At 50.4% G+C, this 264,445-nt stretch overlaps 7 protein-coding genes and 1 non-coding gene across 9 annotated transcripts; 3 read left to right on the top strand and 5 right to left on the bottom strand.

Annotated features, from left to right (window-relative positions):
* Positions 1-1,151: 1,151 nt before the first annotated feature.
* Positions 1,152-8,047, bottom strand: BRI3 (brain protein I3). The gene is made up of 3 exons (XM_052635617.1): positions 7,851-8,047; positions 7,252-7,354; positions 1,152-1,567 (listed from the first exon to the last, which is right to left on the bottom strand). The coding sequence occupies exons 1-3, from the start codon at positions 7,987-7,989 to the stop codon at positions 1,435-1,437; spliced, it is 375 nt and encodes a 124-aa protein (XP_052491577.1). The 5' UTR covers positions 7,990-8,047; the 3' UTR covers positions 1,152-1,434.
* A 21,927-nt stretch (positions 8,048-29,974) lies between these two features.
* On the top strand, positions 29,975-58,657 carry TECPR1 (tectonin beta-propeller repeat containing 1). Its single transcript, XM_052661333.1, has 25 exons — positions 29,975-30,036; positions 34,663-34,898; positions 35,144-35,326; positions 35,576-35,698; positions 36,519-36,644; positions 39,595-39,769; positions 39,894-39,994; positions 41,151-41,252; positions 42,391-42,536; positions 45,203-45,516; positions 45,849-45,994; positions 46,407-46,562; positions 47,040-47,189; positions 47,279-47,436; positions 48,262-48,395; positions 49,198-49,300; positions 53,216-53,312; positions 53,387-53,466; positions 54,050-54,106; positions 54,511-54,691; positions 54,986-55,121; positions 55,878-55,970; positions 56,658-56,764; positions 56,924-57,043; positions 57,207-58,657. Exons 2-25 carry the CDS (start codon positions 34,674-34,676, stop codon positions 57,348-57,350), a joined length of 3,357 nt encoding a protein of 1,118 aa, XP_052517293.1. The 5' UTR covers positions 29,975-30,036; positions 34,663-34,673; the 3' UTR covers positions 57,351-58,657.
* Positions 58,658-61,126: 2,469 nt separating this feature from the next.
* BHLHA15 (basic helix-loop-helix family member a15) lies at positions 61,127-61,687 on the bottom strand. Its single transcript, XM_052636203.1, has one exon. The coding sequence runs from the start codon at positions 61,685-61,687 to the stop codon at positions 61,127-61,129; it is 561 nt and encodes a 186-aa protein (XP_052492163.1).
* A 2,262-nt stretch (positions 61,688-63,949) lies between these two features.
* Positions 63,950-223,210, bottom strand: LMTK2 (lemur tyrosine kinase 2). Of its 2 annotated transcripts, none has more exons than XM_052636364.1 (14): positions 223,147-223,210; positions 215,648-215,913; positions 113,138-113,262; positions 109,921-110,065; positions 107,913-107,986; positions 107,376-107,494; positions 103,182-103,269; positions 93,480-93,616; positions 86,453-86,537; positions 85,361-85,482; positions 81,008-81,157; positions 76,777-79,723; positions 68,108-68,347; positions 63,950-67,339 (listed from the first exon to the last, which is right to left on the bottom strand). In XM_052636364.1, the coding sequence occupies exons 3-14, from the start codon at positions 113,201-113,203 to the stop codon at positions 67,058-67,060; spliced, it is 4,455 nt and encodes a 1,484-aa protein (XP_052492324.1). In that variant the 5' UTR covers positions 113,204-113,262; positions 215,648-215,913; positions 223,147-223,210; the 3' UTR covers positions 63,950-67,057. The 2 variants fall into 2 exon arrangements, with proteins under 2 accessions (XP_052492324.1, XP_052492323.1); XM_052636363.1 differs by lacking the exons at positions 215,648-215,913; positions 223,147-223,210 and adding exons at positions 68,556-68,688; positions 138,281-138,391 and having other exon boundaries at positions 67,187-67,339; positions 113,138-113,257.
* On the top strand, positions 208,187-210,968 carry OCM2 (oncomodulin 2). The gene is made up of 4 exons (XM_052636366.1): positions 208,187-208,247; positions 208,864-208,996; positions 209,447-209,556; positions 210,943-210,968. The coding sequence occupies exons 1-4, from the start codon at positions 208,187-208,189 to the stop codon at positions 210,966-210,968; spliced, it is 330 nt and encodes a 109-aa protein (XP_052492326.1).
* Positions 222,250-222,321, bottom strand: TRNAE-UUC (transfer RNA glutamic acid (anticodon UUC)). Its single transcript has one exon. It is a non-coding gene; the product is annotated as a tRNA-Glu (tRNA).
* Positions 223,164-238,717, top strand: CCZ1 (CCZ1 homolog, vacuolar protein trafficking and biogenesis associated). The gene is made up of 15 exons (XM_052636365.1): positions 223,164-223,448; positions 224,411-224,508; positions 224,600-224,693; positions 224,910-224,987; positions 226,045-226,092; positions 226,668-226,751; positions 228,165-228,340; positions 229,660-229,741; positions 231,791-231,852; positions 232,159-232,270; positions 235,658-235,691; positions 236,290-236,407; positions 237,194-237,352; positions 237,602-237,729; positions 238,529-238,717. The coding sequence occupies exons 1-15, from the start codon at positions 223,164-223,166 to the stop codon at positions 238,582-238,584; spliced, it is 1,614 nt and encodes a 537-aa protein (XP_052492325.1). The 3' UTR covers positions 238,585-238,717.
* A 971-nt stretch (positions 238,718-239,688) lies between these two features.
* Positions 239,689-262,331, bottom strand: RSPH10B (radial spoke head 10 homolog B). Its single transcript, XM_052636008.1, has 19 exons — positions 262,075-262,331; positions 260,148-260,223; positions 258,019-258,087; positions 256,083-256,256; positions 255,792-255,877; positions 255,074-255,194; positions 253,665-253,841; positions 252,511-252,670; positions 251,757-251,878; positions 249,256-249,445; positions 247,785-247,899; positions 246,514-246,593; positions 246,265-246,413; positions 245,604-245,711; positions 244,533-244,676; positions 243,797-243,922; positions 242,293-242,386; positions 240,829-241,027; positions 239,689-239,857 (listed from the first exon to the last, which is right to left on the bottom strand). The coding sequence occupies exons 1-19, from the start codon at positions 262,329-262,331 to the stop codon at positions 239,689-239,691; spliced, it is 2,616 nt and encodes an 871-aa protein (XP_052491968.1).
* Between the last annotated feature and the right edge of the window lie 2,114 nt (positions 262,332-264,445).

The following is a 264,445-nucleotide window of genomic DNA, read 5'->3' as shown; positions in this document are numbered from 1 at the left end:
TTTGCATCCTAGCATGCAAATAATCTTAAGCAATATAAATTATGAGGATATTGTATAACACTTAATTCTAACTTAACTTTAAAATTTCTGTTTACTATAGCCCTAGCCAAGATGAAGCATCCCACAGGGTCTCGCGATTTAGACAGCTCTAGAGCCCTGAAGTTCCGCCTGGCTCTATCACAGTCGGGGTCTTAGTACTTGAGTAGTTCTCAGAGGGACTGAGCTTGGTACTGAGTTACCTAACTAGAATGACCTAAGGAAACCCACCAGGCTGTGCCTCACAGGGGCCTGGTTCACAGGGCGGCACCTGCCTCGGGAGACTCCACAGGCAGGAACCAGGCACCTCTCGCTAACCTAGATGACCAAAATTACCTCCAGCACTGTTTACTCTGAAACCTCTCGGGGTGCAAGTTTCCTTTTCAGTCGGGCCAGCAGCCCGATAAAGCCGGCGGGGGGGTAGCATTTTCAGCCCCCACCCCGCGCGCTGGGCCCCGGCAGGCAGTCACAGCAGCGCTGGGCCGTCTCTGCGGTCAGGCCGGCGCCATCTGGAGGAGGGGATGAGGGACGAAAACACACCCAGGCCGGGCACCAAGGGGCCTCGCTCCTGATGACAGCTTCTGGCTCTGCCGTGATGTCGTTCCTAAGCGCAGGAACGACTGAGCGCAGGTGGACAGCATGAGGCATGGCGCTCCCAAGGCCGGTCCTGTCCTCCTGGCTGGCGGGCCACGCAGACGCCCCCTCGGGGCAGCTGTCCAGCAGCAGCTGCCGCGTCCGCCAGCCAAGACGCTCGGGTCTGTTACAGGCCCGGCTCCTCTTCCTTCACGGGACCATTTCCTTCCCACTGTGGAGGCAGGGAGGCATGGTGGGCAGGCTCTGGAGACTTGTGAGTCAGGGGAAGGGGCGGGGCTCCCCAGGCCGCGCACACCCCCCTGGCTCACAGGACAGAAGCCAGGCCGTGGGTCCTGGGCATGGGCTGCGTGCCCTGCAGATGTCAAGGTATCAGGCTTCACTGTAAGAATAAAAACTTGAAAACGAGCACTTCTTTGAGCTGTGTAAGGGAAGGTCACCTGAACTGGATGGTGTTGGGGGTCAGGGCTGGTGAGGCTCTTTTGTGACAGCGTGCACACGCTGAATAAGCAGAACCAGGTAACCAATGGTATGGATCTCATTTATTTAAAACAGTGTTTCTCCCCTTTCTCAAATTGAAGACTGCGAAAAATAAAAGCAGCGCTTTATTGAGCGTAGTCACCTGGGAGCGGAGCTGCCCGCGTCCTCACTCCGACCCCTCCCTGTGCCCCTCCTCGCCTGCCCAGTCCACCCGCCTCACTGTACAAAACAGTCCAGAAGCTTCATCAGATAAAGCTATTGTACACGACATTTACATTAGAAAAAGATAGATAGCGGGGTGTGGGAGAGCCAGGTGCGCTCTTCCCTTTAAGTGAAGTTGGCTCCACAGTTGGGGCATCTTCGCTTCCTCAAGGCGAAACAGCAGATGAACCCAAAGGGGAACAGGACGATGGCCAAGAAGATGCCCAGGAAGGTGAATGAGTCCTCCAGGACCCCGACCCTGCGAAGACAAGGGGGCGCACGGTCAGGGTGCTGCTGCAGAGAAACACACGGGGGCGCCGGCCGAGCACTTGGCCACGTGCTCTCTCTCAGCAGCAAATGCTGGTTCCTATAAACACTTACATCGCTAAGAACACGAAACCCAAGTCACTTGAAAGTTTTAGACTTACTTTTCCATGCCCTAGAGGGAAATTCCAAGAAAAGTGACAGTTTGGATTGTGTGTGGCTTTTACTGGTGGGAGGAGGGGGCAGCAGGTTTCAGCAAGAGGTTGAAATCACTGAGGTTCACACCGTGTCACTTACCTTGGGAGGTTTAATCTCAAAGCTCCTCTTGGGAAAAAGTCACATTAACCCTCCACATGCCCAGTGTATGATGCCCGGGACCACGAGGGGCCAGCCCCCAACCACATCCCAAGAGGTCACCGCCCAGGGCCGGGGTCCTTCTCCAAGGCTCCCAAGGCGGGTGGAGCAGGAGCTGCCATGCGCCCTGACAGCTGCAGAGACCCCCCCCGATGCCAGCCCCCACCCCCAGAACTGTTTCCCTCCCGCCCCGGAGCTGCGGGGGGCGGCGCTGTGGGAGAACCAGGACCCACCCCAGCCCACGCCCTCCCCATCTTCGTGAAGCCCTAGCACCTGCAAACGCCAGCTGGAACAGCCTCAAGGAAACACGCACTCTCTCCAGCAGCCCCAGGACGTTGCGGAAAGCCAAAGAGGGTTCTCAGGGAACCCAATTCTCTGCCCTCCCCTGGAGCCCCGCATTGAGTTCAGGAAAGGTCCGAGCAGCCCGGCAGTGAAGCCGCCCGCGGGCCAGGCCTGCCCTAAGGGGAAGCACAGGGCTGGCACCACACTTCTGAGCCCCTGCCTGCCCAGGCCGCACCTGCCCAGCTCCCAGGGCCCGCAGCCCAGGAGGCAGGAGCCCCCGCTGAGAAAGCTCTGGGGCCGCGCTTAGGGGAGTGGGGGGTGCCGCCACCAGGGCCCCACGTGGGCGGGGATGCCCCTCAGGCCACTGGAGCGCAGCTAGGGAGCTGGGGCCCCCCTTGGGGCACCTACCCCACCTTCTCTACCTGTGGTTGAACCCGAGTCACAGCAGTTTGTCCGCTTGGTCAAAACATCCAAGGGGGAAGCAGGAGACAAGGGCCCAGGCCTCCTGCTGGGTCAGCCGTACCAGCTGAGACCTTTTGGGAGAGGCCTGCCCCAGAGTCACTGGGTGCCTCGTGCCCCTCCAGGAACAGGGGGGCCCAATGACAGACACTCCCCGAGCACCCACCCAGCCTGGACGCCCTGTCATCTCACTTAAGGCCCAAACTGCTAAGAGGCAGAGCCTAGAACCCCATGCGTCCCCTCGGGGGCTCCAGGAACGCTGAGGAGCACACCAGGCTGGAGAAGCCTAGAGGCGTCCACCTCCCCCCATGGCACGGGCAGGGCCGGCCCAGCCGTTCCACACAGACAGCCCCTCTGGGACATCTCCTGGCCTCTGGGGTCAAGGGTCAAACAGCAGCAGCCCCACCCCATCAACTCCCCACCCAGACCCAGACCCAGTCTACGCGGCACAGGGAGAGGGGGCAGGCTCTCATCGGGCCTTCTGCAGCCTGAGGGCAGATACGGAGGCCCCCGACAGCCCGCCCTGTGCCCTGCACGCCTCAGCCAGCAGACCTGCGGCATATTCTGTGCAGATCCTTCCCTCTCTCCAGCCGGAGCACAGGGCAGCCCTTCCCACGCCCTTGGTGGGAGTCCGGGTTTGATGGGACAACTCCCCCTCACCCCCCGGGGGGGCCAGGCCACCCCGAGTCTCTGGGGAAGAACAGGGCCGCTCCCCTCAGGCAAGGAGGCAGGCTCTGCTCACACCTGCCCCCGCCACCCCAGGGACCAGGAGCCTCCGAGCCTCACCTGCACCCTAAGCCCACACCTGAGCTACAGCCTCAAACACCAAAGGCTCTGAAAGCGGGACTTTTTAATAAAGTTGGTAACTCAGCTCGCAGCCACTGTGACCTCAACTACCGTGTGGCCGTTTACAGTCTTAACGTGTCCACTTCACGGGAACGTGTGTCCTGCTGCAGAGATGTTCGCTTCTGACGATGGGTGCTGCCTGCCTGGACTGCAAAAGCAGAGTGGGTGTGATTTACTTTTTAAAAACCCAGAATCTTTTAAACTGAGAAACTCAGGCTGGTCTCTAGGCCGATCCTGACACGGCAACAAGCCCCAGGGTACAGACACCCAGTCCCTGCGGACCCCCCGCCCATCCTGCCAGCCCCTCCTGAGCAACCTGGTGTCCCCTCCAAGCCCCTCAGGAGCCCCGATCAGCTCAGCTCTTTACCAACAGCTTCTGAATCCAGACTGAACAAGGCCCCGTCTGTGTTCCTCCACAACGGAGGTGAGAAAGATATGGAAACTGGAGAAATCAGGGAACTAAACTAAACACACGTATCTCGCTGCCTCTGACCTCACGGAGAAGCTGGGCGCTCAGCTGGGTGGGGCTCCCTCCCCAGGAAGCTGGACCAAAACCTGGTGGGGCCGCGAACAGCCCAGACCCAGCCAGGGCCCCTGCTCTCTGAGCCCCCGCCCTCCGAGCCCCGGTGGCGGCAGCAGCAGCACCAGCCAGCCTCCTGGGCAGGGGCCGGAGGACTCCGCCTCCTCCACGAGCTGTGAGCCCGGAGCCAGGTGGGGACAGGGCAGGGTGCCCCAAAGCACCGGGCAGCCCCCTTCAAAGACCAGGTCACATCTCGTCCCCTCAGGACACACCTCGTCCCCTCAGGACACACATGCCCCAACCGGGGTCCCAGGGCCCCACTCCAAGCAGGCCTCCCCGGGGCAGGTCTCAGGACCTCCGGGGAGGTGGGGGAACAGGGGCACCCACAAGGCTCGAGGCCCACAGGGGACTCAGGGAACACCAGGCTCAGTCCAGGACAAGCTGGGCTGGACGCCCCACCAGCTCTACGCACCCCGCCCACTGCAGCCCAGGGCTGGGCTCAGGCTGGGGATGCCCCCTGGGCACGGGAGGATGGGGTGCTGGCCTCCTCACTGCCCTGACTTGCGGGCAGCATCTGCCCCCCCACAGCTGCCCCCTTCGTGCCTGTCTCAGCTTCCAAGACCCTGGCCACCCTGGAGCCCCCTCACCCCCTGGTCACCCCAGAACCAACACCCAGCGGCACCCAGCAGGACCCTGAGCCAGGACGCACCTCTAGCCTCCATGCCGGGGCCGGTGCCGTCTGCACAGGCCCGCCTCCCGCAGCCCCGCCTCCACGTCCCACATCCTAGGACAGGCCCCGCACCAGGGAAGGACCGCCTCAGACAAGGCCGAGGCCTGGGCCAGGAGGTGCCCGGCCCACGGGCCGAGGGTGGTCAGAGGTAGCGTGCGCGCGCTCATCTCCTGCTGCTAAAAATGGGAGATGGGGTCGGGCTACCCACATGGGCTCCGACGGTGGCAGAGGAACAAGCGGCACAGGCCTCGCTCGGGGAATCGCAGACGTGTGACTCCCGCAGACACCTGCCGGGCTCCCAGGGCAGACGGGCCAGGCAGGCGGGCTGGGAAGGAAGAAGCACGGTCACAGGACAAGCCGCCTGTCTCCCAATGCACCGCTGTCGCCAGACAGGCCAGCCAGTCCCCAGGGGACCCTCCTCAGCCTCCTCGAGGTGCCGACTCCCCAGATCCACCGAGGCTCCTTGGACACACCTGGCCCCTGGCCTGCAGCAGCGGAGGGCCCTGAGGCAGGGCGGCACCCCCGCAGAGTAGCCCAGCTGCTGCCCTCTGTCCTTCGACGACATCAGGGCCGAAGAGGACACGCCTCACAGGCAGCGAGGGGGTCAGGCCCGACCGGGTCCCCGAAACTTGTCCTGAGCACGCGCTCCCCTCTCGTTGCGCCCACTGCCCAGAGGCCGGGAGGACTGCGACCCCAACCTGTTCTGGATGCAGGGCACCCCCCACCCCAGCCTTCACCAGCCCCGAGCCCACGTCCCTTCCCAGAAGGGCCGAGGGACAGGGCCGAGGGCGGGAGCCGGGGTCCCACTCCATGGGAATCACTCCTGTCCTGAGGAGCCTGGGGATCTCGGCCCCCAGGACCCGTTGCTGGTCTCCTTTCCTCCATCCAGGGCCCGGGGCCAGGCAGACCCCGGAGCCTCCACCAGCGTCCCCCTGCCCAGATGGGGCACCAGGCCTGCTGGCAACTGGCACGACCAGGACGGGAGCCCGGCTCCCAGGAAGGCTGGGCCCCGCTCCGAAACGCTGAAACCCCAGCTGGAGGGCCCCGCGCCAGGGGCCTTCCTCAGACTCCTTGGCTGGCAGCCTAGCGCCCTCCTTTGACTAGGAGATGGCTCGAGACCGCTCATGCCCAAAACAAGCCCCTGGAGTCACCCAGCTGGGCCGCGCACATGGGCCTGGGCGCCCAGGACCCGTGTGGAAGCCAAGCGGGGCGGTTCCCTCTCCCCACCCCACTGTGCCACTTCCCTCGGGGGCTCTCTTGGCCAGGACCAGCCTTGACCCTTGCCCTGTCCCGCGGCACGTGACCAACCTCCCGGGCCACGCCTCCCCACTCCAAGCCCATCCATGTGCCTCCAACCGATCGGCTCTGCCGCCCACAGATGCCCGGGGCAGGGAGCGGCTCTGGAGGCAGCCAGTTGTCTCCCTTCCCCCTTCACGTTCACCAAAGGCCAGACTGTCACCAGCTGTGTCAGAAGACACACCTGTTTCAGGTATGCCATTCAGGGTGCCCCGGCCACCGATACCCAGAGGGCTCTCCCCTGCCCACCGCCCCCTCAGCAAGCACGTGGCTGGCTCCGGGGGTCCAGTTCCGCCCCCATTCCTAGGCGCCCTTCTTCCCCGGCCCTCCAGTTCTCCCTGCACAGCTGATGCCCAAGACTCAAACTGTTAACTTCCCTCGGACGCTGCTCAGGGCCTTCCTGACACACTTTTGAAACTAAGGAAACCAGAGTTTCTCAATTCCATCTCACCAACTCCGACTTCCGCACCCATACCCCCACCCCCACAGGCTGCCCCATGGCAGACGGAAAACCCAGTTCTGGCCCAGTCTGCCCTGACTTTCGGAACCTTACATGCACTAGAATCCACTAGAATCCTCTAGAATCCTGGAGGGCAGGAAATTTGAGCCCTCAGGACAGCGCCTAGTAGCTACGTCTCAGGCCCTATAAAAACAGAAGATTCTGGCGGCTGGACCTTTAAGGACATAAAATACAGCTCCCACCCAAACAAAGAACCTCGGTGTCCCTGTCCTTGCGCAGCTGCCGGCCAGATGTGGATGGAGCGGCCCTTACCCGTCACCCCCAACCCTCCAGCTCCTCCAAGTCACTGGTCACCTGAGTCTGGGCTCTCCGGCCCATCTCTCCAAACGGATCCTTCCCGGGGAAAAGAGAACCTCTGGCCACCTTCGAGAAGCAACCACAGAGCCCAAAACCAGGGATAGCAGGTGATCAGTCCAACTGCTGACATTTCTGAATCCCATCCCCATGGGGCTCAATGACCCAAAAGCACAGCCCCGGGGGGAAAGGGACGGACAGCCAGTCCCCTCTGCCACACGAACCCTGTAGGGACCCAAGGACCACCGGGCGTGCTCTCTCCCACGACGTAGGTCAGCAGCTTGGCCGGAGACTGACCACGTCTCCCCCAGATCCTGCCTTTATGAGGCTCTGAGCGTGTCCTTAGTGGCTTCTGGAGCCCCCAGGCCTGGAACATACCTGCAGACTGGGCAGCCTCCGACCACAACGATGGAATTGGCAGGGTACCGGGTGACATTCCGACTGTGGATGTTGTAGACCCTGGGGTGGTGGGTAGGTATCCCTGTCGGCAGGAAGACACATGAGAAGAGGGCAGGGAGGAAAGAGGGTCTGAGGTCCACTTCTCCTGCCCTCCCCGCTCCCCACCAAATGAACGCTCGCATCCTTTTCAACGTGGCGACAGCTGCGTCCACTAAGTGCCCACTATGAGCTTTAATTAAACGTTAACTTGTGGACAGCGTCTCCTTAATAAAGTTAAACCTGCAGAGAGATGGACGTGCTTCCTAGGAAGGGCGAACTGGGCGCAAGCGACCCCGCAGATGGGCTCAGGGCGCTCGGGCGGTGCCCAGATTCGGGGGCCCGACCTCCGGTTCCCGGGGCGGCGCCGTCCCCGACCCCCTGCACGGGCCGGACCCCGGGGTCTCCCCTCGACCGCGCCCCCCGCCGCCGCCGCCACGTCCGGAGAAAAGTTGGTTTCGGGGTTAAAGGTCGCGGTGGAACTCCGCCCGAAGTTCGCTCCCGGGCCCCCGGCCCGCGCCCCGGGCCCGGCCCCGACGCACCTGTGACGAGGTAGGGGTAGGGCGGCGGCGGGGCGGCGGCGATGGCGCCGTAGCCGTGCGGGGCGCACGCGAACTCGCCCTGGCCGGCCTCCAGGTTGTAGGCGGGCGGCCGCTCCTGCAGCAGGGGCTTGTGGTCCATGGCGGGCGGCGCCCCCCGCGCCCGGCTCGGCTCCCGCTCGGACTCGCCCCCGGCTGCGGCTCGCTCGGACGCGCGGACGCCCGGCGGCGGGACCCGCGGCTCGCGGGCGGCGGCGGCGGCGGCGGCGGCTACAGCGGGGCTGGGCCCCTGGAGGCGGGCGCCGCGGGCTTCCCCCCGCGCCTCCCCCGCCGGTCACAAGACCTGGGTCACGTGGCGCGGCTCCCGCGGGGGCGGGAGGAGGCGCGGGGGGCGGGGCGAGGCGCGGGGGGCGGGGCCAGCGGCACTTAAAGGGGCCGCGCCCTCCCTCGGCCGCCCCGCGGGCCGCTCGTCGACGGAGACCCCGCGCGCCTCCCCGCTGGACGTCCCGCGGGGGCGGGAAGCGGGGGGGGGGGGGGGGGGGTGAGGGAGACGCAGGGGGCGGGGCCGCCGGCGCTTAAAGGGGCCGGGCCCTCGTCGGCCGCCTGGTCGACGAAGACCCGGCGCGCCTCCCCGGCGGGCGCCCCTACTCCACCTCCGCGGCCTCGGGCCTCACACCCCGAGGAGCCCGCCCCCGACACACGCCCACGCACGACTCCCAGAGGCGCCGCGCCAGCGCCGTCACCTTATGGCCTGTCGGCCGCGCCCTCCCAGCGCCGGGTCCTGATCTCGGAGGACGGAGACCCCAAACCCGCCAGGCGTCCGGGGGCCCTAATCCACCAGTCCCGGAAGAGGGCCGGGGCCCGCGGGCGGGGGCGGCCAGGAGGACGGGCCCGGCGGCTCGGGCCCCCGGGCCGCCCCCTGGTCGTCTTCGCCAGGGGAGGAGGACCGGGGACTCAGCCTCCGGAGCGACCCGGGTCGGGGTCGGGCAGCGTTCAGGGTCAGTGGAAGCTGCGGCGAGCCGGGCCTGCCCGCGCCCAGCTGGCGTCCAGTGCCTCGGTTTTATTTTGATAAATCTGGTCATGTATGGGGCTGTGGCCTCCGATTACATGTCCTGCCCTGTTGGGGACGGCGGGCGCTGCCCCCTGCTCTTCCTGGGTCCCTAGTCTTCCCAGCAACCTGGGAAGTACTGACCCCCGGTTCACAGTCCGGAGACAGCTCAGAGGAGAGGAGGGACCTAAACGGGACCGCCAAGGCCTCTGGGCCTCACGCCCTCACGGAAGCCCTGGGCCTGTCGCACGCCAGCGCTTAATAGTTCGGTAATAAACTTGAACCTGACAGACGTGCACGCTGGGGCCACACCATGGCTCCCCCTGCACCCATTCCCCGCCTTCTGCAGCATCGGGGGTTTCCCAGCCTTTCTCACCTGACCAGCACCTTGATCTAGCTCAGGGACAGCTCTCAGACCCGACCTCATTTTTAACTTTTCGTGAGACAGCATCGTGATTCTTTATCAGGAGTGTAGCTCCTGGGACCCCCATCCACACCTGTTATCCCAGTACTGCTCAACTGCGGGCCTCCCAACAAGCCTGTGGGGAGGGACAAGGGGCAGGCAGATGGGGGTGAGGGAGCGGGTCCCAGTCCAGAATGGCGGCTGTACTCGAGTGGCCAGCGACTTCCGGCCAGCAGAGGTCTAGGGAGGCCATGCCTTCCCAGGAGTCTGAGCTGTAACCAACCAGAGTGACAGCAGTGAAACCAAGAGCCCCCCGGCCACACCCCAGGAAAACTGAGGGCCAGCCCCAAGCCTCACCAAGGAGAGAGAAACAGTAGGCTCTGGGCAGGCCCCCTAATACTGGCCAGCTGTGGACACAAGGTGAGGGGCATCCTTCCCCCGCCCCCCCTCCCCTAAGCCTTTCCTGTCCAATTCCAGTTAAGTTGGCAGATGTCCCTTCAATTTCAGGGTTAATTTTCCCTTTCTCCAGTGTCTTTGTTTACAGATCAAACTCCACAGAACCACAGCCTTTGGCTCCCTTCTCTTCCTATAACAGATTTCTACCCCCAGCAGTGCCTCCGCTGGAGCTTGGAAACCCGCATCTGAGAATGAGAGGACGTGAGGTTACCCAACAAGCAGGCCCTTCCCCATCAATCGTGGCTGAGCCAGGGGTGACCTGCTCTCCCAGCTCCGCCTCCCCACCCCAGCACAGACTGCAAGGGACAAAGGTAACTGGTCAGAGACGCAGAAGAGAAGCAGCCAGCCAGTAAACTCACAAAGGCAGTGCAGCAAGGCCTGAGCGGTCGTTTAGAGATGCCCAGAGGCCCTGGCTGCCTCACCTGGAAGGAAGGCCTGGGGACAAGCATACCTGGAAGAGTGAGCTGCGGCCCAGAGAGCAGCAGCCACTACCTGCTGAGACACCGAGCCACCTGACATGGCCCCAGGGGGAGGCCGAATTGCTGGGAGCTGAAACAGGACAGCAGGAGCATCAGATTTACCATTAGGAAAATGACTGGCAGCGGTGTAGAGTGAAAGGAGGCTGGGGAATCAATGGGGAAGGGACAGCTGGGGAGACAAAGATGTGAGGGAGGTGGAGAGCCTGTTAAGACCTGGCAACTTCCAGAGTGGATATGGGAGACTCCGGATGCTCAAGTTTCTGGCTCAGGTGACGGTGGTGCCAGGGCCTGGGTGTGGATTGAGAGGAGCCAGCAGAGAAGACACCACACCCCCAATGCAGGGGGCCCAGGTTCGATCCCCGGTCAGGGAACTAGATCCCACATTGCTGCAACTAAGACCTGGCACAGCCAAATAAATAATTTTTTTAAGGTATCAAAAAGGGGAGCCCCAGGGTGGACAGGTAAGGAGGCAAAGGAGCCCAACAACACTTGAAACATGGAGAGACACTGAGCAAAGGAAAGCATGCGGATCTGAGAGGCACTGCCCTTCGAATACAGACCTGAGACCATCTCAGTGGCCGCTCACCCCCAAGTGTTCTGGAACAGACACTCTGCCCCAGGAGGCACCAACACTAGTGACTGCCCAGCTCATGGAGCTGATGCTTTAATGGGGGGGGGAGCGGGCGGTGGGCCAGCTGCAAAGCGGTAGGTGCTGGGGGTTGGGTGAGCGGGGTGGGCCGTGTTACACTGGTATTCAAAGCGGGCCGGGCTGGAAGGTGCGTAGGTCTAGAAGGAAGTGGGAGAGTCTACCCATAGGAGCTCAAAAGGACCAGCTGTTGTGTGTTGCGAGTTTGCAGGTGTTTGAATGGAAGGGGAAGGAACAGCAGGTTTGTAAGTTGGTAGGAACAATCAGATGCTGAGGGGCAGTGGGAGGAAGGGCTTGGGGAGGAGGAGAAAGAGGATGGGGTCCCTGGTGGGATCCGGGACACGTGGGTGCCTGTGCAGGTGGCGGGTGGGCGGAGGGGACGCTTTCTTCCGATGGCCTCTGTGTGAAACAGGAAGCAAGACCCGCTTCTGGGAGTAACCTCACCTCCAAGCCACCTCCTACTTCAGCTCATCCCGGGGCCATCCCAAGAAGGAGGCACCAGTGTCCCCCAACCACTTAATGAGGAAACCTGGGCAGAGAGGTGGCGGGGCCTTTCCATGGTCCCCGAGCCACGGAAGGTGGGTCTCTGGATCCCAGATCGAGCGCTCCTGACCCTAACGAACTGGGTCTCCATGCCAGGTGTGCCAGAAAGGCCAGCCACTGGATGCTCGTTTTAACAGAAACAGTTCTTGAAGAAGACTTGGAAACACCTCCTCGTGGCACAGCAGTAAAGATTCTGCGTGTCAGCGCAGGAGATGCAGGTTCGATCCCTGTTCCAAGAAGATCCCACGTGCCGAGAAGCAACTAAGCCCATGTGCCACAACTACTGAGCTTGTGCTCTGGAGCCCAGAATCCGTGCCTATGCAAGCCTGCAGGCCCTAGAGCCCGTGCTTCTGCAGCGGGAGGGCCACAGCAGTGAGCAGCCCGTGTGCCGCCAGGGGGCCACAGCTGGAGAGAAGCCTGCGCCGCGGCGAAGACCCAGCAAAGTCAAACATTTTTAAAAATAGAAAAAAAAATTTCTCCTCTCCTGTGCATATTTTTCAGATCGCTGAAATTCTGCTCCTAATCCACGTTTACATCATGAGTACATTAACCAAAAAATATATATATTAGCGTTGCCAGTTCCACAGAAGTGGGAATATGGTTTTAACTGGTCTGTGTGCATGTTTTGCTGCGAGCCCTCGGCAGGGGACGTGGTTGGGTCCACGTGGTCAGGTAGTGGACGCGCTGTCCCCTGGCTAGGGGCAGCGAAGCTCCCACTGTCCTCCCTGCAGACCTTGACAGTCAGTAAGAACTGTCCTCGGCTGTAGTCAGAGGACACCAAAACCAGGATGGTGCCCTTTCTGGCAGGCTTTGAGAAGTACTAACAGCCCGTCACATGGGCTGCTCACACATTCAAGAAGTTACAACCTCACATGGTTGGGATTGTGGCAAAAAAAAAAAAGAAGAAGGAAGCAAATAACATTTCAAAATCCAAGACTATAACTGATTACAGACTGCCTGGCTCAGAGAAAGCCCTTACCAAATATTTGCTAAATGTTTCTCTTAGATAAACACTGAGTTTTCGGTTTGATGGTAAGCCTGTGGCCAGCCTTACAGTTCTACCAGACAAATCTTTCTAAATATTTTATAAATTAAGCACAGGTGTTTCTTATACCACACAGACGACAATTTTGTGCAAGTCACGTGGTGAGTCTTACTGAAAGTAAAGGCAAGACCTCGTCCGGTGCACTTTGCAGATACTGCATTTTTTTTTTTTAATTGAAGAAAGTGAAGCCCGTGGCGAGTCTGTGAGAGCCAGTTTTACAACAGCACACGCTCACCTCACGTCTCTGTCACATTTTGGTAACTGTCCCGATATTTCAAGTCGGTTCGTTATCATTACATTTGTGATGGTGATCTGTGCTCAGTGGTCTTTGATGTCACAGCTGTGACGCACTAAAGGCTCAGATAATGGTTAGTACTTTTTAATAAAGTATCTTTAAGGTATGGGGATGGGGGAGGAGGTTCAAAAGGGAGGGGATACATGTATACCTATGGCTGATTCACATTGAGGTTTGACAGAAAATGGCAAAATTCTGTCAAGCCATTATCCTTCGATAGAAAAATTAAGGTATGTATGTTTTTAGACATAATGCTATTAACAGACTACAGGGTGTTGTAAGCATGACATTTATATGCACTGGGGAAAGAAAAAAAAAACTGTGACTCACTTTATTGCGGTGAACCAAAACCCAAAATACCTCTGGGATCCGCCTGGATGTATTACTGTATTTAAATCCAGACTGGGACTTCCCTGGTGGTTCAGTGGCTAAGAATCCGCCTGCCAATGCCGGAAACATGGGTTCGATCCCTAGTCCAGGAACAAAGATCCCATGTGCCACGGGGCAACTAAGCCTTCGAACCACAGCTGCTGAGCCTGCAAGCTGTAGAGCCCGTGTTGCCCAAGAAGAGTAGCTACCACAGTGAGGAGCCCACACAGCGCAACTAGAGAGGAGCCCCGTCCGCCACAGCTAGAGAAAGCCCATTCGCAGCAACGAAGACCCACTGCAGCCAAAAATGAATAACTTAAGATCTAAGAGTAAAACACCTTCACACCCTTCATCCTCTCAGAGGTGGTCCTCTCTGCATAATCCTGCCTGGGGGAACACATCCACTCGTGCAGTGGGCCAAAGAAGTCATCTCTTGAAGTCAGAATTTCCTAGTAACTCTCACAAGAACAGAGTCAGTTGTGGATGGCAAGTTTCTAGCTAAGTAAGTTACCAAGCACCTGACCTCAACACCTCTGAGCAGCCCTGCAGTACCAAAAGATGTCACTGACGCGTCTAGACCAAGCATGGCTGACACACGAGGTCCGCACGTTTGTGGCGGCCACATGCACGGTGAACCGAACGCCTCTCGTCACTGCCACGATCAGAGGAGCAGAGCAGGGTGCTTCTGTGGGAGGAAGCGTGCTCCGTCCCCGTTCTGCCTGTCCCACACGCTACCCATGTGACAAGTCACCTTGCCTCTGGAAGCCCGGCTTCCTTACACAGAGATGCTCAGCATCCCTCAGGATAACAGTGTCCCCTCTCCTGGGGGCAGCTTCACCTCACCTTCCACAACAGAAGCACTGTTTCAAGGGCAAAGTCCACGGGTGTCCCACTCTGAGTGTGGGTGGACACTGCAGGGACCCTCACCTCGTATCAAGGCTGTGATACTTGGGTACCACCCCAACTTGAGGAGACAGTTCATCTCCCCACTAAGTCGGGTCCACTGAGCCCCTCGTGTCTTATTTCTGCACCCCAGTGCCTGGAACCTGCCGGATGTTCCATGAACGTCTAACGGAGCTCAAGTTTGCCTGCCTGGGTGAGGGTTCATACCCAGGTCCCTCTGCTCCAGAAACCAATGAGGTGTGCCCCTCGGGCTAGAAATAGGTCTGGATCATTCCCGAAGGCCATTCCCAGTTTTACAGAATCAAAGGACCCAGGGACTTCCCCAGTGGGCCAGTGGTTAAGACTCAACCTTCTAATGCAAGGGATGCAGGTTTGATCCCTGGTCCAGAGCTAAGATCCCACATGCCTCGTGGCCAAAAATACAAAACATAAAAAACAGAAGCAATGTTGTAACAGACTCAGTAAAGATGTAAAAATGGTCCACATTGAAAAAGTCTTAAGAAGCCAGTGTCCAGATAGTAGGGAGACGCTTGTTAAGACGACGCCTGCTCTTTGGGACCCGCTCTGTTTTCTGTGATGACAGAGCATCTTTCAGGGGAGAATTTCCACCCTCTGCCACATGTTAGTGAAAGGTACTCAGACTGACAGAAGGGATTTCTCTCTGAAATCTGCCGCCTCATGGACTTGTAACGTTTTACCAAAGCAGTGAATTTGGTGACACCTGGGCATCTCTCTGGTTGGGGGCAAGTGAATGACCACTCCCATACCGAGTGGAAAGGGCACGGCCTGGGGTCCGGAGGGGGCCTCTGTGGGCCACCCCCCAGCGCGTGATCGCTCAGGGCCCCGCAGGGTGGGGAGGGCCTCGATCTGGGCTCTCCCGGTCATTATTCTGTCAGCAAGCCCTACAACTCGCTTTTCCTGCAACTGCAGAGAGAAGCAGAAGCCACGCTGCCCTGGCTTTGAAAAACGGGTGGGCCAGGAGGACTAAGGAGGGCAGGGGTCCTCAGGAAGGAGACAGGACCCTCTCCCCCACCCCCTCCATCCCCTCCCCGGCCCGGCCCGCCCTCCCTGCTCCTACCTGCCGCCTGCACGGTGGACATGGCTGGCTTCAGCGAAGGGCCCCTGGGCGGGAGGAGGGAGCCCGCGGACGGGGCCGGGAAGAGCGCCCTTATGCTCCAGCAGAAGAGACCAGGAGGCGGGGGGTGACATGAATGAGGGACGCAGAAGGCCCCGGGGGTGGGGCCATCGCGGGCAGAAGGCCGGGAGGAGTGGGGCAGGGCCGGCCTCGGGGGCACAGAATGCGGCCTCACAATCCAGGGTTCTCAGGTTCTGAGCCTGCAGTCGCCACCGCTGGGAAGAAGCCACAGTCTGGATTCCACCTCTGGCAGCTGGGGCTCTCGGAGAGGAGCCCGTTTAATACCACTGCCCAGGGATCCTTGATAAAAGCCAAGACTTAGGAGTGGTATTCTTGCCTGGAGAGGTCTGTGGACAGAGGAGCCTGGCGGGCAACGGCCCAGGGGGTCGCCAAGAGTCAGACAAGACTGAGCAACGAACACAAAAACAACGAGTGGTAGGGGCTTCCCGGGGGCTATGCCTGCCAGCGCAGGACACGGGTTCCATCCCTGCACTGGGAAGACCTCCTGGAGAAGGAAACGGCAACCCCCTCCAGTACTCTTGCCTAGCAAATCCCATGGACTGAGGAGACTGGCAGCCTACGGTCCAGGGGGTCACAGAAGAGTCTCGGAGACGCCAGGTGAGGACCCAAGGGGGCAGGCTCTCCCGGTCCCGAGGGCGGCGGCAGGGGCAGGACCGTCAGCAAGCAGAGGCCCCGGGAAGCAGGCGCCCCTCGAATGGGCCCGCCGCTCCCTGCTTTGCTTTCCTGGGTGGCTCCCCTTGCTTTCCAAGGAGAAGTTCCTTCTCCGGTTTCCACGGAGACCCAAGGAAAGGCCGGGGGTTCTGCAGCTCCGCCAGGAGGAGGGCGCCGGGGGGCTGTGCGTGGAGCCGGCAAGAGGAGCCCAGAGGCGTGTCCCGTGATCGCGACTGCCAGTACTTTCAGCTGCTGCCGTGCAAAGCGCTGACAGGTGCGGCACCACGTGGAGGGTGCCGCGGCTCCCCACGGGCCACCCTGCCCGAGGAACCCACTTCCAAGGCTGGGCTTTCCCTGCAGTTCCCACGATCACACCAGCTGAGCTGGATGCTGCAGCGTAGGACTGGGTCTTGGTGCCTCCGGCTCGGGAACCCTCACCTCTCATGTAGAAGAGGCGCCCTTTCCTAAAACGGGTCTCCTGTCTTCCTACCTGGAGGAACCAGGGCCTGCAGCCTGTGGCAGGTCTAACGGTATGGTCTCTCTTTCAAAGGGGACACAGCCTGTTCTTCCATCTCGGGGCTGCGTGTCCTGGCCCACTAAGGAGGAGCCCACTTGTGACTCAGTTTCCTCACCTGTAAAACGAGGTCAGTCAGTTCAGTCGCCCAGTCATGTCCGACTCTTTGTGACCCCATGGACTGCAGTGCGCCAGTCCCTGTCCATCTCAGCTCCCTGAGCTTGCTCGAACTCATGTCCATCAAGTCGGTGATGCCATCCAGCCCATCTCATCCTCTGTCGTCCCCTTCTCCTCCCAACTTCAATCTTCCCAGCATCAGGGTCTTTTCCAATGAATGGGCTCTTCGCATCAGGTGGCCAAGGTACTGGAGCCTCAGCTTCAGCATCAGTCCTTCCAGTGAATACCCAGGACTAATTTCCTTTGGGATGGACTGGTTGGATCTCCTTGCAGTCCAAGGCACTCCCAAGTAAAATGAGGTAGTTCAGCGGATCTCTGAGAGGACACAACAGCTGAGTGGGCAGCTGTCAGCGGAGTGTGGGGCTGCCTCGGAGCCCCAGGTGCTGCCGGGGACCCTGTGCAGGACTGCGGCACACGCAGCACTGACTGCAGGTGCGGTCTGACTGCCCTCCCCCCCACCGCCGGCCCAGAAGTTTTGGCGAATGGCTTAAGGTGGGAATTGTCATCGCTCTTGTTACACGTGTATGCGAGGCTTCCCAGGTGGCTCGGTGGTGAAGAATCTGCCTGCAATGCAGCAGGCTCCGGAGATGTGGGTTGGATCCCTGGGTCAGGAAGATCCCCTGGAGAAGGAAATGGCCACCCACTCCAGTATTCTTGCCTGGAGACTCCCATGGACGGAGGAGCCTGGTGGGCTGCAGACCACAGGGTCACAAAGAGCTGGATAAGAATTAGACTAAACAAAAACAAGCATACGTGTAATTGACCAGGGTTGACTTTTTCCCCACATGGGCTCACCTTTCTGTTTTGTTGTGCAATTTGCTTTTTTCCCTGGCGAGCTTTCTCCTCCTTCGAGATCCCATGCTCTCTGTCCTCTTTCTGAGCAGTGTATATGTCCCTGCTCATTGAAAGCCCAGCCCCCCACCCCTCAGATCAGATAGCAGTTTCCTTTCCCTTGTTGATGATTTCCCAGGAGTGTCCATGTGCCGTGCACTCTGTTGAACTCGATTCTTGTTCAGTGAACCAGATTTTACAAATCTCTCTTTTTGGGCACATCTAAATAACAATTGGAAATACGTTAAAGAGGTTCTCTTATTAAATAGTGCAACCTGCAGTTATAAGTATGGCATGGTTAGATTCTTTTGAATATTGCAAACACCTCAGACAACAAATAAAGCGTATATTAATGCAATGATTACCAAGCCAACCTCTTACCCCAAGTAGCAACATCATGGATTTAACTAACATCTTCACTATTCCCTCTCTTTTTTTTTCAAATACCTTTTTCAGGTTACAGCTATATTTATTTTGATACTTTTCCAGGACTGAAGGCCCCAGAGAAGAAGAACACAGTCTCTCATCAGCTGGGTTAAGGTATTTTGGTTACAGATGGAGGAATTCCTGGATGCAGCCGGATCTAGACTGCTCTTCCCAGGGCCATCAGATTAAAGTTGCTGTTTATAGGTAAACGTCATTTGCTGCATCGATCAGATTTGAAAGCGCAAACCCTTCACTTAGGTTCTTTTCCACCTTGTATCTCCCCTAAAACTATGCCATCTATAGTCCTGCTTGATGGTATTCTGTAACTTCTTATGGAAAAAGTCAAGCGAAATTCTTGGGCCATTACATAATCCATCTCTGGGTTTTTCTGTTTGAGTAACGCAGTCCTGTCATTATCAATTAGTGACTTGACCTGTTAGCATTATTAAAGAGTCATGTTTGCTCTGTTAGTGTTGTGTGAAAATTAACAAGGCCGCCTAATGAAATTAAGGGTTGAGTCCTCCTGGACACCTGGGGAGACAGCTGCACGATCCGGGAGCACCCTGCTGAGCCCACCCGCTCCCTGGCTGCTCTGTGTGAGTGCTAGGGCAGACCCCGCCTGCTTCTCGAGTGACCACCAGTCTGGACACGTCCCGCTTTCTGGGAGGCCAGTGGCCTTGTCCCTTGGTCCACAGAAACAAGTAAGCGGTGTCACTTTATAACGGGAGGAGGAACAGCACACCTCTTTGCCAGCAGCTGCCCCCTGGGTTAGCTTTCTGTGCTAGCCGGCAGAAGACCACAGACTTAGCAGCTGAACACACCGCCCCATCAATGATCTCGCAGGTTCTCTGGGTCAGGAGTCCGGGCTCGGCTTCACTGGTCATCTGCTCGGGGGTCTCACGAGTTTGCGACCGACTGGGCTGCAGTCTTACCTGGAGGTCTGAGTGACAAGGATCTGCTGTCGGTCCATGCAAGCTGCCGGCCGGATTCACTTCTTGGAAGCTGCTGACTGAGGGAGCCAGCTTCTTGACTGTGGGCTGCCCTTGGATTTAGAGGCTGCCCATGGTCCCCCAGGGGCTGCTCACAGCCTGGCTGTTTGCTTCTGCAAGGCCATCAGAAGAGAGAGTTTCTTGCCTCAAAGAGTGAAGTCCCTCTGCAAAGGGCTTTTACATAAATAAGCCAAGCTCACCCAGGATAATCTTCATTCTGAATAACTCAGACTAGACTGATATGGTATTGTAATTACACCTGCCAAATCCCTTTCTCTTTGCATTATTCTGCCACCTAGAAGGTTGTTACATGTCAGCCCCCATTCCAGGGAAGGAGTTTTATGAGGGGAGAGGTAGAGAGCTCAGGGGCCACCCTGAGTAGACAGTGAAGTCAGTGAAAGCTAAACACGGTCTATCACTCCCCCCGCTGCCCAGGCGGCACTAGCGGTAAAGAACCCTCCCGCTAATGCAGGAGGCATGAGAGACCTGAGTTCGATCCCTGTGTCGGGAAGATCCGCTGGAGGAGGGCACAGCGACTCACTCCAGTATAGTGGAGAATCCCCATGGCCAGAGGAGCCCGGTGGGCTACAGTCCACAGGGTCGCAGAGTCTGACATGACTGAAGCGACTTGGCAAGCACACACACATTTACTCCTCCACTTCTGTGTCACAACCACCCTTGTGCACCCTTCACAGTAACAGGTCCCTGCAGACGAGTATGAGCTCATGGGCTCGCCATAGCCCCAGAGGCCACCTCCCTCTAGGCCGCCTGCGCCTTGGCTCCAGTCAGCTGGCCAAAGTCCCTGCTTCCAGGCCTTTGCACTTGACGTTCGCTTTGTCCACTTCCCTCCCCCGCATCCTCACACCTTCACTGGTGGCCTCGGCTAAACTTCCGCCCCATCAGAGAAACCCTAATGCCCGGAAAGCCACGCTGCACCCCTCCCGATCAGATGGCCCCGCAGCTTCAGGGGCCCTTGGCTTCTGCCTGTTTTCTGAACCTGGTTTGGCCGCCTGGTGCAGACTCCACAAGCTAAACAAAACCCGTCACCAGGGATCCTCTTTCACGGTTTGGTTCGCGATCCAAGAATCCTGAGCGGCCGTGTGAATGTGGGCAAATCACTCTCCCTCCGGGAACCCGAGGATGTGTCAGGCGGGGTTTGGGGGCTGTGTGAACGCGGGGGACCCTGCGCTTTCCCCAAGAGAAGCACCTGCAAAGGATACAACTCACTTGGGCTCCGTTTTTTGAGGATGACAATGAGATACATGTCTATAATATTTGCTAACTTGGCTTCATGTACTTATTTTCAAGCCACATTTCGGATAAATTATTATCTTGAAAAAACTTTTTTCACTCTTACTTTTCTGGAAGTGACTTCTAACTCAAGCGTCTCGTCTTCAACGTCGGTGTCACTATCATCCCAGAGTTCTCTCTCTGCCTCAGATTCCCAGCTCACCTTGTCTTGCCTTTCTTCCGGACTGTTCCAACTATGGCCTTTTAAAAAATCATGTGTGGGGGACTTCCCTAGTGGTGCAGTGGATAAGACTCCACCTCCCCAATGCATGGGACACAAGTTTGATTCCACAAGCTGAGGGTTGAGACCAAAAAAAAAAAAAAGAAAATCGTGTGATGCTGTCATTGGTAAGTCATCCCACTCATGCAAAACTAGGACAGTCACTTTTACTATACATCCTTTTCAAACAGAAAAGAAAAAAACCTTTCAAAATTGTAAAATATAAAACATAGAGAAAAATATAGATGTAAATGTGAATTATTTTGAAGCAAAACATGTAATCACCACATGGGTCAAGAACTAGAATGTTGGCAACAATCCCAAAGCCTCAGTACATCCCTTTAGTGCCACCAAAGGCATCTACATCCTGGTTGCTATGGTAACATTACGGTACTCACTGTCTTGATACTTTGACCATTAAAGTACATCCTCCAATGTTATACTTTCTTGCCTATTTTTGAATTTCACTATAAAAGGGTCATATAAGGCTCTGTGGGGGTCTGGCTTGCTCACTTGGCACATGTTCAGGATTCATCCATGCTGCTGCATGGCTGTCCTTCCTTCTGTTTCTGTTGTTTCCAATAACATCCCATATAGAAATACATAGGCCACATGTATTCATCCATTCTACTGGTGATAGACACTTGGGCTGTGCCAGACACGGCTGCTGAGCACGCTTTCACACCCGCTCCTGCTGTGTGTACGATCTAAGGCAATGCTGTCCCCGGGCCAGTCCCAGCTTTGGCATCAGAGATAAGTGATGATGTCAGACCAATTTCCCCAGTGATAGCATCAGCCTACAATTCCAGGTGGCCTTCCTGGGCGGTGTCTCATTGTGGGTTTTATCTGCATGTCTCTGCTTGCTGAGGCTGAGCACTTTTTCCTACATTTACTAACCATCTGTATTTCCCCCCCTTTTTTTTTCTTAAAAGTTGATTCGAGTCCTTTGCTTTTTTTTTAAGTGTTTGTCTTGTTCACACTGATTGACAGGCATTCTTTCGATAATCTAGATCCTCGCTCTTTGTTGGCAACGGGTGTTGCAAATATCGTCTCCTGCTCGTGGTTTGCCATTTGGGGGTTTGTTTGCTTGTTAACATTTTATTTATTTAAAAATATAAAAACTTTTAATTTTATTTTGGAGTATAGCTGATTAACAATGTTGTGATAGTTTCAGGTGAACAGCAAAGGGACTCAGCCATACATGTATCCACTCTCCCCCAAACTCCCCGCCCATCCAGGCTGCTACATAATATTGAGCAGAGTTCTCTGTGCTATACAGTAGGACCTTGTTGGTTATCTATTTTAAATGTCACAGTGTGTATATGTCGATCTCAAGGTGGCTTGCCTTTTCACCCTCTTAATGATCAAGAGAAGTTTTTGATTTTAAAGTAGTTGAGGGGGGAGAGACACACTGGGAGACTGGGCCTGACGTATACACACTACTATATGTGAAACAGAGAACTAGTAAGAAGCTACTGTATAACACAGGAATTCTCCTCAGTACTCTCTAATGTCCTATATGGGAAAAGAATCTAAAAAAGAGTGGGTATACGTGTACGTACAATTGATCCACGTTGTTGTACAGCAGAAACACAACATTGTCAATAAACTATACTCCAACTAAAAACTCATCAAAAAATAATTGAAGAGAACGCTTTCTTTAAAAAAAAATTTTTTTTCTTCTTAAAATTTTAATTGCAGGGTAATTACAATATTGTGGTGGTTTTTGCCATATACTCACATGAATCAGCCATGGGTGTACATGAGTTCCCCATCCTGACCCTCCCTCCCACCTCCCTCCCATCCCACCCCTTGGGTCATCCCAGTGCACCAGCCCTGAGCACCCTGTCTCATACATTGAACCTGGACTGGCGATCTATTTCACATATGATAATATACGTTTCAATGCTATTCTCTCTAATCATCCCACCCTCGGCTTCTCCCACAGAGTCCAAAAGTCTGTTCTTCTCACATATAGGGTCGTCGTTACCATCTTTCTAAATTACATATACATTAATATACTGTATTGGTGTTTTTCTTTCTTACTTTGCTCTGTGTAATAGGCTCCAGTTTCTTCCACCTCATTAGAACTGATTCAAATGCATTCTTTTTAATAGCTGAGTAATATTCCATGGTGTATGTGTACAACAGCTTTCTTATCCATTTGTCTGCCGATGGACATCTACGTTGCTTCCATAATAAATGCTTTCGAAGACTCTTGTACAGAAGACTCTTGAGAGTCCCTTGGACAGCAAGGAGATCAAAGCACTCAATCCTAAAGGAAATCAACCCTGAATATTCATTGGAAGAACAGATGGTTGATGCTGAAGCTCCAATATTTTGGCCACCTGATGTGAAGAGCTGACTCACTGGGAAAGACCCTGATGCCAGGAAAGATTGAGGGCAGGAGAAGGGGGTGACAGAGGATGAGATGGTTGGATGGCATCACCAACTCAATGGACATGAATTTGAGCAAGCTCCGGGAGACACTGAATGATAGGAGAGCCTGACGTGCTGGAATCACAGAGTCAGACACGACTTAGCAACGAAATAACAAACTAATTGAGTGTGTTAACTTTTTCCTTTAAGGTTGGTGCTTTTTGCATCTCTTTTGTTGAAATCCTCCCTTCCCTCAAGATTGTTAGGATGTTCTCTTATACTGTCTTCATGATGCTTTGGTCTCGTACACTTAGCCCTGTGATTAGCGTGGTCATATGTCTTGGTGTGTGCCTCTCGTCTTAACATCTCTTCCAATGAGCATCGCTTTTACTCTCAAATGTACCTGTAGAATTTCCTTAAGCTTTTCTTCCAGGGCAGATGATACCTGTGCTGTGCAGGGCTAGCCATGGGCAGGGCTCCACTTCTATACTAGAGAGGTTGCTGATGGGGTCTGGGATGGGAAACGCCACTCTGGAGTAGCTTAGTGAAAAACTTCATCTGTAAATGGCTGTAAATGTCTTGACAATGAAGCACATTTTAGGTGCAACTGGTGTGCTGGAAAAATTTTATTCCTGGAGTCAAATATACAGAACACTCCTTTTTTATGCAGGTCTAACACAGATTGTGGTCTGGTTTTGAATATTCTGTGAGACTAGTGCCATTTGACTTCCCTGGTAGCTCAGAGGGTAAGGAGTCTGCCTGCAATGTGGGAGACCCGGGTTTGATCCCAGGGTGGGAAAGATCCCCTGGAGAAGGAAATGGCAACCCACTCCAGTACTCTTGCCTGAAGAATCCCATGGACGGAGGAGCCTGGCAGGCTACAGTCCATGGAGTCACAGAGAGTCAGGCACGACTGAGCGACTTCACTTCATTTCACTTAGTGCTGTGAGAAGCTCCTCAAACTGCTCCTGACCAGTAAGCGTCGCCTGGTGGGGTACAGGGTAAAGCATAAGGCAAGTGGAAGGTGGGCCCTGCCTGAAAGGCTTCTGGTGGAGAACAGAGAAAAGGAAAGGTATAAGCATCTGAACGCAGAGTTCCAAAGAATAGCAAGAAGAGACAAGAAAGCCTTCCTCAGCGATCAATGCAAAGAAATTGAGGAAAAGAACAGAATGGGAAAGACTAGAGAGCTCTTCAAGAAAATTAGAGATACCAAGGGAACATTTCATGCAAAGATGGGCTCGATAAAGGACAGAAATGGTATAGACCTAACAGAAGCAGAAGATATTAAGAAGAGGTGGCAAGAATACACGGAAGAACTGTACAAAAAAGATCTTCACAACCCAGATAATCATGATGATGTGATCACTAATCTAGAGCCAGACGTCTTGGAATGTGAAGTCAAGTGGGCCTTGGAAAGCATCACTACGAACAAAGCTAGTGGAGGTGATGGAATTCCAGTTGAGCTGTTTCAAATCCTGAAAGATGATGCTGTGAAAGTGCTGCACTCAATATGCCAGCAAATGTGGAAAACTCAGCAGTGGACACAGGACCGGAAAAGGTCCGTTTTTATTCCAATCCCAAAGAAAGGCAATGCCAAAGAATGCTCAAACTACCACACAATTGCACTCATCTCACATGCTAGTAAAGTAATGCTCAAAATTCTCCAAGCCAGGCTTCAGCAATATGTGAACCGTGAACTTCCTGATGTTCAAGCTGGTTTTAGAAAAGGCAGAGGAACCAGAGATCAAATTGCCAGCATCCGCTGGATCATCAAAAACGCAAGAGAGTTCCAGAAGAAACATCTATTTCTGCTTTATTGACTATGCCAAAGCCTTTGACTGTGTGGATCACAACAAACTGTGGAAAATTCTGAAAGAGTTGGGAATACCAGACCACCTGACCTGCCTCTTGAAAAATCTGTATGCAGGTCAGGAAGCAACAGTTAAAACTGGACATGGAACAACAGACTGGTTCCAAATAGGAAAAGGAGTATGTCAAGGCTGTATATTGTCACCCTGCTTATTTAACTTCTATGCAGAGTATATCAAGAGAAACGCTGGACTGGAAGAAGCACAAGCTGGAATCAAGATTGCCGGGAGAAATATCAATAACTCAGATATGCAGATGACACCACCCTTATGGCAGAAAGTGAAGAGCTAAAAAGCCTCTTGATGAAAGTGAAAGAGGAGAGCGAAAAAGTTGGCTTAAAGCTCAACATTCAGAAAATGAAGATCATGGCATCCGGTCCCATCACTTCATGGGAAATAGTTGGGGAAACAGTAGAAACAGTGTCAGACTTTATTTTTTGGGCTCCAAAATCACTGCAGATGGTGACTGCAGCCATGAAATTAAAAGATGCTTACTCCTTGGAAGAAAAGTTATGACCAACCTAGATAGCATATTCAAAAGCAGAGACATTACTTTGCCGACTAAGGTCCATCTAGTCAAGGCTATGGTTTTTCCTGTGGTCATGTATGGATGTGAGAGCTGGACTGTGAAGAAGGCTGAGCGCCAAAGAATTGATGCTTTCGAACTGTGGTGTTGGAGAAGACTCTTGAGAGTCCCTTGGACTGCAAGGAGATCCAACCAGTCCATTTTAAAGGAGATCAGTCCCAGGTGTTCTTTGGAAGGAATGATGCTAAAGCTGAAGCTCCAGTACTTTGGACACCTCATGCGAAGAGTTGACTCATTGGAAAAGACTCTGATGCTAGGAGGGATTGGGGGCAGAAGGGGATGACCAACGATGAGACGGCTGGATGGCATCACAGACTCGATGGATGTGAGTCTGAGTGAACTCCGGGAGATGGTGATGGACAGGGAGGCCTGGCGTGCTGCGATTCATGGGGTCGCAAAGAGTCGGACACGACTGAGTGACTGAACTGAACTGTATTCCGAAAGGTATATAAATATTAGGGACTTGAAAGTATAAGTGCAAGTTTATTGATTTGGCTGTGCTGGGTCTTAGTTGTGGCATGTGGAATCTAGTTCCCTGACCAGGGATCGAACCAGGGCCCCCTGCGTTGGTGGGGAGTCTTAGCCACCAGACCACCAGGGAAGTCCCATGAGTGCAAGTTTTATTTTGTTTGTTGGAGTGTAGCTTATGTTAAGCAAATTAACCTGGGCTTCTTGGTCCACTCCTGACCCTTGTACTTTACCACTGACCTCATCAGTTTATCCTCCTTAACCCTTGATTAGCCGCCTTTATACACCCAACTCAAATAAACCCCTACAGGTTACAGCCTTTTCTGCCTTCTCACATTATTTCTCTCTCCCTGATTGGACCTTTTCATCCAGATGAAGAGGTCTCTTGAGCAATCGGAACCCCCAGTAGGGCCTGACACACAGTAAGCACTCCGAAAATGTTTGTCAAGTGAACATTTGACTCGGCTGTGTTTCCATGATTTTGCATGACTGGGTGGGGCTCAGGCAGCTGACAGTGACTGTTGCTGGCTCCAGGTTAACTCGCTGTTTGTCTGTTAGAGGTTGTGTAGGTTTTCTCTTAGATACAAAACATCCACTCTTCACATGAAGACACGGGTGCCTGACCTTGGCTGTGTGAATCTGGACATGCACGCGAAGTCTGAGCTGCACTTTCTACACAGTGTTTCTGCAATTTTTTCTCTACAAAAGATGGGGGAAATACCACATTTTTAGCTGCTTTATCTCTTAAGTATCAAGTGAAAAATGAAAGTGTTGAACTTCATTTCATCAGCAGAGTGCAAAAGAAGGAGCTGGATGGCGTGGGCCACCCTGGGGGTTGGCCAGCACTGGCTGAGTGGTGAGAAGGGGTCGTCAAGCCGAGGAGTGAGGCTGCTCAGGGTCCCACCCCAAGAGCGCCAGTTTCACAGCCAACATTTGACTGACTTGGCTTTACAGAGGGAGAAACAACTGTAAGCAGAATTAAAGTGAAAAGACTGTGTACCACTTGTGAGTAAGTGTTTACTCCCAGTGAAAAATAATGTCCACAGAGAAAGGAAACATCAGTGGCTAACAAAGAGAGATGCCATTTCAGTTTAAGAACAACCTAAGCACCTCAGCTTAGCTCACGGTAGACAGCCTACCATCACGAGAGGGGTGAAGACAGCCCCATACATTGCTGATGGGGGGGCTGAAACGCAGCCATGGGGTGAGATGTGTGCGAGTCATTTCTGCTAATCTCTGCCCTTTCGTTCAGGCTCTTCCAACATTTCTCAATGTATGAATTTACCCTTCTATCTGGGGGACTGAGGGAGGGATATTCATTCCTTTAATAAAAATCAAGTACCTGTTGTGTGCTGAGCAATCATAAAGCCCTGGAAATTCCAATATGAGTAAGAGAGGCACTCCCTCGGAATCTCATGGTGTGGTCAGGGAGACAGATGGGAAGACAAACAATTGTAATACGACATATGAGGGGCTGGAATGGAGAATGTGCCAAGTATGAGGGTGTAGACTCAGGTCTGTTTTCCCTTGGTAAGATCTGACCTTTGATCTGAGACTTAAGGTGGCATGAGAGAGGAAAGTGGAAGAAGGAAGGTGGGTAGGGCGTGTGGGACAGTGGGATTTGTGTGGAGGAAGCCCAGCGGTCTGCTGGAGCAAGGGAGGGCCCGCATATTGAGCTCTGCCAAGGCTCAAGCTTAGAGGTTCAGGGGAGCTGAGGCTACCACGGAAGGGGAAGCCAGGTGGGGGAAGCCATCGGGAAGAACCTCAGCTCTCTCCTATGGTTGATGGGCAACCGCTGGAGACATCCAGTCAGCCCATCCTGGCATCAGTCCAGCCATGCCTCTCTGCCCCAAACAGCAGAATATACACAGTAATGTCCATCATCCTGAAAGGAGCTCTCTACCAATCGTCGGGAAGGGTGCTGGATCCAGAGTCGTTTAGTCTAAAGTGTTTCTGGAACTCTCACAAAGCAGTGATGCAAATGGCCAAGTTCACCAGCCCGATTACACAGAGGTGATAATGACACTAGGAATACGCGAGTCCTCACTGGGACCCAGGCACTGCTGTAAGCGATCTCCACGCACTTCCTCACTTCATCCTCTGCACCACCCAAGGGTGCAGATGGGGATGTTATTCCCACTTTGTAGATAAGGACACAGGAGCTGAGTGACTCACATAGCAAGCGAGGGACCTGGAATCTGAACCCCGGGGAGAGAAGTGGCAAAGTTAGCATGGAGAAGAAACAGGAAATGAAAGCTGAGATTTTTAAAAAGCAGAAACCAGAATGAGGATGATCAGTTGTGGTGAGGACAGAAAAATGCAGACCTCCTGACAATAACTGAAAGGTCAGCTCTGCAAAGGCTGGAAGGACTGGGGAGTGGGGGTGGGGTTGGGGGAGGAACATGGGTCCCCAGAAGATCCACTTGTCAGACCCTGAATCCAGGAAAAATGGCACGGAACTCTCACAGCACACAGCACTGCAAGGACCTTGGAGAGCTCCTGAGTCCACGGCCTGTCCTGAAGCAGAGCCCAAGGCCAGACAGGAAGCAGCTACAAAGTGTCACACGCAGAACAGGATCCAGTTCTTTCTACTTTAAGACTAACGTTTCTGCAGACCAGTGGCCATTCACGCTCCTGCTAACAGTACTCCAATTCTCCTTTGAGGAACCACCCCCTCTCTCTGGCTGGGCCCTTATGCTATGGGTCTTAGCTCAAGCTGCTACAGCAAAAATACCACAGACTGGGGAGTTAAACAACAAATATTTCTCACAATTCTGGAAGCTGAGGGTCCAGGATCAAGGCACTAGTAGATATGGCGTCAGGGGACAGCCTGCTTCCTGGCTTGAGGACAGCCACCCTCTTTGCTATAGCATTACAAGAGGCAGGGCTGTGAGGTCTTCTAGTCTGTTTAGAAGGGTTCCACCTTCATGACTTAACCCTCTCAAAGGTCCTATCTCTAAATGTCCCTTCAGGGATCCGAGTTTCAATTATGAATCCTGCTGCTGCTAAGTCACTTCAGTTGTCTCCGACTCTGTGCAACCCCATAGACAGCAGCCCACCAGGCTCCCCCATCCCTGGGATTCTCCAGGCAAGAACACTGAAGTGGGTTGCCATTTCCTTCTCCAAGGCATGGAAGTGAAAAGTGAAAGTGAAGTCACTCAGTCGTGTCTGACTCTTCGCGACCCCATGGACTGCGGCCCACCAGGCTCCTCCATCCATGGGATTTTCCAGGCAAGAGTACTGGTGTGGGGTGCCATTGCCTTCTCCGAATGATGAATCCTGGGAGGACACCAACATACCATCCAAAACAACCCACTTCTCCAGGCTCAGTCAGTCCACACATGCCATTCCCTCATCACACACGACTCCGCAGAGCCATCCAGGGTGAACCAGAGGCTTCAGCCCTTTCTCCATCTGGAGACAATCCATGTGGGGCTTCCCCTGTGGGTCCCCAGAAGGAACAAGAACCAGAGAAGAAGGGAGAGAAGCAAGGTCCAACTGATACTGCTTCACCCTCTGTGTCTGGCTGTGTCTGGCCTTTCCTCAATCGCATCTCCTTTCTTGCTTTCGTTTTTCTTTCTCCAGCCCAACTTTGGGGAAAAAATCGTCTCCTACCTCTCTGGGTTGTTGGAGAGATGAATTGAGAAGGCCCACGTACAGCACTTACACCGGAGCCTGGCACCCATCAAGCACTCACGTGTTGGCATTACTACATAAAGCTACCCCGCAGTAGATCTTCGAGGGTAGTTAAACACTGGCGGCACAGAACCTGAACAAAACGGTGACTTGTTATTGCTACCACACCATGTGGTACTCACAAAATCACCTGTTCCTGGGATTTCTCCCGAGAAGGTTAAAGCTTTCTGTGTGGGCAAGGCGACGTTTCGCTTAGGTGGAAACCACCTGGACACCTGTTTCGGTGCCTGATTCCAAGCGCCCCCAAGCCGGCTCGCGCCACCACCCCCGCCTGCTCCTCCAGTCCCTGCACGGCTGTGCACCCAGGCGCCTCCCGACCCTGCCCCGCTCCTCGCCTGAGGCCCCGAGAACACACCGCCTGCTCCAATGGGTAGACCCTGGGGGCGGCCGGCGGCCTCAGGAGGCGACCGGCCAGGTCCCGGGGGTCTGTGGACAGTGTGCAGGGTCGCCTCGGCCCCGGGAGCACCGAAAGCGCGCGGAACCACCGCCGCTTCGCGGCACTTCAGCCAGACCCCGGAAGTGGGCGGGCGCGCGACCCCGCCGAGACCCCGAGGCCGGCTGAGGACGCAGTAGGCCGCAGCCAATAGCGCGCCTGCGGTCTTTGCGTCACTGCAAAGCTGACCAATGGGCGCGGGTCTGGCGGCCGCTTCCTGCCCACAGTCTCCTCCGCCTCGCGGGAGGGCCGGGCCGCTCTCCAGCCGCCGAGCAGCAATCGCTGCGACCCCGCCCGCGCGGTGCCCCTCTCCCGCAGGTGAGTGCAGCGGCGGCCAGGAGGGGGGACGGGCGCCTCGGTCACTCCTGCAGGTTGGGGCGGCTGAGGCAGCAACTGCGTTTTTCCCCCGCGTGCGGAGTGGGGAAGGGGCTGTGCTGGTGCTCTTTGCTGCACACCCGCGGGCGCAGCGCCCCCGCCCCGCCTCCCCCCAGCAACATGACACCCCAACCAGCATCTGCCCTGGAGTGACTTGGGAAGTGGCTGGAGGGTGGAGAGGATCGAACCCGCCTCCCCTCCTGTGGGCAGTTATGACAGCAAAGCTGCTTGTCCTAGGATTAGCTCAGGCAGATGGCCAGGGCCGGCGCTGAGATGCTACTGGTGGCCGGGCAAGGGGCCCACCTGTCGCCCCACCACTGGGAAGCAGAGTGAAACCAGGCTGACCGCCCAGATCAGAGAGCCGGGGGTTATTTTGTGAGCTACCAAATGTGGGAGAGGATGGACCCAGCTCCTCAGGAAGGGCTCAACTGTCCTGCATGTCCTTTTGTTTTCTCCCACCTTTTTGACCCTGATATCGCCTCCCAGCAGCCCTCACAATTGTCAGGCAGACAGTGAGCCGCTTTAGTAGCAAAGGGTTTTCTCTGTACAGGGGATGGGTGTGACAGGGTGTGATAAAAAGGAAAAAAAAAAAAAAAGGCAGCAAACCTTGCAGGAAGCAGTCCTAAGGCGACTGGGAAGTTAATGCTTCAGGCTCTCCTTTGGGACTCTCTGTCTCTTCCTCTACCACACCCCAGCCTACTCTCTCCACCCCCACCTTCCCTTGGGTACCTCCACTTCTCTGCAGGAATCTGTTAATTAACCACGCAGAAAGGCAGATGGTTCTGAGGGTGGCCAGCAAGTCTTCTGAGTAGAATGACTGAGGCACCAACTGGAATTCACCAGGCAGAGTTTCTTGGTGAATCGGAGGTCACTTTCTTGGGAGATGTTGCCTCTACCTCTTCACTTCTACAAAACAAAGAAATCCCAGAATTGTGGAACGCAACGCTTCAACCTCCCACTCAAGAGCCCTCTGACCCAGTGACCCAATGTCCCTAGATGTGTTACCCCATCACCTCACAGCCAGAAACTGGCTCATGAGAAATTGAGACCACATCTTGGCCAAGGGGGTGGGACTCACCAAGGATGGCTAACTCCTGTCATCTTTAGCTGGGAAGGGAGGATTTTCCACTCCAGAAGGAGTTTACAAACATCACCCCCAGGTGAGTCTTCTGTTAGCTGCCCAGAAGGCTCAATTATGTCTGTTTGGAAATGACCACTTAGTCATTTCTCTGAAGGAAAGTGTATTTAAGTTCAACATCATCATTCATTGAGCCCAAGATGCAGACTGGGCCTGACCTCACTGGTTACTTGTACAGTGAGCCAAGAAATGTCTTTGAAGACTGGGTTCACATTAAAAATGTCACCATGGGGGACTCCCCTGGTGGCCCAAAGGCTAAGACTCCATGCTACCACATCCCACATGCTGCAACTAAAGATCCCATGTGCTGCAGTTAAGACCTGGCACAGCCTAATAATAAATAAAACTTTTTTTATTAAAAAATCACCATGGGAACTGACATACCTCCTTCCCCTATGTAAAACTCTTACTTTTCCCCAACAACTTATGAAGAGGATTGTCAAACATAGTCAAATTGAAAGAATTATACAGTAAGCACCCACATACTCACCTTCCACCTAGATTCTACTATTGACAGCTTAACATACTTGCCTTATCGCACACCTATCCACCTATTAGAAGCTTTGTATTGTTGTGTAGTCGCTAAGTTGTGTCTGACTCTAGGAGCCCTCCAGGCTCCTCTGTCCATGGGCTTTCCCAGGCAAGACTACTGGAGTGGGTTGCCATTTCCTTCTCTAGGGGATCTTCCCAACCCAGGGATCAAACCTGGGTCTCCTGTGTTGGCAGGCGGATTCTTTACCACTGAGCCACCAGGGAAGCGTGACCTAGGACCTTACTTTTAACCTGAAGTATTTGTGACATTTGGCTTCCCTGGAACTGTATTTCCATCTTCGCTCAGGGAGTCAGTGAATGTAGGTGGCAGTGATTTTCTGTAACTTTGAATAAACACTCACTTTGTGCAGGGCACTGGGAGATGCAGAGGAAATGAGGAGGTCAAGGACTCTGACTGACCAGAAAGGGCTTTGATTTTTTGTTTGTTTGTTTTTAAGAGAGGGAAGATTGGCAGTCTGGGAGAGTAAATGCCAAGAAGTAAAATGATTTCAGTAACACTCGCTGAGTTCCTGCTGGGTGCTGAGCACTCTGGTATAACTCTGTGCCTATGTTACCTCTTTCAGGTCTCACAACAACTACAGAAGTAGGTCAGTCCTCCTTTCTGCCTTTTCCAGATTAGGAGATTGAGGCACAGAGAGGTTAGTCAGTGGACTCTCGGTCATGCTAGAAGGTAGTGGGGCCAGGACCCAAATTCCCACAGTCTGGGTCCAGTGTGACTCTGGGACTCTTGAGTCACAGTATAAATGCTTCAGGGGGAGAGTGGACCCTCAGGCTTGACCAGGGAAGAGCAGAAGGCATCTGGATGTGCCACAGCTATCCCAGGAGTCCCAGCTCAGGCACCCAGATGAAGTTGCCAGTTTTCAAATGGCTTCAGAAAGCTGGCGTCCTGACTTCCCATGTGTTTGACCTGGACGTCACACTTCTCCATTCTTCCTGTCGCCACTGCCTGTCCTGGGTGTTTTCCAAAGTTTGGCACCTGCTCCACTTCCTGACGTCCTATTCTTTATCCTTCAGTCACTTCCTTGCAGCCCACACTCTCTTCTCCACGTTTGTAAGACACACTTGGTTCCAGACGAGCCTGGTTGCTCCCAGCAGTTGCTCCTGTTTTCAGAGGCGCTCCGTCACCCATGTTGCCATTCCAGCTGTCACGCTGTCTGTGCCCCCGGTGTCTCGAGCAGAACAGCCTGGCTCCAGCTGTGAGGCGCCCAGGGTCCGTCTTCTGGTCGCTCCAGCTTCCAAGTCAGACAAGCTGTGCCCTCCTTTTGCGGCGCTGCGCGGTCTTGGGTGTGGGGGCTGCTCCATCGGGCAGAGCTGCTCGCTGTGACCCCCCACTGCCCTCCTCCAGCTGCTCTGTTTTGCTGCCGTAGGTCTGGCCACGTGGCCTTGACGTGGCTCCAGGAGTCAAGCTGCAGGGAGCAGCAGCCCCATCAGCCCCAGGGTTGGGGGGTGGGAGGCGGTCAGTGGTGATGCTGAAAGCTCAGCTTCTCTGTACACCAGTGCCACACTGGATCTCGGAGACAGACCCTGATGCTGGGAAAGACTGAAGGCAAACGGAGAAGAGGGTGGCAGAGGATAAGATGGTTAGAGAGGTTCACGTCCAACTCAGTGGACATAAACTTGAGCAAACTCCAGGAAATAGTGGAGGACAGAGGATCCTGGCATGGTGCACTCCAGGGGTCGCAGAGTCAGACACAACTTAGCAACTGAGCAACAACAGAGTTCCGGGTGAAGTGAAAAAGGACAGCTTTACCGCTCTGCCAGGCAAAGGGGACCACAGCAGGCTAAATGCCCTCAAGTATGTGTGTCCCTATGTGGGGAACATAGTGACAAGTTTTGCAGTAATTGTCCAAAGAGGGTGTGGTAAGCTCATGGACAAGCTGATGGGCTGGTGGTGAGGTCAGCACCACCATCATCAGCCTTCAGCGTCATCAACCTTCGGGTCCAATGGCCTGGGGTCTGCATGCTTGTGGGAAGCGTACTATGCTTAATCATTAACTTCTCCCATCTGGAGGGGGTTTCCGTGTCTGCAAGGTAGCTTAAAGGTACTGTGGTGTGTGATGGGGAACCAGGGCCTTGCCCCAAGGCTGCTCTGGACTGTCTCTCCCTGGTCTTGCAGTCCCTTCCTTCCCTAATTACCAACTGCTTGAATTTGTGCCCAGAAGCCCTATGGGGCTCTGCCGTTGTCAGTGTCAGAGCACAGGCCTGGGCCTGCACACCCTCCATGCAGCAGAAGGGGAGACGAGAGAAGAAGGAACAGCAGCAGAGAGCGGCAGGAGGAGGGGGTCAAGGGGAGGTGGCCACCGAAGGCGGGTGAAGACAGGCACCTGCCATCCCTGCCACCCTCTCAGTCGAGGGGCTCCTACAGGACCACACGGGACTCTGGCTGGGGTGCCGGGCCTATGCGGATGCCCCTACCAAACCCAGAGGAAGGGGGATCAAGAGGGGCCCCGCCAGCGTGAGGGGGACCCTGTGCACCAGAGGGTGGGGCCTCTGAGGTGGCCTCTCAAGGATTCATTAGATCTGCAACCTGTCATTTATTCTTTAGACAAGGAAGACCCAAACTGTGACCAAATGATAACACTATTCATTAAACTGGGGGCAGTAGGTATTTGGATGGTATATATTTTTTTCTCTGGACTTTTTTGTATATTTGGAGAAAAAAAAAATCCTTACCCTGAGAGGGAGAAAAGGCAACAGAAAAGGAACCTGGACTGAAGCTGGGCTCTCCCCCTGCTTTGCCGGGGGGTGGGGAGGGTGCTCAGCCCCCTGCAGCAAGAGAGTGTCACCTTGGATTTCCCTGCCTCGCCAGGTGGTCCCCAGGGCCAGGGTCCGAAGCGGCCGTGCCCACTGACCTCACCCTCCTGCCTCTCTCCCCTCAGCCCCCAGGGCAATGCCCAGCTCGGCACTGTGGGCAGTGGACCTGTTCGGCAGGGTGTTCACGCTGTCCACGGCCGGGCACCAATGGGAGCCATGCAGGGATGCCCAGCTGGAGTTCAAGCGGGTCAGCGCGGCCAGGGACTGCTGCTGGGGCATTGCCTGTGACCACCGGGTGTACGTGCTCGTGGGTGCCAGCGACGTCCCCATCCGCTGCCAGGAGGAGGCCTATGAGAATCAGGTGGGTCCGAGGGGTGGCAGGGTCGCTGGGAGATGGCCCTGCACCCCCGATGCCTGGCCTGTTCCCGCCTGTTGCCTTCATTCTGCTGAGATCGGGCCGTGTAGCCGCTGCAGCCTGCGCCCTGTCCTGTCCTCACCAGGCCACTGGCCGGGTCTGCACAGGCTCTGGGGCGGGTTCCAGGAGCTTGCGACAGCTGTGCCCCAAGCCGCCCGGGCCTAAGGCCAGTCTCTGCCTCCGGCCTGCAGCGCTGGAACCCCATGGGCGGCTTCTGTGAGACGCTCCTGCCGAGTGACCGCTGGCCGTGGAGTGACGTGAGTGGGCTCCAGCACCGGCCGCTGGATGGGGTGGCGCTGCCCTCGCCACACTGGTCGTGGGAGTCAGACTGGTACGTGGACGAGAATTTTGGAGGGGAGCCCACGGAGAAAGGGGTAGGTGAGCTCGGGCCTCGCCGGCGGGGCTGCCCCATCCCCTCAGTGCTGCCCCCAGCGCCCCGTGGCGTCGGACCTCGGCCTGGGCCCCGCGCGCCCCCTGCTTGCTGGATGGGGCCCACAGGGTGATGCTTCAGGCCACAAGCTGCCTCCCCGCCCCTCTTCCGTCCCGTTCCCCCTTCCCCGGCTCTTTCCTGTCCTTCCCCGGGAAACTTCCAGAGGCCCCCCACCCCCACCTTGATGTTTCAGGGGTGGACGTATGCCATCGACTTCCCTGCCACCTACACGAGGGACAAGAAGTGGAATTCCTGCGTGCGGCGCCGGAGGTGGATCCGGTACAGGAGATACAAGTCTCAGGATACCTGGGCCAAGGTCTGGGGACCTGTAGGACCAGGGGGCACGTAGACAGCAGGCCCGCAGTGGGGAGTGCCACGTGGCCCTCCGGGTCCTGGCCTCTGACCCCGTCCAGTGCTGAATGCTGTGACCCTGTGTCCCTTCCTTTGGGGGATGGCCACTCTGGGAGCTGGGCCGGACTGTGGCCCAGGGCAGCACAGCAGGGCGTTGCCCTGGTCTCTGGACTGCCCTGTCCCGGACTGAGACTCGATCTGGGTACATCTTCCTCCCCAGCCCCCCACTCCACCCCACCCCATGTGGGAGCCACTCAGGCCCTTGTATTTTTCCAGTGACCCAGAAAAACCAACCAAGGGATGTGAGGCCTGGACTGGGATGCTCAGGGGCCCTGAATGAGAGGAAGGCCTCAGACCCTTGCCCGACCTCTCTGCAGGGCCCATGCCATGAGGTGGGGCCACCGGCCCAGCCTGCCTGGCCCCGGGGTGGGAGCAGCGAGGCAGCAGGGCAACAGCCAGGGTCATGGGAGCCCCCACCCCACAGCCGTGTCCTGGGGTCAGCTCCTTCTCCATGGCGGATGGAGTCACAGCGAAGCAGGGGCCGCCGTGAGCCCTAAGGGCCAGCAGTCCAGCCTGGGGCCGGTGGAGGGGAGGACACGGCAGAGGGCCCTCCACCCGATACTGCCCACCCTGTGGGGTCAGCGGGGCCGGGCTAGAGGACAGAGGGAGCATGCTGAGGGCTGGCGGGCAGCCAGGGTGGGGGCTCGCAGGAGCGGACCAGCGCCGCCCCGGTCCCAGGCGCCCACGGGCACTGAGGCCTCCTGCCTCCCATCCCCTCGATGCAGATCCCTTCGGAGGACGACCCCCAGCAACTGCCTGACCCCTTCAGCGACCTCTCTGTGGGCGGGTGGGAGGTCACAGACGAGCCCGTGGGCCGCCTGTCCGTGTGGGCCGTGACCCTTCAGGGAAAGGTAAGGCCGCCCCAGAGCTGCGGGTGGGAGGTGGTGGACCGGGCCACCCACAGAGCGGGTGGGGGAGAGGCTGCCCTCGCCGGCCTCCCGGGTGAATGAAGGCGGCCGCTCCTCGGGCCCTCCTCCTCACGTCCTGTCCCAGCAGCAGGGGCTTCTGAGCAGGTGGCATGACGCTGGGGGCCCCACAGTCCCCCCTCCTGTGACCCTGCTGTCCTGGGGACCCTCTGGGTCCTCGTCCTCCCAGAGGCCTCTGAGCTCCCCTGCGTGCCTGGTCCTGGCGTATCCCTCCTCGAGCACCAGGAGCCTTGGTCGGCGCCCACCCTGGACTGGGTTGCATCAGGCTGGGCCCCTCAGAGCGAGGCTTGGCCCCCTCCCTGTGCCCTCCGGTGCCTCCCACACAGCAGAGTGTCCAGTATATTAAGGGCGGGCGGGTAGATGGGTGGGTAAGTGGGTGGATGCAGAGGGGTCTGGCTAGGTGGGTGTGTGTGTATAAATGGATGGATAGTTACATGGATGAAAGCATGGATGGGTGGATGAGCAGATGGGTTGGTAGACAGGTATATGGATGAATGGATAGTGGATTACTAGGTGGATGGATGGGTGGGAGGGTAGATAGATGGGTAGATGGGTGGGTGATATATGGATGGCTGTTAGGACGGGTGGGTGATGGATGGATGGATGCAAGGCTTTCGGATGGGTGGATAGATGGGTGGATGGGGGGAGGTTTCGAGAGGAGAGGAGCGTCTTCACTCGGGGAGCTTGCCATCTAGGAAATGTGATTCAAAGAAATGAACCCCACCCCTGCCAGCAGCAGGGGCAGCGACACAGACGGTCCTGGGCGCAGGTGGTCTAACACTTTGTGACTCCTCAGTACTCTGAACACAAACTGATCAAAACTCTCTGCATGGTTTTGGAACAGTCCCAGCAGGCGTTCATCAGGCCCGCCTCCAGGTCCTGCTCGGTGCAGGCTGAGGCCACCCCGTAGTGGCTTTCTCTTAGCCACACTGAAGGGTGCTGGGGAGCTGGACCGGACGCAGTGCCACTGCGGGGCCACCTGGATGCAGAGAGAGGGGAGAACAGGTTGGAGAGCCGCGCCGGGTGTGAGCCAGCGCTCCCCTGTGTCGCTCCCACGGTCCATTAAAGGTGGAACCAGGACCTGGGCTTTGGGTGAAGCTGGGCAGAGAGTCAGGTCAAACCCAGCAGGCAGCAGGAGGGGGGCTGCCCAGGACTGGTTCTGCAGCATGGGGGGCTGTGGATCCAGCCGCTGGCTTAGTCACTGGATAAACTGTCTGAAGAAGCACCCAGCAAAACTTCATGTGCAAATAGGGCCCATTACATGGAACGCATGTGGGCAATAGTGAGAGAGTTATAACCTATCCACTCTAGTGTCCCTTTTCTCCCTTGGAAAATAGTGTTTATACTAAATCACTGCAAGTGTGTTATTCATTATCATAAGCGAGACCATGTTACATATTTCGAAAATATGGTGCTCTGCTAAGAGAGCATAAAGTTTATAAATAAAATTAATGAGTAATAAATCTCACTAATAAAGAGTTTTTAAAGACAAAGTGAGGTGACAGGGTTGGAAGGCCTTGGACCCCCAGGCTTCCTGAAGCACAGAGACATGCCACCCCCTCCAGATGGAACGAGCCACATAGTTTGGGCAATAGAAGCAGGTGGTTCCTTCTTAAATACCTGATTATGCTCCCTGTCATCCAGTTAAGGACAGAAAGAACGTTTTGTTGTTGTTACTCAGCTGCTAAGTCCTGTCCGACTCTTTGGACCCCCTGGACTGCAGCACAGCAGGCTTCCCTGTCCTTCCAGTGCTGTCTCCCAGTTTGCTCAGATCCGTGTCCACTGAGTCAGCGATGCCATCTAACCATCTCATCCTCTGTCGCTCCCTTCCCTTTTGGCCTTCAACCTTTCCCGCATTGGGGTCTTTCCCAATGAGGCGGCTCTTCTTATCATGTGGCTAAAGTATTGGAGCTTCAGCATCAGTCCTTGCGAAGAACATTTTGAAGTGAAATGTGTTTCTAGTCGTATCTAACTCTTTTGTGACCCCATGGACTGTAGCCCACCAGGCTCCTCTGTCCATGGAATTCTCCAGGCAAGAATACTGGAGTGGGTTGCCAGTTCCTTCTCCAAGGGATCTTCCTGACCCAGGGATTGAACCCGAGTCTCCTACATTGCAGGCAGATTCTTACACCATCTGAGCCACCAGGGAAGCCCAAAGAACATTGTTGTTGTTCACTCGCTCAGTTGTGTCTGACTCTTTGCGACCCTATGGACTGCAGCACACCAGGCTTCCCTGTCTTTCACCGTTGTCTGGAGCTTGCTCAAGCTCGTGTCCATTGAGTCAGTGACGCCATCCAACTGTATCTCGTCCCCTCCTGCCTTCAATCAGGGTCTTTCCCAACAAGCCGGCCCTTCGCATCAGGTGGCCAAAGTATTGGAGCTTCAGCATCAGTCTTTCTAATGAATATTCAGGATTGATTTCTTTTAGGATCGACTGGTTTGATCTCCTTGCAGCTTAGACATTCCTTAAAAGGAGGCTTGAGGGTTTTCTTATCTAGCCACCCAGGCCCCTGCTTCTTAGAAACAGGTGTGCTGAGAGCATTTGGCCACTAGGGGGCGCAGGACACCCAGGCCAGGGCTGGAGTTCTCACAAGTCCAGCAGTTGACAAAAGAGGTCTGTCCCCTGGGACCGCCAAAATCCACGTGTTGGTGTCACATATTCCAGCATAGGCAGGAGACATCTAATCTGGCGCGAGGCTCTGGATGGCAGCGGGGACAAGGTGAGGGAGATCTGGGTGGTCCCCTGGAGACCCCGGGTCCTCCGGAGACCCCCGCGTTTAGGCTGTGCACAGGCTGATACAGATACAGCTGAATTCTGGGAGCTGACCCGGCATGGAGCCCTGGCCTGACCCTGCTGGTATCCCTCGCCTCCCAGGTGTGGTACAGAGAGAACGTCAGCCACCACAACCCCGAAGGCTCGTCGTGGTCCCTGGTGGACACACCCGGGGAGGCGGTTCAGATCAGCTGTGGGCCCCACGACCTGCTGTGGGTGACGCTCTGGGAGGGCCAGGCCTTGGTTCGGGAAGGAATCAACAGGAACAACCCCAAAGGTGAGCGGCTCTGCGCGCTGTGCCGGGAGAGGCGGGCAGGGGCCACCTGGCTTCAACCCCCCACCCACCCACCCCGAGCTCCTAGTGATGGGGGCTGCCTGCACTTCCTCCTGGGGTCGGGTAGGAAGTTCCTGGTCCACAGTGGAGCCTCCCACGTCTGAAAATGGGATCCTGCACGTCTCCACGGGAGTCTGCGTGGTCTGGGCCGTCACTAAGGACCGGAAGGTAAGACAGGGTCCCTGGGGCTGGGTCTGAGGGCTCAGTTTAATGTTGAGGGTCGTGTGGGTTTTTGTCCTTGTGAGTGTGGTCTTAACTCTTCAGGGCCCCCCTAATGGCCTGGTGGTAAAGAACTCACCTGCCATTCAGGAGCCATGGGCTGGATCCCTGATCCAGGAAGATCCCACGTGATGCAGAGCAGCTCGGCTCGTGGGCCACAGCTGTTGCGCCCTCGAGCTCCGAGCCCATGCCCTGCCACAAGAGAAGCCGCCGCAGGCGAAGCTCTTGTGCCTCAGCTAGAAGGAGCCCTTGCTCGCCCGGCCAGAGAAGGGCCCACGCGGCAGCAGGCCCAGCACTGCCAACAGTTAAGAATGGAAGTAGATTCTGCTCTTTAGAGCACAGCCGGCCTCAGCCGAGCCCTGTGCCCTTTTCTGCCGCTGCCACTGGTGATCTCCGAGCTCTTTGGTGAGCCCACCCTCGCCTTGCCTGCACCCCTGTACCAAGCCCAAAATGACTATCCCTCAACAGGCCATAGCATTCCAGATATCAGAAGCAAACTCAGCTAACTGCCTGCCTCCCCCTCCTGTCCAGAAGTGCTCATTTTTACCTTATCAAAGGCGAGTCCAGTGAAATATGCTTATTTTGAGTTGCTTTCACAATCTCTTTTCTTCTTGCTTCCGCTATCTCTCGTCCCAGGGCATCTTTTCTTTCTTTTTTAAAATAACCATTTGTTTTTCCTGTGCTGGGTCTTGGTTGTTGCAGGGAGCAAGGTCGCCCCCAGCCGCGGCGCGCGGGCCTGCCCCTGCAGGGCTTTCCCTTGTTGCAGAGCCCGGGCCCTGGAGCACCCGGGGCTCAGCAGGCGCGGCTCTGGAGACAGGCTCAGTGGTCGTGGCTCTCGGGCCTGATTGCTCCGTGGCAGGAGGGACCCTCCCAGATCAGGAATCACATCTGTGTCCTGTGCATTGGCAGGGGGATTCTTCACCGCTGAGCCACCGGGGAGGCCCAAGGGCATCCTTTCTGAACGGTGTGCTGTGCTCATCTGTGGCCTGAACCAAAGGACCAAATTACTCATTTGTTCTTCCTGAGACTTTAAAGAAAAAAAAAAAAAAAAACCCTTCCATTTGAGTGGCCCTCCAGGGAGGTGTGTTTATTTCTGATTTCCCAGGTTTGGTTCCGAAGAGGCGTCAACTCTCACAACCCCTGTGGCACCAGCTGGATCGAGATGTTTGGAGAAATGATGATGGTGAACGTGGGCCTGAATGACCAGGTGTGTGGCGGGGGCGGCCTCAGAGCGGGTGCCCCGTGCTCCCCACTGTCCCTTTCCACCAGGCCTGCGTGTGAGGCCGCTAGGGCAGGGGTCTAGGGCCAGCACACACTGCAGGCCCACGAGGGCAGCTGGGGGGCCGCTTCCCGCTGAGCCCCAGAGCAGTGGTCACGAGCACGGATCTGGGCGGGGCGTTCACTCTGGAGACTGGGAGGCGTGCTAAGAGGTATCTGCGCACAGGTAAAGGACAAAACATTTTCCAGCTCTAGCAGGGGCATCTCGCCAGCATCATGAGCACCACAAGCACGGTTCCTACAGGGTAGCCGCCTCCTCGTAGAGAGAGGTTTGGCTACTTTTAAGACTCGAGGGTGCAGGTGACTCCTTTCCCGTTGCTCTAAAAGCGCTTCCGGGGTGCAGGGGTGGCGGCCTTTCCTGTGCCCACTCACCCTTCTCACCCACCGTGGTGGCCTGGGCACACACGGGCAGGGGCGAGATGGGTGCTAGCTGGTGCCCACGGGCCTGATCACAGAGGCCGTGGGCCATGACCAAGTGACAGAGGTGCCACGACCTCCACAGCAAGGTCTGCTGGGGCCACGGCTCTGCCTTCGGGCACCCCCAGAGCCAGGGCCCGTCCTCTGGGCCCCTCAGCTACCCATGCACCCACCTTCCTCAGCGCCCAAAGATAGTGGGCAGGAGGCTTGCTCGGCCATCTTCCCCCTAAAAATGAGGTTGGAATCAAGAAGGTTATTTTGCCGCTTCAGAAAGACCAGGAGCATCCTCTGGGTTCACTTGGGGAGCAGCTTCCTTCCCACAAAATGCCACACAGAGGATGGGGACACGGGTGGGAGTCCGTCCCCACGCAGCGCCCACCAGCACTGGCACCTCTGTGGACCCTGGTGCCCCAAAGCCCTGAATCGGCCTGAGGTCATGGAGCCAGGGAGGGGTTCCTGCTCACCTGGGGCTTGGAGCCGTGCCCGCCCTGGCCCCTCTGGGCTCTGCTTCGGCACACAGCCCCGAGGCCCTTCCTGGGCACACCCCGAGATGTGTCCTCGACCCGGGGTGCTCGCCCCACACGGTCCCCCCACCCCCTCACAAGGAAGGGGGCTCCGCCCCGCCCGCCCAGCAGTACCTCTCCGTGCAGGTCTGGGGCATCAGCTGCGTGGACCGGGCCCTGTACTTCCGTCAGGGCGTCACCCAGAGCGAGCTCAGCGGGAAGACGTGGAAGGTCATCGTCGCCGGCCGGGAGGGCGGCCGCTCGCTCTCCGGCAGCTCCTTCGGCCTCCTCAGGTGACAGGCGGCGGGCTTAGGGCCGGGCTGGGCGGGCGGGGCAGGAGGAGGCAGGAGAGCGCCAGGCCCGAGCCGTGGCGACCTGCAGCTGTGGGGCCTCCTCACCTCCTGGGCCGGGGTCCTGCTGGGCCCGAGGGCAAGCGCTGCACGTGGGAGGCGGAAGCGGGCAGCTCAGCGAGGCCAGGGCGTCCGTCCACATGGGGCCTGGGGCCGTCCGGAGCGGGGCTGGCCGTTGGTCTCGAAGCCTCAGGGTCTGGGCGAGGAGAGGAAAGGCTTCCGTTCCCGGGATGCTCAGGCCCTGTGTCCGAGGAGAGCGGGAAGGAAGGTGCGGGGTCTCTAAATAGGAGGCGAGGCCAGGACTGAGACCAGAACTCCTGGAGGCCCAGCTCCCTGGGACCCCCGCGCCCGGCCTGCAGAGCTTCCTTTTCGAGGCTCTGCTTTTCTCGAAAGGTCCCAGGTGTGCCCGGCCGCAGCTCTGGGGACCACGCCCTGGGCTCCCCGGGGTTAGAGGGGAGATGCGGCCCAGCCCTGCCCGATGGCCAGGGGAACACTGGCAGGTGACCCAGCACCTCAGCCGAGGCCACCTCTGCTCTGTGACGGGGGCTGCCTGCGTTCACCCTCCCAGCCGCACGGCCTGCGATCCTGTCTGCAGCTCGGGCCCCCCTCAGACGCTGGTCTCCACCCTCTGCTCCCCCAGCTCGGCGGTCAGCACTCGGCTGCACCGTCAGCCTAGAGGGGCCGGGAGCCCAGCCAGTGGGGTTTGCTCACAGTTACCTGTGGGTTGCGGCTCTCCAGCCAGTAGTTCTCAAAGTGGTCGGCACATTGGAATCAGCTGAGAACTTCCAAAACCACTGATGCCAGATCTTTGTGACCTTGGGTTTGTCAACGGCTTGTTAAATATGATACCCAAAGCACAAGAAACTAAAGGAAACATAGATAAGTCAGAGTTCATCAACATTAAGAAAATTTTGTTCCTCTAAGGACACTTCAAGAAAATGAAAAATTCAAAAGGATGGGAGAAAATACTGGAAATCATATATTTGACAAGGCCTACTATCGAGAATATATAAACGGCTCTTGCAACTCAACAACAGATAAAAAGAACTGAAAAGGGCCAAGGAGGGACTTCCCTGGTGCTCCCGCAGTGAAGGATCTACCCTGCAACGCCCTTCTTTTCTTGGTTGAGGAACTAGGATCCCATGTGCCACAATAGAGAGTCCATGAAACACAAAGAAAGATCCCAAAACGAAGATTTCCCGTGCCGCAACTAATACCCAACGCAGCCAGACACATAAATATATATTTCTAAAAACAGTTCGCATGCCACAATGAGGATCAAATGTCCCATGTGCCACAACTAAGACCCAAGGCAGCCAAATAAATAAAAAATAAAAAGTTGGGAGGAAAAAGACTTGAATAGATACTTTGGAATAGTAGGTACATGAGTGGCCCACAAGCAGAGGAAAAGATGCTCGACGTCATGAGGCGTGAGGGAAACGCAAACAAAACCACGTTACAAAGACAAAACGAAACACGTTGGATACCACTTCACACCCACCAGAACAGCTATAATCAAAAACAGAGATAGAATCAGTGTTGACAGGATGTGGAGAAGCCGGCAACCTCCTGCCCTGCACTGCTGGGGGTGTGATGATGCGGCCACTTCGAATACAGCGCGGCAGCTCCTCAAGAGGTTAAGGACAGAGTTACCATAGGACCCAGCAGTTTCAGTCCCAGAAAGAGGCCCAGGAGACCCGGAAACAGACGTTTAAACAAAAATTTGCTCACGAATATTTCTCGCAGCACTGATGAGCTTCCCAGGGGTTGCTAGTGGTAAAGAATTCGCCTGCCGATGCAGGAGATGCAGGTTCGATCCCCGGGTCGGGAAGATCCCCTGGAGAAGGAAATGACAGCCCACTCCAGTGTTCTCATCTGGAGAATCCCATGGACAGGGGGAGCCTGGTGGGCTAGAGCCCGTGGGGTCGCAGAGAGTCAGATATGCCTGAGCGACTGACGCACCCCTTATACTCAAAATAGCCAAAACGTGGAAGCAACTCAAATGTCTGTCAGTGGAAGAATGGATGGATAAAACAGTGTATCCATACAACGGAATATTATCTAACAATAAAAAGGGATGAAGAGCTGGCACCGCTACAGCACAGATGACCTTTGCCGTCATTACACTAGGTGACAGCAGACAGTCACAGAAGGCCACAGCCTGACCAGGCCATGTGTATGAAGTGTCGGGAACAGGCGAGCCCGTGGAGACTGAGAGGAATGGGCGGTTGCCAGGAGGCTGGGGGAAAAGAGAGTGCAGAGTGACTCTGTAATGGTACACGAGTTTCCATCTGGGGCGGTGAGAAGGTTCCGGCAGTTGGTTGTGGTTCCAGAACACTGCAAATGTACTTAATGCCACCGCATTTTATAATTTTAAATGGTACGTTTTACATCCCACGTTTTTACAATAAAAAAGCCACAATGCTGCTGGATCTCCACCCAAGATGCATTGATTTGGCTGGTCCGGGTGTGACGTGAGACCTTTCCAAGTTCCCGGGGTTCCTGCTCCCTGGGGAGAGGGATTGCTGTCTGTGGCAGAGAGGCTGATTTGCCCAGGGGGTCGCACAGTATGTGTTCAAGGGAGTCACAGGTTTGCCCCCTTCTTCCAGCGCCGGCTGCTTCTTTTGCAACGAAGTGAGGGGCAGTGCCGAGTCCTGTGGTCCTGGCAACTCGGATGCCTCCTGGGAGGTCCCTGGCCCTGCCTCCAGCCCAGCTGGGGTGCATGGGAAGGAGTCCAAGAAAGGGCCCACCCATGCAACTGCCAACTTTCCAGAGGCCACCGACCTCTCCTCACTGACGCTCCTCCCGCTGGGCCTAGAGGAGCCTGACAGCGTGGACTGCCACGCGCTGTGGGCCTGGGTGTCTGGCGGAGGCTGTGCCGTGGAGGCCCACACCACCCTCAAGTGGTTCACCACCCAGTCAGGTAAGCACAGCTGCCCAGCGCCGCAGACGGGGCTCAGGGGGATCTGGAGCAAGCCTGGCGCCCCCACCGTGCTCAGTCCCATCCTTCTGGAGCATTCCGCGATCAGTCAGGCAGTCGGAAAGAAGGGCATTGGCCTGGCGCCCCTCCCTTCCCTGTCCCAGCAGGGGCGGCCGTCCCATGCTGACGTTTGGAGGACACCTGCTTCCCCACCAGGGTGAATGATGGCAGGGAGGGGCTCACAGGACATTTCACAGAGATGCTAGCCTAGCCTTCCAGAAAGAAAGGGCCGACTCTGGGCTGCCGCCCAGCCCTGAAGCTGTGCTGGCTGGCAGGCCTGTGCCCCTCGGTGCAGACGCTCTCGCTGTCCATCACACCGGCCCAGACGGCCGCCTGGCGGAAGCAGATCTTCCAGCAGCTCACAGAAAGGACCAAGCGGGAGCTAGAGAACTTTCAGCACTACGAGCAGGCGGTGGAGCAGGTGCGTGGTGCCTGAGGCACTTCCTCCAGCAGGCATCCATTAAGCGCCTGCTGTATGCCCGCCCTGAGGAGAGTTGTGTGTGGCCCCACTGTGCTCCCGGCCCAGAGGACCTGGCCCCGTCTTGGCTGGTGTGGGTCCCCGCATTGGGCACGGAACTGCCCGGGGCCTCAGTTTCTCCACCCTGTGCAGCGGGTAGCGGGTGCTGATCCCCAGACTCACAGAATGCCCTGGCTTGGGGCCTGGCCCCGGGCGGGTGTCTGATGATGTCACTTTTGACCTTAGGATGAAGTTGGGGGGGGCAGTGCCCCTGAGGCAACGAAGGGAGCAGGGTGGCCCTGGGGTGCCGGGTGCGGGGCTGGAGTGTGGGGCCCGCCTGTGACTCCATCCCACTGTGCTCCTGGCGCTGCTCCAGTCTGTGTGGGTGAAGACTGGGGCCCTGCAGTGGTGGTGTGACTGGAAACCCCACAAGTGGATGGACGTCCACGTAGCCCTGGAGCAGCTCACGGGCCACGATGGGGCTCAGGACAGCATCCTCTTCATCTACTACGTGGTCCATGAGGAGAAGAAGGTGGGCGGGGCGTCATGGAGGGGTGGGAGAGGTGGGGGGTGTGTCTGGGGAGGGGGAAGGTAGGGGGGGTGTCAAGGGGAGAATAGTGTGGGGTGTCTAGGGGAGGGGGGAGCTGCTGCGGGGGGGAGGGGTTGCTGTGTCTAGGGGAGGGGTCTTCCAGGAGGGAAAGGAGCTGGTGGCCGCATCCCGGGCAGTTGGGGCAGCGTGTGCAGGCCCTCGAGTTCCAGAGGAGGGAGCAGGTCCTGGCGGCAGAGTCAACCTGCCACCAGGGCTGGGGTTTGAACCAAATCAATCCGGTTCTAAACATCAAAAAGGTCACTCAGGTTTCTGCTCAGGAGCGAGCCCCCACAGTGACCGTGCCTCCCACCCCGCATGGAGCCCCACTGTTCTGGGGAACCCAAGGCCCTCTGTCCCTGCTCCCCCCACGGCGCCGGGGCTCCACCCAGGGTCCCGCTGACCCCCACCCTCTGCATGCAGTACATCCACGTGTTCCTCAACGAGGTGACGGCGCTGGTCCCCGTGTTCAGTGAGGCCAAGCACTCCTTCGCCCTGTACACCCCCGAGAGAACGCGGCAGAGGTGGCCCGTGCGCCTGGCTGCCGCCACTGAGCAGGACATGAGCGACTGGGTAAGCAGGCGGGGGTCCCTTGGGCAGGGGTGGGGGCCGCCGTCTTGGGGCCAGCCCGGCCTCGCTGACCCGCCTGCCCCCCTTGCCAGCTCACCCTGCTCAACCTGTCCTGCTGCGAAAGCCAGAGGGTGCACGGCCGCCCCTCCCCGCAGGCCATCTGGTCCGTCACCTGCAAGGGGGACATCTTTGTGAGCGAGCCCGGTCCAGACCTCGAGGGCCCTGAGCGCCGGCTGCCCTGTGACCAGATGTGGGTTGGCTGCACCCGACCGGGCTGGGGGCTGGGGGCTGGGGGCTGGCCCGCCCCCAGATCTGGGTTCCTGCCAGCCTGGCCTATGCAAGGACCCCAAGGGGGCATCAGGAACCTGGCGGGGCTGGGGGGGTGAGGCAGGTGTGGCCACCGTGTGGCATTTAAAGCCACAAGGTGGAGTGAGGCCCCCCAGGGGGGCAGAGTGAGCGGAGTCCCGGGACACAGGTCTCTGACTGTGTCCTGCCACTGCCCCCCGGTCACCCAGAGCCCATGAGGACTGGGGGCACGTGGGTGAGGCTGGGCCCACACAGTAGCAAGAGGGCATGTTTCCCACCCTCTGCTTGTCCGCTCCTGGTGGCCCTGTGTGCCCGGGGCCCAGACAAGCCCCACTGCTGACAGTGCAGGGCCTCCGCCCTCAGGAGGCCACCCGGGTGGCCGCACACCCCGCGTCCAGGAGACCGTGCCGGCCCACGCAGTGGCTCACCCTGCTCTGCCATGACCCGCCCCGACCTGGGGCATGGGAACTCGGGGTGCCGACCTCAGCTCCCCACAACTGTCCCCATTACCCACACAGCTCCACGGACAGGGACTCCTAAAGGCCCTGCCCACTGCAGGCCTGACCAGCTCCTGCACCCGCTCTGGGCCCCCTTTGCTGGTTAATCCCCCCGGGGAAGCCGAGCAGGTTCCCTCATCCTCAGTCGCGTCCATCACTGGAGACCAAAGCTGAGTCAAACGGGAGCCCTGGCAGGCCGCAGAGGGAGGGGATGAGGCTGGAGAGACCTGCAGGACGCGTCCCCCGCCCCCCCGCCCCCCCCGACGCTACAGGTTCTGGCGGCAGATAGGCGGCCACCTGCGGGTGGTGGAAGCCAACAGCCGGGGCGTGGTGTGGGGCATCGGCTACGACCACACGGCCTGGGTCTACACGGGCGGCTACGGCGGAGGCTGCTTCCAAGGTGAAGGTGGGCCCCGCTCCCCCGGGCCCACCCCGCTCTAATCCCTGGCTGGCTTCCCTGCCCCCGTGCTGACGCTCGTTTGACGGGTGACCTTCACCTCTGCCAACCTCCACGTCCTGGGGCCAAAGCACACGGTGCAAGCCCACAAAGGCCTGGCCTCCAACGAGCCTTCCTGGGCACCCATGGCTGAGCTGGAGACCGTGCAGGTTTCAGAAGGACAGCTGCCAGAACCAGTCTCTTGATTCCCAGGCCTAATTCCAGTCCCTCTTTAGAGGGGGCCGTGCCTTAGGGGGTGAGAGCTTGCTGAACCCCCATGAGCTCCCTGCGTCCCAGAGGCAGGGATAAATGGAGGCAGAAGCAAACCCTGAAACGGGACATTTCACGCCCTGGCCCACATGCCCCACAGTCAGGGTGGCTACTCTGTGGAACTGTGGTCTACTGAGACCGCTGGAACACAGGTCTACACAGGCTTAATGGCATCCCTGTTTGTGAGGCAGGAATTCCCTCTGTCCCCGTCTTACAGATGAGAACATGGGGTTCGTGGGGGTCATGTGAGGGGTCTGAGGCACCTTTGTTAGTAAGGAGTTGGGGGGGCCCTCATACCTGCCAGGTGCCAGGTAAGTGAGATGGAAGGGGGAAGAGGCTGAGAGGCTGCGGCAGAAGAGTGGCAGGTTCTCCTCCCCCCAGGAAGAGAGAAACCCGAGCCAGCCAGCCCACCAAGCCCTCCCGGGCTGCCCGCTTGCCTGCTCTCACCTGGCCGGGCGGGCAGCAGGTGTGGCTTAGGTCTGACCACCTCCTCTCCCCCCAGGCCTGGCCAGCAGCACCAGCAATGTCTTCACACAGTGGGATGTGAAGTGTGTCCACATCTATGAGAACCAGCGCTGGAACCCCGTCACAGGCTACACCAGCAGGTACGCCACATGGGCGCCTGCGGAAGCAGGGCCCAGCTGGACAGCCGGGTCCCAAGCAGTGGGAGAGCTGGCGTCCGGCCCCCAACGTGGAACTAACTAGATCCAACTGGCTACACAGGATTTTTCCCCCATGAATCTTCAAGTATAACATATTTTAAAAACTCACTTATGGAGAGCATAACATATATCAAGCTCATGAAATGTGCATATACATAGATGCGGTGAGATGTGTCTGTCGAAGTACACGTAGACATACACAGATATATCCACATATATCACCGTGTATATGCTTCACCGGGCTAAGTCGCTTCAGTCGTGTCCGACTCTGCAACCCCATGGACTGTAGCCTGCCAGGCGCCTTTGTCCATGGGATTCTCCGGGCAAGAATACTGGAGTGGGTTGCCGTGCTCTCCTCCAGAGGATCTTCCTGACCCGGGGACTGAACTCACATCTACTCCTGCACTGGCAGGTGGGTTCTTTACCACCAGCGCCATCTGGGAAGCCTGTATATTACTGACTTATCAGAAACCAAACCCCAACATAATCACTACCAGGGTCAAGAAATAGAACACGGCCACCCCCTCCCCATCCCATCTGGTGCTCTTTTTTTAGTGGGGGGAGGGGAGTAATTTAACTTTTTTAAAAAGTGTTGCTTAATGGAAGCTACTGAGGACATTGTAGCCTCCACCAAAAATTATTTTAATTCTCCAGACATGAGGCTTTGGGACACGAGAGCCAGTGGCACTGTGTTTGGGACAGAAGTGGAGATGCTCTAGAAAAGCTAGATTGCATGCCTCTTCTTAGTTCCTGCCCTCTCAGCATAGAAACATGTTTCTCACACTCTTCTTGGGGTATGTTCTTTTGCTTGTTTTAGAAAGTAAATTAAGTTGCAGTATTTCTCAGCCCTTAAAGCTGTAGTGTGTGTTCCAGCGGCCAGAGCAGCCTTATCTAAGTTCAGCGTTGGGGAGCCTCCCGGGAAGACTTTGCCCTGTGCGTCTCTCCTTTCCACTGGTCCCGTTATAATAAAACTGCGAGAGTTCTCTCCTAAGTAGAGAGTTTTCCTGAGTTCTGTGAGTCATTCTAGCAAATTATCAAGTCTGAGGTAGTGGGAGTCCTACAGCCTGTAGTCAGTCAGTCGGAAGCCCGGTGTGAAGGGAGGCGGTTTTGCTGGGGACTGTGTCCTTTACCTTGTGGGGACCTAGTGGTGGTGCAGTACACCCAGTTGATGTTGGAATTGCCAGTTCTCCGAAGTGGGTGTACCCATCCACACCCTCGGCAGCAGGGCACGCCCCCACATTTTTGCTGTTTTTGTGTGTTGCAGCCATTTTGGTGACCATGAAGTAGTGTCTTCTGTTTCCAGTTGCTGTCTCCTGGCAACTAAATGGGCAAAGGGCCTGTCACATACATGGCGCTTGGATACGCTTTCCTTTGTAAAATGCCCCTTCGAGTCTTTGTCATGTGTTTTGGTTGGATGAGCTCTTTTTATTGATTTGCCAGTACTCTTTACATATGAAGGTATGAGCCCTTTGTTACATATTCACCCTATAAGCAGTAACTTTTAATTATTAAATGTAGTCCAATGATGATCTTTTTTTTTTTTTACATAACAATAGAAAGTTAAGTTGCTCAGTCTTGGTGTCTGACTCTTTGCTACCCCATGGACTGTGTGGTCTACTCCAGCCATGGGATTCTCCAGGCAAGAATACTGGAGTGGGTTGCCATTTCCTTCTCCAGGGGATCTTCCTGACCCAGGGATCGAACCCAAGCCTCCCGCATTGCAGGCAGACGCTTTAACCTCTGAGCCACAAACCCTCTTAAGAAATCTCATTAACCCTAAGGGGATAAATACCTCCTCCTATCTCTGGAACAGCAGTCAGCAGACTTTTTCTATAAAGGACCAGACAGTAAACAGTTCAAGTGTGGTGGGCCTCAGGGTGTCTGTCACAACGGCTCACTCTGCAGCTGTCTCTTGAAAGCAGTCACAGAAACAAATAAGCATCACTGTCTCCATGAGATGTTTCTTCTGGACACAAATTTGAATTGCATATTTTCACTTGTCATAAAGCGTTGTCCTTTTTTTCCCAACCCTTTAAAAATGTAAAAACCAGCCTTGTCTTGTAGGCTGTGCTGACAGTTGTGATTAGGCCCCGGGACATGATTGGTCCAGCTTGTTCCAAAAGCTTTACTCCTCTGTCTAGGAGGAGTAAACCACTTAGGTCTAGAACCCCCTCACCCGTACTTAGTATGTTGTGAGGTAGGCATCAAGTGTTATTGGTCTTTTACTATCCAGTGACCAAACCATTTATTGAAGACTATCCTTCTCCCTTGCATCACAACAGCCATCTTTGTTCTACTCGGCTGTTCATTTATGTAGATCTTTAAATTTTATGTATTTACTGGCTGTGCTTGGATCCTGGTTGCTGCGCTCAGACTTTCTCTAGTTGTGGTGAGCAGGGCTACTCTTCATTGTGGTGCAGACTTCTCACTGCGGTAGCTTCTCTTGTAGAGCCCAGGCTAGAGGCACATGGGCTTCAGTTGTGGTTAAGTGGATTCAGTTGCCCCATGGCATGTGGAATCTTCCCACAGCAGGGATCAAACCCCTGTCCTCTGCATTGGCAGGAGGATTCTTAACCACTGGACCCCCAAGGAAGTCCTATGTAGATCTTTTCAATAACATTTTGTGATTTTCTATGAGACAAGGGTCTTAATATCTTAAAAATGGTATTTTTATATTTTTATATGGTTCATATTTTTGATACTAGGATAACTGGCACAAACTTTTAAAAATTTCCTTTCTTTTCAAATTGATGAAAAGTAACACGAAGAATAAAAACTCTGATCCCACTAACCAGATAGCAGCCACTTTCAGCGTTTCAGTGTTCTTCTACTTGTCCCTGTATGCCTGCGTTTGCTGGTGGTGGGGGCAGCAAGGGGGACAGTCAGGCACGTAGAGATGGTGGGTGACAGCCTCCCGACTCAATCCCTGAGGGTGGACAGGCTTATCTAACCTCTCCTCAGTCGTGGATGTGTGGACCATTTGTGACCTTTCATACGGACAGTTTAAAGGGTTTCCTCGTGTAAATATTTGGTCTCTCTGTTCTCAGGAAATCAGGGTTTGAGCTCTTCTAAGGCAGCTTATACACAATGCCTACATGTGTTCTGGAAACCTCTGCCTCAGCTGTGTAGGGTCCACACAGGGTGCTGGCCTGCCTGCCTCTGCCCTTCTTCCTCACTCGCTCCTTGGTCTTTGGGCTCCCACAGGGTCAGAGCCACCCGGGGAGACCACCCTGCACTGTGTGTGCTGGGAGTGTCAGTCAGGCAGTGTGGCTGTAACAAAACACCATGGGCTAATAGCTTCAACAGCAGGCGTCCATCCTCTAGGTTCCAGAGGCCTTGGCGTCTGAGCCAGGTGTCAGCAGGTCTCTTTCCCATGAGGGCCGTGGAGAGGATCTGTTCCAGTCTCCCTCCTGGCTCCAGGGGCCTCCAGGGGCCTCGGCTGGTGGTGGCATCACTTAGTCATTACATGGCCTTCTCCTGGTCTTCACGTCAGCTTCCTGATTTGGAAAGCTTGAGTCCAAGTCTCCCCTTTCAGAAGGATGCTGTCATGATGGAGTAGAGCCCACTCAGCAACTGTCTCATCTCAGCCAAGCCCTCTGCAGAGACCCCCTTTCCAAATTAGGTCACGCTCACAGGACACGACCACACACAACGCAAGAGAAGGGGGGTGGGGTCCACAGGCCCCAGGTGGGTGGGCTGGCTGGCTGGTGTCTGGAGCTCCTCTGTTTCTGCCCACCCCACCCCACCCCACCCCACCCCACCCCACCCCACAGGAGATGCAGGCACCTGGGTGGCGGGCGGTGGCTGTGCTGCGTTCCCCTCCCTCTGGTGTCACCTTACCCTTCGTGTCCCGCGCAGGGGTCTGCCCACCGACCGGTACATGTGGAGTGACGCCACGGGCCTGCAGGAGTGCACCAAGGCTAGCATGAAGCCCCCGTCCCTGCAGTGGACCTGGGTGAGCTCCGGGCTGGGGGTGGGGCAGAGGTTGCAGTAGGGGGTCTACCCACACCGACCCGCCTGTTCCTCCAGGTTTCTGACTGGTTCGTGGATTTCAGCGTCCCCGGTGGCACAGACCCGGAGGGGTGGCAGTACGCCAGTGACTTCCCCGCGTGAGCGTCTCTCTCTCTCTGTGGGCAGGGGCCCTCAGGGGGGCTGGGGCTCCGAGTGTCAGGCCTGGCGAAGGCAGGCGAAGCCCCTCCACCCTGCCCAGTGGCACAGGCCCTTCACGGTACACAAGTCATGTTCAGATGGAGGACGGAGCCGAGAAAGACCGAGCCAGAGCCTGAGCTGAGGCTTCTAAGCAGATGACGTCTGGCGGGGAGGAGGTTTATCCTGATCTGAGCCTTCCCTTTGACCTCAAGCCCTGAACTTGACTGCTCCCAGAAGAGCGCGCGATATGAGGCCTGGGATGGGGAGGGCTCAGAGGCCCCTTAGCTAGAAACCACCACCCCCCTCCAGGTAGCTGCCATGTCCTGGCCTCAGTGAGGTCCCAGCCCCAGGGAGACCCTGACCACCCTCCCGAGGGAGGCCTGGGTGGGGCTGGAGATCCCTGAAGCAGGAGGATGGTGTCCTATGTTACCTGCTGCCCCTGCTTAGCTCACACTGAGGCCCCAGGAGAAGGAATGAGTGTGCAGCATCGCTTTCTAGAAAATTCCACAGAATGGTGCTGACTTCAGCTTCTTCCTCTTTCAGCTCTTACCACAAGTACAAAACCATGAAGGATTTCGTCAGGAGAAGGTGCTGGGCCAGGTGAGAAGGCAGGTAACTGGGGGGTGTGGCCGCGCCCCTTCCTGCTCGGCCTCACTCCCTGTGGAAGAAAAGGGGAATTTACAACTGGGGAGGAGAAAACAGGATCAAAATAAATGTCAGCCCAGGAAGTGCCCCCGGGCTCCCAGGGCTGTTTCTGAAGGGTTTGTTTTCAAGAACAAATAAGAGAAATGTCATTGGCAGGGCCCGCAGGATCCTAGGGGGTGGGGGAGGGGGGCTGGGTTGGAGTGGTGCCAAGGCAGGGCAGACAGCACAGGAGAGTGATGCCCACTGGGTCCTCCCGGGGTCAGGGGTCTGGTCTAGCTGCCCCTTCTGTCCAGAGCAGGTGGCTCTGGGGCTCCCAGCACCACCAGGGTGACCGGGGCTTTGCTCTCTCTGCCGCTCAGAAAGTGCAAGCTGGTGACCAGCGGGCCCTGGCTGGAGGTGACCTCCGTGGCCCTCAGGGACGTGTCCATCATCCCCGAGAGCCCGGGCGCCCATGGGAGCGGGTTGAACATCGCGCTCTGGGCCATCAGTGACAAGGGGGACGTGCTGTGCCGTCTGGGTGTGTCCGAGCTCAACCCCGAGGTGGGCACCCGGTGGGGGAACCCAGGGTCTGCCCAGCCCGCCAGCACCCTCAGGGCTCGGGTGGATTCTTACAGAGACACGCCTCCGCCGTGGAGTAGGGCTGGGCTCTGGCCTCCCCGGGCCTGCCCAGGCGGGTCCCTGGGCCCGGCGGACACCGCACGGGGCCCGAGGGGGTCTCTAGGCCTGCGGGCACTTGGAGCTGAGGTCGAGGTTGGCGTAAGGAGCCGTCCGCCCTGGGGCCGGGCGGGCGACAGGCGGGACCGGGCAGCCCTGAGCGTCCCTCCTTCGCCTCAGGGCTTCTGCTGGATGCACGTGGGCACCGACCAGCCCTTCACCTCCGTCTCCATCGGCGCCTGCTACCAGGTGTGGGCCGTGGCGAGGGACGGCTCCGCCTTCTACCGCAGCTCCGTGTCCCCCTCCAGGCCCAACGGTGAGAGCCCTCGCCTCGGGCGGACGCCCTGCGCCCGCCGCCGCCGCCATGCTGTGTCGAGCGCCAGGGGGCGGCTACGGCTACTTCCGCTTCCGGGGGAAGCCGGTTGACGGGTCTCCGCAAGCATTTACTGAGCACCGCCTGTGAACCGGGCATGAGGCCAGGCTGGGCTACCCCCAGAGTCCACGCCCCCTCTGCTGGGATGACCCAGGGGTGGGCATCTGGTGACGGGGCTGTACTTCACCACCCTCGGCTTACTGCCTCTTAGGGGACCTTCCTGGGCGCCCCCCGGCCCATCCACAGTGTCCGCCTTGACTGCCCCCCAGGAGCGAAGGCCAGGCAGGCTTGTTCTTGGCTGGACATCTGGACAGCGTCCGGCACAGGGATTGCTGGGTGGGTGGTGGCTGGCTCATCCGTGCCCTCCACCTGGAGCAGTGGGTTCGCACAGCAGCCTATGGCTGGGTTTCCACCACATGCCTGGCCGGGCACCTTCCTGTCCCTGTTAGGGCCAGCAGCCCATCAGAAGCTGCCACAGCCTTGGGAAGACCCCGGGCAGGCCAGGGCATTGAAGAGACAGCAGGACCCAGGTCAGCTCCCGCTGGGCCCTGTCACCAGTGTGGTCTGCCTGGTCTGGGGACAGAGGTTGGCTACACCCGCTTGACCCCGCAAGCTGCAGAAAAGGCCAGGTGTGCTGGGGGCACCTGGGTGACAGGTGTGGTGCTTCCAGGTCCCATCTCAGCCCATCTCCCACCGCAGGCGACTGCTGGTACCACATCCCGCCTCCTCCCAAACAGAGGTTGAAGCAGGTGTCCGTGGGGCACACCTCAGTGTTCGCCTTGGATGAAAATGGCAAGTGGCTTCTGATCCCCCTGGGAGGAGGTTCCCTGAGCACCCCAATGAGATGAGACCAGACCGTTGCCCACCAAAGCCCCAGCATGAGACCTTCATGAGCCCCGCGAGAGCTGCCAGTTTGAGGTCTGCCTCCCCACAGGCCCTCCCCAGAGTCATGCAGGGTGGGGAGCACCAGCCCCTCCCCAGGTGCTCAGGCCTGCCTGCGCCTCGGGCACGGAGCACAGCGCCACAGCCCAGGGGCATCTTCTAGATGGTGCCACCCAGGCCTGAGACTCAGAGTTCACCTGCCTGGCCTGGACCATCCCTGCCCCTTACCCCAGGCCACCTCCGAGCAGCTCTGCCCGCGCCCTTTCCTGGCCTGTCATTGTCACAGATGACCAAGGCGAGGAGCTGGCACCCAACCTTCTTATTCCAGCCCAAGTCACTGTGTCATTTAAAGAACTCCTTGTCCTCAGGTTCTCATGCGTGGACAGAGGACGAGGGTGCCAGCCCAGCCCAGCACGAGAATGATGTATCGGGGCGCAGGCAGGCCTGGGAGGGCAGGGCCGGCCCAGGCTGCGGGCCAATGGAGAGAAAGACCCTGCCCACCCGTCTCTCGGTCAGACCTCCCGGCCGCGCAGACCCTGCGGGGGGTCCGGACGCTCAGGGTCTCAGACCAGTTTCTCACTGATGTTTCTCTCCTAGGGAACCTGTGGTACCGCCAAGGGGTCACGCCCAGCCACCCGCAGGGCGACAGCTGGGAGCACGTGTCCAACAATGTGCGCCACGTGTCTGTGGGGCCCCTGGACCAGGTCTGGGGAGATGGGGATGGAGGGTGGACGCTCCCCCTGGGGGCGGGGACTAGGGGTGTCTGGTTTCTGCTCTGGTCCTCCCCACCCCTGCTGCTGTCCCCATGGACCCTGTGCTGCAAGGAGGGGGAGGGAGCAGGCTTCAGCAGGTCTCTGTTCCAGGTCTGGGTCATCGCTGACAAAGTCCAGGGGAGCCACAGCCTGAGCCGCGGAACCGTGTGTCGCCGCACGGGCGTGCAGTCCCTGGAGCCCAAGGGGCAGGGCTGGGATTATGGCATCGGGGTGAGCAGGCATTGGGCGGCTGTGCTGGCCGGGGTCTCCAGGCGCCCAGGAGTTGGGTAGGGGGGCCCTGGGCAGAGCCCCTCGAGGGTCCGATCCCCTGGAGGGAAAGTCTCTGCCCCTTGACCCCCTCATGGCCCTGGGTGATTCCGTTCTCTTCTCCCAGGGGGGCTGGGATCACCTCTCCATCCGGGCCAGTGCCACCAGGGCCCCCGAGAGTTCATCCCAGAAGCCAGCCAGCAAGCAGAATGGGCAGCCCCCGAGCATGGCCTGTGGCCCGTGGGAGACCCCCAGCCCCGTCTGCTGCTGAGGCCGCCTCCCCTCACTGGGAGCAGCTATAGCGCTGGGTGCCAGGGACCAACGTTGATGCAAAACTTCCTGTCGGAGCCGTGCTCACGCAAAACACCCCGAAACGTGGATCCGGGGGTGGCGTCACCAGGCCCAGACTCTAGAGTCCGTGCAGAGAACTTGGCCTAAGGTCACGGCCGCCTCGGAGGCCCTGAAAGCCCAGAAATGTGAAACTCTGTGGACGCTGCGTGTCCCCGGCCGTGGGGAGAACGTGGGGTGGGGGGTGGGAGGCCCTGTTGCCTTGGCCTCAACTGCCTGCTCCCTGCCCCTCTGCCTCCTGCCTTTTGCGGCGGGAGCCTGGAGCCTTCCAGGAACACTGCCCCAGGGAAGAGGACCCAGGGAGCCCCCTCAGCCCTGGATGGCCCCAGGTGGTGTCAGGACCCTCCTCCTCCCCCAAGAAAAATGGCAGCGGGGCTCAGGATGGTTTTTCCTGGGCCCGATCAGTTCTCAGAACAGGGCTCGCAAATAGGACTTCATTTCCTAAGTTAAGGAAGGGGTTGGAAATAAATGCTGGGGAGGGGTGTCATCTTCCCAGGGTGGACGGGGGACCGCCAGCCCACTGTCCAGTTGCAAGGTCAGCATCCCCAGCCCTCAGCCAGCCCTTCCCCAGGCGTGGTTGGGGCCGAGGGGCTCCTCTCAAGGCAGATCCTGTTGCAGGGGGTGGGGTGGGTATAGACCACCAGCCTGTGAGAGAAGCCTGGAGGCGGCAGGCCTGAGCCTAGGCCTAGGGAGGCACCCCCCCACCCTGCCCCCAAGCAACCCCACTCCCAGTGTACAGCTGCTTTTTATCAGAAAAAGGGTGCACTTGAAGCCTCAAGTCGGCCTCCCACAACCAGGTGATTTGATTCGTCTGAACCCACGTCCCATCTCTGCTCATTTTGAGACCCTGACGAGCTGACCCCGTTGGCCGCCCCGGTAGGCCCGCTGGAAGAGCTCAGCTGTGCGCTGTTCTGCCTCGTGTTTGCTGCCCAGAAGCTGACTCCCCGGGGGGCACTGGAGGAAAGCTGGTGGCCCCTGCCAGGTCGCCTCAAAGTGAGCCCAAGAGGCAGGAGTCGGGGGGCAGCACGGGGAAAGCTCGTGAAGGGTCAGCGCCCTCTTATCTGTTTACACTCAAGTTGTCAAGTCTCTCCAAGTGGGCATCACGGCTGCTTCCGTGGTGGCGCCTGTTGCTCTGCTGTGAATTGCTGGTTCTCCAGGGCACCCATTCCACCCCAGCTCAGCATCACTGAACCATCTCGATTCCTTGGATGCTTTATTCAATAAAAACTTAATGCCAGAATGTCAAGGACATGATTTTTTTTTTTTTTTTACTGCTACCACTATGATTAAAACAACTCCCCACCCACTCGAGCATGGGGCAAAAGCACCAATCACCCCATGGGACCGTTTATTTTGGCTTCATTAGTATCTGAAGAGGCCATTAAGAAAAATGAAAGCAAACTGGGGTCATTTAAGAAACATTTTCACTATGACTACAGCGGGGCCACTGGCCGTTCAGTCCCAGGTAGGTTTTCCCCACTGCAAGCTGCAGTTCTGGATTTTCTGCGCCCCGAGCTCACGCAGGTCTGGTCTGCCGGCGGGTCTGTGGCCCCAGGTGCCGGCCCCGGGTTCAGAATGCGCGACTCTCCCATGTCAGGAAACACAGCCTGGGAGGGCCAGGCCAGGTGTCCTCGCAGGTTCAGCCTGGGCTTGGAGTCCAAGTTGAGGGTCGACGGAGCAGACCCACCAGCAGGCTCGCCCAGCCCCCTCCCCATATTCAACAGTCCGAATCTGGACCGGGACCTTCCGGGCCCCTTTGTGACATGGCCACGGGGCAGGCAGGTGCGCTCTGCCCTCGGAGGAGACAACAGGGCCCTGGAGACCCTCTGGGAAGCAGATGCCAGTTTGGGACAGAGTCACAAAGGCTCTCGCCCTGCAAGGTGGTGACCCACAGACCCCTGGTCACCAGGTGTGACCTCCTGGATGGAACCTCTGCTGGGCTGCCCCCACCCCCGTGCTTTCGGCTCAGTCTCTGGGTCATTCAGCAAGTTCAGGGACCAGCTGAGCCCGCCCTGGCCTCCTCAGCCAGAAAAGAGCCTCTAGGCTTGTGGTTCTCCCCGTCCCGTGTTCCAGGCGGCCCCGCCGCCCACAGCAGGGGCACGGGCCCCATCTGTCCCCAGCTTGCAGTCGCCCTCGACGTCAGCACGCACTGGTGGACCCCCTGACCACTGACCTTCCTGAGTGGCCTCCCCTGGGGGACAAGCCAGGTGCACCTGGGGTCCGTCCTCACCCGTGCTGAAGGTTGGCTGGGGTGAGTGGCCAGAGCTGGACCAGGCCTCCCCGGGCGGGCCTTCCAGAGGGCCTGGCCCTGGGGCCCAGCAGTGGCCAGGCGGCGGGGCCGGGATGGGGGTGTCCAGCTGGTGGATGACCTGGAAAATTGGGACTGAAGCCCCTCATGGCTGTTTCCAGGGGCACCACCTGATGCCCTTGATGCAGCCAGGGCTGATGCCAAGACAGGCAGGACATGAAGCGGCTGGGGTCCGGACAGTCAGGGCTGGGAGGCTGATCCCATCCATCGGTGAGGGGTCCTGGGCTGTGGCCGCCCCACCCCTAGCTAGGCTCAGCCCCTACCCACAGTGCCCACAAGCAGCCTGGCCCCCGGGGGCTCTAGGCCAGCTCCAGCCTTTCTGCAGCCCCTGTGGGTGGGGCGCCTGCCTGAGGGCCGCCCCATCCCCTCCCCAGGCTGGCCCTGGGCAACCAGACAGGGGAGATGAGCTGCCAGGGCTGAGAGCAGAGTCACCCAGGCCCTCAGGGCCGGCAGGGCAGGAACACCACAGGAGGAAGCATGGCCCGAGGCGGCCAAGACCTGCCAGGCCACCCAGGCCCGCCTTTGAGGAGCACCCGGCGGGGGAGGGGAGCCCCGCGGCCCCGCACGGGCCCCCAAGCACAGCCAGGACCCAGGAATATCCTGAAGTCTGTCAGACCTCTGTCTGCCCAGACCCCTGTCTGCCACAGACAGGACCACAGATTCAACAGCGAGCGGCAGACCTGGGGGGACCCTGAAGGAGGCGGGGGGACAGACCCTCCACCTGCAGGGGGAGACCCCCGACCGCTCCGGGGAAACAAGGCCTGAGCAGCCTCTGTCTCTGCTCTCCCACCTGGCCCTGTCTCCAGAGCCCTCAGCACCCTGCCAGCCGCAGACCCTCCACAGTCAGGAGCCCCCACCCGGGAGGAGGGAGCAGAGACCCCCGGCCCTCTAGCCAGACAGGCTCTCTTTAGAATCAGCGGGAAGAAACCTGAAGGGCTTCCACCTGACAGACGCTGAACTAGAGGCTCCGAGCACCTCCGTGCAGCCCCAGTCCCCTCTAGGTCATGCGCTTTGTTTGCTCCGTGCCTCAGTTTACCCAGAATGCGGAGGCTGTGGTGTGGGTCGGGGGAAACCCCCTCCCTGGGCCCCTGGTCTCAGCAGTAACTGGGGAACTTACCCAAGCCACCCTGTACATGGAATCTCCCTTTGCCTGGGGAGAGCGGGAGTGATGAGGATTCAGTGACCAAGGCCGGCCCGCTCCTGCCTACACGATGAAAAAGCAGGTCCTGGGACCTGGAGGAGCTTTGGGCCTCGTGATGTCCAGAGTGGCGGCCTGGACCAGGCCACGATTCACCCAGCCTTGTCCTGGGGGGCTGGCGCGGGTCCGGGGAGGCGCTAAGCATCGGGGGCCCCGAGGCCTGGGCGTGGAGGGCCCGGGCCCGGGCAGCGCGCTAGGAGCCCTCGCGGAAGCTGTGGATCTGGGTGGAGTATTTCTGCAGGTGGCCCTCGGGCGGGGCCTCGGCGGCTACGAGCGTGCCCCCGGCAGCCTGCTGCTGCTGCTGATAGTGCTGGTAGAGCTTGGGGCCTGGCCCGTCCAGGCCCGGGAGGCGGCCGCTGGACATGGTCAGGATGGTGGCGGTCAGCGACTTGATGTAGTTCTTGGCCAGTGTGAGGGTCTCGATTTTGGAAAGCTTCTTGTCGGCGCGCACGTGTGGGATGACCTCGCGCAGCGCCTGGAAGGCGTTGTTCAGCTTGTGCATGCGCTGTCGCTCCCGCTCGTTGCTCTCCAGCCGCCGCTGGACGCTGCTCTCCCGCCGGCCCCCCGGCCCCGGCCGCCGGCGCCCGCCCTCCGCCCGCGCCCCCTGAGCCCGCGCCATCCGGCTCCGCAGAGCCTTGGTTGCGTCCGGCCCACCCGAACCCGGCGGTGGCCTGTCGGGCGTCCGCTCCCCTGGGGTGGCTTCTGGGTCTTGCGGAGGTGCCCGGCGCCGGGGTGGCCGACTCTTGGTCTTCATGGCTCCAGACTAGTTGTCCTGCAGGTGGTGGCTCTCAGAGGAAGCGGGCCTTTGGAGCTGAAATCCAGAACACAGGCCAGCCCGCAGTCACTCAGCAGGCCAGGGGACATTCAACAGCAGCTGACCGACCACTCATTGCACAGTGACCCCTGAGTCCCATACACCTCGCGGCGCTGAGATGACCCCACCCCACCCCCACCCCCGGAGCCCCGCTAGACCTCACATTGACCCCTCAGGCGTTTTCCTGATCTTGTGGGAGACACGCTTTGCCCCTAGCCCTTTCTCTGGCCCCATGCCCCTCACTACCGCCTAAGGGCCTCCTGAGCTTAGGTGGCCGGTTGACACTCTGCTGAGACCACCCAGAGGTGCAGCCCCTCCGCCAGAGGCTACGCTGCCTCCTGCTTGCCCGGATGGCCAGGCAGCAGCTCGGCCCCACCATGCTCGCCGTCCTGCCCCCGAGACGTCACACACGCAGGGACACTGGTGCCCGAATGGCTGTGGACCTGAGGCGGCTGTCGGGAGGTCAGAGGTGGACGGTGGCCAGAGGCCGCAGCAGTCCCCAGGCTCACCACGGGGATGGACGGCCGCGGCCCCGGGGGGTGGGGGCGCTGCAGACCCGGACCCCCGACTCAGGTTTTTCCCGCCAGTCACCACCCCGGGTCCTGCCCCAGGGTCCTCTCCCCCCCGCCCCACCCGCACCCCCACCCCCGTTACCTGGGGATCCGCGGCCGCACGCGCTGGGGCTGCCCACGGGGGACAAGGACACGTCGCTTTAGGCGCCCCGGGCGGGGCGGCGGCCGCATGTAAATGAGCCCGCGGGGCGGGCGCGGGGCGGGGCCGGAGTCCGTGCGTCCCGCCCGGCTGCGGGGGCGGGGGCGCACCTGCGGGCCGGGAACCGGTGGCCGCCTCCCGGCTCGGCCGGCCCGGCCCGGCCCGGCCCGGCCCGGCCCGGAGGAGCTCTGGCCTCCGCAGCCCGGCCCGCGGGTCGGATGGGAGCCCGAGGCCTCGCCGCGAGCCCGCCCGAAGGGGGAGCACCCGGCCGTGGGGCTGTGAGCCAAAGTCAAAGTCGTGGAGCAGCCGTTTGGCAGTAATGCTAGGGTCCCCAAAAGGCCGCGGCCGCCGCCCTGATAGAACAGCAGCCCGGACGCCCCCGCGCGCTCACCCCACGTTTCGGAAGGGACCCCCGCGGCGCCCCGGGCTGCGGACCCGCCCCTCGCCAGGCCCGCGGCGCCGGCCCAGGTGCTAGGGGGTGGAAGCTGCCCCGGGGCACCTGCTCCGCCGCCGGTGGGCGGATCACCGGGCAACAACTGGTCAGCGGTTTTCCTTCGGAGGTCTCCGGGGGCGCAGCCGCTTGAGCTCAAAACTGGCTGCCACCTGCCTGCTCTGCTTAATCGCCCGTGCCCGCAGCTTCCTCACCTTTGACTGGCAGCACTAAAAGGCGTTAACGGCAGCAACTGCTCAGGGGTTCCTGGGGGCTGAAGGGAGGCAGCCGGAGGGCGAGTGGTACCCACAGTGGCACACGGCGAGGGCTACCAGCCCCTCCCGGACTCGGGCCCTGCAGGCCCAGGGTCGGCGCTGTCCCCGCACGTCGGGGACAGAGTCCCTCGCTGCCCTTCTTGGGCTCTCTGAATGGGGGTTCACAGCTCTCTTCCATCTACCTCCCCAGGGCCCCTCCGCAGTCGATGTAACCTGAACCAACCGGGGGCCAGACCCCTGTTTCGGTACAAGGAGGCTGACTTCCCGGCTGGTGGCAGCTCGGACCAGGACATTAAGGGGGGGCCACTCAGGGTGGTTCTGAGCTGATTAGCCACTGGGCTTATTAGAGCTCCACAGAGGCTGGATCTCCGAAATTAAAATGCTTCTGAAGTTCATCCATAAGTGCAAACACCTTGAATTACAGATACTTGACAGCAATGCAAACACTACCCGCCAGTCCCCCAGTGACTATACAAATCCTCGCTCTTGGGAGGGTGGAAGGGGCTGGGATTAGGTCTGGCACAGCAGAGGGCATCCTGTCTCTAGGGACTAGGGCAGCGAGGGACCCAGGGCTTCAGGCTCCCAGCATCCTCCAGGGCAGGGCCAGGCCACCCACCTCGGGACTCATACAGTGGAACACACAGAATCGGTGCAGCGACAGAGTTTATAAATATATAACTATATTTATTTTGAATATTAAATAGTTTTTAAATTACAAGCAATTTATTTGAATCACACTATGCATCAATATACAGTAAAAATCTTACAATTTAAAAATGTACACAATTTAAACTCAAAGTTCATTAACTTGTTATATTGCCGTGAACCTCTTACAACCGAGTCTAAGCACAACAGTGAAACCTTGGAGGTGGGGCAGCCCTGCGGGGCGCCGGCAGCTGGGATGAAGCAGTGGCTACGCACATCGGGCTGTGATTGCCATCTGTCTGTGCCTGTGCCAACCTGAACTTAACTGTGTTCCAGCCATTCACATAACAGGTTGTTGGTGATTCAATACTGTCAACACATCTTTTGAGAACTCATTTTTATAACTAAAGAGAGCTTTCCTTTTCGAGAGCCAAAACTTGAGCCAAACCCGCCCCCTCCCCCCCTTACCACTTAGGAACATGTTTCTGAGGTTTTAAATAGGAAGTAACTGTGTACACCCACTCTTGTTTTAAGGCTACCTCTCAGAAGGCTAATCCTCTGAAGCCCCTGGTGACGAAGCCCCCGGTGACAAAGCCCTCATCTGCAGCCTCACACACGGTTCACTTCTGGAACTTTCAGAAAACCAGGAGCTGCCCCTCTCGGCCCCGGGCCCTCAGGACAAACATGCCGTAAGTCATTAACCCCAGAGACACCCCATGGGAGGTGGTGATAAAAGGAAGAGGTTTTGAAAGGCGTTTTACGGCAGCAAGACAGAGAGAAAGACTTTTCTGAGATAAATCCATTTCCATAGAAACAATCGCCTGCACATTTAAAAATAGAACAGATGGGCTCTGTTCTCCATTCAGCCTCCTGGAGCTTCTTCAGCCTCAAGATGAACAGCTTCTCACCCAGACATGCAGCCCGGGTTTCAGGAGGATCTGGGGGGAGCACTTTTCCTACCCTTCTCTTTCCAGCTTGTGACTGAGTCACTGGATAACACAAGTTAACACCTAGCTAGGAAGGAGGTGAAGGATAGATTATCGTGGGGTTTAAGACATGTGAACTCCACCAAAGTAAGACAGATCCCAAAGGAGGTCAGGAAATACTGTTGTGAACCAGGTATGATGAACCTCACCGATATCTTCTCGAGAATTCCACCGATGTTTTTTCACTGCATGACTGAGAACAGGAGTGGTTTAGAAACCCACTACTGGTAACCAACTGAGTAAAACAAAACTGAATCAAACAGCAAAGCGTGTGCTGACATCTCAAAAATGCGCTGAAATTTTTAATCTACATAATTTCCTGTACATCATTTCCTGTGTATTGCTTGAGATTTTTCAGAAGAACATATTAATTCACGTGTTTATTATAAATATAAAGTCTTCCCAACCATGCAACACCACACTAAAACCTACTATTCCAACCCTGCCCCCACCCCCTCGTATAAAATGTTTTTGGCAATCGATGAGTGATACAGACCTTAAATTAAAATGGGAATTACGTTGTTAAAATCTCCTTAATCGTACTGAAAAATGTACAGCCCCAAAGAATCAATAAATTTACCCTGGGCTGACTGTATAAGACTATATATACTATGGATCTGCTTGATTTTAGTCATTAGAGCTGAACTCCTTAAACCTATAATTAAAAAAAAAAAAACCACAAACTACTGTAATTGCATCTCATTTTTCTTTCAACCAAGATTGGTAGATGTAAAAATTCAGAACACACAGGAAGTCTCCATAGCAAGAAATTAAGAGTTACAACAGTTTTGGCAAAATTACCTCCTAATGCCCTGTTAGCTGTCTTTTCGACACGCGCGTCCCCAGGTCCAGCTTGGCAGTATGCCGGGCTCACACGGGGGAGGGGAGGGGCGCTCCCGCCACCCGGAGTTGGCCTGCTCTGGAAAGTTATTGCTAGTATAAAAAGGGAGCAAGCCCGACTTGATAACGAAGGTCACGATGCACTACGAAAACTCTTGCCAGTGGACACAGCTGCATCGGGGCCCGACGCCCTGCCCACAGCCCGAGGCCTGGAGGGTCGGCCCCGCGTCCTGCTAACACCAGGGAAGGACGTCAGCAAGGAGACCCCCGGGGGAGAGGCCGGTGTTCGGGGCCCATGCTCCGGGGCTCCCCCGCCCACATGCCAGCCTCCCTCCGCACCGGCTGCCATGCTGCAGGCAAAGCAGAACTCAAGGACCGCAGGGTGAGGTCCACTTTTTGCCACGAACGCCGGGCTCCAGCCAACACCACGGCACTGCACTGGACGGGCTCGGTCCTTTCAGAGCAAGGGGAGAACCGGGGGCTTAACGCAGAAGGGAGGGGTCAGTGCAGGTGAGCCCAGGGTGACGGCCACTCAGGCCGCCCCAGGCCCCAACAGGGAGGACACGCTGCCTGCGGCGGCTCCCCGGTGTCCCGTGTCCCCCCTCACAGTCGAGGGGTGTAGTGAGTACCCATGGTTCCAGACACCAGCCTCACCCGGGCGAGACGTGATCCGGACTGGCTCTGGGGGCTGTGAGCAGCTCAACACCTCAAGTGCACAGACAGGAGGAGCCCAGACAGGCCTTGGCTCCCAGAGCCCTTCGTGGAGCAGCTTCTGTGGGCCTGAAGGCAGGCGTGACCACAGGGGCCCCGGGCCACCGCCACCTGCACTGCTTAAACCCAACACAGGGGACTTAGGCCCCAGCGGGGAAGGGGCTGGACGTGCCAACTGCAGCTGGCTCTGGGAACCACCCATGATTTGTACCAAGAGGGTTTTCTGAAAGGCGGGGGAGGGGCGAGTGGGAGAATCATATAGAGGGGCTGCAAGACCCGTCAGCTCCTCGGAGAAGCCTCATCTGTAACAGGGACAGACCACCTTATAGAGAACAGACAGAGATGTGGTTCATTCAATCAATGAAACAGCGCAGTCTTTTCCGACTCATCAAAAATATTTCCTATAAGAACATAAAATACTAACATTCGGAATCATTTATCATTTACGAAAGAGTACCATATGTACAATTCCAACAATTTCTAAAGACAACATAACACTCAAAATACTTAAGCTTTACGAGTACCATGCAGAGCAAACAAACTATAAAACAGAAGAAAAAAAAATCAAACTAGTGGATAGCACCAGCTTGACCTGCCTTATTTTCCTTGAATAATTTAAGATTCTGTACAGTATCAGGGACTCTTAGGACATTTATCCACAGTGCAATTACAGAAAGCAATTAGTGATTTCTTTAAAAACAATAAATATGGCTCACTGGTGCCATTCCCCTTGTGGTCCGCAGGGCCCTGCACACGGACGGGACACACAGGTGTGGATGCGGAGGACACTCCACGTGGGAACCGGAAGCCACCTGGAGCCCACAGCCCCCACATCGGCCCTTCCGGTGGTCAGGGGAGGCCTGGGTGGCAGCCGGTGCAGGAGAACTGGCCGGGCGCCGGCGGCCTCGTCCTGGCCTGGGACACTGCCGCCAGAACAACCTGTGTCCGAGGGGCCTAGGCATCGCCTAGTCTTTCTCTCCGTCTTCGCTGCTTCCTAGGAGAGAGCAAGCAAAGCTGGGTTTTTAAACGGATCATCAAAGGTAAAAATAGCATGGACGGCGTCTGATCTTCGCTGCAGAAAGAGGAACTGAAGCCAAAGGGCGGCCCCCGGCCACCTGCCCGCGGCACCTGCGGGTGCTCCGGCTGACACGTGTGCGCACTCACACGCGGCTCCGTGTCAGAGCTCGGGGCCCCAAACATCTGCCCCGGCAGAGCAGGGGTGACGGCTGCTATCTAATCAGCACAGCGCGGCCGGGGACAAACAAGCGGTCTTTATGTTTCAGTTATTGTTTGATCTGCAGACACCACATCAGAAAGTCTACCTACTAACCGCTATCTTCTGATCTAGCCGTGGGGGAAAAAAGGCTCCATATGCCCAGCGACCACCCCACGGGCCCTGCCCATTCCCCCTGCCTCCTGGTGTCACGCAAAGACCAGGACATAATGGTAAAATCAACACTCCCGGGGCAGGGCCCCAGTGCGTTCGGGCTCAAGGCCAACATCACAGCTAAGTGTTCTTCAGAGCCCTTCCCTGGGCGGGGGGGCGGGGGGGAGAGACGGGAGCTGACAGCAAGGGAAAAGGGAGAAGAAAGGGGGGAGCAGCCCTGGTCCCCCGGGCCAGTGGGGCAGAGCCAGCAGGAAGCGGAGGACAGGCCCCAGAGCACGGGGCTGTGAGCCCTTCAGAGGGGTCTGCACGACGCTCCCGGGGACGCCGGGACAGCCCCTCGGCCGGGCCGCCGCCCCAGCACCTCGGCCTCCTCACCTCCCTGCTCCATGTCCGAATCTGTGAGGTGCGTGAGCGAGAAGCTGGCGATGCTGGCGGGGGTGATGGAGAACCTGGAGTAGGGGGCTGCGTGCGGCCAGCTGGGCTCCGCGCTGCGGGGCGGCGGCGGGGAGAAGTACTTGGAGGTCTGAAGCGCCGGCTTGGAGCTGAGGAGGTGACTCGTCGTCCTTGACAGGAAAGGGTCTGGGGAGAAGTCGTCGTCCCACTCGAAGCCTCCGCCTGCAAGTAAGCCAGGACTCACCCTCCTCTCCCCGCCCAGGAGCGGAGCACGGGGAGGGGCCCACAGACCTCCCTGGGCGCACGCGCAGGCCGGCCCCGCCCGGGTCAGGGGGGTCCCTGAAAGCGGTATGTGGGGCCATCCTCAGGAACAGTTCACACCCCGCGGATCTTCTGCTGCGTTCTGAGCCGGCCCCCCCGAGTGCGGTACCTTCTTCGTCGGTGGAGCTCTCGGAGTTCAGGCCCCGGCTCAGGTGCGGGGAGCCCGCCGCCGGCGCGGGGCTGCTCCGCTCCGGGCTGCGTGCGGCTCCCCCACAGTGGCCCAGCTCTTTGGTTGGGGTTTCCTGAAAAACCCAACACAAGTCCCGTCGGCCCACGCCTGCTCTCGGCGGCGGGCTGAGCATCTGTGACCCGTGCCTCCCACCCTGGGGCAGGCGGGGGCGAGCCCACACCCCTTCCCTCCCGCTGGACAGGCTCGGAACCCCCGCAGACACATCAAGTGGCTCCAGGAGGCGGAGGAGGGCAGTGGGCAGGGCGAGGAGGATGCTGGAGTAAGGACACCAAGCCCGCCCGCCCACCGCACCCCCAACGCTTGCGTTCTGGCTCCAGATGCAGAAGGGGGTCTCTTGATGCTCAGAAAAGAGGAGAGGAAATTCCAGATTTTTCTCTTTCCCCCGTCTCTTGCTCCCACCACCGGCTACCCCGGGGCCTGTGATCCCCGGGGCCAGCTTGTCTAAAGCTGGAGGAGCGGGCGGGAGCAGAGGGCAGGGGAACCCTCAGCCCCGCTGCCTTCCCCCCCGGCCTCCGGTCTCGCAGCCACGTAGGGCAGTGTAGTAACCCAAATCCCAGCCCTCTGGCATGAGAACCAAAAAGAGGAGGCCCAAGACGCGGGACGGCCCAGGGGCTCCACAGGGAGCAGGGGGCTCAGCCCGGCTGCGCAGGGCAGGCCTGACCCCAAGCAGCTCACCAGGCTTTGGTGGTGGAACTGCGGGGGGACCACTGCCAAGGCCCAGTCTGGCCAAGGGGTGGTACACGCCCAGGACAGGCTCACAGCATGGCAAAGGCTCTGAAAGGGGACCCCAGACCCAGGGAGGCTGAGTGGAACTCACGACTTGAACCCAACTGGGTCAATGCCTTCTAGGACGAAAATATCTACACTCTCCACAGAGTCTATACACAAGACAAAGAATCGGATAATGAAAAAATACAAGGTACAATCGAGAGTCACTCAGCAAACAAAGAATAAGGAAAGCCTGGATTTACAGGAGAAAGGACAACCAGAAGATGCCAGCCAAGTCATCCTTAGATGCTAGGATTACCTGAAGAAGACTGTTATAAACGCGCCCCCATACAGGAAGGGAAAACACTCCGGAAGTGAACGAGAACGTCTCAGCAAAAAGAGTGTAAAAATAACAGAATGCACATTTTGGAATAGAAAAATACAATCATCAAAATTTAAAACTTCACTGCTGCTGCGGCTTTGTCGCTTCAGTCGTATCCGACTCTGCGCGACCCCATAGACGGCAGCCCACGAGGCTCCCCCGTCCCTGGGATCACTAGCTGGACTCAAAAGCAGGATGGAGGTGAGAGAGGACATGATGTGCGCATGTGATCCTCAGAAATGATCCAACCGGAACAGCAGCGAGAACAGAGACTGGAGGGGAGAGGGGATGGAGCCTCAGGGCCTACAGACTAGTTGTTCCGTCACTAAGTCGAGTCCGACTCTTTTGCGACCCCATGGCCTGTAGCCCGCCAGGCTCCTCTGTCCGTGGGGTTTCCCAGGCAAGAGTACTTGAGTGGGTTACAATTTCCTCCTCCAGGGGATCTTCCCAAACCAGGGATCGAACTCACATTTCCTGCATTGGCAGGCAGGTTCTTTACCACTGAGCCATCAGGGAAGCGCCTATATAAGAGAGACCAAAACGTGTAACACTGGAGTCCCAGAGACAGAGTGGTATAAAATAAATATATATATACATAAAATATATATGTGTATGTAAGAAATAATGCCTGGGAACTTCTGAAACCTGCTGAAAGACACAAAACTACATGTTCGGAAAGCTCTATAATCTTAAAATGAAACAGAGAAATCCATGCCTGTAATCCAGAAACCCATAATCATACTCCTGAACGACAAAGACTCCTGAGGGCAGTCAGAGACGATGCTGAAAGGAAACACTGTGGCCTGAGGAGTCCACGCTCAGGAAAAATATCCTTAAGAAATGAGTGTGAAATACAGAGACTCTCAGGTGAAGAAAAACCAGGGGAATTTGTGGGGGGGTGGGGGAAGCCAAACAAACAAGGGAAATGATAACAAAAAGGAAGCTGGAACGTAAGGAATGGAAAAAGAACAGTGGTAACTACCTGAGTGAATATAACCCTATTCCTCTTCAGTTTCTTAAAGCATGTTTGATGACTGGAAGTAAAGCAGAGAGTGCTGTGTGATGGGGTGTTCAATGAATAAACATAAGACACTCTGGACAACTTGAAGAAAAGGTCTAGGAGAGGATGAAGGGCTGACAGAGCACGGAAGTTCCTACATTCCACTTGAAATGGTAAAACATCGATTCTAAGGAGGCTGTGAAATGTATGTACACTGTAACCCCAAGAATATTCCAGAAACTACACGAAAAGAAGATATATAGTAAAAAATACAATAAATAAAAGATAAGACTAAAAACTGTTCCGATTACCAAAAGGAAAGCAACAAGAGGAAGGAGATAATGAAGAACTGGCGGGACAAACAGAAACACTGGATAAAGTGGTGGCCTCTGTCCAAACGTGAATAGTCGGAAACACTGGATAAAGTGGTGGCCTCTGTCCAAACTTGAATAGTCCTACTAGACGTACGTGGCCTAAAAATACCAATTAAAAGACAAAACGGAGGAGGAAATGGCAACCCACTCCAGGATTCCTGCCTGGGAAATCTGGACAGAGGAGCGTGTCGGGCTACAGTCCATGGGGTCACAGAAGAGGTGCACGTGACCTAATGACCAAACAATGACCAAAAAGACAATAAGTTACAGAACAGATTTTAAAAACCGCCTAACTGTGCTATTCAGAAGAAACTCCTGTTAACTACAAGGATGCAGGTATGTATAAAGATGGAAAAAAAGCGACAGCATGCAATTACTAATCAAAAGAAAGCTGGAATAGCTCTATGACTATCAGACAAAGGAATAAAGAATGACATTACGGTATGACAGAAAGGTCAATTCACCAAGAAGATATAATGATTTTAAATGTGTATGCAGCTAACAAGAGAACTGAGAAACAGACACAGCAAAAATGGACAGAAACGAAAAGAGAAACAGACAAATCCGTAATCACAGCCGAAGACTTCAACGAATACTTCTCACTCAGGAAGAGAACAAGCAGAAACATCAGCAACAGCGCAGAAGAAAGGAACCAAGAGCACGTGACATTTAGGGCAATCCGCCCACCAGAGGTGAAACACACATTCTCAGGTGCACATGGACCCTTTACCAGGATAGACCACATTCTGGCTCTGCAAACGAAACAACACATATGAAGGAATTAAAACCCTACAAAACATGTTCTCTGAACAAAACAGATTATACCAGAAATCAGTAACAGAAAGGTTAAAAAAAAAAAAAAAAAAAACACCCTCCAACCCTTGGAAATTAAATAGTATTTTTTTAAATACGTAATCCTTGGGTCAAAGGGAAAGTCTCAAGGAAAATCAGAAAATATTTTGAATGAAAAACGCAACTTATTGCATTAAATGTTAATAGCAGAACAAAAAAAAGGTCTCAAATTCCTTGCTTCTACTCTAAGAGTCTAGAAAAAGAGCAAAATAAATCCAAAGCAAGCAGAAGACACAAGATAAAATAGAAATTGATAAAATTAAAAGGAAAACATTCCATGAAACCAAAAGCAGTTCTTCAGAGAGAGATCAATAAATCCACACAATCTCTTCCCAGAAGAGGAGGGAATACAGCTCTGACCCCTGACTGATGCCCGTGGGGCGAGGGCACTGATTCCTGCACAGCTGAGGATCCACCTGTAACTGTACCATTGCCCCTCGATATCCAAGGTTCCCCATTCACAGACTCAACCAATCTTGGATCGTGTAGTATTTGGTAGGTGTTTAGTGAAAAAACCCACATGTAAGTGGACCCACACCGTTCAAACCTGTGTTATTCAATCGACTGTGACTTTCCAGCTCGCTTTATGAGACCAGCATTACCTTGACACCAAACCAAAGACAGCACCAGAGTAAAGTCAGCCAAGTAGTAAAACACCCCCCAAAATTACAGACCAATATGCAGACCTCATGAAATCCTCAACAACAGAACCAGCAAATTAAATCCAGCAAATCAAACATGTAACAAGAATACCTTACAACCAAGTGGGCTTTCCTTTCCAGGAATGCAAGGCTCATTAAATATTGAAAAATCAATCAATGTTATGTAAACCCTCTACTGAACACTGTCCTGGAAGTCATAGCTAGTGTAATAAGGTAAGAAAAAGAAATGAAAGAGATACAGTTTGCAAAAGAATAAATGAACCTGTTCCTATTTGCAGGCAACATGCTTGATCGTGTAGAAAACCACAAGGAATTTGAAAACAAAATTCCTAGAACTGATACATCAGTCAGCAGGATAGAAAGTCAACATATAAAAATCAACCACATTTCTGTATACTGGCAAGGAGCAAATGGAAGCCAAAATTTTGGTAAGGGGAAAGATACACAGATCAATGGAATAGAGCAGAAAGTCCAGAAACAGATCCATTAAAAAAAAAATATGGCCATTTAACTTTTGATGAAGGTGCAAAAGCAATTCAATGAATAGAGAACCGTCTTTTCAACAGATGGTGCTGGAACAAGTGGACATCCATCCGGAGGCAAAACAATGAACCCCAACCTAAACATTATACAAAAACTCTCAAAATGTGTAACAGATCTAAATGAAAAATGCAAAACTATATAAACCTTTTAGAGAAAATATTCAGGAGTTAGGGTTTGGTGAAGAACTTAGACATGATACCTAAAGCATGATCCAGAAACAGAAAAAAAAATTATAAACTGGAATCCATCAAAATTTAAAAACCTTGCTCTGTGAAAGATAAGCTATAGATTGGGAGTAGTATTTCCAAGCCATATATCTGACAAAGGACTCTTACCTAGAACTTATAAAGAATTTCCAAAACTCAAAGAACACAGAGAATTCAACTAGAAAATGGGCAAAAAGGGCCATTTCACTGAGCATATGGATGGCAGAGCAGCACGTGAAGAGACAGGCAGCATCACGATCCAAGAGGCAGACGCAGCTTAAGGCCACGATGAAGCACTGCTTCACATCTGTTAGCAAAGCTAGGATAAAAATAATGGGAATTCCCTGGCAGAAATTTCTAAGACACGGTGCTCTCACTGCCATGGGCCTGCGTCCGTTCCCGGCCTGGGGATCTCAGGTCCCACAAGCCACATGGCGCAGCCAAAGCAAAACAAACAAGACACGGGAAGCGAGATCGCACATTCGCTGTCCGGAATGAAAAATGATGCAGCCACTCTGGGAACCAGTTTGTCATCTTCCTTAAAAACTAAACACACACTCTAAACCAACTATTGCCATTGTTCAGTCACTAGGTCAACTCTGCAACCCCATGGACCGCAGCATACCAGGCTTCCCTGTCCCACACACACACATCATACAACCCAACAATCACACTCCTGGGTCTTTATCTCAGAAAAGGTAAAAATTGTGTCCACACAAAAACCTACCAACAGTTCTTCAAAGCAGCTTTATTTGTGACAGCCCCAGAGCGGAAAAACCAAAACGTGTTTTTGCGGGTAAATGGTTAAAATGACCACATGTCCACAAGATGGAACACGTCTAAAAGGAAGGGTCTACTGCAACAAGCGACAGCTTCCACGGCTCAGGGGAACTGCACTCCGCGTGGAAACAGTCAGCCTCCAAGGTTACGTGCTGTGTCACACACGCTGCTGGTGGGAATGTGCAATGACACAGAGGTGATCAGGGGTGCAGCAGCAAGCACGGGGCGTTTTCTGGGGTGAGGGAGCTGCGTCTCTCGTGGTTCTGGGGAGTGTGACATGAATGCAAGTTTTACAGCATTGTACAAAGAAAAAGGGGTCAATCTTACCGTTTAACTTTTAAAAAGATTAAAAAAAAATAATAAAAACAGTTGGTATAAATACTGGCCAGCAGATTAATGAACAAAATGTAACATCCACACAGAGGAACGGTCCTCAGTGATGCACATGCGGCGGTGGGGACTCACTGGCGCTTTAGACTGAGTGAGGCTCCGGACACTCAAGGTCACACACGGTCTAATCCCGCCGCCTGGCCTTCCGGGCGGCTCAGCCGTGACGGACCTGCCGCCCAGCACATGAGACATGGGTTCCATCTCTGGGTCGGGAAGATCCCCTGGAGAAGGAAATGGCAACCCACTCCAGTCTTCTTGCCTGGGAAACCCCGGGGACAGAGGAGCCTGGCGGGCTACACTCTGCGTTCTAAGAGAGTCGGACATGACTTGGTGACTAAACGGCACCACCACTCCTGCCACTTACACAAAGGCAGCTCAGTGGCTGCCAAGGGAGGGGTGTGCAGGAACCAGGGACTTTGTGGGGATGGAAGAGTTCTACTACTCTAAGGAGGCCGTTACGGAGAGCACTTACGTGTGTGTGTGTTGGGGGCGGTGGTGTGAAGCAGTAAGAATTACAGACAAGTTTTGTTTTCTTGAATGCTTTTCAGCACTTAGTTTCTGGTGTGTGTATGTGAGTGAAGCGGTAGCAATTACTGGTAAGTTTGGTTTTCTTGAGTGTTTTTCTGTTCTTTAAATTGAAAAAAAATCTTTCCTGACAAAGTATTCTTCCTTATGCTCACTGCATTTTTTTTTTCTTTTTGAAGGAACATGTCCTTGTAAACCAAATGAACTAAAGAAATGCAACACAAAGACCCCCAGCTCCCCCGTCTGCCCCAGGACCTCACAGAGTCTGGGGGCTCTGGGCTGTGACACTACCTCCCACACTGCCAGGCCTGGGCCCTGTTGTCATAGTGACCAGCACTGGGATGCTGACAGGCTGATGGTGTGACCGTATGTCACCTTACCTGCAAGTAAGCATCACCATCCACTGTGATGGCCTTGGGAATGCTCTGAGACCAGAGGGGGCAGTGCAAAAGCGCAGGGTCAAACACGCCACCAGGCTCATGGAAGGGCCCGTGAGGAACGCTGGGAGACCCCCACTGCACAGCGAAGCTAAGAAGACCCTGCGTGGGAAGGGCGGCACCCAGACATTCACTTGCTGGGCTGTGATGTCACAAGAAAATTGAGTCAGCGATCACCAAGCACCCGCTGAGCCAACGGGGAAATACCCGAGGCAGAGCTGCCAAAACCCATGATGCTCAGTGAAAACTCTGGCGCTAAGGAACTCAAACCACTTAAAAACCAAACCACTTCAAAATAGGCTCATGAAGCTGTACAGCAAGAGCAGGAAGGAACCTACCAGCCATCAGTCTGAACCCACGGGTAGCTACAACTCCACGGAAGCTGCATGGCACCAACTGGCCACTGCAGAAGATTTTTAGGACTTTCTTTGGGACCTGACCCACTTTTCCACTCTATGACAAATCTCACACCTACTGAGCGTGTCTCACACCCAATTTCCGTACCTTTGTTCTCATGCCTTGAGTCTGGCTCTTATGCGATCCTGCCCGGTCTCCAGAACCCATCAAAACAACACCCCCTCCCCACCAAGTCACCACACAAGTGCAGCCCTTCCGTAGGCCAGGCGGCGGCTTCCACGGGGGCTGAGTCCACCTCACTGCTGCAACGAGACCCCCTGACATCTTACCCAGCGCCTGCCCACACTGCTCACAACACACAATTCATAACTCTCGTTATTTCACCTACAGGTCATCCGCTCTGTGAAGGGAACAATTCAAGTGCACCGAGAAGGTGAAGAAAGGCACACAAGAATTTGAACAGCTTTTGACAAAACACAACTTTGAGGCCAGGGGATCCCTTCTCGCCCCGCCCCGCCGTCTTGCCACCCCGCCCCTGCTCCACAGGCACCAACGCTGTCGGTGTCTCCAGGGCTACATGTGAGGCTTGGACGGTTCCAGCCACCCCTGGGCTCTGGGCACTGCTGCCGACCGCCTGCGGACACTCGTCTGCTCTGGAAAGGACGAGCGACTGGGCGGGGCTCTGCCAGGACACCTAGGAGGAGCACGCAGACCGCTCCCCTTCACATGACAGCAGCTCCCAGTGCAGACCTCACTTCTGTGTGTTCTTGAAACTGACGCTGTAACCACCCCCAAATTCCTTTTCCTGAGAAATCACAAAACAGTGTCCTCAGACCGGCAGTCAGAAAACCCGAGCACGCTCGTTGCCCCGACACGTGCTGGAATCTCCAACATGACAACCCTGAGGGGACAGGGAACAGATACCTGGTCAAAGAGATAGACTGTGACATCATCGAAAAACGTCACTGCCTTCCTCTCCCTCCTGCAGCCGGGCGGCGGGTCTGAGGGCTTCAGCAGGCTCCGCAGATGGAGGCCGTCCTCGCGGCTGAGGACCACAGGCACCGGGTGCTCAGCCTCGTCCTCGGACTCGGAGCTCAGGCTGTGCAGGGTGAAGGCCCGCAGGTCCTCGTCCGAGTCTTCACTGTTCTCGTCCTCCTCGTCAGCATCCATCCCATCCTCGGCGAGGTCCAGCATGCCCGACACGCCGAGCTTCCCCAGGTACTTTCCCTCCACATCCGGTTCCTTCAGCTTGGGGCCCTCGGAGTGGCCGCACAAGGCCTTCTCTGGCGTCGGGGCCACGGGGCCGCTGCAGCGGAGCGGGGCGTGGGTCAGCGCCAGGAGTTCGTCGGTGTTGGTGCCAGTGGAAGCCAACGTGCAGGGGGGCTCCTCGGGGGCCTCAAGGTCATCCCCGCTGCTCAGCTCCGAGTTCTGCAGACTCGAGGGGCTGCCGGCCTCATCATCGGGGGGAAGTGTGTGTGTGGGAGCATCAGGGGTAGCTGGTTCTGCGGGTTCTCTGGATTCCAGGTGATGGGAGTTCTGCGGAGCAGGAGGACAGCTAGGGTCAGGCGGGCTGCTGCTGGTGTCCAGGCAGCTGTCCAGGGGGCCAGGACTCTGCGGCAGGACCCCGGGCTCAGGCAGGGGCTGGTCCGCTCCCAGGTTCGACGCTGAGGTGCCCGGGGTTCCCTCCGACCTCCTGTCAGGCTCAGAGTCGTTGTCTGAGAAGTACGCAGAGTCTCGGTGTGAGCCCTGGGACGCAGGCGCGGCAGTCTGCGAGGTCGCCTCTGCGCCTCTGTGGCCATCGGCGGCGTCTGAGATGACGATGACAGGCTTGGGAGGCAGCCCGGCGGGCACGCTCTCACCCACCGAAGCTGTGTCGGGCGCCGCGGCACCCTCGGGGGCCGGGTGCAGCGTCCACTCGGGGGACTCCAGGTTCTCCGTCTCATAGCCGCTGTCCGCTGGCTTGTCGGGGGTCAGGAGTTTCTGTGGCGCATGAGGGCCTAAGGAGCCCAGGAAAGCCTCATGGACATCCACCGAATCCAGGGAGTCCGGGGTCTCCGTGGATGGCTCGGAAGGGGGGCCAGGCGCCGACAAGCTGTCCTCCAGGAGGCTGTCCTGACTGGCCGAGTCTGAGGAGAAGGCGGACACCAAACCGCCTTCCTCTGCAGCAGCATCTTTACGACCCAGCTGCCCCAGCGCCTCCGCGGCCTCCCGGGCTCTCTCCCGCGGGCCTCGAGGGCTGTGGTCTTCCAAAGGCAGCTGGTTTTTTAAGTTCTGCCTCGATTCTGGAAGGCCGTTCCCTATACTCACCTTGCTGGTGGGGGTGTCCTGGACCAGGCTGGGGTCGCTCTGGGTCAGGCTCACGGCCCCCTCCCCCATCTGAGTCAGGCCTGGGGACCCGCTGCCGGTGGGGGCGGGGGTGTCCGACGGGGCGGGCGTGAAGTCTGGGTTTGCCTCTCGGCAGGTGCCGTCTTCCCGGACACCGCCCTCTGGACACATGGGCCTGGCTCCGCCCTGCTTCAGGGCCGCCCCCGGGGGCACATCGTGAGGCGGCCCCTGGCTTTCGAGCGAGGTAGGAGGTACCTGCGGCTGTGGGGAGCAAGGTGAGGCCGCTGCCCCAGCACCACCCTTGGGCGCTGCGCCCGACTCCTTGTCCTGCAGGCTGACGCTCTCCTGCAGTGAAGAGTCCGGTTTATTTTCAGCAAACTTAGGCTCAGCCTCTACAAACTTTCTACTGGGAGTTTCTAACATGGATTCAGGAAAGCCAGCATTTCTGAGTTCTGTCTGCAGATCATTTACATGCTCTTTGCTGGAAAAAGAGTCTTTCAGTAAGTTCTTCTCTTGAAGAAATAAAAAGTTTTCTGACAACTCTTCAGTGTCCAGCTGATCAAAACCATCTTGGTGTACGAGTTTGTTTGTGGAGTAAAGAGGCTCGCAGTCAAAAAGCTTACGGGGCTTTTCCTTCTCCAAGTGGCGGGCAATTACGGACTCTTTGGGGTCATCCAAACTTGAACTCAGGGTGGGAGGCTTAAAGTCAGCTTGGATTCCATTTAGTTCCATCAAGTCAAATATTTTTTGGTGACTGGGCAAAGCCTCTGACTTCTCAAGGTCATTAAATAAACTGTTGAAAGGGCTCTCGGGGCCCTTGGTGCTGTGCACCTCCTTGGGTCTGCTGGCGTCTTTGGGGTCTGCACTGTTCTGGAAGAAATCCTCCTCTGTACTGGACTCCTCTAGCTCCAGGCTCCTGAGCGTCAGACGCTGGGACGCGCTGTCCCCAAGCCTCTCAGGATTATCCATCTCTGTCGTGAGCAGAGCAGGCGGGTAATCTAGCTCCAAGTTGCTGCGGCTTTTTTCTTCTAACTGGATGTAGTAGTCGCTACCGACAGAAAGGTTGTGGGCATCGAAAACGGGCACCACCCCGGGGGCCCGCAGGGGGACATCCTGGCCACTGTCATCCTGCTTGCCAGGACCAGGGTCTGAGAGCGAGCTCTCGAATGGTTCCGTGGGGAAGAAGATGCTGGTGTAGGACAAGGTTTCATCCGGGGGGCCCCGGCTACGCTCATCGAAATGGTCGTGCTTGGCCCCCTCCCAGACGTACTCGAAGCTCAGGCCTTGGCTGGTCTCGGTCACAGTGAGGACCTCCTCCATCTCTCGGCCAAGCCGGTCCCTGGTGAAATGGTCGAGGATGGGGAAGGCGGCGTTACTTGCAGCATCTCTGCTGTTTGCGGTGGGCTTGAGCGCGTTCCACTGCTGCTCAAAGTCCACTTCCGGGTCCCTCTGGCTTTGCATCCGCAGGTAGGTGAGCAGCCTGTGCACGTCCTCCGCGGCCGGCCGCTTGTCTGGGGACAGCCAGCAGAACTGCAGGACTTCATACCTGAGCAAGACGGACAGGAGATTAGTGGACAGATGACAAATTGTTTTAAAACAAGAAAAGACCTCACAAGGACCCCCTAGGCCAGCTCAACACCCCAGAAGTCCCAACACTGAATCACCTTGCTGGCCATCGGCAAGAGTCTGGCTCATGGTGAGCTCTGGGGGAAAGTGGAAATGGAGCGTGAGAAAATCTGACCACTGATCTTCTGCGTCCTTAGGACCCTGTGCAGCATCACCACAATTCTTCCGGCCTTGTTGTTTGTTCTTCTGGCGTTTTCCAGGCACTCAGCCACTGAATTTACAAGCAGCCCTAAAACACTCTCCTCTGAACACAACCGCCATCGGTCTCCTGCTTGGTCAAGGATGCATAGGTCTCACGTATGAGACTTACTCACTCTATTTTGTGAGGACTCACACAGACACACGCCATGGTGACTACTCTCTAACGATTCCCCCGACAGAAAGGAACACCACGACCTTCTGCAGCACATGCTTCCCTCAGGCCACCAAAGGAGCTGAGGGTGGAGGGCAAGAGCAGAAACAGAAGCCCAGAGCAGGTGGCAGCCAGGAGTTGGTCTTCAAAGGGTTGGCTGAATATGGGCAACGCCCTAAACTGCGGCCGTTGAGTGGAAGGGAAGACAGGACAACAACGTCACAGTATTAAATTTACAGCATAAACATCCAGTTATTCTGGGTGGGTTAGTTCTAGCAAGTCGGGTGAGGGGCTGAGCAGTGCGCATACACAAGGGCAACCAGGTGCAGGGGCAAGGCCCGCTGAGTACCGGGTGACGCTGACAGGGGCCTCAACACAGGGGGCCCCGACTCTAACTGGAAACCAAGGTAAGAACGGGTCTGGAGACTCTTAAGAGGTAAATTTGTTTTTGCAAAGGTCAACACACATTATGCAAACTGCCTCAGGTGCCAATTCAAACTTGATCATGGCTATGCTACCTGTCTTGTCACACGCTGGGTGTCGCACATACAGCCTCATTCAAAAACAATTCCACAATAGCAAATGCCCTTAAACTGATTCTTAGAATTAACTCAGACTTAACAAGTTTCTTATCGCATGTATAAGACTGAAATTCCTGCTGGTTCTACACTTTTTTTTTTTAACAGTATTACATTTTAAAAACTGGATGTTAATTCTAAAATCAGTCATCAATAATATATAAATGATTGCTTTTCGTAACACTTATTGTTGAAAATCAGGGAATATATAACTAAGACTCGTGGAGACAGAATTTCTTCACCTTCTGAGAGAAGGTGACATGAAGTTACCCACCATCTGTCGGAGTAGGGCTGCTCCAGCTGGGGCTTTGGGAGTTTCGTGTCCCTCTCTCGAATGACCTGGTTGAGAACATCTAAGTTGGAGAGGTTGGAATAAGGCTGAGCAGCATTCTCAAAGAGCTCCCAAAGCGTCACACCCAGGGACCTGTGGGGGAATAAGAAAGCACATCTTTCTCTCTTCAGATACTGAATTTTTAATACCCACAGTTTTACACGTACAGTCATCAGTCATCTCAAGCACAAGGGTCTACGGAAGAGGTTATTCAAGATAGCTCTTTAACATGACTTAAAAAGCCAGCACTTCTATGAAGATGTGGACCACAACAAGAATGCCTCCTCAGACTGACTAACAGAATGCTACTTTAGGAGTTCCAGCCGAGGTAAAAAAAAAATTAGATGGAGCAAGAGGGAGTAATCACAGGGAAGCATTCAAATGACTGTCACCTTTAAAACTCAAGAATCATGAGGATCATCACAAGGGCCTTGGAAGGTTCAGCAACACGGCTAGATACAGGGTAAACACCTGGAATTCTGAGGGTTTTGGGGAGGGGGTGAAATCCCATTCACAACAGCAGTGAGCAGTAGAACTCCCAGCGTGACCAAGTCTTCCCTGTTGACCTGTGTGTCTCCTATTGCAGTTATTCTGAGTATTCAGGGCTTTCTGCTATCAGGAAGGACGACTCTTCACTGCTTGGCGGAAGAGGCCACCTGCCCGGGTCACTCACTGCCTGCAGGTGCTGTCCCCACAGGCAAGGGATCATCTTCTCTGTACCTGCCCCACCCTGTCCCCTCGGAAATGGCCTTTGCTGGTGGGTCAGGGGGGATACGTCCTCTACGTGGTCTCCATGTTCCTTCCCACCACTCCCCCTCCCATCGTGTGTTACAAGCTGTTTTCTGCAGTGGCTCCTAGACCTGGCTGATCGACTGTGTCCCCTGGACGCTGGTACTGATCGCCCACCCCCGAGGACCCTTAGCTGGCAGATGCAGGGATGGCTGCAGGCTTAAAAAGCTCTCATGTGACTGAGACTCCTGTCAGACGCAGCTATTGATGAGTCACATGACGATGGCCGATACCCACCAGAATAATAAGCTGTATTTGAATACATCAATCTATTATTTGACACTGCAGAGTACAATATAACTTATGAGTTAAATTCTCTTTACGCTCACCTCACAAATCAGTGAGTAAATCAACATATTCAGTATCTAGGTGGAGAGGGCATTTCTATCAAGGAAATAAAAGAACCCAAATCTCTAGTCCAGTTCAAGAAGGGAGATGTGCCCTTGGCACAGAACTGCTAGGAGCAGAGGGCTATCTTGGATAAAGGAAGTTTAAGACACTGTCAATGACGTTAGGGAATTACCAACTTATTCAATTAAGGAAAATAAAAAGTTTGCATGAAATGCGAAAGACTGCAAAGGCAGCCTCTGACCGGGGCACAGTGAGTGTTTTCAGCACCTGATCTGATCCTGGGCGAGTACCTCTGCCGAGCTCAGCTTCTCCAGACCCCTAAGGCCCTTTCTCTCTCCTCATAAGGCCTGTTCCTGAACCAGCCCTCTCCTCAGCCCTTCCCCTGCTCTTCAGAGAACATGAGGCCTGGGCTTTCTCAGCTCCCCACTCCTAACACCTCTCTCCAGCATCCCTCGTGCGTCTCCTCACGCAGACCACCAAGGAAGATGAGACGTATCCCCCTCTTCAAGGCCCATCCTGTGGCTCCCTATTCCCTCATCTTTCTGCCCAGTCTCCTCAGGAAAAGCGGTATCAGCCACTGCCCACCATTCCCTGTCTCCCTAAGGACCAGCAGCCTGCTTTCTTCTGGGAGGAAAAATGTCCTGTAGCTCTTCTCCCCTCTTCCACCAAACTCATGGAACCAAGACCCTCAGGTTCACCCCCAGCAAAGGGCAGTGTGGTCCTTGCCTCGGGCAGAAGCTGACGCCACTGCCAGCCCTGCCGCCAGGGCTTCTCACCCCATCAGAAACAAGGGGCAGCCTCTGTCTCTGGGAACGCAGGCGAAGTCTTCAGGTCAATCACCCCACTGAGAGCAGTAACAATATGGACGATGCATGAAAAGCAACTTCTTATGAAACATATCGAACAACAGAGAAGCTGGCAGGGAACTCACTGGACAGAATCTGGAGCTCAGAGAACAAAAGGGAGCGCCACACCGCGTCTGACCGTGGCGCCTGCCGGAGCACAGGGCCTGCGTGCCTGCGTCTGTGGTGAGCAAGGCTCGACGGTGCACAGGCCCAAGCCCTGGCCCTGCCCAACAGGGGGCCTCACAGAGACATCCTCACCATGGTGGGGACAAACCCGCCCCCCAGGAGTCTGGGGGGCAAGCTGGCTTGGCACCGAGGCCCTGTGAGTGAGTGCATGTGTGTGACTGAGTGTGTGTGTACATGTGTGTTGAGTACAAGTGTGTGTGTGTGCCTGCGGCAGGGGTGGGAGGCGGACAGTCCCGAAGAAGCTGTGACCACAGAGCTGGCCTTACTGGGATCCGCAGCCCAAGCTCACACCATCCGAGCGCCCCAAAGACCTCAGGCTGAGTACAGAAAGCCCTGGGCTGCTGTCGCTCCTGATGAGCCAGGACACGCAGAGAGCTGACAAAAGCACGGGTGCCCCCGCTGAGGGCATGCCCTCCAGTCCAGGCTCCCAGGATCCTCACCACAAGAAGGCCCCGAGGAGACAAGGCGCCATCAAGAGCCAGGAAGATCAAATCCACAAAGACCTCAGATACGGGAATTATCGGATGCCGATCACAACCGAACTTTAAAACACTCTGGGACAGTTTTTTAAAAAATCAAATAGACCTCCTAAAACAGAAAAGCCAATTAACTGAACTATAAAATTCAGTAGAGAGATTTAATAGAGGAATAGACACAGCGGAAGAAAGAATTTTAAAAAGACCAAGAATTAGCAGCTACAGCCCAGGTCTGAAAAATGATCTAGAGTGTGGCACAGGGAGCTGGAGATGGAATACAGAAAGGAGAGAATAAGAGAAAAGACAAACCAAGAGGTCGTGACCCATGTCTGATCAGACTTCCAAAAGGAGAAAAAATGGGGTTGAGGCAGTTATTGGGAGGATAAGGGCTGAGAACACCCCCCGAAGATATGACATGCCAAGCAGAAAAACAAAAAAGTCCACACCTGTAGATATTACAGTGAAACCACAAAAAAAAACAAACAACAAAAGACCAAGAGAAGAGTTTGAAAGCAGCCACAGAAAAAAGTCATGTTACCTTCAAAGAGCTCAGGGAGACGTACAGCTGACTTCTCAAGACCAACCATGGAAGCCAGAAGACAGTGGAGTGAGGTCTTCAATACACAGAGAGAAAATAACTGTCATCAAGCAAAAAAATACACTTCAAGGATGTGGACAAAACAGAGGTATGCTCAGACCTACAGAAAAAGACCTGCGAGTCTGTTACCAGTGAGACTGCACCACGGGGAATTCTGAAGGACATACTTCAGACAGAATGAGAGTGAGCCCCAATAGAAGGTCTGAGATTTGGGGGAAATTAAAAAAAAAATAATAAGGCAAAGTGATCTGATTACATGGATAAACCTAACCAAACACTGACGTTAAGAAAAATAACAACATCTTGTGGGGATAAGAGAAAAAAAAAGATACCTCACAAGGATGAACATAATTGCGTGTGTGCGCGTGTATGGTGTAAATTTAAAGCATGTTAAAATACCCTGGGGTCCTTGTATTGCTCAGAAAGGGGCCAAAGTAAGAACTGCTGTTACTCTAAGTTAAGTATACATGTTATTTCTAGGGTAGCCAATACAATCGTAGCAATAGAGTACACAGCTCCCAAACTATGAGGAAAAGAAAAAAAAAAAATCCATAAGAAGCTAAGAAGCAAAACACAGAAAATAGAAAAAGCAGGACAACAGCACCAAAAAATACGAGTAGATATAAATTTAGAACGCTGTAACAGAAACTGTCAGTCAAAGCCCTCTTACACACATCTTTTTTCAACTTCCATTAAACTGTGCTATATCTCAGTGCTATCAACGGTCCAGACTTCTTTCAGTTTTTTCATTCACTCAATTAATATGTATTACACATCGACTATAAACAAGGCCCTACAGTAGGCAAAGAAAATAGCCTTGGTTCCTGCTTTTATGGAGATTATTACTGCGGAATGGGTAGAAGTTACCGCATCATTGCAAAGACTGGGATCACAGCTGTGATGTCAATAAACTGTCTTTCCCATCATCAGTCGCTGGTATTCCTACATCTCATTCAGTTGTTATACTTTCCCTTACGAAAGTACTTGAGAAGAGAGAAGTTAGGACTTTGTTAATATCAAAAGCCTAATCGAATGGTAAATCGATACATACCAGATATTACTATATTTAGTTTGATCTGCAGTTAGCAGTCTGTCTTGAAAGCTGGTTACTAATTCTGGAGCAGTCCACCGAAGAGGAAAAAATTTTTTATCATCTGTCTCAATATAATCCTCCTGTTTTGTAAGAAAGCACACAGAATTTTGAATTCTCTAACACTTCTAGTGAGCTCAGTAACTTAATCCTAGGTCATTCTCAGAAAACACATACTCTACCCAAGAACACAAGTCAGAAAAAGAAATGGACACAGAGACAGAGTTTCTGGGCAGAGGGTGGGTGGAGGGTTTCTCTGAATCAGCCTCCTGGGCCTCATGAGCTGGTCTCTGAACCATGAATACCTGCTCAGTCTCCCTTCCTGGAAAAGGAAGGTACGCTGTGTCTGATGTACAGAACACGGACTCTGAGCAAAATATCTCGTAAACTATGCTGGGCTGTATCCCTGAGCAGAAGAACAGGGTGGTTAATGAGAAAGAGCGCAGGCTCTCGAATTGGACAGACTGGTTGAATCAACATTCAACCACCTACCAGCTCTGTGCCTCTTGAGCAAGCAGCAAACATGCTGAGCCTTATTCCTGACCCATAAAGATCAGGAAGACGTGCCAGCCTTCCCTTTACAGTGAGGATTACATGTGATCATGTGGGCAAGTCCTTCACAGTGCCCAGGTGGCACACAGCAAGTACTCAAGATACTGGAGCTACTATGGAGACTAAGGACAGACCTATATTTGCATGAATATATATATATATATATATATTTTTTTTTTTTTTTTTTGCCCCATAGTAAGCTACCTTACTCAGCTGGGCTAAGCAAACACACACAAATAAAAATTTCACAGGTACTTTACTTATTTTCTTTGGGGGATATATTCATGACAGAGCTGAAAAACTCAAATCCCAAGCTTACTGATTTGAGCTGAAATTCTACCAAACATGTAACAGAAATATTTATCTATGATGTGTATATTTTATTATATAGCAGCAATAATTATTTACCCTCCCTTTCCCAACAGGCATGGCATTCTGTGATATGACCACTTCATGAGCATTACATTAGATCAGGAGAAAACCCTTAAACTTCTGGCTCACCTTGTACCTGCTGAATCCTATTCCATAATCACCCACTTTCACATTTAAGTCCGAGGTGAGAAAGCAGTTTCGCAGGGCTAAGTCACTGCAAACAGAAAGAGTGAAGTGGACATGAGAACAAGGCGGACCAACACCCAGGATGACACGACGTGGAGCCGCTGCGGGAAACGGCTTTCTTGGGAAATCAGGGTGGTGAGTGTATTGAGTTCCCTGATAAATAATTCATGTTTTAAAATCCTTTTTCATAGAAAAAGGCAACGCCACATTCCTAATTACTTAAAGAATAGAAATGATCAGCTTTTTTTTTTTTTTTTTGGTAAATCACTCTGACTGCTAACAGGTTAAATTCTAAATATATTTGTATCTTGTTCTGCATTGATACCAGACTTATGGCTCATTTCCTGGTATTTTTAGAGTTACCACAGAAGAATTCTAAACTGGCTAATTTGTCTGAATTTATTTTAAATAGCTTACATTACCTGAGTAATAGTCTAGTAGTAGTCTCTTAACTGCAAGTAAAGAATAAAGTTACAACTTCAAGCATACTAAAATAATCTACATTATTAAAAATGTTTGTTTTAACTCCTTTTTCAAAGATATACAAACATTATTAGTGATTTAGCCCCCAACTCACTCTCTTCTCTTCCAAACTCTGCCTCTCCAAAAGGGAGGCAAAGAGCATATTTTCAAGACTGACTTAAAACAATGTACGCAGTTTATTTAAGAACAAATTAGTTTTAAAAACTACCTAACTTGGAAAGTAAAAAACTACTTTTCCTAAAAAATCTTCCCATAGAGACAGCAGATTACATTTTTTTGATTTTAGCTTTAACCCTTCGAATTTTTAAATTATCAATTGGCATATGAATGAAAAAGCCACTGAACTAAAATAGAATTGAAAACCTAACTTACAGTTTTAAATCTTAAATAAAAGTTCTCAGAAACTGAACTTCCATAGTCCAAAATTTAAAACGTTTGCCTTTATATGGCCAAAAATAAAAAACTATCAAATTCTTATTTTCAGTGATTTTCATTTCCAAAGCTCATGTGTCTGAAATAGAACAAACAACATGGATAAGGACACGAGAGCTAACGCTGATGGAATCCAGGGACAGCCTAGTGCACACCACCACTGATCCCATCATACTATCAGGGCTAATGTTCAGAAAGCACTTTACACACAGGTGTTTCTCCAAGCACCTGATACGTATTAACTCATTTCATCTTCACAACAGGCCTCCCAGGTGGGTACCAGAATGTTTCCCATTTACAGAAAAGGAAACGGAGGTGCAAGGAACTGAAGTGACTCTGCAAGGGTCAGTATTTCTGTCTCTCACCATCAATAACCATCGACGACAACCCAGTACCAGTCAGAGCGCACTGCCGTCCGTGCGGCTGGTCCTCAATAAACACGCTGACCTTGTGCTGATCTCAGCAGACATCCCGTCTCTGTGTCTCACCGAGGTGGCTCACAGTATGTCATACGTTGTCACTGTTGTTATGTTTGTGATGATGATCTGTGATCACTGACCTTCAGTGTTACTACTGTAATTTTTCTGGCATTTTTTAAGCGATAAAAGTTTTAAGTCCAAGATAAGAAAGCAGTTAGATGTATCCAAACCAGTCAGATGTAGTCAATCCCTCCGTACACCATTTTTACAAGCAGTGTTTTCATGGCACTCCACCAGGCCTGTGGAGTGTCTGGGGAAAACCTCGGGACACCTCTAATGTTACAGACAAAATGCGAGCACATGGGGGGATCAGTGTCCCAGACCACCACAATAAAGCGACGCTCATGATAAAGCAAGTCTATGAATTGTTAGGTTTCCAAGTGCATAGAAAAGTGATGTTTACACTACACTGTAGTCTATTACGTGTCCAAGAGCAAACACACAAACAAAAAAAATGCTACGTATAAACCTTAATTAAAAATACTTCATCGCTTAAAAATGTCAAAATAATTACAGTAGTAACACTGAAGATCACTGATCACAGATCATCGTAACAAACAACAACGACAAGGTATGAAATACTGTGAGAGCCACCCGACGGGACAGAGACAGGAAGCGAGCACGCGCTGCTGGAGAGATGTACCGCCAGACCTGCTTGATGAGGGCTGCTGCAGACTTCTGATCTGTGTGTGTGTTTGGGGGGGGGGGGGGGGGGCGCGGCCAGCAAACCCGCAGTGTCTGCGAAGCGTGGTAGAACGAGGTGTGCTGTAGAAACCTCCCATCTCAAGGAGAGAGGTGGCCCCTGGGTTCTGGAGATGAGGAGGAAGGACGGGTGGCCATGTGCGGGCAGCAGCGTGCGGGGCTCAGCTGCCTGGCCCCTGGACTGCGAGCAGCACACGCATGGCACTGCGGGCCCTGCCCGAGGCTCTGGGCACCGCCAGCTAGCACTGCGAAGGCCCCTGCAGACAGGCCCTCCTCAACCTTCCCAACACCTCTGTCCTGGGAGCAGAATGAAGATCTGGGTGCCAGGGCCCCTGCCCGGGAGCATGCAGGTCATCTGAGGCCGGGTGGGCCCTGGCACCTTCCACTCCAGCCACTCGAGCCACTCCAGGGCCGCCGGCCGCCTCCCTTCACATCTTTCTCCTCATACACGGTCCCTGCAGGTCTACAGACATGGGGAACGAGAAGCAGGTAAAAGATGAGAAGATATATGTGCAAGGGGCCTGGGGCCCTCTGTACACAACACTGTGAAACTCCTACGATTCGACTTACAGTCTCAGAGAGAGAGAGAGGGAGGAGGAAACACCTCCTGTTACCTGAACACTGGGGGTACTGAGTAAGAAAACGATGGTGTGACCAAGCGAATTTCCTCTCAACTCGCCCTCTACCCCACCCCGAACATCCTGGTCCCTGGAGGACAGTGCAAAATTACTGCACAAAGTCAGAGGCCGGCGACCTAGTCTCGGCTCCACCACTCGTTAGTGCGCGACTCTGGCGCGTCAGTCAGCACACCAGAGCCTCGTTCTCCTTGGCAAAAAAGAAAAAGGAAAAAAATGAGGGGGTGTGCGCTAACCTGTAAGGGTTAACTCATAAGGTTTTTATAAGGATACAGTTTTTAAACATCAAAACATTCAAAACATCAAAGTGTGTCCAAATTCAAAATGATATAATTCAACTCAAAAGCAGTAAAACATACATATTCTCCAAGGCCCAATAATGTACCAAGCTAAAGAATAGGAAAACGTAAAGGTGTAACTTTTTAACAGAGGAGGTAACTCTTGACGTCAATGGCTGGTTTGGGTCAGGAAATACAAACATACCCAGTATATTCTGCCTTCAAGTTGAAAAACAGGTCTAGTGGCAAAGCTGCCAACTGACCTGGCCCTCAGAGCTTGGGCTCCGTCCCCCTAGGCAGTAACACGCGCGGTGGCCTCAGTGGTGACTGCAGGGACCCCGCCAGGTGAGCGAAGCGGCAGGTACACAGGAGAAGTTTTCTAAACAGTCTCCCGCCTTGATTCACAAGGAAACATCATGGCTTGTTCTCAGCTCCCACTGCCGCGAGAGCTTGTCCACCTCCAGGAGGTCGGTCTTGTAAAAACAGCTCAGCGGGGCTGCAGCCATTTTCAAAACCACTCTGTCCTCGATTTAATTAACCTATTACCCACCAAGGCTCTCCCAGGAACCCGAATTCCTGATCAAAAGAGCAACCTAACATTACTGAATACTCTTCCAGGGCGCGGCCCACATTATCTTATGTAATCCTGACAAAAGCACTTCAGGGCAAGATTACCCGGTTTCAGGGAAGAAACAGGCTCAGAGGATTAAGGAAGGAGAGGCCACTTAATAGCTTCAGCTCACTGTACCAACCTGCCGCCAGCAGCCACCACGGCGTAAAAACGAACCCCCATGTGGGCTGTGAAGAGACTGCCGCTTCCCACTGGAAGGGGGCTGCAGCTCTCGGAGGCAGCGGCAGAGCGAGGCCAGGGGATTCAGACGCAGCACAAAGAGGCAACTGGGCTCATTCAGCGTCCCGACAGCTTTCGCCCCTGCTCATCAGGTCCGCCTGCACCACGCTTCTCTTCTGCGACACAGCACAGACAAGGCATACAACCCGGGCCTATGGCCAGTACTCCCTGACCCTCTCACACACACCTTCGCCATAAACTGGGTTCTACAGATGCTGGGCTCCTGTAACACTGGACACCCACACTCTGAGGGCTGGAGGACTTACTAACCTCAGTGTTTCTCAGCAGAAAGTGACTTTAAACTTTAAACTGGTAAAATCCTAAAGAGAGCTTGTGTGTTGTTTTGGCTGCGCCACACAGCATGTGGGATCCTAGTTTCCCGACCAGGAATCGCACCTGCACCCCTGCAGTGGAAGCGCTGCGTCCTAACCACTGGACTGCCAGGGACGTCCCTCAGGAGGTCCTTTCACGCACAGTGCTACCTGGGTACACCTTAAGGCCACGGTCACGTGGGTCTCCAGCTACAAGAGACACGCCCACGCCGCCCGCTGGATGCCCTGTGCCCTTACTCATCACAGTGGCCTGGTGGCTTCTTCCTGCTCCTCCAGGAAGACTGACAGGCCGGGCACAGGAAGTCCCAGGCGCTTGGCCAGCAGGTCAGGAAGGTGCGGAGCATGACACACTGGCAGCGCCTGCTGTTTACGTGGCCTTCGCGGCCGTCACGTCTTTGACTACAGAAATGCAGCCTGCCCAAGACCCAGGCTTAAGTCTCCACTTAGACAATAAGTACAAATGAAAATTAACTGGTAGCGCCTTACTAGATCAGCTTCCAGTTCGATGCGTGGGAAGTTCTATCTCCAACCAACATAGAAAGTTCGACTTTGAGTCAACAAATAAATATTCCAAAGTCCAGCTTAAAACCATGCTACTCAGTATCTTATAACAACCCAGGATGACAAATAATTGGAAAGCATGTATGTCACTGAGCCACTCTGCGGCACATCTGGAACACAGCACTGCAAGTCAACTCTGCTTCAGCTTTATAAAATGCTACTGTGGTGCGCTACCACCAGAAAAACAAAGCACACAAAACTACATAAAACGTGGCTACTTTTTATAATAAAATGAAACAGCTGTCAATGGTTTCAGGAATTTTCTTTACCTTGAGTTTATGTACCTGAATTACATCCAAATCATGTGAGTTAATTCATCATCTTCATTTGTTTGAAACTAGATTCTAAAGTAAGTAAAACTTTAACCTAAAGAAACTCACAGGAAGGTAATATTTACTTTGCCAATTTTTAAAATATAATCATAGAAACCAACTTGGGCTTTAAACAATTTCCAGTTGTCTTTGATAACTTCATGTTGCTGATTCTGATGTGATCTTCTCTGAAAATGCTCCGTTCTCCAAAATCTAAAAATTCCTACACCAAGTATTTAGGTAATAATCACTTGTGTTTTATAAAAGAGTAACAATACAAATATGCTGGGTATTAATCTGTTATGAGGGAAAAAAACAAAATATAAGGTTTTTCCATTATAAAACAAATAGATCTTTATATTTTGAAGTTTTGTGTAAGGGTTTCTGCCTTCAGCCTGAAGAAATTCATAATTCTTTCAGGTCTCTTAAAAAGCACCTTATCAGAATGATCTGCTCACTGTGCAAATCAAACAAGATAGATATGTAATAAGAGAGTTAATTTTCCTTCTTCCTACCCTGAAGTAATGTTGAGAATGTGATATTTTTCCATATCTGTTCACACACACACACACACACACACACACACACACACACACAGACTCACACAAACCTCCGCAGATGTAAACATTTTCTCTTTTTAATGGTGTCGTATTTTAAAAACATTTTATATATGTGTGTATATAAAATACACAACCTGTGCAACCTGTGTCCCCACGTCAGTACACACATGTATTCCTTTTCAGGTCTTTTGGTTGTTAAGAGTAAAATGATTTAATTAAAGTCAACTAAAGAGACAGCTCAGTGGTAAAGAACCCGCCTGACAATGCAGGAGACTCAGGAGACATGGGTTCAATCCCTGGGTTAGAAAAATCCCCTGGACGAGGAAATGGCAACCCACTTCAGTATTCAGATGGAGGAGCCTGGGGTCGGGGGGAGGGGGGGTGCGGTGCTCGGACATGACTGAGTGTACATGCATGCACGCACACGTGCATACACACACACAGCACGCAAGAGTCAGACATGACTGAGCATGCATGCATACGTGCGCACGCGCACGCACACACACACACAGACACACACACACAAAGACACACACACAAAGACACACACACACACACACTCTCATTCTCTCTCTCTCCCTCTCTCTCTCTCTCTCTCTGCCCAATTTGTCCAGAGACCTGAGAAAACATTTCAAACACAAATCAGAGCTGAAAAGCCTGGAGGAGAACAAGCAGGAGTCTCTTTCTGAGTTTAAAGAATCATCATCTCAGGACTCAAAGCCCTTTGCCATCCTAATTAAAACAATTATGTGGATGATCTGAACAAAATACGACGTGCTCTGAGAACTGTGGCTGTTCAAGTGGGACCAAAAAGGTCTGGAGAGATGCATTACCCCGACCCCAGGGCTGCTCACACCAACCCCAGTACCCCCGACCACTCATGGTGGCCTCTCGGAGTGCCGACCAGAGGCCGACACTGGGACCTTCTATCAGAAGATGACATGAGACTCTCAGAGCCCTCCTCCAGAACCGGAGAGGGCCACAATGTGACAATGGCACCCAGCGGGTGGAGGTGGAGCCTGAGGCTGACGCGAGGGGGATGCTGAGGCAGGGGTCTGGAAGGCAGACCGGAACTGCTCGGTCTCGACTCTGAGCATCACGCCTTTTTGAGTGCTTGGAGATTCTGGCAATACCCTCTAGGCCTCATGCTGTATTCAGGCACTCTGTTCCCTGGTGCTGGTTTAGACGGAGCCCAGCTCGACCCTTGTTCTGACCCTGGGCAGGAGGGGACATCTTGTTTATAAATCGAAAGTTCACACCCACAGCTGGTCCTCCTTGGGCTTCCGGCAGAGCCGGGGCCACGTTTGGGGGTGGCGCTGGGGGAGGCGTGCGAGCGGAGGGACCCACCTGTGCAGGAAGTGCCGCTTGTGCATGGCCGCCAGCCCCGCCGCGATCTCGCACGCCAGCCTCTGCAGCAGCATCGTTTGCGCGTCCCCCCACGCCGGCTCCGGCTCGCCACCACGCAGGTAAGCCTTCAGGTCGCCCTGTGGGAACCAGCCCAGGTCAGTTTCCAGAGAGGACCGGCGGGACAGACGGGCATCTCAGCTGACAGAGATGCTGATGTGACTTCTTAGAAATTACTCAGATTTGAGCTTAATTAAGAATCTTACTGAACACATTTAAAATTACAAAAACAGCAATTCCAACCAAATACTTCAAAGCTTGAGAAAATGTCCCTCTTCTTTTAGGATCATTCTAAATTCAACATCAGTTTACCTTTGTTATAGAAACACATGGATAACAACGGCTAAAAAATAATAAAAATAAATTAAAGATAATTTTACACTGACACAATTCACATTTAGTGTAGATGTACAGAAATTTCCAGGTCACTGAAAGAAGATGAAGGAGAGTAAACAAGAGGGGCCATTCACACCACCTTCAAGGATTCCAGGGGAGGTCACATCACAGTAGCTTTCAGGAACAACACAGAGGGAAGGAAGGAAAGAAAAATGGATGGAAAAGGAAGAAAAAGCATTTTGGAGTGCCGGTAATGGCTTCAATTCTTTGCCGGCTCCCCCACAGCCCCTGTGAAAAAGAACACTAAGGCCACTTCAGAAACATTCATGTGACTCTAATTAAGTCTGTTCAAAGGACAGGAAATTGAACAAATTCACACTTAGACCCCAGCACACAGGTGTTTCAATGTCCCGGGTACTCGCGAAGGAACCCCCACTCCGCCCCCTACAATACACACACACCTTTCTCGGTTTCTATTTCCTGACTCTCAAGGTGGTATGTCCTGGGGAATTTACCATGTATCTCTTTGGGGAAATACACCTTTGAGACAATCTTCCATGTTCTGCTTACCACATGATTAAGTATTTATTGATGTAATATAATTCCAAGGTAAAGCTTTATATATAATCAGTTAATAAAACTTAGAAAAAGAAAGTCAAAAGTTTTCAGTTTTTTTTAATGTGAATCAAAAAAGATGCCTGAGGAAGAAAATTCCTTGACCGATTAAAAGAATCGACTACCTTCCTAACGACGGCTACAGAAGAGAGCAAACTGATCAAACCTCTCAAATCAGACTTGAGAACAGCCTTCCTCTGCTGCGCCTTTGCCCACACTCAACACTATGTGTGTTCCAAGGCAACATCAAGTCCACACCAAGAACTGAATCTGCTTTCATTCCCAGTTTCAATGATCTTTATATGGACGATAATGTTGGTGTCATGGGGTTCTCATGGCTGGGAAAGATTGAAGGCAGAAAGAGAAGAGGGTGACAGAGGATGAGATGGTTGGATGGCATCACCGATTCAACGGACATGAACTTGGGCAAACTCGGGTAGAGGCTGAGGGGTGGGAGGCCTGGCGTGCTGCAGTCCGTGGGGCTGCAGAGAGTCGGACACGACGTGGCGACTGAACAACAGCAACACTGGTGTCAACAACTGTTACCACCTGGGCTTTCAAGCAGGAGCCAAGCGCTGTGCTGGGAGTTTCTGCACCTGTTACCGCAAATAACTCTCACAATTCGAACCACTTTCCAGACGTGGAAGAGGCTTAGGGAGGGTGAGAACTTTGCCCAAGGTCACAGAGCTAACAAACAATGGGCCTGCACGTCCACTCTTCGGTTTACCTGCCAAGAAAATTCTGTTTGGTGAGTGAATCCAATTAATATGCAGAGCAAATCAGTTATTTTACAAGAATGAACGTCAAGTCAACTAGAGTCGACCACACGCTCTCCAGGACTCTTGCCGACTCAGCGAGCTGCTCTGCCATGGGAGCTGCCGCCCCGGACCGGGCTGGGTGCTCACCCCCACCGCCGCGCTCCTGCTTCTCTGCAAACACAGCCTTTCCCCTTCTGCACCCCCGCACAACTACAAGCTGCTCCAGACCAGAAACACGTTTTTTTCCCCGTTAAGAAAAATACATTCTCCTCACCACCCCAACCCACCTTCACCCAGGCTAGGCTCTGTCCAGTGCAGAAGTGGTGGGAATAAGGGCTTCCCTAGTGGCTCAGAGGTTAAAGCGTCTGCCTGGAATGTGGGAGACCTGGGTTCAATCCCTGGGTTGGGAAGATCCCCTGGAGAAGGAAATGGCAACCCACTCCAGGACTCTTGCCTGGAGAATCCCACGGAGGGAGGAGCCTGGTAAGCTACAGTCCGTGGGGTTGCAAAGAGTCAGACATGACTGAGCGAGTTCACTTCACTATGGGTGACAATTAAATTAGCCCAGAAAAACTCCAGCAGAAAGCATGGGGCCTACAGGCTCATGAGATTTTCATAAGGCAGCCCACACGGAAACGAAATATGAGAACAGAGAGCTGAAGTTTATTCACCTTACCAGTGAAATGACAACTTAAAAGGCATCTGTCTAACCCCCTTCCTTCAATGTCCATCTAAGGAAAAAACTACCCTCACACAAAAGTAGGACTATGCTGTTCTGCATCTGGCCGATTCTCAAAGCAAACAGGAGCTGCTGGCCAACAGCAAACACTTCCCGAGTGATTTTGGCCATGAAGGCAGAACGGCAGAGTGGGTGTAGCTGTTTTTCAAGGTTACCTCAAGTATATTCCTTACCACTCACTGTTCTTAAGTTATCTTCTCTTCACAATAGGCCACTCCCCAAATTTCACCAGGAGATAAAGTATAATAAACAGAAGGAGATTTTGCTTCAGCTCTGAAGGTTTCCAGCTTGGCAAAAACTCAGTCTCTCCTCACCTGCACTGGGGTGGGGAGGAGGGGAGGAGGGTAAGCACGGCCCGGGCAAACACGTCTCTAACCTGCGGAGTCAACATCAGCGGTTCCTGAGGAGCAGATCAGCTTCTCCCGGACAAGACCTGCGACGGGCTGGGAGGGGCCCAGGGCTACTTCTATGTTCTAGAAAGAACCCCAGCGCTCTCCTGGCACCACCGTGCTAAAGAAAAATCAGTGTAAGATCTTCAACTACAGCAAAGATGTTTCTATAACTACTAAAAATGGATCCATTCTATCCAGAACGGATGAAGCTGTGAAGTGTAGGCATCTGGCTTACGCTTTAATGATGCTGAGTGAGCCCACTGGGATTATTACTTTGCCCACAATGGCACCCACTCCAGCACTCCTGCCTGAAGAGTCCCATGGACGGAGGAGCCTGGAGGCCTGCAGTCCACGGGGTCGCTAAGGGTCAGACATGACTGAGCGACTTCACTTTCACTTTTCACTGTCATGCATTGGAGAAGGAAATGGCAACCCACTCCAGTGTTCTTGCCTGGAGAATCCCAGGGACAGAGGAGCCTGATGGGCTGCCATCTATGGGGTCGCACAGAGTTGGACACGACTGAAGTGACTTAGCAGCAGCAGCAGCATTACTTAAAAAGAGAAACACTGAGAACAGCAATGTATTCTGAAACAATACAAAGTTCCCTTTATCCAAGTTTTAAGTATTTCTTACATCCTCCCTAATGCCCTTCCGTAAAAAACTCAAGAAAACCTTAGGACGCTAGATGGCAGCAAAGCGCTGGTACTGAGACCTCAGACACCAGAGCGGTAGCTTGGCCTCCTCTGCACTGAGGCACGTGGACCTTCAGATGCTTCCTCGGGAGGACCTTCCCAAACCCCAACACCGGCTGCCCCGAGTGCTCGGTCCAGCTTTCCTCCGGACACGGAGAATCATGAATTCACTTCAACACGGCGTAAAAACCCACCCAACAAGCAAATAGATTAGAAATTACAATTGCTCATACGTTTAACAGAAGGATTTGGGAGAAAACTTTGTTTTTAAACAAAAATTTGACTGAAAGGATGAAGGAATGGCATCGACAGCCACCTGCTCAGCATCCACTGAGGAAATCAAACCTCTGCACCAGGCGGGAGGCCCTGGGAACTGCCAGCCCAAGGGTTCTCACTCGTCACGCGGACTGCGCCTCTGGCCCTCGCCAGCACTCAAGACCCGCCTGTCCACGCCCACACCCCCACAGCACCTCCTCCCATCACGAATTACCCTCCCTGAGCCCATCCCATCTCTGCTCAAAGAATCTGTGCGTGCCCCTCTGCCTGCATACCCAGGTCCTGAGCCCATCCTACCTCCGTCTTATGGACACAGGGCTTTGGGCCTGCCGGCTGGCCTGCCCCCCACCCCCCAACAGGCTTGGCTCCAGCTGCTCCCATCAGCTATCCCTGGCCGCTTCTGCCGGACGCAAGGTCAGCGGTCACCAGCAGAACCCAGTGAGGGCCCGCTCCTTCCTTCCCCACCGGCCTCCTCCTTCTGAGCTCCCCGGTCACTCCCCTCCAGGCCCTGTGCGGAACCTCCTCCCTCTCCCTGGTCAGCAGGCGCCGGCACACGCAGGGCTCTGTCCATGGTCCTCGTCCCTCCTCGCCGCAACACCCGTCCCCGGGTGGGCGTATCACCCCACGGGCACTGAACATCATCTCTCACACGCTTCTCTGGCTCAGACCTCCACCCCCACCCCCGAGCCCCAGGCTCATCTGTCAGCTGCTCACTCGACACTCTTCCCGGGACGCCCGAAAGGCACCTCCAACCCAATGCACACAGTGCAAAGCTCCGAGATCTGCTCCGTCTCAGGAACTGGCATCTCCGTTTCCCCAGGGCATTCAGCCAAAACCAGAGTCCTCATGCTGGAGTCTGCTGTGTCCCGGGACGCCCACCACCACCCATCACCAAGTCCTGGACCTACAGTCAGAGGGAGCCTGGGCCACGGGGCCCAGGGCAGCAGTCACATGCTGGGAGGACCCTCTCAAACCCCAGCACCGGCTGCCCTGAGTGCTCTGTCCAGGAGGGGCCACTGGCTGGGCCCTGGGAATACGGCACCCCCCCAAGCAGCCGCCCACATCGCCCCACCGCCAAGCCTGATCATGCCGTGTCATTTGGCACGTGTCCCCTCTGCGGGCTCTGAGCTGGGGACACTGTCCACGTGTCCCCTCTGCTCCACCGTAAGCCCACGCCCCCTCTCTTCTCATCACACTCCTGAGGCGCAGGGCACATCACTCATCTCCGTATGTCTGGAAGGGTCCCCGTGTGTGGGCTTACTTCACAAGTTCATTCGTGAACAAGACATGCCATTTCTGAACGAAAGGCCAATTCAGGGAGGCTTCCCACTGATGGAACACAAACGTACAGGCATTAACCCCACCTGATACAAAAGTACGTAGAATAAAATTAAGCTATCAGTTAAAATCCCCACTTCGCCACAGCAAACACGTGACTCAGACAAGGAGGCGGCCAAGAGAAAGCGTGGTCCTGGGCGTGGCTGGCAGAGCCCTGTTCCTCCCTCGCAGCAGTCTTCTCATCCGTAAAACGAAGTTGCGGCACCTGCTCAGAAGACTCGGTGCCCAGCTCGAGGCCCAGCGCCGTTGGGGCCCGTCTCCCCGCCACGCCCGAGAGGGCAGGGCCATGCTTCCGTCAGCCCCGGAGCCTCTCCTGAGCTGCTGGAGCCAGCCGGCCACAGAGGCGCGTGGAAGTCTACCCAGATGCCAAAAACGCTCCCTGGCCAAGGAAAGACTCTCATCTCTGCATCTCTGCTTCAGGGTCTGGGGACGGAGGCAGAACTGCTGATTCTCACTGGAAGCAAGATGGAGCGGAGCGGAACCTGCTTCCTTCCGTCACCTCGGCCTGCAGTCTGACCTCCCAGTGGTTGGTCTCTGCTCGACTCCCTTCCAACCAATCCCTCCCAGCAGACGCCAACCTGCCTCCCCAGTCGTGGTGCTCTCGCCCACCGGTCCCCAGGCCCCCCCCAACCCCACACATGCAAACCATCAAGCTCCCCTGCCTGGCTCACGTGTCCTTGAGACTCTTTGTTGCTGAGCAGAGTCCATCCACCCGCCCATCCACATTCAAACCAAATACCACCTTCTTTGTGAAGCCTACCCCAATGAGCCTACTTAGAACTCCTACACAGAACTACCCAAACCTTTAAATTACAATCAACTTAAGAAAATAAGAAAAATGAATAAACGTAACTACCATTTCCTGAGCACACTATGTGCCCAGAGATTCATATTCACCATCTCATGGTTGGGCAGTCCCTGGGAGAGGCAGGATCACCCCTATTTTACAGATGCCTACACTGAGGCTTCATGAGGTTTCATGAGGTCTCCCTTTCCAGGGAGACCCACAAGCAGGTGGCAGGACGAGCGTGTGAAGGCAGGCCTGCCTGGCCCTCCAGGCAGAAAAGGCAGGACAGGGGTGGCTCGCCATGCTCCCCAGAGCGTGGGGCACAGCCCTCGGTTCCCAACAGGTGCTCACACACTTTTGCTGAGTGAGTGATCCTGACCCCACTCTCACTGCCCACCCACAGACACACACGGGGCGCGCCACAGCCCCCGCGGCCATGCGTTCCACACGGCGCCCTGTGCTGAGCCCTCCGCCCACGAGCACTGCACCCACCCTCAGCAGGACACGTCAGTGGCTGCGGGCCAGCTACCAAACCCTGCAGACTTTTTTATTTGCTTTCATAAAAATTCTAAGAGAAAGTGTTTTTCAAAAAGAGACCGGTAATTCCATCTCATGAGGAATGACCTAAGTAAGTACGAAAACATGCTCTCCTTTCTCCTCAAGAGATGGTATCTCTGAGCATGCTCCCCGCCTGGTGACAACGCAAGGGGCCAGCGTGCCCTCGCCAGCTTCTGACCTGCTGAGAGCCTGTGAAGACAGTGGCCCGTGTCACGGTGGCCGCGGCTACTCGCTTCCGAGCCTGGGCCGGCAGCCTCTGTCCTCTGGACCCTGGCCAGAGGGCACCTCTGCCTCGGATGGCGTGCCTCTGCTCAGGCCGGCCTCTTTCTGGGAGGGTCCTGGGGCACCCAGGCTGGGAGCAAGGTTCAGGGGAAGCCGGGCTTCGGGGTGCTCTGGGGACATCCCTGCAGTCCAGGCAGGCAGGCATCTCCAGGGCTCACGGGGCCGATGTGAGCTGAGCATTTCTGTCACCCAGCCTCTGAGCTTGCTGAGCCCAAGATCTTGACCACAATGCCCCCAGTCAGGCCCAGCCCCTGCTGCTGGGAAGCTGGTCTCTTTGACATGTACTAGGGTCCAGAGGTGATGAGCAGGGAACTGCCTTCAGAGATAGATGTGACCCCACCGGGGGCAAGGTGGGGGGCTCCCTAGGTTAACGGTCTCTCCTTAACACGAGACTGGTCATTCTGAGTCCTGACCGACAGACTTTCCACGGGCACCCCAGCCTCTGCCAGGTGTAGGTCACACTGGTAGAGCCCCTTACATAACAGGAACTAATCACCAATGTCTTTTGTGTGTGTGATGAAAACCATGTCACACAAGGCGACCCCCTCAAGCACTTCTCAGTGTCCACTTCCGCGGCATTAAGTTCATCCACACGGTCGTGCAGCCCTCACCCCCATGCACCCTCAGGACTCTGCATCTTCCCAAACTCAGACTCTGCTCCCTGCTCAACAGCAACTCCCCCAGCCCCTGGCACCCACCCTGCCACCTCACCCTGGAGGGGCCACTCTGGGAACCCCATGCGAGGGGACTCCTGTAGTACGTGTGGTTTGGGACCTCGCTTATTTCACTGGGCGTAATGTCCTCAAGGTTCATCCATATGGCAGCAGGTATCAGAATTTCCTTGCTTTCTGTGGCTGAGTAATACTCCAGTTCATGGACAGACCCAATTTTCCTTATCTGTTCATCCACTGATGGATCCCTGGGCTGCTTCGGCCTCGTGGCTACTATGAATAATGCTGCTATGAACACGGGCATGAAAGTGAGACTCTGTGCTCAACTATCTGAATACGTACCTAGACATGGAACTAAACTCATCACCTGAACCCATTCGGAAGAAAACATCAAGCTTTTACTACTCCAGGAAAAACAACACCACTGCCCAGGAAGACTTTCAGGAATGCACAGACAGGGCGAAGAATAAGAAAATGCCAAAGCACATGAGCTGGTTTTCTAAGCCACCTTGATTAGCCCGCAAATGTGCCATTTCAGGAAGATGGTGACTCCCATTTATTTCTCTTATGCTCGCTCACGGAGAGTGCTCCCGTTGCTGTTTATAATCAGCATCAGGAGCCAATTAGGGACCCAAAAAAGACCCCATTAAATGTCTCACAAAAGCAGAACTTTGACAAGCAGACCTGTCTCATCACGTGAAAATTCATCTTTGGTGTACTTTCTCCACAGGCTGGGCCACCTGTCACACTGGCCACCCAGAGCTAGGTTAAAAGGAGTTATTTTCATATTCTATTCAGTAATAACCAAGGATCATGCATATCGTACCTCTGATAACAATGAGATACCCAAAATCAACTGTGCAATAAAACTGTCAGAAACACGCCTGGGAACTCCTTCCTCCCTGCTCTCACACCTTTATGAAATAATCCGGCTAACTGGCAGTTGTCACAGGTCTGCCCCCTCTAAGCAGGAGACCCAGAGGACAACGACCAGTTCTCTCTCTGAGTCCTATGAGAGTGGGGAGCTGCCTTTCTGCAGCAGGAAGCAGCCTCCATGACGGGAGAAGCCAGTGGGGGTGGGGCACAGAGAGCAGTGAGATTAACTCTGGTTTCCTTACAAGGAGAGAGAGCTCTAGGAGGTGTCTCCAGAGGAGAGTTAAGTCCATTAATTTTAAACTTTGTTACCTAAAGGTGCATGTTGCGACTTCTGGTGTAACCATACACCAGAAACAGTGTCTACAATAGGAGACGGGGAAAACTAAAACAGAAAAACTTAAGAATCCAAACCAAGGCTAGAAAAAGAGCAAATAATAAAAGTTGAAACAGGTAGGAAAAACAATAAAAAATAGGCAGGTAACATTCTAAACATCACAGCAGGTACAATAAATACAAATAGACAACCTGTTCCACTTTAAGTGACCAAGACTGACAGATTAATAAAATCCTAACAATAACCTAGTTACAAGAGATGTCAACCAGCGGATTGGCAGACCTAAACCAGGCAAATTCTAAACCGAAAGAAAGCTGGCAGAGCTACGTTAATATTGTTAAAAAGACCATCCTCAGTAACGCTTTTAATGTTAAAGAGAGTCCCTTCATAATAATAAAAGTTTCAAATTACAGGAAGTTGTATCTATTCTAAATTTGTATCCCTGACGCAGTAGGTATCAAAATGTACGAAACAGAATAACTAGAACTGTAAGAAAAAAATAAGGAAAATATGTAATCAGAAGATTTTAATATGCCTCTCACTACCTAGTAGAAAACTGACCCAGGCTCCCTCTGCTCTTGCCCCGTCTCCACAAATGAGGAGGAAATAGGAGATTTGAACAGCCTCACAAACTTGACCCAAAAGGTCCACACAGACATATGTACTGATCACCAGAATAAACATTTCCCGCAGCAGCTACAATCGAATAAAACGCTGACCCTGGCGTGGAGATGAACGTAGCCAGGAAGAGAGCTGCATCCGACCCCGAGCTGACGAGGACCACCTTTGCTCAGGCACTGAGGCTGGGGGCAAGGGAGGGGAAGAGCTTACTGCAACATAATCCACTGAAAGCGAATACAGACAGTTTGTTAATCATGTTTCTTTGGAATAGAATTGAAAGCCGTCCCTCATCCAGCATTTCAATCTGTCAGAAACACTTTGGTAAAAACTTCCGAAATACGTGACCTTGAACTTATACTAGAAACTTACCAGGTCACAGAACTCGAACACCAGAAGATAGGGGATTGCTTCTACACACTGTCCGACACACTGGAGGACATTTGGATGCTGAAGGATACTGGTAAAAAATAAAAGTCACAGCAGTGTTCATGAGGGAGCAGGCCAGTAAAACTGTTCAAACAGTAACCCCAAATTGAACATTCTTAACGATTTAAATACGATCAACTGAAAAGTGCACCAGAAGATTACATTTAACAGATGCATTCTAAGTTATGTATTGATTAAATAATTCAAAGGCAAGCAGGTGAATATTTTCACAAATTAAAACAACTTCTATCATTAGAATCTTTTAACTCTGGTAATTTAACTTTATAGCTATCAGTTTGAAGCAGCATTTAAAAGGACTATATTCAATAAGCATTTCAACCTATACGTTAAGTAACCCGGTTACTTCTTAAGCTATCTAGTTCATATACTGTTTTTATAAATCATTGTATATGCAAACATTTTTGAAAAATACGTTGTCTAAAACAAAGCTAAAAGAAAAAAAAGATATGCCAAAATGGTTTTTCTTTTTTAAAAAAGTCTTTATTTTGAAGACAATAGTGAAATAAGAGTAAGTTGCAAAGACAGTAGAGGGCCCAGGCTCCCTTCAGCCAGTTTTCCTTCCTGGTGGCACCTAACCCAGTGCAACCCTGAAACCAGGGCGCTGGCGCTTGGGAGCAGTGTGCTGTGTGTGCCCGGGTCCTGCTGCCAAGTGTGTAGATTCATGCAACCACTACACAGCGGAAATACACAACTGCCCCCCACCACGGAGCTCTCTGTGCCGCCCTCCACAGTCACACTCCGACAACCCCCACCAGCCGTTCCTTGGCCCTGGCACCCACTAATCTGGTCTCCTTCCCCACGTCTCATTGTGAGAAGATTATGTAAATGAAATCACACAGTGTGTGGCCTCCTGAGGTTGATTTTTTCACGCAACATAATGCCTTTAGGATTACCTAAGTTGCTGCCTGCATCAGGGGTCCCCTCTCATTTACCACTGAGCAGAATTCCACGGGTTGGATGGACCAGTTTGTCCAAACCAGTCACCTAGGGATTTTAGTTTTCCCAGTTTGAGGCTATTATAAATAAAGCTCCTATAAACAATCATGCAAGAGATTTTGTAGTAAGTTCTCTGTAAGTTCTCTGAGATAAATGGCCAGGAGTACAACAGCTAGATTATAGGATGTGACAGTTAATTTTGTGTCAACTTGGCTGGGCCACAGTGCACAGATATTTGGTCAAATGTTATTCTGGACACTTCTGTGAGGGCGTTTGGGGATGAGATCATCATTAAATCAGCTGACTTTCAGTAAAAGCAGATGGTGCTCCATAATGTGGGTGGGCCTCGTCCAATCAGGTGAAGACCTTAACAGAACAAAGACCAGCCTCCCCCAGTGAGAAGGAATACTGTGAGCAGACAGCCTCCACGCTTGAACTGTAACAGCGGCTCTGCTCCGTGTCTCCAGCCTGCTGGCCCCGCCCTGCGCACTTGCCAGACTCCGTAACTGCATGAGCCATTTCCTTCAAATAAATCACCTACCTACCTATCTGTTCATCTATCTACCTACCTACCTCCATCTACCCACCTACCTATCTATCTACCTACCTACCTCCATCTACCCACCTACCTATCTATCTACCTACCTACCTCCATCTACCTACCTACCCACCTATCCATCCCTCTCTCTCTCTACAGATCCTACTGGCTCGTGTTTCTCTGGAGAACTGTGACTAATACATATGGTGGTTCAGTGTATGTTTAGTTTTTTAACAAAGTGTCTAACTAGTCTACAGTGACTGTACCATCTTCACCTACTTTGAAGAAATCTCTGGTCAAACTATCTAACCCCAGAGATTCTTTTGGAGCCTTTTTAGGTTTCAAACTCCATTTCTTTAATAACTCTATTCCAATAACCTATTTCATACTGAGAGAGCTGTGGCGGTCTGTGCTTTTTGAGTAACTGGTGCATTTCACCTAAGCTGTAAACATATACACTAGAACTGTTGGTCCCGTCCTACCAGGGTCTGTCTCGTTCCTGGTGTTAGGAATCTGTGTGTTCTCTCTCTCCTGTTCTCTGCCAGTGTTGTTCGAGGTTTTCCGCTTTTTCTGTCTTTCCGAAGAGCCAGCTTCGTGTTTCACTGATTTTTATCTGCCGTCATTCTGTTTCTGCTCTTTTCTTTAATATCCACTCCTGCTTGCATGGAGTTCATTTTGCTCCTGTTTTTCTGGTCCCTTGACGCATGAGCTGAGATTATCGGTTTGAGACTCCTCTTTTCTCATGTAATCCGACCCCACAGGTAAGATGGTGCTTCCCTGTCCCTGCTTTTGAGACTTCGTGTCTTTTGTTTTCAGACGTTTGACTATGATGTGTGTTGGCACACATTTCTTTGGGTTTATCATATTTGAGATTTGCTCCATTTCTTGAATCTGTAGGTTTGTCTTTGCAAAATGTGGAATAATTTTCAGTGAATACTTCTTCAAACATCTTTTTAAGCCATCTTCTATCTCCTTTCAATCTGGGTCGTCATGATCTTTTGTTCAAGCCCCCAAGTCCTTGAGGCATTTTTCATTTTTTTAACATTTTCTTTTTGCTGCATGAATTGGGCGATAAATATTTATCTTCAGCTTCACTGATGTTTCTCCTTCATCTTCTCCATTCTGCAACTGAACTCATCCATTGAGTTTTTATTTTGATTACTATTTTTTTCAGTTCTGAAGGGTCCATTCAGGTCTTCTGATGTTGTCTATATCCCTGCTGAGACTCTGCATGTTTTCATTTAAGGGCACTCAAGGCTATGGTTTTTCCTGTGGTCATGTATGGATGTGAGAGTTGGACTGTGAAGAAGGCTGAGCGCTGAAGAACTGATGCGTTTGAACTGTGGTGTTGAAGACTCTTGAGGGTCCCTTGGACTGCAAGGAGATCCAACCAGTCCATTCTGAAGGAGATCAACCCTGGGATTTCTCTGGAAGGAATGATGCTAAAGCTGAAGCTCCAGTACTTTGGACACCTCATGTGAAGAGTTGACTCATTGGAAAAGACTCTGATGCTGGGAGGGATTGGGGGCAGGAGGAGAAGGGGACGACCCAGGATGAGATGGCTGGATGGCATCACGGACTCGATGGACGTGAGTCTGAGTGAACTCCGGGAGATGGTGATGGATAGGGAGGCCTGGCGTGCTGCGATTCATGGGGTTGCAAAGAGTCAGACATGACTGAGCGACTGAACTGAACTGAACGGAAGTATTTTTACAATGGCTCCTTTAAAATCCTTGTCAGATAAGCCAAACATTGCTTTCATCTTGGTGTTGGTATTTGTTGTCTTTGTGTATTTGTTTTATTGAAGTATAGTCGATTTTCAATGTTGTGTTAATTTTTGCTATACATCAAAATGATTCTGTTTTACAGATACACACGCTTTTTCATATTCTTTTCCATTATGATCTACCTCAGGATATTGAACATAGGTCCCTGTGCTTTAACAGGTCGACCTGGATGCTTACCCGTTCTCTATACAATATTGTGCATCTGCTAATCCCAAACTCCCAGCCCGGCCTTCCCTCACTCCCCCTCCCACGTGGCAACTGCACTTCCATTCTCTGCCCGAGAGTCTTTCTGTTTTGTAAATATGTTCATTTGCGTCATAGTTTAAATTCCACATTAAGTGCTATCACATGGTACCTGTCTTTCTCTGTCTGACTTGCTGCAAATGGCATTATTTCACTCTTTTTTACAGCTGAGTATACTGTACATACCCCCTTCTTCTTTATCCATTCATCTGCTACCAACACTTAGGTTGTTCCTGTGTCTACTGCAAACAGCGCTGCTGTGAACGTGTTGGAGTACATGCACCTTTCTGAATTACAGTTTTGTCCGGATATACCCCCAGGGGTGAGACTGCTGGATCACCATTTTCAGTTTCCTGAGGACTCTCCAGACCATTTTCCATAGTGATGGCACTAGTTCACATTCCCACCATCTGCTGCCTATTCTTACTCGTGCTGAGTTTTTCTTGGAAAGATGAGTAATTTCGATTGAAACCTGGACATATTGGGTCTTGTGCTATGAGACTCTGGATCTTATTTAAACTCTGTATTTTACAACCAGAAATCTCAAAGTGGTTTTAAACACCTGATTTTCAACAGACCACATTTAAAAAACATATGCCATGATTTACTTACTAGTATGGTTCTCCATTTTTCAAAAAAGTGTCTTGCTCCTTCGGGCTTGCGCTTGCTTTTAACTCCTTCACGATTACTCTCGCTACACTGGTGCCTGTGTAGATCTCTCCAAGGAGCACCTAAAGCCAAAGATGAGGAACGGAACAGTTCTTCACGACAGTTTTCATTAAGACCATGCTATCTACCCATTAAAACGTGCTTTAAGTGTCATAAGGGGAAATGGGGGAAGGAGGAAAAACAAATAATTGGAGGAGGATAAAAAGCTTCTAAAATTCCCATCTCTCTTCCGTCCTCATCACTCTTATGCCAACAATTAGAAAAGGCTCTGATAAAAAAAAAAAAGGCCTTCTTGGGGAAACTCACACACCCAGGAGTGCTGACACTCACACTCCCACATGGTTTCAGGGACCAATGGAGAAATTCAATTGATGCCACAGTGTGTGGAGAGATGTGCAATGTCACGCATACTAAGACTTAAGCAGCTTTGCATTCTAACAGTGTAACAGGAGGGAAAAAATGAAGGTGAGCAGACTTTACCTTTCCAAACCAGCCATTCCCAATTTCCTGTATGTAGTTCAGACTGTGGCGGGCAACTTGGGATTTCAAACCCTCTGCAGGAAAAAGAACATTTAAGAAGTAAAGATAAGTATTTAACGAAAAGACATAATAAGTATATAACCTATGAAGTATAAATGCTAATATAAACTTAATGTTTGTGATAATAAAGATAGAAATGAATACTTCAGGGCTTCTCTGATGGCTCAGCGGTAAAGAATCTGCTTGCCAGTGCAAGAGACACAGGCTCAATCCCCGATCTGGGAAGATCCCACATGCTGCGGAGCGACTAAGTCCACGGGCCACAGCTACCGAGCCTGTGCCCCAGGGCCCTGGAGCTGCAGCCCCTGAGCCCTCCCAGCCCGCACACCCCAGGGCCTATGCTCTGCACCAGGAGACGCCGCAGCCATGAGAAGCCCCAGCGCTGCAGCCAGAGAGAGGCCCCACTTGCGGCAACGAGAGAAGAGCCCACGCCTGCAACACAGGCCGTCAGAGCCGAAACACAAGTCAACAGAATTATAAAGCAGAAATGGCTACAACTGACAGCATTTGTGAAAAAGCATCCTGCCCTGACTCTCAGCTCCAGCACTAAACACTCCCATCAATAGCCCTACTGTAACACCAGTCACCACCACTCACTGGCCTTTACTCAGTCTTTACTTTTACGGGGGCTGGGGGTGGGGTGGGGAGTAGGGATCTCTAGACTGTTCCTCTCTGGAAACACTGAAACTCTTGTCACAAACTCCACCTCATCAGAACTCTGGAAGAAGGTGAAGGTTTAGAGCAATCAAAGGGAACCAGGAGAAAGGCCACTGAAAAAGGGAGAATTTCTTCGTGGCCTTTCATTCACCTACATCCCACCTCCCTCATAGCACATCTTAAAAACAAGCCATGTGCCAGAGTGGGTGCTGATCCCAGAGGGAGCAGAGTGCCCTCCTTCCCCAGGAACTGTGTTTCTCTTGACCTGACCGGGGCTTCCCAGAAGGCCTGCTGTAGGGGCACCCCTTCTTCCACTGAACTGGGCTCTGTCAGGACAGGGAGGCTTCATGTGCCTCAAAACAACGAAAGCCAGGTGGACAAGGCGCTGCCACCTGGGGCAGAAAACAACGGAGGCAACAATAAACCAGCTAAAGCTTCAGCGAAAAAGCTCAGTGAAAACTGGGGTCAGGGGGAAAGGAGCTCTTTTTAAAAAGCTATTATTACGCATACGGGGTAACTTAGAGAGTCATGTGCATCCTCAGGGAAGGACATCTGCTCAGAAGAGACCCAAGAACAGAGGCGTCACCACCGGCAGGAACTGAAGGCTAAGGCAGAGCTGTCAGTGGCCAGGCTGGGCACCTGCCCTGGCAGTCAGGCTGTCAGGACCTAGACAGCATCTGTTCCTTGTTCCCTTTTTTTTTTTTGCATATCATGTTATTCAAAATATCCAGTTTTCAACAGAAAATTGCAAAACAAATAAAGAACAATAAATAATGGTACATGAACTGCTACAAAGGAAATTTAAAAGAAAGTGTCCCTGAGAAAACAGATACTGGCCTTACTGGACAAGAGCTTAAATCACGTGGCTTAAACACGCTGAAAGGGCTAAAGGAAACCACAGACAAAGAACCACAGGAAACTGAAAGAAGACCAATAAAGGGAGAGAAATTATTAAAGGAGCCAAATAGAGTTTTAGAGCTGAGAGTGCAAGAACTGGGAAAAAAAAAAACACAAGAGGGGTTCAACAACAGATTTCGGATAATCTGTAAACTTGAAGGCAGGTCAAATGAGATTATCCAGTCTGAGGAGCAGGAAGAAAGAAACAAATGGAAACGTCAATGAACTTAAGTCTGACCGCCAGAAGTGAGCTTCACCAAAGAGCAGAAGGCAGAGAAATCAGCAACCAGAGGAGACCCAGAGTCCAATCATTCTATGGATTAGTAGCAAGGCTTCCTTTCTCAGGACTCAGAAGTTATTCATGGCAACGTGACATCAGGACGGAAGGCCTTACCTGCAGAAGGCTGGAACTGCGATGGAGCTGGTAGCGAGACAGTTGGTACTGAAAGTGTGAAGACTTCTGCGGGAGACTGGACAGAGGGCGTGTCTTCTGCTGGTGGTGTAAAATCAATCTCGTCATCAAAATTATCTTCAAACTCCTAAAGCAAAGGAAGAGCGATGCTGTATCTAATATAAATCAGCTTGAGAGCAAATACCAAAGATACATTCTCACATGTAAGACATAAACATTTATTCACTCGTTGGGGACACCCCGCCATAATTTTTTTCCCAATTGATATTGCCTTCAAGCAAAAAGCAAGAACAATTGTGTTCTGTGACTCTAAACAGAATAAATAAGATCTGAAATCAATTACATCATAAGTAACTTTTAAAACTGATCAACCTGAAGTGTAAAATTTTCTAAAATGACCCCTAGAACTTATAATTTCCAGGCTCAATATTTGAATTTTAAGTTACTATGAAAGTAAAAGTGTTAGTCACTCAGCCATGTCCAACTCTTTATGACCCCATGGACTGGGGCTAGCCAGGCTCCTCTAACTGTGGGATTCCCCAGGCAAGAACATTGGAGTGGACTTGCCATATTCTTCTCCAACGGATCTTCCAAACCCAGGGATTGAATCTGGGTCAGTTTAAGGCATTCTTTTTACTACTATTATTCACTTTCACAGATCTCTTTGCATACTGAATCAAAACATTTATTTTTCGACTGTATATGTATTTCTGGTTTCTTGTGATTTCAATCAAAATAAAGACAGTTAAAAGACACAGAGAAGATATTTTTAAGCAAGCCCTATTCCTCTGGCAAGAGTAAGAATGCATAAATGTACTAAACTAGGTAGAAAGACCATCAGGATCTGAACCATGAAGGTCACTATTAAACTCTGAGGCACATAAGTGCAATGAACATTCTAAGAACATCTGGCTTTCTAAAGATGGCAACTTTAAAATGGAGGCTGCACCAACCAAGCTGCGGAACCCTTTAAGTGACTTTGTCCGGCAGAAAGCTACCCTGACTCCTGCTATCATCATTCAGGGAGCTGGGCCTGTCTTGGTGTCCCTGTTAATTTAACATAGATACAGGCGACTATCAAGGTCACTCATTCAGATAATTAATGAGCATTACCCCGCCAGGTGCCATGACAGAAGCGAACAAGACTGTTTTCCAGCCCTCTACGTGACCAAACTCTTTTCTACCACCTCCCTCGGCCCCACCCCGTGCACGGGAGAAGCTGCCGGGTGTAAGGATGGATGTCGCTGATGTAACATTTCATGTTCTCATACCCGTCATAGGTGTTGCCAAGAGCATTAGGGCACTATCACTGTCTACTGGGGAGGGGAGAGGAGGACACTCCAATCTGTGAGGTCACTCCTAAACAGAAGAGCTTCGCCTGGTTTCCCCTTCGGACATTCCTCAAGGTTCTCCTGTTTAAGAAAAGACGTCACCCATCACTCCTAAGCTGGGCAGCGCGTGATACACCATTAGGCAGTAGGTAATTCTAAAGACTGAGAGCGGTAACACAGCATAACAGCAGCAAGGATGGGGCTGTGCGGGGACACTGGGTCACTCTGCGCTATGCCCTCCACTGCCTGGGCGCTCTCCAGCAGGCCACTGGCTTGACCAGGATGCAGCCTCCCAGGGGCCGTTCCACTCTGGAACACCACCCCTCTAAGCCTAAAGGAAAACTACGAGTGCCAGACGATGACTCCCTCCTTCCATTCCACGGCCTGAAGCTGGGGAGGGTCTTCTGTCCAATGTGGGCCCTGAACCGCTGCAGCAGTCACCTGGGGAAGCCTGATAAACACACACTCCCTGAGTCTGAGTCGTCACAGACTCCCTGGGCCCACGCTGAGCGTCAGGGGATAAGAACGACTCAAGGCAAGAGTGAGGTCTCAGGGCGTGAGAGAGACTGGCTTTTGGTTTCAGAAACACTGATCAGCCTTCACATCTGTCCCTAAAGGGCCAGGTGTCTGTGTGCGGCCCCTCAGCGAGGCTGAGTGCCCGCCACTGTGCCCCCAGGCGGTGCAGTCACCAGGGCCCTCCTGACGGGTCTGCACCAATTCCAGGGCCTCAGCGCTCACGTCCTCTGGGTTGGGAGTCTTCTAGAGACAATGACCCTTGCTAGGGAGTTTTCCTCCAGCCCCCTTCAGCCTTCCTCTCCCCCCAACATGTGTAACACTGGCGTCCAGCCAAAGGGAAAGCACGTCTTCCATCCTGAGAGCTGCCACCAGACCCAAGGTAAAGGGGACTCACACGGAAACAGGGGTGAGGCTGGAGAAGTAAGGTCCACGTGTCCATGGAAGAGGGTCCCGCCTGACCTGACCCTCAGTCCTCAGGGCTCACGGGACAGCCCCAAGACTGTCACCAGGCACGAAAGTTCCACCTGCAGGACCATTTTCTCTGCACACACATCCCTCTTTTTGCCCTTTCTTCCATGTACTCCTTTTTAATAAGTCTTCACTGAGCCCTAACGCATCCAGCTGCAAGTGCTAGAGAGGATATCCCAGCTGGCTTCCAGCAGACTCCGCCCAGAAGCTACCACGCCAGCACCTCTATATTATCACACACACACACCCCCACCACCCCCCACTCTGGGCCAGCTTTATTACCAGCAGTGCTCTTTTCTGCTCCTCAGGGAGCTCAGGGCTTGAGGTAAACTCAAAGATGCTGGTCCTGACAAACAAAAGGCACTGAGGGATCCCCTGGCTTCCGTGATTCAACAACCACAAATTCACCAGAGCTTGCAAGTTTAGAAAAAGAATCAAAACCAGCCTTCTTCTCCCTACAGGCTTCACACCAAGTGAACTGAATCACCGTTCCTTATTCCTCACTCAGCAAAACTTCCGTTAAATCAGGTGGGTGGTTACCGTCCACGAGGCTCGCCAGGGGGCCAAATGCAGATGGGCTAGTGGACCGTGTACATGAAGCTCCACCCACACACAGCGGGACCACTTGTTTCCATGCGGTCTGGGGCTCACGTGGCCACAATGACAGAGGGACAGCTAAGCAGCCTTGACAGAGACTGCATGGCCCACAGTACTTACTGTTTACAACAGCTCTTTATTTCACTTTAATAGTTACTATCTGGCCCCTTCAGAAAAAAAAAAAACACGAATTGCCACCCCTGTTCCCCAGGGATCATGATATACAGCCATTCTATTGATAAACATATCAGGGGATGACTTTTAAAGTTCCTCCCATCTGTGCTCACCTTAAAGTCTATTTCTGGGTCCTTACAGCAGGATACACAGTTTGCAATTAACACTATTAATATCATTAAACTGCCCACAGAGAGGATCACAAAAGACGTGGTAATTTCTGCAACAGGTGCCTCCCCTGGAAAGAAAAATAAACAATGTTAACACAGGCATTCCAAAATCGACTTTAATAAGTGAATCAATATATTTTCTGCCAGATATAAGTGGGATAAATAATAATCCCAGTTAATACTACGGGATAAATAATATCCCAGTAATAAAATGATTCTCAAATGCTCAAGATAAAGCTGACGACCAACCTAGGATAAGAAGCTGAGAGTCTTTTTTTTTTTTCACTTCTGACTTCGAAACACTTTTAGATTTACAGCAGAGTCATAGAGACAATGCAGAGCGTGCCCGTACACCCTTCCCCCAGCTTCCACTGGCCTGAGCATCCGACGTGGCATGTTTATCAGAGCTAAGACAACAACACGCGTACTGCGCCACCAGCTGAACCCCCAACTATAGCTGACTTTACCACTTTTTCCATCAACACCCTTTTTCTTTGCCAGGATTCAACCGGGGCCACCGACGTTCCATTCACTCATCGTGGCCTTAGTCTCATCCGACCTCTGATGTCTCTGCCCGTGCTTCACGACTGTGACGCTTCTGAAGAATATCTGTCGCTGACTTTGCAGACTATCCCTCAACTGGGGCTGCCTGATGTCTTCTCAGAACTGGACTGAGGTTCCAAGTATGTGGGAAGAATCTAGAATACTGCCGGGTGAAACGTCCTTCCCGTGACATCGTATCTGGGGCACGTGATGTTTCGTGAAGCCGGGTCCCGGGGTCCCTGGTGGAGACCACCACAGTGAACAGTCTCCTCTTCCCTCTGCACATTCCTCTCTTCAGAAGCCGGTCACGGAGTCCGGGGCACACGCCCGGGGAGGGGAATTTAGCTGTGCTTCTTGGAGGGGAGCAGAGTTACTGGATGTGCAGGGGTAAGTTAAAGTGACTACAGTCACTGATAACCGGGGGACGCGCTCTGAGGCTCCGCCCACACACTGGGTCTCTGGAAACCGATACACTGTGATGCTCTAATGCTGATTTTTCTATTTCCCTTAGTCCTTAAACACATACTACTTGGGACTCTTCTGTAAAGGAGAGCCGTCCCTCTTCCTGCACTTTTCAGCCACTGATAAAGTTATGAACTCATAGATACTTATTCTGTCCTATACTTTGGGTGATAATCCATTATTCTCATGACTCTGCAGCTCAGACTGTTCCAGCTTTGGCCCCATGGGGAGCTCTTTCAAGCTGATGCTTGGGTCCTTCGGACATACCCCCCCCTTTTTTTTTTACCTCCAACACTTCCTCGCTCTGGCGCTACAGGGGGCTCCAGGCTCCCCTTATGTTTTCCCTCTTCTGGCTTTAGAATCAGCCACTTCTTCAAGGAGCCCCGGTCGTGATAGAGAAGCTGAAACAACACACCTGTGACTATAGCCTGTGACCAGTTTCTTCTTGGGGGTGGGGGGACAGCTCAGAATAACTTCTACATCTTTAAAGGCGTGTTTCGAAAAGAATCTGCAGTAGACACTGCATGTGAGCCACCAAGAAGAAGCCTGCAACCCCTGTCGGGAGCATCAAGACTCTGACAGCTCACTTGGCAGCAGATTCGGTTATCTAGACATCATCTTATTCAAGTAGGCTTACTCTGAACCTTTCTATTTTTTGTTAGAGCAAATTGTTCAGTCTCACCTACTGGTGTTTTACAAAGAAATATACTTTTCTTTCTCTCCTGCTTTGAGATATAACATATAGCATGGTGTACATTTAAGGTGTACAACATGATAATTTGATATACGTATATATTGTGAAACAATTGCCACGGGAAAGTCAGAAACAAACTTTTCCACCTACGGCTAATCATGTGTTCAAAGGCACCAAGGAGGAAGCCTGGAGACAAGTGAAGGAACGATGCCCCTGTTTTCCTTAAACGAGACAACAGCCCGTGAAGAGAAAGCAAACATCGAGCACACTCCTATGTGAGTAAGCCACATTCTCGAGCATGACGCGACTTCACTGAAGAGCAAAGAGCTGCACGTCGGTGCAGGACTACACTCCTTCCCAGCAGCAAAAGGTCTGCTGAGAGAGAGCACTGTGAACCCGCTGTGTCACGGGGGGTCGGGCTCCACTGCTGCCTCCCTTCCTAAAGACAACATGGTTAACCAGGGCTGCCTAGAAGCTGCAAGCTCTAGATCAGCAAGACGGAGCACAGAGGGAAGTCCACACGTGAGCAAGGAGGACCGCAGAGCTCACCCACCAGGGACACCGGCGTCCCTGGGGGAAGTGAGCCATGCGAGAAGCCCGCGCGGAGGGCCAGCCTCCGGGAACCGAGCCCAGCCCGGCCTGTGCTGCCCGCTGCTGTTGGCTCTCAGAACCGGCTCACTCCCCTGACTCTACGGTAAGGGCCAAAGACCACCCCTGAGGCTGAGGCGGCAAAGCACTCGCATATAGGCTGTGTCTCACTGATCTTCAAGACGTGGTTTGCCCACTGCAGTCTAAGATCACCACGTGTTAGGGGTATTTTATACTTGAGAGGAAGCAGTTTTCATTGGCAGCATTTCTTCTTTCTAAATGGCAGAAAAATAAGGGAACGTTATAATTGGTCACATCTGAGATTTCACAGAGGATAAGTACTATTTTCATTTGATCATCAGGACACCAGCTCCACGTCACAAACAAGGACACCAACGTGCCCAGGAACACGAGGTGAGAAGGTGGCCAGGCCAGACTCTGGGTCCAGGGTGCTGGATACAAGCCCTCCCCTCCGCCCCAATTCCCTCAATATCACATTGTTCTGTCTCACTGTTTTCAACATTCAAAAACAGCCTAACCTAAGTGCTTCAGACAGAAGCCTCTCACTATAATTAGGGCAGTTCACAATTTTGGGGCTCCCCTCCAAACTCCTCTGAGCAAACAGTAAACAACTTTTCCCTCTCTTTTCATCCTTTTTATTATCATTACCACCTATCATAACATTTGATCAAAACTGCCTGAGGGCCACAATGATCTGATTCATAAAACTATCTCCTCTGAGTCATCAAGTAGGCATGAAAAGTCATACCTGTGTTAAAAATAACTAGTTATGCTGAGTTTTGCCCATCCATGATAATGTATGTATTTCTGTTATGACACTGCAGGGAGGGAGCTCAAACCCTCCCTGGGCTCTGTGACAACCTAGAGGGGTGGGATGGGGTGGGAGGTGAGAGGGAGGTTCAAGAGGGAGGGGACATACACATACTTATGGCTGATTCATGTGGATGCCTGGCAGAAACCAACACAAGATTGTAAGGCAATTATCCTCTAATTAAAAATAAATAATTTTTTTTAAAAAAAGACACTGCAGGGGCCTCTGCTCTGCTGGACTCAGATTTCTTCAATGTACACAAGTCTACTTCACCTCAGTGTCAGCCAGTCCACTGAGAGGATTCTAAATCAATAACCTGAAAAATTTACTAGGTAGCCTTGAGCAGAAATTTTCAGTTTCACCACTTCTAAAAACTATTTCGTTGACAGCATTTTTCTTTTGATTGACCCAAAGTATTGTGATATAAAAAGAGAGAAAAAAAGCTCTGTATATCAACAAAGAAAACTTCCATACACAAAAGAATTTGCATAAAATGAAGAAATCAAACCAGCCTCCCGTGGGCTGCAAGGTGAGCTGGGTTTGCACAAACCGCAGAGAGGAAGCAAACTGTAGAAGTGAGGAACTACAAGGAAACCCCCCGTGGCCCCCGTGGTCAGACTATAAACCGGGCCCTGGAAGGTTCCTGGTTGCGACAGTTACGCAGGTTGCAACTGTGAAGACAGACAGCTTTCCTTTGATGTTCTCAGGCTGCAGCTTTCAGAAACGTGTAAGTCAAACCAATCACTGCCTAAGGAAAAACATCAATAATGACAGGAGTGTCTCCTCCGCACATCGAGGCCGCCTGGCTGATTACAAACTGGGAACAAGGATAATGAGAGGTTTGGGGTGCTTCATACACCTCCCCAAGACTCCGATGCAAAAACAAACTCATCTCAAAGATACAGTCGGTGTAAGTTTTCATTTTAGTTCCCAAACCATTTTAATAGATATCTATCCAGCACCTGACTTAATAAGTTAGAAAACTTGAGAGACTCAAAGAGGTAGGTGCATATTATCTGTTTTACAGACAGGTAATCTGAGGAACACGATTTCTCAGTAATGACTCAGAATAAGGGAGGTGTGCCACCCGATCGTTAATTCCACCATTATAAAGCCCTGCCTAGAACCCCCATCAGAACTTGAATATATGCATAATCAACTGAAGAGTCACCTGTGAATCCATTTTCAAATTACATTAAAATTTTTCAAGGGTCACAGATAAAAAAGAAATGATGATCAGTGTCAAGCCCCACAGGGGATTGCAACATGCTGACCTTCTCATTCTGTCACTCCCTCTCGGTTACCAGCTGACACACTTTTACAAAAAAACTGCCTCCTATTTACTATTCGGTTGCTCAGGGGTTCAAGTCATAAAGGGTGAGACTGAAGCTTCAAATTCTCTAATCATACAGCTCCTTCCTCTAGCCACCAGTCCCTATCCTGAAGCTACTGAGGGACCTGCCAACATTCGTTCCAACACTCGCACAAGCTGGAAGTAAGATTGCCAGGAGAAATATCAATAACCTCAGATATGCAGGTGACAGCACCCTTACGGCAGAAAGCGAAGAGGAACTGAAGAGCCTCTTGATGAAAGTGAAAGAGGAGAGTGAAAAAGTTGGCTTTAAAACTCAACATTCAGAAAACGAAGATCATGGCATTCGGTCCCATCACTTCATGGCAAACAGATGGGGAAACAATGGAAACAGTGAGAGACTTTACTTTCTCTGGCTCCAAGATTACTGCAGATGGTGACTGCAGCCATGAAATTAAAGATGCTTGCTCCTTAGAAGAAAAGCTATGACCAACCAAGACAGCATATTAAAAAGCAGAGATTACTGCTTTGCCAACAAAGGTCCATCTAGCCAAAGCTATGGTTTTTCCAGTAGTCATGTGTGGATGTGAGAGTTGGACTATAAAGAAAGCTGAGCACTGAAGAATTAATGCGTTGGAACTGTGGTGTTGGAGAAGACTCTTGAGAGTCCCTTGGACTGCAAGGAGATCAAACCAGTCAATCCTAAAGGAAATCAGTCCTGAATATTCATTGGAAGGATTGATGCTGAAGCTGAAATGCCAATACTCTGGCCACCTGATGAGGAGAACTGACTCATTGGAAAAGACCCTGATGCTGGCAAAGATTGAAGGCAGGAGAAGTGGAGGACAGAGGATGAGATGGTTGGATGGCATCACTGACTCAATGGACATGAGTTTGAGCAAACTGTAGGAGTTGATGAACAGGGAAGCCTGGCGTGCTGCAGTCCATGGGGTCACAAAGAGTTGGACACGACTGAGTGACTGAACTGAACTGAACACTCGCTTCATTAACATAAATTCAGGTGTGGTGGGAGGGGCTTGTCATTAATAACAGATGCTATCATTCCTCCCAGTCAGGAAATGCCCAGGGCTTTAGGAACTCTGGGCCAGAAAAGGGGAAAAAGACCGAATGGATATATCCTTTTATGTCACAGGTATATATAGCCTAGAAAAGGAATCAAGAAACTATGGTCAGTTTGGTCAGGAAACTACTGGTCACTACCAATAGCTCAAAATGCTGCCCACTGTTAGTTCTGGTATGGCCTGCTAGCTAAAAAGAGTATTTACATTCTAAAATAGTTTAAAAATAATAATAATAATAGTATTTCATGGTTGTTGCTGTTTAGTCACTAAGTCATGTCTGACTCTTTCGCTGCGAACCCATGGACTATAGCCCACCAGCCTCCTCTGTCCATGGAGTCTCCGAGGCAAGAACACTGGAGTGGCTTGCCACTTCCTTCTCCAGGGGATAGTCCCCACCCAGGGATGGAACCCATGTCTCCTGCATTGGCAGGTGGATTCTCTACCGTCTGAATCACCAGGGAGCATTATGCACGATGGGACATTCACTACCAATAGCCGATAATGCAAAAGAGCCTCTCCAAAAGAGGAGAGCGAAAAAGCTGGCTTGAAACTCAACATTCAAAAAACTAAGATCATGACATCCAGTCCCATCACTTCATGGCGAACAGAAGGGGGAAAATTGGAAGCCGTGACATATTTTATTTTCTTGGGCTCCAAAATCACTGTGGATGGTGACTGCAGCCATGGAAGTAAAAGACGCTTACTCCTTGGAAGGAAAGCTATGACAAACCTAGACAGCATATTAAAAAGCAGAGACATCACTCTGCTGACAAAGGTCCATATAGTCAAAGCTATGGTTTTTCCAGTATTTATGTACAGATGTGAGAGTTGAACCATAAAGAAGGCTGAGCGCCGAAAAATTAATGATTTTGAATTGTGTTAGAGAAGACTCTTGAGAGTCCCTTGGACCGCAAGGTGATCAAACCAGTCAATCCTAAAGGAAATCAACCCTGAGTATTCATTTGAAGGACTGATGCTGAAGCTCCGATACTTTGGCCACCTGATGTGAAGAGCTGACTCACTGGAAAAGATCCTAATCCTGCAAAGATCGAGGGCAGGAGAAGGGGGTGACAGAGGATGAGATGGCTGGATGGCGTCACTGACTCAATGAACATGAATCTGAGCAGACAGACAGTGAAGACAGGAAGACAGTGAAGGACAGGGAAGCCTGGTGTGCTGCAGTTCATAGGATTGCAAACAGCTGGACACAACCTAGCAACTGAACAACAATGATTCAAAAAGACAATCTGCCATTAGGAGCCTCCAGATGGAGAAACACAGTATCCCCCACTACAGAAGTACTGCCAAAACAGAACCACCCAATAGTAACAAAATATCAAACTTGTATCTGACCAAGCCTCCAGCTCTAACACCAATTAACAGGAAATAACGTGAACAGTGGAATGTATTGAATTCCGTAACAAGAACATAACCAGCAAAATTCAGGCTATGAAAACACTCAAGGAGAAAAACCTGATGAATTACAAGGAGAGAGAGAGAAAGATGAAGAAGGAATTAGAAGAGAGTTTAAGAAAGACATACCAACCAAGTGCAATGTACAGGTGAAACATGATTCATAATCATCTGAAACATGATTCAAAACCGTAAAAAAAAAAAAAAAAAAAAAGACAACACTGAGACAGCTGGAAAGCTGTGCACTGACAAGTGGCCGCGTGAGAGGAGCATGGTTCTAGCTCTCCTGGGAAGAATGCGACACTGCTTCTGTTTTTAAGAGTTATCTTAACCTCTTACAGATAGTGACCTACTTAGCTATGTCTGAAATTCGCTCCAAGGTAGTATGACGGTAGAGAAAGTGATGGGGGTAGTATGAAGCAAGCTGGCCTCCAGCGGATTCAAACTGGGTGAAAGGTACGTACATGGGAACTCACTGTAGCCCCTGTCTGGTCTTATGTGTGTTTGAAGTTTTTCATTTATTAAATAATTTCTTCACATCTATTAAGTAAAGCTTAAATAGGGGGAGAAAAAAAAAGTAGCTATAACAATTTACAATCCATGTGTCAGTTTGCTGGAAACACTGTCACGGAGCACGAACTGGCACAGACAGTTCTGGAGGCTGCAAGCCCCAGATGAAGGGTGGGCAGGGCTGGTTCCGCGGGGCTGTGGGACACGGCCTGCGGCTCCCCAGCATCTTCACATGGCCTTCCCCCGACGCCTGTCTATCTCTGTGTCCAAATGTCCCCTGCACACAAGGGCATGCTCATGCTGGACCACAGCCCTCCTCACGACCTCATCTTCGCCTCATCACCTCTGTCAGACCCCGTCTGCAAACCAGGTCACATTCTGAGTTATCAGAGGTTAGGGCTTCAGTGCATGAATTTGGGACCGGTGTTCGGTTCAACACATCTGCGTATGTTTAAATGAAAACAAGAAAAAAAACCAGCAAGAAAGAGAACAGGTCGGGACAGTGTCACATGAGGTCACCAGGGACCACAGAGGGCGCCTCCAGGGAGGACGCCAGGGGTGCTCTGTGTTCTCATCCGTCTCAACAGAAGGGTTTCCCAGCTCATCAGCCCAAAGTCCAAGCTCCTTAACAAGCCCTGCAGAGTCCCCGGCCCTCCAGACCCTGGCCAGGCTCTCCACCCGGAGCAAAGACGCTCCCAGTCCTTTCAGACGGACCCTCTCTCACCTCAGCCTTCCAGTTCACCTTCTCCCCTTCCCCCAAAATCCATCACAGACCTACCAGTTAACAGGATAAACTCAGACTTTCAGGGTCAAACAAATAAGACCAAAAAGTAGCATTCCCTGAGTAACCTGTGCTCTTACTCAGCAAGGGTTCTCCCCATCACCACACTCTCAGTCCAGAGCCTGGGGCGCCCCCGCCCATGCCAGTTCCCCACTCGCTCCTCAGCTCACACACAGCTCCCCACACACTCTTCGCCTGTCCATTCGCGTTGCAGAACTAAGAGTTTAGCAAAATTCTTCCAGGTCTTAAAAGCTGCGTTTCCCCGAACCGACGTTCTCCTGTGATGAGTATCTGCCCCACCCGCCCCGCTCTCCGCACATCTCCTCTACAGCGAAGCCGCCAGAGCGTCCGGCCCGGCCCTGCAGCAGCAGGAGGCTCGGAGGCCCCTCTCCTGCACGGCGCCGGACGCGGGGAGGGCCCCGCACACAAGGAGCCCCTGGGGCCGCCTCTGACACCGGGAACGGGAACCTCAACGGCCGCCTTCACAGACGCGACGCCAGCTCTGCGCAGGTCTGGACGCGGGGCGGCAGCCTGCCCGCGCCCCGTCACGAACCACCACGGCCGGCAGCTTCCGCGGCAAGACTCGACCGCCGCACACCCTGCAGGCTGGAAGCCCAAGCCCCAGGCCGGCGGGGCCGCCTCCGGAGGCCTCCCCCGGGGCCTGCATACCGCGACGACGGCTCGCCGCTTCCTCCCAGCGAGCATCCTATGGCTCCTTGTGTTCAAACCTCCTCTTCGAGTGAGGACCCCAGGCATACTGGGTTAGCAATTAATTAACACAGTCACTTCTTCAAAGGCCTGGTCCTCCGATACAGTCAGTCACGTTCCCAAGTTGGAGCAGGCTCAGTTGGGCCCCTAACATGGTAAATGGATTAATTTAGGAACACCATCCCCTCTGGCAGGGGACCCCTCCTTGTCGGCACCAGAGACAAGTATCCGCTGCCTTCCCCTTCCTCACTGGCTTCCCAGGACGCCATGGTGTGAAAAAGGGAACACACTGAATGGCCGTTAGAGTGAGTGTCAGACATCACCCTTCTGCTCTCCACCCTCACATTCAGGAGACATGCGTGAGACACTCGGTGTCCACTTGACAATTAAAGCTGGTGCCCACCGGACTGACCAGGCAGAACTCGGGGAAGCGAAGGACCGGCAGTCTTCCAAACTGGTCCTGATATCCAGGCCATCTTCCTTTCCCAACATCCTGACAAGTAGCTCTCTTCCCTGGAGACAAGTCGAATGAATTGTCATCATGCTACTTGAGGAAAAGCATTGAGACCACCAGAGCAGATCACACACTTTTATTTAACACCTCAAGATTATAGACCCATCTATCATAACGGTTTCCTGTACATGGAATCTTCAGTCACTAAAGGTTTTCCTGGTCTCTCAATCTAACAATACACTTATTTATAATAACATTCAACACTCTAGACTCTCCCCAATAAGCTCCAATATGAGGCAGGGAAAGTGAAGCCCAGCACTAAATATATCCACCACACAGAATAGCAAGTAGTGTGCTGACATGAAGTGGATAGATCAGAGAGAGGTTCCACAAAGACCCCGAAGCCAGGACATCAACAGACCCGAAGAACACACCACGCTGTGTGGCCATCAGTGACGTGCTCTCCAAGCTCAGCCCAGCCCCCTGTTCTCTCGCCTGCAGAGACGTGGTGCGCTTTGAGTACCTGGGAATGAGATCATTTCAGATGAAGCTGTTGTTTCTCTCAGCCGTTTCCAATTAAATCTGTTATCAGAGGCTCGTTTCATTCCAATTTTAAAAACACTGACTAGGACAGGGGCTACCACAAAAGAGCAACAGCGGCACGGCCAAGGGAATGGCAGGTTTAGATGGCGCCCGCCAGGCCAAGGCCCCACACCACAGGAAAATGGCAGCAGAAACCACACTTTACGAACCCGATTCTCAATTAGGTTGACGGCATAGCTGGGGTGCGGAGTCATCCACAGTGCCGGGTGTCTGTGACACTCTGCGTCAGGACCTCCCTGCGATCCGGGACGCCAGCTCACCACCAGGCAGCTCTGGCCCAAGAAGCAGAAACGCAGGGCCAGTGTCCCGGGGCTTCGTCCCTTACAACCGGCCCCTTCGGTGCACCCCCGAGGTTGGGGAAAAGGGACGTTCGGTCTTTCCATGCAACCTCCCGCTGAAGCCTATAGCATCGTGCAGGCAAGTCAATGACAGTACGGTGTTCACAACACTTAGCTAATGCACTTTCTGCACAAGAAGGCCAAAAAGGAAACGAGAGACGACCTAGATGCTCCTTACTTCCCAGGCAGGGCTGACCCTTAACATCCTAGGAAAATGTGCCCACCTGTTTCTCTAAAATGTCCTACAACACATTGATGAAGCGAATGGTCTTAGAACCTTTCTGACAGGAATTCCTAAGGTCTAACTTAAAACTCTTGCCAATATAATTAAAACACATTTCCAGGCAAAGTGTCTTTAAAACTTCTCTCTTCAGAGAGGAAGCAGATGGTGTCTGGCTGCTGTTGGACTGGCCAAAGGGATGGATGGACTGGGGCAGGGGTACAGAAAATTCACTGTACTCTATTTTCACAAATGTTCAAAATTCTCCATAATAAAGTGCTACCTTCATAACTAAGCCGGAAACTGCTTACACCACTGGACAAGGTTCTGCACAGCATCAAGGGAAGAGTCCTGAGGGTTTCCTACCTGAGAATGCCCACTGGTTTTTGTCTTTATATTATACAGAAAAACAGACCTAATCACAATTTAACCCAATACAACTGGGTGTCTCCAGACACTTAGGCGTCCAGCCCAAGACGAGAGACCTACAGATAATTAGAGGAGTCCTGGGGACAGTGTCTCTCTCATGGAAATGGCTATTCCATCACCCAACTGTGACGTTCACACGTCAGGAAGCGACTCCAACCCCCAAGATGTTGGCTCATTCAGCAAGTGTTCACCAAGCATCTCCTGCAGGACAGACACCACTGCAGGTTTCAGAAGCACAGAAGTGGGAAGAACGGAGCCCTGTCCTTGCAGCTTCTGCTCTCCTGCAGGGAGATGGACCACAGGCAAATCAGAAAGCATACAGTACCTGGGATGCTGATGAGCCATGTGGAAAAATAAAGCAGGGGAGACTGTCGAGTCATCAGGGAACACATTCTCATATTGGGGAGTTCACATGAGAGATGATGGTGGTTTGGTCCCAGGTGGTTAGAAAAACAGCTAACACTTAGCAGTGCCTACTATGTTCCAGGCACTGCTTTAATCTCACCCAGCCCCACAACAACCCTTTTGGGGGGGTTGTCTGTCTGAAGCCCCACACTAAAGAGAAGAAGATGAGCCTCAGAGGGGCAGAGCTGCTTCTCCCAGGTCACAGAGCTCCCACGGGGTGATGCCCGGATGAGTGGGGAGCGGGAGGCACGCCTCATTCCAGGGCAGTGGGGCGGGGATGCCCAGGACTTGGGGGCAGGGGCGACACAGAGTGTGAGGGGAGGGGTCATGGAGGACCTCCCATCAGTGCCCCTCACTCTTCAACACAGGCAGGCTCTCAAAGATGACCCGACATCTGAGAAAACCCTCCTGAAGAACAGTCAAAGCAAGTGACGGACCCAGAGAGAGAAAAGGGGGACTTGAAGGACGCAGATGGTACAAGGGTTTAAAAAAAAAAAACTATACAAAACTATAATTAATACCCTCAGAAATAAGAGAAGATACTGCACTCATGAGAAGATGCTATTTAAAAGGGAGTGGGGAGGAAAAACTCCTGGAAATAAAATGTAATAGAAAAAAAACAAAGACAGCCACAGAGTAGCAGGAAGAGATGAAACAAGAACAAAAAGGAGCGTCGCGACTCATTCCAAGAAGCCCAACACTGAACGAAGAGAAGTCCCAGGAGGAAAAGGAAAGGAATTTTTAGAAATGTGTGACCAGAGTCTTCTGGAACCACACCCACTCTCCAGATTCAAGAGACCCACAGAGCACCTGTCTGGATGAGTGGGGCAAACGGCAAAGACTCACACCAAGGCATCGCCTTGCCACTTTCTGGAACGCAGAGAGGAAGTCCCCAAAGCTCCCATCCCAGGAGGGGAGCCGAGGGCATGCAGGCAGGAAATCAGGTGCCACGGGCCTGGCAGCAGAGCCACCGCCTGGGCCTGGCCCGGGCACAGCCACCGAGAGGAGAGTCAACTCCTGCTGAGGAGGGTGGGACAAACGGATGACACATTCACGAAAAACTCAGGAAATGACAACAACATCCAGGAAACACAAAACATGTCGGAGAAATTTAATCATCAGAAACACGATAGGGCCAGCTGTGAATAATCTGTAGTCACAAAAATATGAACGCTGAGTGCTGATTTAACCAAGAAGTGTAAATAATGATGCTGAGAAGGGGAAGAGTGTATGGGTACATACATTCTCTTCTTCCACGGTAGAAACTCAGTATCTACTTAAACCAAGAAACAGTGGTTTAAGCCTGTTCTTCAGCAAGATGAGGGGGAGCAGTGGGATGAGGAAGGCCAGGACAGGGGCTCACCAGGCTATTTCTATCATAAGCCCCGGAACACTTCCACTTTCAAAGCATCCACGTGCATTAACTTATACACACAGACAGCACAGGGGGAACGGAACAGAAAACAGAGGCGCTGGGCCAGGGGACAAAATTTAAGGAATGGGATGAAGAAACAGGGTCAAACAGGAACGATGACGCTGTGGAGGCAGATGGAGACACGGGGCCCAAGCTGCTCAGAACGCAGAGGAGGACGGCATTTAAAAAGTGACTTGAAAACGAATGTGATGATCAGTAGCAAAAGAACTGAAAGAATTGCTTGCACTTTTACCGAAAGAATGGTTTGTGCTTTTTTTAACTACTCCTGAGTCCCTTGAACTGCAAGGAGATCCAACCAGTCTATCCTAAAGGAAATCAGTCCTGAATACTCATTGGAAGGACTGATGCTGAAGCTGAACCTCCAATACTTTGGTCACCTGATGCGAAGAGCTGACTCATTTGAAAAGACCCTGATGCTGAGAAAGATTAAGGGCAGGAGGAGATGGGAACGACAGAGGATGAGATGGTTGGATGGCATCACTGATTCGATGGACATGAGTTTGAGCAAGCTCTGGGAGTCCGTGGTGGACAGGGAGGACTGGCGTGCTGCAGTCCATGGGGTCGCAAAGAGTTGGACACAGCTGAGCGACTGAACTGAAAATTTATACTAACAAAGTTATTCAAAAGTAGAATAAAGCTATGATGCAGCAAAACATACACGTTAAATAGTCATCTATTATAAGTAAACCAGGAGAGGGTCCAGGAGAGAACCCGGAAGCTGCTGCAGCTGCCTGAGCCCTGGGAGGAAGCAGAGCTGAGGAACCACAGGGTCAAGGGCACCCATCAAGGCGCTGGTCTTACAGAGCTGAGGAAAGTGTGTCCAGGACGCCAGGCACATTTCCTGACACCTGCCCGAGACGCTTCACCATGTGTACACAAGCCATCTGCTCACCGGCACTCTTCTTGGGATCCACAGCCTCCAGCAGATTCCTGACAGGGTCCAGGCCTCAACAGCACTGATTTAATCACAGCACCTAAAGTATTTTTCATGTTCACAAGTGAGGATTTACAAGTTTATGATTACATTTCTTTCAAGTCAGAAATATTTTTTATCACCTTTAATTAAACACTGCAACTCAACTCGGAGGCAGCAGTGGTTGTTCCCACAAATTTAAAAAAAAACAAAACTAAAGATGAATGTGCTTTTCTGAGCCTTATTATGGAAGTCAGCATGTCAGTCTGCTAACTCATAAGGAATTCGCTTTACTATTTCAAGGGTCAACTAAACAATAGATACCTCTGAATTTCACCCAGGACTTTGAGATAAAAAAACGGAAATAAATATCCAGAGGGAAAATAACTGGGAGCAGCCATGCACGCTGATCACTCTAACCAAAGCGTCCTGTAAGAACGAGGCAGAGCGCCCAAGAGCTGGGCGGGCGGGCGCCAGGTCCCCTCGGCCACAAGGAAGTCGGGCTCCGGCGGCTCCACGGCGTTGAACTGACTGCTTCCCTTCCCTGGGCCCCACCTCCCCCTCCTGAGAACTGGCCTTTCTGCTCTAAAGTTCTCACACAAAGATTTTATAAGTCCAAACCTGGACGAGTCCATCAAGTGTCTCACTTGAACAGTGAGTGAAAAATGGTGAAAACTGGTTATCAAGACCTTTTATTGAAGTTAATTTCTTTTTTTAAAGCAAACCAAGTTGAATTACAGGCTTCTGGAGTGTACCCCGGCAGCAGGCCTCTGGTGAAGTGTTCTCAGGGCACTATTTTCGTTAAGTTTGTTATTTTTCAGTGCCTCACCAGCAATCAGTGTCCGGGTGCGCTGCGTTTTAATAACGGTCTGAAGTCAGAGTTGGGGGGAGGCACGCGGGGGGGTTCTGGGCCCGGAACCGGCAGGCTGCATCCTTGGACAGTAACACTTGCTGCTGACCCTGAACCGCTCCAGGAGGCATGCTGCCAGGCAGCCCTGGGAAAAAGGAATTTTTTTTCCTGCTGGAAGGAGCACAGGTTGAATTTATGGGGTTTCTGAGGAAGAATCTGCAGCGTGAAAGATGCTTTAAACTTAAATTCAGAGGCTAATCTGAGAGGTAACCAGTAGATCACAACCTTCGGTTTTGTAGTAAGAAGCTGAAGCTACAGAATTTTACAATTACTGGTTGGTCAGAGGAGATATTTTAAATGTGCAGAATAACTGCAAACTCATCCACCTCTGGCTTCTAAGTCCAGAATGGCTTAGAGATTCACTCACCATAATTAAAGGCTGCAATTACAGCACGTTAACGCAAGCCTCCTGTTCAGTGTAGCAAAAAGGGGAAAAAAGACATTTTCAGGATGGACTTTGAACATGGACCTCAAAGAGGGGGAAAAAAAAAACTATGAGTTTTTAAAACTGACATCACAGCGGTTTCGCTTTTGGCTAAGAGCAACTTCTCTCTCAAAAATCACTAGCCTAGAAGCTTAAAATGAAATTCTTTTCTCCTATGTTAGGCATACATGTTGCAAAAAAAAAAAGTCCAAAATTATCTGTCCTGGTGTGTGTGTCTATGATGCTCTTAATCAAACCCAACTCATTATACAGTTGTCACACTGAAGCATTTTGAGAGTGAGTTTTCTTTCTTTAGCTCATCATATGTTGTACATATCAATACACTCACAGCAAATACATTAAAATACATCAACAAGCTTAAAAAAAAAGTTACCTGTTGAAAAATATAAAATGGGCTACAAATATGAGGCTATTCCAAAAGAATCCGGCTGAGAAAAACTAACTTGTTTTTTTTATAGTACAGTGTTAACAACATGGTTATCATACTGCACCGCTGTCCTGTAGGTGGAGAATCAGGGGCTCTCACACGGCGTGCACACCTGTCACCTGGGGAGCCGGGAGCGTCCTGAGTTCCACCTGCTTGAGCCGAGTTTCCCTGCTGGTCTGGGCTGAGACCCGGCAGGCCAGGGCAGGCCCATCGGCACCACAAGGTGCTCAGCTCACAGCGCTGGCAACTGACTGTCAGGCCACCAGCTCACAGCTCTTTTACTGATTACTTATACAGAGTATTTTTAAAATGTAAAGAGGCTATTATTCACACTGTCTCCCAGAGAATGGGTTAAAATTATGGGGGAAAAGAAAAAAAAGGCCTTTGGAGTGGTAGGTGGTGTGTTTTCCACCCTGAAGTTTGTACATTCCTTCGTGGTTATAGCACACATAACTTCTCACAGGAAGATTCTTCAGAACAATATTCACGTACAGTGATCAGGAGCAGAGATCTCTTCAGATCTTAGGTATTGACATTAATTTTTAAATTTTAAATTGTTCTTCCTTCCTTGAGTCTCACAAGCTCCCCAAGTCAACAGGTTCCTATTAAATAACTGAGATGATCTCGCCTCCAGTAGAAGACAGGCTTCCCAGGTGGCTCCGTGAGAAAGAACCTGCCTGCCAAGGCAGGACACACACGAGACGTGGGCTCAACCCCTGGGTCAGGAAGACACCCTCGAGGAAGGAATGGCAATCCACTCCACTGTTCGTGCCTGGGGAGCCCCACGCGCAGAGGAGGAGCCTGGCGGGCTGCAGCTCAGGAGGTCACAAAGAGTCGGACACGACTGAACGACGCAGAGCGCGTGCAGCACGATCGAGCGCTTCGTGTTGCGGGGCTGGAGAAATCACCACGGAAGTATTACACACGCAGACTTCTGGGCCAACCTCCAGAATTCCAATTCAGCTGGTGCGCTTGGGGGCCCCCAATCTGCATTTCTACAAGCACCCAGCTGATCTTGATGTAAGTGATTCTGTTTTATAAAAACAGCTTTATTTTTTCCTGAAACATTTTCAGCTGAACTGATACCATGGCCAGGACTGATATCAAACCAATGGGGGCCACCAGGCAGGTGAAAAAGGCATAAGTGAGCAACGGTATAAATTTAAAGCTGCTGATGCTGGGTGACAGGCACACGACGGTCCGTTATATTCATTATCCTACTTCTGTGCTATGTTTGAAATTTTCCATAATAAAGAAATGAAAAGAAACCAAAAGCTCTGTGAAAAGATCAAAGCAAGGCTCCAGCCCTCTGTGCTCTTCAAGTGACTTGCCCCTAGACATTTCATCTGAACTTTCACCAATTAAAGGAGTTACCTATAATCCCGTTCAACAATTTCCAAAGCTGATAAGACTAACTGTAATTCTAACTGTAGCCTTAAGCTTAAAAGGTTTCCCTCATCTTCTTCTAGATGAGGCTGCTCTTGGAGAGAGTAAATAAAAGCTTCCAACAATAATATTTGCTCTAAAAATAATTTCTTGCCAGTACCATTATACCACAGGCACGGGATGTGTCGTATTTACGATGGTGTTAAGAAAAAGTTAAAAGTTGGCCAAGTGACAGGGTCCAACAAGCACAGGGTCCGTCTCAGTCGTCCATCCCTCCCTAAGAGGCCCTTGGTCCCACCAAATCCCTCGCTTGCTCTCTTTTCCCAGCACCTGGCATTAGGTATAGGAAGCAGAGGATCAAAACCCTGTTATAAACATCGCAGTAGCAGTGGGCAAATCTGGGGCCCAGATCCCAGTTTCTATTATCACCCTCCAATAAAAGGAAGCCCTAGAGACGTGGACCGGAGCAGGGGAGCCACAGCTTCTCACAGGGCTGGAGAACAAAGAAAGAAAAAAAAGATGGGTCTGTGTCTACAGGACATAGGAGCCAACTGAAAGCTCCCAACGGCCCATTTAAGCAGCAAAATAAATAACAGTATTGAATTACAACCCAAAGTGTAAAAATCAATATCCTCATGTGCATATTCACATAAATAATTGAACAAGGAAATACACGGGGAAGAACAGTTAAATCTCCTACACAGAATCCTGAGTAAGTGCTATAGATGCTTCTCCCTCAGGGAGGTGGCGAGCTGCTCACAGGGGCCGGGCACATGGGCGCTACGGAGGAGGGCGTATGTGACTGGCAGAGGTGGCAGCAGACAAACAGCACCTCAGCCAAGGGGCCAGGGCCCAGGCGTCGTGAGAGCACACACCCTCGACAGGACATGATGAGAACGGCACTGTCGCTCTGCGGGCTTCCTCCCACACAAACACAGCAGCCCAGCCTCATCCCAAGAAAAACATCAAACACGCACCAGCTGGGGGATAATGCCGCAAAACACCCGACCTCTACTCCGCACGGTGTCCGGATCACCAAAACAGGGAGCAGACTGGAGGGGCCCAAGGAGATGTGACGACCAGACACACGTGGGATCCCGAAACAAGAAAAAGGACCTGAGGGAAACAGGAAAGAAACCTGATACAGTCTGGGTGCTGGTTAATAATCGTGCATTAGAACCAGCTCCTGGTTGTTACAAATGTCAAAAGGGAAAACTGGACAAAGGATACACAGGGACGCTTTGTACCATCTTTGCAACTTTCCTGTAAATCTAGAATTGTTCTAAAAGAAAAAATTTACAACTAAAAATAAAACAACTATAAACGGCCTCCTTCCGGGTGAGGGACCTGGCTGGCTGAAGGTAAAGTTAGGAGAATGAGAGGCTCTAAGCTGACACCCTCTCATCTTAATGCATGGACACTTGAGTACTGGTCTGGGAAACTCAGTTCTCCAGCACCACCTTCATCAAACTTCAGCATCACCCACAAACTTCAACAAAAAGTGGGATATCATGCAAACACGAGCAATACTGAGGCTTGCAATCCAGGTGAAGAGACAGGACTTAAAACAGGTGGTAGGAAAAGTCGTGTCTGACTCTCTGTGACCTCGAGGTCTGTAGCCTGGCCAGGCTCCTCTGTCCATGGAATTCTCCCGGCAAAGAGACTGGAGTGGGTTGCCATTTCCTTCTCCAGGCTATCTTCCTGACCCAGGGATCGAACTCTGATCTCTTGCATTGCAGGCATTCTTTACCATTTGAGCCACCACGAAAAAGCGGGGGGAGAGATAAATTAGGAATTTGGGATTAACACATTCACACATAGTTTAAATAGATAACGAACAAGGACCTACTGTAGAGCACAGGGAACCCTACTCAGTATACTGTAATACGCTAAATGGGAAAAGAATTTGAAAAGGAATAGCTGTATGTATAACTGAATCACTCTGCTATACACCTGAAACTAACACAGCATTGTAAATCAACTACACTCCAGTATACAATTTTTTTTAAAAGGTGGTATTTGATAAATGCACATGGTAGGCTCAAGCCACAAACCCAAACCTTTTTTTGATGACACAGCTCACCGGTAAGTTTTCTCTGTATTTCTTCCATTTCTTGTAAATTTGTTTACAAAATCATACAAACGCATTAGCGTACCAATGTATTCTATACCTTCACGAAAGCCAACATTGTTTAAGGATGAAATGAAAATAAATTTAAAAGTTCCAATGTCAAAGAGAAAAACCAGTTTCCACGTTTTCATCCTGCATCCCCTGGAACCTCTTGCCCCACAAGGGGACACTCTGGGAGTTCATCAGGGGAGGCAAACCCTAAAGTGTCAGTTGCTCAGTCGTGTCCAACTCTGTGTGACCCCATGGATTGTAGCCCTCCAGACTCCTCTGTCCAAGGACTTCTCCAGGCAAGAATACTGCAGTGGGTTGCCATTCCCTTCTCCAGAGGATCTTCCCAACCCAGGAATCAAAGCCAGGTCTCTTGCATTATAGGTGGATTCTTTACCATCTGAGCCACCAGTGGTAAGTCCAGCAATCACTAAGCCTGGGCAAAGAAAAAGGTCTTAGTAGGGAAACTGGGGTTGTAGAGAGGTTAAAAATAAAAGGCAAAAGAAATGACAGCACCTAAGAGACACAAGGGGAAGCGTCAGGCAACTGCGAGCAGAACGCGGAGCATGGGAGATGGGAATCCCAGCAGCACATTTTGCAAACTCTGAGCAGATCAATTTAGCTGGTAAAAAAGTGCCTTGAGGGGAATTCCCAGGCAGTCCAGAGGTTAAGACTGCCCCTTCTACTGCAGAGGGCCCAGGTTCCACTCCTGGCCAAGGAACTAAGATCCCATAGGCCTCTTGGTGCCGCAAAAAAAAAAAAAAAAAGGCGCGATAAAGCGGGGTGAGCGGAGGCCAGGGCAGCAGAAACCCAGCTGCGATGACCTCCCTGCCCAATGCTGCCCAAGCGGGGACCGTAGGCTGGAGGCCAGGGGCTACCCCAGCCCCACCCCAGCACCTGGGGTCTGATCTGATGGTAACTCCAACCTTTTTAAACAAACATAGTAAGATGAAAATGTGCCAAGCTGCCAAAAACAAAATGGAAGGTTTACCACCAGCCGGCTGAAGCCCCAGGGAGGCAGAAGGGGAGCAAACCGCTGTTATGCAGCCAAGGAAGAAAGGGCAAAGGCTTTCAAAGGAGGAAAGGCGCACACCAGGCTGTGGGTTCAAGGCACCTGAGACGTTTGGCATCAGCTGTTCTCAAGTTTCCCCACCTGAATCACAATAAAGTCAAATGAAATTCACAACCTCTGCACTGAGCTTACCTCTGCACAGAACCTTCTTCTGAAAGATCGAGGTTATTTTTCTGATATGCCTGTTCTCTCTGTGGCAAATAACTGTAATGCCAAGGCATGGTTCCAAATTAGTCATTCGCTACAATTTAAAAATACTTCACTCCGATATTTTGCCCCGACACAGATTTCACCGCATTTCCTCAGGGTTCTTACAGCGTCTTCATGTGAGGAGTCACAGAAAAAGAGAGATTTGAGTCTAAAAACTACCTCAGATAGAGTAGTCTGTTTTCTACCAGGAACGCTTGTCCAGCTTCTCCTTTCTATAACATCCCTTTCCCCGTGTCTGAGTAATACATAAAAATTTCGGAGTGAAGCAACGCTAGAAGCCTGCAAAAACACATGATTTTTAAGAGTGAGAGAGACAGAGAGAGAAAGAGAAAGCAAGTCTGTCACATTCATCTCTCCGAATGACATTTTCTAAGGGGAAACCTCAGCCCTGGGCTGGTCCGAGCTCAGCCCGGGTGAACCTCCTGCCTTCACGGATGCTTTCTGCGAGTGTACAATTTCTGTTTGGGATCAAACCAACTAAGATCACCCATGGTTCCTTTAAATAAGTTAAAACCAGCAGTCGTTCACATCCAAGAGCTTTAGTCATCTTGACATTCAAAAACAGGTTTATTATATAAAAGCACGCTGATCCAGATCATCTTAAAAATTTCTAGCATAATTCCCCAAGGCTGTGAATTTCAAGAAGCAACAACACCAGCCTATAGATCATACTTCAGTGAGCCAGATTTCTCTCTAAAGGATCTCGTCTTCACCCATCACAACTTGTCATTTTGAGAAACAAAGACTTTTTTTTAAAAAAAAACATGTGTAAGTTTCAGGCACTCCATGTTTAAGCGCCTCCCAGGCCGAGTTCCTTCTTTGACAACAGCACCTACCATTAGTCAACTCTATGATGACCCGCCAAATCTACAAAGAAATCTATGCTGTCAAGGGCCTGACCTGTAACAGACATGGCTACCACGTGATAGCAACCCCTTAGGTAAATATTGTCACCATCCCTTTTTAAAAAGTTAAGTGAGTACTAAGAAGCTCGGAGAGGTCAAGTGACAGGCCAAGGTCTTAAAAGCTATTGAAGTGGCAGAGGAAGGTCTCACACCCAGATCAACTCCAAAGGCCAAGTTCTGGCTGCAGGAACTGCTCCTCCTGTGATTGGTGCATGAATTTTACTCCCAACCGGGCTGAAAAGTTGGATTCTTTTTATATGCCTGCCTGTAAGGACTTTTTTGAGGACTTGTCTGTTTAACCATTTCAGAACCCTGGGCGTCCCCCACATGACATTTACGTAACAGGGCGGTTTTTTAATTATTATTATTATTAGATATACAGCTGCTATCTCTATGCCCACAGGAGACACAGAGGGCCCAAGGACTCTAAATTTCAAGAGAACTGCAGCAACAGCAAAACTGCAGAGATTTGATAACTTCAATGCTGATGCTACAAAGTTGCTGGCCCTATTTCCAATTACTAGGCAAATAAGAGTACTTATTTAACCCCAAAGTATCACAAATTGAAAGCAATTAACAGTGTTTCCAGCCTAAATCAGATCTCAAGCCTCACAGTCATGTAGACTGACAAGAATCTGCACGAAAAACCTGTTGGAAATAATTTTTATTTCTCAGAAGCTGTTAAACAAAAAATCACACTTTAAAGAGCACTTCCTTTACTTCAGAAATCTTTTTCAAGATACAAGCTTGTTTGTTTAATCTAAAATAAAAGCCCAGGTTTCACAAGCTACTGTTTAATCAGTAGCTGCGTCCCACCGGGTTCACAGACTTCCATGAAGTCCTGGATCTGGAGCTGCTAAAAGCTTCCTCTGTGTTCTGCGACCTAACATGCCACAGAACATGCAAGTGGGTTTCCCGATCTCACCACGATCCTGATATTAATAACGAGCGGTGGACTCGAAGGAATGCCTCACGTGTACCCGATCTTTCTTTATGATGTGAATTCAGAGAGTCTTGCAAAAGGCACCTAAGTATTTTCCAAGAGAGGAAAGGTAGGAATGACTTAACTGTCATCTTAGTTTGGTAACTGAAGTGCGTGTGTAAAAAATAGTGGACTTCCTCTCTTTACGTAAGCTTCCTAAGTGAGGACCAGCTCTTGCAGAAATACAAATTCTCAGAAAAGGAGCCCCCCCCCCCCAACTGAAGTGCGTGTGTGTGTGTGTGTGTGTGTGTGTGTGTAAATAACAGTGGACTTCTTCTCTTTACGCAAGCTTCCTAAGTGAGGACCAGTTCTTGCAGAAACACAGATTCTCAGAAAAGGAGCCCCCACCCTAGGGAGGACATAAGGGACGTAAGTGATAAAGAGATCCACCGCCACAATTCAACTAAGAAATGCCTGCAATTCAACCAAGAAATGTGCCTGATGGCAAAGGCAATCTGCATATTCACAAAGCTCACCGTGATTGATGGGTAAATGATCTTTTTTCAACTTCAGAATCTAGAAACAATTTTGGATGACAAAGAAATCTTTGGATAAACGAACTTCAATTTAAAAGCCAAATTTTAGTTAACCATCTCATTTCCCCATGGCAAAGGCTAAATTGCAAGTATTTTTTCCAACCTATTGTTGATACGCCATGCTTTCTCCAAAACACTATTAACTAGCTAGAACTTTAAGCAGCATTAAGACCAAGGGGGCAAAGACCCAACACAATGGATCTACTCGGAATTTGAAAGTGGCCAGACTTCCCTGCGGAAAGAGTACAGGCCCCCAGTTAATCAAAAGCTTTAAGAGTTACTGTTTTAAATGTTTAAATCTCCCATGTATGTTCCAGAGGGCTTCTTCTTTCTTGATCATCGAGCTCACTTACCAGGACTAGCTCAAAGGTTTCTTTATTTCTCTTGATCTAATACATCTTGGTCAAGAATCCATCTCCATTACCAGTATTAAAAATCTCTTTTGAACGGAAATACAAACTGCCAGATCTATGTGAGATTGTGCATCCTTCCCAAGAATTTAACCCTGGCAGGTACTTGTCACCATATGCCACAAGTCTCACCACAAGACCCTCCAAGCAACGAACACGAAGGGGGAATCTACAAGAGCTGGTATATGTCACCAAATAGCTCTTTATGTTTTATTTAATGCCAAGATTTGATATTTCTACTTACAGATTAATTTTCCCGATTGCTCTGTCTCACTCCAACAAAAACATCAATTTTTTTACTCATACCTCCATAAAATTTTAAAAGAAGGGAATAAAATACATGTTAAGAGATTTATAGGCAGACACACTTCCAAAGGTTCCTACACAGAATGTTTTCCAAAATATGTAAAAGTTCGATGAACTGCAAAGTCATCTGGACACTTCCTGAATCCCTTCTGCATCCATATTCTTTATCCACTATCCTACTCTGCAGCTGATTTTCCATTTCACCATGAATCTCTCTCCATATCAACATCGACACTCCTCCCTATAGCCTTTTATAGCTTCCCAGGTACTTTCTGGGACTCTTACCCGGGCTGCCTACACACTCCTCATAATGCTCACTCTTCTTATGTATCAGATCAGAAAACAGCGTTCACCTCACAAATATCTGATTTAAGGCAGTGGCTGAAATTTAGTGATACACTGTATGCTACAATGGTAACAGTTAATACTCCACTAAAGGGCACTCAATGACATAACCTGGTGTGTCTCTGTAAACAATTATATTTAGCTTCCATTGTAGAGGTGCTTGAAAAATATGTCTTTTCTAGAGGCAGTACCTTCCACTTTCTGTACCCAATTAACATCATTCTAAAATAACTCTTGACCTCAAGAGTATTCTAAACAGCTAAGAGACTTGATATGGTAAAGGAGAAAAATCACACAACTAGGGGAATCTAAGACCTGGGTTTTACTTGTGGCTCCACCTACAATTTAGCTGTGTCACCTTGGGTAGGTCACTGGACCCCCAGAGCCTCACTATCTTCAAGTGCAAAACGATAAAAATTGGACTAAATTTTCTTTAAGGCCTCTTCCATCTCTAAAATTCCATGATTCTGTGAAATTTCAGTCTCCTCTCAATTCAAAGATCGGCAGCAGCAGATAAGAGCAAATTAGCCTAGATTATTTTTTTCCTTAAAAAAAAAAGTTATCCAACTTGAGGTGCGTTCCTGGACTGAAGTTTTATCGGGGAAAATAAACCACAAACGAAAACGATGGGAGAAAAATAAAAAGAAAATCACACACTGACATAGCTAAAATAGAAACTTCAATCACCCCCTGGGCCATTTTGTCAATAGTTATTCAAAGGCTGCTACTCTAATCACTGGCTTCCTAAAATAAAGATATTTATAGAGCTGCTTCCTTCTCATCCCCAGAGATCCAATTCGAATAAAAAGCACAGCGTTTTGAAATCAATTGACAACTTCGGAAAGAGTTGCAGGGAGCGAAGGAAACTCTGCGAAGCTCTTCAAACTCATTTGTATTTAAAAGTACGATTAGGGCTAAGAAACGGTTATTATAAGATGTGAGGGGGAAAAAAGGCACAGGAGGCAGGTGACATCTGGGGAAGGAAGCTGAACTGCCGGGAAGCGATGTAGGCTGAGGACCTTCGGGCAACAGGTCCAGAGCCGGGACCGCAGCCTACCCCGGGGAGGGGTTGGGGGCTGCCGCCCGGCCAGCAGCCTCCGCCGGAGCCCCATCCGCAGCGCCTCGCCCCCGCTTCGGCCCTGGAGAGGCAGCCCGCCCCCAGCTCACGCCCCTGCGGCAGAACCTCGCCTCAGCACGGGCTCCGCCGGGCCTCCCGCCCCGGGCAGGCCCTCCGCTTCCCCGGCGCCGAGGCCGGGCCGAGCCCGCCGACTCCTCCCCGGCCGCCCCCCGCCGCCGCTCCCCGCCCCGGGCCCGCTCACCTGCACCTGTTTGCGGAAGTGGAGCGGCCCCGGCGCGGCCCACGGCCAGGAGCAGCAGCAGCAGCGGCGGCAGCGGCGGCGGCGGCGGCGGCGGCCCCGGCATCTCGCCCGCCGCGCGGCCCCGGGGGCCGGCTCTCGGGTCGCCCTCCCTCCTGTCCGTCGGTCTGTCCCTCGGTCGGTCCTGCCTCCCTTCGCTGCCTCAGCGGCACCCGCGCCGGGTGTTCTCGGGCACGCGTCGCTTCAGCCACACCTCAGCCCGGCTCCTGGTCCGCACCCACCGCTCCGACCTCGGAAACACCATCCTTCCCGCCCGTCCGCCTGCCCGCGCCGCCGCCTCTCAGCAGCAGCAACGGCAGCAGCTCTGCGGAGCCGCGGGCCCCGGCGGCCGCGCTCCCACCGCCATGATGGGCTGCGTCATGTGACGTAGGGCGGCGGGGGCGGGACGCCGTGATAGACAGCCCGTCCCGCCAGTCGTCAGTTCCACACTGGCCCTGGAGGCCCCGCCCACCGCCCTGGCGGAGGGACGGTGGCCGCCGGTGCGCCCCCTGCAGACACAGACGTGCATGGGCAGCAGGTGATGCCAGCAGTTACTTAAAAAAAAAAAAATTTTTTTTTAAAGGTAAGTATAAGAAGACAATGAAAAGCATCCAGAATCCGTCCTAAATTTTTTTCTCAGTATTTTAAAAACGTGTAAAAATAGGCCCCTTTTGTCTTCAGCCTTTTTTACTTGTAATAGGCGTTTTAGACTCTTCTTAGGTTGACCTATTCAGCCACGGAGGAACTATGGGATTTTTTATTTCAGTTCGACAAGAATAGAATACTGTCTCCCCTCGCACCCGCTAATTCAGCTCCTGAGCTCAAGCTGTTCCCCTTGACAAGAGTGCCCTTCCTGTTCTTTCTTTGCCACCTGGCACGCTCCCTTTCCCTGGTGGAGACTCTCCTGAAGAATACAGTCATCTAAGGAGGCCTCTCCCAACCCCAGGAGAAATGACTGTCATCTCCTAGTGCCCTGCCGTGGCCCTGGCCCCACTGCTATCCCGGCTGCCGGGCTGTATTGTTCCTGTGACTGTGAGCTCCCCGAGGACAGGAACGGTGCACGTGTCAGCGGCCGGTGCCTGGCACCGGTGGGAGGCCTGGCTCCAGGAGGCATTCTCTACAGGAGTACTGCCTGGCCTGGATGCCCGCCTCTCCCCACCAAGAGACAAGGCCCAGTCAGCAGGTGAGGAGAGACCATCCTACTGCAGAAAGGTGAGAGAAGAATTATTTTCCAGGTAGAAGTAATAATGAGCAGAAGCTTGGGAGCTGGGAAAATGCTGGGCTTTTCCAAAGAACGCACTCATAGTCCAGTGTGTACATGAGAGGGACTGATTTGAATCTTATCAGATGGGGCGCTACCAACTGGCTGCAGGGGGGCCTCCCCAGTTCTCCAGACGCCTTAAGTCCATCTTGAATGCCAGCTCTCTGCAGTGCTGTTCCCTTGAGGACACACAGACCATGTCCAGGGAATATTTGTTGGACATATAAGGCAAGACAATAAACACCTAAGTAAACAAATAGCTGGAATGTGGAAGTGCTGGGTTAAAGTATCCATGGCTGTCTGCTGATCTCTATGTGCAAAAGGAAAGGAAGGCAAAGGTCGAGAAACGAGACAGTCACCTGTTGTGCTTCTACTTTCTACTGGGATCAGGAAGCTCCGCACTTCGAGTTTCAGGGAGCCGGGGAATGCTCACGCTGTGCCCGGGGAGGAGTCCCTGGATGTGTTCACAGCAGTGCTGGCTCAGCCAAAGCCCTGCCTCATAATCCTCGTGGTTGTTAATCATAATTAAAGTGCGCTCCAACCACAGCACATCAGATCACAATCCCAAAGCAGGTTTTGTTATTATTCAAGTGGCCCAAAAGGTTTTTAGAAAACGTGTTTCCTTTCCACTTCACAGAAGAGGGGTTAAGGTACACATTCCTTGGACGGTGTCTAATGGAAACCTTTACCCAACAAACTACCTCACTGCTCACACCTTTGCCCAGTACTTCTCTTGAAGTCTTGAATACTTCCAGTTAGAGAATTTACAAAGCAAATGAGAACCTGTTTGCTTTGTTCAATTTCCTCTAGGAGTCACAAATGGCAACCCACTCCAGTGTTCTTTCCTGGAGAATCCCAGGGATGGGGGAGCCTGGTGGGCTGCCGTCTACGGGGTCGCACAGAGTCAGACACGACTGAAGCGACTTAGCAGCAGCAGCAGCAGGAGTCACGAAACAGCCTCTGGAACAACTCGGGATTGGATCCCTAAAGCGAGGAGCCATGTCTCCAGTATCCCTAAGGCTGTTCTCCCCTGCGCTCAGTTCTTTCCAGTGTTTCTTCTAAGCCAAGCCACCACTTGAATGACGACACAGCCGTCGTCTGTCCTGCCGGCAAGCTCAGGCTGGGGGCTGGATTCACAGGGATATAGATTTTGTTTAGTACTGGAGAAACGTGCATCTCTTGGGATCTGGCATTCAGCAGGTACCCCAAATGTTTGCAGGGCTGAGCTGGATCAAATGGGTGAATCCAGAGGGTTCTGGCAGTGGTATCCATAAGGGTCCTGTCAGTGGTATATAAATAGACAGAAAATCATAAGTGTTGGGGAGAATGTTTAGGAATTGAACCCCTGTTCTTTGTTGATGGGAATATAAAATGGCACAGCCGATTCGGAAAATAATCTGACAGTTCCTCAAAATATTAACATACAGTCACCACACGACCCAACAAATCTACTCCTAGATATATCCCTACTATAAATGAAGACATATGTCCACATCAAACCTTGTCCACTGACATTCACAGCAGCATTATTTATAATAACTAATTTTATAAGATGGAAACTACACAAATGTCCATCAGCTGAATGAATTGACAAAATGTTATATCCTTGAAGTGGAATATTATACAGCAATAAAAAGGAGTGGAGTGCTGATACATGTTACAACATAGAGGAACCTTGAAAACATACGCTTAGAGAAAAGAGCCAGTCACAAATGTTCATATATTTTATGATTCCATTTTTATAAGGTATTCAGGTTAAGCAGATCCACAGAGATAGAAATTAGGTGTGTGACTGCCTAAGGCCAAGGCAAGAAATGAGGATTGACTGCTAATAGGTATGGGGTTTCTTTGGGGGCTGTTTGAAATATTCTAAAAAATTAAAGAATGGTGATCATTGCACAACTCTGTGAATATACTAAAATCCATTTTAAAGGAGTAAATTTTGTGGTTTGTGAATTATATGTCAAAGTTGTTATTAAAAGCAAAGGTTACAAATACTAAAAAGTCAATTATGTTACTACATTTACTGTTATCTATGCTTCGGGGTTATTTACATCTATCATAGCTATACAACAGAAATGCTCTATAACACTGAATTATTGCCCCCTTCTTGCCAACTCTGACTCCTATGCTATCATGCCTGTAGCTTTAGTATTTACACCATGGAAATTGGCAAACAGTACCAATCAGAGGTCTTTTCCCCCTAGAGAACCACTTGTTATTGGTCTTGCCATAGGGCACCCTCCATAAGGTCCCTATGACTGCCCCTTCCTGACCTGAATCCTTCTGTGGTTGCATTACTTTAATTCAGCTCTGAGCAAATAAAGAGACCACACAGCTTGGAAATCACCTCTTCCTAGTCCTCTACCACTGAAACAAAGGCCACACACCTCATCCCCAACTCTCCTCCTAAATGCCTTTGTGTGACATTCTCACCTTTTGTTGCCTTTTAGATTCTTTGTCTATAGCTGAGTCAAGGACAGCTCATCGGAAGTGGTGGCCATTCAGAGCCTAGAGTCACCACCCATTTATGGAGGAGGGGAAGGGCACCAATATGGTAAAATGAATGAATGAATAATGCTATCCACAAGATAAGTTACAGGATTTATAAAAACTACTCAACAGACAGTGAGGTTCAGGAAGGGGATACCACTTTAAAATTGCGTTATAAGCATATTTTCCCCAAGCTCAACAGGGTGAATGCCTTCTTATGGAAGTAAGTTTTACCTAACAGTGACTTATGAATCACTTTCTGTGTGTCAGGCGCTGCTCTAAGCATTGTGTAAATAATAACTCTTTAAACTTTATCTAATTTTAGGATATTTTCATCATCCCTAAAAGAAACTCTGTACGCGTTTGCTGCCACTGCCCATTGCGTCCCTCCTCCTAGTCCTCAAAAACCACCCACCTACTTTTTGTCTGTATATCTGGCTGCTCAGAATCTGGCTGGCTGAAGTGGACCCATGAGAGGACTCCTAGGCGCCAGAGAATGACGGAGACGTTAGATAGACGGACCCTGAGTACCTGAATGACTCCATGCAGCAGAGCTCCCAACCCGACCTACCACATTAGACTGTGCCGAGCCGAGCATGCCTGCTCAGTCGTGTCTGACTCTTGGCGACCCCGTGGACTGTAGCCCTCCAGACTCCTCTGTCCATGGGATTTTCCAGGCCAGAATACTGGAGTGGGTTGCCATTTCCTCCTCCAGGGAATCTTCCCAACCCAGAGATAAACGCCTCCTGTGTCTCCTGCATTGGCAGGCAGATTCTTCACCACTGAGCCATCTGGAAGGCCCTTTGTCTCTATGGATTTACCTACTCTGGGCGTTTCCTATAAATGGCATCATTCAATATGTGGCTTTTTGTGACTAGTGTAAGCTACTGACATTCCCTTTTTACAGACGAGGAAACTGAGAAACAGGGGTTAAGTACTTCAGTGAAGGTCACACAGCTAGTAAGTGGCAGAGGTAGGATCCAAACTCAGGCAGCCTGGCTCCAGAGTCCTTGCTGAGTTTCAAAATGAAAACTGAATAATGTCAGGGACTTCCCTGGTGGTCCAAGGCTAACACTCCACATTTCCAACGCTGGGGCCCCGGGGTTTGATTCCCAGTCAGGGAACTAGATCCCACATGCCGCAACTAAATATTCTGCCTGCCACAACGAAGATCAAAGATCCCACGTGCTGCAACTAAAAAAAATCGTGCACACCACCATGAAAACCCGATGCAGCCAAATAAATAAATATATTTTTTTAAAAAACTGAGTAACGTCAAAAGCATATACTGAAGACCTTTTGTGAATAGGGCTGTGGGCCAAATTGCCCTACGTGCGCTCCCCAGGCCCTCTTAGGGGCTGCTTTCTGGTGGGGGCTGAGGTAGGGGGTGGGGGAAATAAACAGTACCCTGCAGGCGGTAGTTGTTCAATAAAGTAAATCTGTTCATTGCGAGAGACAGAAGCTCCTCCAGCAATGAACGCTTGGGCTTCTTTTCTCTTTGGCCTGCCCAGCAGCTAATTCCTACCCCGTATTGAGAAAGCAACTGATAGGAACCTTGGCAGTCAGGAGGTCACATGCCACCATGAGGTCTAGGGAGCAGGCGTGCCCTCTGGGGCCCCAGCGGCCAGGACACAGAGTATGGTTCCAGGTACAGGGTGGTGTCAGCAGCTGCGTCATCCAGACTCATGCTCCTCTCCTGCCCGGCCCCTTTGGTGGCTGCTTGTGTCCCGGGACCAAGCCCAGCTCTTTTGTGGCTGTCCACTGCTCTCCTGCCACTTCTTGGCCCTGTGTATCCTCTCAGAGCATCATCAGAGGATCCTTGAAACCAAGTCTCCACTACTTCTGCGAGCTTCTGCCAGGATACCTGGCGGCTCCTCCTTGTGGGTCCAGCCAGCACCACGGGACTGATCTTGCATCAGACCCTCAGGAATTCATTAAGCGTCAGCTACCGTTGGTCCTTGCACTGGGGACCCCTCTCTGTTGAGTTATCGGCTACATCCTCACTGCTGGAACGCTCCCATCACCAGTGGATCTCCGGCCACCGCTGTTGAGTAGCTGTGGGTTTGTGGCGTGTCAGGACCCAGGTGGGCTGACGCCCAAGTGTCCAGCCGATGTACCACCTCAGAGCCTGCAGGCTAAGCTAGAGGCAGGGCTGGATGGGCAACCACCCCCACACCCCGGAAGCTTCTCCGGAAAATCGGCTAGATACAGGGTTTTACTGTGATGCCTTCTGCTTCTCTCTGGGCTTCCCAGGTGGCACAATGGCCAAGAATCCACCAGTCAATGCAGGAGACACGAGAAATGCAGGTTCAATCCCTGGATCGAGACGATCCCCTGGAGTAGGAAATGGCTAGTTGCTCCAATATTCTTGCCTGGAGAATCCCATGGAGAGAGGAGCCTGGTGGGCTACAGTCCACAGGGTTGCAAAGAGTCGGATGCAACTGAGCGAGCACACACCCTGCATCTCTGTCACCTCCACTGCGCTCTCATCTGACCACCACCGCCCGCCGGGTCACCACGTCCCTCTGCACCCCTCCCTTCTGCCCCCATCCACCTCCCGCGGCGTCATCTTCCCAGGCAAAGGGAAGATGCGTCACCACTCTTCCTAAGGGTATCAGCTGCGCCTGTCCACCCAAGGCCTCCCACTGGACGGCCGGCAGCCCTTCCTGCCTCTATTCTACTCACATGGAGCCTCTTGCCTAGGAGGTGTTCCCTCCACCTAGAAGGCCCTTCCTTCTTGCTGCTGATGCAACTTGCGTCTGCCCTCCACACGCCTCTTCAGGTTCCTCCCCCAGTGTCTGTGGACTGAGGGCTTCTCCCGGGCAGGGCGTGCGCTCTGCTCCTCACCCATCGCTCACTGGTGATGTCAACAAACGTAGGAGGTGGCTCTGACGCATTGGGCCGGGCTCCAGGCACCAGAACGAACACGAAGACAAGGCTTCTGCTGTTGGGAGTTAGTATTCTAGAACGAGGAGAGCTAGGCTGCTTCGGGAGGCCCTGTCTGGCTCAGCGTCCCTTGCCCCAAGCCCGTAAAACAGAGGCTGACATACAGGGGTGACCACCCCCATCAGCCCCGCCAGGCCGGCCTGTGCAGGGGAGTTTCACCAGGGCAGGGCTGGCACATGAGCCCCAGGTGGTTGGGCAGGTCGGGTGGGATCTCGCCCGGACCCATCAGCTGGTGAACATCATCCTTCGGCACTGGGCCAGAAGGGGATTTCACGAGGCAAGGCGTGGAAACTTCGAGGCAGAGGGACTCCTAGTTTCCAGCAATACCACCCAGTCCCATCTGAGGTGCCCGGGGTGTTCCAGAGAGGGGGCAATGGAAGGAGAACTTTCTTTATTTTTTTTGTCTGACCTCCAAGGCTGGGGAAACAAAGCCTTGATGGGACCCCAAAGACAGCGACAAGTAAGGAATCAGCTCTTCCAGAACCAAACTGGTCAGAAATGGGGCTCAGTCACCCAGATAAACCACAGGCCGCTGTTTGCAGCTGATGCCTGATCCTGCGGGCTCTTTGGGACTCCTCGCCCAGTAGGAAGCCTCGGATCACGAGTGGTGCCCTGCGCTCCACCCCAGCTGCCGGGGCCCAAGTCACTTCCTGTACCTCCCCGTGCCCCACCTGCTTGTGCCTGAGGCTGTTTAGGGTGGTTCCAACATCCTCCGACAGGTGTGGTTCCTTCTCTGATGCTCAATGAATTTATCACTTTCTAGCACAGGGAGCTGTGGCCATTTTTTAAATTGCCAGGCTTGATTGGAAAACGGCCTTTTTGCTGCTCCTTGCACACCCGGTTGTAACCATGAACCACGGCTCTCTGCGAGGGTAAGTGTGTGTCCCTCTCTCCGATTCCAGGGACAGACAAACCAGACACCGGTGAGGCTGCTCCGTCATGAGCTGTGTCCCGGGAGACACACAGACACGTCCTGTGCGTTACTTCACTGCATCCCAGAAGGGCCCTCTGGGGGCCCAGTTTGCAGGTGCAGGAAGTGGGGCATTTTAGTTTTCCCTGAGGATGAAGAGACTGTGGGATGATTTGGGGGGCGGAGCTGTTTGTTTCTGGCTGTTCTGGGTCTTGGTTGCAGCTCAGGCTTCCCTAGTTGAGGGCAGTAGTTGCCTCACAGCACATGGGATCTTAGTCTCCCAACCGGGGACCAAACCTGTCTTCCCTGCATTGGAAGGCGGATTCTTAACCCCTGGAGCACCAGGGAAGTTCTGGAGCAGCTTTTGATCAGCAGCAGGAAGGGCTCACAGGGAGACTGACCTTCCTCCATGAACTTCACTTGGGTCCAGGACTACAGTCTCCCTCTTCACTCCCTGGTCTCTTCTTGGGGGAAAATGGCCTTGTCCCAGCTGTTCACCTTTCCTCAGGGATAGCAAGGCTACTGCCAGTGGACAGGTAAGGCTCGTCTCAGTCCAGAGGGGCTGGCGGGACCCCAGGAAGGACAGGGCAGAGGGGGTCCCGGTGTTGGGGACCGACAGCAGGTCTGTCCTAGGACCTGAGAAGACAAACCACCTCCAGCAGCCCTTCAGCTGGAGGCGGAGATTTCTGGCTCCCGGGAATGCTGGGCGTGGGTGTGTGGACACCTCCGGGCACCCCTGGAACCGGCCTTTGTCCTCCTCTGCGGGTGCTGTGTTTATGTGGGTCGTGCTCGGCCACAACCCAGACTCTTTTGAGAACAAGCACCGGGAACTTTCTTCTTATCAAGATGGATAAGGAATGGGAGCCATGTAAGCTAACGATTCCCAGGCAGAAAACCAAGCGCGAACTCCTTTACCCTTCAAGAAAGCATTTCAAGGACTTCCCTGGTGGCTCAGCGGCAAGGAATCATCTGCCTGACAATGCAGAAGACATGGGTTCGATCCCTGACCCGGGAAGATGCCACATGCCTCGCAGCAGCTAAGCCTGTGTGCCACAACTATTGAGCCTGCGCTCTAGAGCCCGGGAACCGCAACCCCTGAGCGCAGGTGCCAACTCCTGAAGCCCTTTCACCTTAAGAGCCCGGGTTCTGCAACGACAGAAGCTACTGAACTGAGAAGCCTGTGAAAGCAGAGGGGAGCCCCAGCTCCCCTCAACTGGAGAAAATCCCGGGCAATGACAAAGACCCAGCACAGCCAAAGGAAGCAAATGAGTAATAAAAAGAAAGCATCTCAAGGAAAAGACTCAAGGCCTCCTGAGCCATTTATATCCAGGCTGGTGAGAGAGCTGAAGGAGGCGGGGAGCGGGACTGTCCCCAGAGGTTGCCCTGGCTGATGAGAGGCCTGGCCAGGGAACCAGGGCCCAACAGTGCTGGCCGTTCGGTACCCAGAAGGGTCTCACGGCCTTGTACCGGCCCTGAGCGCAGAGATGCAAACGGGGAGGCATAACAACCAGAAGATCACAATCGCAGTGAGGCCACATGAGAAAGGGAAGTGCAAGGCAGGAGGCTGAGCCTGGCCAGAGGCCAGAAGGCCTTAAAACACAAGAAGAGGGATCAGGTAGAAGTGATCGGACTGGAGTGACCACATTAATGAGGGGAAATGCCGTGTTGCCATATTAAGTCAGAGGAGGCAGTGTAGTCCCATATTCATATTCATATGCAAATCATTCATGTTCATAAGGACTGGGAGGAAGTCACCAAACCACTAGGGTACTAACCTGGTTATCTCTAAGTGCAGAACTATGGATGCGTCTCCATTTTTTTCTGCCTACCTCTATTTATTAATCTATTCATTTCTTTCTCTCTCTTTTTGGTACGTTCTTGCTTTTCTGTAATGAGCCTGAAGTATTTCTTAGGGGAAAAGGCAAAGCTTTGCTTTTTCTGTGTGTGTTTATTTTTGTTTTTAAGCCGAGGGATTTTCACAGACTCGACTCAGCGACATCCAGGCAGGAACGACAGAGACCTGGTCACCAGCATCGCCTTCCGAGTAGAGAATCGTGAAGAATTTTTAAAACTGGCTTTCTCTCGTGGAAGATCTTCCAGGTGACCCGGGGACAATAATATCCTTCTCTAAACATTTGTGTTCGAGGCGCGAGGGTGCTGCTGCTCCTGGCCGAGCCAGTCCGTGCTTTATGGAACACCTCGCGCTCCGCTCGCTTGATTATGACCTGTTATCCTCACCCAACTCTCCAAATCTGCTGCCTGCTGCGAGGTGTTAAAAAAAAAAAAAAGCCCTTTTTAGAGAGATAATTGACTCGGCTGAGGGCAGTGGAGTGTTTTGTTTCTGATGGGGTGGTTGGCCACGTTCCCTGTATTCTGTTCGCATCTGACTCGAGGTTGCTGTTGTCTGGTGGCGGTGGGAGCTTTTCGATCTGGCCCTGCTCCGTTGTTTCTGAGCAAGGTATAGAACTGCGGAGACGAAATTGTATTTGTCGTGTCTTCATTCAAATCTGGGTGTCTGTGTCTGTGTGCAGAGAGAAGCTGGAGCCGCTAGCTGGCTTCTCTGGAGACGGACGAGACATCCTGTGCAGATTCTGAAGCATCGCAGCAGAGATGGGCACCTTTCCATGAGTCCGGTGTGAGGACTCGGGCGGGGGGGGTCCAGGCTCCAGGCTCCAGGCCACCTGCATGGGCTGCCTTCTTTATGCGAGAACAGGGCAGGGCTGGCTGGTCAGTCTTCTCTGTATTGATTACAATTATCAGTGGACCGAGAGAGATGATGTTTTGGCAGTTGGTTACTTGGCTTTAGTCCTGCTAACATAGACCCAGCAGAGAGAGTCTTTGAAGATCCTGGGCACTCAGCAAGCAGACGTTTTCAAATGATGATTACGCTAAAATATATAAAACATGGAACGCGACGCTTTATTTTTAGGTGGGCAGGTCGGTGGCGTTAAGTGCATTCACGATCCATCTTCAGAACCTTTTCATCTTTCCAAACCGAAACGCTGCCCCCATTAAACAATCACTCCCCATCCCCCACCTGGCGCTCACCATTCTGCCTTCTGTCGTGGTGAATCTGACTCTCCTAAGTGCCTCATATGCATGGAATCACATAATATTTGTCCTTTTGTGACTGGTTTATTTCACTGAGCATACGTCTTCTAGCTTGGCCCATGTTGTAGCAGGCGTCAAAATTTCCTTCCTTTGTAAGGCTGAATAATACTCCATTGTAAGGACAGATCGCACGGTGTTTATCCATTCCTCTGTTGATGGACACACAGGTGGCTTCCACCCTTCGTCTATTATGAATAACACTACTTAGGGACGTGGATGTGCAAAGATCTCATGTCCCTGCTATCGATTCTTTAGGGGTTTAGATACACCCAGAAATGGAATTGCGGAGCCAGCAGGCATTTTATTTAATATTAATAAGAAATGGAGACGAGGCCAATTGGGAAGTCCTCTGGCTCTTGGTCCTCGGTGTCAACAACACTTGCATCCAGGAAGGACCCCAGAGGTTTAGGAACTGCAGGACTGCGGAACCCCAGAACATCAGGCGGAGCCGGAAGGGTGTTCAGAGGCGTGGAGCCCAGCGCTCTCTGTGGACGAAGAACCTCCGCTGAGTTCAGGTCTCATCGTGAGGCAGTTCCTCTGTGCTGGTCGTGAAGCCCAAGCCTGTCTCCTCTCGAGGATAAAAAAGAGAAAGCCAGAACTCCAGAGCAGGAGTTTTAGGGGGGATTTTCTGCTGGATCGGGGCTCCCTGCTCCCTGTGACCAGCTCGCCACACATGCACACGCTTCTCCTTGGGATGGAGGTGAACCTCACAAGGCACCACATGGGCTCGGGGACGTCCCAAGGGACAGGCACTGTAAAGCATTAAAAGGCACAACTGATTAAACCCTGGAGATGCCCCCTGTCCATCAGAGATTCCCCTCTACACAGACATAAACCAGAGGCTCCGTTCAGCAAGGAGCTATCTGAGATTGTGGTTTGGCGACAGCTGTGGGGGAATGCCAGAGATGGGTGTCATGGCCTCTTATCATTCTTTCTGGCTGCCAGTGCCAACGGAGAGGCTGCCGAGCATTTCCCAGCCTCCTGTGAAGCTAGGGTCCTGCCACGTGACCATATTCCACCAACTGGATGCACAGCTGCCCAGTCAGAGGCTAGAAAGAGAAGCAGGTAGCAAGCGCATCCACTCTGAAGTGGGGTGTCTGAAACTGTACCTAGTGCCAGATCGTGGCGAGGAAAGGGGTTGCTGCTTGCTTCTAAAGGGGGTGTCCGACCTAAACTGACTCTAGTGTGCTGGGGGCTTGTTCCTGGTGGTGGAAACTCCAAGCCAGGTTCTCTAGTCTTCCTGGAGATTCTGTGAACACCCTTTATCCATGTTCTGCTCAAACTAGCTAGAATTAGTCTCTGTGGTTACAACTGAGAACCCAAGCTGATTCATCAGATTACTGGTTATCAGTTAGAAATTAGGTTCAGCTGTGAATATGGGTGACTCCCAAACAAGAGAGCCTTAAACAAGACAAAGGTTCATTCCTTTCTCATTTAAAAGTCTGATCAAACAGTCTTGGCAGCGCAAAGGCCTCAGATATCCTGGCTCCTTTTTGTCCCACTCGGCCATCCCTAATGGCAACCCACTCCATTGTTCTTGCCTGGAGAAGCCCAGGGATGGGGAAGCCTGGTGGGCTGCCGTCTATGGGGTCGCACAGAGTCGTACACGATTGAAGTGACTTAGCAGCAGCAGTAGCCATCCCTAGGGTCTGGTCCCACCTTCATGGTCCAAGGTGGCAATCGGACCTCCAGCCATCATATTCACATTCCAGATTACAAACTGGAAGTAAGGACAAATAAGGGGCAAAAAGTTTGTGACGGCTATCTTTCAAGGAAGGTTCTTGGAAGCTTAAACCTCATTAGCCATTCTGGAATTTGATAGTGGGTAATGGCTGCACTATCAAAAGCAAGAGAGTTCCAGAAAAACATCTATTTCTGCTTTATTGAGTATGCCAAAGTCTTTGACTGTGTGGATCACCACAAACTGTGGAAAATTCTTCAAGAGATGGGAATACCAGACCACCTGACCTGCCTCTTGAGAAACCTGTATGCAGGTCAGGAAGCAACAGTTAGAACTGGACATGGAACAACAGACTGGTTCCAAATAGGAAAAGGAATATGTCAAGGCTGTATATTGTCACCCTGCTTATTTAACTTCTATGCAGAGTACATCATGAGAAACACTGGGCTGGAAGAAGCACAAGCTGGAATCAAGATTGCCGGGAGAAATATCAATAACCTCAGATAAGCAGTTGACTTCAGAAAGTGAAGAGGAACTAAAGAGCATCTTCATGAAAGTGAAACAGGAGAGTGAAAAAGTCCCTTAAAGCTCAAAAGTCAGAAAACTAAGATCATGGCATCCGGTCCCGTCACTTCATGGCAGATAGATGGGGAAACAGTGGAAACAGCGGCTGACTTTATTTTTCTGGGCTCCAAAATCACTGCAGATGGTGACTGCAGCCATGAAATTAAAAGATGCTTACACTTGGAAGGAAAGTTATGACCAACCTAGATAGCATATTAAAAAGCAGAGACATTACTTTGCCAACAAAGGTCCATCTAGTCAAGCCTATGGTTTTTCCAGTGGTCATGTATGGATGTGAAAGGTGGACTATAAAGAAAGCTGAGTGCCAAAGAATTGATGCTTTTGAACTGTGGCGTTGGAGAAGACTCTTGAGAGTCCCTTGGACTGCAAGGAAATCCATCCAGTCCATCCTAAAGGAGATCAGTCCTGAGTGTTCATTGGAAGGACTGATGCTGAGGCTGAAACTCCAATACTTTGGCCACCTGATGGGAAGAGCTGACTCACTGGAAAAGACCCTGATGCTGGGAAAGATTGAGGGCAGGAGGAGAAGGGGACAACAGAGGATGAGATGGTTGGATGACATCATCGACTTGATGGACATGGGTTTGGGTGGACTCCAGGAGTTGGTGATGGACACGGAGGCCTGGAGTGCTACGGTTCATGGGGTCGAATAGAGTTGGACATGACTGAGCGACTGAACTGAACTGAACTGAGTGGCTGCACAACTTTGTGAATGACACTGAAACCACTGAAATTCCCTTTTTAAAAAGTGTGGATTTTATGATACATGAATTACATTTCAATTAAAAACAAAACTCACTGGTCAGAACTTAGACACGTGGCTGTACCTAGCTGCAAGGAAGCTGGGGAATATAGGCTCTTTGTCTAGGTGGCTGCGTGGCCAGCTAAGACTTGAAGCTTTCATTTACTGGGAAATTAAGGACCAGCAGATACGGTAGACAGCTGGCAGCCTCTCCCAGAGTGAAGAAACACAGAAGAGCATCTCCAAACACTTAGAAGGTTTAGGTCTTATCCCTCAGCACTCCCATGCCAGCCAGAGTCCAAGAATTAGTGCCATTGTTTTCATAAACACATCCCCCCAGTTTCTTATGACTAAGCCCTAGTCAACTACAAGTAGGGAATTTTAGCAAGTGGCCTACAAAAGACAAGGTGAAGATGCCTCGCTGATAGGTGGCATGAATAATACAGTTGTCCCAGGACTTCCCTGGTGGTCTAAGGGCTAAGACTGCACACTCCCAATGCAGGGGGCCCCAGGTTCCCTCCCTGGTCAGGGAACTAGATCCCACATGCTGCAACTAAAGATCCCCTGTGCTGCAACGGAGATGGAAGAGGCTGTGTGCCACAGCTAAAACCGAGAGCAGCCAAGTCAGGAAATTTTATATTAAAAAGAAAAAGAATGCGCTCATCCCAAGAGCCCGTCTATGTGCCACCTTTGAGATCTGGGCATCAGAAGTCAGTGTGGTGCCCAGGCCAAAGGCATCAACATCACCTGGAAACATGTTGGAAAGGCACCTTCTCAGGCCCCAGCCTGGACCTCCAGCAACAGAAACTGGGGGTGGGGCCCACAATCTGTGTCTAAACCAGCCTCCGAGGGGAGAGGGGTGGGGGATAGATGCTGATGTTTGAGAGCCGCCCCTCCCAAGGCCACATACAAGCACGCAGGACCTCTGCCCCTCACATAGCTGTCTTCACAGGGTTGCCTTTGTCCCTGAGTGCAATTCCCAGCATCCAGAGCAGTACCTGGAACATTGTAGGTGCTCAAGAATTATTTGTGGAATGAATGAATGAGATGGTCCTGGCTCTCACGAAGCAAGCGGTCCACTGAAACTCATTGCCGATTTTGCCTTTGCTGGGGGGGGGGGGGGGGGACATGGTTCACCACCACCCACCCACCCTCATTCCCTGTCTCCTACATCACATTCTACATGAGACAATTATTTTCAAATTTAGGGCCAAAAAAGCTTGCTTCCCCGAGAAATGCATATTCTATCAGCCAAGGTCCCTCAGGGTCCAGATGGCACCCTCAGAATAGAATCATTTTAGGAGAATTTATTTACAACGGAACTGTTTACAAAGGTGTGGATGACCACAGCTGAGTTGTTATCACCCCTGGCTGGAAAAAGTAGGGAAGAAGGGGTTACCAGAACCTAGGAGGGGAGAAGGCTAGGGACGCACGGATGACTTCCACTTGAGATGACAGCCAACTCAAGGCAACTTGACCTTGAAGGAGGAGGGGGAGATGACTAGCCCTATCTCACTCTCCTCTCACCTCTGATCTTGTGCCAGAGCTCTGGTGGAGTGAACCCAGCTAGAAGCCGGAGGGCACAGGAACCTGCTGGTGTAGTCTACATGGCTCCACTTCCCAGGGCAGAGAATGTCCCAGGGAAGGGTTGAAAGTAGATCTGATGCAATAAAGGGGAGATGTCTGGCATCTCTGACAGTCAGCATATGACTGATGGTGTTCCCCTTTTCACTTTGCCTGCCAGGAAGCTCCGAGCCAAGTAAGAGAATTGTGTAAGCAACTATGTTAGCCTTTGACTGCTTTTTGACTTTGGTACCTAGCTGTCACTATCCCCTTCCATTTAATTGGCCCTGATTCCGTCCTCCTGAGTTGTGATGATCTTGTTGCTCAATTTCCTTTCATAAGCCATCTCAGACTTTATGGCAGGAATCCTGGCACAGATATGAGTTTTTAAAATTAAAAATAACATCAAATGGCTAATCTGTGCCAGATTTTATAATAGGTGCAACAGGATGTAAAAAATAAAATAGGTGAGATGTAGCCTCCCTCCTCAAGGAATCCACGTCACCATACAAAGTAACTGAATTTCACATTTAAATGTGAACAGCCGCATGTGGCTAAAGGCTACGTACCAGACAACACAGACACAGCTCCATAGAATTCCGTTCTCTCTTAGTGGCAGCATCTTTTGAGTGATATATCTTTCTAAAAGGCGGATAATTCTGACAGCTCACCAAATGTACCAGGGCCATCACTTGAAACATTTCCCACACGTATTTTTCGGCATTTCTGAGAAAAGGTTCATCTCAGAGACATGCAGGAACGGGGACTAAATATGCAAGGAGAGAGGAGGGTGGACAAATATTGGGGGGGATTTATAAAGAACGCTGACCTACAGCAAACCAAAACACTTCTACACAGAAAACAAAACCATCAACAGAATGAAAAGGCATCCTTCAGAATGGGAGAAAATACTTGCAAGTCGTATATCTGATAAAATGATTTATGCCCCCAATATATAAAGAACTTATACAACTCAACAGCAAAAACAAACAAATAATCCAATTAAAAACTGGCAGAGGAACAGAACACTTTTTTTTTTTCAAGGACAACATACAGGTGGCCAACAGGTCCATGAAAAGGTGCTCAGTATCACTGATCACCAGGAAAATGCAAAGCAAAACCACAATGAGCTATTGTCTCACACCTGTTAGGAGGGCGGTCACCAAAACAGCAAGAGGCAAGTGTTGAGAAAAGGGAAACTTGTGCTCTGTCGCCAGGGATGTAAATTGCTGCAGTCACTATGGAAAGGAGCACGGTGGGTCCTGAAAAAGTTGAAAAGAGAACTTCCACATGATCCAGCAATCCCCCGTCTGGGTATTTATCTAAAGGAAACAAAATCACTTATCTTGAAAAGTTACCAGGATGGAGTGAAGAGGGCAGACCAGTCAGGAGAGAACATTTGCACCGTTCAAGCAGGAAGTGATGGGCTGGGTGGCAACGGCAGAGATGAAGAGAAAGGGGAGGACTGGAGAAAGCCTTCCTAGACGTAGCTCACAGAGCACGGCCATCAGGACTTCGCTGGTGGTCCACTGGCTAAGATTCTGCGCTTCCAACGCAGGGGGCCTGGGTCCACCCTTGGTGGAACTGGACCCCACATGCCGCAAATAAGATCAAAGATCCCGTGGGCCTCAACTACAATCTGGTATAGCCAAATAAATAAAATTAAAAAAAAAAAAAAGAACATGGTCATCAATTGCATAGGGGAGGAGGGGAGGCATGTGAGTGGCTCTGAGTTTCTGGCTTGGGCAGCTGCCCACTTGCATTAGCCACGGTCCAGCCCCATGGACCCACATATTAACTAATTCAATCATGCCATCAACCCAATGAGGGAGGTACTATCACCAACTTGATTTTTTTTTTTAACTTGATTTTACAGACAAGGAAATGGAGGCAGAGAGATTAAATAACTTGCCCGGAGGCACACAGCAAGCTGGGATTCATACCCAGGCAGCTAGTTACAAGGTCTTTAAGCTAAATCATCATACTACACGGAGTCTCTGCAGTAAACGCCAGACTAAGAAAAAGAAGAAAAAACAACCCCAAATATCTGTACCTATGGATTGCAACTGTGTACAAACCCAAGGCCCTCAAGAAAGATTAAAAGAACATTCAGAGAGATTGTGGAATTTAATGATGTGTCGGTATTTTTTTCCCTTGAAATTCCCTTGAGTTCCTCGTTTAAAAAAGAGAAGTCCGGGACTTCCCTAGCTGTCCAGTGATTAAGGTTCTGTGTTTCCACTGCAGGGTGCATAAGTTCAATCCTCGGTCAGAAAACTAAGATTCCACATGCTGCTCCTGGTGCAAAACAAAAACAAAAACATTTTTTTTTAATCTTAAAAACAGGTAGAGCTTCTGAGACAGGCAGTCGTCAAAGGTTTCTGTCCCTTATCACAAGGGCTTGATGTGGCGTCTGCAGAATTCTCCCTTATTGCTAGAAGATTGAATGCTGCCTGGGGGTCCTACCTCTCGGCCAGAGCTGCACTGAGGAGGGGAGAGCGGACCCTGTCAAGACTCCTAAAGAGGAGACTTTCTCTCAAGTCACCGTGAGGCCCAACGTGTGACCTCTGGCCCATCTGAAAGGACACTGGGACACTTCGAACCTCTGAGCTCATTTACTCAGACATGCAACGCCCAACAAGGCCTCTTTTTCCTGCAGTTCAGGTTCTATGAGTTGGGGACGGAGTTCCAGGTGGATTGATCGTTCTCCATCTCAGCCTTTTTATTCCATCACCTGGGCGGTAACGAGGCAGTTCTTCCGCCGGTTAAACTGACGAGGTTCCCTCCGTGTCCCCAACGGCTGGATTCAATGCTCACTAAGAATGCTGGATAGAGGCTGATTGACTGCTGGAATGAATGAACGCATGCGAGCAATAAGGAAACAGTGTCAGAAATATGACCTGATTGGAGCTGTAAATACGCAGAGAGCCCCCGAGGCACCCAGCCAGCCTAGGGTCCCGCACGGGGGCAGAGCAGACTTCTGGAGTGACTTAAGGACAGAGCTCAGGGCTCTCTGTACAGGGGAAGACCAGGGGCGAGTGTGAGAGCCGGTGTGCGGCGTGTGGCAGGGTGTGTGCTAGCGCCCAGACGGGGTGGGAGTGGGGAGAGCGGAGGCCAGCCCACAGGGTGAGGGGGCGGCGAGTCCAGGGTTTGGACTCACCGTCAGGGACCCCAGGGGTTTTTTCACTCAACTTCTGGCTGGGGACGTGTCAAACATACGAACATAGATGACGGACTATAAGGACAGCTTGTCATCCCCGCCCCCCAGCACACATACTTGTCACAGCTTTAGCGAACCTTCAACTCAAGGCCAGCCCCCGTCTCATCCCCATCTGCCCCTTGCCCTGTCACTCGGCAAATTCCAGACACCCTACCTTTTTCATTTGCCAATATTTCACCTGGCATCGCCAAGGTAAACGTGTCTGATTTAAAAAACAATCCACAATACCACCATCACCAAAAATAAACAATTCCTTAATATCTTCAACTCCCCACTGAAGGTTCGGAATGGAGAAACAAATAACACAGTCTGATTGACGTCTTTCAGAACTGGGGGAGGAAGGAAGATAAGCAGGGAGAAGGGAGGCGGGAACCAGCTGGCAGGCTGTGCGCTCCTCCAGGGGAGAGCTGACTCCGGCCGGGACATGGGCTGAGCTGTGGAGACGACGTAAGGGCTCAGATGTGAATGGCATTGGGGGGTACAGTCCCCCCCACAATGTGGGGTAGAAAGATCCCCTGGAGAAGGAGATGGCTACCCACTCCAGTATCCTCGCCTCGAAAATTCCACGGACAGAGGAGCCTAGCAGGCCACCGTCCATGGGATCGCAAAGAGTGGGACACGACTGAGTGGCTAACACTTTCACACGTGGGATCTGCTTCAGTGACCAGGGATCAAACTCATGCCCCCTGCACTGGCAGCACGGAGTAACCACTGAACTGTCAGGAAGTCCCGCTCCTTCCATTCTTGTTTGGAAAGGCTCCCAGACGCCCAGGGAGCCACTGATGGGCAAGTTCAAGGAAGACTGATGGGAGGACCATGAACAGGGTGCCCCAGTGTTTCTGGGGAACTCAACTGGGGCTTTTCAGACCTGCCTCCCTGGCCCCTTCTTGGCTTTGCTGAAAGGCAGTGGTGATTTCAAAGCCTCCAAAGTCAGCTTTATGCTAAACAGTCCATAGACAGTAAAGGACTGATCTCGTCCACAAAGAGGTCTGGCCTTTCTTTGCCCTTGGATCCTAGGCAGTGACCTGTAATCCGGGGAATGTCTGTGCTGATGATAAGAGTGTCTTCACTCACCTGGAGGCCTTGGGCCACACCAGGCAGTCTAGGAATGTGGCTAATGGCAGGGCCTTGGGGCTTCCCTGGTGGCTCAGAGGTTAAAGCATCTGCCTGGAATGCGGGAGACCCAGGTTTGATCCCTGGGTCGGGAAGATCCCCTGGGGAAGGAAATGGCAACCCGCTCCAGTACTCTTGCCTGGAGAATCCCATGGAGGGAGGAGCCTGGTAGGCTACAGTCCACGGGGTCGCAAAGAGTCGGTCACGACTGAGCAACTTCACTTTCACTGGGGCCATGCGGTATCAGCTTGACTTCTAGAACTCAGGCGTTATTCCCATTTCACCAGCTGTCCCACAGATGTCCCTTCTTCTGTTCCTGGGGCCAACCCAGGATACCATGATGCATTCAGGCACCCAAAGTGCTTTTATCTTCCAGGTTTACTGAGATACAGTTGACACACTTCACCAAGTTTAAGGTGTTCGACGTGATGATTCGACCCACATTCATCACAGAATGAACATCACGGTACGCTGAGTGAGCACGAGAAACTGGCAGCTGGTCAAGTCCTGATGGCTCTGGGCTGGGTGTGGCAGAGGCGGGGCTTGGAGCTCTGTCTTGTCGTGTGGTGTGGCCATTGTTGGTCCGTATGTATTTCTCATTCAGTCACTCAGTCGTGTCCAACTTTGCAACCCCATGGGCTGCAGCACACCAGGCTTCCCTGTCCTTCACCATCTCCCAGAGCTCGCTCAAATTCACGTCCGTTGAGTCGGTGATGCCATCCAGCTCTCATCCTCTGTCGTCCCCTTCTCCTCCTGCCTTCAATCTTTCCCAGCATCAGGGTCTTTTCTAATGAGTTGGCTCTTCCCATCAGATGGCCAAAGCATGGGCGCTTCAGCTTCAGCATCTGAATGTATACTCAGGTCTGTATGTATATTCAGAGGCGATCCCTGCCTCCTTCAGTATTGATTTCTCCTGTCTCTTCCCTTTCTTTGGCAAAGTGTAGGCTCTCCTCGATATACATGGGGACAACCACCCACCAGCAGGGCTGTGGGCTTCCCCTCCATGTCCAGGGAGGGATTGGAAAGCTGTTTCCATCTTTCCCCCAGGAGCCCCAGGCCAGTGGGAAACTAGGGCGGTGCTGGAGGGGCAGACCACCCGCCCCAACTGCAGGCAAGGAGGAAGGGCATTATCTGCTGAGGATTTAATAATAATAATAAGCTTGGTCCAACGTTCATCTGATTCTTATGATCACCTTGTGCCAACAACTCTCAGTAATGTCAATGATAAAATACTCCTCTTTGGGAAGAAAAAGGATTATGGTTGGTTTACTTTTTGTTCAATTTGCTGCAGTTACTGTTGGGTTTTAAAAACATAGATGTAAATTCAAATTTGCATATCTTTATTTCTTTTTTTAAAAAAGATTGGTTTATTTATTTGGCTACGCTGGGTGTTAGTTGCGGCACTCAGGATCTTCAATCTTTGTTTCTGCATGAGAACTCTTAGTTGCAGCATGTGGGATTTAGTTTCCTGACCAGAAATCAAACCCGGGTCCTCCGTGTTGGGAGCTCGGAGTCTTAGCCACTGGGTGGCCAGGGATGTCCCCCACTTCTTTATTAAAGAGCACTGCACTCTCCATGGAGGTTAACGCAGAGCTCACGCGTAGGCAGCTGGTCCCACCAGGCACAGACCACTCTGGAACGGTGCAGAGCTGTTAGAGCCAGCCTTTGGTATCCTTTGTGTCTCTCGCGCCTGTGGTGTTTCTTCATCTTTCAGGGACAGAGATTATAAAGACCAGACCCAGAACTTGAGTTTCTTCAGTTCTGTCCTCTCACGTGACCACCTGGGGATTTGCATTTCATTTTAGAACCGTGAAACAGAGTGTGAACTGCAAGGTGTGATGTTTTTATTAAGTGTTAACATTTGGTTCACATGTGAAATAGTTTACTGATTTGGGATCACATTTTCAAAAATAGAAATGAATTCTTTCCTAAATCGTTGATGGCTTGAAAAGCAAGGAACAAATCTAGAGAATAATCGTCTTTCCATAATTATCACTGAAGACAATTTTGTCTTCTAGAGAAGGGGAGTGTTAAACATAATCTGAGCAGGGGGCTTCCCTGGTGGTCCAGTGGCTAAGACTCCACACTCCCAATACAGGGGGGCCAGGGTTCGATCCCTGGTCAGGGAACTAGATCCTGCACGTGGCGGCAGAGACCTGGCAGAGCCAAATAAATAAAGATAATCTGGTCAGCATCACATGAACTTGGCCCACCAAGCCCCAGGGGCTGGGGGGAGATTATGGGTGGGCCTTCGGGGACCATGAAAATGTTTTGAAACTAGACTGAGGTGGTGTTTGTACAACATTGCAAATGTACTAAATGCCGCCGAATTGTTTTCTTTAAAATAGTTTCGTGTTGTGTGGATTTCATCTTCATAAAAAGAGAAGGAAAGAAAAAATAACTTCGTGGGCCTCATGGAAAAGGTACAAACCACGAGATGCCGGAGATGCTGCCTCCTTATCCCGGGTGGGAGCAGGGAGAGGCTGCAGGTCTGCCCTTTCAGGAGGCTGTCGGCCGGGGGGTGAGCAGCCGGCTGCCCCGTGCCAGGCCAGGGCAGCTGTGTGGTGGCTCTGCATGGTCCTAGCTAGGAGTGGGCACACACAGTCAGGAAGGGGCAGTTCTCGGCTGAGTCCCCACTGGCTGGCGCTGGGGGCTGCAGGGGTGGTGGTCAGAGATCTCCTGTTACCTGCAGTCTGCCCGTTGCCGGTTTGCCTGCTGAGTTTCACTGGAAGGCGTGGGCAGTATCACTCCTGTGCCCCCACGAGCGGTGAGTGCCGTGGAAGGGCGAGGTGGCAGGGGAGCAGGTGAATTGTCTGCATCCAAGAATTCGCGCTCTGAGCCGCAGTTCTGTGCGGGTGGAGCCCTGGGCTTTCCGCCTGCCTCGGGCAAGTCCTGGGGGCGGCTCGATTTGTGGGCTGAGTGGCGGGTACACCCCCAGTCCAGGGACCATCGGAACAAGCCCCTCCTCCTGCCCCTGCCCATTTGCCTCTGCACCCCACCCCTGATCTCTCAATGCCTCCCTTTCACCCTGAGACCCGCCTGCCCTCGGCCCCCACTCCCCACCTCCACAGGGGGGCCCTCGAGTGGGAGCTGGGCTTCCCTAGGTGGAACATTCCTTCCTGGAGGGGTCCTGCCCCACCTCCAGGGGGGAGCGGGCAAGGGGGGCGGGCGGAGAGGGGGAAGGGCACGGGTGGGGGGAGGGCGCCAGGGGAGGGGGGGCGAGACATGCCCAGAACACCTGGGCCCATCTGCCAGGATGCCCCATGTCTCCCAGTAGGACGAGACCCAGCGCCCTGGGTTTCGTTCCTGTAGAAAACAAAAACCCTCCATTGACCTAAACCTGAAAAATAAGCCCAGCCTGGCGCTGCTGAGGGCAGGCCCCGAAACCAGCGACATTCTTCTGTGTAGCCCTGGCCTCGGAGATCAGGGCTCCTAACCTCCGTTCCTGAAGAATGTTCACTTGAGCGCTTCAAGGGGAAGGCCGGAGCCAGGGGCTAAATGGTGCTTTCTCAGAAACTTCTGAGCCCAAGAGCAACCGGAGTGCTGGAGAGAGAGCGGGGGAGCCCCAAACAGCACCAGGCTGGGGTGGCCTGGATCCGCCTGTGATGGGGGGGACGCTGGGGGCACGGCCCGGCCTGGGAGCCCCACCACTGCACGGCCAGCGGGTCCGCTGTGTGTGCAGCCCAATCTGACCGAGGCTCCCCAGTGGCCCCTGGCCCAGGCCCCACCACTTCTTGCCTGGGAGGATGGAAGCAGCACCCGCTGCCTCCTCCTTGCCTGCTGGGGTGGGTTCAGTAGTGTTCCCCGCCAAATTCACATCCACGTGGAGCCTCAGGTTAGGCCTTGACTTGGACTGTTAGGACCAAACTGGAGCCAGGACAGGCTCTAAGGGGCAGGCCAGGCCTGAGGTTTAGTCTCTAGAAAAGCTGAGGTACTGGAAACTCCCGCAGGCAGTGTAGCTCGACCTATCAGAACAATCCCTGTAGCCCCTGTCTGCGCCAGACCCAAGCCAATCCGGATAGGGATGCGAGGTTTAATAGTCCCGCGCCCGTGTGGTTTAGCCAATCAGCCATGCTGTTACAGGAACAAAGAACCGTCTGTATAAAAGTAGATGTGATTCAGAGCTCAGGGCTCTTGTCGGATTCCACTGTGCTGGATGAGACCTGGGCCCTAGCTCGAGCTAGCAATAAACCCCTTTATGCTTTTGCATTGCTGTGGACGTCTTATTCTCTCAGTTTTGGGGACTCGGACTTTGGGCACAACAGGACACAGGGTCCCTGTGGATGTCGTCACTTAAGCATCTCTGGCAGAAATCACGCTGGGTTGAGGGTGGATCCAATCTCCATTGACCGGGTCAGGACACAGAGATACCCGGAGAAGCAGGTCACGTGACACAGCCAAGGAAGGCCTGGGGCCAGGCGAAGCTGGAAGAGACAGGGAGGAGCCTGGCCCCGCTGACACCTTGATGTCGGACTCTTGCCTCCCGAATGCGGCTTCCCAGGTGGCCTGCCAATCCCTGGTGGCTCGGATGGTAAAGAGTCCGCCTGCAGTGCAGGAAGCCTGGGTTCAATCCCTGGGTCGGGAAGATCTCCCTGGAGGAGGAAATGGCAACCCACTCCAGCATTCTTGCCTGGAGAATCCCACGGACAGAGGTGCCTGGCGGGCTCCAGCCCGTGTTGTCGCAAAGAGTCGGACACAGCTGAAGCAACTGAGCACGCACATACACACTCCAGAATAAGAGAATGTATTTCTGTTCCTTAAGCCACCGAGTCCGTGTGCTCTATTACAGCAGACCCAGGACGCTCACGCGCTTGCCCTCCGACCTGCTCCCCGTCCCCACCCTGGGGGGGATCGTGAGGTCCCCGTCCCATGGCATCAGGCCCCTGCGTGCCTCTCCAGCCACCTCTCCCTCCCTGGACTCCACGCCTGAACTGTCACTTCCTTGAAAACTTCCACTTCCGGAAAGTTCTGTTCCCAGAAAACCTGCTGAGTTTGTTCCCACCTCGGGAACCTTCACGTTGATTGTTCCCTCTTCCCAGAACGCCCTTCCTCTGGGTCGGTGGATCTCCACAGGGGCGATTTCACCCACAGGGGATATTTGACTATGTCTAGAGGCATTTCTGGTTTCTGAGACTTGGTGCAGAGGTGGGGAGGGGGTTGCTCCTCATCACCCCACAGGGCACAGGACGCCCCCACTGCCGAGAGCTCTCCTGCCCCAATGTCCACAGTGCCGAGGCAGGGCAACTCAGCCCCAGGCCTTTCCTCCACTCGGTCCTCCTCTTTCCGGCCTCTGCTCGAAGGCCACCTGTTCTCACAGGCCCTCCAGACCATCCTACAGAAACGGGGCACCTCCCGTCACCCCCGATCCCATCACACGGCTTTGCTCTCTTCACGGCCGCCCCTGTCATTGTCTGAAATCATCTTGCTTATTTATTTTTACTTGATGTCTGTCTTTCCTCTGCTAGGACACCCCAGGCGGATTTCACAGCCACTGAGGATGGAAATTTGTATTGTCTAGCCACCTCCCTACCAGTCCTCACCCCCGCAGCCCCCAGGGAGTCATTAATTGAAAGTCTGTTCTTTTCCACTTAGCTAACAGATACTCTTCCCCTTCTCTCAGGTCTTTGTATAGAGCTGAACGCTGCCGGCCTGAACCTGTCTGAAAGACTGTCACTCGGCACAGTTCTTCCAGCACTTTCTAGTCCTGCCAAGGCGATGAGGGCGGCTGTGGAGGCAGGTCAGCCTCACCTCCCATGAAACAGACAGTCCTCCCCGAGTGCACGTTCCCAACCGCGCGTTTCCTCCTGGCCTAGGCACGGGACCCTAGAAACAGGAGATGCTGGCACCCAGGTCCCTACCCTTCCACTTCGTTCAGAATGAGAACCCCAAGATAACAGGAAGGGGACTGTTATGGGCTCAACTGTTGTTGCGTTGTTGAAGTCATTCAGAGGTGTCCGACTCTTGGGACCTCGTGGACTGTAGCCCTACAAGGCTCCTCTGTCCCTGGGATTCCCCAGGCAAGAATGCTGGAGTCTCCTCCAAATTCATGGGCTGAAGTCTCAAGCCCCAGGACTTTAGAATGTGACTCTAGCTGGAGACAGGGCCTCTAAAGAGGTGATTCAATTAAATGAGGTCATATGGGTGGGTCCCAAACTCTTATGACTCATGTCCTTATAATTAGAAGACAGAGAAGCACGGGGGAATACCAGGTGGAGACACGGGGGGAGACGGCCGTCTCTAAGCCAAGGAGAGAGGCCTGGAAGAAACCCACCCTGTCGACACCCTCGTCTTGGACTTCTTCCCCCCGGAACTGTGACAAGGTTAACTTGTGTTGTTTAAGCTGCCCAGTCTGTGGACTGCTGACGACCCTGGCAAGGAGACACGGGCCAACCCCTCACTAACTGTGTACTCCTGGGCAGGTCTGCCTGATCTCCCCACGGTTCACTTTTTCCATTGCTGAGATGGAGACTGTAAGACTGATACTACATACCTACTTTGTAGGGCTGTTATGAACAGTGAATGAGTCAATATTTCTCGAACCCTAAAGGCGTGCCAAGCCTTTGCTAATGATTTATTATGCATTTATCTTGTTAAATCCTCACAACAACTCCTTGAAATAACTTCTGTTATGCCCATGTTTATGGTTCGGGAAACTGAGATCCAGAGAGATCATGTAACTTGCCCAGTTTCACACCGTTGATACCTATGCTGTCTACTTTTATTGTGACAAAATGTAAATAACATAAAACTTATCATTTTGACCATCGTAAGTGATACAGTTCAGTGGCCTTAGGTACGTTCACGGTGTTTGTACAACCATCACTGGTATTTCCAGAACTTTTTCATTATCCCAGACAGAAACGTCGCCCCTATTAATCAGTAATTCTCCATCCTCCGTTCCTCGCATTTTCTGTGCTTTTTAATGTTTGCGTCCTGAGCTGGAATTCTGGAAGGCCAGGTAACCAAAGCATCTCATCCACTCACGTGTCAGGCCACTGATACTGGCTGGAGCCGCTGGACTCTTAGGGGAGTGGGGCTGCGGGCTGGAACACCTACACCCAGCCTCTTCAGGAGGCCTGGGCTTCCTGCAAAAATAGGGAGTGGATTCTGAAGGCAAGTGCTGAGAGAAAGGGAGAAAGAGAGAAGGAGCGGGGAGGGGAGGAGGGGAGAGAAGGAAGAAAAAGACGAAGAAGCTGCATCCGTTCTGTGACCTTGTCCCAGAAGTCACACGGCCTCCCTCTGCCCGTGCTGCTCTGCTGAACGGGGCAGCGCCGGGTCCAGATTCCCAGCGATGGCAACTGACTCCACTTCTCAGGGGAGGCAAGTCAGTCGGGTTCTGTAAGAAGAGCACGGAGGATGAATAAACACATCGGTGAGGCCATCTTCGGAAAACACAATCTGTTGCGCGTGAGGAGGCTGAATACACGCGCGCCGGGACGATTCTATGTACGGATATGACCGTGGAGGGATGCGGCTGGGCGTGGAGGAGCTGAGTTCTGGGCTTAATAGGAATATAGGATTGTTCATAGCGGGGAAAAGGGAGTGAAGGTGGTCAGCGCAGCCTGGAGAAGGGCCCAAGGCTTGGCTGCTCCTGTTTGTCACATGTGGCCAGCGCTGTGAGGTGGAGTCCATGGGACTCAACAAAGTGATGCCTTGTGACCCACAGGGCCGTGACCATCCAGCCCACGTGTCTGGGAGCCAGAGCAACGAGCCCAAAAGAGAGCCAACGTGGAGGTAAGTTTAGAATCTACTCCTTTTAGCAGAATCTAAAGGTGGTCTCACAGATTAATGTGGAAGGGTTGGCTGCTTTGATTAATGATGCTGGGACCAATGGTTAGGTTATTGTAAATGAGAACAAAATTAGACTTCTTAGCTCCTACTTTATGGTATTGAAATACATCCCAGCTGGATTAAAGAGTTTAATTAAAAGCCATAAAGAACAAGACATTTAGTAGAAAATGTTTATCTGATCCTGGGGAGGGGAAGGTCTTTCTGAGCATAAAAGGGAACGAATTATCAATAAAGGAAGCAACTAATAAGGAATATACTCTGTGGAGTTGTTTGTAAAAAAGGAAAAGTCAGGATCTACTTGAAAAGAGGTTAAATAAGTTATGGGAGGAATTTCCCTGGAGGTCCAGTGGTTGGAACTCTGCACGTTGACTGCAGGGGCATGGGTTTGATCCCTGGTTGGGGAACTAAGATCCCACAAGGCAGGTGGCAAGGCCAAAAAAAAAAGATAAGTTATTGGATATATCTATTGGAAATAATAGAAAATATATATTGGCCTACATGGAAAGAGAAAAACTAAGGGACATGCTCATGCTGTATTAAATGAAAAAAGTGGAAAGCAAAATATTATAATTATATCATGCATATTAAAAAGCAGAGACATTACTTTGCCAACAAATGTCCATCTGGTCAAGGCTATGGTTTTTCCAGTGGTCATGTATGGATGTGAGAGTTGGACTGTGAAGAAAGCTGAGCGCTGAAGAAGTGATGTTTTTGAACTGTGGTGCTGGAGAAGACTCGTGAGAGTCCCTTGGACTGCAAGGAGATCCAACCAGTCCATCCTAAAGGAGATCAGTCCTGAGTGTTCATTGGAAGGACTGATGCTAAAGCTGAAACTCCAGTACTTTGGCCACCTCATGCGAAGAGTTGACTCATTGGAAAAGACCCTGATGCTGGGAGGGATTGGGGGCAGGAGGAGAAGGGGATGACAGAGGATGAGATGGCTGGATGGCATCACCGACTTAATGGACATGAGTTTGAGTGAACTCCGGGAGTTGGTGATGGACAGGGAGGCCTGGCGTGCTGCGATTCATGGGGTCGCAAAGAGTTGGACACGACCGAGCGACTGAACTGAACTGATGCTTTGCTGTGATTTTGGTGATGGCTGAGGTGCTGTTGCTTACTATGTATTCAGCACTGTGCTCAGTGCTTCATATGCATCATGTTATTGAAATTTCCCCAATGACCCTATGAGGTAGGCGCAGCTAATATTCCCAATTTACAGGTTAGAAGACTGAGGTATAGAGAAATTCATTCCTTTGCCTGAGATGGCAGTTAAGCAAAGGAGCTGGCCTTGTTACCCAAGTGTCCCCATCTCCATAGCCCTGGCGAAAATTCACTTGACAGCGGTGAATTTCCACTTTTGTAAGAAACCGGCTCCTCAAAAATGAATGGAACAGAGGGAAACTGGAAGGATAAAGGTTTAAATGTCACCTCTGGTTATAGGTAGGTGGTGAGGTGACTTTCCACACTTTCTACAAATTCAAAGAAAAACAAGTTTATAAAACCCATATAAAAGAAGAGTCATGTGTCATATATAAGTACACACAGGCATGTCCTAAAGACTTTTCCTCTCTCAGGGTCTCCAAGGAACCTGTAACCGTGGGCCGTGGGGTCCCCATGAAAAGACACACCCATAAATGCCCCGAGCAGCATAGGGCGCCAGAAGACGCCTGGAAAGCCCTTCGTGGTGAATGGCTGTAGTGGAAGTCTCTTGAAAGCAGTTTCTGAAATGCACTGCCACTGCCCTAAGGGCAAGGAACCTGCTGCGACAGGGAAACGCTGCTCTTTGTATTTAAGGAGAGCCCCTCAGCGCGGCCTCTCTGACTCACACCTGAGGACCCCTCACAGGGCACGCCATCAGAAGGGCCACCAGGTGGCGCGCGGGAGCCCGACTCGCCGACTGGTCCAGCCGCCGCACGACCCTGGTTGCCATGGATACAGCCGGGCGGAGCGGAGCCCCACTGGATCCGCGAAGGAAGCAGCCTGGTCTCAACTGTCTGCCACCCTCCAGTTAAAATCCCCTCCCATCGCCCCCACTTCTGTCGCCTCACCCCCAGGCCTCGGAGTCCCTGTCTTTAAAAGGCAGGGACTGAGGAGGAGTGGAAAACAAAAAGGGAAACATTTTTAGGGCTGCTTTTTTTCTTCTTATCACTAATTATGGAACTATTCAAACGTACAGACAACTACATGGAGTGAAATGAACACTCATGAACCCTCCACCCAGAATAAATATGTGTTAACGTTTCCGACTTTCAAGAAATCCCCTTTGCCTCTCTCCTGGAGCTCATGTTCCTCTGCTTGGAGGCCAGCCCTGCCCTGAAGTCGCCTGTATCCTTCCTGCCCGGGCTTTTCTGCTTGAGCGACCTCAGTAGTATCCATAAACAATGGACAGCATTGTCTTTTGTTTCCAAATGTACCTTTTCACGCTAAACAGTCTTGTAACTGCTTTCTCACCCAGCATGTTGAGATCTATTCTTGATAGCTGTTCGTTTTAACTGCCTGAACGTTCTTCGTTTTAACACATCCATTTTTGCTTTGCTTAAGTATGGTCATTTCTGTTCCTTCCAATTTGGGGGCTTTTACAAACAGTGCTATAGTGAGCATCTTTGCACTTTGTGCCCAGTGACCCATGCAAGACATCCTCTCTGGAATATGTCTAGAAACACAAGTCCTGGGTGGTGAGAGATGAGCAGCCTCCAGTCACTAGGCCTTTTTGTGAGTGAGTGAGGTAGTCTCTGCTCCCACCAGCAGGGTGCGAGTTCCCATTTCCCCACGTCTGCATCAGGACTTAGTGTTGTTATCCTTTCCATTTTTCAGTTTGATGCCTTCCTGACATCTTCTCAGGGAGGTGAGAGGTGGCTCATTGCTAACTGTGACTGACCTCTGAACTGCATCCCTAGGTGGACATTTGAAAACTCATCCTGCAGCTTCTCCTTTTGCACAGACCTGTGGGGAGCAGGACAGGCTGCTGCCCTGCATACCACCAGTTTTCTCCAAGTGCCCACAGTGTCATCAGAATGAATGCCCCTGACCACACTCCTTGTCACCTCTGCTTGTCGCCTTCCTCCCAGCCTGTCTCCTTCCTCACTGCGTTCATAATCTGCCAGCAGAGTCAGCAGAACAGGACCAGCTTCCTGGGCGAGTGACACGTGCTTCTGGCAGGACCCCATGCTCAGAGGAGCCCCACATTCAGCTTCATGCTCTGCTCTCACTCTTGAAACTCTGAATAGTTTTCTCCTTGCACTTGTTTGTGGGTGGAGTCAGATGGAACAATGGAGCAGGTGTGTGAACAGGGGAGATGCCTGAAGCAGACACATCCACGGTGGTTGGTCACCCCGTGTGCTTAATGGCATTCGTGATGCTGATGGACCCATGAGGTGTGGGAGTTCAGGGAAGCTCAAAGCTAGGAGAAGGAGTAAGCAAAGCGGGGTCCATCAATGCCGTGGAATGTTACTCAGCCTCAAAAGGAAGAAAATTCTTCCTCTTCTTTTTTGCTGCTCGACTTGCAGGATCTTGGTTCACCAACCAGAGATTGAACCCGGGCCCTCAGTAGTGAAAGTGTGGAGTCCTAACCACTGGACCACCAGGGAATCCCCTTTTTAAAAAGCATTTGTTGCTTTCTCTTTTTTGGCCACCTGCATACAGTACCTCAGTTCCCCAAGCAGGAGTCAAACCCGCACCTCCTGCAATGGAAGTGTGCAGTCCACTGGATGGCTAGGGAAGTCCTAGCCTCAAAAGGAAGAAAATTCTGACACCTGCTGTAATATGGATGAGCCTTGAGGACCTTGGGCTCAGTGAAACAAGCCAGTCACAAAAGGGCAAATGATGTATTAATATGATTCCACGGACATGAGGTTCCTCCAACAGTCACATTCAAGAGACAGAAAGCAGGAGGGAGGTTGCCAGGGGGTGGAGGAAGGGATGACGGGGGGTCGCTGTTCAGTGGAAACAGAGTTCCCGTTTAGGAAGATGGAAAAGTTCCGGAGACGATGGCAGGGATGGCTGCACGGCAGTGTGAATGCCTTTAATGCCGTTGAACTGTACTCTTAATAAACGGCTAAGATGGTAAATATTATGTTAGATATATTTTACCTTAATAAAAACCATCACCAACAACCACCAAAGAAAATCCATGAGCCTTGAAATTAGCTGGGACACGTTTCCCGCTGGAGGAAAGGCAGGTGCAAATGGCAGCCTGGACCTGGGAACGTGCCGGTATAACCCCCGTGAAGGAGCCCAGCGCCCTTGCGTGCAGAGCGCCTCGGAAAAGACCGAGGCGCGCTCCCCGCCAGCTCTTCAGAGCAGAGGCAGAGGCAAGAGGCAGAGGAGAGTCTCCCTCCCCGTGAGGCTCCGTCCTCACTCTGCCTCTCAAGCTGAATCAGCTGCATTGTCACCCAATAAAGGGAAGAACAAGCAAAAATCCTCCACACCAGCGACGGCCTTCGCTCACCTGCGGGTATGTCTTTACACAGTTGGAGTCAACACAGAGACACTTCTGGATCCTGCCTGCTTCACTTTAATGTTGCGGACATTCTGCATACACGGCTACAGCCCCCGTGGCGGTTATTTTTAAGAGTTTTTAACATCCCATCTGGTCTATGTATCATCATTTATTTTGCCCTTCTCCTACTTTTGGATGGGTGGCCTGTTTTTAATCTCTCACCTCTTCAAGGAGTGGCCTGGCCAGCTGAGCACTTTCCTGCATCAAGATTTCGTCCTTGGGCTTCTTCCAGTGCTTAAGAATCCACCTGCCAACGGCGCAGAGGACACGGGTTCGATCCCTGATCCTGGAAGACCCCCCCCCCCCATGCAGCAGAGCAACTAAGGCCATGCGCCGCAGCTACTGAGCCCACACGTCCTAGGCCTGCGCTCTGCAGCAGGAGAAGCCGCTGTGATGAGCAGCCCGACCGCTGCAAATAGAGAGTAGCTCCCGCTCACCGCAACGAGAGAAAGCCCACGGTCGGCAACGAAGACCCAGTGCAGCCAAAAATAAATAAATAGATAAATAAATTTGAGAGGGTGCACGCTGACCATATCCCAGACGGTCTCCAAGAACCCCAGGAGCTAAAGCAGCCGCTCAAAGGGCCAAGGCTAGGGAAGGACCTGAGCCTTTAGGGGACCCCAAGAGGACCCCCAGAAGGGAGCAGATGCCGTGTGACACGGGCACCTACATGGGCTAAATAGGATGCTAGCAAACTTTGGCGAGGGCAAGTGCAAGTTCAGGGGGACCAGAGCCCGCCTCAAGTTCCATAATTTCCCAGAAGGACTAGGAGAACTCAGCAAAGCCACCACACTAACGGTGATGGTTTATTATAGCAAAAGGATATATATTACAGTCAGCGAAGGGCAGAGGCTCAAGCAGCAGAGTCCAGGTGGGTTCCACGCAGAGGTGGTTAATATCCAATGTTTATAACATTATATATGTTGGCTAATAACCCCTTATCAGATATGAGCTTCATGAAGTGGGAGGTGAGGCCACTGGCTGAGGGGGTGTTGGGAGGAGGTAAGGGGCAGGGATCTGAGGGTGGAGGAGAGAAGGGGGAGTCTGAAACAGTTACTGCAGAGTGCAGGGGAGCCACGGGGCCACAGAGTCACCCAGGAGCACGTGGGCCCTGGGCGATGGCCGTGGAGCAGGTACAGCAGAGCCCCCAGGCCTGCTGACTCTCCCGCCCTCCTGCTCCACCCCCACCACCACCCCCTCCCTAGCTGCTCAGGGCCAGACCCAGAGAGAGCACCTTCCTGTGCCCCTGAAATCCTGCCGCCCAGATCAGCGGGCCACTGATCAGCATCACTGAGTGGTACCAACGTACATGTGGTAGAGGGTGCCCATGTGTAGGCATCTGAATTTAACAGATATCAGTCTACAGACTGCCAGACCTCAGCCCAGGGAATGGAAAGCAGCTGTGGGGCGTGTTCACGAGATCCAGGGCTCTGGGAGGGTGGCTTTCAAAGCAGCTTTGTGGTCATCTCCCTCTGATTTCGAAGGATGGCCTTGTCCCCATGGCCGGTCCAGGTGGAGAACCAGAGCCCATCTCCTGCCTCCCCCGCTCTGGCCCCTGTCGGCGCCATCTGTGCCTGAGAATGGCTCACCCCACGTGGCTGGCTCTGTTTCTGAGAATCAGCCAGGGGATGAAGCATCTCTGATGTGGAACCCACGGGAGACCCACACGCATGAAGCAAGCAGACCAGACCCAAAAAAAAGGAGGTCCAAAATAGATCGTCTATGGCAGAGAATGACTTAGCGCCAGAATGGAAAAGACTGACCAAACGGGGCCATTTCCAGGCCCCCTGAGGGAACGTGCATGTGGAGAACGGGGAGTCCAGGGGCAAGAGTGCAGAGAAGGGACCCAGGGGACCTCTCCGGAGCTCTCTCTCCACATGGGCAGTGCCGCCTTCCCCCTGGGCATCATCGCCGGCCTGTCCCTCGAGGGGCCTCGAGGAAGCACAGGAGCCGCTGGGCAGGATGACACTGGGGGCTCTGAACCTCTCTCCTGGGCTGGTCTCAGGGCTGAGACCAGGCCCAGCCCTGGGGAAGCCTACCACCCAGGGCTCTCTGCCTAAAAGAGGTCCGAGAGCCACGACCCCAGGAACAGCCTGCCTTTCTCCAAGGGGGCCTTAACCCCAAACAGTGAGTCACTGGGGCATTATTTCCAGATCGATGTGGGCACCTGCGGGGTGCAGACGGCCAGGCTGCAGACACCACCTCCCAGGACGCACTGAAGTCAGAACCCATGCAAATCACTTGGAAGGAAGACCTTACTAGAAAAATACAATGATATGCGTGTCAGGACATTTCTAAGAACAGCAGGAGAAAAACCATGGGGGTTTCCAAGAAAATGGCTTTTTAAACGTTAAGCAAAACCACAGGCAGCGAAGGAAAAAATAGATAAATTGGAACACCTCCGAATTTAAAACCTGTGTGCATCTAAGGACACCATCGGCAGAGTGAGAAAGTAACCCACGGGGAATATTAGATTAAAGCTTATGTCTGATAAGGGGTTAATATCCAACACATATAAAGAACTCCTACAATTCAACAATCCCCCAAACAATATGGCTGTGCCGTGCTTAGTCACTCAGTCGTGTCTGACTCTTTCCGACCCCATGGACTGCAGCCCGCCAGGCTCCTCTGTCCATGGGGATTCTCCAGGCAAGAATACTGGAATCGGTTGCCATGCCCTCCTCCAGGGGATCTTCCCGACCCAGGGATCTTCATTGTTATGCCCAGAGTCCGAGTCCCCAAAACTGAGAGAATAAGACGTCCACAGCAATGCAAAAGCATAAAGGGGTTTATTACTAGCTCCAGCCAGGGCCCAGGTTTCATCCAGCACAGTGGAATCCGACAAGGGCCCCGAGCTCTGAATCACATATACTTTTATACAGACGGTTCTTTGTTTCTGTAACAGCATAGCTGATTGGTTAAACCGTAAGCGCGCGCGGGACTTTTAAACCTCGCATCCCTATCTGGATTGGCTCGGGTCTGGCGTGGGCGGGGGCTACGGGAATCTTTCTGATTGGTCTAGCTACACTGCTTGCGGGAGTTCCCAGAGCCTCAGCTTTTCTCAGGCCTAGCCTGCCCCTTAGAGCCTGTCCTGGCTTCAGTTTGGTCCTAACATTCATATAATGATATGATTAATAATGTGCAAAGGATTCAGGTCAACATTTTTCCAAAGAAGATATACAAATGGTTAACAGGAAAAGATGTTTAATATGTCTAATCATTCAGTTCAGTTCAGTCGCTCAGTCGTGTCCGACTCTGCGACCCCATGAATCGCAGCACGCCAGGCCTCCCTGTCCATCACCAACTCCCGGAGTTCACTCAGACTCACGTCCATCGAGTCAGTGATGCCATCCAGCCATCTCATCCTCTGTCGTCCCCTTCTCCTCCTGCCCCCAATCCCTCCCAGCATCAGAGTCTTCTCCAATGAGTCAACTCTTTGCATGAGGTGGCCAAAGTACTGGAGTTTCAGCTCTAATCATTAGAGAAATGCAAATAAAAACCTCAATGAGATACCACTTCACACTCAGAGGGTGTCTACTACATTAAAAAAAAAAAAAAAAGACAATGACAAGTGCTGATGAGTATGTGAGAAAATTAGAACCCTGGTGCCCTGTGTTGGGAATGTAAAATGATGAAGCTGCTGTGGAAAACAAGAGGATGTTTCCTCAAAAAACTAAAAATAGAATTACCATACGATCCAACAATTTCACTTCTGGGTATACATGCAAAAGAATTGAAAGCAGGGTCTGAAGAGAGATTTTTCCCACCAATATTCACAGCAGCATTATTCACAACAGCTAAAATGGGGAAGCAACCCAAGAGTTCATGGCAGATGAATAAATAAGCAAAAGGCTGTAACAAGGGAATACAATTCAATGACCCCGGGGCAGGTGACTTAATCCCTCAGAGACTTTGTTTCTCTATCTGTAAAACAGGTGAGTAACACCAACGTTTACAAGCTTGTTTTGAGGGTCTAATTCTGAGCCATCCAGTATGATAGCATCTGTGTGCTATACTGGAGTGGGTTGCCATTCCCTCCTCCAGGACATCTTCACCCCAAAACTGAGGTGCTGGGGCTTCCCTAATGGTTCAGCTGGTAAAGAACCCGCCTCCAACACAGGAGATGCGGAGACACAGGTTTGATCCCTGGGTCGGGGAAATTCTGACACCTGCTACAACACGGATGGGCTTTCATGGGCTTCCCTGGTGGCTCAGAGGTTAAAGCGTCTGCCTGCAACGCTGGAGACCTGGGTTCGATCCCTGGGTCGGGAAGATCCCCTGGAGAAGGAAATGGCAACCCACTCCAGTATTCTTGCTGGAGAATCCCATGGACGGAGGAGCCTGGTGGGCTACAGTCCACAGGGTCGCAAAGAGTCAGACACGACTGAGCGACTTCAGTTTCACTTTCACAACGTGGATGAACTTTTGAGGACATTGTGCAGAGTGAAAGAAACCAGTCACAAAAGGACAAATTCTGTGCGATTCACCTGCAGTCGTCAAATTCACAGAGACAGGAAGTGGAATGGTGGTTGCAGGGTCGGGGCAGGGGAGGGAAGGGAGTTAGTGTGTAACAGGGATAGTCTCAGCTGTATTGACACAAGTGTTATGGGAATGGATGGTAGTGATGACTGCACAACGTGAATGAACTTCATGCGACCGAATGGTACACGTGAAAATGGTTAGGATGGTCAATTTTATGGCACGCGTATTTTAACACAATGAAGAAAAAATTTTAATTAAAATACAGAAACACTACTGAACTTCAAGAAAAAAATTGAGCACAAGATTTCCTTTCATCAGTTGTGGGGGAAATCTGGAGATCTACCAACCTGAGGGTCAGTCAGCAGCTTTGGGGTCAACATCATTGACGGTCCCCAAGAGCCCAGGAGACAAGACCCCCTCCACTGACAGGGAGGAAACAAACCAGGGAATCCCACTCTCGTTTCCTCTTTTCAGCATCCGAGTCTACACTGTTCCTGTTCCTTTGCTCCCGAAACAAAACCTGAGCTGCCAGGCACAGGACCTGTTTGCCCCGCCGGCGCTGGCAGGCAGGCCCTGTCCCGGGCCCCGTCTGTCTGCTCGCAGCGGGGGCAAGTTAGCACATTCCAGAGCCTCTCTGCTCCCCCGGCTGCCTGCTCGTCTCCTGGCTCAGCCTGCATCCTGGGGCGCAGCCCAGCACTTTGTCCTTTGTCCTTGGCTCTGGGCTTAAGGAGAAGTTAAAACTTCCTGCTTAAATCATGAGAAATCCGATCTGGCCAAGCACCTTCCCCAGATTTAGACACTTTTCCAGGTTTGTTTGCAAATATCAGGTGCATTCCCTCAAGATAAAAATAGCGAGAGGTGATGACTTGGCAGGTCCTGCTGCCACGGGTCCCCTTTGAATGCCAGGCCCGGGGTCTCTGCACCAGCTCAGCTGAGGGTGCATGACGGTGGGAAATCCTGCAGGAGGCGGCACTCTGCTTCCTGGTCACCTGGAGTGCCCCATCCACGGGTACCCAAAGGTGAGCCTGCAGAATCTCTCCACCTTTCTCCAGGAGGAGCCTGGAGGCCAAGTTTGTGCTGCCAGACACAGGGGGACAAGTGATTTCTGCTGTCAAGTCCCTGGAGGGTGGGGACTAATTGGAGACCTGAGGCTGGGGGCGGGGTGTGGGGGCAGGTGCTGAGCATCTCTGAGGGGCCTTTTCTCGGTGGGCTCAGCAGCCTCTTTCAGGCCAGACCCTAGGGATGAACTGACAGGAACAGCACCTGTGGGCCACAGTTTCCCCTTCAGTACCATGTGCCCATGAGGCCGTCAGCAAACTTGCCCTGAAAGATCCCTTAGCCGTGAACCCTGCCCTTAGGACCAGCAAGCTGGTCCCGGCGATGGCATGGCCGACGGTTAAGAGCCAGATCCTACAGTCAGCAACCTTGAGCAAACCTTTTCACCTCGCTGAGCCTCAGTGTCCTCATCTATAAGATGGGGATATTAAAAGAATATTCTCTCCTATATGACTTTATTACTGTTACATTTTAACAAGTGGAGAGACTCCCCACGCCCCTCAAAGTAAACCGATGCCTAAGATAATTTCAAAGACATAACAGCTATGAGGAAAACAAAACAGGGAAAACAGACTCAGTTTGAGAGCAAAATAATAATATGCAGATCAGGACGTTCCTAAGGTCTGTAGGAGAAAAACCATGGTGGTTTCCAATTGAGTGGTCTTTTAAATTTTAAGATTCAGAAATTAAGATTTAATTACCTAAGAAATACACGGCTTACACATAATACCCTCTCCATGTGAAAATTTGAAACGTCACATATCAGCTAGCCTGAAGTAGCTCCAGAGAGGGGCTGGGACTCGCCCAGGACCCCAACCGCATCCCGGGCATCTATTTTTATTGATTCCTGTCTGCGTCATCCTGCTCCCAAGGGGATGGGTTAGTTCACGATAGAGGACTTGCCTTGGCCAGTCATAAAAGAGATTTATAGGTTCTCTGACCCGTTAATTAGATAAGGGCTTTTGAGTTCCACAGAAAGGCCACACTGACACCTGCTCTCTGAGGGGGAGCCTTTCCCAGGCAGAACCCCGGCCCCGCCACGGCTATTTCTGGCTTCCTCGGGGAAGAGTCACAGTGACAAGGCAGAAAGGCTCTCCCTTACCGTCCTCCGTGGCTGCAAACCCTACACCTCTTTCCAAAGCATTAGCTCAGCGTGGTGGCGGCAGGGTCCAAGGATCCACTTTTCTTGATTAAACAGAACGCATCTGCCGACCAGCAGATCCAGATTCCAGGCTTGGTGCTGGGCTGGATTCAGCCTCTGTGGGGTCCCGCTGGCAGGCAGGCAGTGCCAGTCAGCCCCGGGGCTGGTGGGCAAGAGGGCATGTCCTGTCCCCAGCCCACGTGTGGGCGGGTCAGCACCGGGCCAGGCCCCAAATGTGGGGTTCTTTTCTGAGGACACTTCCCTCACCCCCAGACTCCAAACTCCCAGGCCTGATTTTGATTTCAAGTGTTCGCAGAGGGAGACTGGAGACAAAACAGTCTGGAACAAGGAGACTCCCTCTTGCTGGTTATTTCTCGGCCCAGCCATGCCGATGACCAATACTGTCTTCCCAAAGGCCATGGAGGCTGTTTCCCATGGGCAAAGGTGGGGGTCTGCCCTCTTCCCCAAGACGAGGGGTCCTGGGGTGTCAGAGCAGCTGGGCCTTAAGCACTCAGTCCAGTCTTCTTGCTTTCAGATGAGGAAACTGAGGCTCAGAGGGGGCTGGTTTCCCCATGGCCATCGCAGGGCTTCCAGGCTCTGCTGCTGGCCCGGAGACCACAGCTCCTCCCGCAGCATCCGGGATTCAAAGGGAGCGACCACCTCCAGAGACGGCACAGGGTCCTGGGTAAGAGCACAGGTCCTGGGCTCAGTCTGCCCAGCCTCACTCTCTGCTTGGCCACTTACGAACCCCAGGACACCAAACAGCCGTTTACTTCCCATTTAATAGCCATTCAGCTTTAGAGAGTTCGTGTGTAAGACAGAGATAAAAATAGAAGCTATTTCATACAACAGAGCCCACAGTCTGACATGTGGTTAACCGCTCAGTAACTTCTGGATGTTATTGCTATTAATTTTGACATTTTTCATTGAGACTTCTTTGTGAATCAGAGAAAGTTTATATTCTGGGAAAGGAAATGAGACTCTTCTGTTGCTATCTGTGGCCAGGTCTGTAAATCTGAAATATTGCTTCAGTTGCCATTAGCAACCAAAACACCTATAGTCTATAAACAAAAAAGTCTATTTGTGATGGTACTTCTAGACGTGGCTATCTTGGCTCCTCTAGAAAAGGATATTTGATATGAGTGCCTCAGGTGGTACAGAATCTGCCTGAATTAAGGAGACCCGGGTTCGATCCCTGAATCGGGAAGATCCCCTGGAGAAGGGCATGGCTACCCACTCCAGTATTCTTGCCTGGAGAATTCCGTGGACAGAGGAGCCTGACGGGCTATAGTTCGTGGGGTTGCAAAGAGTCGGACACGGCTGAGAGACTATAGAATCGCACAGGACAGACAGACCAACGCTTTCACGTTCACTTTCTATAACGATTATATGCCAAATACCTGCGTGTGAGCTAAGTGACTTTAGTCATGTCTGACTCTTTGTGACCCTATGAACCATGGACTGCCAGGCTCCTCCATCCATGGGATCTTTCAGGCATGAACACTGGAGTGGGTTGCCACGCCCTCCTCCAGGGGATCTTCCCCACCCAGGGATCGAACCCAAGTCTTGTATGTCTCCTGCACTGGCAGGCAGGTTCTTTACCACTAGCACCACCTCGGAAGTCCACATATATCCTGCAAAAACACCAAATCCCTTCACAGCCACTGGTGCGGTTAGAGCAGCATTATTCACAGTAACCTGAAGGCAGAAATAACTAAACGCCCACCCCTGGATGAATGGACACATCCTGGAATATTACTTGACCATGAAAAGGAATGAAATACAGGTGCTACCACATCGATGCTACAACATAGATGAAGCTTGAAAACATTATGCTCAATGAAATAAGCCAGATACAAAAGGACAAATATTCTAAAATTCCATGTATATGCTACATTAAGAACAGGCCAATCTATAAAGAGAAAGTAGATTGGCGGTTGTCAGGGGAGAAAGAAGGGGGAGAGTGAGAAGCGATGGTCTATTGGTGTGGGGTTTCCTTTCTGGGGTGATGAAGGTCACTGAATTGTTCACTTTTAAATGATTAACATTATGTTGTGTGAATTTCATCTCAACACACACACCCGTTACCTGCCTATAAGGAATTTTCAAGGGGATAGCAGATAAGGGCCGAGGGCACTGATTTAAAGTTGGGCCACATCTCAAGTTAAAGGAAAAATAACCCTTAAGGGTCTCTGTAGTCTTTTTCAGAATCTGGCAGCCTTAATCACAAAGCCTTCTTTTGCCAGGAGGGCGTATCCAGCAAGAACCCTGATGCTGTCAGGGAGTCAGGACAAGAGCGGCTTCACCGGAGAAAAGCACTTAGGTGAGAATTCCCCAACGTGACCCTCATTTATTATTAACACTATCATTATTTTTATAGAAGCCCCAGTCTAACATATTTCAAGATCTTTAATTTCTCCAGACCCAAGCCTGTAAGCAGGGCTGTGATTCTCAAGCAGGGGTGATGTCACCCGACCTGGAGACGTCTCTAGTTGTCACAACTTGGGGGGAGGGTTGCTCCGGGCACCTGGTGGATAGAGGTCAGGGGTGCTGTTAGACATCCTCCGTGCACAGGATGGCCGCCTACCATGAAGGGTGATCCTGTGAGGAACCCTGCAGTGGGCTGGTGGCTTGTGTGTATTGGGGAGGAGACCTAGACCCTGGGATCCCCAATCCGGAGTAACTTTCAACCTTTTTCAAAAGGAAGACTCTTGGTTGGGAGAATATATTTACAGATTCTTAAGGCTCCACAGACCTCTGAGAAGCAATGACTTCAGAATCTCAGTTCTCATTCAGTGAAAATCTATCGACTGCAAAGTCAGCATTAGAATAAAGGGTTGGTGTTTAAACTGCTAACATGATTGTTTAAAAGACTGGAAGGTGGCCCTCAAGGAACTTTCTGGGCTGATGGAAATGTCCCCTGTTTTGATCTTGGTGGAGTGTATATGAAAGAAATCCATCAGAATCTATACACCACAATTAAAACAAACAGCTGGGGAATAAGGGGTAGCTGAATGGGATGTAAATGGAATAAACTTTATCAGTATTGTATAATTTCACCCTGATGCGCCTATATTTCCTTAATATCCAGAAAAAGACATTTTTTAAACTAGGGAAAAGGAAGGACTAATAAGCAAATGCAACCTGCAGAAAGACCCCTTCATTGTACACCTAAGCCAAGGCCATGGCGGCGGGCCGAGGAAGGCTGAGAGTTAAGCTCCCCAAGCAATATTCCCTCCAAACACAGGGCTTGGGACCATGTAGAGCTGGTTCTGAGATCCTGGGGCAAGTTACTTAATCCCTCAGAGACTTTGTTTTTTATCTGTAAAATGGGTGAATCACACCAATATGTACAAGCTGGCTTCAAGAGTCTAATGCTGAGTTATCCAGCAATGATAACTATTAGCCACTAATGTCAATTTCATTGTAAATACATTTAAATTAAACCTCAGTCCTTCAGTCCTACTGGCCACATTTCAAGGGTTCAGTAACCACATGCAGCTAGTGGCTCCTACATTGGATGGTGCAAATACAGGACACGTCCACAGTGATAGAAGGTTCCGTTGGACAACACTGGTCTGGGGCACAACAATGCCTGGTGTACCATTAGGACCCAAGCAGGCCAGCTGTGATCACAATTATGATTCACTGCGAACTCTCAAATCTAACACTGCAGGGCTGAGGGAAATGAGGGGAGAGTCTCTCGCTGAGAACTCAGAAAAAGGAGAAGAAATAGTGGAGCTTTTGCTGGTGAGGAGAAGAGAACAGAGCTCTCATGGCTTCAGCTCCCCTCCAGGACCGATGCTGGTCAAACACCTGCCTGGCATCAGCAGGAGACCGCAGCGGCACACGTGCACGCCTCTCCCTTCTTCAGAGACAGAGGCCACGGAAATGGTCGGGAGATCTGTGGTTACCTTCACGTCCTGGGACTGGCAAGGGGTGTGGCTCTCCATCCATTGGATACGGTATTTCCGAACCATGAAAAATGTTGCTGAGATAACCTTCATTTGTTCTGGGCAATTCTATTTCTAAAATTCAGCTGCATTGATTAAAAAGGTGTAGTGTGTGTGTGTGTATAGTGTGCAGTCAGCTCTTTGGAGCTACAGAGAAAGAACCAGAATTATTTTGCCCTTGGCAGTATGATCCTTATTAAAACCTAATTTCATCCACTCCATGAAAGTGAAGCCTGGAGGAGGAGGTGAAGGATAAGTGTGTCTGGGGGAGCTTTGGGCAGCATTTCCTAATTTAGAGAAACAGGGTCGCCTCCTCGGGACTGCTTGATCCAGTTGCCAGCTTGGGGTCCGAAGTGAAGACAAACGGGGACCTCCACCGGAAGTCCGGTTCCCTGGATGCACGTGCTGGGGGGTGGGAAGGCCAGGGTGTCTGGCTGCTTATTGCACGTCAATGGCAGCCCGACAAGCGCAATCCCATTTCAGCACCTTGCGAGGCCCTCTGCCAAGCACATCTATTTTGGACTCCGCAGCTGCGATCACACTCTCGGGCGGGCGTGAAGAGAGGAACCTCGGGACTTTCCAAACCCACCCACAAGGGCACTCTTTCCTCCTAGCCCCTGCCTCTGAGTCCTGCCGATGGGGCCCCTCCATTCCGAGGACCGTCCACACTGTCCATGGGCACTGTGAGGTTGACCTGTCAAGGGGTGGTTGAACCATCAGTGTGCAATTAGCAGTTTCCTGGGTCATTTGAGAGCACCCTCCGCGTATGTGCACCCAGAAATGTCACCCTTGCGGCAGAGGGGCCTATGATACTCCTTGTCTGTAAGAGCCCGGAGCGATGCTGTAAGTGGGTTATCAAGTGCCTCTCACTCCCTTGGCAAAAAGTCTTGAGGGAGAAGGCGTGACGCTGCACAGCTCAGCAAAGTGGGATACGAAACGGGGCTTTTTGAACCTCTAGGTATCTGGCTCAGCTTGCACCCAGGGGAGACATCCAAAGGTCACCTCCTCCCACCTCCCCACAGGAGAAGCTGGGAGTCCTGGTCTGTCCCTGAGGAGGTGAGCACCAGAGAGCCTGTGGGCAGCTAAAAACCCAGGTCATCCCCAAGGTCATCAGTGGTATTTACCATCAGCCCGTGACCACATCTCCAACATGACCCCATTGCAGGCTGCACCGCGGCGCCCACAGACCAAGACCAGCCTGCAGAGTGTTTTGATTGACCCACGCAGAGTTTGAAAAAAAATTGTCCCTAACGGCCAATGTTGGAGATTTCAAGTGGGCAGGGGGAGGCCCTGTATTATCAGATTCTCCTGAAAAATCAGAATCTCTGGCCACACTGAGCCCATTCAGGTAAGTGACCAAAAGGCTGGGGTTCAGGGGTGGCTATCAGCCTTAGACTTGGTCACTGTGCCCAGGGCCTCTCCCAGGGGCCGCGTCTGCCCAGACCCTGTGGGTACACACAGGCTCCATTCCTGCTCAGGGACTGCAATTACTCCCAAAGGCGGTTGCAACCAGGAAGGACTCCTCAGAGCCCACGCCTGAGACTCAGGACAGCCTCCCAAACGTTTATGAGGTACTTTCCTACACATAGCCTCACTTAACTCTGGTAAAAGCCCTCCAGAAGGAAAGGAGAAATATGGTAATTATCTGCAGGGGGAGATCATTCAGCCCAGGTAAATCTGCCTAGCAAATGGCCTGAGATTCCTGCAGAAGGAACCCCTCCACCGGGAGGAAGGGGCTCGGGTAATTAGAAAAGATGAGCTGGCTTGGATCACTGGGGACTTCTTGCTCCTGGGTTAAAATAGTGATATAGCGAGCCCATTAACTGTAGAGTCCAAAGGAACTGGATGGGTGAGAGGAGAGGGAGTTAGGAGCCAAAAGGTGGGAGTTGATGGAGGCGGGAGGCGAGAGGTCTCGCGGTGCGGCCAGGACGCAGCCCCGCGGGCAACAGCGACCCCTGGTGGCCGTGACGAAGCAGGCTCCCCAAGTTCCCTGAGCCTTCACGGTGAAACTGACCGACAGCTGGGTGGGCACCGCGTACCAGCCAACGCACGAAACCCGTGCTTTTAAACACCTCTCCCGACAACCCTGGGATTACTGCTATTATCACTACTCCTTTCCACGGCTGAGAATCGAGTCAACGTCTTACCATACCCCACAGCTGTGCGGATTTAGAGCAGAGGCAACCTGGCTACCCCACCCAGGGCTGACCCACTTTAAAAACATAAGCGGGGCTTCCTTGGTGGTCCAATGGTTGGGAGTCCGCCTACAAAGCGGGGGACACGGGGTTCAGTTCTTGGTGCTCGAAGATCCCAACTAAGATCCCTTAGTTGCACAGCAATTAAGCTGTTGCACCGCAAGAACTGAAGTTCGGGTGCCTAGAGCCCACGTTCCACCCAGAAGCCCAGGCGAATCCCAACGAGTGAGTCGCCCCCACTTGCCACAACTAGAGAAAGCCTGCACAGCAACAAAGAGCCCTGTGTGCCTCGACAAAGACCCAGAGCAGCCAAAAATAATTTAAAATAAGTAAATAATTTTTTTTAACTAAAAAGAAAAGCAGAAGCAGATCCAGCCATTCCACTTCCGGGGATATGCTCCAAAGAACTGAAAGCAGGACGAGATCTTTGCTCATCCTCGGTCACAGCAGTATTATTTTACAAGACTAAAGGACAGAAGCAACACGAGAAATTTCCATCAATGGATGAACGGTGGCCCGTCCATACGATGGAAGAGTATTCAGCCCTAAAAAGGAGGAAAGTTCTAACACCCTGCTACAACAGGGACGGACCGTGAGGAAAGGATCCCAAAAGAAAGAGATAGTCGCAAAAGGACAAATAGTGTATGATTCCACTGAGATGAGGTCCCTAGGGTTGTCAAATTCACTTAGAGAATAGAATGCTGGGTGCCAGGAGCTGGGGGAGGGGGATGGGGCGTTAGTGTTTAGTGGGGCCAGAGTTTCAGTTTAGAAAGATGAAACTGTGGAGATCGGGGAGGGGCTGCAGTGTGAATATACTCAACGCCACTGACCTGTATACTCCCCCCTAACGGAGCAAGGATCAGATACTCTCCCTTTCTCGCTCCCTGCAGCCTTCCGTGCCTCACGACACACACGAAAGGAAAGAATTCTGCTGCTGGGCCCTGTTCCAGGTGAGGCCGGTGGCTGCAGACATCTCTCATTCCTCGTCCCAGAGCAGAGCCGGAATCCACTTTGTCACTGCAGACTCGGGCTCAGGGAAGCTCAGGCTTGGCAGGGCCAGGTGGGGGCTCTCCTCTGGCTTGGTGGTCAACCTTAGCCAGTGTCACCCCCCAACTCAACAACCTCTCCACATTCACCACCTTCCCCTCCATCCTGGCTCTCCAGAGAGCAGCCAGGCCCCTTCGGCCAGGAGTGGACCTAGGGCTTGAGGTCTCCTCTGAGCCTGCAGAACTGGGGTTGGAAGTTCCACAGGGCAGCAGGGTGCCGGGTGCCTTTGTGATGAAAGGAATCAGACTCCTCGCAGTTTGTCTCATAATCAGCCACTGAGTTGACAGCTTGATCCAAGAATTCTCTGCACAGTCTCTAAAAAAGATATATTTTCAGTCTTGCCTGCTTGGACTACAGTCTTTTTGTATTCTTGCCTTCAACATGTTCCTTCTCAGCCTGATTTACAACAAATTCCTTGCACAGAATTCCCAGGTAGGATGTTCCACGAAGCAGGTTCTTCATGACCTTGGTCTGAATCAAGTCCCTAGGAAACCCTTCACAGCAACCCCCTCTCCCCGAGCCATTTCCTTTATCCAGCTTGGTCTCTGGGACTCAAGGGGGACTCTGCTAAAGCCTGTTTTCAGACACATGGGTGTGTGTGTGTGTGTGTGTGTGTGTCTGTGTGTGTGTGTGTCTGTGTGTGTACTACTTGTGTGGCTGCTTACCACCACTCACCTCAAATACTAATAATTCATATTTGGAACCAGATGCCGCATTTTATGCGTGGTTCGCAGTTCACAGATGGTGGCTGTGTAAACAAGACTGATGACTGCGCTGGGGATCAGCAGTGCGCTCACACCCGCGCTGACGGCGTCTTTCCCCAGGGCTGGCTCACTTGCTTTCCTTGGATCCAAAACCACAGACTTCTCCTGTGCCTTCTGGATCTTGTGTTAAGGTGTCAATGCTTTTTTTTTTTTTTTTTTTTTTGCTGAATGATTCTGAGACATCTGAATATGTGTTTGATGTATATTACAGTGAATACAGAAAAGCAAATACCTTACTCTCCTTGTGGAAGTTAATTTTTTAAAGGGGAAATAAAAGAACATGCAGGATGTTCATCAAATCTGGCAATTCGTAAGATGTCATTTTATTTTTTAACAGATTGATGACATTGTGCCCACTTCCCTACGTTGTCAAGACTGTGGATCAAAGACATCACGTGAAGGGAAGATCCTGTGGTTTTTTTTTTAATTTATGTGAATCCACTACTTGTAATCCCACATTCTATTTTCATGAACCCCTATTTAGCATGAGCTGGTTCCCAAAATGATGATATTTAGCCCCAAATTGGGGTTTCGGTTCAGACTTACGCATTGGAAATAGGATTTGGTGGGAGACGTGAATAAAAAGTAGAGAGAAGTGTAAAATGGAGAATTTCAGGTTAAGGAGCAAGGATGCTGAACTGGAAAAACTGCCCAGAGGCAGAGCAGCCCCATATGAAGAGAGGGGTCTCTGCCCCACAGAGTGGTCCAGACCTGGAGCATCCAGAATTTTCTCTGCAGACGTCACAGGAGCAGTGGCCTCAGGAGAAGCCAGTGTGGGTAAGACAGAGATTGGCAGAATGGATGACCCTCTAGTCCCTTCTGCAAGAGGCCCAGAAAGGATCAGCAGACACCAGTCATGGCTGGTGGTCAGCAGCTATGCCTCAAACCGTGAAACACTGTGTGTGTCCAGAGTGATCAGGTGGTCACCAGAGCCGAGCTTCAGGACCTCCCAGCAACGACATGCTCCCAGCCCCACTGCACGCCGTGCCAGGAGGGGGCACCTGACCGTCGAGGCTTGAGCACTGGACTCCAGCTACCAAGTAAGGGGACAGTCCTCCCGAGGACGCGTCCGCTGCCGCTACCAGCTGCTGTTAACAGTTTGCGAGAGTCCCTCAGACCACTCTGAGTCAGGTGATTTGCTGGAAGGACTCACAGAACTCACTGCGGGCTGTGGTTTATATCAAGGGTGCAGGAGAAAGTCAGCCCAGGGAACCGGCCCGGGGAACCAGCACACGGACAGGTCCAGGGAACCGGCCCAGGGAACCAGCCCGGAGAACCGGCACACGGACAGGTCCAGGGAACCGGCCCAGGGAACCGGCACACAGACAGGTCCAGGGAACCGGCCCACGGACAGGTCCTGGGGTTGCACGTGCAGAGACCCTGCTGGCCCCTCCGTGGAGTCATGCGGGTGGTGTCACGCAGTCGGCGAGGCTCACTTGAGCTCCGGTGTCCAGGGCTTTTGTTGTGGCGCCATCACACACGACCTGATGGCTCAGCTCTCCGGCCCCTCCCGGAGAGGGGGCTACCTGCCCCCGGATCCTGACAAAGACGCTCCTTGGCTGAACTTTAGGCATGCTCCTCTGAGCCCTCTTCTCCACTAGGCCTCCAAGAACTGCAAACTTGTGACACAAACACTTCTATCCCCGTCCCCTAGTTCCCATGCCAAGTTCAGTTCAGTTCAGTTCGTGTCCGACTCTTTGCGAACCCACGGACTGGAGCAAGCCAGGCCTCCCTGTCCATCACCAACTCTTGGAGCTTGGTCAAACTCATGTCCATCAAGTCGGTGATGCCATCCAACCATCTCATCCTCTATCGTCCCCTCCTCCTCCCACCTTCAATCTTTCCCAGCATCAGGGTCTTTCAAAATGAGTCACTTCTTTGCATCAGCTGGCCAAAGTATTGGAGTTTCAGCTTCAGCATCAGTCCTTCCAATGAACACTCAGGACGGATCTCCTTTAGGATGGACTGGTTGGATTTCCTTGCAGTCCAAGGGACTCTCAAGAGTCTTCTGCAACACCACAGTTCAAAAGCATCAATTTTTCGGTGCTCAGCTTTCTTTATAGTCCACCTCTCACATCCATACATGACTACTGGAAAAACCATAGCCTTGACTAGACAGACTTTTGGTGACAAAGTAATGTCTCTACTTTTTAATATGCTGTCTAGGTTGGTCATAACTTTCCTTCCAAGGGGTAAGTGCCATCTGCAATGATTTTGGAGCCCCCCAAAATAAAGTCAGCCGCTGTTTCCACTGTTTCCCCATCTGTTTGCCATGAAGTGATGGGACCAGATGCCATGATCTTCGTTTTCTGAATGTTGAGCTGTAAGTCAGGTTTTTCACTCTCCTCTTTCACTTTTATCAGGAGGCTTTTTAGTTCTTCTTCACTTTCTGCCATAAGGGTGGTGTCATCTGCATAGCTGAGGTTATTGATATTTCTTCCAGGAATCTTGATTCCAGCTTGTGCTCTTCCAGCCCAGCATTTCTCATGATATACTCTGCATAGAAGTTAAATAAGCAGGGTGACAATATACAGCCTTGACGTACTCCTTTTCCTATTTGGAACCAGTCTATTGTTCCATGTCCAGTTCTAACTGTTGCTTCCTGACTTGCATACATGTTTCTCAAGAGGCAGGTTAGGCGGTCTGGTATTCCCATCTCTTGAAGAATTTTCCAGTTTGTGGTGATCCACACAGTCAAAGGCTCTGGCATAGTCAGTAAAGCAGAAATAGATGTTTTTCTGGAACTCTCTTGATTTTTCGCTGATCCAACGGATGTTGGCAATTTGATCTCTGATTTCTCTGCCTTTTCTAAATCCAGCTTGAACAGCTGGAAGTTCATGGTTCATATATTGTTGAAGCCTGGCTTGGAGAATTTTGAGCATTACTTTACTAGCATGTGAGATGAGTGCAATTGTGCAGTAGTTTGAGCATTCTTTGGCATTCATTGCCTTTCTTTGGGATTGGAATGAAAACTGACCTTTTCAGTCCTGTGGCCACTGCTGCATTTTCCAAATTTGCTGGCATATTGAGTGCAGCACTTTCACCACAGGACTGGAAAAGTGCTGCACCCCATACCAAGGGATTTGAGCAAACAGTCGCCTGGTGTCTCTGGAATGACCAAACCACCCCAGAGCCCTGACGTTCCTGCCTGGGAAAGCTCGAGGTAGACAAAATAATTTGCTGCTTAGAGATACTCTGGCCCAACACCCATTTTGCCTAAGAGTTCTCATCAGGAGGAACCAGGAGGGTCTGGCGTCCTGCAAGGACAGTCAGACACCACTGGTTGGGCGTCTTTATTGTGCTTCCTGGATGAAAACACTTTAAAAATTATTGTGCTAAGGACACTTAACACGAGATCTACCCTCTTAACAAATCTGCAAGTGAACAATAACACAGTATTGTTAACTATAGACAGAATGTTGAACAGAACTAGAACTTAGGGAAAGACTTCTCCCAACCTCCTTTAGAAGCTGAGAAAACCGAGGTTTGGCGAGGGCAGCTGGCCTGCCCAAGACAATAGATACACACTCATGGAGGTGCGCACAGTGCACAGAACTGCCTCGGGCACCTCCTTCCGCAGGCTCCTTATGAAGCCTCGAGCTGCACTGACGGGCAGGTCTCACTCTGACCATCTGCTGCTGCTGCTCAGCCGCTCAGTCGTGTCAGACTCTGCAACCAAGGGCTGCAGCACGCCAGGCTCCCTGTCCTTCACTGTCTCCCAGAGCTTGCTCAAACGCATGTTTACTGAGTCAGTGGTGCCATCCAGCCATCTCATCCTCTGTCGTCCCCTTCTTCTCCTGCCCTCAATCTTTCCCAGCATCAAGGTCTTTTCCAATGAGTCAGTTCTTCACATCAGGTGGCCACAGTATTGGAGCTTCAGCTTCAGCATCAGTCCTTCCAATGAATATTCAGGCTTGATTTCCTTTAGGATTGACTGGTTTGATCTCCCTGCTATCCAGGGGACTCTCAAGAGTCTTCTCCAGCACCACAGTTCGGAAGCATCAATTATTCCACTGGCACTCAGCCCTCTTTATGTCCAGCTCTCATTTATGACCGTTACAGTTGCGGAAACAGACTCAGAGATGACAGGGCTCGGCTGAAATCACGCGGCCTCTGAACTGATGGTCACCTGACATGTCCTTCACATGCGTGTGCCAGCCTCAGAATGTGCTGGAGCGGGGGGCAGGGCTGCAGCCCCCCAGCCCCAACAGGGCCCCAGCCATCTCCAAGTCTCCCTCCGCTGGAGACGGCTGGCCTTCGGATTGCAAAGCAACTCATTTGCTGAAACAAGAAAGATGTCTAAATGCTTTGCCAGAAGAGATTCGGGCAGATGTTAATAAACCTCCAAACTTTCCCTGGTGATGGGTATACGGCAATGTGAGAATATGGGTTTGTTAGGCAGTAATACTGAGACGTTCCACGTCTTATTTGCACGTTAGTGTTTATTTTCTTGTTTGTTTATTGTCCCCCTTCCCTGGAAGGTTAGCTTCATGATAGTGGGGATCTTGTGTCTTAATGTCTTCAGAGTCTTGTTTTTTAACAAACAAATTTAAAGGGTTTTCTTTTGGGCTAACCTTGTGGCATGCAGGATCTTAGTTCCCCAACCAGGGATTGAACCCATGCCCACTGCGGTGGAAGCACGGAGTCTCAACCACTGGACAACCAGGGAAGTCCCTATCTTCAGCATCTTGAACAACAAAGTTGTGCTAAATGAATGATATCCCACCCATGAGAACAGACACACAAATAACTCCGTGACATGTGCTTAAGCTCCAGCTGAAACCCCAACTTTTCAAAGGAAGAATTTGATCAAATCTGACCTTGATTAAATTGGTCTGAAGACCTTGATGCTGGGAAAGATTGAAAGCAGGAGGAGAAGGGGACGACAGAGGATGAGACGGTTGGATGGCATCACTAACTCAATGGACATGAGTTTGAGCAAGCTCAAACTTGCTCAAGCGACGTGGGTTCGATCCCTGGGTCGGGAAGGTTCCCCTGGAGGAGGCCATGGCAACCCACTCCAGTATGCACGTGCTGGTGATGGCGTGCTGCAGTCCACGGGGTTGCAAAGAGTAAGACACAACAGAGCCACCGAACAATAACAACAACAACCCTGAACACACAACCGAATCTTTCCTTATTTGCTTTTTATCTGGGCAATGTTTAATTGGGCTGCTTATGATAATGTCTGTTTTGGGAAGGCTTTCACTATGTCCATGTTAATATATTTTGGTTTTGTGGACTGATTTTCTTCATTTAAATTACAGCCCTCTTGCAGTCATTTTGTGCCCTCTGCTGATGATGCTCTGGTTTCCACTCCAGGATTCTTGTGCCCTCTGACTTGCCTTACTCTGGTGACATCTACAGGCAGCTGCAAAATTTATGCCACAAACAGTATTACGAAGGAGGGGCTTCCTTGATGGCTCAGCTGGTAAAGAATCCGCCTTCAATGCGGGAGACCTGGGTTTGATCCCTGGGTTGGGAAGATCCCCTGGAGAAGGGAAAGGCTACCCCCTCCAGTGCTCTGGCCTGGAGAATTCCATGGAATGTATAGTCCATGGGGTTGCAAAGAGTCAGACACGACTGAGCAACTTTCACTTCACTGGAGAACTCAGGGTTCCACTGGAAATAAATATTCTGGTGTACACACACAATTCTTTAAATTGTGTACCTATTTTTTAATAGGAAATTTTATTTCTCTATCTATTTATTTTTTGGGCTGCCCTGCAGCATGTGGGATCCTAGTTCCCTGACCAGGGATTGAACCCACGCCCCCTGCATTGGAAGCACTGGACTGTCAGGGAAGTCCCCGGTACATACTTTTTATCAAAAATCTCAGTCCTTTATATAGTCTTTAACCAAAAATTCTCCTAGTAGCTTACAGTTTTTAAAAAACTGTGGAGATCTCTTCTACTTCCGGCCAAGATGGAACAGTAGGGACTAGATGACCCTTCCTACCTTAAGTGCCTACAAAACTGGACAAAACATTGAACACAGCAGTTGTTAGACACTGGATGGCAGGCAGCGTAGGACAGTGACCCCGACGGAGGAGGAAATGAGGCAGAGAGCTCGCAGGCTGGACTTCGGGGACTGGGGACCTGGGCTGCGCCTGGAAGTCTCTCTGAGTTGAGAGCTTGGGAAGGGCAGAGCTGCAAGAGCTTGCAGGGCAGAGTGCCAGGGAGGAGAGGGCGGTCAGAAAGCCAGTTCAGGAGATTTGCAAAGGAGCCCCATTAAGTCCTCAGCTGAGCATCACCAGTGCATGCATACTGGAGTGGGTTGCCATGGGCTCCTCCAGGGGAACCTTCCCGACCCAGGGATCGAACACATGTTGCTTAAGTCACCTGCACTGGCAGGTGAGTTCTTTGCCACTAGTGCCACCTGGGAAGCCCAGAAAACCATACCATTATTTAACAATTGGCACATTTGTGTCACACCTAGATGTGTGCGTTCTTTGTTTTCCAGAAATGATTCAAGAACTACGGATTTCAGTGTTGGCATTATCTATTTACTTAAATGCACAGCTAAATTCACTTTCTCTAAATGCACAGGCTATGTGTTGCCCAAGTGCTAAACAGTCCTCATGGATCCCCTAGGGCACTGCTGAACATGTCTTATTTCCAGAATTTATTCATTTTTTTCTGTTGCTAGAAGTGATTCATGTTTCTTAAAAAAAAAAAAAAAAAATCGCCTCAGCCTTGCAAGCTAAGGGAATGGTGTGGTCCTCATCCACTGCCTTTGTGATGCCCTAAAGAACGCTGACTTTCAGGCCAGGTCGGGGATCTCTCCTCTAATTAGTCAGGCGTCTCTTCTCTCCTCTGTGTCTGGGACATTAATGCCGCTTGGCATCGCCATCTTTCACTCGGGGAGTGACTGTGCATCATTAGGAAAGGCTCAACTCCCGTAAGAAGCAAGACCAGCAAGAAAATTCATTGTGCCCCGGTTTTCTAGACAGCATCCTTCAAGATCGCACCCAGCTGCTTAATAATTCAGCCATTTGGGCGAAGTTCTCATTAGAATAGGTCAAAAGCATGAATAATTCAGGCACTGGCGAATCACACTGCTCAGCTGTGCTGACACTGGCCAAAAAGACCACACGCGCCTACAAGGAGGCTCGAGGCGGCCAGATCAGGTGGCTGGGTCATGGTGACACCAAATTTGGTTAATGGGAATCCCAGGTCAGATCCAGAGGTGTCAAGCTACAGGCACTGCCTGCCGTGTTTTGCAGCTCACTGAAGTCTGAAATGTCTCATCAAGTAAAAATTCCTGCCAGGAAACCACACTCTACACCTCTAGTCCTTTCTCTCTATTTCCCCAGTACACTCTTTTAACGCTCAAACCCCAACGCATCTTCATCCCCTGCAGGTGAACTTGCTTCTTCACTGAGAAAGTAGAAATCATCAGAAGAGAGCTTTAGGGGACTTCCCTGATGGTCCAGTGGGTCAGACACCATCCTTTCAGCGCAGGGACCTGGGTTCGATTCCTGGTCGGGAAACTAGATCCCACATGTGGAAACTAAGAAGCCCCCATGCCTGAACAAAGATCCCATGAGCCACAACTGAGACCCAGAGCAACCAAAATAAATAATTAGAGACCATTATTTATAATAATAAATAAATAAAGAGAGACCATTTTGCCCTTCCCCAATTCCATATGTCATTACCAGCATCTGCAACCCACACACTCTGCTTTTTATTCTATGCATAAGATGCTCTAGCCCTGTCCTACCCAAGGCAGCTCCTTCAAGTAGACTCAAGGACCCTACCCCCTCCTGCCCACTCAAGGACCCAAATCCCTCCTGCCCACTCAAGGACATCACTCCACTCACTCTCCCCTCCCCTTAGTCACGGATTTTTCATTACCTAAGAAATCTTTCTCATCGGCCTACAAATATGCTGTTATTGATCCTGTCTTTAAAACTTCAAGAATACCTCTGAGATATTGCAGGTTTGGTTCCAAACCACCGAGATAAAGCACATCTTCCAATAAAGCCAGTCATTATGACTATTCAGTTTCCCAGTGCATATAAAAGTTATGTTTGCACGATACCATAGCCTATTAAGTGGGCAATACTATTACATCTTAAAAAAAAAGTCCATACCTTAATTTTAAAATACTTTATTGCTAAAAAAGGCTACCCATTATCTGAGCCTTCAGCAAGTTGTAACAGTAGTGACATCAAAGATCCCAGATCACTATAACAAATACAATAGCAGTGAGAAAATTCAGAAATTACAAGAATTACCTAAATGTGACACAGAGACACGATGTGAGCAAACGCTGTTGGAAAAAAAAAAAATAGTGCTATAGACTTGCTCGACTCAGGACTGCCACAAACACGCAATCTGTAGAATGGGCACTATATGTAAGCACAAAAAAATGAGGTGTGCCAGTCATTCTCAATACAAATGGCAAATAAACTGTCTTACTTAATTTGGGCAGCTAGAACAGAATACTGCAGACTGGGCGGCTTAGACAAAGGCAATGAGGGCTGGGAAGTCCAAGATCAAGGTGCTGACAGATTTGGTGTCTGGTGAGAACCCTCTTCCTGATTCACAGCCGACACCTTCAGGTTGTGTCCTCAGCTGGGAGAAGTGAGCAAGGGAGCTCCCAGGGGTCTCTTTGACAAGGGCACTAATCGAGCTCACGAGGGCTGCACCCTCACGACCTAATCGCCTCCCAAAGACCCCGCCTCTCAATATCATCACATGAGGATTAGGTTTCAACCTCTGAACTTGAGGAGATACATTCAGCCTGTAGCATAGTGACATGAAGAGATGCTGAGCATCATAGTCATTAGGAGAATGAAAATTAAAATCACAAGGTGCCACTGCAAACCAATGAAAACGTCTTAATTAAAAAAATTAAAAAACAGCAGTACCAAGTGTTGGCAAGGATATGGAGGGACTGGAACTCCCTTCGCTGCTGGAGTCACCTTCTCCGTGTGAACCAGAGTTCACACTGATAAGATATCTCGGGCTCTTGGGATTTTTTTCAACACACTTTCTCTCCTGAATTTAAAATTCTTTGGAAAACAGGTTGGCAGTGTCCTATAACTACTCTAGGACCCAGATTTTCCACTTCAGCTTCCTCCACTGAAGCATCGGGATTTCCAAGGCATGCCCTCCCTCCCACCCTACAAAACACAGCAACAACCATCACAGCCACCACCACCTGCTACAACACAACCCGTGTTGGCAGCAGGGCTGTCCCCAGAGCCCGCCCCCGCCGTGTCCAAGGACCTCTTGCCAAGAAGTTTCTGGGCAATTTTTCAGTAAAAACCTATCCCTGAAGTTTTTGCAATCTGACCAACCCTGTGATTTATTTATCACATCAATGTATCACTTTTTGACCAAGGGCAAAAAATATCAGGAGATCCCCAAACTGCTCAGGCACATATGAAATCTTAGAGGAGAAAAGAAACAAAATGCTTTAGATGGCTTATTTTTTTCATGAACGAGAAATGTGAGCATCTCCATCTCAACTTACTGATGGGCTGGAGGTAACATTTAATGGAGACTAAGTGACTTAATTAAGGAGAAATCGCATGAAACCCAGCATGAGGAGAGAGGCCACAGCTCTTACTCCAGGCTACCCTCTTCTTATCTGCCTGCTCTTCCCTAACATGCAGACGTTAGGGCAGGGGCAGCTCCTTGAATTGAACAGACATCCCCCCAAGAATCAGATCCCCAGGAAAACCATCCACTAAGAGAAATTTCAAGAAAATTGTCATTGTCATAACAACTGTCACGTCATGTCATTGAGCATTGCCATCCAGAAGTTCTGGAGACCACAAAGGGCCGGGTCCAAATCTAGGAGACTGTTCTAGAGCCTCAGGGCTCCCTCGGGTTCTTATCTAGACATGACCTTGAACAGATACACGAGCAGAAGGCGCGGGACACTCTGGCTCACTCCGACTTTCCCAGCTGTCTGACCTCGGGGAAGCCACCCAAGCTCTTAGAACATCACTTTTCTTATTCATTCACATAATAAACTTTTTAAGAGTCTCATGCCCTGCCGACTGAGCTAGCCGGGCCGCTTACACAATAAATTTTTAAAAGACAACCCTCTCTACACAAGTAGATTTGCTACTGAAAATTGAAACTGCACACCAAAAAATTTTATTAAAATTCAACATGCTGCTCTGATAATGCTCTAGTCAAAATACCCGGTGTTTGTTTTCTGTACATTCCTTCCACACAAGTTACTTTGCTTCAAATTCTTGATACTGGGTTTCCTCTTAGGGACTTGAGGCTTCTAAAACAGGCAATACTTGAGACCTACCAGTGCTTCTTTGTGTCAAATCAAAGTGGAACTAAAGGATATTCAAGTCGTTCAAATACAATCTACATAGAGTCCTTATAAATCACCTGTATTAAGGCAGAAAAGAGGTGCCTTGCATCACAGAACTTACAATATAGGTTATTGAAATATTGGTACAGTCTGTCCTATATAGTATAAATTTCTATGATGTAAAATTTACACTAGCATAAGTAATAAAAGATCAACTGGTTGACTTATTAACTGACATAGAAATAATAAAAATGAGTGTGTACATCACAGAGCCCCAGAGACCTCACTGTGTATGTAAGATAAGAGAAACATATATACATTGGTCCCTACCCCTGGCTCCTGGCACAGAGCTCCTGGACACTTGTAATTTCCTAAGTGATAAGAGCACTGGGAGCATCTTTCATTGCTAATATTTGGTCTTTAACTCTAGTTCACAACACCAGCTCATCAGCACCTTAGAATTTCCCGGGTGACAGGAATCTCTTTTGTTCTAACAAGGGCTCCTAGACGAGGGCTGGTCAACAGAAAGACCAAGCCAGGATTAGAAACTTGGAGCTTCAGCCCCACCCCACATCCTCCAGAGAGGGAAGAGGAGCTGGAAATCGAGCTAATGATTGACCCTGCCTACGTGAGGAAGCCTCCATAAAGTCCCCAAAGTGTGGAGCTGGGGCGCCTCACCTGCTGCACATGTGAAGATGCTGGGGGAGCAGCTTGCCTGCAGGGGGCACGAAGCTCTGGGCAGCTTCCCATCTACCTTGTCCTACCCACCTCTCCCCTCGGGATGTTCATCTGTACCCTTGATCATATCCGTTTATAATAAACCAGGAAACAGTAAGAAAACTCTTTTCCCGAGTCTTCTGAGCTGCTCTAGCAAATTAATCCAACCCAAGAGGGGGTTGTGGGAACCTCTGACTTACAGCTGGTCAGTCAGAGGCGCAGGTGACAACCTAGACTCCAGGTGGACAGTGTCAGCAGAATTGAGTTAAATTGCAGGACAGCCAGCTGGTGTTGCAGAGAACTGCTCATGGTGGAGAAAACCCAGCACGCACACCTGCTGTCAGAGGTGCCGTGAGTGGGGTCGGAAGGTGAGCGTGAAGGAGACACACAGGAGAGGATGCCGTTGCGGCAGCCGCAGGCTGTTCAAGACGGGAGGGAGTGCAGCCCACGAACTCCGAAGGTGAGGGAGGACCGGGAAGGTGTGAGCACACCTCAATGTCAGCATTTTCTTCCTGCAGTGCTCCTCAAAGCCCGAGGAGACCCCGGCAGAGGTTAATGTGCAAATAAACTATGATTGATGTTTGCCATGAATTCCACTGAGTCATTATAGCAAATTTCAAAGAGGGAAAAAAGACATAAGAAGTGCTGTCATCTTTGGGATTACTTAAGGCATGAGACGGGCAGGCAGAGAGGAGGAATTGTCCTCTCCTGCAATATTTGGGTGAAAAATGCTGTGTACTGTCCTCTGAGAGCCAGTAAGAAGGCTGAGGGGAGGGGTACAGGGGGCCCTGAAGGCAACAAGAGGTCTAAGGACACCCAGAATGCCAGTTGGATCATTACTGAAGCCTGGAGTGATGGATCCAATGTTCCAAACACGGGATACAGTCCTAACAGAAACCTGGAGGAAGAACGCAAAGATAAGAGGAACTAAAACCCAGGAAACATCAGCGTTCTCACAAGTGGGAACCCTTTCCCAAACCAGCACTTTCTGCAAGGCCACTGGCAGCTGGCGTCTTAAAAAATATTCCTGGGACGTCCCTGGCAGTCCAGCGGTTAAGACAAATGCCTTTTCATAGCAACTGAACCACAGCTGTGACTTCTTGTTTGTTTTTAACATTTTTGGCAGAGAAGACTGACATTTGGAGAGTTCTTTTTTTAAAAAAAAACAAAACTTTCGTATTGGCTTATTTATTCGGCTGTGCTGGGTCTTCGCTGTGGCGTGAGGGCTTGTCTGGCTGCCCCTGGCTCTAGAGCTTGAGTGGTCCGTAGTTGCTGCGCATGTGGACTCTCCAGCTGTGGCACGCGGGCTTAGTTGTTTCATGGCAAGTGAGATCTTAGTCTTTGACCAGGGATCAAACCCGCATCCCCTTCGTTGGAAGGCAGTTTCTCAACCCCTGGACCACGACGGAAGTGCCTGCAGAGTTCTTTACACATTCTCACAGCAGCCTCTCTGTCGACTGAGGCCAGGACAGGCCCTTCTGAGTGATGGTCATCTCACTGGGACTCCGCTCTCTGTGTCTGACAAAAGCAGCAGGTAGCCCAGTCAGTTTAGAAAGAGCGGGGAGCCAGGGAGGTTCCAGTAGGAAGATAAGGACTGGCACCTTCTCTGAAACTCAGCTTACTTTCCTCATCTGTAAGGAAACATGAACACCTGACTTTTGGGAACATTCTGAGCTGTGAGATACACAAGGGTTTAACACACACTTTAAGTGGATAGGCTGTGTATGGCTTTTTGCAAGAGCAAAACAGGCAAAACGTGAAAAATGACTAGCTTTTATTATCTTACATGTCAGTATTGCTGGCTCAACAATGTTGCTGTCTAGTTGCTCAGTCGTGTCTGATTCTTTGTGACCCCATGGACTGTAGCCCGCCAGGCTCCTCTGTTCATGGGATTTCCTAGGCAAGAATACTGGAGGGGCTTCATATTTCCTTCTCCACGGGATTTTCCCAACCCAGAGGTCAAACCTGCTTCTCCTGCACTGGTAAGTAGACTCTTTACCACTGAGCGCCCTGGGAAGCCCCAACAATGTTTGGATAAATAATAAAACAATGACATATACATTTCATAAATTGTTATATTTTAAACCCCCAAAGTTTGTTTTCTTATTTCTTTTTAGCAAACACTTTGTCATTTTATAATAATATTTTTACACAATATTCTACTGTCAATAAGCTCAGGGACTAAAAATTAAAGTGTAATTATATTCAAAATATGATGTTTGAATATATTTTCATCAAAAACACATAATAAAGGTAAAACATTTAACAATCAAAATTATTTGTGTATGTTTTCACAAAATTGTTTTCTTCTGAAGCATTCAAAGTCAGCTACAAACAAATGGTAAAATACAAACTATAGTTAACAAAAACCAAAATTTTAATCAAAATGACTTGAATAAAATGAAAGTGTTTAATGTTTTAAAATACTCACAGAATTTCATTGCTAAGCTAAGTTGCTTCAGTCGTGTCTCACTCTATGCAACCCCAGACAGCAGCCCACCAGGCTCCCCCATCCCTGGGATTCTCCAGGCAGGAACACTGGAGTGGGTTGCCATTTCCTTCTCCAATGCATGAAAGTGAAAAGTGAAAGTGAAGTCGCTCAGTGATGCCTGACTCTTAGCGACCCCATGGACTGCAGCCTACCAGGCTCCTCTGTCCATGGGATTTTCCAGGCAAGAGTACTGGGGTGCGTGCCATAAACCTTACTAAATTCTTCTAAACAGGAAATAGTTCACAATTCTAGTATTCAATGTCTAACTAGTTGTCAATGTAAAAAATCGATATCACACTTTTCTCATGTTACATCTAAACCTATATGGACACAAATCAAAAATAACATGAGTTGTTTAATACTGCAAATTTTCCTTAGTCATCATGTGGGATTGTTTTAAATGACAACCTACTTTGTAAATACCTCTGAAACTACAAATTAAAACACCAAGAGAAGGAAAAAAACAAGACATTCAGCACTACCAGGAAACAATACTTTGTTATATGAGAATCCATCATAGTCAACGTATCTGAAAAAGGACTTGACAGCTTAATTAATTTTGTCTTTTGTTTCTTTCCTAAGATTCCTGCCACTCAAATCCACCCTCCTCCCCATTCTCTGAGATCAGGAGTGACATAGACTCCATATCTCCGGAGTTGTCTTGTTTTGAGGACACAGAGCAAGAGATGTGAAGAAGCTTTTCCCTGGGGCCTGAGCTGTGTTAGCTGGGCAAGCGGATGCTCAGTTACACATCACCCAGGCTCAAATGACAGGAGGGCCTGGGTTTCCCTCTCTTTTCCTTTCTCCATTCTCCTCCCTTCTTCTTTATCTGTATTTAACCTTCACACACACACATACACACATGCAAACACACACACACACACACACCCCACATACATACAAGCCAGGCTAGTGACTTGTTCATTCATTTACTGGAAGTGTCACAGTCTTGCCAGGTATCACAGGAGTGCCAACAGTTCTAAGAGCAGTCCAGATACTTGTTATGCTAAGTCAAGCTCTCCTAATGTGATCATATCTTGAAGTACTATATCGTGTCTTGCCCTTAGAAATCCCCCAAGTGCATATATACAGTGGAATACTTGCTGTTGTTTACTTGCTCAGTCACATCTGACTCTTTTGCAACCCCATGAACTGTAGCCCGTCAGGCTCCTCTGTCCATGGGATTTCCCAGGCAAGAATATTGGAGCAGATTGCCATTTTCTTCTCCTGGGATCTTCGCAATCCAGGGATCGAACCTGCGTCTCCTGCACCGATAGGTGGTTTCTTTACCACTGGGCCACCTGGGAGGCCACACTAGAATACTACTCAGTCAGGACAAAGAACCAGAAATGCCATCGGCAACAACATGGATACAACTAAAGATGATCATCCTAAGGGAAGTAAATCAGAGAGAGAAAGACAGATGCCACATGATACTGCTCATATGTGAGACCTGGAATATGACACAAATTAACTTATCCACGAAACAGAAGCAGAACCAGGGACATAGAGAACAGACTTATGGTTGCCAAGGGGGAAGGGTTGGGGGAAGGATGGGCTGGGAGTTTGGGGGTAGCAGATGTAAGCTATTATATATAGAATGGATAAACAAAAAGGTCCTACTGTGTATAGCACAGGGAATTATATTCTATATCCTGTGATAAACCATAATGGAAAAAAATATTTTTAAAAAAGAATGCATATATGTATAACTGAATCACTTTGCTATATAGCAAAAATTAACACAACACTGTAAATCAACTATACTTCAATTAAAAAAAAAAATTCTCCCTAAGGAAACAGGTCCAGACCACACTAACCCTGGATCTTAAGTCAATTATCGAGGGGAACAGGTGGGTGGGCTTCCCTGGTGACTCAACAGTATTGGCAGCATTGTGGGATCTAGTTCCCTGAGCAGGGATTGAACCCAGGACGTCTGCACTGGGAGCATGAAGTCTTAGCCACAGGACCACCAGGGAAGTCTCTGGACATTGCTGCACTTAAGACTTCAGATTCCCACCTGGCCCACCTTACAGCTAGTCACGTACCCAGATGAGGCCAGGCCCTCTGTTCTCCTCTGCTGGAGCCCCTGGTGCTAGTAAGAGCCAGGCCCTGAGGGCTGAAGGTGGACCAGACACACATACAGCGCCTGCTTCTCAGGAGATTCCAAGAAAACCAAGAAGTAAACCAAATAAATTCAGACCATGGTAAGCATTCTTGAGAAACCAAACACAGAGTGATGAGATTAATGGGGCTGTCATGGAGGGAAAAAAAGGTTTTCCTCCAATCTTTTAGGTTCAGTTCATGGGACCTGTGAATTAAACTGACAAAAAATGGGTTAACAGGAGAAAAGGTAAAACTTTATTTTACCTGCAGGAAGTTCACAGGAAAGAAGTGACACACAAAGAAGCAATTAAGCTGGGGGATTACATGCCATCTTAACAAAGAACGTTGAATTCTGGGGAAGTGATTAGACAAAGGGAAGGGGGTTTAGGCTTCTTGGGGTAATAGATCACAGGGAAGTGACTGGGAAATATATGGAGAACTAATAGACGATACAGGTTCTTTTAGAAAAGTCTGTTTATGCAGACTCCTCTTTGCATCAGTGCTCTACTTAAAAAAAATTATTTATGTATTTGGCCTTGCTTGGTCTTCGTTAGATTCACAGGTTAGTGGTCAGAGCACATATGAAAAGAGAACTCAGAACTCTGACCCACCATCTGCAGCAACCACCCAGTGGAAGCCAGCCTGTCAGTCAGACTTGTAGCAAATCAGACCACCATCTCCAGCAAGTAATCCAGGAAGCCAAACCAATGCCCGTAACAACTGGCCCAAAACAGTGGAGACTGGTTAATGACTGACAGCTCACTTCACTTTGGCCCTTGCTTCCAACTTAGGACCAACCAGAGAAAGCCAAACATGCTCCCAACATGCTCACATAGGATGTCCAGCTTCTATCAGCCAGGCTCCGGCTGCTCCCAGGTGACAGCCTCCTATCAGAGCATACCTGAGTCTTCCTCTTTTTCCACTGTCAAACCTTCCTGCTCCTCTGCCTGCCTTCGGGGCCCTGCCAAACACAAGAGATGGTGCCTCCCTTGCTGCAGGATGCTCTGAACTAATAGCCCTTGCCGGTGCTCACTTTGTTTACATCCACATGGGGAAACAGACTTGAGCAAACATAGACTCTGACCCTCCTCGCGTGCATCTTACTTCCCAGAGGGCAAGAGATGCGGTTCAAGCAACCACAGCAAGAAGGACCGGCAGCTGCTGAGATCTGCTGCTGAGAGAAGCACGGTGGTTCAACCGCCTCTGAAGTCGGGTCTGACCTACTCTTCGAGTCTGGGACGGCTTCCTGGAAGAAGTAACGCTTGAGCAGAGCTATAAAGGCTGTGTGTATGAGACACCTAAAAAGTGAGAGGAAAGAGAAGAGTGTTCCAGGCAAAGATAACAGTAAAACAAGGCCATGGCTGGTGGAAGGATGGGTAACTTGAGGGTCTGATGTGGGAGATAGGGTGAGATGAGGCTGGAGAAGTCTGCAGGGGACGGATCAGGAAGGCTCTTCAAGGCTGTGGGAAGGACTTTTGTCTTTATTCCAAGAGCAAGTGGAACCCAGAGAAGGGTTTGTGGTCCTGCAGAAGAGATCAGGGAGAAGGGGCAGAGGGGAGCCATATGCTTTGTGTTTTAGGTTGAAGCATGTCCCCCTAAAAGATACGCTGAAGTCCTAACCCGCATACCTCATACAGTGACTTATTTAGAAAAAAGGTCACTGCAGGTGTGTAATTAGTTAGGATGCGGTCATACTACAGTTGGGCGGGCATTTGATCCATTACAACTGGGGTCCCTGTAGGAAGAGGACACAAAGGGGGAAGATGGCCAGGGGGTGACGGAGGCAGACCCCAGAGTGATGCACCGGCAAGCCAAGGAGGGCTGCCCGCAAATGCCAGAGGCTGGAAGAGGCGGGCAAGGGCCTCCGTCAGAGCCTTCGAGGGAAGCAGGGCTCTGCTGCCACCGCGGTTTGGGCTTCTGGCCTCCAGAACTGGAGACAACAGATTTTAAAGCCACGCGGTCCGTGAGGGCAGCCCTAGGGAACTGACACTGCTAGCGTTTTGGAAAGATCCACCGAGTGAGGCTAGAAGGGGAGCCCAAGAGGATGAGGGGTGGCCTCTTAGGAGTCCTCCGCAGCTGTTCCCCAAAGAAATGATGGAGGCTAGGATGAGCGTGGTGACAGTGGGGCATGCAGAGAAGATGAAGCTGAGAAATGGAAGGAGGAGACATCCATCAAGAGAAGACGGAAGTCAATTGTGTTTTATCTACAGCAACACACACACTGAACAGAGGGCCTCAGACACATCCAAGAAGTTAGGCACCAGTGAGACAGCTGGGGTTGGGCATAGGCGGTGATGAGACCTGGGTCAGGCCGGTGTGGCTGGAAAGACTACATTACAGAGCTACAAAATCAGCAGGTGTGTGGGCTCAGAGGAGGGGAAGTCTGTGGGATTAAGAGCCCCACTGGGGATTTGGATAGAAACCGGTGACTGGGGACAGCATCAAATATCTGAGAGAGAAGTGTGATCTGACAGTCCGGGGCCTGTGGCAGAAGCAGAGCCCAAGTGCACAGCTGGATGGAGTCACGAAGTACTCTGCTCCCTGCTGCCGGCCTTCCCACTGCAGACAGTGCCAGTCGGTCCCAGTATCCATTCCCTCCATTCTGGGAAGTCCCTACCAATCGAGCGGAACAGATACACAAATGAAATACTCTTGCAATTGCAGGACGGGGTGGGATGCACCAGGAGGCACTGAGGCCCCTCTGGACATTTGCAGACCTGCACTTGGCCCCATGATCCTCAGAAGAACTCTGAGAAGTTGATGGAGCAGGTATTTGCCCTACTTCTACTTCCCAAAAGGGGAAACTGGGGTCCAGAGTCACAGGGCTAATAAAGGACAGATCTGGGCTCAAATTAAGGTCTATTTCCAATGCTTCTTTCTTCTCTTTCATGGGAACTGGTGACCAAAATAAGGAAGACTACTGAATCAACAATTTTTATCATGGTAAAATATACATAACATAAACTTCACCATTCTAACTACTTTAAGTGTACAGTTCTGTGGTTTTAAGTATATCCACGCTGTTTCACAACCATCAACCACCATCCATCTCCAGAATGTTTTCATCTTCCCAAACTGAATCTCTGTCCCCATTAAACACTACTTCCCCTTTCCCGCTCTCCTGGTGGTTACCCTTCTATTTTCTGTCTCCACGATTGTGACCACTCCCAAGTGGCACTAGTGGTAAAGAATCTACCTGCCAACGGACGTAGGTTCAATTGCTGGGTCAGGAAGATTCCCTGTAGAGGGGAATGGTAAACCACGCCAGTACTCTTGCCTGTAAAACCCCATGGACAGAGGAGCCTGGCAGGCTAGAGTCGCAAAGAGTCGGACACAACTGAGAACTAATTGAGGCACCTCAGAGAAGTGAAATCATACAGTCTGTGTCCTTCTGTGTGAATCAACATTTTGATCCCCAGATTGCACGTAGTGGAATTCACGTCAGAATCCTGGTCACATTCTTGACTCAGACATCATTTACTGGGTCTCTGTTTATCTTTAGGTTCTATCAGAAAAACAGCATGAATATCGAAAGTGTCTTGGTTTAACCCATATGCTGTTTTCATTTAAATGAGCAGATTTTTAAAAATGTCTTTCTCTCTATGGACAGTTGTAAACCCTTCCACAGAAAGAAAGAACTCAGCCAGTTTCTATGGCAACTTAATGTCAGCAACCTAATTTCTTAAGACTTATTTTCAGAAACTGGTTTGTTTTTTCTTTTTAAGACTGGGCCAAGTGGATGCTGTCTGGTAATCTTGTTTTCAGATTCTTTTTGCTGTTTTTATATATCTATTCATCATATAATTTCCAAGCACCTAACTAGGTCAGGCACTGTGCTAGGCATTTGGGGCAACATCATATGGGCAAGACAGAAATGGCGCTGACCTAAGGTTTGGTAATTTAAGAGATGCTGTAGGGACATAAAAAACACTGCTGTGGTTACCAGAGGAGAAAAGGGGGGAGGAATGAATTAGGAGTTTGGGATTAACTTATATACATCACTATATACAAAACAGGCAAACAACAAGGACCTATTGTAGCACAGGGCACCCTACTCCATATTTTGTAATAACCCATAAGGAAAAAGAACATGAAAACCAATATATCACTTTGCTGTACACACGAAACTAATACAACATTGTAAATCAACTATATTTCAATAAAAAAAAATAAAAATCTTTGCTGGGCATGCACACCAAGGAAACCAGAATTGAAAGAGACACATGTACCCCAATGTTCATCGCAGCACTGTTTATAATAGCCAGGACATGGAAACAACCTAGATGTCCATCAGCAGATGAATGGATAAGAAAGCTGTGGTACATATACACAATGGAGTATTACTCAGCCGTTAAAAAGAATTCATTTGAATCAGTTCTGATGAGATGGATGAAACTGGAGCCGATTATACAGAGTAAAGTAAGCCAGAAAGAAAAACACCAATACAGTATACTTACACATATATATGGAATTTAGAAAGATGGCAATGACGACCCTGTATGCAAGACAGCAAAAAAGACACAGATGGGTATAACGGACTTTTGGACTCAGAGGGAGAGGGAGAGGGTGGGATGATTTGGGAGAATGGCATTGTAACATGTATACTATCATGTAAGAATCGAATCGCCAGTCTATGTCCGACGCAGGATACAGCATGCTTGGGGCTGGTGCACGGTGATAACCCAGAGAGATGTTATGGGGAGGGAGGTGGGAGGGGGGTTCATGTTTGGGAACGCATGTACACCCGTGGTGGATTCATGTCAATGTATGGCAAAACCAATACAGTATTGTAAAGTAAAATAAAGTAAAAATAAAAATTAAAAAAATAAAAATAAAAATAAAAATCTTTAACAATGCAAAAAAAAAAAAAATGCTGTAGGTGATCCTGAGAGAAACTTCATTGATAACACTAGCAAAAGTAAAGGCATAGAAGCAGGGGAATATATCTGGGAGGAAATTGAAGATGGCTGTCCAGATTGTACCCCCAGGAGAGAGTACTGAGATCCTTCTCTAAAAAAACACTGAATAATTATGATTGCAACATGGGATCAGTTTGGACTTTTAAAACACTTGAATTCAGCCTTCAAAAAGAAGGAAATGTCATATGCTACCACATGGATGAACCTTGAGGGCATTTTGCTAGGTGACAGAGGCTAGGCACAGAAAGCCAAATACCGGACGATCCCACTTATGAGGAGCACCTAGTGGTTTAACTCTTAGAGACAGAAGGTAGCATTGTGGTCGCCAGGGGCTAAGGGAAGGAGCACAGGGAGTCTTAATCCGTGGGTACAGAGCTCAGTTTTGTCAGATGAAAAAGTTCTAGAGAGATATCCCTGGCAGTCCAGTGGCTAAGACTCTGCACTTCCACTGCAGTGGGCTCGGGTCTGGGAAGTAAGATCCCAAGTACTGTGGCCCAGTGAAAAAAAGAAAAAGAAAAAAAGTCCTAGAGGTCTGTTGTCCAACCACGTACACGTAGTTAACGCTACTATATGTACACTTCAAAATGGTTAAGATGGTAAACTTTATGTTCTATGTTTTCTACCATAATTTTTTTTTTAGAAAGTAGCACAGTGATGGCCATATAAGGACTCAATAAAAGGTTTGCGGAAAGCCAAAAAACCCCCCAAACAAAACAAAAACAAGTTATGAGGTCCCAAGTCCTGGCCTCATGTATTTTCTGCAAATTTTAGCTATGGGGTTGGGAACGGGTAGTTATTTTCCCCTTTTTTGCCTTTTTAGTGGGTGCAATTTAAAATACAGCTGAGAGCAACACGGAGGCAACTAGGCATTATCATACTAAGTGGAGTCAGAAAGAGAAAGACAAATACCATATGATTTTGCTTATATGTGGACTCTAAAATATGGGACAAATGAAGACTTCCTGGGTGTTCCAGTGGTTAAGACTGCACCTGCCAGTGCAGGGGACGCGGGTTCAATCCCTGGTCAAGGAAGATCCCACGTGCTGTGGGGCAGCTAAGCCCGCGTGCCGCAGCTCCTGAAGCCCGCGCACTAGCTCTGTGCCTGCAGCAAGAGAAGCCGCCGGCGTGAGAAGCCAGTGCACCGCGACCAAGAGCAGACCCTGCACATCGCTGCGACCGGAGAAAACCCGCTCGCAGCAAGGAAGACACGGCAGAGCCTAAAAGATTAATCAATACCTTTAATAAAATATGACAGAAATGAACCTGTCTGTGCAACAGAAACAGAATCACGCTCACAGAGGACACACTGATGGTGGCCAAGGGTGAAGCAGCTGGAGGAAGGATGGAGTGGGAGGCTGGGGTTAGGAGATATAAGCTGTTATATACAGAATAGATAAAAACAAGGTCTTACTGCATAGCACATATTTAATACCCTATGGTAAACCGTAATGGAAAAGGATATCAGAAAAGAAGGTATATACAGGTATAACTGAACCACTTTGATGCACAGCAGAAATTAACACAACATTGTAAATCAACTATATGTCAATCAAAAAAAAAGTACAGCTGAGAAATACCAAAGTCAAGACTTTTTTAGAAAGTCATCTAACCAGTGCTATCCCCTTGGTGGGACGAGTCTTTGTACCCATCTGACACTGACCCTGAGTCTATCAGCCCTGGACTGAGGTCGGCCTCACACATCTAAAGTTTCGGAGGCCGACAACAGACCTACCTCCGATGGCAGCCACTAACATCTAGGGGGGAGCCCTTTTGAACTGACAGAGGCCCCTCAGATGTGTTTACCTCACTTCAACCACTGTCTCCTCTTTACCAGGCCTCTGGTGTCTTGACGCTTGGCCAGCAGTGTTGGTTTGCAAAATTGAAACCTTAGTTAAGACTCGTTGAGGTTTGGTTTTGAAAACTGGCTGTTCCTACCCACATTCCTTTGAGATATAAATAGAAAAAAAAAAAAGGTTTAATTAGTAAAGCAAGACATCTGAGCTATGTCCACCTGATCCTTGAAAAGGAAATCTAAGAGGTTCTTCCTATCGCTTTTTCATTCCTATATAAGGTACATCAGTGAGGTAGCAAAAGCGCATCTGTTTTTTGGCTCCTTCAGTTCTTTTTCCTGATTCTTCTTGGAGGAAAATCTAAACCGGTGAGTAGCTGGCGGATCACCCAGACCCCAGACTCTTCCTTCCTGCATGGGTTCATTTTAGGCTGGTGCATGTGGTGCTCAGGTTCTTTCCCCGTGGAGCTGACACATGGGTGGATTTTGATCTCTGCTAAACGGGTTTCTGATGTCTCTGATTCCCATCCTTCGGGACAGAAGGGCATCCCTTCCGTAGAGGGTCTGCAAGCAGCCCAAGCTCTGTTCTGTAAGGGAAACTCGCAATGGTGCATTTCTCCGGCTGGTGTACTAAAATGCCATTGCATTTGTAGCATGGTCTACTTCTGAATGGCTTGTAGATGTCTCTATAAGTGGTTGATGATGTAAATATATATATATATATATTTTACAAGAAAGCAGCATCAAATCTTTCTTCAGTTTGTATTTTTTAATTTCATCTTTGGCATATATTCAAGAGAGGGCGCTGAGATGAAGGGGGCTGGAATCTTTTCAGTATTTGGTTTTTATTTGGATATCATGTCTTAGCTGGTCATACACTTATTGCATCTTAAAATTTCTCAGAAAGTGTGCAGTTTCTGTGGGCCTGGGGGGTGTGATGTGCACGTTCCTGCTGGGCATTGACCACTTCTCGATTGTTCTGTGAGAACAGGTGGAAAATGAGCATCACAGACGTCCTCAGTGCTGATGACATTGCAGCAGCCCTGCAGGAGTGCCGAGGTAAGGAGGAAGCGAGGCAGCGGCGCGTTTCCCGCACACACGGGCAGCTCCTGAGAAGTCACAAAAATTAAGGTGCAAACTGGCTGCAAGTGCACGGGAATCAGAGGAAGAACTTATTAACTAGATAACTACATGATAGAAATAGGAGGTCTGAGCATAGAATCCCCTTCTGTACGGTGAAAGAAACTTACTAAACATGAAGGGGAAAAAAAGGAATCAGTGGATCCCCGTAGCCTGAATCCTACGACTGTATTTCTCTCACCAGTTAGACCAGTGGGGCTGCCATCTTGGATACACAGCCTGAATAAAGGGCACCAGGAGACACAGAGGAGAGGAGGCCAGAGAAGGGGGGATGGACAAAGTCAAGCGCAGAGGGAAATCTGGGGAGGGGGAAAGGAGATGAGAGTATGAAGGCAGATGGTCTTGGCTGCCTCAGAATCCAGACCCAGTCACAGCCCTACGTGGCCTTTGAAAAAAAGATTTTTTAAAACAGAGCATCCCTGTAGCTCAATGATATTATGTAAAGAAGTTTTAACATCCTAAGTTGACATCACTTTGGTCCAGAGACAGAATGCAATCCAATGAGCGTCAGAATAACCTATTCTCTGTTTTTCAGATCCAGATACCTTTGAACCCCAAAAATTCTTCCAGACTTCGGGCCTCGCTAAGATGTCGGCCAGTCAGGTGAAAGATGTTTTTCGTTTCATAGACAACGACCAGAGTGGGTACCTGGATGAAGAAGAGCTGAAGTGAGCTTTGTCCTAAGCCCGACCAGCACCCCAGCATTGTTAGGTGGGGCTGAGGTGCAGTGGAGGCCAGTCTCCCCAGCATCTTTCAATGACCAGCTCTGATGCTGGTCACTCAGTAGATTCTCATAAAAGAACAGAACATGAGTCAATCAGCCACGCTGACTCGCAAAACACTAAATATGAGCACCAAAGACTTGGGGACAAAAAGTCATTAGTCTTAGGAGTCTTCTTTGGCAAACCGACTTAATAGCAAACTTCTGAAAAAAAATTTTTTTTAAACAAAAGGTCCACTAGTCTCAACAATGAAAGAAACTTTTGCTTGCTAAGATCTTGACTGATTATTGTGGTTGCTGGGAACAGATGGTTTGCTTCAAGAGAAAAAGAAAGGGGCGAACACAGAAATGTGTGTGGGTTTTAAAAACATTCCCCTCAATCTTCACTATCCTGTAGGTTTTTCCTCCAGAAGTTTGAGAGTGGTGCTAGAGAACTGACCGAGTCAGAAACCAAGTCCCTGATGGCAGCTGCAGACAACGACGGAGACGGGAAGATCGGGGCTGATGGTATGTTCACACCTGCACACGGCAGGAGAGACTTGAGCTCAGGCGGCATCCGGGGCAGGGCGGTTAGGCCACAAGGTCAGACAAATATAGGTTAAACGCCCCCTACCTTCAGCTCGCTGAGCCTCAGTCTTTTCATCCATAAAAGTAAAGTGAGGATGCAAATGATCTATGTCAAGGCTCTGGCGTGGGGATATACCATAGAAGGTAGTCCCACTGATCACTATCTATGAACCAGAAAATACCCTTCACCTGACCAGGGTACTAGCTACTAGCCTGGCCCATTATTTGCAAGACACCCTGATGCACCTGAAAAATAGTGCTAGGAATCTCCAGCAGTTAGGACACTCCAGGGACTTGAGTCTCTCTGAATAAGGGAAGAATTGACATTCTCAAGTACGTCTCATACCAAAGTGCCTATTTGATTCTTTTGAGTAGGACAGGATCTTAGCTTGCAAGGGTTTAAAGAAGTATGTTTTCCTGGATATTAGCATAACAAGGAGGCAATACTACGAGAACACGTAAATCAATCACCATTTGCTCAGCCTTCTGGGTGCAGAGCCCTGTATTCAAATTTCAGTGTAACTGCGTGTCTGGAGGATTATCTTCATCTGATTCTGTCATGTTACCACATGTTTTACCTACTCCGTGCATGTCAGCTCAGGAGAACTTACGTGTGTTCCTTATGCTGGTACTAATTAAAATGTAAAAAAATCTACTCAAAATGATACCACTATCACTTACTACAAGGGAGTTAATGCAGCCGGTATGGATAGTTCAGAAAAATAGCTTAGGTAAGGGAAGATAGATTTAAACTTCCTCATGAAAGACTTCAAACAAGCAAAGCTTACCAATAAATACAAAGCAAATCCTAGTCTTCAGCTTCACTCTGGAGCATCCAGAGTAATATATATAAATTTGTAATATAAATCTGGGGGGCAAGGTTAGGGTCCAGTAGAGAAGAGTTAGTGCAAGATCCCAAACCATTAAATGTTTCCTAAATATACAATAAACAGCCCAACAGGAGGAGGAAACCTCGCATTTCTGTCCTGAATTGACCAGACAAAAGGTTGAGTGAGCACAGGTACTATGATGGGCCGCTACGATGAATTCATCCCTCGTCAGAGAAATGACTGGATTGGCAAGGTCTACCACAAGGGGCTCTGATGCAGAATTAAAGATGTTTGTTACGTTAGATGAGGCGGGAGGATGGAACACGCAGGCTGTCAGGGACACCTTTTCTTCTTTCTGCGCCCTTGGAGGGGGCCATGGCCTTCATCTGACAACGCACTTGGCTCTCTTTCCTCTTCAGCACCCTCAATGGCAGTAGCCTGTCTGTAAAGTGCCAAGCCTTCCCCGCTGACCCTGTTCTCACCTCTTCTGTTCTAGAATTCCAGGAAATGGTACATTCTTAAAGGGCCCAGACTGTGGAGCTAGAATCAGCTGGAAGGCCTCCAAAGCCCCAAGAATTGGGACCCCCCCCCACCTCCTCCCCTTAATTTATTAGTTTCCCCCAAAATGCTTCTACAGTTTGGCCGTTGTGTTAGTGAGGTCGTAAGACAGTCATCTGTGACTTTTTGGTGGTGGGTATGCCCTAATGACTCCTGTAAGGCCCTCAGCAGACAAAAATGCCTTAAAAAAAAATCACCCAATAAAGACACCTTTCTCATCATCTGCTGATGTGTGGGTGTGGTTTCTTCCTCCATGAGGGATGAAAGCGATCTGAAGACCGAGAGAAGAATTTCAAGAAGATTTCTGGTCTTAGTCGAGCACTAAGCCATCCTTACTTGCGTTGTGCACAAGCACACAGGGAAAGGAGGTTCAGGAAAAAAAGTCACAAATAAATGGCATCATCAGGCTAGGATTTTCTCAGCAATTTATCTGAGTCTGAAACGCCTATGAAGAGATTTTAGCCAGCGGAAAGTCACGCTTGCTTATGTGTTTTCTGCTACTGGGTGTTAGGTTGTTGTAAGAGAGATTTAAGTAAAAGCAAATAGTACAAGACAGAAAAGTGCAAGGCTACAATGGCCCTAAAGCTAAGGAAACCTGCAGTGCTGGCTGAGACAAGCAGACATATTTTCAAGCTGGTTTTTTTCCCTTAGGAAAACAGGCTATCAGAGACTTGCTGGCTCTGACCAAATCTCCCGCCACCCCCTTCTCCCCTTCCCGCCTCACCTGCTTCCTCCTTCTCCCTTCTCCTCTCTCCTTTCTCAGCCACCATTTTCCTGGCTCTTATTTGATACCAACTGAACCAGCTACACCCAGAATTGCCCGAACATTTGAGGCGAGACTCAGGTTCCCGTTACAGGTCTTTCACTAGGGTGGGGCAACCTCAAGCCAGGAAATTCTCATTAGGCTGACTTCCAGGTGGCAGGTTTGAGCTCTTCTCTCGGGCTGACTCTGCGGGTGAGGACTCCTGGGAGGAACTGAGGCACGTTCCCAGAGCGAGTTTACAAGCTCACACTTCTTACCCCGATACCCAAGCTCACAGTGCCCTGGCCCCTCTTGGGTTTGCTGCCATCCTGCTGAGTGGCTTATCTACTTCAAACTCCTGTTTTTTGGAGTTTGTGGCAGAGCAGATTTTCAAAGTGTGGGCTATGTACTACAAGGGGGTCTCAAGGTGATTTTATGGGGGCAGGGGCCAACACTGTTAGATGTGATGGCCATGTATTTATTTTGATAGGTGTCAGAAAGATAAAAGTAGCACAAACTGTATTTTAATATCGCTGCTTTAAAATAAGACTACTAGACATTTGAAAGCATATTGAGGGACTTCCCTGATGGTTTAGCAGTCTAGTGGCTAAGACTCTGAACTCCCAATGCATGGGGCACAGGTTCAGTCACTGGTCGGGGAACTAGGATCCCGCATGCCACACAGAGAGACCCAGACGGAAAGAGAAAGTGTACTGATTTGAAGAATACTAAGTCACGCAGAGGGGCTCGCCTGGGGGCTTGGCGGCACAGAGCCTGCCTGCAATGCAAGAGGTGCAGGAGGCGCGAGCTCGGTCCTCGGGTCGGGAAGATCCCCCTGGAGGAGGGCGCGGCAACCCACTGCAGTATTCTCGCTGTGAAGATCCCAAGCACAGAGGAACCTGGCGGGCTATGGTCCACAGGGTCACAGAGAGTCGGACACAATTGAAGCAACTGAGCGCGCAAACACGCACGTCGTGTAGAAAGGACAAAACCCACAAAGGCTGTTTTCAGAAGACTCAAGCTGCAGAAATCCAGCCCCCAAATGAAGCCCTCTTTGGGGAGGGCCACAGAACCGAAGTGTGTCCCTTCACGGCCGGCTCTCTTGCTCCCCCTCCCTTCGCACAGCTGTGCCCTCGTGCTCTCCTCCTCCGCACCCCTCCTGGAAGGAACCGGGCTAGCTCCTCTGTACCTGGAGCTTCCCTGGTATGTGACAGTTTCTCCCAGGTACCGGCAAGAGGGCCTTCCAGGCCAATTCTGACGCCCCAGGAGGCTTGATCCCTAAAGCAGTCCGCCACCACCACACCACGTGGACACTCGGACCCTCCTGACACTTCTGTTCACTCCACTAGCTCTCCCCAGGTAACGGCCCTCATCCCAACAGTTCTGAAGGGAGAGCCTGTAAGTAACTCAGTGTGATCATGCAGCCTTCCTCCCTCGGGCTCTGGACACCATGTGCCTCGAAGAAACAAGGTGAATGATGCTGCTTTTTAGACAGTCTAATTGACTAAGCAATCCATTACCCACTAGGGCAGCAGAAGTAGCCTGACCCCAGCAAGGTAAAGACTGCTTCTCTTCTTTCTTTTCTGTCAAGAGGGCATCTGTATGGAAATAATCACTGGAGGGGTTGTTCAGAGCACCCAGGGGACTTCCCTGGGGGCTCGGATGGTAAAGAAGCTGCCTGCCAATGCAGGAGACCCGGATTCAATCCCTGGGTCAGGAAGATTCCCTGGAGAAGAAAATGGCAACCCACGCCAGTATTCTTGCCTGGAGAATTCCACGGACAGAGGAACCTGGCAGGCTACAGTCCATGGGGTCACAAAGAGTCAGATACGACAGAGTGACTAACACTCACAGGGGACACTGTGCCATTGAGTCATACCCATGTTCTGAATGTCTTGGGGAAATTGTTTAGAGGATGGATGGATACAAAAGGATGAATTGCCATGTTTTCCATACATAGACAGTTATTAATGAATTGTGTTCTTTCTACTTGTTTCAAAGGGCTTCCCTGACGGCTCAGGGAAGAATTCGCCTGCGATTCAGGAGTCTTGGGTTTGATCCATGGGTGGGGAAGATCCCTGGAGGAGGAAACGGCTACCCACTCCAGTATTCTTGCCTGGAGAACTCTATGGGTAGAGAGTTCTATCCTAGTTCTATCCTAGGACTAGAGTCTGGCAGGCTACAGTCCACGGGGTCACAAGGAGTCAGACATGACTGAGAGACTGAAACTTTGCTTTGCTTTACTGTTTCAAAAGTATAATTCAAACTATTTTTGCCCATTTCAATTACATTACCTTTTCATTTTTCTAACCCAGTCTTAGGCACTTAATTCCAAAGTCTCTGTCAATGGTAATAACTAGCAAACAAAAGGAACCATCTCTCTGTATTTAACACCTAAAAGTGTCAGCTGGCACGCTTAAATGAAACAATCTTTAGTGGTCATTATTCATATTAATTTTTAACTGTGTTCTTCGGATCTGGGGTGTTTGTGGGAGGGGGTATTCCACTCTGCAGGTAATAACAACTCCAGGCATTCGGACACATTTGTGAATTAGCACTTTTTATTTTGGGAGTTATTTATCTAGGTTGAAATTTTGTAGAAACGTTGGCATTTCCAAATTTTAGCAGTACGTATAATTTGAAAAGAAGAAAATGTTTTCAAAAATTACCCTAGGTTAGTCATTATATAAATATTGTACACAGCAATTCATTTTTAAATGGGTCCTATTCAATATGTGCCTCCTGGGAAAGAAAAAAGCAAAAGGACATACAGCAAAACGTTAGCAGCCGCTCTCTGCAGCTGGTGGGGGTACAGACCAGTGAGGTGAGCCTGCAGGCTTTCAAATGGGGGAGCATAGCAACTAGAGAGAATGAAAAGTCAGACATAGGATTCACACAAACAACCCACCTCAAGAAGACATGTTCTCAGCAGTAGAATGATGATATTTTGACTTTGAAATGAGGGCCCACATTGCCCACTAGGTCACAGATTTGAAAAACCTGGTGTCTTATTCTTCCTAATTGCTTATAAAACAGGGTGGCATCAGTGGCTTTGACTCTTTGTACAACTATAATTTGAGTTTATACTTTAGTAGTTTATAATTGAATGGAATATGATCTCAAAGGCAGCTTGGTGTATGTGCTTAATTGTTGCGACTAAAGAAAATTACTAAAAAACTTCTAATATTAGTTAGCATTTTGCTTCAGCTTCTGCACATTGTTTATACAATTATTTTAACATACAGGTTTTGGCAGCTCTTTCCAGCTCAAACACAAACTGTAGCAAAACAGTGAAGATGTGAAATATTTGTTGAATTGTTCAGGTTTACAAGCTACATAGTTAATTCTGCACAATGACTACAGTTTAATTTTGTGTAATGAGTACTTGGGAATCCAATTTCAAGCAAAAACCTATCTGGTATCTCTTCTGCTAATGTTAAGGTATGGTATTACTTTGCAAACACTTAAGAAGACAGATGAAATTGGAATCACCAAGATCATTTCCACCTGGCCTGTTAACTTATTCACTGGAAAGGCTGTTCATTTACACAATGTTTTAACTGGTTTCAAAAAGTCAACTTCTTTTGGAAGGGAGTGGATTTTGACATCATTTTTCTTAGGGGTTCTACAATGCATGTAAATAGATTCACACCTCAAATTATAAGGTATTTCAAATATACATCTGAGACTACAGCGATGTAGCAAATGCCTGCTTACCCACCACCTCACTGTAGCAAACCTTGGCGGGGGCTGTTTGGTAGGTTTGTAATTTGTCATCTTGCTTAGGCTGCAGGCATCCGGTTAGGGTGGGCAGCAGGAGACATCCTGCCTGGGATTTGGAGGCTGGCAGTGAAGCAGCTGTGATACTGATGCTCTAGAGGTTGGTGTGGGAGTACCTTACCTGCTGGCTCCCCTCCGTGGTGTGGGGATCTCGTTCTGTCCCAGCTCCAGAAGCATTTCCTCCTATGACAAAGAAATCCAGCTTCGGGAGCAGTGAGAGACTGATAGAAGTTCCAGTCTATTCCCAGGGGCTCCAGCCTGTCCTCACTCTCTTTACATCCGTCTTCCCTTCCTGCCTGTCTGCTCTGCAGAATTCAAGCTTCAGCATCAGATGAAGGCGAGAGCCTTATAGAGACTGCTGAACCCGGCTTCACTGGTTCATAATACCTGTAATATACATATTTGTATATATAATTGTATTTATTACATAATTACATAATACCTGTAATTTATACCTGAAAATGACATTATATATAACATACATGTATATAAATATATATTTCCTAGATGATTCTCACCTTCCAATACTGATTTACCAAACTGCCTCAGATTTTCCACTTTTTAATAAAAGAATCCTTTACAAGTGGAAGATCCTTTACAAGTGATCACAGGAAGAGACGGAGATCAAGGGCAATTTTAACTGCAGGACAGAGAGGTACCCTCAGGATGAAGGTCACCTCAGAATGACACGGTTTCTGGGCTCTAAGTCAACGAAAAAAAGGTTGATTACTTGACTCAGGTGTCTGATATTTCTGCCAACAGAGTGGGAGGAAGTGGTTCTTTGTACAGGTAGCCTTGGATGTATGTATCACACCCAGACCTCTTCTCAACAGCTTCCTCTTGGAGCTCAGTACTAAGATGAGTGTAGGGAGGAAAGAACTCACTTTAATGTCAAACGAGCCTGTGACCCGAGCTCTGTCTGCACAGCTTGCAGCAGACAGAACTATGAATGAGGGAAGTGCATTTCTCCATTGTCCCTGTTCCCTACCTCCATAATTCATCCATCAACATACTGTATCCTTTAAGGCAGGCACTGCATTGGACAATGGGAACAAGATGATGACTCTAATCAGGTCTGACCATCTATAAGCTCACTTTTTTTGTTAGCAGGGAGAAAGACGTACGTGAGGACACGTCCAGAACCTCCCATCCTGGAACTGTGACTTCTTAACTTGGAACAATGCCTTAACTTACTCCCTTGGAGTTTTGAACTCACAGATTCTTTTTCCTTATCTTTATTGAGGTGTAACTGGCATTTAAAATTGTGATATATTTAAAGTGTAGACCATGGTGATTTTACATATGCACGTGTTATAAAAAGATTCCCACCAGTAAGAAACACATCCATCGCCTCACACTTAGCTTTTTTTTTAATGAAAACACTTAATTCTACCTTGTTAGCAAATTTCAATTATACAGTGTTATCAACTGGAGTTGCCATGTTCACATTCCAGCCTCAGATCTTACTCAGCTTATAATTTCATTCGTTTATGGCTGTGCTGGGTCTTCGTTGTGGCACAAGGCCTTTCTCCAGTTGCAGCAAGCAGGGGCTACTCACTGCAGTGGCTTCTCTTGCTGCAGGGCACAGGCTCCAGGGCACGTGGGCTTCAGTAATTGTGGTGCATGGGCTTTATCGGCCCATATGGCATGTGGGATCTTCCCGGAGCAAGGATCAAACCCGTGTCTCTCGCACTGGCAGGTGAATTCTTAATCACTGGACCACCAGTGAAGTTCCTTATTCATCTAATAAACAAAAGTCTGTAACTTTTATCAGCCTCTCCTTATTTCCTTCACCACCACTACTCCAGTCCCTGGCAATCATTATTCAACTTTCTGTTTCTATGAGTTTCACTTTTTTTTTTTTTAAGGTTTCCTATAAAAGTGACACCACCCACTATTTGTCTTTCTCTGTCTGGCTTATTTGACTTAGCATAATTCCCTCCAGTTTCATCCATGTTGATGCAAATGGTAGGATTTCCTTCTTTCTTACAGTTGAATAATATTCTATTGTGTACGTATGTGTCACATTTTATTCATTCATCCATCAATGGACACTTAGGTCATTTCCACCTCAGATACTGTGAATGATGCTGCAATGAACATGGGGGTACAGAAATCTCTTTCAGATAATTTCACTTCCTTTGGATATATACTCACAGTGGAATGGCTGAATCACAAGGTAGTTCAATTTTTAGTTTTTTTTTTTTTTTTTTAGGAAACTCCATACTGTTTTCCCTAGTGTCTGCACCAACTTACATTCCCACTCATAGTACAGCAGAGTTCCTTTTTCTCTACACCCTGGCCAGCAGTTGCTCTTATTCATTTTTTTAAATAAAACTAACTAGTGTTAGGTGATATTGTGATTTTGATTGTATTTCCCTGTTTTTCTGTATCTATGAAAAATATCATTAGAATTTTGATCAGTAATGCACTAAATCTATGGATCATTTGGTAGCATGGACATTTTAGCAATATTAATTCTTCCAATCTATGACACGGAATATCTTCCCATTTAGTTTGTCTTCAATATCTTTCAGCAGTTTTATAATTTTAAGTACACAGATCTTTCACCTTAAATAAATTTATTCCTAAGTAGTTTATTTATTTTTTGATACTTATAAATTGTTTTCTTAATTCTACTTTCTGGTATTTTATTGTCAGTGTATAGAAACACAACTTATTTTTGTGTAATTGATATTATACATCCTGCAACTTCACTGAATTTGTTTATTCTAACAGGTTTTTGGTAGAGTCTTTAGGGTTTTCTACATATACTATGTTGTCTGCAGGAACAATTTTACTGCTTCCTTTATGACTTGGATACATTTATATTTCTTTACAAAAAGAAATACTGAGCCTACTTGCTCAGGCTAGGACTTTCACAACTATGTTGAATAAAAGCGATTTGAGTGGGCATCCTTGTCTTGTTCCTGATCTTATAGGAAAAGCTTTGAGCATTTCACTGTTGAACATGATGTGAGCTGGGATTTTATCATTTATGGCCTTCATTATGTTGAGGGACATTCCTTCTATATCCCATTTGTTAGGAGTTTTTAATCATCAAAAGATGTTGAATTTTGTCAAACACCTTTTCTCCATCTATTGCAATGATTATATGACTTTTATCCTTCATTGTGCTAATGTGGTAGGTCACACTGATTTTGTGGATGCTGAACCATTCTTGCATCCCTGGAATAAATTCCACTTGATCATGGTATAAGATCATTTTAATGTACTGTTGAATTCAGTTTGCTAATTTTTCTTTTTTTTTCATATATGTCCAGCAGGGATATTGGCTATCATTTTCTTCTCTTGTAGTATCTTTTTCTGTCAGGATAATGCTGGCTTTGTAAAATTTTAGAAGTGTTTCCCTCACTTCTATTTTTTGAAAGAGTTGGAAAGGATTTGTATTAATTCTCTAAATTTTGGTAAAATTTACCAGTGAAGCCATCTGGTTCTAGGCTTTTGTGGTTGGGAGGCTTTGATTATTAATTCAATCTCCAAATGAGTAATTAGTCTGTTCAGATTCTTTCTTCATGATGCAGTCTTGGTAGGCTATGTATTTCCAGTGACTATCCATTTCTTCTAGCTTATATAACTTGTTGATGTAAATAGTTCATAGTAGTTTCTTGTGACCCTTAGTATCTCTGTCTTATCAGTTGTAATGTCTTCTCTTTCATTTCTGACTCTAAGTCCTCTTTCTTTTCCCTAGTTTAGCTAAGTTTGCCAATCTTAATCATCTTTTCAGAAACACCAGCTCTTAGTTTCACTGATATTTTCTATGGTCTTTTTAGTATATATCTCATTTATTTTCAGTATGACCTTTGTTATTTCCTTCCCTCTATTAAATTTGGGATCAGTTTGCTTTCTTTTAGTTCCTTCACGTTTAAAGTTAGGTTGTCTATTCAAAATCTTTGTTCTGACTGTAGGCATTTATCGCTATAAACTTCCCTCTTGAACTGCTTTTGCTGCATCCAGTTAAGTTTTGGTACAGTATGTTCCCATCGTCATTTGTCTCAAAATTTTTTATTTCCTTTTTGATTTCTTCTTTGACCTATTGGTCCTTCAAAAGCATGCTGTTTCATCTCCACGTATTTGTGAATTTTCCAGTTTTCTTCTTGTAACTAATTTCTAGTTTCATACCATTTGTCAGTGGAAAAGATGCTTGATATGATTTCAATCTTCTCAAGTTTATTAAAACTTACTTGGTGGTATAATATATGATCTCGCCTGGAAAATGTTTCATGTGTGTTTGAGAAGAAGGAGTATTCTGTTGCTGTTGAATAGAATGTTCTCTGTATGTCTTTTTGGGTCATCTTGTCTAACATGCAGTTTAAGTCCAATGTTACCTTAATGATATTCTTTCAGGATACAGGACAGTGAAATTCATACAGTCAGAGCAATCTATTCCCTTGGCACTGAGTCCAGGTATACACCCACAATGGGTGCTCTTGAACCTATTTAAAAATTTTTTTTAACTACGTGCGTTGGAACTTGTGAGTAACCCTGTTGACTATCAAAGCCAAGTAACGTGAGGGCCCATTCCTTGGGGGCGTGTACGTGTGTTAGTCACTCAGTTCAGTCGCTCAGTCGTGTCCAACTCTGCGACCCCATGAACTGCAGCACACCAGGCCTCCCTGGCCATCACCAACTCCCAGAGTTCACTCAAACTCATGTCCATCGAGTCGGTGATGCCATCCAGCCATCTCATCCTCTGTCGTCCCCTTAGTCACTCAGTCCTGGACAAATCTTTCTGACCCCAGGGACTGCAGCCAGTCAGGTTCCTCTGCCCGTGGAATTCTCCAGGCAAGAATACTCGAGAGGGTTGCCATCCCCTTCTTCAGGGGTTCTTCCCAACCTAGGGATTGAACCCAGGTCTCCTGTATTGCAGACAGGTTTTTTTACCATCTGAGTCCACCAGGGAAGCCCTGGTGGAGATTCCCTCCCAGTTATATGGTGCTGCAGAGGGTGAGGCTCAGACTTTCCTATCTATTTTGCTATGGGTCTTTTCTCATTCACCTCACATATGGGAGTCTCAACTCACATTTAGCTGGTCTCTGGATTTCTCTCAGATGAAATTGCTCTGTCTGTAGCTGTACATTGACTGCATTTGGGGAAGAAGGGAAGATCAGAAGCCTCCTACATCTCCATCTTGGTCCCCTGCTTCTGAGCTCACAAATTCTTTGTGCAAAAGATCTAATTTCCCTTTTTTTCCCAATGATTTGGATCTAATCTTCTATTTCTGTTACTGGACATCGATTTGAATCCCGTCCTGCTTGGAGACAGAATCATAATTCAGGACAATGTCAAGAATTCAGCCTCGTCTTCACCCTTATTTCCCTGACTGACAGAAGAAGTGGGTAATGCAAGGCCCTGCATGGGAAAGGAGTATGTGGTGGTTAGTCCATACAAGCAACCACTGAGTCAAGCTCATTCCTGTCCAGTCTTCCGGACTTCAGCGGTGTGAAATTAGCCACAGCTAATTTCTCTTTGTTCTAATCTTACGGCCTCTCAGGTCTGGCTTTCTGTGAATTACTTCCGTGTACGAGTAAAACATTTAGTTGCTTCCTGCATCAAGCAGCACTTACTGCCTAGACGCCTAGACATTCATGTGGCCATGGCTGTTCTACTGTTGGTGCGTCACGCTTGACACAGAGGGGGCACTCTGCAAGACCTGCCACTTTCCCCATTCCACAAGGAATAAGGCATACATCTACACCCTCTCTCCTCTGAGACCTCCAAACACAGCTAAGTGTCTATCATCCTTACTCCACCCACCTCACACCCTGTGACTGTGAAAAAGGAGGATGCATCACTATCTAAGCTTTCTTGCTTCCTTAGCTTTTGAAACTTAAAAAGCATTTAAAAGCATTTCGATTTCTGATTTTGTTTGGTTTATTTTGCTTTTGTATCATCTCTCTCCTGTGGCGATCAATGCAACTGACTGACTGGGGCATAGAATGCAAAGTAAACAGGAAGTAAAGGCATGCTGGGGAGAATGCAATAAAATGTTATCTTACCACATTTTTATTGTAATTGTACTTTGCACGTTACAAAGTACTTTCATTTGTGTCATCTAATGTAATATTTGCACTTCTCCTTTGAGGTAGATATTAATCTCATTTTTCAAAGGAAGAAACTGGAGCTCAAAGAAGTTAAGTGGTTAATCAAAGGTCATATAAATGGCAAGTGACAAATCAGAACTAAAATTCGGCTGTTCAACCTAAGCCCCAGGCTCCTTGTACCATTCTTCCAAAAGCGTTTGCTCTGAGACAAAGGAAGGAATTCTTTAACCTGGAGTTCTCAAATTATGCTCCCTGGAGCCGCAGGGTCCTATACAAGTGCTTTAGGGTTCCTCAAGGAGACAGAGATGGAAGAGGGGCAGCTCTTGGAAAAGGCCAGCAGAAGGTTTTCTTAGGTCTCATTTCTACCACTCAGCCTCACATTCAACCAGGGTAGCTCTGTGTCTAATTCGTAGAAGTTTCCATGGACTTTGGGGCAATAAAAGGGGGAAAGGAGATTTTGCTACCTTAAAATTCTTTGAAAATTATTACTGTAATGTCAAAACATGTCTTCCTAACAAAAGACTGTCATACACTAAAGCAAGCTGGTTGAGGGAGTCTTTCAAGAGCAAGTAATGACAGCAATCTTGTTGAATAACAATTAAGGGCTGGGACTACTATACATACAATCACAGTCCCATTTAACTCTTATGGATCTTAATTCCCTGAACAGGGATTGAACCTGCGGCCCGGCAGTGAAAACACCAAGTCCTAACCACTGGACCACCAGGGAATTCCCACTCATTTTATTCTTAAAGTGAAATTCCTACTAGAAAAGCATTTACTATTAGTTATTTTACATATTAGACACAGAGACTGGACACACCTTACATAATGGGTCCAAGAACTTCCACCCAGGGAGTGAGAGCCAGAGTAAGTACCCAGTTCAGTCTCACGCCCAGATTCCAACATCACCTTCCTAAACATGAAGGTCTATTCTATTAAGTTGAAAAAGAGGTACTATTTTCACACCTAATCTGTGAGAGACAAGGCAACCTAAACTAAAGTCTTGAGTTTGGCCGTGGGGTCTGCTGCAAAGGCTTCAATTCCAAGTATCAGAAGTCACGAGCGGTTCCAGCTCCCACAACCCACAGGCCTCCAAACCTAGTGAATCCCAAGGGCTGACAAGGGCGATGCCCTGAGTTCCAAAGCCTGGAACCAGGCACTGTGGGGAGAAGGCCACGCTCTGGTCCCGCTTCGCCACACACCATGCTCCCACCTGCAGCTAACTTTCTCCCTGAAGGCAAAGAAGTCGCGAGAGGCACAAAGTCACAGTCTCTCAAACGGGGATCTAAAAAGACCAACAAGTATGTGGTGGGACCCTGTGGACAATGAAAACGGTCAAGCTACCTGACTAAATACACTATCACCCCAAACGTTGGGCCTTCCATTGCACCTTCACAATCCCTTTCGCACAAAACAGGGCCCATTTTTCTTCAAAAATGCAACCCTCGCCTTCAGCCAGGGCAGAAATCTAAGGGGAGGGGGGGAAGGAAACAAGACAAAAACGGTTTCACTTCAACTTAACTCTTACAGTATTGACAGAAGAAACACCTACCCAGAACATAAACGGGAATGAAGCCACCAGGGTGCGCCGAAAGGGAACGCTGGGCTGCGGATTCTTCTTCCGGGCCGGCGGCAACCACTTCCGGGGGGACGGCGAGCGAGGCGGAAGTGCGGTCTTCCGGCGGCATCTGTCTCTGGGCGGGCCGAGGGAGGCTCCCGAGGCTGGGGGGCCGGGCCGGGATGGCGGCAGCGGCGTCCGGGGCCGGAGCAGGAGCGGCCCAAGAGAAGCAGTTCCCGCCCGCGCTGCTGAGCTTCTTCATCTACAACCCGCGCTTCGGGCCGCGCGAGGGAGAGGTAAGTGGAGCGGGGGCGCGCGTGGGCGTCCGTGGGCGGCAGAGGGCCCGGGGTAGGGGGGCTGCTGGATGGGGTCCGGCCCGGGCAGCCGCGGGGTGCGCCTGGGGTCGTCGCTTGTCAGTCTCCCCTTACCGACCGGCCTTTACCGGACTGTTTTGTGCTGGGTGTGCGGCAGGGCCCAGACAACGCGGGCAGGGTCTGGTTACAGATCCCAGATCAGTGCCTGTTTACTGGGTGAAGGTTCGTCGGGCTAATCACACAGGTGGAGTCTCTCTTCTCTTAACATCAACTCTGGATGATTAAAGTTGAGCTTTTGTCTTTGTTGCTGGAAGTCCTCCGCCTAGAAACGTAGAACAAGAGTGGGAGACGGTAGTCCTGTAATGCAGGCTTGGCGGATCTTCGGAAAGTTTTTTTTTTTTTTTTTTTTTTCTTTTTTCCGGTTTAGGAAGTTAAATCGGATGGGAGCGGATGGTTTTGTTTTGGTTTTTTATCATTACTTTTTTCAAGGTGGGGACGGTAACTTCCTCAAAGGGTGTCCGGCGCCAAGTTTTGGTGGCAGGAAATCACGGTCTTTTTAAAGGCTGCCAGTCCAAATGCTTGTGAACTTGCTGGGTTTAATTTGTGGGGAGGTGTATGTCTGTGCACATGCACACACACTTATTTCTTACAAGCATTGATGTATTACAAATTAGCATGGAGAAAGAAATCCAGAGGTGGAGTTTTCAGCATCGTTGTCTGATTTAGTTCAGATGGCATATGACTTACCAAATATCACAATTGCCTTTCATGCAGGTGGGCGTTTGTTACACCCTGAAGAGAAGATAATCTTTGTTTTTCTAAAAGGGGCTTTTGTTTTGTCTTGCCAGCTAGCACATAAGAGAGGCTGACACTAAGTATTGTCAACAGCTAAGACAGAAAAAATGCTTATGTCAATGTTGTGATTCTCTCTCTTCATACTTTAGGAGGAAAATAAAATTTTGTTTTATTATCCAAATGAAGTAGAAAAGAATGAAAAAATTAGAAACGTTGGATTATGTGAAGCTATTGTACAGTTTACAAGGTAATACCTTTCAATGTGCTTTTGCAGAGCTCAGTGAATTCTTAAAACTTCCGTTGGGGGATTGTCGCTGACATTCTTTTACCCTTTTTAGGACCTTTAGTCCATCAAAACCTGCAAAATCTTTACATACGCAGAAGAACAGACAGTTCTTCAATGAACCAGAGGAAAATTTCTGGATGGTCATGGTATTTACATATACAGTACACTTTTCTGAATTTGTATTATACAGTTATGGGTGATCTTTACCGTTAGGAATTCAAGGAAGTCCTCTGGTCATTGCGTCAGAGGAGAGTTACAGTACATTCAGTAGCAATTTAAAAATCAAACTCCTGTTTGGTGTATTTGTTTTTGGGGAAAATTTTAAAACACATATAATTGATTCCTTAAATCAAAATTTGTAGGTTGTTCGGAATCCTATCATTGAAAAGCAAAGTAAAGATGGAAAACCAGTTGTTGAATACCAAGAGGAGGAGTTGCTGGTAATGTGTCATTTTTTATTTCATATTTTTAGGGAAAAAATTGTTACTATCTTGAGTAACTGACTTGTTCAGCTTTAATTTATGTCACTTTGGCAGAAGTTTCTCAAGGTCGGCACAGGGGAATGTTGTGCTTGTCTCCATGAGCACAGTCTTATAAAAACATGTATGTGCCGTCTCTTACCACTGCCTTCCTCTATTCATCTGTGTTTGAAGCCCTCCAAAAAATTAGACTTGTTTGCTCAGTCGTGTTCAGCTCTTTGCAACTCCATGGACTGTAGCCTGCCAGGCTCCTCTGTCCATGGGATTTTCCAGCCAAGAATTACTGGAGAGAATTGCCGAACTAGGCTTCAGTTCAGTTCACTCGCTCACTTGTGTCGGACTCTTTTGGGACCCCATGCATGGACTGCAGCACGCCAGGCTTCCCTGTCCATCACCAACTCCCAGAGCTTGCTCAAACTCATGTCCATCAAGTCAGTGGTGGCTCTCCAACCATCTCACCCTCTGTCGTCCACCTTTTCCTCCTGCCTTCATTCTTTCCCAGCATCAGGGTCTTTTCCAGTGAGTAAGTTCTTCCCATTAGGTGCCCAAAGTATTGGAGTTTCAGCTTCAGCATCAATCCTTCCAATGAATATTCAAGACTTATTTCCTTTAGGATGAACTGGTTGGATCTCCTTGCAGTCCAAGGGACTCTCAAGAGTCTTCTCCAACACCACAGTTCAAAAGTACCAATTCTTTGGCGCTCAGCTTTCTTTGTGACTCAACTCTCACATCCATACATGACCACTGGAAAAACCATAGGCTTGACTAGATGGACCTTTGTCGGCAAAGTAATGTCTCTGCTTTTTAGTATGCTGTTTATGTTGGTCATAGCTTTTCTTAGGCTTACTGGTTCATAATTGAATTTAAATACCTCTTAGTTTCAGCACACAACTATTATAGGACCATGTGTATGAAGATTCTGTTGCTTTACCAAGCGTCACTATACCTTTACTATGCAGTTGATTATTTTCTTGCTTTCCCTCGAATGAGATCTGTGCTGTTTCTGTGCTGTTTGTAGGACAAGGTTTATAGCTCGGTGCTCCAGCAGTGCTACAGCATGTACAAGGTAAGCACGACACGTTTTCTAGGCTGAGAGTCTAGCCACTTACCCCGATTTACGTGGGTCATTTAAAATAATTCTTAATTCTCTACATGACTGTAAGGTAACTGTGTGTCACGGGGAAGAAATAACGGGGCCTGTGAAGCAGCATTGAGGTTTATGCCTGTACTGATTCATGCAGTACAGAGAGAGCCCTTTTCTCTTACCCGGCTTGTCCTAAGAGTATATCTGCATCAGTGAATGATAAAATCCATGTTCTTAAGGAAAGTAGAGAGTGCAGAGATTTCTATGATATAAGAAGTCTAGCAATATTGTTTATATAAAGTGAAACTTAGATATGAGTTCAGATTTTTTTAAAATGCCCAGAACAATTGGGTGATTTTACAAAAATTACATTATCCCTTAACAGTGTTTTGATATTTTGTGACTTATAACTCACTTTCTAATGTAAATATTTTGTATATTGAAAAAGAATTGTGGGATGAAATAAGCAGAAATAATGTAAAAGAAAATGAAGAACTTGTTATATTGGGAAATTGAAGGACAAAAATTTTTTTTTCCTTAATCTTTTACACCATTAGCTTTTTAATGGTACATTTCTGAGAGCCATGGAAGATGGAGGTGTCAAGCTCCTAAAAGAAAGATTAGAGAAATTCTTCCATCGAGTAAGTATTCAGAATTTTATTTGTAATCTTGGTAATTATCAAACTGACTGTTAGAGAAATACAGACAAGTTTGCTTCTCACATACAAACAAACCTAGAAATTGGAGTTGGCGTGGAGACTCAGGCATAGTGGGACAGAATCAGACCACTGAGGAAATAGATTTGTATTTGTTTCTTTTTTTTTTTAAGCTTTAACCTTTGGTTTATTTTTTTTTTTAATTTATTTTGCCACATGGCAAATGGGACCTTAGATCCCCAACCAAGGATCAGACCTACACCCCCTGCGTTGGAGACCCAGAGTCAAACACTGGATCACTAGGGAAGTCCCTAGGCTTGTACTCGTGAATCAGAGCTTCCTGCCAGTTGTGCACAGCTCCTTAAAGCACCTTGGAGATGTCTTCTGGCTTCATCCTTGACCCACCTGTGTCTATCAGTGTGGGCTTACTCCAAAGCAAAGGAAACTTCCTTGGGGTGGATTGGTTCATTAGCAAAATCGCACATTCTCGTGGATCAATTGTGTTCATTAAACGGGCGTCACCTGTACTGACTTAAGGTGAAGTCTGCGGCTGTAACACAGATCTTTCTCCCCTTAGTAGTCATGAGTGTGATCTTTTCCCCTACATTGTTCTCCTTCTCCCTCTGTCAATTTTGCATATTTTATGCTGAAAAAAGTGAAAGAGTTAGTCACTCAGTCATGTCCAACTCTTTGCAACCCCATGGACTGTAGCCCACCAGGTTCCTCTGTCCATGGGACTCTCCAGGCAAGAATACTGGAGTGGGTAGCCATTCCCTTCTCAGGGGATCTTCCCAACCCAGGGATTGAACCCCAGTCTCCTGCATTGCAGGCAGGTTCTTTACCGTCTGAGCCACCAGGGAAGTATCCCTGGTCAGATTCAGTTTGTCTTAGAGGAATGAGTCTCAACTGATCTTTCTCCCTATACTACTTTAATGTCTGTCTGTGAATTATTTTGTTTTTATGAATTACTTTTATTTGTCTCTTCACTTTAATGATCATAATCGTTGACTCTGACTCTCCCCTGGCTCCTGTTCTCGTCTTTATTCCTCTTCTGTCCACCATCACTGACTGCATGCCCTTCCAGTGTGATTTTAGTATGAATTGGTCCATAATACCATGTGCAGAGGTCAGTCTAATCTGAACAGCACTAATAAGGAATTAAACACCTCACAGAGAGAAAACACAAAGCTGAAAGGACACTAATTACATTTGAACTTATTTTTTTGAAATTGGTACTGATTCCGTATCCAGTTCCCTGTGGTTCACCTCCATGTTGATCTTGTAAATGTGCTGTTTGCTAGCGTATACTTGTACCTCAAATTAAGACCTGTTATTTTCAGCTGCCAGAGTACTAGCTTCTGTGTGCTGTTAGTAAGTTTTATGCCTTTTTTCCTGCAGTATTTGCAAACATTGCATTTGCAGTCCTGCGATCTACTGGACATATTTGGTGGGATCAGCTTCTTCCCATTGGATAAAATGACTTATTTGAAAATCCAGTCCTTTATTAACAGAATGGAAGAAAGCCTGAGTATAGTCAAGTACACTGCCTTTCTCTATAATGATCAACTCATCTGGTAGGTACTCCCGTGTTTTAGGATCATAAAAACAGCAGTGACTGGATTGATAGCAGGTTGTCAAACTGGAAATAACAGCCGGGGGTGGGGGTGGGGTGGGGTGGGAAGCGCCTTTCTAGATATTGTCAAAATAAGGCAGTGATTGTTTAAAACCAAAATTAGGGTAATTTTGTTTAAAATTACTGAGCAGGGGAGTTTAAAACTGGTTCCATGAATGATGGGGAAAATGTTAGGTTTAAGAATCCTATTTTGATTTTGGTATTTTTCCAAAAACATCTTCAAAGAATCAGTATAGTAAATGTGATTTTCATAGTTTCTTTTAAAGAAGCTAGTATTTTAAAACATCCAAGAAGTTAAAGGTACTATAAAGTCAGGAAATTAACCCGCTGTCTTCAAGCTATATTTGGGTCTTGTCTCCTAGGGGCCAAAACATAATTTCTTTGATAAAAGTGTTGCTACTCAAGAAGCAAAGATAAACTGTTACTAAATGTTCTCAGTGACCGAAGACTAAACCCCGGAAGAGCTGTGTGAATGTGCCTGAGCCCTCTGGGGCCCCAGCCACGTCTGGGGGGCCGAGCGTTTGCAGCTGAGAGGGGTCTGCCCCGGATGAGCCTGAGGTTCCTGGGGCCGGGGCCAGCGGAAGGCCCTCCTGCTCAGAGCCATTCCGTTTGAGGGTTTGTGTCTCGGGCTCCTCGTTTGTGCTCCGTGAATGTTGATGGCAAGGAGTGTTCCTGTGCTGACAGGCCAGGCTTCTAACATAACCTGCGACTTACCTGGGAAAGAAGAGAGGGCCTTGAGGGCCTTGGGGTGTCAGGCAGAGGCTTGGTTTCTATCAAGGGAGATTTCGATTTAATAGGGGGAAAAAAAAAACCCCAGATACAGACTCATTGTTTATATCCTTACCTGAAAAACTGATTTTGGATCAAGTCCAACAGCGCCGGCTGGATTCTCTGCACTTTTCCACATGCCACTTAACTTTTGTCTCGTTTCAGAGTGGATGGTTTCCCCGAAAGTTTGTTTCTTTCTCTGCCCGTTTTTTGCCTACTCTGAAACTGAGAGAATTAACACCCACATACATGTCTGAGACATAACAGGACCAAGTTCCTTGTCCACAGCGTGCACTGTATTCAGGGTGGCGGGTGAGAGCAAGCGTGACCAGTAGCCCAGAAATCTGGTACCTGGAGCAGAGTGGCCATCAGCTGCTGATGCTCCCTGGATAATCCCACGTGAAGAGTCAGAGATGATGTTTAATCACAAAACAGTGGGCAGACGGAAGACCAATTCCAGTCTTTTAACACAGTACTTTTCTGATGTCGCAGGAGTGGATTAGAGCAAGACGACATGAGGATTTTATACAAATACCTCACCACATCTCTGTTCCCGAGGCATATCGAACCTGAGGTATGATGGGGTACTGATCTCTAGAGACAGATGGATAAATAGGTACTTAGGGGAGTGGAGGGGAGTGGTGGGGGCAGCTCTGATCTGCAGTTCACACTGTTGGTGTGACGCTCAGTGACGGACTGTCTGCTGGCATCCACGGAAGTGCCCCCAGGACCCCTGCAGACACCCAGGCCCACCTGTGCTCCAGTCTGTTTTATAAAACGGCTTAGTGTTTGCATGTGAGCTGCACACGCGCACATCCTCCCCTGTACTTTGAATGGTCTCTAGATTTTTATAATACTCAAGACAAAAAATAAGAAAAACCCTGATACAATGTAAACATTACATAAGTAGGTGCCAGCATGTGGCAAATTCAAGGTTTGCTTTTGGAAACTTTAAAGCTTTTCCTCCCTGTTTTCAGCCTGCAGTTGGTTGAATCCGCATAAGGTGGAATCCGCAGGTGTAGAAACCTCTTGTGTCACTTAGCACGGAGAGCTGCGTATGCCAGCTTTTCTGCATTTTGTTCAGATGCAGTTGCAGAGGGTGTAAGGGAAGCCGGATCTCTAGGCTGGGTTCTGGGAGCCCTCGGAATGCCCACGATCTTGGACGAAACAGTGGTCTTTGCACCTGTGAACGGGAGATCCAGCCCTGAGTTGATTTTAGACTGCCTGCCTGGCTTTTCCACTCTGGCACCGATTCTCCCACTTTGCTGCACAAAACTGTAAATAATACCACAGTGCTTTCCCCAAAGCATCCATTTTTAGCTTTAATTAGGTAAAGTATTCATAAGCCATGAAATTATCATTTTGACCCAAGGGTGCATGCGTGCACACGTGCACACACACACTCTCCCTTGCTCTATTTTTTAAGGCCATGACTTGAAATAACAGGAAAATATCTTTTAGATAAGAAATCTCAGGTTTTGAGAAGGACCCAGTCCTGCCCTGACTTCCCTTCTAGGTGGTTTGAATACAGTGGCTCACGTTGCTGGAGTTCATGCTACACACCAGACACAGTATATGTACCCAGAAAACTTGCATTATCTCATGACATCCTGAGAGCTGGGGACCTCATCTCCATCTTACAGAAAGGAGACCCAGGCTTGAGGGGCTCTCATGACTCACCCAGTGCCCCCCACCTAGCAAGCGACAGAGCCAGGACTTGATCTCTGGGTCCGCCTGATGCTAAAGCACCTGCTTTCAAACACGCCCTCAGAAGGACCCTCAGGAGACTTTCCCATGGAGGGGCGGTGCTGTTGTAGCAGCTGAAAACTCTCTTGCTGCTTTATTAAACTTCTCAAGAGCCAGATTTCTAAAACAGAAGCGTAAATGGGCCAGCGGGTGCACGGACACGGGAGGACGTGTCTCAGTGCAGGCTGCATCTGTGAGAGTTAGCTTTGTGTTCTTACTGTCAAATTTGACAGTGTTTTTCAGTCTTTCAAGTTGTATGCTAAAACCTTACATGGGCTAGAAGAACATCAAAAAGTTTTAGAATAAACTTTAGCTAGCATTACTGTTAGATTTGGATTTTTTTTTTTCATTTCCTACACATATTGAAATAGTGTGTCTTCAGCAGAAGAAAACAGGAATGTGATACAAAGAAAAACCTACAAGGAGCCACAGCGTCATGACCAAAGGCAGGGACTTTGAAGTCAGACAGGCTTGGGTTTGCTACCCGGCCCCTCCACTCAGGAGCTGGGCGCATTGGTGAACTTCTTCAAACTTTAGTTTCCGCTTCTGAAAAATTGGGAGAGGGCATTCCCCACAGGGGTGAAACAAGATGAAATTAAGTAATTGACGTCATTGCCTAGCACGCGTCAGCCTTCGGTTATTGCTGTCAAACCCATATGTGGAACTTGGGGTACAGTGAAGTTCTGGTTAAAACCAGTGAGTCCTTTTGTACCTCTGTAATCCTCCTCCCCCACCCCTTTTTTTTGGTGGGGATGAATATGGGAAACTGATACAGATATGTGGCATGGAGTCAACCAGTAGATACGAATGCTGTTTCTTATAGTGTTGAATATAGAAAATCTAAGAAGTCACATGTCGATATTAAATCTGTTTACAGTTGGCGGGAAGGGATTCTCCAATAAGGGCAGAAATGCCCGGAAACCTCCAACACTATGGAAGGTAGGACTTCTGCCCTCTGATAGACAGTACTGGATTTTATTATCTTTTCTGGTAAAGATAAAATCACGAACACTGAATTGCCTTTGTGCTGCTTTGCTGAAAATAATCAGCAAAGGAAATCCTTTTGGTTGCAATGAATTAAAACTATTCCTTTTTTTATTTTCTGATGTGGTGTTTTCTAAGTAGTGTCTAGCTTCCCCCCAAAAAGGGGGTGTGTATTACCACCCTTTATAGGAATGCACTGTTTATATATTCCTGCTTATATCTGCCTGATTGAATCAACGCATCTCTGTGCTTGCTTTTCAGATTTCTCACTGGCCCCTTGAACCTTAATGATCCAGAAGCAAAATGCAGATTCCCCAAAATTTTTGTAAATACAGACGACACTTACGAAGCTCTGCACTTAATTGTTTATAAGGTAACAGTCGTCTCTCGCTCCACAGTTACAGATCAATGCTAAAGTAGATCTTTCTGGCACAGCTTCCACCGGGTGCACCAGTTGGTGTGCAGGCCTCTCGCATGATCCTTGGAACAGTGTCCTCGCAAGTTCTAATTGCTGTAAAACTCGAAATGGGTGCTTTCTGGAGTAAGAGGTTTATTTTCAGTCCCCGTGGAACAGCTCCGTGATTTGTGAGAGGGTCAGTGTCTGCGGCCATGACTCACAAGTCCTGCCAGTGAACGGGTCAGGCGGTAAAGGCCGCTGCCACCTGTCATTTGACGCCTGCCCACCCTTCAGTGGATTCTGCCTCTGCTCTGATTTTAAAGCTGTGGGCTTGCTAATTCACAAGGATAGTCTTGAGTTTCCATCAGGATGCTGTCTTATCAGGATGTAAGTTTACATTGTGTGGTCGCTACGTTGTTTCAGACTCTCTGCAACCCCATGGACCGTAGCCCGCCAGGCTCCTCTGTCCACGGGATTGCCCAGGCAAGAATACTGGAGTGGGTTGCCATTTCCTTCTCCAGGGGATCTTCCTGACCCCGGGATTGAACCCATGTCTCCTGCATTGCAGGCGGATTCCTTACCACTGAGCCACCAGGGAAGCCCCATGTTTATGTTAGGTTGGGTGGTTTTTATTTGGCTACGTCAGGTCTTAGTTGCGGCACAGAGGGTCTCTGATCTTTGTGACCAGGCGCAGGCTTCCAGCTGGCCTCTGGACAGTCATGTGGACAGTACAGGCCCTGTTTCTCCCAGCAGTGACAGGTGACAGCGTGGGGCGTGTTGCCTTCCAGGGAGGCTCACCCAAGCCGTGACGTCCAGAGACTGGATGCCGGCCCCGCTGACCACCCTCATGGCCGACTATCTGTAGCTGGCCTCCCGGAGGCCCAGCTGACCTGCGTGAGCTCAGGGCCACGAGGGGTTGCTGGTCTGTTCTCTTTCGTTTTGAAGTCTTCTCCTCGTCTGGTTTTGGCATAAGGGTGGTATCCTGTTTTTGAAGGCTTTCTGAAGGACAGGTGTGAATTCTTCACGTTTGGTCACAGCAAAGCCTGCATCTGGGCTTGCTCTGGGGGCGTGTTTAAATCATTAATCAGCCTCTTTACTTCCTGTAGGTCTTCTCTGATTTTCTTTTCCTCTGAGTCAGTTTTAGTAGTTGTATCTTTTTAGGAATTTGTCCGCTTTAGGCTGTTCAAGTTGCTGGTGTCCAGCGTTGTCATGTCATATAGGCTTGTACTGTGGTCTTTCAAAGGCAGCAGTGTGGTCTCCCGTCCCACTCCTTTCAGTCATGTGCGTCTTTTCTCTCCTGGGTCCAGATGGGCCATCTAAAGGGTTTTCAGTTTGGTTGATCTTTTCAGGGGATCGTGTTTTGGTTTCATTTTTCCCTCTTGTTTTTCTGTTCTCTGTTTCAGTTTATTTCCATTCCAGTCGTCACATCCTTCCTTCTGCTTGCTTTGTGGTTAGTTTGCGCTTCTTTTTTCCAAGGTCTTAAGATTGAAAGTTGTTACTGATTTGAGGTCTTGCTTCTTTTTTAATATATGCGTTCACAGCTGTAATAAAAGACTAAAATTAAAATAGTAAGTTGTAGTAGATTGCCTTTTACAAGCGTTTCTCAACCTGCTGTCTGCCCTGAGGGAAATTTCCCTCTGGAAATTTGATTATTTTTTATATTTTTCTCCACTTACAATGTTTCCCTGGGGAGAGAGATTATTAATATGTAGATGAGGGCGGTGAATCGGGCAGGATTATCCATGAGTTAACAGTTGTCGAGAAAGTGATGGTCCTTGGGGTTCGTGTGTATCTTTTCCATGTACATTTTTAATGTATTTGAAATTCTTCAACTTTTTTAATAGACTTTAAAAGGGCCACTTTTTTTGTTTCGTTTTCTTTAAATAAACCTCTAAGGGGTCAGGCACACAAATGTCCGATGGCAGACACAAGGGAGGCAAGCTGGGTCGGGTTTCGGGACCCTGTGTCACAGAGAGGGGCCCGTGTCCCAAGGAGGCCAGGTAGTGGCCGGAGTGAAGAGCAGTGGCCCCAGGACTCTAGATGCCTGAGGGGAGGCTGGAAATTGGGATTTTGGTAGCAAACTAGTTGGCGTCTAAGTCAAAATGACTTGAAACAAAAAGAAAGACCTATATTGGGTGGAACTGGCCTGTAAGCCACCCAGTTTGTAGCCTCTTTATGGGCAAATTATGATTACCATTCACTTTACAGAGTAGCATAAATGTCATTAGCTTTGACCATGCGAACATGAAGTTAGAGCTGAACAAGTCTGAGAAGGAGAGGTGCAAGGACACAGGGAGGTTAATGTCCTCATTAAAGAGTGGCTGTGACTGGAGGCGTGAGGACTGAGCCGCCTGAGGCTGTAAGGTGACTGTCCAGCGGAGGAACTAGAGTGGCTTAAACCGGGCGGGGGGCGGGGGGTGGGGGCGCTGGCTCAAGAGGAGCCATCCGTCGCGACAGCCAGAGGTGGTGGTGCTGCAGCCATCCGATCTAGAACAGTCCCGGTGGTTGCCGGAGGAGGAAGTTCTTTGCATTCTCCTCACAAACCTGTATGCTCTTTTTCCGGCTGCCTTGAGTTCCTGTTGTGGCTCGCAGGCTTCTCTGCTTGCAGAGCATGGACCCTAGAGCCTGTGGGCTCAGTTGCCCCAAGGCGCGTGGAATCCTAGTCCCCCGACCAGGGCCTGAACCTGTCCCCTGCCCTAGAAGGCACATTCATAACCACAGGACCACTAGGGAAGTCCCAAGCCTACATGTTCTGTTTTGACCTTTTTTTTTTTTAAACACCATTACATGACTTTGATAAATTTAAATGTTTTTTGGCTGTTTTATTTATGATCTAGCTTGCTGTAGGTTCCTGCTGCTTCTGTCATAACTGCAGTATTTGCTATAATAAAAAAAGCAAGACAAGTGACATTAATTTGCTGGGGGTTTTTTCAAACACACACACAGATTAGAATAATGAATACCCAGGTACGTATCACAGAGCTTGATTCATAATATGGTAATAATATCTCCCGCCTCTACACATTTTGTTTTTTTGTTGGAGCATTTTATTTATTTATTTATTTTTTGTTGGAGCATTTTGAATCATCCTGTCGTTCCCCTCAGAGTTCATTTTGCACCTCTAACTACTAAGGGCGTCTGTTTTTACATCAGCACCTGCCATTATCATGCCTGACCAGAATAAATAATACTTCCTTAATATCATCTAATATCCAGCCCCATCGAGATTCCTTCGGTTGACTTTAGAAAGTCTTTAGAAAGTTGATATGTTTAAAAAAAAGATTCAAACAAGGCCACTGTGTTTGGTTATTTCAGTCCTCCTTTTTTGTACCATTTCCTAATCTTGGTTTCTTTTCATCCCAGGCCATGAGTGCAGCTGTGTGCTTCATGATTGATGGTAGGTACACACATGTATCTAAGCCTTGTCTCTTTACACTTTGCTCCCTTCCATTCCTGAATGATAGATATGTTGTCATAGCAACACAGAGGCCGCATTAAGCCCTGTCGCCCATCGAGGCCCTCTGCCGTCGTCACTAGCTGTTTCTAATACCACTAAAGTCCCAGCTTGCCTGCTTCTGTGCCTTCTTGCCCATGAAGCGATCACAGGGAACACCCACCTCAAAGGAGCTTTAGAATTAAGAGAGGTAATACTTGTGCGGACCAACGGTACTGGGCCCGTGAGTGCTGCTGTAGTGTTTGTTAAATAAGTATTTGACCTTCCTTTTACTGAGGGCAGCCAGTCAGGTTACTACCCCGCAGGGCGTGCTGCAGTCCACGTTCACAGTGCAATGAGTCTTTGCCTCTTTTTCATCTTAAATATAACCAATTCTGAGCCCTGTGTCTTCTGTTTCGGAGGGCAGAGGGCTCTGATCATTTCATTGTTTTATTTCCCAGATCAGTAGTTTGCATATTGTTGTTAAGACAGTGAAATGAAAATCGAGCTCGTTAACCCCTGCCCCCCTGACACTCACTGGTATTTCTTGAATTACTCATAGCCTCCATTCAGCCCACACTGGATTTCTGCCGAAGACTGGACAGTATCGTGGGGCCCCAGCTCACAGTGCTGGCATCTGACATCTGTGAGCAGTTTAACATCAACAAGAGAATATCTGGGTTTGTACTCTGCTTCCTGGTTACTCTCAAGCGTTTAAGTGGCTTTGGGTGAATCAGGGTGGCTTTTACTTAGAACGTGGATGGTGTTTTCTGCATCCAGATGACACACGTGCTGTTTGGCCCTGTCCACAGGGCTTCCTGGGGAGCTGGTCCCCGGTTTTTCTGCCCCACGATGGTGGCTGGGGCTGGGTCTTAATGCATCCCCTCGGCCCTCCCCGATGGCGGGGTGAGTGTGTGGGGTCAGGTCTGCCAGCTCCGCCCCTGGTCTTGGCCTTGTGCACCCCTCCCCACGTGCCCCGCCGAGGCTGTGAGGTCCACGCTGGCAGTGGTGGTCAGCAGGGCTTGGCTTTGTGCAGACAGAACGCACTCGGCCTCCTGTGCAGAAGTGTTTTACCCGGCGAAGTCGGCTGTGACATGAGCCAGTACGGGTTTTTCTTTAGTCGGCAGATAACTGAGTGACTACTTTTCATAAAACACTGTACTTGAAAGAAAATCATCACAGTTAAAATATTTTTGGTTTTTAAAATGCATACTTGAGCTCACTGGGAAATTCAGTCATATTGAGTATGTCACAGATATCCAAGAAGTTACTGCCGAATGTTATGTCTTAACTGAGGTTCTTGATTTGAAGGCCTAGCCATTGAAAACACCACCTTAGCCATTATACACGCAGGGGTTTGACACTGTGGCTGTATAGCTGGGGTAATGCTATGATATTTCAGAAACTATCTTTTCAGTCTAATTGTTCTTTCAGAATGTTACCATCTGAATAACATGTGTTCACAGGTCTGAAAAAGAACCCCAGTTTAAGTTTATCTACTTCAACCATATGAATTTAGCAGAAAAAAGTACAGTTCACATGAGGAAGACACCTAGCGTGTCACTCACATCTGTCCATCCGGATCTAATGAAGATTCTGGGCGACATCAATAGTGATTTCACAAGGTAATTCTCACCCCCTCTCCAGTTAGGTGTCTGCTCTCTAATGAGAATCAGCTCCAAACACCAACTGATCCCAGGCCCCTTCAGAGGGCGAATGTCATCAAGCCCAGGAGTGGCTGGTCACTCACAGGGGCCTGACTCCCTGACCATTTCAAGTCACTCAGGTTTCCTGTTTCTTATTTCAGAATCTTTGTCACAGTCCAGCTGTGTGTATAAAATAAACAGTTGTGTCTTGACACTCCTGTCTTGCAGAGTGGACGAGGATGAAGAGATCATCGTGAAAGCCATGAGCGATTACTGGGTTGTTGGGAAGAAGTCCGACCAGAGGGAGCTGTATGTTATTTTGAATCAAAAAAATGCAAACCTGATTGAAGTCAATGGTAAATAGGGTGTGGTGTTTGAGCAGAGTTTTAATGCTACTGACGTTTCACAGACTCTTTTCATTGTGCTGGGAGCGTGTACGCAGAGTGGGCATGACTGCTCAGATTCTCAGGCAGAGGCCCCTGTTGCTCAAAGGAAACCGTCACTTGGTCTCTTTTTCTGTAACTTAGTTCCTTGAAAAACGTATGTGAAAACCTTGCCGGTTTCTTGGGAAACTTGATACAGGCCAGAAGAAAATTATTTTCGCTAATGCCGAAGGAAAAATCCCATGGCTTTATACACCATGTATTAAAATGTGCATTTTGGGAGATCCCTGGTTGCCCAGTGGTTAGGGTTAATAGCTGATGCATTAGGAACGACAGCGGTTAATACACGCCTCATTGAAAATGGGAATCGAGTGTAACGTCCAAAGAGTGATGCCTCTGTGGGGCTCCTGGTCCTCGACTCAGGGCTGCCGCTAGAGGTTTTGTGTGCTTATGTCAGATTCCTCGAGGTTTTAGAAGTTGTACTCCTGACCCCAACGCATGGATGTCCTGGGCACTTTGGGCTTGAGCTCTCTCAGGCCTAAAGAAGAGATGTTGAATAGTGATCAAGTCTCCTGTGTGTCAAGCCTTTTTATCTTTCTCTTGATTTACAAACATATCAAGGCTTCTAAGATTGAAGGTCACATTCGATGAAGACCTTTATTTAAATTTCCAGCTTTATTCCCAGAGACTTATCAGAATAAGGTACCGATCTATATCCTAAAACCTCTTAAGTGAGAATTTCTTCTCTTACTGTTTTCTGTCCTTTTTGCAGAAGAGGTCAAGAAGCTTTGCGCAACACAGTTCAACAACATATTCTTCCTGGATTGACTTCACAAGGGCTCCGTGAAACAACTTTTAAAAAGCAACTCGGCAGGCATGCTGTTTCCCACGGCTGGTCATTGGTCATATTATTGACTGGATTAATGACAATAGTAAAGCAATACTTGCTCTGAAGAGTCAAATTTCTACTCAGTCTGATGATTCCTGAGGTTTTTAGATTTTAAATATTTATGTGGAATTAAAGGTAGTCGGCTACATCTCTGTCATTCCATTCTTTTGACGTTCTGTGAATATTTTACTGGAAAATAAGACTAATAAATTGTTTAAGACGTTTGTAAAAATCCTGGTCTTGCCTTGAATCTCTGCTTGCTGGTTTCTAGACCAGGGAGCTTTGAAGGGGAGGAAGAGGTGAGTCAGCCCGCTCAGTTGGTGACGACGGGTGGATCTGGGCTCTGCCACCACCTCCAGCATTTTCTGTTTCCATTCTTCTTTTTCCCCTTTTTCCCAAGCTTATGTCGGATGATCGTTTCCTTCCTTTTTGCTAGTTTGGAAGCTTCAGGTATATTCTTATGCTTTGGGTGTCTCCTCTTAAATTTAACAGGACTATTAGCTGTAATACTTTCCTAACAGAGACGTCAGGTCTTTGGGTAACCTCCAGCTATGCCGCTGGCTCTTTATCCTTGTTGTTTGGCCTCTGGTCCGCGCAGCGTTGCTTGCTATGCTGTGGGAACGGGTGGAGAAGGACCCGGGCAGAGGCCACGGGAGAGGCGGCACCTGAAGGACAGGCAGGATGTGGACACAGCGCAGTCACCATGGCAAAGGAGGCGTGCAGGCTCGGAGAGGGTGGGGCTGCAGAAACGTGTAAAGGGCTTCATCTGCTCCCACTGTTTTCTAGTAGGTTTTATCAGATACTAAGTTTAATCACTAGTGCTATATTTAATTCAGAAAAAAGAAACAATGAATACAGGCTCATTCAATACCCCCATGTGTGTATTTTCATTCAGCTAAGCTGTCAAAACATAGGCATTTCGGTGATCCGACCACAGAAACCCTAAACCCAGTGGGCCCAAACCCCAGTTTTCAAGAAACACTCAAGGTGTCCTCCTTTCACACCTGCCTGTTCTTGTGGCTCGTTTACAAACAGAGTGGCATCTACTTTTTCTTTTTCTTGCTGGTGATGGATTTGCTGGACACCACGGTGTCCTCTTTCGGGGGGCTCGGTGTGAAACTCGAGGAGGGGGCGTCTACCGGTTCCTTGATCACGGTGATGTCCACCTCGTAGTCTTGTCTTTTGGCCTCTTCCTCTCTCAAGCTGTTGAGCCTAACAAGAAGCAAACACAAGAAAGTATCTTTTTTTCCTTTGAAATTTCAAAACCAGTTTTTATGCTGTCGTGTGGTATAAAGTAGTAGTCCATACCTGGATCTCAACAGTGTTTGTCATCACTTTGCCTGAAATAAAAAGTCACGCCATCGACATCTCAGTTCAGACTGCAGACACCTTAGGTGACTTGTGAAGTACTTGTCTCTGCAGCAACTTGGCTAGTGAGCAGCCTTTTTAAAGTCCTGCTGCGGCTGTTAGTTCTTAAGTCTAACGCTCTCCTGCACAGGCCAGCAGGCTCGTGATGCCCTTCACAGGTGAGCATCTGCACTCAAGACTGACCTGTGTGGGGCTGAGCCTGGACACTGCGGCCATGCCTGCACGCTCACCACACCCCAATCACTGTTCTCACTGTTTCAGAAACACGGGCTCCCTCGGTCCTCACAGCAGTCCTACGAGGGGTCACCCCTACCTCCACAGGGGCAGAAATAGGCACATGGGGACAGACCTTGCCCAAGGTCACCCAGGTATAATAAGTGGTGGGGCTGGGATTTGACCCGGGGCGGTCTGGGTCTGTGTCCCTGTGGATGCCTGGGGGCAAGGGCGTCATCGCTCCCTTAGCCAGGACAGAACAGGCAGCCACGGGTTCCCAGCCCCACACGAGGGCATGCCGCTCTTTGGAAGTTGTAGACTCTTGTGTCTGTGTGTGTGTGTTTTGTTTTTTAATTTATTTGGTGGTACCACATCTTTGTTGTGGCATGTGGGATCTAGTTCCCTGACCAAGGATTGAACCCAGGCCCCCTGCGTTGGGAGCGAGAAGTCTTAGCCACTGGACCACCAGGAAAGACCCTGACGTCATAGCCTTTTAATGCAAGTGTTTGGTCCTGAAGCTCGGGGTGAACGCAGAGGACAGGAAAGAAAGATGACCGAGAACCCAGGAGGGAGGGAGGGAGTCAAGAGGTTTATCGCATTACCTTGCTTCCAGCTCCTCGTTTTCCATCTTCCTCTGAAGGGCCGTTGCTTCATCTTGCAGCCTGTTTTCCTTTACTTTCTCCTTGAGGGTTTCTTCATGTTTATGTGCTTGGAAGAGAGTGTTCACAAAAAAGACGTACATATTACTGATCCATGTGTTGAATTTTTCCTTTTGTTCATCCTTGGATTTTTCTTTTTTCCCTGCAAGAAAGGCTGATTGAAGTGAACATTGATATAGTCTTGAGTAACACTGGGAGTGTGCGTTCCCGTTCCCGGTTCTGTCACTAGCTGTGGTGGGCTGAGTGTCCTCGTCCCGCATAAGAGTGATGCTGTGCTCTTCATGGGCTTGTGGGTGTTAAGGGAATGCAAAATGCTTCAGGGACCCCCCAGAACAAGGACGGCATCAGCTGACCCCAGCTATGATGGTCAACACTTCCTTCAGGCCTCCTGGTACCTATATTTTTTTCTAAAATAGCTTAACTATTTCGGTTTTCTAAAATTAAAATCTTAGAAAACTTACAACATTCCAATATTTTCAGAGAAAGGGAAAAAAAACCTCTTGGCTTTTGACTACAGTGTCTTTAAAGGTAAGTTTTAAGAAAAAAACGTTAAAGGATTTTAACTCTGAATTGAGTAAGAAGGTAGGTAAAATTACTGACTTGATAAGGAATATAGCTTCACATCTACTAAGGCAGCAGACACCCACCCTGGAATGTGTTTAAAATAGTTGATTCCAGGAGGATAATGCTTTGGATAGTTCTGTAATATCAGGAAGACTGGGGATCTGTCAAGACGGCATTTGTTTTTTGATTGTGTCTATTGCTTCGGCTCTTGGGCTCTTTGATGGCGGGGATGGGAGAGGAGTAAGGGCGCAGGGCCTGTGGAAACGCTGGGCTCTGTGAGTAGAGCAGCCTCCGCCCCAGGAGCCCTTGTGAAGGGCCCAGAGCAGAAGACATGGGGAGAGCCTTGATGCCAGTGCCAGAGTCTACGAGGGCAAAGGGGCACGAAAACCCAGCCACAAAGACTGGCACACCAGTGTTCACAGCGGCATTCTTCACGGCAGCCAAAACTGGAAACCACCCGAGTGTCCGTCAGCTGACGAGTAGGTAAAAATGGGGAAGAGCCGCACAACGGAATACTGCTCAGCCATACAGAGGACCAGAATACTAATACGCGCTGCCACGTGAAAGAATCCCAAGACAACTGTGAGTGAAAGAGGCAGGTGTAAAAGACGGATGATTCCATTTATATGAGGTGTCCAGAAAAGGCAAATCCGTGGAGAGAGCAAGCCGCGGGCACCAGGTAGCCCACAGGCGCCCCCAGCGATCCAGGTGCCTCACCCACACCTACTGCCACCCCGAGGCCAGCTCCCCACGGTGGTGACATGGCTGTACCTTTTAATAACCATGATGTCATTTACAAGCAACAGCTTGCTAGTACCAAGGTTCTAGAATTAAAATACTCACCACTTTGAGATAAAAAGAAGGTCAGCCCTTTGCCTGCAGATTTAAAATTCACTTTGGAAGTTTTTCCGTCACTTACAGATTTCTTGATTTGGGGCTTTTACGTAAAAAAAAAAAAAAAATTTAAAAGAGAAATCATAAAGCAAACTATGGCTTCTGCATCATCATAGACAAACACTAAGTTTCTATGTCGTAAATAATCAGAAAAGATTCACGAGGCTGACATCCTTACGCTAGTTTGACTGTTTTTAACCTGCATAAAATTTGACTTTTTAACCTGTATATTGGCCCTGTTAAGGAAATGAGGAACAGAGCTGCTGTATCCACTGGAAGGCTCCTCCCCCAAGAAACCAAACACGGGACACTCCACCCTGGTCTGCTGGGAGAATGTTTCTTAGCCACCTCTCGGTGGCTGTAATCACCTCACACACTCTGTATGCACCCACATCTCTGCCTCCAGCAGATCTCGCCCTTGAACCCCAAACTGCCTCCAGCTGCCCGTCGCTGTCACCGCTTGCACGTCTCCTCAGGCACCTTGAGTTCGCATGTGTGCAAACCCAGCTCCTTAGGTTTTCCCCCCAAAACTCCTCTCTCCGTCGAACCCTGGTCCTCCCCTTCATGATAGACGGCAGCTCTATCCTCTCAGTTCTTCAGGCCCCCAAAAAATCTTAGAATCCTCCCTGCCTTCCCTTTCCCTCTCAAATTCCGCAGCACTCAAGAAACATGGGCAGATAACCCCAAGCGCTTCCTCACGGGTCTGTCCTCAGCCCAGCGGCCGGGAGCTGACCGGCTGCCCTGCTCACGGGCCTCCGTCTCTCTCCAGCCGGGCGCCCCTGGCCGGGCGCTGCCTCCCCCGGTGCACCTTCCTGGCCCGCCCCGACGCGGCTGCCCCGGCTGCCACGCTTCCCGCCCAGCCACCCAGACCCACTCCCGCCTCAGGGCCTCCACGCAGGACAGACTCCCTCCGCTGACCGGCAGCTGCGCTCAGGGGTCGCTTCCTCCCAAGACCCCCCTCCGCCCACCCTGTCACTCAGCCTCCCCCGCCCGCCCCGCTCCTCGTCACACCCCCGAGGCCTGAGTGTGAAGCAGCAGAGATACTGCAGTGGCGGGCGCGCACCCTGGTGCGGGACTGCCCCAGCGCCGCTGCTCAGCAGCTCTGGGACGCTGGGCGAGCCACCCTGCCTCTCTGTGCCTCAGCTGCCCCCTGGAGCTGACGGCAGCACCCACTGGGCGTCTGGGCCTTGGATGAGCAGGACCCTGGCAAGCGCGTGGCACCGGCTGAGCGCCCCGCAGGCGTCGCCGCCTCCTGTCCCTGTGCCACCACTTCCCTCTCTCCCCCAGAAGGCGAAGCCCACGAGAGGACAGGCCTCCTGCTCCTGCCAGACCCCGGGCCCCAGAGGCGCCCTCACCACACAGCCAGCGCGTGCCCATGGCCGATGCCGCAGCCTCGTGCCCATGGCCGATGCCGCAGCCTCGGCTGTCTTCCCGGTTGCCTGTCAGTACACACCTCTGACTTTCTTATCTTGCTGATGTCGAGCAGGACACCCAACTTGCTCGAAGATGACTTGGTGCTGCTGAACTGAATGTCGGATTCCTGGCTTGCTATTGCGCTTGGACTCCTGTTCTGGGTGTCCTGACCAATGACAGACACACACGAGGGCTTCTGGTTTCCATGGAGATGCACAGTTCTTTAATGCAGTATAACTGACTTACGATATATGACACCTAAAGCACGCCGTGACGGTAAGTACGGACGTGTCTGCACCTGTGAACCCATCACCTGGGACAGTGAACGTGCCCATCGCCCCAGATGCTGTAAGCCTCGGGGTCCACCCAGTGCTCCCTGCCCCCGAGGGTGTCAATAGGCACTCTGACGCTTGTTGACAGAGCTCCTTTAGCACGGCTAGGAGTCTGCTTCCTGGGTCAAGACCAGGAAATACATTTCCCCTAACTTACAAAATAAATAACGTAAGGGACCTTCCCTGGTGGTCCAGCGGCTAAGACTCTGAGCTCCCAATATAGGAGACCTGGGTTCGATCCCTGACTGGGGAACTAGATCCCACATGCTGCAACAGCCAAATAAATAAACACATTTTTTTCAATAATAAATAAATAAATACTTTAGGACTTCACTAGTTCTTTCCTGAAAGGTTACACAGCCCCAAGATAGTTCTGGTGACGGTTTAACCATTCCAGAATAAAGCCCTTCCTTACTCTGTCAATTCTAAGATATTATCTGTTACCTGAGCTGTCACTGGGTAAGTGCTTCCAGCTTTGTTAACAGACAGGTCATCATCTGGGAAATCTGAACAGAATTTAGTTGCTGGCTCAGGAACACAGATGAGGGCGAAGCTTAATAGAGCTTCAAAGAATTCCAGGAAAACCAGCTGAAATATAAGAAAATATAAAAGGGTCAATGCTGACACAACTCGAGGTGGGCCAGAGGCTCTTCTGGGTGTTTGTCTCTATTCTCCAGGAAACGCCACCTTGTTCAGCACTCGGATGCCACAGGAACACACCGGTTTGCAGTAAAAACTACAGCCTTTAAGAGATCTATGAGGGTGTATGTTCTCTCCTTAGGTTCTAAGTCACTTTTCTATCTGATGGGAACGTGTTGCTGCATATTCACTCGTTGAGGACTGTCACTATAAGAAGTATTTCCTCTTTTCCTGAACAACGGAGAGAAGTGGCACCGGTGACAGCTGACACTGGAATGGCTAAGAGACCCTAAGACGGCATGACCATGTTCTGCACGGAAGCAGCACGTGAGTTGGTGAGGGGTAGACTGGGAAAGGAAGACTGTTGTGGTTTGAACTGCGCCTCCTTGGAAAAGGGGTTGGGAGTCCTAAGCCCCAGGATCCTCAGATTTACGGATAATCGAGCTAAGCTGAGGCCGCTAGGGTGGGCCCCAGTTCAGTATGGCAGCCGTCCTCATAAGAAGAGGGAGACCGCGGCCCCAAGACAGGCACACAGAGAGAAGACGACCACGACGGGCCAAGGAGGGGGGCCTGGAGCCGACCCTTCGCCACAGCCTGCAGCAGGAACCAGGCCCACCAGCAGCTTTCTGATGCCAGCCTTCAGAACTGCAGGCAAGAAATGGCTTACACAAGCCAAAAAAAAAAAAAAAGAACGTGGGGGAAGGTGTGCATTGAGTACGAATGTTCAGAGGCAGGAGTCTGGTGGGTGTGACCGGGTGGTCAGGCCTGAGCTCCGAGAGGCGGCTGTGCTGGAGACAGGATCTTGGTCGTTGGTACCCAAGGCAGAACAAACAGCCTGAGTTGGATCCGGGCCGTTCGTGACACCTCTTTACAAACCTCAAGTTCAAAGTTACTGTCGATTCCATCATACATGGAAGGGTTATCCTCTGCTATGACCTCCACAAACTTGGTTGCTGTCAATTCTTTATTTATCATCTTAAAGCTCTGCAAAAGAAACAGCCAATCAAACCATAATGGCTGCTAACTACAAACAGATATATATATATATATATATATATATATATATATATATATGTACTTTTAAAAATGTCACAGTCCCGCTGAAGACGAGAATGAGGGGAAAATGCATGTAGGCAGGGCCCTCCCTCCACACTGACCCTTCCCTCCAGACTCTGTCCTAAGAACCCGGAAAGCTGGGTTCATGTCCCCAGGCTCGAAGAGTCAGGAGAATTCCTCCCTTGGAAACCTGAACATCCTGGAGAAGAGGTCTATGGACAGTGGGCTGAGGGGTGTGGGGGGGAGCTGGGGTGGCTTCCTGGCTCACTTACGCCACAGTGAAACCCAGTCCTGGACCGGTGCCGCTCATCCACAGAGTTTCCCATCAGCCTTAGCATGCTACAGTCCTACCTGTGCGTGGACAGCCCAGGAGCACTACTCACTTGTTCCTTGCACATCACAGCTAGACTATTTTGCCTTTCCTAAATTAAAACTCAAAACGGCTACAAACAGAAAGCCACGCTCCACCGTGAGTGGTTACCCGCAACATCCAGAGGAAGTGTCTCACGTTCATGGTGAGCTCGTGGGGAGGGGCCGCGTGTGGTCTGCAGTGCGCCGCGTAGATCTCCCAGCACTTGTCCACGTAAGTCATTGAATAGAGGGTCCGCTGGGCCTCGCAGAATAAATGGCCTGAAGACGGGGTGGAAACACCGACACTCAGAATGATGATTACAGAACTCGACATGGGAAACAGTTAAGGTCCATGTAATCCTGCGGGTTCTGTATTTACCTTTCACACGGCAGGCATTGGGGCGGATGTTCTCATTCATCACTTTTTTAAAGCACAGAAAGAGCGACGGGCTTCGGTCTCTGTGGTTAAAAGGAAACCACCGTCACGCCTCCGTCCAGGAGATGGAAATTAGTCCCCCGCTCCTGGAGGGCCGGGTGGACCTCGCGACTGGCTTCTCTGCCAAGCAGACCGGGCACAGAAAGGGGAAAGCAGTAAGTCTGCTCTAGAAAACCTGGCTGACAGTGCTGAGTCACGTGCTCACAGGTAACACTGCCAGTGATGAGACAGACTGATGTCACGCACTGCTGATATGACAGTATTCTTCCCCCAAACCCATAACCTCAGGGTGATGACAGAAAAACATCAGCAAAGCAAAATCGAGGGATATGTCACAAATTAACCAATCAATGTTCTTCCAAAGTGTCAAGGTCATAAAAGACCAAAAAAAAAAAAGAAAACCGATCACAGTTGTAGGGGACTAAAGAGCCAAGTCAAAGGAAAACACTCTCATCCTGGGAAAGACTAAAGACAAGGAAAGGGGGCGGCAGAGGATGAGACGGCCGGATAGCATCACCGACTCAATGGGCATGGATTTGAGCAGGCTAGGGGAGATGGTGGAGGACAGGGAAGCCTGGCGTGCTGCCGTCCATGGGGTCGCAAAGAGCTGGACGTGACCTGGTGACTGAACAGAGATAGGACAACAAAACAAGGTGTGACCCTGTATTCGGTCTTGGAACAGACGAGTGAAAACCTCAGGAAGCCCTAAGAAACTCTGAAATTCAGTTAATCAAATGGTAGCGATGTTAATTTCTTCATTTTAAGAAGTGCACCGTGATTCTGTAAGACGTAATCATTTGGGGAAGCAGGATACAGACTATAAACCAATTCTCTGTGTTAACTTGGCCACACTCTTGAAAGTCCACAATTATTTCAAAATCAAAGGCTTTTATTTAAAAAAAAAGATGCAGTATCAAATTTGTTCTGAGAAAGACAGGAAATTCTAAGGAAGAGTTGGTGGTGACTATTTCTGAGTAAAAAACTTGAGGGCTATTTGCAATACTGACACGTGACCTGCATCGGAAGGGTTTTCACAGTTTTTAATTTTGCTTCTCATGGTCTGGGTGGCTAACGTTTGTAAGAAACTTTTGTTTCTAATACTTCAAGAGTACGAAAAATAATCATGAATATCCGAGGAAAGAGAACAATATTATGACAATCGTGACGGTTCGCTCAGCCCCCATCCTACACAGGGGCCCAGAAGGAGAACTTACTGGTATTCTTTGTGATGAATGTGGTAAGCCAGCTGCAAGAGGTAGTTCAAAAATGTCCTCAAAAGTAATGTGGTAAATGGAGAGTGAATTTCTTCCACTGGTATGTCATTATTGGCTAAAATAAGAAAATTGGAGAGGACCTGACGGCTGAAAGGGTGAAGAATCCACCTGCCCATGCAGGAGACACAGGAGATGTGGGTTCCATCCCTGGGTCAGGAAGATCCCCTAGAGGAGGAAATCGGCAACCCGCTGCAGTACTCTTGCCTGGAGAATCCCATGGACAGAGGAGCCTGGTGGGCTACGTGATTAATGCTGCTAATTTTTAATGGGTTTGAAGTATGTTTCAAAAACTAAAATTTGCAGTTGATACACACACAAAGAACACCAAGTGAGCAAATGCCATTGGTAAATGCCACCCATAGATTTGCTTGACGCACATGTATTAGTTGCTGAAACGTGTCCGACTCTTTGTGACCCCATGGACCGTAGCCCTGTAGGCTCCTCTGTCTATGGGATTTCCCAGGCAGGAATACTCGAGTGGGTTGCCATTTCCTCCTCCAGGGGATCTTCCTGACCTAGGGATCAGACCCAGGTGTCCCATGTTGCAAGCAGATTCTTGACCATCTGAACCACCAGGGTTGATATTAGCTCTATCAAGTAGGTAATTTGAGACCTTCGAACCTGCCTTCTACAATTCAGCTATAGGGAGTAAAACCTTCAAAACTGTTAATTTTACTGCACAAAATTTTTAACCTGAAATCAAGCCCAACCTAAAATTACCTAAAGCCCTTTCTAGACTATTCCAAGCCCTCCCTGATCTTCTCTGCTTCTGACCTTACAATATGGTGTTTTTTAAATATATATAAAAACTATAGACCAGAGGACATATGCATGTGTACAGGACAGCATACTCTGTCACAGAGATATTTAATTATGAGTCACTGAGGCTTGGTGGGTTTTCAAGGAAACGGTCGGGGATTGGTGGGTACTGACATGGTAAAGGGCATTACCGTGCATGTCCTGTATGCTACCTGTATAGCTAGCATACTCTGTAAAGAGCCGGATGGTAAATGTTTTTAGGCTTTCTGGGCTATGGCACAGAGAGTCTGTGCCATAACCACTCAGGTCTGGTTTTGCAGGGCAAGAGCAACCACAGACAAGACATCAACAAGTGAACAAGGCTATGTTCCAATAAAACTTTATTTACAAGAACGCCCAGTGGGCTGGATTTTGCCCATGGACCCACTTTGCTGACCCTGCTATGGATGGTCTTCAACTACTGCTGTTATTTCACTAGATTCTGTCTTCAGTTGCATTTTAAGCACCTTGGGAACAAGCCCACATGTTGCTTCCTGGAACACCTCTCCAGACATGTGCCTTCCTCGCTCCCTCAACATTTCCTCACTGGTTTCAAGGTGCTGAGATGTTACACGACCCTTTAGAACAGACGGGAAGGACCTGGAATACTCACCACCGAGCACTCTGTCCATATCAGCAAGGGTTATGTTATGGTGATGGAACTTGCAGTCTTTGAGAAACCTCCAGAAGTGAAGTTTTGTCATCAGAAAGGTGTTATCCAGGGAGCGGTCACAGCCCAGGCTGCTGTAAAAGTTGTAGATTCTTCTTAATTCTGTAATGTTTCTTAAGATAGCATATTCTACCTGAAAAGAGAAAACCACACGAATCTTCAACTGACCTGATAAGAACCACCGTAAAAAGAAAACTTGCTTTCTAAATTAAACGAGGTCACACATGCAGCAGCATTCACCTCTTACCACTCACTATAAGAGCTCAGGGAATGTTATAGTCTCCCTAACCATTCCAAAGTCAATAACATGCAATTTCTGAATGAGAAAGTGGAGTTACTTTCCTATAGCTCTGTCCTATTCTACCCTGATTCATCCCGTCTCCACGGCAGGAACAAAAGTCTCTTGTCTACAGATGAATGGCTCAGGGGTGAAGAATCCGCCTGCCAATGCAAGAGACGTCAGTTTGATCCCTGGGTCAGGAAGATGCCCCTGGAGGAGGAAATTGCAACCCACTCCAGTATTCTTGCCTGGAGAATCCCATGGACAGAGGAACCTGGCGGGCTACAGTCCATGGGGTCGCAAAGAGTCAGATACGACTGAGGAACTGAGTGTGTACAAACACACACACACACACACACACACACCAATATCCCTCATGGACAGAGGCACAGAAATCCTCAGCAACTGAGTGTGTACACACACACCCCACACACACACACACACCCCCACACACACCCACCAATATCCCTCATGGACACAGGCACAAAAATCCTCAAAATAACAGCAAGCCAGGGACTTCCCTAGTGGTCCAGTGGTTAGGACTCCGTACTTTCACTGCCAAGGACAGGGGTTCCATCCCTGGTTGGGGAACCAAGATCCGACAAGCCACATGGCCAAAAATAAAAAGATTTTTTTTTTAATTAGCAAACTGAAGGTAGCCAATATATAAAAAAGAAGAATACATCAGCACCAAGTGGGGTTTATCCTGCGATGGCTAGGCTGGTTCAACATGTGAAAACTCAATCAGTGTAATTTATCCTACCACATAATCATACCAATCCAGTTGGCAAAAACTGTTAATACCCCTTCATGATAAATACCCTCAGCAAATTAGGAATAGAAAGGAACTCCTTAACCTGACAAACAGCAGACAGAAAAACATACAACTAACATGCCACGTAATGCTGAAAGCCTGAAATAGGCGACAGTCACAGTCACTGCTTTGCTCGCCACCCCCTCTGTTGCCATTCACCGTCTATCATTTTTCCCCAGGCCCGCAGTGGCCTTATGCTGCCCCCAGACTCCTCAGACCCACAAAACTACAGCCTACACAGTGTCCTGTTTCCCCAAACCTTGAGTCCCATGCGTCACCCTCTGAAAAAAAAAAAACATCAGAAAATGTGAAGACTTGGATTTGGGGTCCCTATGGAGACAGGGAAGTCCCAGCCGGGCGGCTCCATCACGCATGTATCACTCTCAGCAACAACTCCTGCCTTTGAAAATTCAACTCAATTGAATAAGCAAGTGGAGTTGGCCCTATTGAAAACCCTGCTCCAAAGGACACAGAATTTTCTTCAGGAAGCTGAAAATCTAGTCGATATCACAAGACACATATACAGGAAGGAAGTCTCCTTACAGAACAGAGTCAGGGAGGGACAAGAGACAGATTTAAGGACAAAGCGGCCTGGAGGGCCAGTGCCTGAGCTGAGCTCTGGAGAACTGAAGAGTGGGCTGGACTTCACAGTCCATGATCCTCAGGTGTAAACAGCTGGTTGGGATTAGACACATGCTCACGAAACGAGGTCCAGCTACACATAATTTTTTCTCTAAGTATTTCGACATTGTGAATAATTTCTAAGGGTCTGAAGTTCTTTTGAATCCCAGAAGCCTATGACAACACACAGCAGAATTAATGTCCTCCAGAGTGAGGTGACCACAGCCTTGGCCTTCAGACCAAGCCAGAGGGGCAGGGGTTGACTGACCCTTGGAAAAAAAGTGAAAGTGTTAGTTGCTCGGTTGTGTCCAACTCTTTGTGACTCTATGGATTGTAGCCCGCCAGGCTCCTCTGACCACGGGATTCTCCGGGCAAGAATACTGCAGCAGGCTGCCACTATCCATCTGTAGGGGATCTTCCCAACCCTGGGATCAAACCCAGGTCTCCTGCATTGCAGGAGATTCTTTACCATCTGAGCCACCAGGGAAGCTCTGGGTAATTCACGGGGTCCTTCCATCCGAACTTCCTTTTTCTCAGGAAGCCGGCTCACTCACATGGGATTCTAGAAAATTAAATGAGAGGATATTTAAGCCAAGTGACTCCCAGGTGTATAAAAAATACTTGATACAGAACAGCAGTCATCAACAGTATCTCCCCAAGACTATGGAGAGTTTGCTCAGATTTAAGCCCAAAATATATATATATATTTCTAACAAAGAAGGTTTTTACCTGCTTCTTTTCTTCTGACTGGTCTCTCTCAGGGTACATTTTCAGCAATAAACTGAGATCCAGCTCGAGGCTCGAGCCTAACAAGGAATTACTTTCATTGCCATCAAGCTTTCTCATGATTTCTAGCAAATGAAGGCAAATACAGGGGATAATTGTGAAAAGCAATATTGAAATGTTTCAAACGTTATGTCAAAATGATTTTCTGTAAAAGTGTGACATAAGAGTATTCAAAAACCTACAAGAAGGCAGTTGTGGGGACTTCCCTGGTAGTCCAGTGGCTAAGACTCTGCACTCCCAATGCAAGGGGCCAGGGTTTGACCCCTGGTCAGGGAATTAGATCCCATATGTCCCAATTTAACAAAAGATCCTGCATTTGTAACTAAGACCCCTCACAACCAAATAAATAAATCTTTTATATATATATATATATATATATTTTTTTTTTTTAAAGACAGCAGTTGCTCACAGGAAACTTGTGTTTTCTTCTGAAATATTAGGTACATGTTTTTATATCAGTGATAAAGAATCTGCCTGCAATGCAAGAGACCAGGGTTCAAACCCTGGTTCAGAAAGATCCCCTGGAGAAGGGAACGGCAACCCACTCCAGTATTCTGGCCTGGAGAATTCCATGGACAGAGGAGCCTGGCAGGCCCATGGGTTCATGAAGGGTCGGACAGGAGTGAGCAACTAACACTTTAAGTCTGATGCACTGTTACCCGTCAGCCTCCCTCCAGCTGGAAGCGGACGCTCCTACCAGCACTGATGGAGGGCTTGCACTGCTGGCACTTGAAGGCACCCTCTGAAGGTGAGTTCGGGTAGCTCATCACTTCCCCGTCCAGATTCGGAAACACCACTATGTGATCCTTGGAAAACAGGCCATCATACACACGCCCATTCTTGAAGGTTAATCGGCCCTGCAGAGAGAAAGACAGCTGTTTGCAGCTTAGGGAAAGATTTTTAGAATCCACTGGTAAATCTACATCAATATCTTTTCAACAGTTGGGAAGCTTTCATTTGTTAAGATCTGCACTTAGTTCACACAGAGTCAGGCTCATAGAGTCTCAAGTCACAGCGTAGATCCTCTCTCCCAAGTCCCCTTTTCCTCTCCTCTCTCTGTATCTCCCCCACCATCTCTCCATAACCCTGAGCACCCCTAGGTCACAGAATGTGCCTTATTAAATAATGACCAGCAGAGGTGCCTATTGCAGAATGGGGACTTATCTTGATATTTGTCACACCCAGGCCAATAGTTGGTCTGACTCAGAGGTGGGCAAATGACCCAATCCAGCTCAGTAAAGCTAAAGACATATGTGGAAAATGTCTGCGAAAGAAGTTTCTTCTCTCCTTCTACTTAGTGGGGTATGTAGGTGAGAAGCCTGGAACCACAACAGCTATCTTGCAGTCATGAGGGCGGAGCAGCATAATAGTGACACTGACATGGTAGGAGAGACGTGGATGGATGGAAGAGAAAGATTTAAGCTAGATTTTCTGTTACTTGCAACCAAAACCACCCTAACATACACATACACCACAGACTAATTAAATAAACTCTAAATATACAGGAAATTGATGATACGTTAGAAATTACTCTGGTGGTGCAGATGGTAAAGAATCTTCCTGCAATGCAGAAGACCCAGGTTCAATCCCTGGGTTGGGAAGATCCCCTGGAGAAAGGAATGGCTACCCACTCCAGTATTCTTGCCTGGAGGATTCCATGGACAGAGGAGTCTGGTGGCCTACAGTCCATGGGGTCACAAAGAGTTGGACATGACTGAGCAACTAACACACACTCAATCATCTTAAATCGGTAAGCTAGCCTACGCAGAACGGCTGATACAGTTTCCTAGGTAGAGAAAGTCATGCCTTTACATAACCTTCAAGATGCAACCTTCACAGGTCTGTACTTACCATGCCGTGTTTTTTATTGGAGACCCACTCTCCCTCATACACGGCTCCGCTGGCATAGTAGAACTTTCCATGGCCATGGCGGTATCCGTTCACAAACTCTCCTACGTATTCGTTTCTCAAAGGATACTGGGAGTAGGGGATTCTCTTTAGAAACCATGTGTGTGTGCCAAGGCCGTTCTGAAAAGAAGGCAAATTTCCATGAGAAATACTCAAAACATTTCCTCTTTTTACCTGAATCTATTCAAATAAGGTATGAATCAAATACAGGGGCTCATTTGAAGGGGCAAAAAGCATGGGGATTGGGGTCGCACAGACTCCGTCCTCACAGGAGTCACGGGACTGATGAACTTACCAGTCAAAGAACCCAACTTGTGTGCGAGACCTTTGGAGAAAAGTAAATGCTAACAAAACAGCGCTTTTTAAAAGGCTGATTTAACCACAGAAAGAACGGAATCATGATGCCATCAGCAACATGGATGGACCTAGAGATGACAGGACCTGGACTGAAGCCAGAAAGAAAAAGACAAACACTGTACAATATAGATCATATGTGCAATCTAAAATACAGCACAAGTGACTCTATCTACAAAATAGACTCACAGAACAGGCCTGTGGTTGCCAAGGGGAAGGGGGGGTAGGGGAGGGAAAGACTGGGAGTCTGGGATTAGCAGATGTAAACTACTACTTATAGAACGAACAGACGATACCTTTCCACTGTAGTGCACAGGCAACTATATTCGGTCATCAGTGATACACCATAATGGAAAAGAATATGTATACGTGGGTAACTGAATCACTAAGTCATCCAGCAGAAATGAACACAAAGCTGTCAATCAACTACACGTTAGTAATTTTTTTTTAAAAAAGAGGCTGATTTAGGGGCTTCCCTGGCAGTCCAGTGGTTAGGACTCTGCACTTCCACGGCAAGCAGGATGGACTCAACCCCTGCTCAGCGAACTAAGACCCCATATGCCAGGCGGCATGGCCAAGCAACAGAAAAAGGAAAAGAAAACTGAAAATTGTTTAAAGGCTGATTTAGTCGAGTGATCATCACGGGAGTTTCTAAATTTAACACTGCCTGAATTTCAGATTGCCACACGATACCCAAGAAACAAATCGCGGGCTGAGAGTCAGCAGAGCGCCTGCCGCTGGGTTGCTGCTACTGTTGTTACACGGTGGCTCGGTTGTGTTTGACTCTTTGCGACCCCATGGACTGTAGCCCACCAGGCTCCTCTGTCTGTGGGAATTCCCAGGCAAGAATACTGGAGTCGGTTGTCGTTTCCTTCTCCAGGTCATCTTCCTGGCCCAGGGACCGAACTCATGTCTCCTGCACTGCAGGCGGGTTCCTCGCCACTGAGCCACCAGGGAAGCCCCGCCTCTGGGCGTGTTCTGCGGAGACCCGCTGGTACCTGGACCCCGTGCCTCCACTGACCGGTGTACTCCTCGTTAGTCGTCAGCCACCTCATCCTACCTTCCCCGTGGCGCATGTTGTTCTCCCACTGACCCTCGTATATGTTCCCGGACTTGTAACTAGGGCCACAAACCAAACAGTTAAAACCGGTTATCTCATGTTCATTGACCTTGAAGGACTTTATCTTAAACTTTCTCCCTAAACACCTCTGAAGAAATCCAGCCCTTGTGCCCATACAATCTTCCCTGTATTTGAATTCAGTGGACAGGCATGAGGTTTGCAAAAGCAACTCTCCCAGGGGTGGGGGTTGTGGAGGGTGGGTGGGGGGAGAATAGGTCACTGTATAAAACCTTTTGATCATTAAATTATCTGACAAAGTGGATAAGAATAGTGCTTTTTCCTTTTTTAATCTTTTAAAAACAATTCTATTATGGTTAATACTTTGGTTAATGTTAAAATTAAAATATTTAATTAAAATAATTAAAACCAAAATACTGGTTAACATTTTGCCCCAGATATTTTATTTCTTTGCCCAAAATATTTGGCTCCATCAGCTGAATCTAAATATTCCACCCTGCTTATACAGCAAATGTATTCTCTGTAAGTTCTGCACCTTATCTTTAAATAGCCTCAGGGAAAAGCTATCTGGGGCCACAGATGCTTTTCACTAGCACCCGAAACATGGCAGGGGAGGGGAGGAGACCGCAGATACCTACCATCTTATCCCCCAGCCCTTTCTGATGTTGTATATCCAGTCTCCTTCATACCAAGAGGTGCCCTCTTGATTATAATAAATGGAGCCCTAGAACAAGGAATACCATTAAAAAAAAAATCAAACCTCATAAAACTGGTTTTTTAAAAAGGTAAAGATAGAAGTGTATGATTTTAGGGCATCTGAAGGATGTGGAGATGTCATCCTTACGACATCTTCGGTAAGACGTAAAACCGGGCTCATGCTTCCGGTTTGTGACTGAGGACGTGGTCACGTGTGTGGCTGCCTCGCCCACCTTTCCGTGTCTCTTGCCGTGGCACCAGTGGCCGATGTAGGAGACAGGCTGCGTGCTGCACTTGAACATGCCGAATCCGTGCCTCATGCCGCTGACTACCTCTCCTTCATAGGTGCTGCCATCTGGCCACGTGAAGACGCCGTGGTTCATGGGGACGTTCTTCACAAAGTCGCCCTGTGGCAACACGGCCATCAGAAAGAAGCAAGCGGGGAGATCCCTCACCTGGAGACGCAGAGACCACGCCGGCCTCTTTTCCCAAGGCAACGGCTGAGAACCCCCTGAGCCCCCAGCCCCCTCCTTCCGTCCCTGCACAGCCCAGCCTCCCTCACCGCGTCCCGGCACCGAGCAGAAATCCAGATGGAATGAATGACCGGGAAGGCTGTGAGCCGACAGAGCTCCAGCAAGCCGGCAGGAGACATGGTGCAGGGGCGCCTCCCAAGCCTGGCCTTGGCAACTCTGGACTCTGTAACCCGCCTCAAGGGAGACTAATTCACTGCTTCCCAGGAGATGCTGACCATTAGCCAGGCTCAGTGATGGCCGGTGGAAACTCCAACACTCTGCAGACACATCAGCTGACTGCCTGCCCCAGGGGTGCCTTTCAGATAATCCCCTGTGGTTGGGGCCCCGGAGGGGTGCACAGCACGAGTTCCTGCACATCTCAGCCTGGAGGCTTCGGGTTCCTCTCCAGGAACGTGAGCCTCTGGAGGTGAGATCTCACCAGACGTCCCAGGAGGCCAGGGACCTTCCTGAGCACGCGTCTGGGAGAGCAGGAACCCTGCCCGTAAACCCTCCTGACTGGGCTGGCGTGTGTGTTGGAGGGGGCAACGTCTACCGGAATCAGCCCCACCTGACCTTCCAGAGATGATAAATGAACCAGAGGCCAGGCCAGGCGGCAGGGTCTGGGGGAAGAGATGCGTTCCCGGGAAAGCCTGGCCTGAAATGGCAGTTGGCACCCAATCCTCTGCTGCCCTGGACCTTGGGTGCTCTCTTCCCTCCATGATGGTGACAGAGGACACCCTTCCCTCGCTCTGCCCAGCCCCGTCTCCCACTGCCCAGTCCACTCAATGCCCACCTGGCCCAGACATGCCTGTTTCCCTCCCGGGGCTGTTTGAGTATGTGCATTAGGCCCTCCATTTTAAATACTTTTATCACGACTTATAAACACCATGGCGTTAGCAGCTCTGCAACTGTGATTTTCAGAGCAGCGTTTCAGGCCCACCCACATTGTGCAGACACTGATCTAAAAATACATACTCCCCTCAGCCCAGCAAGATGGGATACGTGAAACCCATATCACGGAACATTAGTAGCCAGTAAAAATAGATTGATCTCAGCCAATGGATGTGATCTGATCTCTAGAAAAACACAGGGGCAGAAGAGAGGGTATAATGAACTATCTCTGGGACTTCCCTGGTGGCCTAATGGCTAAGACTCCGCGTTTCGAATGCAGGGGGCCAGGGTTCGATCCCTGGTCAGGGAACTAGATCCCAAAGGCTGCAACTAAGACCTGGCACAGCCAAATAAGTAAATAAAAAGTAAGTAAATAAAGTACCTCTGTTTATAAAAAGGTGGGAGAGGCTGAAGAATATCTCTAGAATATACAGACAGAACTGGAAACTGGTGACAGTTTCCAGAGGGGCCCCTAGAGTAACGACTTACTTGTCACCTCCGTTCTTTTGGACTGTGGATTTTTTTAACCCATGTGCTGAGCAATTTTTATGAAACTCGCTTTTTTTTTTTCCTTTTGGCTGCATTATGCAGGAGGCCAGATCTTAGTTCCCCAACAAGGGATCGAACCCAGGCCCCCTGCAGTGGAAATGCAGAGTCCTAATCACTGGACCGCCCAGGGAAGACCCTGATACTAGCTAGGAACCTGTGGGAACCCACTGTTAAATTACATAGTTAGTTTAGAACTGCAACATATTATACACTTTACCTCGTATTTCAATCCATCAGCCCAGATGTAAGTCCCCTGTCCGTGCATGAGTCCTTCGGAGAACATGCCCTTCAAAACAGAACAAAGCATCAGGCCCAATTTTGATTTCATATAACTCCCACCCAGGGATTCAGCTCTTAAAAGGGAACCGTGTTCCACAAAATGCTGGTCCAGCATTCAGCTGGGAGCTGGCACAGCACTGGCGTCCATCTGGTTCTAAAAAGGATCTGAGGAGTCCAGAAAAACCTAGGTCCCTAAAACTGACACCAGGCGGTGCTAAGCAGTTGTTAAACTGAGCTCTGAATTCAGCCTTCCTCTCCTAACTAAGCTGTTGGAAAACTACCATTCAAAAGAACTCATATGCTTTGGGTTTTGCATTTCAAACTTTTTTTTTTTAAAGGTTTTTTTTAAATTATTTACACCAGATGTCCTCAGTCGCTCAGTCGTGTCCAACTCTTTGCAACCCCATGGACTGTACCCACCAGGCTCCACTGCCCTTGGAATTTTCCAGGCAAGAATACTGGAGTGGGTTGCCATTTCCTTCTCCAGGGGATCTCCCTAGCCCCGGGATCGAACCCGAGTCTCTTGTATCTCCTGCATTGGCAGGTGGATTCTTAACCACTGAGCCACCTGGGAAGCTCCATCTAGACTTGATGGAACTGATTAAACCATCATCTGGATATCAAAAATGATGACATTTTCAGTGTCACATTTTGTTTTCTCTTATTGGAAATTGTAAGTATTTATCCCAAAGACAGATGGGACATTTTAATGAATACTATTCAACCATAATAAATGGCCTTTTTTTTTTTTTTTTGCCTTTACTCCCTGGCTCATGGGATCTTAGTTCCTCAAGCAGGGGCTGAACCTGGTCCCTTAGCAGTGAAATTGTGGAGTCCTAACCACTAGATGGGCAGGGAATTCCCATAAATGGCATTTTTAAGGGTTTTTTACTACACAGGACAAGAAACATGTTAAGGGGAAAAATCAGGGTATTGAAACCCATGCCTTTTGACCTCAACTACAAAAAAATCTGTTCTCCTACAACAAGCACATATTTCTTAGATAATCTCAATGAATGAATGAATACCTCCACTGTAGCCTCATGGATAAACACGCACAAAAAAACCCCCAAAATACCTCCAAAGTATCTAACAATTGTGGCGTAGCTCTGAATGTTAAATCAGAGCGCTATGCAATAATTAAAATACTAATTATGGAAGAGGGAATGGGGAGTTAGTGTTCAATTCAGTTTGGGAAGATGAAAAAGTTATGGAGATGACGGCTGACCAAGAAGGTGGATAGACTTAACATTACAGAAGTGAAAGTCGCTCAGTGGTGTCGACTCTTTGTAACCCCTCTTGGACTTCTCCAGGCCAGAATACTGGAGTGGGTCACCGTTCCCTTCTCCAGGGGATCTTCCCAACCCAGGGATCGAACCCAGGTCTCCTGCATTGCAAGCGGATTCTTTACCAGCTGAGCCACAAGGGAAGAATACTGGAGTGGGTAGCCTATCCCTTCTGCAGCGGATCGTCCTGACCCAGGAATGGAACCAGGGTCTCCTGCACTGCAAGTAGATTCTTTACCAACTGAGCTATCAGGAAAGCCCAACATTATTGAAATTTACACTACAAAATAGTAAATCTTCTTTCTTAAATGGTAAATTTAATGTACATTTTACCACAAACTTTTAACTTATGAAAAGCATACATCAATATAGCAATGTAGTCCTAAGTGAAAAAAAAGATTCAAGATGTTATCTACAAAATCAACACGCCCCCGTAAAAATACCGATTCACCCATTCAGGAAATAAAAGGGACACAGAAAACTGAAAAAATTTATGGCAAAAGGATGCTGGGATTTTAATTTTACTCTTTGTTATTTACTTTAGTGACCTTAAAGCCTTGTTTGTCCAATAAATAAAAATCAGGAAAAGGAAAAGAAATCTAAAACGATTATTTCAATTGTTCTGAGTCATGTTTTTGCCTTAAAAAATGTACTCAGAGTTCACAATAAAATCAGCATTAAGTATTCTGGAATTGGAATCAGAGGACGTTTCCGAAGACGCAAATCTAAGATGATCACCCCACACTGTCTGCCTTGCCCAGTCCCAAAACGTGTAACTCACCCGGTAGGTACAGCCTCCTCGGAAGATGGCAAACCCTTCTCCCTCATATAGTCCACGGACTTTTTCCCCTTCGTAGCTGCAATGACATAAAGCTCAAGGCAGTGAATCATGTGAGGAAACGCCAGTGACCGGGGGTTATAACAGAAAAGCAGTATCAGTGAAGACGTGCAAACGATCTCTCATGTTCCCCCAACAAGCATCACCCCCATGCCCCCAGGACCACTGTGTGCCTGCCCTTTCTGAGCACTAGGGCTTGGGCTGTGAACAAGTTCCTGCCCTCAGAAGTTTATGGTCCAAAGAGGAGAGACAGACAATCAAAAGGAAACAAATGAACATGATAATTCGAGAGCACATTCAATTTTTGTGAAAGAAATGGTCGGGGAAGGCGACCCTGAACGAGGAGGAGGTTACCTGGTAACAAAGAACCTTGAGAAGAGGATCCCTGGGAGGAGGGAACTGCAGGTGCCAAGGCTCTGAGGCAGGAAAGAGCCCGCTGTCTCAAGCTCAGCTGCATGGCTGGACCACACTGAGGAGGGGAGTGATGGGAGGGAGACCAGGGGAGGCAGAAGCTGGGTGGGCAGGCAGGTGGGCTGAGATAAAGACTTGCCATTAAGTACAAAGCTCTAGAAGGAATCATGAGAGGGTTTTCAGAACTGGGTTGGACAGGACCAGACTTACATCTTAAAAAGATCACTCTGGCTGCTTCAGAGAACAGACTTGGGGGGGAGAGTGAGCTGCTGGGAGGGAGCAGTGGGCAGTGAGAGAGATGAAAGCGTTGGGAATATTCCGGACAGTTTTCCATCTGGGGTGTGAAAACGTTCTGGAAATGGACAGTGGGGATGGCTGCATAACGCGGAGAGTGTACTTAATGCCTCTGATTTACACATAAAAGGATTTAAAATATGTATATTTCACTATGATAATTTTAAAACTTTTTTTAAGATATATTCTGGATGTAGAACCAATAGGGCTTGCTGATGTGCTGGCTTTGGGCAAGGGAGGTGCCAAGAATAGTGCCCAGATTTTTAGTTCCAAACTGATAACGTGTGACTTTATCACCTTGCTCACCTCCAGGCTCTGAGGCGAGTGAGGTGGAAAACAAATGGACCTGGAACAGCCCTGACCACAGTGGGCGTATTCCAAGAATCCAGAGAAGAGTAAATATTAGAAAACCTAGGATGAGGAGATTAGTTCTACGACTTCAGGCCTGGATGTAGGGAAATGGTGATGCCTGGGAGAAATGGGGACCAAGGGATGAACCCACAGCTGGGAGAGAAACAGCAGCATCCAGAGAAACCTTCTAAGGTGCGAATTCTCATTTATTTCCCCCCATTAAGAACCTGAGGCTCAGAAAGGTTTGGCGATGGGGCTGGCATCCTAGAGCTGTGGTATTTCAAGTCCTGCAGTCTTTGCCTTGGGACGCAAGATCAGTGGACGATGTCTAGTAGGGCATTAAAAAAAATGAACCAAAAACTCACGGAGACGGAACAATGCCAAAGGCATAGATGTTTACAGTCGTCTAGGGAGATAGGAAGGAAGGGAAGTCGCTCAGTCCTGTCCGACTCTTAGTGACCCCATGGACAGCGGCCCACCAGGCTCCTCGGTCCATGGGATTTTCCAGGCAAGAGGACTGGAGTGGGGTTCGAAGTAAAGCTATAATAAGAGATCATCCACAGACAGAGAACAGACAGCATGGAGGTCGCAGACACGGGAATGTGGAAGAGGCAGCTCATTAAATCACCGTGCAAGAAGAAAGAAAAGTCAAGACTGCCTGGTGATCCCGTGGCTAAGACTCCGTATGGGCTCCCAGTGCAGGGGGCCTGGGCTCAGTCCTTGGTCAAGGAACTAGACCCCACTTGCCGCAACTAAGACCCCACACAGCCAAGTAAGAAAAGAAAGAAACATTTAAAAGAAAGGAAGAAATCACCTTTCTACTATGAGTTTGGTCAGAACGGGCTCTTCATACTGGGTGGCATCTTCATTCGGCACATTGTCGCTTTTGGCCTCTCTCTTGCCTGCTGGGTCCTTGAGCGGCACGTCCAGTGGTGGCGTGGCACTCGGCGACGCGTCTTGCCTAGCGGCGCTGCCATCTTGTTTGGGAAACTCTGGATAATCGGAGGGAGAGGAGGGAGAACGGGCGGACTTGTCCCCCTTTTTATCTGCTCTTTTCTTTTCTTTCACCATGGCCTTTAGAAGACCTAAGGTTCACTTTATTTAGATAAGTACCCAATGACTCCTTCAGTTGAAAGCTGTGTGTTTCAAGGAGATGGGGAGTTTTATCTGAAAAATAAAAATTATGTCTCTGAATACTTGAGGGTTTCACTCATCGTTACAATTTTAGTCTTTTTAAAAAGTTATTTATATTTATGGATTTGGCTGAGCCGGGTCTTAGTTGTGGCATATGGGATCCAGTTCCCCAACCACGGATGGAACCTGAGCCCCTGGCATTGGGAGCACAGGGTCCTCGTCACTGGACCACCAAGGAAGTCCCTACAATTTTACAGCCCCAATGTCATTATCATTCTCTTCCTACAGCCTGAAAAATTAATTACAAGGATCAAGTATCACCAAGTTATAAAGTGCAATTTCAATATTGCATTGTCCTAAGATTTTTTAAATTAGAACCACCATCTATCATTTCTTTTCAAAGAGTGTTCCAGTGAGAAGGGCAACCCTTTGTGGGAAAAAAGTATCAACCTAACCTCTAAAATCTTACCTACCACCAGCTCATACTGTAAAACCCCCCTGTACGTCCCCCTGGCAAAGTGCTCAGGAGCTGAACCCAGGCTTCTGCATTGTCCCCTTCCCAATGGTCCTTCTGCTTCAGATGTCAAACGGGAATAATAGTAACTTGTCTGTGTGCCGCGATTCATGGGGTCGCAGAGTCGGACACGACTGAGCGACTGAACTGAACTGCACTGCTTATAAGGATTAAATAAGATGATGCACAAAATCAATTATTCTGTCACTTTCCTATTTTCAAACTTGCAGCCATCGGCTACCTACTCCCTGGGACAGCATGACAATACGTTGAGGCCTCCTAGGTCAGATGAGAAACCTTGTGTTAATCATTTGCCCGAGGTCCCAGAGCTGAGGGGCGGGGCTGCAAAGCCATAGTATTTGTGGCCCCCCAAAATTGGCCCCACTGAAGACATCCCAGTACATCAAGCAGGAGGCAGAGGTGAGTCCAGAAAGGCAAGGCAAGACCCTTCTTCCTGTGCCTGAGGCGGGCAGTGGCCGCCCCACGCCCTCTGCCTGCCTGGCACCCTCTGGTCACCTGATTTCCGCTCACTCCCCCCAAGCCCCCAGGCTCTGCTCTCACCAACATGGTCCTGCTCCCCTCTTCCTTCAAAACCCCATCACCCTTTCCAGCCCTGCACCCCCACCTCAGGACTGTCAGCCAAGCAAGCCGCTGAGGCTTCTAAACTTGTCTTTACTACAGGCTTTCCACTCCCCCATCACCGAAGTCTGAACTACTAATAAAGCAAACTTCCTTTCTCTTGGTCTGTTTCTTACCAGCTTTGGCGTATCTTCTGCTCTCTCTGAGTTGAGGCTGTATTACGGACCGTTCACTTTCCTTAGCACGAGAGGGGCTCGAATTCTCTGGGCCCAGGCTCCCAGCTCGGTCCTGTCCCTTCCTCCGCCCGCCCCGCCCACCGCTCACCGGCTCGGGTCCTCGGAGGCCGAGGAAGAGCCGAACCTGGCCGTCAGGCCAGCCGCGGCGCAAAGAGAGCCGCACGCCCGGGACCCCGGGTCCCCCGGAGGCACTCACCTCGGTGGAGACCCAGAGAGGATCCGGCCGGGACAGTGGCAGCAAGGCGTCCGGACCGGGCGGTCTCCAGGCAACCACGGGCCCCCCCCCCCCCCCGCCCCGATCTTAAAGGGGCCACTGCACGTGCTTCGCCCTTCAGCTGCTGCTGCTGCTAAGTCGCTTCAGTGGTATCCGTGTGTGCGACCCCATAGACGGCAGCCCACCAGGCTCCCCCGTCCCTGGGATTCCCCAGGCAAGAACACTGGAGAGCAGGTAGTAATCTGGAACCCAAGTGACCTGGGTTTTCCCTCCTCTGCTAATTGCCCTGAGGCCTCTCAGGCTGTATCTTCTCCTTAACACAAGACTAACTCAGGAACTCAGGGGTTACTCTTTCATAACTGGCATAAACAAGTTACCCCAAACTTACTGGCTTAAAGCAACATAGATTTATCATCTCACAGTTTCGGGAGAAGTCCAAAAGGATCGGGTCCCTTTGGCAGCTCCAGGGAGAATCTTCATATTTCTAGAAGTCACCTTCCTCCGTCTT

Source organism: Budorcas taxicolor, chromosome 2 (assembly GCF_023091745.1).
Source record: "Budorcas taxicolor isolate Tak-1 chromosome 2, Takin1.1, whole genome shotgun sequence".
Classification (NCBI taxonomy): Eukaryota; Metazoa; Chordata; class Mammalia; order Artiodactyla; family Bovidae; genus Budorcas; species Budorcas taxicolor.
The sequence above is the reverse complement of the archived record's forward strand: the minus strand, read 5'-3'. Positions and strand labels throughout refer to the sequence as shown.

Excerpts from the sequence above, each read along its gene's own strand:
- CCZ1 (XM_052636365.1), top strand. The coding sequence starts at position 223,164 with ATGAAGCCACCAGGGTGCGCCGAAAGGGAACGCTGGGCTGCGGATTCT. Across the intron at positions 224,988-226,044 it reads ACCAAGAGGAGGAGTTGCTG|GACAAGGTTTATAGCTCGGT; the intron begins GTAATGTGTCAT and ends TGCTGTTTGTAG. Across the intron at positions 226,752-228,164 it reads TAGAGAAATTCTTCCATCGA|TATTTGCAAACATTGCATTT; the intron begins GTAAGTATTCAG and ends TTTTTCCTGCAG.
- TECPR1 (XM_052661333.1), top strand. The coding sequence starts at position 34,674 with ATGCCCAGCTCGGCACTGTGGGCAGTGGACCTGTTCGGCAGGGTGTTC. Across the intron at positions 41,253-42,390 it reads ACGTGGGCCTGAATGACCAG|GTCTGGGGCATCAGCTGCGT; the intron begins GTGTGTGGCGGG and ends CTCTCCGTGCAG. Across the intron at positions 56,765-56,923 it reads CTGTGGGGCCCCTGGACCAG|GTCTGGGTCATCGCTGACAA; the intron begins GTCTGGGGAGAT and ends TCTCTGTTCCAG.
- LMTK2 (XM_052636363.1), bottom strand. The coding sequence starts at position 138,391 with ATGCCGGGGCCGCCGCCGCCGCCGCCGCCGCTGCCGCCGCTGCTGCTG. Across the intron at positions 113,258-138,280 it reads AAACAGGTGCAGGTGAGCGG|GCACCTGTTGCAGAAATTAC; the intron begins GCCCGGGGCGGG and ends TTTCCAGGGGAG. Across the intron at positions 67,340-68,107 it reads TTCGGACATGGAGCAGGGAG|GAAGCAGCGAAGACGGAGAG; the intron begins GTGAGGAGGCCG and ends GCTCTCTCCTAG.
- BHLHA15 (XM_052636203.1), bottom strand. The coding sequence starts at position 61,687 with ATGAAGACCAAGAGTCGGCCACCCCGGCGCCGGGCACCTCCGCAAGAC.
- BRI3 (XM_052635617.1), bottom strand. The coding sequence starts at position 7,989 with ATGGACCACAAGCCCCTGCTGCAGGAGCGGCCGCCCGCCTACAACCTG. Across the intron at positions 7,355-7,850 it reads CTACCCCTACCTCGTCACAG|GGATACCTACCCACCACCCC; the intron begins GTGCGTCGGGGC and ends TCCTGCCGACAG. Across the intron at positions 1,568-7,251 it reads GGAGGCTGCCCAGTCTGCAG|GGTCGGGGTCCTGGAGGACT; the intron begins GTATGTTCCAGG and ends TTGTCTTCGCAG.
- OCM2 (XM_052636366.1), top strand. The coding sequence starts at position 208,187 with ATGAGCATCACAGACGTCCTCAGTGCTGATGACATTGCAGCAGCCCTG. Across the intron at positions 208,248-208,863 it reads AGCCCTGCAGGAGTGCCGAG|ATCCAGATACCTTTGAACCC; the intron begins GTAAGGAGGAAG and ends TCTGTTTTTCAG. Across the intron at positions 208,997-209,446 it reads CTGGATGAAGAAGAGCTGAA|GTTTTTCCTCCAGAAGTTTG; the intron begins GTGAGCTTTGTC and ends ACTATCCTGTAG.
- RSPH10B (XM_052636008.1), bottom strand. The coding sequence starts at position 262,331 with ATGGTGAAAGAAAAGAAAAGAGCAGATAAAAAGGGGGACAAGTCCGCC. Across the intron at positions 246,414-246,513 it reads CAATGCCTGCCGTGTGAAAG|GCCATTTATTCTGCGAGGCC; the intron begins GTAAATACAGAA and ends CCCCGTCTTCAG. Across the intron at positions 243,923-244,532 it reads CTTACCCAGTGACAGCTCAG|GACACCCAGAACAGGAGTCC; the intron begins GTAACAGATAAT and ends GTCATTGGTCAG.